The sequence below is a fragment of the Triturus cristatus genome, chromosome 3_1 (assembly GCF_964204655.1).
Source record: "Triturus cristatus chromosome 3_1, aTriCri1.1, whole genome shotgun sequence".
Taxonomy (NCBI): Eukaryota; Metazoa; Chordata; class Amphibia; order Caudata; family Salamandridae; genus Triturus; species Triturus cristatus.
The window spans coordinates 246,619,396-246,907,753 of NC_140583.1; the positions used below are offsets into that span (position 1 = coordinate 246,619,396).

At 45.3% G+C, this 288,358-nt stretch overlaps 1 protein-coding gene across 1 annotated transcript; it reads right to left on the minus strand.

Annotated features, from left to right (window-relative positions):
- Positions 1-2,405: 2,405 nt before the first annotated feature.
- On the minus strand, positions 2,406-231,535 carry EDC3 (enhancer of mRNA decapping 3). Its single transcript, XM_085643788.1, has 7 exons — positions 231,425-231,535; positions 194,508-194,708; positions 176,752-177,065; positions 141,682-142,017; positions 24,917-25,070; positions 24,101-24,318; positions 2,406-3,652 (listed from the first exon to the last, which is right to left on the minus strand). The coding sequence occupies exons 2-7, from the start codon at positions 194,669-194,671 to the stop codon at positions 3,318-3,320; spliced, it is 1,521 nt and encodes a 506-aa protein (XP_085499914.1). The 5' UTR covers positions 194,672-194,708; positions 231,425-231,535; the 3' UTR covers positions 2,406-3,317.
- Positions 231,536-288,358: the final 56,823 nt, after the last annotated feature.

Below are 288,358 nucleotides of genomic sequence, written 5' to 3' on the forward strand. Positions count from 1 at the left end.
TGCAAAATAATTCTGTACTCTGTTTAATGTGTCAACATTCTAGCTAAATTGTCTCATTTCGAATTTTTAAGTTTATATTTACATTTCCCCCCCCATTTTTTGCCTGTTTTTTCACTTAGTTCTGTTTTGGGCTTCCATCAGTTAGAGTCTTGATGAAGATCCCACAATTCTAGAATATCAAAACACTGTTGATACATAATACGGACCCATCCAAAATACTATTTGACAATATATGGGCCGTGTATTTTCTATATACCAAGATACAGATATTGATTCACACATATGGATAACATCTGCTTGAGCACCAAGCACGTCTTTTTCACCTCACTCACACTATTTGTATAAATGTTTTTTTATTAATGTTTGAGTCATTATTAAAATACGGCTTGCTTATACAATAGTTTCGAGTATTGCTGTCGCCACAGGGACCACTTTGTATTGCTAGATCATAGTGTATTACTATGTATTACAAAGTACTAGACACCCCATGTCCCTTAGGAATATAGGGTCTCTCTTTTGTGCTATATAACCGACTGAAAGAAGGTACAAACCTAGTCCCAGTGACCCTGCTTTGCTTCCAATGAGCCTGTCAGCAGCCTTACAGGTGATCCAAGGCAAACCACTATATCTGTAAGTACATAAGCTATCAAACTGCTAACAAAGATTGTATTGTAATTGCATTTATATAGCTCTTACTACCCCAGATGAGGCATCAATGCGCTTTTTCGGCAAGTAGCACGCTACTCCAGAACCTATAAAGGATTTGTGTTGAATCAGTATATTGAAATATGAAAGTAATTTGAGTGGTGGATATGTTAGTCAGTTATTTGGATTCAGAAGGATAGCGGAGGGATAGAAGAGGGAAAATATTTGCATTTATATAGCGCTTGTTACCCCTGATGGGGAGTTTAAGCGCTGTTTTGGCAAGTAGCATGGCACACTGAAACAGGCTAAGAACATGCTTGAGGCACTGTATAAAATCCCCTGTTCATTTCCAGGGCAATACTTACATAGCTGGTCATACTTGTAGCAGAAAACAAATGGGGAAGCTGGCTCTCGTGACACTGTGATTGATTTTCAAAACAGCACCTGTTTATACTAGTCGCAACCCCTTCCTTTTTAGCTCACTAATTACCCACGTGACAGAAATCAAGAGGGCTATAAGCCTCTTTTGGAAATTAAGACGGAACACAGCGGAGTCCATCAGTTTTTCAGCACACAGGGCAGTGAACTACTTCGGAAATCAAAGCCAATGGGTTCCTCAGAAATCGGGATAGAGAAAAAAGGGTCCAAACACAGATCTGGACAGAAAACATCAGTGTACCTTGGATATTAGGACAGAGAGCCAATAGTCATTCAGAAATGGTAATAGAGTAGATGTACTCAGGAATATTAACTCCGCTGTCCCTATTTATGATATTGGCTGGATTGCCTGTAAAACCATTAATGCAGATACAAGGTTGCTATGAACTGCCCTGAAAGAGTACAAAGCGGAATCCGTAGAGAGTGCATGAGATTAAAACCATTAATGCAGCTACAAGATTGCTATGAACTGTCCTGAAAGAGTACAAAGCGGAATTCATAGAGAGTGAATGAGGAGGACTTGTGAATAGAAAGATTTTTTCTAAAGCCCGCAGATTAAACTATCTAGCACAGTGGTAACGCATTATGGATAGCCTAGCCAATGTCTGGTCAGCTGGACAGAAGAAATGGCCAAGAGAAAAGTGAGTAGGAGACACAAATGAGTAAAAGAGTGTGTGAGGAACATCTGCAAAAAATAAAAAGTCATTTGTAAACTGGCAGGTGGGAGACAAGGTAAGAAAAGAGTAAGGATTATATAGGTGGAACGTAGGAAGTGGTTGGGTGAGGTGTGGAAATGGGTGTGTCTCTTCAGCATTACAGAATCTGAGGCAGTAGCATGTTTAGCACAACCAAATTACATATTAGTAAAATTGTAACTGAATGAGCTACTCTTCAACCGAATGGTAATTCTTTTGTCTTCTGCATGCCATGTACTGTGCCGCTGCACTTTTGGACAAACATTTGCAATTTACTCCTCCCCTCATCTGAATATATCACTCTCAATAGACAACTCTACCCTGTCATCCTACTGTCTCCCTTCCCACCCCTTTCACCCTTTAGTGTAACTACCCCATTTCCTTCTATTACATACAAGGGAGTGTGAAGGGAGAATGCTCAAAATATTTAAAAATCAAAGTTCTAAGTAGAAATAAAGACATTCAACATACTGAAAGAAAGTTAAACCTGAAAGTGATATTAAGTCTAAAGTGTATCGTGTTTATAGCAAAGGGTGTTGGCAGAGTATGTCATGAAACCTTTCAATGTAAACAAACAGCGCTGTAGTACAAGCAAGGGCAGATTATAAATATAGTAAACAATCACTCTTGTAACATATTTCGTTCTTTATAAGTAAAATAATGTTTTCCCATTGCCACAGTTGAACATTTTACCCTGGACATTCCCTTGCACAGCAGTACCTCTACCAGAAACAAGGACTCAGTCCACCTAGGACTGTACAAACATGGGGTTTCATAGAACAAACAGAACAGAAATGTTAACTGACTTGTAATCCAAATCTTCACATGATACTTTGGGAGGTCTGTCTGACTTCTGAACAACTGGGATTAGAACGCACTCATCTGTACCCTGATAATTAAAACTGTCCAAAAAAAATGGCAATAAATGTGAAATACAACATAGGTTTCTGCACTCATGGTCAGTCATCAATCCCAAAAGACCTGTCATCTTGTACTTATCGATAAGTCTGAGGCACCAAAAGTCTACAAGGCTCATTTGTGTTTATGAGGCGAATAACAAACTCCCTTGTGTTAACGAAATGAAGAAAATTGCTCCCCACAATTTTCAAAACTGAACACTCATTCCACATCTTGCTTTGGTAGCTATCCCATACAGCTGTAGAAAGTAGCTGTAACGTTTGACTTACACAAAAACAAAACAATATCCCTGCCCCCCCATCATATCTGGAGAGCTTGCAGTGCTCGCTTCTCGACCTTGCAAGAGCCGCACCATTTAACACTGTCCACAGTCAGCTGTTCTTTCACAGCATGGCACAACACTGGGGGAATAAAGAAAAAGAATGACCCACAAGTGAAGCATCCCTTTGCGATGTAGACCTAGTCCATGAAGGTGCTGCAAGGGCCTTTGCTCGAAATGAAATAGCTTTATAGTGACATGCTTTAAGGCCTCTGAGTTCACAGCATATACTCGGGTGAATTTGCAGTAGGGTTTTCCCAGCCCTTTTGGTCACATCCACCCATCAACAACCGCTCTTGTTTCTATGTTGAGTGCAGTGGGATAACAAATTTGCAGCCGAAGGGTGAGTGATAGTTTATCCCCACTTCCTGAAAAACCTTCTGGGGTATTCCAATGTCACAGAGGTAAATACGCCCTGCTCGTTCACCCAGAGGAAGTGGCAGCCCCAAGGCAAGAGACCACTTGGCATCTATTCCCTGTTCTAGCTCGTTTACGGGTGGGTCGATGCTGAGCACGGGTGCCCGGATACGGCTGGCCCACTCCACCGCTGCCTTGTACCAGGGCTGATCATGCAGGAAGGCGTTCTCGTGGCAGTCCAGGCAGTTGATCACCAAGTCCACTGGAAAATCGGGCAAATCTGAAAAACAAATTAATAGTGGTGTTAAAGAGCATGATGGAAACAGATCCTGCAACGTTTACCGCTAGAAAGCTCTAACATTTTTCATCTCATGAAAGACATTTGGGAGTTGACCGATGCAATAACAAGCCAGCCCTTACAGGCAGGATCTACCTTCACTAAGGCAATTGCTTGATGACACTAACTGAATTCTGGTGTACATTGCTGCACTAGGTCTACCTGACTAGTTAGGACAACAACAATTTAACAAAAACCTGCATCTATAGAGATACTGCAGATGTGAGGCTATCTTCTAGTTTATCAGTGCAAGCAATACAGATGTTATCAAATATATCCACACTTAGTCCTTAGAAAATGTTGCCACAGATAAGACGTCAACTGACTAAAACACTGTTCTATCAACGAGAGAAAAAACAATGGTTGTTTGAAGTAGAGAGAGACCTATAGGCTGTCGCAGATAATTACAAAGGCATTTGGGCCCTTACGTTTTCAATAAATCCACAAAAAACATCCGGGTGGGTATGGTATTGTACTCTGCTAGGATTTCATGTATGGGTAGAGTTATTAAATAAGGTAATCCATCTTGTCTGAGAGTAGGAACTCAATTACTTCTTCTCTGGGGTTGAATGAGATCTCCACCAGCACCCCGAATCACTCTACCGAGTCTCCCAGAGACCTCCTTGTGCTCTCTGAACACACCGCTCGCCCTGTATCTTCCAGTTCTGTAGTGCCAAATTGTAATTTCAAGGCAGTAGACATAGGGGCGGGAAAGCAATAGCATGTCCAGTGCCACTCAGATTGCATAAACGCAATTAAGGTTCACAGAACACTGGCCCTGCCAACCGCAATACCCAGTCATGTAATTCATTACATGGTGTATGCAAAATGTTCCTATGCATAAATAAACGAACCATATTCAATAAAGGAGCAAAAATGAGACGGAAAGAAAATGTACAGTCTAATGCAGTTACACTCGTCTTTAAGGTGGTCTGTGATATTGGGAGTATATGTGGAGATACGATTAGGCATGGGTTAAACTGAACCACAATAAGCTTTAATTGAAGCTAGCTTGAGATGAACATAACTGTACTCTATTATGTATAAAAAAAACAACTGGACTGGCAAATATTTCATGATGCTTGGTTGATTCAGTGTCCTAAAACCATAGCCTAGGCTGAACTCCGTTCTGTAATCTGGAAGTTTAATTTATTTGTTAATAAATATGTGCATGTATCATTCTAATGGGCTTCTGAAATTACACCAAAGAATCAAAACGGATAACGTAATTCACTTATTTACTGGACTAAATAAATGATGTATAGTGGAATTCATGCTTGATGGTCCATGTAAGGTAATATTGGATATTGTTTGAAGTGCTTGTATAGCTTTATCTTTGTACTTTTCAAATGGAAAGTTCTTGCCTTGGACAAAGTAAACATTTTGGGGAGCGATTGCTGAATGTAAACTAATATTTAATAATGACAGGGCAGGCCATAGTTATAATTTATTCAGCTCCACAAGGAGGATTCACCTTCAGCAAAGACCAGGATCCCGAAGATTTGTCTGCAAACGTGCGCGTTTCTTGTACTGTTAGTACGGATGGCTTACGAATGGCAAGTAAATTTGAGAATCAACTCTGGGCTGCAATAGGTGGTTCTTGGTCTCTGTATGTAATACTCATATATAGCAGCTATCATCTTCACATAATTTTAAGGGTGTCCACCTATTTTTGCCTTCTTTATTCTATTTAAACATGGCAAAGCAGTCTTGATACATAAATGTTTGTGTCAAGAAGGGAGATATGTTTATGTTAATCGTCTCACGGCAGATTTCTCTACATCTTTTTGGAGGCCGACCGGCTCAGTCAGAATGATCTCAGAACGTACAGTTTGCACTTTTTTGAAAACAGATATCCAATTAAATCAATTTCACATAATATTTTAATGTTTGATGTGTATTCACAGGAATTTTAACTGGTAAATTTCTTTCAATCCGCTTTTTTCTTGCGCTTTTATTCTATGCAAACAGTCTTTTATTCAGACAGAAATGTTACTAACTGGAAGTCGATGGAAATTATGTAGTATTTCCTCCAATGCTTTGGGCATATTTTTGGCTTTAAGTATCTTTCTGTATCAACACGTGCTGAATTCCAGCTCATGCATTCTAGTCACGACAAGCATCCCCTGCTTCTATTTCAGTGCTAAAAATCTGGAGGATAAAAGTGCAGTATGAAGTGATGAAACCAGTCACATGCGAGTACGTAGTCAAGTTTTCTTGCAATAAAATATGCATAATAACTTGTCTTAACTTGGTAAATTTGACAAATAACTCAATAACCATACAGGCGGTTCAGAGTAATCGAAAAGACAAGGGGGGGGAGGGGGGTTGGGGGATTGGTAAGCACTATTAGAGTGCCTTTTAAACACTAGCAAACTCAGCTTGTCAAGATCTTTCTCTGAGCTGTCCCCAACAGTCTCTGCCCATTGATTCAGAGGTCTTGTTTTTGTACCTACAACATGTGTCCTGGTGAAGAATACACAAAGTTATTTATGAAATATTATCATGTTGTATAAGTTGCTTGTCTTTGTTATTGCTCTTTGTGGTTTATGCTCAACTGCAGATTCTGGACCTTGTGAATCGCTCAAGAAACCAGGCTGTATCCGGAAACTCTTGCAATAGCTCCTACAGGTTGTGTCATCGACTTCCATTGCATATCAGGAATCAGGAGTCGCATAATGGTGCCAGCCCTGTGTGCTGACAAGAGTTACTCAGTATAAATTCTGTACTCAAGAAGGAGGAGCACCTTTAACATAACTGATCATTCATTGTCAATGTGCGATCCCCAACTTGTGACCTCATCAGTAGCCAAAAGTCCAGGCCACTAAATAGGGAGGTGGGTGGGCAGTGAGCAATCTTAAGTTAGAGTATCCACCAGAAAGAACGTTACCAAAGGCAAGTAACCTATTCTTTAGTTGGGTGCATCCACATTTAAACACAGATGCCTCACCGTCTGAACTGATACAAAGGCAATGCCCGCCACCAGGGAGCTGGCTTCCTAATAGTGGGCTTTACACCATGTTAACCTGCAGGACGAACTGAGCAAAATGATCTTCTCTGCAGACGTAAATTGATGCAGTAGTGCCTGGACAAAATATGGATAGATGCTCATGTGGATCCCAGCAGATGGTCAAAATAGGAAAACACTGAGCTAAAGTAGTAGTTTGGCCCGTTCACTGGCTGAATGGGCACAAAGGATCCCTGGAGGATTCTTTTAAGCTGTGGCATAATGCAATTTGATGCAGAGGTGTTGCAAAGTCATCCTGTGCCCTGGGCACTACCAATTTGTTGCTGGCTGGTACAGGTGGTAACTGACTGACTGTCCCTGTGCTCTACCTAACGAGGCCAAGGGCCGGTGCTATGCTGAAAACACACGTAGAATACATTGAGAACACCTAAGTGTAAGGAAGTTCAATTTCACATCGATCCTGTAACAAAGGAAATATTCTAATTGATACGGCATGAGTGAACTATTACTGCAATATGCCGTATAATTCCATTAAAGATTGTTAAAAAAAAAAAAAAAGGAGCACAATAAAAATCCAACACCAATTTATAAAATGACACCTAAATGAAAAAAATCCAATGTAGGGAATCAGAGATTATTTTTTAAATATGAAACACTTTCTAATTTTCTAATGTTTTGAAACAAATAGTGCCACTTCTGGACATTTGGTCGCCTCTGACCGGGACAAAGTCAAAGTTTGAGGCCAACCGTGATGGAGCCCTGGTCGGATACGCTAAGTGCGAGGCGCCCGTCAAGATTCACACTTCGAAACTTTTCTGGAGGATATCTCACCAGATGTCTTGTAGCCTCCTCTAGCAGGCCGGATTCGGTGAGGGTTTACCGGATTGCCTTTCTGTGAGAGTCTGGTCACCCTCTGGAGCTTTTTCACTGAAGTTCAGCAAACTTTCCCAAACGTCTGGAACTTCTTCCTGAAGTTTCTCTTGAGGGTCCAAAGTGTCCTAAACACAATCCACGGGTCTAGAATCTCCAAGATGGTCCTTGAAAGGTTGGGGCCACAATTCCCACAAGGCACCTTGACAACACCCTTAAAAGTCTACTGGATACACTGAGGCAGGGGACTCTTGGTGGAGTTGATGCAGGTGAGCTCTGTTAATCTGTAGCTTGCAGGGAGTCCACTCTTTATTCCTCTTGAAACAAGGTACAAACAAAGGGCTGTATTTCAGATACTGCAGCAGGCGCAGTCAGTCAGAATGCAGTGCCCGATGGTGCAAATCAAGTTTCTAGCTTGGCAATCCTTCTTAGTTTCAAGCAGCAGAGCTGAGATGCACTGCCCCTCTCGTGCTTATTCAGTGTTCTCTGGGTTCACACAGGAGGGTACTCCTGTCCAATGAGGTGCAGGACAAGACCCCTGAGCATGACCATTTCATACAGAGTGTGGCACAGTGGTCTCCCACAAAGCACTTTCTCCAAAATTAAATATGGCTTAAGTGTCAGCAGAGAGGCAAGAGCTGGCTAAACCAACCTAGAGGATAGCTCATTTCCATATACTCCCTCCCCCTGGCATCTACACATTCTTTCCTTAAGCCTACTGGGTTCAAAGAGTAGGGGTTTAAATGAAACTGGCTTTTCCTGCCTGTCTCCTTCATTTGAAGATAGTTGTTTATGACCCTTCCCCCTTTCTCTGGCATTCCAATGAAGCAGAACCCACTCCTCCCAGAATGACTCCTTCACCCCAGGGGCTACTTATCACCTCATCAAAGCAGCCTGGATAATCCACTTAACTCTGACCAATCAGGGCAGATCAATACAGGCTGAACTTTGGCTTACAGACAAGAAAGTCTTATAACTTCTTGCCTGTACATTTTACAATAAATTCAACAATAGTATATTGTTGGATTTATCAAAACCATTCTAGTGAGTCCTTGAAATATATTTTTGGAGTTTTCCTGACGGGACTTTTTAATTAATAACTTGCTGCTATGTTAACCTATGTGGCTGGGGATGTGCCATGGAAAAAATGGACTGGGCAATTTCTCCAACACCAGGGTTTATAAAAACATCTTTTATCGGACCCTGTCTATATCTACAGGACCTCCACCCTTGGAATACCTAGGGGAGACTTTAGGGGTTCTGAATATTTGAAAATATTGCAGAACCTCACTCCACAGTGCTCCTAACACAAAAGTCGATTTTGGGAGGCACTTTACTAAACTGTGGGAAGTGAAATGTGCAATTTCACTAAACCGAAGGCATATAAACCCCATTTTATAAGGGTCCGCCTTATAAATACTCCCCCCACTGGGACACCTAGGGGTACCTAATATGCCAGAATATAGCAGTTTATTACTTTTTAAGTGCCCCACACAATAGTCGAGTTTGGGCACAATGTACATGTTGAAATCAGTCCTGCAACACAGCGGGGTTTTAAAACCAGGGCTTAGTTTGTGCCGGTGCTTTCCGGTACTTAGCACCAGCACTTATTCATCAGGGCTGGGTCTACAGTATCTGCATCTGCCAGAATGCCATATTACATGCAAAGTAAATATAATTACGTCACTGACTCACCGCAGACATTGCTGTTCTTCTCCGGAGTCCCCGGTTGAAGAGCGTTGTGGCTGCGAGAGCCAAATGTGCACAAACGCCTGCACACACATACATAATCCTCCAGACAAACACATATATGTGCACAAACACGTGCACAAACACACACTTAGCTCACACAAAGACATGACCATTATTTCAACATCGTTCACAAGAGCATGCACACGCTCGCAAACAGAGGCACCTGGGAATGCCTTAGACATGTAGCTACACCCACATTCTAAATATTTCACCCCATGCATGCGCACATTTTTCAAAATAATTTGCGCACTTTCGCCGAGCAATAGCTAGACACAGCAAAGGTGAACACACACACTGCTATGTATGCCACGTACACACACACACACCCTCCCAAGTAAATCTCATGTGCGTGCTTACATAAACGAACATTGCAGTGGCAGCACATATACACACGTGTTCAAAGTATTAAACGCCTTTATAGAGACAGTAAAAAATAAATATTGCTTTCATTAATGCATCCAACTGAGGCACATCTCTCACGTCCTAACCCAGGTGGTCCAGTTTGCTTTTGTACCACACCTATAATTTTCCTTCCACAGGCACTTCTGATATAGGCATATATATAATTAAAGGCTGATAGCTCAGAGATTAACCGCATCTGAAACCGAGAACTATGCATGTCAGCCAGGGTCTAATTCGAAGACAACCAACTCAGCTTCTCATCCTTTCAAACTCGATAAAATCTGTACCATTGAGTTGTATGACAATGTGATGAAGTATTTGAAGTGTGCACTGATACGCGTTATATACTTCTAATCAGTGCTTAATTTGAACTGGTGGTTTCCAGTGCTCGGCTCCACCACTTAATTGTCAGCATAATCTCCAACTCTAGTGACAGTCTACCACATGGTAGAGCTGTCTGAGATGTGCACAACAACTGTTTTTATTAAGTCAAATGGCACTGAACATGAAGTCAGCCTCTCACGCCATTATTATAGCCTTGTGGGGCCTGAAATAATCTGAAACGTCACACTTGTAGGAGTGCGAAGGTTAGGTGTTATGTTGTTACTGTCATTGGCAGTGCTGGCAGGGGCAATGTGTGGTGCTGGCTGCAGTGGCTTTTCGGGAAGCGCCCCGGCACTTAATTTTTTTTTTACAAATTAAGCACTGACCTAAGGACTCAGCAGAGCCCCAATGTAAGTGTAGAAAGGGCAGCTGGCCTCTAAACTGCCATGTCCTCATATACTAGGGACTTGAAGGTAGTTTTGATTCCCCCTGCCACATTATGTACTAGGGCCTTATAGGGAACGTCATGCTAATCAGAGGCGTACCCAAACCCATAGTGTACTATAAACTTAACTCCCCACTTCCCACCCAACCTTCTGTGTCTCAGTGCCCTACATCTGTGCTCTTGTCTGTGGATCGGCAACCATCAGAAAGTTGCAGTACCATGCAACCATTCATCCCAGTTCTCATTCCGGGGCCTGCTGTGCATCTCCACTCTCTTCTCGCTTCCCCTCTTGTGAGTCTCTCCAGTCTATGATTATCGCAGACCATGCTCGTACATCCCCTTCCAGCCTATCATCTTTCCTGATATGTTTGAACCGCATCAGTTCGGCGGTTGCCCATTCTTTCATATCGCGCATCCACTTGCTTATGGGTGGGGAGAGTAGGCTAAGCCGCGAGATTGCTATACTTCTCTTTGCCATCACCAACCCCAGTAGCACAAACCTCCTACTCATTTCTTTCTTCTTCGGGGTGGGAATTAGGGGCAGTAAGACTGAACATATCGTTCTAGGGATGGACCGTCCTGTTGCCCTGTATATAGACTCCAACACCCCCTCCCAGAAAGGGTGCAAACTCCTACATTCCCATAGTATGTGCCCAAAGTACGCTGTTGCTTCCCCACACCTGAGACAGGCAACTGAGCGTTCTGGGTAAATTTTGCTTAGCCTATGGGGATGGGGGGGTGGGGGGGGAAGGGGGGGGGATTAGATATACTTGGTGCACTATGTTGTATTTAAAGCGCACGTTGGAGCAGACTTCACGGACACCTTCATGTATCCTTGCCCACTCTTGTATTGCTATGGGTTCTTCCGTGACCTCTACCCATCTTGTCTTGACTGGGAGGGCCGTGACTGGAAAATCGTCTCGGAGAGACCTATAAATATGGGAGATTAAGCGTCGCCCCCATCATTGAGATTATGGTGGTGAGGACAGATGTAAAAGGGGGGCTCCTTTTGGAAGGAATTTCATAACTCCCGGGCCACTGCCGTAATCTTGCCATACTGTGAAAACTGTCCCATACCCAGGTCAATTGTAGTTGCTGCCTCCTCTCGGGTCATAAATGTACCATTGTTGTATAGATTCCCCATCGTAAGGCCAGACCTCTGCAGAGAGTCTTCCCATCTAGGTTTAGGAGTGAAATCGGCCGATCTGAGCCAGGCTGCAAAGGGTTCCGATCTGGCTTTAAGATCATAGATACCAGCGCTTCCTGCATGGAGCCTAGCATATATCGACGTTCCCGTGCTTCGTTAAAAACCTCCAGTCGTTGGTCAGCTATGATTGGTGCAAACCGCTGAAAAAATTCAGCGGGGAGACCATTACTATCCAGACATTTAGTAGTCTTAAGATATCTGATAGCGGATAATACCTCCTCTTTAGTTTTAGGTGCTGCTAGGGCCTCCGCCTTCTCTGGATGTATCTGGGTAAACTCAATATGGTTGAGATAATCTTTTATCATTTCTAGGGATGTAGTTGTGTTGGTTTGACAGGTAGTGGCTATGTGGTGAGCTAAAGTATCTACAATTGCATCTGGGTACAGACCATCTCTCTGTTTCTATCCTGTATTTGCAGGATAGGGTAGGAGCGGACTTCGCTTTCATCAATCTCGCTAAGAGTGCCCCGGCTTTAGCCCCTTCCATATGTAGTCCCCAACGATATATTATGTATTTATGTTTTTCCAGCCTACCCCCAAGAAGCATAAGCTCTTCCCGCACACCCCCCCCCAACCCCCCCCCCCCCCCCCCCCCCCCATCTTCCAAGCCTGCGGCTCTCTATGCAGGGCAGCGTCCAGGCTACCCAGTCTCTGTTCCTGTGTGCGACTGTCCTGTTCCAGCTGGTGTCAAACTACATAGGTAGTCTTAATGGTTACCCCACGGATCACCACCTTCATTGCCTCCCATTCAGTTGCTCTGGTGGCTGCGGTCCTCCAGTTTTCGTTGAAGTAATGAGGGAGTGCTTCCGTGAGGGTGGCCTCATATGCGGGATCAAACAGTGCCTCTCCACGCAGGGGCCATAGTGGTATCCCCAGTCACCCTCCTCCTCTTTTGAGACTCTGTATTAGCAGTAAATGATCTGACCGATACCTAGGTAAGTAGGAGATTCCATCCACCCCTTGGGCCAATCCCGAAGAGATACAGAAGTAATCTAAATGACTGAACGTATTTGTTGCAGGGGTGTGGGAGGAGAATACCTTCTTCGAAGGGTTACGCGTTCCCATATGTCTTTGAGTTGCAGGCCAGTCAGGATATCTATCCTAGCCCTGGTTGTTCACAGTTTAGTATTCTCTCTGGGCGGGTCCCTGTCCAGCTGTGCATCTAAGACAATTAAAGTCTCCTAACCAGATCACCACGGCTCCCAGAAATGGGGCAGCTACGTCCATCAGAGTTGTGAAAAAGTCAGGGCTATCCGTATTGGGGGCGTACACATTAATGAAACATATCTCTCGCCCCTCCCATATAATATCACATAGCGTCCCTCTGGATCCGTCACATGTTGTTTGTGCTGGAAGGGTACCCCGGAGTGCTACCCATATAAGTGTTCCCCAGGCGAACCAATAGGAAGTGGCGTACATCTGGCCTCACCAACTCTTCCGAACGCATGGGACCGCATCTACCCATACATGCATTTCTTGCAATTGTCACTTTGTAGCCTTTCAAATATTCCAACACCCTTCTTCTTTTCTGGTAATTCGCCATGCCCCGTACATTCATGCATTAGACACTTTAGATTCAACGTAAACATGCAACCTCCTTTAAACATATCACAAACCACCCCCTCTCCTCAAGTCCTCCCCTCCTTCCAGGCATTCCTGTGAGTCACATCCCCCCTTTGTGATGCAGGATATCTGCTTTCTGGTAAGCCCTACTCCACCCACAGCCGCCAACAAGGGGTGGTAGCCCCCCGGTACGGCTTACCTATCCGTCCTACATCTCAACTTAACATATATGCATGCTAGATCTATGACTGGTACAAATCATTGATGACTCTCAGCTTTACATTACTTCTCCTACCCTTCCCCTGTGTGTGGTGTGCTCATCATTTGTGTCTTGCTGTGTACAACTATTCAGCTGCTTCCTCTAGACCCCTTGAGTCCAGTCCAGTGTCCTGAGTTGCAGTCTCTGATTCTTGTATAGTCTCAAGGTCTTAGGCCTGTAGCGTACCATCGAGGTGAACTCGAATCCTGACGGAACTCCCTCGCCGAGACCTTGATTTCTGTCTTGGGCCCCTATGTCGTTCCTGGGCATTTTCCCCCATCGCCGATGATCTAGATGATCCTGTGGGCAGGACCAGGCAGGCCCACAGGGATCGCACTGAAATTTAGCCAGTCGCTCACCTCAACAGCTGTTTGGAAAAACAGAGTACGGCCATCTTTTTACACTCGTAGCTTTGCAGGGAACACCAGGCTATACTTCATGCTGAGATCATGGATGTGCCTCTTGACGTTTAAGAAGGTCTTCCTCCGCTCCTGGACCTGCGGTGTATAATCAGGATATATTGATATGGGATGACCTTCAAATAGCATCGGTCCTTTAGTGTGTGTGGCTTGCAGGATCGCATTGCTATCCCTATAGTTAAAGAGCAGAGCAATGATGACTCTTGGCGGCGCTCCGGGCCTTAGAGGGGTGGCCCACGATCTGTGTGTCCTCTCAATGCTAAAGAACTTGGACAGATGCTTGGGGGCTAGGTCCTTTAGGAAGTGGAGCGTCGTAAATAGATGTATGATGTTCACAAAACGTCCTATTAATGTCTGCTTGTTTAGTGAGCAGTTCATGGTGGTCATTATATACGGCCAGAATAGGTTCGGGGGAGGGCTGTGGTCTAATCAACTTGGCCAACAGTGTACCAGACCTGTCCGAATCAGCGGGAGTACGCAAAGTGTACGCATTTAAATCTATCACCCTCAAGTGCTCCAATAACTCAGCATATCTGATCCTGGCTTCTTTGATATACGGCACTTTTCCAGCACCAGACTGAGCAGCTATTTCTAACGCTTGTAATGCACTTTCTTGGTCTGTAAGATCTCATATGGCTGCTCGCCGAATCCCCACTAACGTCACCATAGAGACCCCTCTGAGTATTACCTTGAACGCTTCCCATTCAATTATCCTAGAGGATACCGTACCTTCGTTATCTGTAAAATAAGTGGTAATAGTGGTAGCTAAAGTATCTCTATAGATGGGGTCTTCCAGCTGTAACGGCTAAAAGCGCCAAGTGGGGATTGGCGCAGGAATGCGACCCCAATGAACTACCAACAGCAGGGGATTATGATCGGAGATGGTTTTGCCTAACTACGTGGTACTTGCTAACATAGAGAACAGGTCCTGCGGACCAAAGGAAATGATCTAAGCGTGTATGCAAGGAGTGTGAGTAGGAATAAAATGAATATTCACGCATACCAACATGTTGCATCCTCCAGACATCCAACAGTTCCCATCCTTTCGTCCAATCAACCAAGTTGGTCGCTTGTATAGCGAGAGCTAGGTTGGACAAAGGGGGGTGTGACCTATCAAGACCAATATCCAACACAGCATTAAAATCCCCCCAAATATCCATGGGTAATGTGCCCAGTCCGATAGGGCTCGGGAAAGGAAAGTGTCTTGATCAATATTGGGTGCATAAATCGATCCCAAGACCACTCGGGTACCATCCAATGTGCTCTGCAAAGGAACATATCGACCCCTGGTCATCAATCCTACAATCGGTCAATGAAAAAGGAACACCCGCTCGCAGCCAAATCGCTGCTCCACGGGAGAAGGCAGAATAAACCATAACATACAATTGTCCCCTCCAACATCTATGCACCTTAGCAAGCTCAGAAGCAGTCAAGTGTGTTTCTTGGAGACACACTATCTGTGCTCGAGGACAGTGTAATTGGGCAATCATCCGATGCCGCTTTTATACAGACCCCATCCCACGTATATTCCAGGAGATGACAGTATATGATTCTGTTACAGACATAACATCCAATCATGTTACTCAACACCTCCCTCCCCACCCCCCTGCCGCCAGGAGCATCAGGAAACAAATCAGTAGCAAAAACATAAAAAACAACCATTCCAATACAGGGTCCAACAATTAAAACTTCGAATCGCCCAAACAGTGTGCAAACAAAGTACACAATACACTGAATACTAGAAAGGCTTCACACCAGTGGGGTGGGCCGCCTAACGTAAATATGTAAAGTAACTCCGAACAGGTCGGGCCAGGGACTACATCATCAAAGCTTACCCAAGAGCTTCCTATGAAGCTACCTAGTGTGTGAGCATAATGCAACAAATAAAACATAGCAGGTAATAGAGAGGTAAGCGCTTCTAATCAGGTACAAACAAGTATCAGGAGAACTATATGAAATACCTCTCTGCACATCACAGGGCATAACACAGTTACACTACTTATTCAGCCAGTGGATTGTTGCTGCGCTTTGTGGACACAGAGGGAAATAACACCATACTGCCCTCCGAGTCCAAATCCGAGGATACCTCCACCGATGGGCTGGTGCGCGAGATGTCCGCAACGCCGAGGCTGAGCGAAGTGCTGCACGTCTGCTCTCCAGCGCTGATCGCTGCGAAGGAGTAGTAGGTACGTTACTCTGTGTGGTAAGTCCTTACCGTCTTCAGCGCGGAAGGCGCTGCGGCTTTGGTTGCAACTGTGTAGGGTGTATAACACGAGCAGTGTCCGGGTAATTCTTATCCAGCCATTCCCAAGCGCTTTCGGGGGTCTCAAAAAAGGAAGCACGCTGGTTGTGAATAATTTTGAGCTTGGCAGGGAACAAAAGAGCAAATGTCAATCCTGCAGCGCGGGCTCGGGCCTTAACTTCCATGAACGAGGCACGTAGGCGTTGGACTGTTAACGTATAATCTGGAAAAATTGAGATTTTAGTGTCGTCAAAGAGGATAGGGCGAGACTCTCGTGTTGTTTGTAAGATATGATCTTGGTCCCTGTAGTTGAGGATTCTAGCTAGCAGCGGTATGGGATTAGCACCAGGGAGAGGTTTACGCATAGGTACTCTGTGGGCCCGTTCCACTGTGAAGTGTGCCGACAAGCCCGTGGGAGCCACCCTGGTCCGCAACCAATCTTCAATGAAGGTCGTGGGGCGTTGACCCTCCGCCCCCACCGGGAGTCCAAAAATACGGAGGTTTGTTGCGCCGGGCCCTCCCTTCCGCATCAGTCCGGGCCTGTAAAGACTCAACCTGTTGTTGTAGGAGACGGATGTGCCCATCATGTTCCTTCACCTGGGGCTGCAGCATCACAACTGAATCGTCAATGTCTTTCACCTTATCAGCCAGTTTTTTATGCTCATCTTTTAACAAATTAAATTCAGTAAAAATAGTGCCGATTTGTTGCGCTATAGAGGCACGAGAATCACAGATCTCTTGAAGTATCACATCTAATTTGTCAACGGGGGGGAAGGAGGTCTCAGAAGGTGGGGAGCCAGTGCACTCCGACCTCGGCAGCATTTTCGTCCTGTTTCTGCCCATGACCAGTCCCGGCCACCCCTCCTATAAGCACCAGGAGGTCCGAGTCCGTGGTGCCCAGTATACTCTGGGTCCTAGAACGTGTGAAATGAGCCCACAGTCAGGCCTACACAGGATTTCAGTAAGGGAGAGCGCGGGCACTCCACAGCATCCGCAGAGGGTCCAAGAGCAGTTCACAGTAACCGCACAAGAGGCCATGCGAGATCAAGGAGGCAGGCAAGTAACACGGGCTCACAAAACTGATGTCTCACATAAGCCAAGCATTCACTGCCTTTAGCTCAGGGTCTGTGCCACTTCCAATGCGGCGGGGCGAGTTGGCCGGGGAAGACAAGGCCCTCTCCAATCCGCTAACAACCCCTGCGCGGCAAAATCTGGGCTCCACAATACCGCGTCTGGTCGGGGAGGGAGAGGGAAGTAAAAACTGAGTCAGTGGTCCACGCAGCAACTTATTATGGGGGTCATCCATGGGAAGGCATATACCCGGTGCTGCCAGCACACCCCCACTTAGCCCTAGTGGTTGGTCCAATGGCGGAGGAGGGTCGGGGAGGCACCAACCACGCAGCAAGGAGGATCCCAGGGGCCAGAGCGGCCCTCCAACACCGGCAAGGTCTGATGATTCGCCCTGTCTCTGCCTCCAAGGTAGTCAAGCCCAGCCTCGACGAGGGAAGAGGATCAGCAGCGGGAGGGGGCTAGAGCTCCAAGCCGGTCCCCCAGGTCAAATCGCACAGCGCCGGCGATCCTCCGGCCAGACCTTTCATCAGCCATAAAAAAAAAGTACAAAACATTCCTCACAGAGTGTCCTGCTCACCAATTGCTACTGCTAGGGACCACTCGGCTCCGCTACAGCCCACCGATACTCCGGCCCAAAGCCGGGGCCTCTCGTATGCAGAGGCCCCGCCGTCAGACTTCAGGCATCCGGGCAGGCTGCACAGCTACTCGCTGCTCCAAAGGCCACTCCCATGCCGCAGGTCCGTCACGATGCAGGAAATCCCAGCGGGCCGCACTCTGCGCGCGCGACCTCCCAATTCCTCTGGATCACAGCATGGAGGTCCCAGCACAGCTCGCCGTGACACACCAGATGACATATAGCGGTAGCAGAAGGGGAAGTGCAGGATAATCGACGGATTTGGACCCTCCTAGCCCGGAGCTCGTCGCCGCTTATGTGACCTCCATCTTGGGCTGCAAGCCACGCCCCATCATTTTTAAATGCTTTATATACCGGTCTCTGAAGTTAAGCCTGCTTGCTCGCAGCCAAGCTACCGAGGGTTGAGCATGGGACCTATTCTGAGACTTAGACTGTGTTAGTAGTCTTTTTGCCTGCTGATGAGTCGCCCGTATTCATTTCTGCAAATGGGAAGCAATTTTTCATGTACACAATAAAACTCGGGTGAAGCATGTGTCTTGCCTAAAGTACTTTACGGGTCAGGTTTGTGAAAAGCGTCCTCTGGCATTGAAATGCGGAGCTGTGGTGTACTTGCCACTGGAATGCAGTGGGTCGATATACTTTCGAAATGTTGTGTCAGCTGAAGTTAAAAATTGTTCTGCTGCAGGAATTGAGAGAGATGGAGGAAGGGAGAAACTGGGGTAGTAAAGAGAGTGGGCAGAAAGAAAGGTGAGGAGAGAAAGGCAAGAGGAAAGAGGCAGAAGAGGGAGGGGGAAGAGATGAGGAGGTGGTGAAAGTAAACAGGCAATAAAAAAAGCAGAGAGAAGGCGGACATGTGACCCTAAAAAGATCAGATGTAAAAACTTTAAGAGTAGTTACACCCTGGTGACTCAACTGATTAAGTTACCATACACACCTGGTTACTTGCTTTGATTCAGGATCGAATGGGGCTCCGCTATAACTAAACAAGCAAAGCTTACGCATGGTCTGTCCCATTAGATTAGGCCATTCACTGATCTGAGAAATGTAGGACTCAATACTTAATTACCATGACTGCAAACACAAATAGTGGCACATAATGTAGGACACTCAAACACAGGCAAATATAGATTAGTAGAGGCTACATGGGTAGGAACAAATCCCTAGCAGATGGCCACTGCGTGGATGACTAGAAGTACCTGTGCTGTACAACAGCAAGGTAGACAGTGGCTGCAAAGGCTCACTGGGACATCAGGTGACCAGAGGAAGGACAGGGAATCTTAGTGGAATTGTTAACACAGAAGGTGCAATGAGGTGGTGGAAGTTTACAAGTAAAAACTGTAAACATCTGGATGGCATGCGTTTGATGGTCTCCCGCTGGTGTCAATAACATGCGTCACATTCATGGTTGTGCATCTTGTATTACGCTAGTTTGCTGGCACATGTCCAGTTCAATCAAACCAATTATTATACTTTAAGCTGTAATTTACATGACATAGACAATATCCTACTGGCAGAACACCGCAATTTAATCAGAATACACACTTGTTTCTGTTTAAACCACTCTCTTCCCATTACTTAAGGAAAAATCAGCGACCATAACTGGGTAATGGGAGAATGTGACATGTGTCACAAATAGCTATCGGATAAAGTTTTCTATCAACAACTGCTATTTACTTTATTCTTAAAAATTTAACCCTGACAGTATTTCTTTGTGTGAAAGAGTGTAGGCTGGCCTGAATTATGGTATAAATTCTTGGCTTAATGTGGCTTCAATTCATCCTGCACATTTTGTTCACCAGCTCTTTGGCAGTGTAGGTGGAGAAACAGAGCAGTCAGTGTAAATATCACAAGGACACTTGCAAAAAAATCAATAAATAAATACATTAAAAAAAACATTGCATGTAGTTATGATCCCTTGACTCAGTGGTGTCAAGTCTGTCTTGGCACTCACTGTGTTCCTTCCAGAAAGGCAATATCATCCCTCTCACGTCATTACGGACACACTTTCCTGTCCTTGAATTGTGTTTGTATTATGCATTCTGGGAGTTGTAGTCTTGTTTTTATTCCACTTAATTAGACAAACACACCAGAAAGCAATGACGCGTAGGTTCAAGACTGGAGATTCTGTCAGAAATGATCTGGAGAAAGGTGGTCATACTACTGAGCGACTTCATGGAGCCCAGGGAGGGGAGCTGCTATTTTCAGCCATTGTTGTGAGTTATGGTTTGCGCACACGCAGAGTGGAAGCTACAAGGACATGCGTGGACACATGGTTGTGGATCCCACAGAGATAAGCACATCAGGCAGCCGTGTGGTTCTCTGCAGCATTCCTAAAGGGGGCGGGGGTCGTGCTCGCACCCAGGCCTGCACTACACAGCAGTAGCTTTAAAATAGTTCCATTTTATTAAATGCCCGAGAGTAGGTCTTGAGCGGTTTTTATGGATGCAATTTAATCCAAAATAGTGCAAAAAAAAACAAACAAACACTTACTCATTCCCCTTTGGCCTACCCCTTATCTGCTACCCCCCTCCCTCTGCTCCCACCTGCATTAATTATAAAACTTTCTTCTGCTCAACGCTCTGTTGATGTGCGGCGAGGCAAACATTTTAAACCTTTTGCAGAACCCGCAAACTACAATACATCCCGAACGCCGCCGCAAGACTGATCCTCAACCTGCCAAGACACTGCCACATCTCCCAGCTCCTGCACACACTACACTGGTTTCCCATCGAGGCAAGAATCACTTTCAAGATGCTCACCCACGCACACAAGGCCCTTCATGACATCGGACCAGCATACATGAACAGCCGAATCAATTTCCACGCAACCAAAAGGACCCAACGATCAGCCCAGCTCTCCTACGCCATAGTCTCACACACCAGAAAAACCAGAGCACGAGGCCGATCCTTCTTCCTAGCTGTCAAAGCCTGGAACGCCCTTCCGCTCCACCTAGACAGACAACTTCTCCTCCCATCTTCGCAAAACACCTCAAGCCCTGGCTCTTCGGCAAACACCCCCCCACCCCCTGATTGACCGGAACCTATACCCCCCCCCCCCCCTCCCAGCGCCTTGAGACCCTCACAGGTGAGTAGCGCGCTCTACAAACGCCTGATTGATTAAGCGATTGATTGATCTACAGCTCCATTCCACAGCATCAAGACGTCACTGCTCGGCTTCTACAGGAAGCAAAAGTATTCAGGGACAGTTTAACAATAACCATGCTTTATCTATGACAGCGAGTGCTTCCTGCTCTGGGGTGTTCAAGGATCGCTGAACAACATGGAGAGTGCAGGAAAGAGAGAGAGTGTGGACTGTCTATTTTCTTCATAAATGTAAAATGAAGAACCTAAGGGGCTCTTACTCCTCCTGCCCTTTTTGTTTTTATTTTGTAAAGACGAAAAAGAAAATGCAAAATTATTTAAAATAAAAGTTTTAAAAAACGCACATCGAAGAGGTAATGGGTTAGAAAGTTGTGTGTGGGCCACAGTGCAATTATTAAGCTACATCCTGTTGTCTTCGCAAACGCCTCACCTTTAATACATTTAGATGCTCCAATTAGCTCGATCAATGCAGCCATGCTGCAGGGGAGCCGTCCTGTATCAGTGGTGACAAATGCAAAATCAACAATTGATGGACAGAATAGAACAATGTCATACATTCACCCCAGTACAGAGATCTGGGCCTAAATCCATCGTTTATTTGCTCACCATGCCATTCCAGTTTGAACCCAGTCATATGCAAATCAGTCTTGATCCTGTGCCTCATGGAAACAGTCCAGCCCGAACTGCCAAGCCAGGTCCTCCCTGGACTGGAAACAAGCATCCTGGAACCGGTTTCGGGGTTTCACCCCTCTTCAGCCAGGATAACTTGATTCCAGTGGCATGGAAAGCACGGGACCCACGTCTGAGCATACCCGTCCCACTCGGGGTGACTGTGGTCGGGGCCTCGGGACAATCTCCTTGCCCCCCCTTGGTGGGAAATCACAATAACACTAAAAGCGGTTTACTCTTCTTTTTTTTATTACTCGTGGTATGTTAACTTCAGATAGGGCAAGAGGTGTTCTAGAACGTGAACAGAGGGAACAACTGGTTTGTCGCTTTTAAGGTCCACAACTGAGGGCTTCTTTGGTTCTCCTGGTCCCAGGTTCCTTCTCACAGTCAGGCAAGCGTTGATCCAGAAAACAAAAACAAAGAAAAGAGGGCTCAGGGTACTGTTTTCTCTCACAGGCCTAAAATATAGGGGGAAGGGAAAAAACATGCACCGTCACCAGAGCCGAATGTATGTGGCGTGTCTAGTGCTCAGGAAACAATAGTGTTCTCTCACTAGTGCCCCTTTAGGTGTGCCCACAGCCCCTTAACCAGCCCAGAGCATGCACCCGACACTTACCTGCTCCCACGACCCTCCTAGGACGTGGTGATGGGAGACCCAGCCTCCTCGCCGTTGGGGAGAACAGTGGTCCCGAGGGCAATGCTCCTTGAGCAGTCGTGCTCTTTTCCTTCTTCCACCCGACCGGTGTATAGGTCCCGCGTTATCCGTCCTAAGCTGACAAAGCCGACGTCTTCCTCCTTCGGGTTCGCGTTCCTCGCTCTCCGTTCGTCCTCTCCTTCGGGTCGCTTGGCGTCCTCCTCGCCCGCAATCCACTCCGAAACACCTGACACCTCTTTCGGACGCCACCAATCTTTTGCAACGGCTACGTCCACCCGGCTTTCATCCACTAGTCCGCTAACCGCACTTCCGGGTTTCTCGGCGGCGGCAGCCATGATGTGTTGATCGGCGTCATCTGATGGTGGCAAACCATCACAGTGACAAATGCAAAAATAACAATTGATGGACATAATGCAGAACTATGTCATACATTCACCCCAGTACAGAGATCTGGGCCTAAATCCATCGTTTTTTTTGCTCACTATGCCATTACAGTTTGAACCCAGCCATATGCAAATCAGTCTTGACCCTGTGCCCCATGGGAACAGTCCGGTCCGAACTGCCAAGCCAGGTACTCCCTGGACTGGAATCATGCATCCTAGGACCGGTTTTGGGGTTTCACCCTTCTTCAGCCAGGATAGCTTGATTCCAGTGGCATGGAGAGCACGGGACCCACTGAAAACCACTGGGATGTTGTTGTAGATGTTCTAATATACCACCCCCTTTTTGCACTAAAGCCCACGTCAGATTTTCACACTTGCAAATCAGCTTAGCACTTAGCACACCGAGGTTTTAGTACAACCTGCCTCATTTATATCAAAACATTCCTGCGCTCCTCCCTCGTAGCGAGGGGGTTGTAGCCCACGTAGAGACTAGGTCTTTCACTCGAGGAGGCACCCCTATGATGAAGCATGACACCTTTGGTGTCTGAGGGGAACCGTCCTTAAAGGGATCCCCCCCAGCACATAGTTGAGTAGACCTTGTTGCATTCTCTACCGCTTTATTTCGGACCCATGGTCTTTTTCTATATTTTGTTATTACGAGTGGCGAGGAAGGAGAGACTACTAAGCCTATTGACCAATGAAGAATCACCATTTACAAAGGACAGGGGACAGGAACCAATTAAAAAGATGGGCGGAAAGTGGGCGGAGCTTCATACACATATCCTGAATACAGCATGTCTCGAAGAGACCGTGCAAGCGTTGCCTAGGCAAATCCTAAAAAGGGACAGCGCCTCAGAGAACATGAAATGCCATTAGACAAACCTGAGGTATCCCCTGGTGATCCTATGACCTACTTCAATGATGTAACTCCCTGAAAATGTTCCGTTTCTCCCAACCTTGTGTGACACATGCTAGTTATCTGGATATTGTTGAATAGGTTCAGCTCCTGCAGGTGCTAGGTTTCTGGTCCTACTGAAGAGGTTAATCGATCACAAGGTCACATATGCAGGCATGCTTTCTATACAAACATAGCTCCTTCTGGGTTATAACTTTTTTGGGATACTAGATCTTTAAATTAGTGATTTCTACATTTTCTGTTAAGATAATGCTAGTTGTATGTTAGAAAAATGCTATTCGTAGCCAAAGCCCAGGAAGTTTTTTTTTCTCCATTGTTTTATGTTAAAAATGCTGGGCTACTGGATACCTTCAATCACTTAAATTAATTTAGATAATGTCAACATGTATCTGAGAAACAAATTCAGCTTCCATACTTTCCATCCATACACCAATTGGCCTCAGCGTCTCATATCTTATCCTATGCATTTCATGTTGAATCATGTTCAGTTTAGTGGTTTCACAGCTACCCACCTTTAACGTTGCAGACATGTTGGGCCTGGGTCCTATTGAACAGGTTCAATTCATTGGTCACAGACTCCAGCATCTTGACAAAGTTAGGCAGGAACAAGATCACATGCACATCGTGGTTGGCCAGGTGCCTCCCACAACTGATGCCCTGTGCCCCCTTCACATGCGGACCACAGAGCAGCGCCACAGTGGGCCGCTGGTGAACATTTTTGGGGGTCAGCCTGCAAAACAAAAAAGGAGAAACATATCAAAATCTGCAACTGAAAAGTTGACTTATAACCTGTTAGCTCACCACAAGGCACAATCTTGTTACGCCTTCTTCTGCCCCTGCCCCACCCACATACATCTTCCAACAGAAGATACACGCATTCCCTTAACAGAAGGATATTCACTTCAGCAAAGAACACAGTAGCCGTGATCCCTGAGGTACAAGTTTGATCATACGAAACTCAGCAACAGAGCAGGGCACCTGTGAGAATCAAAGGCATTCTAGGAAAAAGGTGATCTGAAACGCAGGCCTAATGGTGGATGCAAAAGTGCCAAAGGTTGGTCTAAGTAGGTGTGTGTGTTTTTGCGAATGTGTGTTGGGTTTAATACATGTGATGTATGGCAAGATAAAACAAAGTTTATCTTTATAAAACAAAATACAAAACGTAAGTAAATATTCCTGGTAGTTGTGCTGCACCCATAGACTGAAGGAACAACCGATGAAAATCCCAAACCGCCAGTGATAAAGATTTGATTGAGAGTTTCAGCTACCTGCCTATCTGTCTCACTTGGGTACTGCATCAACGGTGCATGCAAGACAGGGACTTTTACCTGTTTGGTCCCCCAAGAAGAGTGAGTGCCATCTGACTGGCACAAACCCCAGACATCTCCAACCGGCGCTCCACAGAGAGCCCATGTCGCTCTGCCACAGCTAACAGCTTCTTGTGCAACTCGTAGGAAATACTGGGGACAATTAATCCAGCATCTACACAAGGAAAAGAAGAAAGGAAACCATTAATCAGCAGCGTCTACGACCATCATACTAACGATATTAGACGTAGAAATAATCCAGCAACATTCGACTGTAGCTTTTAAAAATGGTTAGCATCCAAAAAAAATAAAAAGAACTGTGCACATGAGAATGCAAATATTGCACAGGTGTAGGTCAACATATAAATAAGTATCTCTCCTCTTTGAATCCAGCAGCTCTGCAAATAACAGACTCATTGATGTGTTTCCCTTTTTTGCTAAAATAATACGAGTGTATATGGACTTTTACATGGTAAAGTCACTGCCAATCACACAATTAGGGCAGACACTAATTAAGCTACCAATTAAGCTAGTAGTTTTTAGAAGGCGCATAATATTTGTTCTGGAGTGCCTGGGACCTTCACAAGAACTGGAACAGTTAGAACCTTATATTTTAGAGCTGCCATTCTATTTGAATGAGCCATTATATGGATGAATACATGGATGCTTGCAGGGTATATAATTTTCGGACGCATAATAGTCTTCATTTTAAACAGAGTAAAGACTGTCAATTACTGCATTGATAAGGACATTGGCTTGATTGCCATAATTGTTTTAATTGCAGGTGGAGGTCTGCCTAGTGATTTATGTATGTTGAAACACGTCAACCCATAATGGAGGCAATTTCTTGACAAACAGTTAAAAATAATGAATGAACACAGCTTTAGGAAAGATTACAGTACTACATGAAAGACTTTTTTGAATCTTGGCTCAAAGCAATTAGCCTATGTCCCACTACAAAGGCTCAAGGACCTTTTAGCTTAATGATTTCCATTATAATATTTCTAGTGTGTAATTAAGTATTCAATAAAGAAACATGTAAAATGATAACCGATAGACATCATAATCGATGCATGCTTGTTTCCAGGAGCGTCCCAACAATATAGAATTGACTGAGGTAAAGGTATTCAGAACCTGGCACTCGTAAATAGTAAACAGGCAGCCATAAAGTCTGTGAAAATATTTCCCTGAAGAGAAATTACTTGTGTTCCAAAAAAAGAAACACATGGTCTACATCCTCCAGCTAATGCTAGGACCACTGCTCCTCACACCATTCCATAGCTCGTTCATCACAAATTTGTCACTAAAGAGATCCGGACTTTCACTACCCATGCACCTTTCGCTCATCTCTATCATAATTCCAGTGCAAGCACTGCTTCACGCGTCTGAATTCTCTTACATTGCTTCCCCTGAGAGTAAGAGTCTTCTCCAAACAGGATACATACCACTTACAATGACAGAATTTCAGCACTGGGGTAACAGCTTTCCAGTAGCTTCAATATTTGTGGATCGTTTTGTGAAGAATCACATAGCGCAAAAGTTATTTGTAAACCAAAAAAATCAATTACCTATTGTAACGAAGTCCTAACTAACTATACAGTGGAAACTGATCTGTCTGCATCATAATCACCCAGATGTCTTTGTGAAGACTTTTTGTAAATTTCTGTAAATATGAAAAATATTCTATAAATACCCTCTACACCGTAGTCAATGCTATTCAAATGGGCCCAGATTCACATAAGAACCAGGAAGGGCAAAAACAGTGTTCAGAGAAAGTGTGCTTATTTCGCCAGTCTCTCCTAAGGTCACATTCCATGGGCAAGTGCAACAACCCATTATTCCTTCGTTCTCTTGCAGGACGGACTGCCAATGTCGGTTTTGGATCGTCCCAACATTCACAGGCATCTATTTCTACTCAGCAAAGACACCACTACAATCGTTTTTGATCCTCCTGTTTCCACTCACAGGGGCCTCACTCACTACAGAGACAGACCCACTTAGGATACCAATTGCAGTTTAAACAAATGAGAAAGGACCTGCAAACTGCAATTGGTTTACAATGAAGAGTCTAATGGTGAATGGGAAATGTGGCAGTAACACAGCGATTATCTATTTGTTGCAGCAAATAGGAGGCGAGAACCCACAGACAGGAGAGGTACAGCCATGTCTCAATTCCTAATTCCATGAAATACCCCTGTACCTACTCAGCGCTGAAATCAAACTCATGCCCAGGACACTACTTCACACTTATGTGGCTGTCGCATGCAGAAAGGTGGAGGACTTTGCTATATGCCTCTAGCAATAGAAGGGAGTTCAAAAGCTCCTCTGACGCATCTGAGCTCATCTGACAAGCGACAAGAGCCAGCAGGTTTGGGCCTTGGCATGAGAAGGGTGTCTCCGCCTGGGCACGAGCCAAATCTCCAGCCCAAGGGAAAAAACGTAAAAGCTGCTGTAACTTACTTCCCCAAATTAACAATAAACAGAGATCAATATGGACTGCAGCTGCCGAAGAGTACAATGTATTGAAATCACAATTTGGAGAGGAGACAACGTAAAAACAACAACATTTACTGGAAAAGTACCCATCAATTTCAGAATCTGCAAACAGAACCACTTAACACAATGACAGCAGAAGCAACAAATAAAAATATTAACGTTTTAGTGGATGCTTCACACAGGCTCCACCAAGTGGATAACAAGGATGCTTCGCTTTTGATTGCTCTTCTGTGCCCTGTGGTGGGGAGGAGTCAGTTGGTGGGCACACATCAGTTCCCAATGAGCAAAGCATCACCAAAATCAAAATTACCAAGTCACATTTAGTACCTTTGTTAGGCCTCGTTTGACATGGTAAACACAAAATTTACACCTGGGGCTGACTCCCACCACAGGGGCAAATGATGTAATTATCTTTGCAAATTTACCCTCATCTTTGCCCTAGAAGTGATCCTAAAGTCAGAGGCTAATCGATGAATGTAGCCAGACTTCACCAAGCATTTTTCACAGAGAGGGGCCAAGAACTGAATAAATAGCTTGCAGAACGATCGGACTGAAAGAATAAACTCTGTCCCCTAAAGTGAGTTCATTGCTTGTGTTGATCTTACTCAATCTATCCGCTGCCATCACGTTTGATACCATCTCACATGCCATACTCATTCGGCAAATCAAGGATTATGGCCCAAAGCTCTGGCCTGGATTAAATCTTTTTTTAACCAGTCGCAGACAAGCAGTCATTTTTGGACCTTAAACTTCAACAGAAAAATTACTAACATTAGAAGTTCCTTGGGGACCATTTCTTAGCCCTGTACTTTTTATATTTATATGACCCCTCTAATTTCTTTGATAAACTCTTTTGGAACGACCACTTCATCGTATGTCCAGGACACACAGCTGATCATTTCGCTTGTGTGAGGTTCCTTAGGCTCAGAACTAAATTTCAAAAACTGTCTTAGCAAAATTATCTTGTGGATGCAAGCAACCCATCTAAAATGCAACACCGATAAAGACAGATTCTTTTATTCAGAAAGTCCAATCTTTTTTCATCAATCTAATTCTGTGCCTCATCCTCCTGCCACAGTAGAAGTTGCTCGAAACCTGGGAGTACAATTTGATACTGCTCGCTCGTTCCATCCACAAGTCATGGCAGTGGATGGCATGTGCGTCAACCTTATCAAGTCTCTTATAAAGTTTGTTGACTTTCTTCTTCTAGTGGCCAGGAAAATCGGTTGCATTTGCCAATAACTTCTCCTGGCCTGACTATTGTAATAGTCAATATGCGGCAGTCCCGAAATACATTTTGCATAAAACTTCAGATTGTGCACCACACAGTCGCTAGACTTGTGTTAAAATTCCTCAGACAGAGCTCTGCTCCACAACCTTGAACACGCTACACTGGCTACCAGTACATCAAAGGATCCTTTTAAAAAACCTCCAACTGGTGTTCATATCGTCCCAAACTACTGGGCCCAAATACCGTACCGCTACATTTGTGCACAATAACCACACAAGAACTCTCAATGTAATCTGTTCCTACAAGTTTTGGTTTAAAAACCCAACACTGTGTAAGCAACACACAAACTATGCAGAACATGAATCAGCCAACTGCTTATCAGAATTTTGAAAATATTTAAAAATAGGTTTGTGTTGGGTATTAAAAAAAATAAAATAAAAAAAAAAAAATCAGATTACAACTTTCTTCAAATTGCATAACGAAAACGTTCCTTATCTGTAACAATCTGTTCACAGCTTGTTTCTGTTGTAGATTTACAAGCTTTGCATGTTCCATAGTAGACACAGGATCTGGAAAATCGCGATTTGTTTACTTTTCAAAATCTTTGCTCTGCACCAGACGTGACCCTCACACTCAAAGTATGGAAACTTGAAATAAAACCGGCATTGTTGCAAAACAGGTTTTACTAAATTAAAACAAAATTTACCATAGCTTTAGGGGTGAACGTAACAATAAAAATCTAATATTACAATTCCTAACCAGACGTCCTAGGAAATCATGACAACAAAAAAACTCCATAAATCTCCTGGCTGCTCTATGGTCGCCAGTCAACAAACAAATTGCCATCATTCTATGGAAAGCAAACCTTACTCTGCCTTTCGATTACTCGGATATAGAGGCAAGTGAGAAGTCACGTCACCGTGCCCATTCAGTTTTGGCATCAAATAAGATAACTCGTGAAACTAGTATTTCGGACAATGAGCAGGGATCATAATTGGTCTCTAAAACAATAAACACGGGATGTGCAATGGGTACCTACAAAGGCAAAGTGCCGCATTCCGTATTCTTACTGCACCCTTTCCTCGTGTCAGGTCCGGGTGACAGCTGCGGGCAGCCAGGTTGTCAAATCAAGTGACGTAGCGGCCAATATTAACTTATGAAACGGATGCTCAGTGCGGGTGCGTGTCACCTGAAGGGTTAATGCTCCGAGGCGGGAAGAAGGCGATGACAGCAGCTCGCGCGCTTCCTGGCGTGTAAGCGAACAGGTCTGCACCGATGCTACACTTTGCTCTAATTGCTCCTTGACAGGAGCGTGCGAGCGCTGAGAGCACTTCCCGAGCTCCAACACGCAAGGCCCGACCGGTCGGACTGGCTCCTGCCAGGCCGGCCGGGTGCCTGGGCGGCACAGCGAGCTCCAGGCCGGCGCCGGCCAGCACACGGCCCGTCGTTTGTGCTGGCGCGGCTGGGCCTCTACTGCCCGGGCTCCGCAGAAATTAATTTAAATATTTTTACCTGTACGTCTACAATAAAACGAGGCTAGTGAGAGGTCGAAGTTGCATTACGCGCAGTGGACTCACCTTGGCGCATTGGTTGTCATCGAGAGCCGAGCGGCGGGCTGCAACTGTGTCCTTCGGTTTGTGCGCATTAAGAACTTGTTTTTGGGTCGAAGCCAGGCGCGCAACACCCATTGGACTCAAAGGGCTTCAGCCCCCCCCCCCCGTCGTGTGTGGCAGCCCGGGATGAGACACCTTCCCGGGCAAAAAAGCAGCCGCACCCGAGCACTTTGCATGTTAATGAGGCCTTGAGGTGTTTCACCCCTTCTAAGAGCCCCTGCAGCTCCACTCTGCCTATGGCTTAAAAGATTCAGCCCCCCCCCCGAAATTTTTCTTAGCCCCCCCCGAAATTTGGCTCTAGTTGCGCCTCCGAAGCCTACCAGACAGCGCAGCCATCTGATGGCAAAGGCCTACAGGAGACTGCATTCTAACCTAGGACTGATATCTGCCCATTGCTTACTGTTGGCTTTGTGTTATGTCACTCACAATCAATGCAGAAGTTGTATAAAACAGATGTGGCATCACTGGAAGTGATATCACAACCCATGACCTCACAGCAAGTGACATCACAAGCAGTGACATAAGATCTTAAGACATCACACATGTTTAGCAGGTCTATCATGAATATATCTGAGCGCATGACAAGATTTAACAAATTAGATTTTGCGTCAGGGTTTACGCTGAAAAAAGTGACGCAACCTGACAAAATTTGGGCCTCAACTTGTACATTTATTTTTGAAAAACTCTGCTCAAAAATTTTTACAACAAGGAGAAACTTGTCTGTAAATCTATTCTGCTTCATTTGTTCCAATGTCTGCGTTTTATAACATGTTTGGGGTTTAGGCACCTCCTGTAAAGATCTGTGTGTCTAGGAAATCTGAGAATAACAATAATGGTAAAACAACTCTGGAGGTTAACACATTAGCTGGAGAGATTTTTCGACTAGTCCCTGTTCTAAATCAAAGTAGCATAGCGCAGTGGTTGTGGTCTGGATACACCCGAGTGCCCGCAAAGCAAACTTAGGAGGTCTGCAACTGCCTAGAAAATAAATATTAACAGATTAATAAAGGGTCTATAAATAAAGAAGCAAAAAGTAAGCTTGAACATTTTAAAACATTCTGTAAATGTGTAGGAATTGTACATTGGAGCCTAAGAATTGAGTTAGCATCCCCAGACTGATTCGTGGAAGCAGTGCAAGTACAAACATGGCCTCTATTGAATTTAGAAAAGCTTCAACCTTCCCATCAAAAAGATACATTAAAAAAAATATTTGTTTGTGAATTAAATAAAATGTTACATTGTTCATGTATTGAATGCTTGTTACTGTATTTTTTTGTATATCATTTTGCAGTTCAAATCATGCTTAGGCTGGGGTGCCAGGGTTCAACTAATGTCTCAGGGGAGGTCCCCGGATTTCAGTAATGATTAAGTGGGGGTCCACAAAAGTAAAAAAAAAAAGGTTAAGAATCACTGGCTTAAAGAGTCAACATGTCTCCTGCAAAGCACATCATGTAACTTGCAAATGATAGATTCTTATTTTATGCTGCTAGGTGAGTGGATTAATGCTTGTAACAGAGATCCTTTTTTTATTTGCAGTTCATACATTGTAATTCCCCTAATACAGCACAGTGAGCTATGAAGGATATGTGACTACTACACCTTGTAACATCCTGTACATTGATTTACACACATATGATTATTCTCAATGTATAATTTGTGAGTGTTATCTATCTGGATATTCCAGTAGATAGCACTCTTACTGAGCTCCTGTCGTATTTTAATCTATCTTTACTGTTACATTTACACCCACAAGGTGTGAGAAAAAAACAAAAAGAAGGAAATAGAAAAAGCCATTGAATTATAGATCAGTGCCCACAAAAGCCCCCTTTTTTTTTCTTCCTTTTTTCCCCCTCTTCTATTTAGCTTTCCCCATACCAAAATGGACCCTCTTATATATATATTTTTCAAAAGCAATACTCTGCACTACTCTTAACTTGAACCCCCCCCTATGTTTATTCTTCTCTCTACTCCTCCCCAGAGAAGTTAGGAGCTCATCAGCCACCTGTACTGATCGAATGTTGTGCATAGTATTATTATGCATAACCTTCAGGGTGGCTGGAAATACTAGCTGAGCCACCGCACCAAGACTCCTAAATGCCTCCAACCTCCTCCCAAACTCCCACTGCTTATCCAACGTGGCCCTTGAGAGGTCTGATCTAACCTGGAAGTTAAACCCCTTCCCACTCAACGACTTCTGCTTTAGGGCCAAACCCAGGATAGATTCCTTCAGAGTATAAGTGCGGAAGTTCACTAATATTTTTCTTGGTTTTTCCCTTTGAGGGTTCCTCCTGAAGGGGTCTCTGTGGATACGCTGAATGTCAAGAGATAGATCCTCAACCGACTGATCCAATCTCAGGGATTCTTTTAGCAATTGGGTGATATATTGCTTAATATCTGACCCCTCACTACCTTCCGGAATATTAAGAATACGAAGGTTATTGCGTCGTGCATTATTCTCCAAAGACTCCATCCTCTCAGCCAACATCAGATCCTCCTTTTTGAGCTTATCGATATCTAGTTTGGCATCATCCAAATGCAAAGACATGATAGTCATACAATCCTCCAATCTTTCCGTTCTTGTAGCGAGGCTAACTAGTTTGCTATCTAAGGACTCGCAGTAATTCCGGATTTCAGATTGGATAGTCGACGAGGCCTCAAAGCCTTTTTTAATGTCTGCTGATAAAGATGAAAACATCGACTGGAGATATGAGGCTAAAGATGGATCGACCCCACCAGCAGAGTATGTATCTGGGGCAGAGGCTATCCTCCCTTGACCATCCTCCTGTGGTAAATCGATGCTATGTGATGACCCTGAAAACGAAGACCCAGGATTAGAAACCGTTGATAAAGGCTTCATAGCCAACTGCTTTGGGGGCGACAAGAGGGTCAGAGACCCTATGGAGCATGGGGGGTCCATTTGGTTTTGTAATAAGGTAGCCGGCGGCCTGACACTCTGTGATTCCATCAAATTTAGCCCATCATTTGCATTTTGGGGCAAAATACCGGACAAAATATTGGACGAGAGAGCAGACAGTTGACCCGAAGGACTGAGACTCATTGCAGGGGGAGTGGGACCTTGGGTGGGAACGACTAGAGGGCTACCGATATTATCCACAACATCAGCATCTTCCTCTATATTTGTATCAGTCTTTTCAACCTGGAACAGAGGCGCGTTTGTTTTAGCCGGAACAGGCCCGAAGAAATAACCGGGTCAGTACCTGTAGCTAATACAGGAGACTCAAGATAACTCTGTGACGCCATCGTGAAAGAAGTACTTTCAAATAGTTGCTGATCGGGAAGGCACAAGACTTGCGGAATAACCTTAAAATAAGACCGCAAGGACGGCGTTTTCCTAGACTCTATACTCTTAGCTGTAATCTTAACTGCCTTGATATTTTTGGCAGTCTTAGGATTTTTTTACTACTTTATTGGTAAAAGCACGTTTTGCCTTAACCTCACCCGAAAGATATGAGGAGATTTTTGTCTTTAAGAGGGACACTTGAGCGGCCTGAGCGGTCTGATTTAGTTTCGATGAGCTTTCTGGACTCAGTTGTATCTGACCTCCCTCAGTTGATTCAGCAGTCGTTCCAACAGTTTTAGTCTTTCTATTTGAAGTCCCTTTCTTCCCCCCCTGACCCCACGCTTCAAATTTTCAGGGGAGATATTAGTTTTAACGATGTCTTGCGGGGGGGGGGGGGCGGCCCAGAAACAGGGCTAATGTCAGAGACATCCAAACAAACAGGCACAGATCCCACTGTTTCCTCTGGCTGCGTCGACCTGCCAAAACACCCTTGTAATGACTCTGCTGCCTCAGAAATCTCCCCCCGAGTCTTCACACACCTCCGTAAATCTTTTGTGGGTTTAGCCCTCTCTTCCTCCCTCTCCACACTCCCCCTACCCCTCCTACCAAACTCAGATGCGATGTCTGCGTAGAATTCCTCCCTGCGAGGCCCCTGGAGAAGGCTACGAGCCTTCCTTCCAAGACGGAGCTCCAGCGCAGCCAGACTCCACAGTTGCAAGCCGAAAACGGCCTGCTTCGGGACTCGACAATCAAACGAGAGCTCTGGCCTCTCCCCCGCCGTAGCCGAGCCAAGCCTGGAGGGAGGAGCAAACGCAGCAAACACAACGGCAGCAGCTCCGCGGGAATCAGCCCGCGGATTGACAGCTCCAACAACGGTAATGGCGATGACTCGGCACCCCCCGTCACCACACATCGGACTTGAAGGTATTATTCGAAAGTAGCGTCATCTACAGGCCCACAATACAAAAGTCGTGACCTCGCATTAGACTTGCTGCCAGCGCACGAACAGGGAACTCAGACTAGAGTGCTGCGACAGCTACCTAGCTGCCGCCATGTTTAGATAAAGCAAGGGTTTCCCATGGGGAGGTCTGGGTGGGCACGAGGGGGTGGTGCAAGTAAAAATTCCTAAAAAGTCCTTTTTTTTGCCCATTGTTACCTTTTTTGGGTATGGAGAATCATGGTTTTGCAGGAGAAAGTTAGTACTGTTAGTATTGTCAGTATAGGTTTTTCTTTTTGTGGCTATGGGGCGAATACTTGGTTGGGGAGTGGAATTTGCCTGTATGGATAAGCTTAGAGTCCTTTCATGGAACATTAACGGCCTGCGCTCTAGTCCAAGAAAATGGAAGATTATGCAGTATCTCCGAGATTTTGATGCTCAAGTATTTATATATTACAAGAAACACATCTTACAGAAAAAGAGATGCTTTCTTTAGTTTAAAAAAATAGATGGGTCGATTTCTGCGTATCTACTACACAAAATTCTAATACCAGAGGGGTCGTGATTATTTTTAAAAAATCATTAAAAGCAAGGTTAGTTGATAAACCTGCTGATCCAAGTGATAGATTCTTATTTTATGCTGCTAGGTGAGTGGATTAATGCTTGTAACAGAGATCCTTTTGTTACTTGTAGTTCATACATTGTAATTCCCCTAATACAGCACAGTGAGCTATGAAGGATATGTGACTACTACACCTTGTAACATCCTGTACATTGATTTACACACATATGATTATTCTCAATGTATAATTTGTAAGTGTTATGTAAATCGCGTACGTGCTATGTAAAGTGCTCTGGCACTCTGCATTGGGATGAGTAGCACTATAAAAGAACAAAAGAAAATAGTGGTATTTAAGTTATTTGTGTAAATACTGAGACAAGCCAACACGTCTGAAATTCGTACGATGCATGCATCTCTCATATAAAGGAACTGAAGAGTCAAAACCATGCCTCTCTAAATACTTGTGAAGTGATAACATGCTGTGTGCCTTTGCTTGCCCTCCACTGCATTTGCATCAAAGTGTGGGGCTCCAGATAGCTCCCAGCCAGGATACTAAAACAAAAGGAGGCCTGATGACCAGCCAGAAATTCAAATAAAGCCACCTCGCCACCTACAAGTTGCTGCTCGGAATAAAAGCAGACAATGTACAGGCGCTGCTGAATGTGTTCCGGTGTCGGAAAATTACACCGGGACGAATTCAGCATATTTGAGTGGTGCCCAACTTCGTAGCAGGGTGGACACAGTCTACAAGCGTGTACCCTCGACTTGTCCTGCTCACAATTACACGCTATTTGCTGGCGTTATTTGTTTTAGTCCCTCAAGCAGTGGCAGCTCCTCCACTAAGGCGGAGGAGCATCACCTCACTGCTTTTCAGCAGTGTACGGAAAAATAAAATGATAACTCAATGTCATTATCATTTTATTTTTCCCTGTTGCGGGCACAGCAGCTTGGCGGGGCTGCTCTGCTGACAGAGCTGGGGAGGGAAGGAGTGTTTTTCACTCCCTAAGTGCGCATGGATGTTTGGCCGGACATCTTGAGCCGGCCAAACTTTCATGCGCACTTAGCATGTTCTCCACCCAGGCTGCATTACAGCATGGGTGAAAAACATGCCCAGGCTCCTAGTACCATCTGAGCGCCAAATCACGGCACTCAGACCAATCACAACGCTGCATTGCGGCGCTGCGATTGGCTCATGGGTGCCTGGGTGCTTCCTGTTCTGTGTTTAAGGCCGAGGAGGGACGCAACGAGGAGGACACAGCGAGGAGGCAAGTTTAATTACATTTTTTATTTACCCTGCGTCTACCTGTCACAATCCATCCCGGCCAGCACTGCCTTCAAGCATGTCTATGTCCCTCCCATGGAGCATAGTCTTTCAATCACCTGGCTGATTGGCTCCTTCTATTCTTCCAACAGTGCCCGCTTTTGAGGCACTCTTTTTCGCTCTTGTGAAGCACTCAATGAGAGCGCATATGTTGTATGTTTCTCGGCCCCATGTTTTTTATCACTCTAAAGTACTGTGTGCTTCTCTGCACCTCCTTAGGGTTGCCACTTTTCCAAGTGAAAAATACTGGACATTTGTTGTTGTTTTAGGAGTCTGCAAAAGCCTAGACATGATACTAAATAGGACTTTAACCAAAATTGAATATATTCATTTCTAACATGACTTTTCTGTGTTTGTTTACTATAATTATTAGTCGGGGATCGTTAACTCAAATACTAATTTAAAAAAATGCTTTTTAATTATATTTGCTGTTTGATTTAAGTAAAAAGAAGAGCTAAAAAATACCAGCTTGAAGTGTTTTCACTTATTTTTTCCTCCCTCACATTTTCTTCCATTGCAAGATTGCAGGCTTTTTGGGGGGGTGGGGGGAGTTGATGGTGGGGTATGAGGGGACAAGGGAGGGGAACGGAGGAGGGGGGAGAGCACTTGTCAAGAAACTCACCAGCGTGGGCTGAAGGGTAAGAAAATAAAGCCTATCAAATGGTTGGCTACATTCCAAATGGCTAAAGCTGACGCAAGTCTAGGTCAAGAGGCACCGAGACAGACATCCACAGGAGAAAGGCTGTTGGTATTGCAGAGCAGTGCAACGGACCACCAGGAAGATTACCAACAGAGAAGTATGAGGAATAAGCAAAGGAATGGCTAGCGTGAACAACCCCCAGAGCAGCGATTGAGCAGCACATACACATACACTCACAAAGGAGCTGCGATTGATCAGAGCAGGCGCTCGACACATACAGAAGGCATCGTACCTGGAAGAGCAGCTTGAAGGTGCAGTAGAATACCACTGCATCTAGAGGACACACCATTTACCAGAAAACATCCTCTGCCACAGCTAGCACCGAAGTCTCCACTGCACATCTCGGTCTTGGGAAGTGGAGCCCTCCCTGCTACACACAGCATGATATCGGAAATGTAAGGGCGGACAATGCAGGATTAAACACGCAGAGATCGTAAAACCCGCCTTCCACGGCCAACGAGCAATGCACCAAGGCCTTGCAAAGAACTGCAGAAGAGGAGGCTTTGGGAGCAGGGCCCACTGAGCCTCTCGCTCTGCATTGAAGCAGAGCCAAGGACCAAGGAAGAGAGGCCAACTCCCAGTGGGAGCTGTCATGGAGGATGTACTGCAAGTTATAGAGCTGGTCACAACAACAGAAGGTATTCACAGCCACAACTCCTTCATAAAGCAAGTGCTGGGGGATGACACCCTGTGGATTCAGGGCAGGAACAAACCACAACATTCTATGGAGAGTCAAAAACAGGGTATTGGCGGCACATAAAGATAATCAGAAGAAGAGAGAGTGCACCCATTACAGCAAAGACAAGAACGGAAGGCCCTCAGCTTAAGAAAGAGAGCATGCGCCCAGCGTCCTAAGACAGCATGGCAGTACCACAAGCTGTTGTCAGTGAACGGTGAGCAAGCAAAGAGGTATTGTGTGTTGGGGGTGGTGTGGAATGGAAGGTCTTAAGAGGGGGAAGGTTGCTACAACAGTCGGTCTTGGGATGCTTAACAAGAACACAAGGGAGTGACAAAGGAGACTGGGGTAGCCACATTGTGGCTGGGCTGCACATGCTAGGTCCACCAAGGCCATAAGAGGGCGGTCAAATGGTAGCAGGAAAGCCTAGAATCTGCAACGCTAAACCCCTAGACAGTAGCTCACTCAATGTGAGCCTGAAATGACTGCCAGTTTCTGCTGGCTGTGAACGAGGATATTGACCTATGGGCCCTGATGTCAATGATTGCAATAAACTGTGGCCTGTTAATTCCAAGCATGCTCCCAATCAAGCCTCTTTCATTCCTCCCCAAGAAAAAGCAATTAATAACACAGGCAGGTGTGCAGTAACCACATGCCTAATACTCACGACTGAGACACAGAGAAAGCCACAGACGCGAACATGAAGTTGATAAGTCTCAGGAACTGGCACTGCACAGGGTCTGAAGCTACATCTGCAGCAGGAACCAAGACCGTTTTTCTAGAGTTGAATTCATCACTCAAGAGGGTGGAAAGAAATCCATTTTCATGAGCCATCAGGTACGGTTATCAGATGACTGTCACCCAGATCACTATTTTGCACCCCGTGGCTTACTCTTAATCATATGCTGCATTCTATGAGTTGTAGTCTTGCCTCGTTTAAACGGAACAAAGTGAACTGAAATGACTTTATAACATCTGTAAAAGGAAAGCTCAGAACAAAGTGTCTTTGATGACATTCAAATGTGAAAAAAGTTGTGATCTCTCCAAACATTAAGAATTAGGTTTAGGAAAATGACTGAAACGAAAATTTAACTGGTGAAGTATTAAAGGCGTTCAGGTCTTCTTCTGTAGGTTAATATGTAAATGTGCACCATGAACTACGCAATGTGAACCTGGCATATGATTTTTAAAAAATAATTTATGCATTAGAAAGGTGTAACACATATTCTGTGTTTAATACATATTTTGGGGCATATCTAGATGAGCCTTTAGTGACCACAGCCTATTGCAGTTGCAGGCGGTAAAGGAACGCACACCAGCAGGTTGTGGTCATGGACCTACCATCTCAATGCTCTGAGTGGAGCAGGACTGATTTGGACTGACCAGCTATAGGCTACATCGATTTCAAGCACAACATTGAACAGGAACAAACAATACATGCAGCGTACCTAAAGTTTCAGAAGTAGTTAGCTATGAACCATTCTATGGCCGCTCTGTTGAAAAAAACTTTCCGGAGGGAGAGCCAGTCCAATGTCCAACAGCCCAAATCCAGAATGGCTTTAATTAATTGCACCCTCCAGGATGAAGTGAGAGGATTCCCTGGCACTTTACATTTCGTTGGGCTACAAGAAGCTAGGGCGTCTGGCCAGTAAGGGTGACCACCATATAAGAAAGTCAGGGCTTTAGGGTGCAGCTGCTCATAACCATAATAGGTGCTCAATAAGGATCAAGAAACAGTACGAAACCCTGAGGTCTAATAATACAAAAAACTATTCAAAAAGAACGGTGAAGTGTAGACACAGACTAAGCCCGAAGGATACTTCCTGGGGCAATCCCTTTTTAGGACTTAATCCCTCACTCACCAGAAGGTGACATGCTCCATCATTTGGGATTCTCCTCCCAGAGGAAAAACCTAGTTCCTCTGGGGGCTACAACCCCCTCTCTGAGAGGGAGGAGCTCAGGAATGTTTTGAAGGAGGATAGACTAAATCCACAAATGATGAGCTAATAGTGTGAGTGAGGAGTGCAGTGCTGATCAGAAAACATTTAAGTGAAAAGGGTGTAATAAAACGAGTTCAAGGACGGCAAATACAGAAACAAGGTAGTCATTAACAGCCGTACATGACCAGGATTAAAATAGTGTATGCCACTAGTCCAAAGGTCATAGACTGTGGTGAATTACTAACAAATATTGGTCGACATGTTTCAGCCACAACGCCTACCAGGAGGCTAGGCTTTCTTCAGGACCATTCAAGCTACTGCCGAAACAATCGTGTGGAAACCACACACAAAGGATACAGAAGACACATGAAATCACATGGCATGTGTCCGTCACTGGTGTGTTACACCTTCACCCGTCAAGACTGGGTGAGTCACCAACCTCCGCCTGGCAACCGCTCAGGAAAGCTTTGAACCTTTTTTGTGATTGCTCAATAAGAATCACCTGTACTTCTCTCAGAACTCTCCCTACTGAAAATAAAGCCCAACCGAGAGCCTGCTTTCACTACCATACCATACGGAGATGAGCTGTTTCTCTGAGATTGAAATCTTTCGTCACCCTCTAACTGTAACTCAGAGCCTGACATAGCTTTGCATGTGGTTTCTTTCAAAGAGACTTTGGTGAACAAGCCAAAAATACGAAGTAGTGCATTTAGAACTGTGGAACAGCCAACTTCTATAATAGATCTTATGTATTTTCGAACATGGGGGGGGTCTAAACATAGTACAGCATGGCCTTCCTTGTGATGACGAATAGCCTAGTAGATAACTAATACGACAGCAAGAACAAGACGAGCTCTCATCTATACCTAATATGACTGGCAGATATACGGATGCAATGACAGCTGTCCCAGTAGATTGTGGATTATGTGTTACATTATCTCTACATTTTGTTATGTTCTGAACAATTGTGTCACTGCAGGAGTGGCTCCACTCCGGTGTGACTAGTAGGCTTGTACTCTATAAGATTGCGGTAGGTGAGTGCACTAGTTGTGCATGCTCATTTGAGTTTTTTCCCCGTGTATGCAAAGTGAGCTGTGATTCCAAGAGTGGCCACGAGTTGTGAAATACTGTGCCAAGGGGACAATTTTACATTTAGACAACAAAGAAGTTAACAAAATTAAGATACTGGATGTATACGATGGATAAATTAATGATCCTTATTCTGTTTGTTTATTCACAGGCAAAAAACTGTTAGACAGTAGTGGTAAGACTTCATCTCACCTGCATGTCCAGATTAGTACTTAAGGACAGGCAGTGATGGTACCTTATTTGCCCTGATGAAGACCTGTTGTAAGGGGTTTTATTGCAGCCAAAAGATGTTGGCAAATTACAAATAGAGAGGATGTACGAGACATAAGCTCACTGTAGCATCCCGTTTTGTTTTTAACCCAGCCTGGGTACACACTGAATATAGGGAATACCTAGGTTTACACGGAGGTTGTTTTATACTATTGCCTGTACCCCTTGTATGACGAGAAACCATTTATCCCTCCCTCTTTCACTACGAGGTTGAGACCATCAGGTTAGTATTGTCTTAACGTGGTGGGGCAGACAGGCAAACGATGAAGGATGCCAAAAATAGGTAGGTGAGGCCTTTCCATCCATATCTCTTCTGCTTTCCCAGGAATCACACCAATGTTCAAGTGTGACATCGGAATAAAAGGAATTGTATTTGTGTGGTTTTTAGCCTGCCATCACTACCATAAACAGAGATAAGCTGTTTCTTAGAGACACAAACTATTGAAATCTTTGGGAACCCTCTAACTGTTGTGCAGAGACTGACATAGCTTGTGTGGGGTTTCTTCCAAAGCAACTAAGGATTTACAGCTTCATAGGGAACCAAGCCTTGGGTGGACAAGCTAAAGAAACCGCTTGAACACAAATTCCTTTATTTTTCAGGGAGTGTACGAGTTGGGAGAGGTAATAGAGCCGTCTGTGCTCCTTATGCTTTTACAAGAATTGGGGGGGAAAAATCTCCTTATTGGACGCATATCTTCAAGCTTGCAGGCACCAGCACACTACTGCTCCTAGGCGCCTGTATTTCTTCCTGTGTGAAATGTGCACACCTACATTTTTACGGATGGGCTGAATATTATGAAGAACTTGATTTACTCTGCTTCTTCTGAATTGGCCCCTCGTTCATCGGTCTAGTGGCATCCCCCTTTCTCATAATTCTTCTGTACAGTGGAAGAGTTGAATCCAACCACTGAGGAGAAAGTTAATTATTAACAAGCCTTGTATAATTGGACTCCGATAGGATGCAACACTTAACTCTAATCCATTTACTACAGGTGGAGTTTGGTTTCATTCTACGATCCACATCCTAACGTTTATTCGGACTCCACCATTGCAACCATGTCGCTGGAGCAACAGACGGTACTCCCACATCATCTGAAAGGGGAACTCTACAGAGACAAAACAAATATATAAAAGAACCATTGTTGCCCCTTTTAAAAACATTGGATATGGTTGACCGTTTTCTTTTACAAATTGAGAGTAAAAGGGGTGCAGAGGAGGAGCAAAAAAAAAAAACAGTCCAACACTAAAGGCAACATCCAAAGCCAATAATGAATAATAATTAAAATTGTCTGAACTACCTGCCGCAAATGATTCCTCAACCAGTTTGGTTACAAACGTGTCAATTATGGAATAACATTTCCAAAGGTAACAAAAAAACAAAAAACTCAATGTAATAAACATGCCCTACCCATACATTTAAACTAAAGGAGAAAAAAAATTCTATAGCAAAACTGATCTTTTATTACTTCCAATAGACGTGCCTTTGCTCAGGATTAGCACTTGCTGGGCCTGAATGAAGAAAGTTAGCTTGGTAGATGTATGCCGTTTCTCTCTGGTGATGTGCCAGTTTTCCAATATATATTCAAGCACTTTAGCTAAGGGATTGGGAAGAAAACAAGTTACTTACCTGTAATTTAGGTTCTCCAGTATTGGAAACTTTAATAGATTCCCATGCTTGGATCATTCCCCATTGTCGAGATGGGAGCCCCCAGTATACATAAAATAGCAATAGAATTCATTACAAAAGAAGAAACCAGGCCTAGGCCCAGTCTCGTTTTGTAATATATCCACCTCCTTTTGTAAAAGAGACCAAATAAAATGAACAACCAATCAGAACAGCCTCACCCTCTAGAACCTTCCTGAGAGAACCTCAGACCATCAGATTTCTGTAGCTGTAGTATAAAAGCATAACTTAATCTGCTGAAGGCTGAGCTTTCCCAGGGTAGGAGGGTGAGTCGCATGGGTATCTATGAAAGTTTCCAATACCGGAGAACCAAAGTTACAGGTAAGTAACTTATTTTCTTACTCTAGTATTGGAACGTTCATAGATTCCCATGCTTGAATCAGAGTAGCTAGCAGTAAAGAGCACATTTTTTAACCTGGATTCCTTAATCATTCATTAATAATCATCACGATCAAAGTCAATAGAAAATTAAACACATTTGTAAACATAAGGAAGAAACAAGCAGATGAACTTCAAAAATGTGCAAAGAGCATAAGCAGAAAAACGGAAGGAGGGTAGAAAGGGAACGCTCACCATTCAAAGTAAGAGGTTCCTCAGGACTGCCTGGCCCACTGCTGTGTCACTCTGCGTTGAAGAATCCAGGCAGCAATGTCTTGTAAATGTACAAGTACTGCTCCAGGTTGCTGCTCTGCAGATCTCCCGGACAGTAACTCCGGCAAAGAGGGCTGTCGAAGAAGATATCGCCCTCGTGGAGTGAGCACGGACCAGACCTTCAAGGGGCTTGCCCGCTGCTCTGTGACAATGCTGGATAGTGCCGGAAATCCAATGAGCAATCCCATGCTTGGAAATGGGAAAACCCTTACGAGGGGCACTGAAAGAAACAAATAGTTGAGGAGACTTCCTGAAGTCCTTAGTACGTTGAAGGTAGAATTTTAAGCACCTTTGAATGTCCAGTGAGTGTAGTGCTTTTTCAGCCGGAGTAGTAGGTTGAGGGAAAAAGGTTTGGATTATGACCGGCTCATTCAAATGAAAGTCTGAAGGCACTTTCGGTATGATTCTTGGGTTGGTACGAGGTATCACTGTCCCCTTTTTGAATTGGAGAAAAGGTTCCTGAATGGTGAGAGCCTGTAATTCACCTACTCTCCTAGCTGAAGTCAAGGCTAGCAGAAGAGCCACCTTCCAGAAGAGGAATTTCAAACCCGCCCGATGGAAAGGTTCAAAGGGATGCTTCATGAGTTGGGTGAGAACCAGGTTAAGGTGCCAAAGAGGAGGCGGAGGCTGGACTGAAGTGAAAACTCTGAAAAGGCCCTTGGGAAACTGCTCAATTATCATTGCCGACCAGAGGGAACGACCAGATGATGTGTGTCTGAAGCGAGAGATGGCGGCAAGATGAACTTTAATGAAAGAATGTAAGGAAGAACTTCATACGGTGCAGACGAGGATGAAAACCCTCTTGCTGTCATCAACGGCAGAAATGCTTCCACTTCAACCGGTATGTCTTGTTGGTACTTGGGGCTCGTGCCTGAGAAAGTACATCTCTACATTCTGCCGAAGGGGTCAAACCAAGAAATTCTCGGTGCTCAGGAGCCATGCCGATACCTGCAGGGATCGAGGATCCGGGTGCCAGACTTGGCCCTGGGACATTTTCAGCAGTGACAGAATCGGCTGCAAAGGAAGTGGACGGTCCAGGGAGAGGAGATGTAGCTCTGTGAACCAAAATTGGCAGGGCCACGCACGAGCTGTCAAAACTATCTTGCAAGGTTCCGCCTTGAGCTTCCTGAGAAGTCTGGGGATCAGCGGAATGGGTGGAAAAGCGTAAACAAAGGCGCCTGACCAGGCCATCGATAGTGCATTCCCCAATGAACCCGGATGGTGAAGCGTCTGTAGTTATTATCTGAGGAGCTGAGGTGATCCTGAAGGAGAGGCCCTGAGAAATGTTTCCCTCGTTTGTCCACCATGATGCGGCGTCCCTCATGGACACGGTAACGGAGATCTAGTCTTCGAAGGACCCGTCGACCTGGCGCCACAGCAAGTCCAGCTCCTCCTGGAGAGGGCGCATCCACAACCTGTAGTGAGGAATCAGAGGAATGCAGGAAGAAATGGACCCTAGGAGGGACTTGTGGAGGCGAACTGAAAGTGACTGCCTTCTTAACAGTAGACGGGCTATGGCCATCAGCTTCTCTTGCCTCTCCAGGGTCGGAAAGGCTTTGTTGAGGGACGTGTCCAGAATGGCTCCCAGGAATCGGGCTGTTCTGGATGGACACAGAGTCGACTTTTCCGTGTTGAGAGTAAGACCGAGATTGTCGAAAAGGAGTGTGCACGCCGCGACCGATTCCTCTGCCGCGTGCTTAGAAGAGGCCTTCAGCAACCAGTCGTCCAGCTAAGGGAAAACCCGATGCCGCTGATTTCGCAGAAAAGCTGCCACGGGAGCTAGTACTTTTGGAAAGATCCACGGAGCAGATCGGAGTCCAAAAAGCAGGACCTTGAACTGAAAATGGCTCTCGGCTACGTTGAAGCGAAGGAACTTCCTGTGGGCTGGAAGGATGGGTACATAAAAGTATGGGCCCTCTAGATCCAATGTGGCCATTTAATCTCCTGAGTTGAGAAGACTAAGGATGTCCTGCAGAGAAACCATTCGAAATGATTGTTTGATGAGATCGGTGTTGAGCTCCCTCAGATCTTAGAATAGGGCGCCACTTTTCTAAGGTCTTCGGAACAAGGAAGAACCGGGAGTAAAAATCCTCTCCCTGCAGAGAGAAAGGAACCAGCTATATCGCCCCTTTCTGGAGCATTTGATGGACTTCCAAGCGTTGAAGGCGAAGATGTTTGGACACGGTGGCGCAAGGGGGCTTGGAAGGTGGGGCATGGACAAATTCCAGATTATGGCCGCATTGAAATATGTGCAGAACCCAACGATCCAATGTTATTTGCTGCAAATTGTGGAAGTAATTTGAGATTCTGCCTCCCACTGGTGTTACAGGAGGAGAAGGGACAGTAGTAAAAGCCAGCAAGCTGCTACTGACGCTTAGAGGAGTGCTTACCCTGGCGTCCTCGTCTTCCTCGGTTAGATCTAGAGAAAGAGGATGATTGATTTTGCCGTAGATTATAATTCGGACGGTAAGATTGAGAGTTTGATCCATATGACGAATACCGTTGTTGCTGGTATCCTCCTCTGTAGGAAGCATTGCCTCTAGCCCCTCGGAAGGGGACCCTGCGGTATTGCAGAGTCCCTAATGATTTTGCGGTCTCCGTGTCTTTTTTAATGTCTTGGAGTGCATCATCGATATGCTTCCCAAAGAGAGCCTCCCCATCAAAGGGAAGATCCAAGATTTTGTTTTGGACCTCAGGACGAAACCATGTAGCTAGCAGCCAGCCTTGACGGCGAAGGATAGCAGCTCCCGCAAGGGAGTGGAACGCAGTCGTTGCAATGTCCATTGCACAGGCAATGACTTCACAAGAAGTTCTCTCCCTCTTGAAGAAGCATCTTCGCCTCCACTTTCGCATCCTCCGGCAATTGATCCAGATAGGGTGAAAGGTCGCACCACATCTGGCGATTGTAACGGCCAAGTATTGCTAAGGCGTTTGCAGCCCTGACCAACAGGCTGGACATGGAGGAAAACCTTTTGCCGGCGTTATGGAGACGTCTGCCCTCTTTATGTGGAGGTGTCGTGAAGAGAGCGGTCCGGTTTAGGCTGACTGACCAGGCAGGCCAGGCTATCCTCAGGAGCCTTATATTTCTTTTCCAGGCGAGGCAGTACCGGAATAACCGTTGCTGGTTCCTAATCACTTTTAAACCCTCTTCCCAGACGTGACCAACTATAGGAATGGTCCGAACTGATTTTTTGTAAGGCTCCTTGAAGTCGTAAAGGAAGCATTCAGACTGCACTGTGGGTATGGGCTGCTCATCTCTTAGCAGCCCTTTCCATCAAATTATGGAAACCCCTTATGTCTCCAGGGGGAGAATTCACAGGCGCCGGTTAAGGTGAAGCTGGATCAGGAATATGAGTCATCCCACTCTCTGTCTGGATCTGGAATAGTGACATTGCCTTGGTCCTCATCAGAGGAATCATCCTGGATGACAGCCGATTGGTGGCACATCTGGGGCCATAGAAGGTGATGGAGGCGGTGGCAATTGAGGAGTAGAAGGTAGTGTAGGAGGAACAGCTGTAACTAGTACCTCAACCGGAGTCGGAGATTGAGTTGGGAATCTCTGTCTATAGTCCACAAGCATAAATTGTAAGTCTGTTAGTAGGGAGGAAGGCATAGAGACCATCTGCTGATGGTAGACCTCTTGATAACCCAAGGGAGGATCATACTGCTGCTCCTCCAAGTATTCTCCTTCAGAGTTTGTGCCCTGGCACTTCACGTGCAATTGAGAAGTGCTATCCGCAAACCCATAAGGTCCATCATCCTCCTCAGATCCCTCTTCTTCGAGAAGTGCAGGAGGTAGAGGCGTCACTCTCCTGGAGGAAGTCACCTCTGGGGTAATCTGGCGCTTCCTGATGGTAATAGCAATTTTTGCCCGTCGTCGATGAGGTCGTCAACGGGGCCGTCAACGATGATGTATGAGTCGTCGACAAAGACATGGATGCCATCGAAGGCGCCGTCGTCGAGATAGTCGTCACCACCGCAGCAGATGCTGCCGTCATCGACGTGGTTACCGTTGTCGACACCATCGTCGACGACAGTCACCATCAGCGTCAAAGCCGTCCACGCTGAACCCTGCAGCGTATGCGACGGAGTCGAGGAAATCACAGTCGACAAGCCTGTCGACGGAGCCAGAACTGAAGGAGACGAGGACTCTGACTGTACCTTTGAAGTCTTCGTCGACGGAGTCGTTGACAACGTCGTCAAGTGAATTTTCTTCACAGACTTACCATCAGAAGAGAGAGATGAGAGCTTTTTGAAGGCTTTTAGCACCGCTGGAGGAACTGAGCTGGACTTCCTCTCTGATGTCACTCCTGCTGTCAGTCCTTCCCTCTCCTTTACAGCTCGGTGAGGAGATTTGCTAGGACTAGATCTTTCAGACCTATGAGAGGTCTTTTTCAAGGCTTTACTGGGACAGTCTTCCAAAGGTGAAGGATAAGACCTACCCCTCTTCACAGACCTCCTTGAAGATGTAGCAAAGGAGGCCTCCTCACTATCACTGGAGACTGGTTCCTTCCTTGACTTGAGCTTCTAGAGCCAGGTCAAGAGACACCCCTCACGGTCTCGCAAGGTCTTAGTTGAAAAAGTGCAGCATAACTTACAACAGTCTGCTGCCTTATGGTCTGGGTACAGACAGTAAATACAATCCTTGTGCTTATCCTCCACATAAAGTCACTTCTTAGCCCAGGTTGCACATGCTTTAAAGGGGGCTTTTTTCTCTTTATAGGACATCTTGACACAAAGTCCAAGCAGGTCATGTAGAAAAACAGGTGAAAAAAAACTGTAGGAATAAGGTTGATAGAAAAAAACTGAGCAGCCGTGCGGTAGAAAAATCTGAGGGTCTGAGATTCTCTCAGGAAGGTTCTAGAGGGTGAGGCTGTTCGGATTGGTTGTTCATTTTATTTGGTCTCTTTAATAAAAAGAGGTGGATGTGTTACAAAAAGAGAATGGGCGTAGGCCTTGTTTCTTCTTTTGCAATGGTTTCTATTGCTATTTTATGTATACCGGGGACTCCCGTCTTGACAACGGGGAATGATTCAAGCATGGGAATCTATGAAAGTTCCAATACTGGAGTAAACGTAACTTTTAGCATAAGTTGTTCCCTGTTTTTTTTGTCATTTATCTATGCCTGCTTGATGGCGATTCAACTGTATCTGAACTTCAAGTGTTCTCGCTTCAAGCTGTTTTACAGTCTACTTCTATGTTCGCTCTACAGTTATCAAGACACATACATCTCCATGAGCTCATCGGTCAATGAGTATTCACCACAGGAACGTCACCAATGCACCCACTACAAAGGTGACCTCACAGTGCTGTGTTAACTTCCTGCTTGCCTTTTTGTTTCACCCCTTCACCAGGCTCTCCTCAATGTGTCCATTTTCAGGGTTAAGCCTAAGCTGTATGGTTGGAAAAGAGAGAGAGTGAGCTTACAGAGGTTTAAAAGCCTGCCCATTGCTTACCAGAGGTTGTCTTGCATGTCACTCATTTGTTTGATACTTATTAAATGGCTTGTCTTCATCTTCATGTGTTTGTCCCTCTACTGGCAGCCTCTTTGCAGTCCTTTTATTGGCAGACTTGTACCCTTCCACTGCTCACATTTAATGAACTACTTTTTATTTTTCTCATTCAGCACTTAGTGAGTGTGCACGTTTTCTATTTCTCACCCCTGTACACTGCTCCACACTTCATATACTATTCACACATACATGCATGTTGTGTTGCTCTCAATACCCATAGGTTGTCTGTAAAAGCACAGCAACAGGAATATTTTTGCTTCAGTATAGCTGAAAAACAGACTTATAGGGTTGTTTTCGGTTTATCTCCTGCAATCCACATATTGTATGAAAGCACAAGCTCTGGCGTACAAGGGCTGCTATGGCACTGGGGGAATGGCCATCTGCTGCCCTGACCAAGCTGATGTTTAAGGGAGAAGGTTTACTTAACATGACACTGCTCCTAGAAGCTCAAACATCTGCCCCATTGTAGTGAAGGCAGCGATTTAGATGCAAACATTGCTATGTTAGCATAAGCGCGTTAGATGTTAGAAAGCCATCTTGCCACTTTTGCTGCTTTTGCACATGACACTGCCGAGACATATTATTTGAAAACTACTTGCTTGCCTTTTCTTCACAGGAGAACTGTCTGTTGTTCACATCCCTAGACGTGCACTGCGACCTTTGTCTGAACATTGTGTGCAAAACACTCTGAGTCGCCAGACAATGTATGTTTTTGAGTCCAGGTTGATCGGCCAACTCTCTAGCCATAATATGCATACAGCTGCAAATACCTGAATGTCGAGAGCCTTTAATATTACAGTTTGCATGCGTTAGAAACACATTCTGGAGAAGAACATTTCCAGGCGCAGAGCAAAGCTGATCCTGTGATGTGATTCACCTAAGCTGATCTTTACGGTGTGGGGTTCCCCATTCAAGCCTAGAGACCTTCTATTAGTATAATAATACTAGCTAAGGGAAGGTGGCTGTATTCCACTGTCATTTTTAATATGATTTCTCCCTTCATTTTCTATGGTATTGTAACAATGCTGATGGTTTTAATTATAATCATTTGTGTGCTTATGTTAGCCAAAGTACTGCATCTTAGGACACGTAGTTTATAAAATTAACCTTTTAAACTTTACTGTGTCTCTGATTACTCTTGTTGTGGACTGATATGAGAATAATAACGAACAGGTATTTCGGATTCCCACCATTCCTGAGAGTACTCCAAGTCGCTTGTTCTGGGTTGTCTATACATTGGGACCTCCGAGAGAATACGGATAACGAATGGGACACTGATGCTGGTCGATAGGGGTTCTGGGTACTGAGGTGAGTTTTTTGGTACACAACAATTCACTGAGGTCCTGGTTTCCTGCGCATAGCTCTGTGCATGAGCAGAATCCCTGCAACATGGCGCACCTAACGTTTGGTCTTTTGATTTGAAATGCCTTAGTAGTGCTTATATTAGTCCACAACACCCTCACTCTTGTTTCCGGATAGCGGGAGTGACGGATTTCACCTACCTGTTGGTAACCTAATAGGTTCATACAAGCTTGTAAATTAAAAAGGTGTTTTATATTTCTGAACCCTTGTGCTACTGTAAAATCCATTGTTGTTCTTCTCTGTGTCCTTATGGCGGTCGAAATTGCAGCACATAGTCATATACCTTTGCGGCGTCATTTGACGCAGTATGGGTTACCGGACGATGGGATGGCTGTAATTTTTGTGGTGATTGCGGACGCGTCCCACCCTTACGAGTTGTTTTACTCTTGGGTGACGCTGCCGGGAGTAAATGCGGATGATAAGACGTTTCACTCGTATACTCACACACGGGTCCCAGCAAATTATACTCCATACAGGATGCTGGAGATTCCCCTTTCAGCCTGGCAGCATAGCATTTGGTTTAATGGCGTCCTTCCCCATGCGGTTGCACCGGCTAGACTCGGCCCTTTGTCGATTCCAGGGGCCACATGGCCGGATTCACACCTCACCCCCGCTATTTAACTATTGCGGTGGATGAATTGCGTACACTCCATACAGGCCTCATTACAGTATATAGGGCTTTAGTGCAATACGTTTCGTGCAATGTGCAGGTGGGGGCACCTGCTGTTGCGGGTCAACCAGCTGGTCAGCCTGCGGTTATTAGCCCCGACATAGTTAATTCGGTGATGGGCAAGCGTCCCCAGAATAAGGACGATTTGCCTTATTGGCTTACCGAGAAATTTGACCAACTGGCAGCAGTGTTTCCACACTCTACATCTGTGGAGAAACACAGAATCCGCACCATTAGTTTGCCGAAAGACTTAGTCCCAGAAGTGTCCGATTGTGACAACTGGGGTAAGGTTTTTGCCGCGGTCTACTCAAAGTGCTTTGGCACTCCGTCTATGGCTGTGCTTCCCTCCGTCATTAAACGTGTTCAAGGTAACTACGGTCCGGAGGCGGCTGTAGAGTTGGGAATGCGGCTTGTCGGAGTATTCAACGTAGTTGCCTCTCTCGTCCTTGGTAATCTCAAGGGAGATGCGGTACAATTCCAAGTGGCTAATGGCTTAGCCCGCGTCGATGAGCTCGATAAGCCCAAAGAGTTGCCTAAAATTATTGCGGAGGCGTATAGAACAATTGACCGCAGTAGTTTAGGGGTTAAACCAACTATAGTCATTCCTGACTTGATACAACAAACTAAGGTGAGCTCGTCTGTTAAAGACGATTGTCCAACTTTTCCAAAGCAAAATTGGCGAACAAAGAAACGGGGAAAGCAGCAACAGAAACAGTGGTCTCGTCCTGCGTCTCCCGTACAGCCGACTAGTGAACGCACATACGATTTGCGCGATCGCACTAGTATTAAGTCACCTGATAGATTTCAGGTCACTGAACAACGTTCTCCTCGTTCTTCACAGGAAACATCGGCCTCGCAGTCCGGTGGCGGAGAACGTGGCAAAGGTTGGGGTGCCCAACAAGGACGTGAGCAACCCAGTCAGGCTGACGGTACAGGCAAGCAAGACGAGTTTGCACGTCAACGTCCCCCGTTTCAGAAGAAGAAGTTTGCTGCTCTAACAGCGAGGTATGCCACAGATAGTGCCCATGTCAGGTACCGAAGCTGCGTCCGCACTAACGCTGCTCGACAGCGCAGCGGAGGTTACAGTAGTGCGGCAAGCACTACGTCCATTTCTGGTGGCGACAGCAACTGACATGTTCATTACTGTAGAAACTGCGGACACTAGAGTGGCTCCCCCTGACAGACTATATGACATCGTCCTCTTAATTGAAGGTGACATGCAACGCACAAAACAAGGGATTTTTTGGGATAATCAGACCTCTTCCTATGACATTCTCTTGGCAGAGGCAGACTGGCCCCTGACTTTCATTTTAGATGCTCCTAGAGGGGAGGAGGTAATCCTCCCGTCCTTTGCGCACACAGTGCCAAGGGAGCACACTGAAAGGTTTGCCGAAGAGTGGGCTCAGGTGCTTGCACCGGCTTTGTATCGTACTCGGGTAGGCTGGGATAAATTGTACCCCAGCCATGAGATTCCCTTGCGGTCTATGCCTCAACCACAACCCCAATATCCCATGCGTTGCGAAGCTAGATCTCACGTCGCGGATATCCTTGAGCAATTGGAATATCAGGGAGTTATTGAAACATGTGTGTCACCAATAAATAATCCTTTATTCACTGTAACGAAGCCTGATGGGTCGTACCGCCTAGTTTTGGATTACCGGCATTTAAACGCTCATTGCCGGACGTGCGCGGTACAGAATACCGACAGTTCTGCCCTCGTTGATAGTCTTGAGCGTAAAAGGTTTAAAACCACACTTGACATATCCAATGGCTTTTACAGCCATAACCTGTCCTATTAGTAGTCAGTGGACAGCGTTTACTTCTGGCGGCAAGCAAAAACAATTTAAAAGATTGGCCATGGGCTATAAAAACAGCCCTGGCGCCTTTGCCGCACGTGTAGTCTCTCTGTTAGAGAGCATTGACCCAGATGCTTACTCGTATGTTGATGATATCTATCTCACAGACGAGTTGTGGCCGCATCTGTGTCGCGTTGATCGCATCATTGTTATGTTTGCAGACTACGGTTACAAATTAAATTTTGCAAAGTCTCACATTGCAGAGTATACAGTGTTGCTTTTGGGCTACAATGAAGGTCGAGGGTTAGCTCCTCACTTTCTGGAGAAGTGCGCATGTCTGCGTGCTCCAACACTGAAAAAATTACAATCTTTGCTGGGCTTTCTGAATTTCGGTTGTACGTACATTCCCGATTATGCCCAGCGTATCAAGCCGCTATATGACTTGGTACAACCAACTTTTTCCAAATCGAGCTGGCTGCCAGAACATTCAGCTATTTTGCAGTCATTGCAGGCTGATCTTCTTGCTTCAAAATACTTGCTGACACGGGATAACCACACAAACCTGGTAATAAAAATTGTGCAAGGCGCAGTGGATTTCATGTACGTAACATTCAATGAGGGCGACACCGTCCCCATTGCATACAAATCACACCTGTACACTTCGGCTGAACTGCGCTTTTCCTCTGTCGAAAAAGTTTTGACTGCGGTGCAGATGGCGATTCTTAAAGAACGAGCGCTGTCGCAAGGAAAACGCATGTTGGTGGTCACACCGTATCCTGCACTAGAGGCAGTGACGAAAGCCAGTGTACCCAATTCAAAAGCTTTGCATCCACGTTGGATACAATGGGCCACTTCTCTGACATCGCCAGATGTCACTTATATCTTTGATGCCTCATTACAGACGCAGAAGTACTTGCAATATGAATTCGTTCATCCGGCTCCTCTGTCTTTGCGCTCGCTCGAAGATTACCATTGTGTCATTTATACTGACGGTTCGGCGCAACCGGCAACGGGATCGAAGCATGCCTATTCAGCAGTTTGGTGAATTCCAATCTGATGTCGTGCATACGCAGTCATTGGGTGATTGTACCGCACAGTTAGCGGAGCTCGGTGCTCTGGTGCTTGCACTGGAGTTTGCTGATCCTCGAGTCACTACTCTTATAGTGACTCGTTTTACTGTGTTCAGTCTTTTAACAACAACCTCTTCTTTTGGTCTCAAAATGAATATCGTGATTCCAAAGGAAGCACAATTAAGCATATAATGCTTTGGGTTTGAGTGGCATAACTTAAAGACCATCTGCCTCTCGTGAATGTAATTCACACTCTTGGGCACCAGCGAGTTGGTGTCCACGCTGTCGGTAACAGCTTAGCTGACGAAGCAGCGAAAACAGCAGTGGCGACATATCTAGTAGCAGCAGTTACAAGATCCAAAAGTAAGATCGATGATGACATTTTGGCACCTATCACTGCAACAGAGAAGGGAAGAAATTAGAGAGGTTTCCCTTCTCATTACCATTATCACTTAAGTCCTGATAACGTCCCATTAGTGAGAATTAACGACGTTGGTGACAGATTGATTCCCAACGTGGACTGCAGACCATCGTTGATATCAGCGGCTCACGAGAGCATGGCGTCTGCCCATGCCGGCGTTGCAGCAACTGTTTCTCTGTTACAACAACGTTACTGGTGGCGCGGGTTATATAAACAGGCTCGCACTTATGTTCTTGATTGTGACATTTGCCAGCAGATTAAACCTTCAACTGCTGCGCGTCCATTCTCCTCTGATACTGCGTACAAGTATATCTTAGTTGCGTGTGGTACCTTTCATTCTGATCAGGGCCCTGCGTTCGCCTCCAAGGCGTACAAAGAAGCCATGAAAAATGTGGGGGTCCAAATCAAATTTTCTTCTCCTTACCGACCTGAGGGTAATAGTGTAGTGGAGCGGATGAACCGTGACTTAAAGCAATCCTTGACACCTAGGGTTTTAGGCACTGGCCGGAACTGGTTAGCCCATTTGTATAACGTCCAACGTGCACTTAATAATCTCCCTAGAAGGTCTCTGGGTGGGCGGACCCCATACATGATGCTCTTTGGCATAAAAATGTTTGTCCCGGACCTTGATGGTCTAGACATGACGGCGTCTGCCACACCCTTTGACGTAGATCACTGTGCTGTGTTACAGAGTCTACAAGAGACTAGAGATAGTCTCGCGAAGGAACACTTGCCCTCCACATCTGTTGCTGCGCTTCAGATTCCGGTAGTCGGCTGGCTACCTCGAGTTGGTGACCTGGTCCGTGAGAAGGTGGAGAACAAGAAGGAGTTCAGCCCCTCTTATCGTGCCCCGGTACCAGTGCTTGGCGTGCAGGGTACAAGAACAGTCATTTTACCTCCACTTCCTGGTCGCAAGGATAACAGGTACATCTCCATTGACAATGTCAAACTACAGCGAGTGGCCGATTCTTCTTAGTATGACTCCAGCGGTCTCTTGCCCTGCGATGCTGAGAAATTCTGTTTTGGCTCCGGCTCCTACCACCATGCCTGATGTTGCAATCGAGATGCATACAGTTACTGATCCTTTATTGCTACCACCGGCTGGTGGTCTACCTGACGATACGGAGTATGCTTATCCTGCAGATGTAACATTACCTTTTTACAATCAACCGCAGTTACCCAGTCACGTTTCTCCTTTGATACTAACTCTATGACTTCCAGGGCCCCATCAAAAGTTTCTATTTTTGCTGTTTGGTTTAAAAGACATTTTTTGATTCCCCCTGGGACTTACATTTGGCTAATGCTCATATGTATTTTTTTATTTATGTCCATCTGTGGTGGTATTTTTTTGTCTTGTGAACGGACACTACCTACAAGAAAGATCTACAATTAGACTAATTGATGGAACTTTGGCCCCCCACTCCTCATCACACATCATGAAGAGAGACCAGACTTTTGTGAATATTACTGCCTGGCCTGTGTTAGATGGGATTGCGTGGGATGCTGTTAAATTTCAAATTCATGGACCCACTGAGGTTATTAATGTTCCAAATGTATTTTGTGTTTCTATGGGTGATGTGATTAAACAAAACATCCGCTCTGATGAGTGGGACGTTCAGGCCATAGAAGGACAGTTTTCTGATTTGAAATATTATGCCGCTTTTGATGCTGAAGATTTGTATTTTAGACACTGCTAATTACGGAGAAATTTGTTAGCTATCAACATTATGGCAATATTTCCTACATAAAGCGAATAAGTTTCCTAATTTTGTAAATTACACACAACGGGAACATTGTCCAACGCCAATGTTAGGTAGCTCCAGCACATTGGTGAACAAATTTGTCTATTTTACTGATTTCAGGGTTTCAAAACCTGCCGCTTTTTATTTTAAAATAGCAGCGGACTCTGCCTCGAAGGTTAGGCTGACACACACTAAATTATTGTATTCCAAATCCTTTATGGATGATTTAGCGGTCAGGGGTTATGATCTGTGGAAGGATACTATTGATCTTAAATCTGTTTGGGGTTCTAAACCATGGCAGGTACAAGGGACAGAAGCTTTACATCGTGCCTGCCTCATCCCGAACCACATGTTATTTTTGAATTCGACTATTTTTCAGACCACCGGTTTTGGATTGGCTACTTCTAAAAAGCTGAATTCCCCCTCTATTCCAGATCTGGGTGCTTATCCAAATTGGGATAATAATACAGATCTGCCCCTTGATGCGTTGCAGTCATACATTACTAACACATCCTTCAATATTTCCACACTCCACTCCGAAGGATGGTTGACTTGGCAGACGAGTTCAGATTCCTGTCAACATCGTTTTTTGGGTTTGCAGCCTGGGTATACAGAGATTCGTGTAGACCCCCGCTTTGAATCTTCTCATTCTGTTACTACCTACTCTGTTGGGATGTTATGCCAGTCTTGGCTGCAACATTCCACTTTGGCATCTGTTAAACTTCATTTATATAAATTACATGACAAAATAGATTTGAATGATTTTGTTAAAGGTCCTGAAGGGGGCAGGTCCAAAAGATGGGTGTATACTATTTATAACGAGGTTTGGAAGTTATCACAAATTGAAGCTGCTTCCAGATTGAGAGCTATTGATCAGGCCAATATGGAAAAAGTGCTAGCTGTTATAGATAATAGCATTAACACCCTTTCTTCCAGAATTTACACATTAGATAATATTGTTTAATCTGTTGTTGATATCGTGCAGGATGATGTGTCTGTTTTGTATCATGGGCAGAATCAATTGCGTTCTATAATGCAGTTTGCATGGACATTGCAAATGTTAAAAGCTGGGAAAGTCCCCTGGGACTACATGAATACTTCATCGTTATTCCTTCCTTTTAATCTAACTGCGAAACAACAATTCATGTCCATGAAAGATGCAACATACTCATTACTGCATATTGAAAAGTTAGAACCTTTGCCTTTCTCAGTGGCCGAATTGAATTCAGCTGTGTGGCTTATCCACGGGTTAATCACGTTGCCGTTTCCTTTATTTAAATTCAGTTCGTGCATGAAACATTATGCCCTAGGCAGATATGAACCATTGGGTACTGCTTTCCTGCATGAAGTATGGTCACTCCCATTTACATACAGGTGCATGAGAGAAGGTAAAGAAGTTTATTTGAAGGGTGATGAATGTTCTTCCACACCTTATCACTCTGTAGTCTGTAGGCACATCCAATTGCATGGCGCGTGCAATGTGCAAGCGCCTAATTTAGCATGCGTCCTGAAAGGGATTCCAGTGCCAGCTATTACACCTTCTTTCACGTTGCTAGCTAACAGTAGTTATTTGCTTTTGAATAACGAGGCTTGCTGCGGAATGCTAGTGGGAATTCCCTACATTGTGACTGTATCACAGAGAGTAGTCTGCTGTAAAAATGTCCTTTTCCCACCCCCGCATGGGCGGCTGGATGTATCCATCTGGCCTTCCATTCCAACCTTGAAAGCAGAGTTCAACAAGATGAGCAGAATAAGGGCTCTATTGTCTCAAAAAGAAGTTGCTCTGACTTCGTCCCGTGAAGCATTTGTCCTTCACATAGCCAACACCCGTACCGAGGTGCAGGCGCTTTTAAATACTGATCTCCCACTTCATTTTGGTGCCCTGTTTCAAACTATATTTAACGCCTCGTCAACAACTGGCTTGGCGCATTTTTTCAAAATTGTGGGCTCCGGCCTCGTGACCTCATTCCAAACTATTTTTGGTGTGATACCGGCCTTTTTTCATTCTATTTTTTCCAGCGTCTTTGGAGGGCTCCCGTTGATTCTCGCCCTCGCGGCTGGCGTGCTGCTGTTGGTCTGCGTACTGCGCAATGGCTGCACACTGTGTCACGCAACAGCCTATCCCGGCTGCTCCATCTTCGTAACCGGATGCTTGAATACTATGGAACTTTACCACTGGCAACCCTGAGCATAGCCTATGGATTATCCTTCCGGTTTGCCTACTTTACATGCGTACAACCTGTTTTTCATTGCCTAGATTGTACTTTCGAATGGGCTCTGGATTTGTGCTTTTCAAACTCGGTGTCTCCTGCCCCGGATTGTGATCGACTAATGAGTCCATTAGTGGCTCATGAGTTGGACTGTTCTGGTGTTAGGATTATGGCCTGTGGAACGGCACATGGAGTCCTTGGGAATTGGGACATCGGAACGGCAGCGTATGACTTCTTGGCAGAAAGTTATTTAGAAGAACACGCCAGTTGTCCTCTGAATGTGCTAGAGGCTCCAGTGGTCGAAGAACATGTGTGTTCGTTTAACTTATTAGACTGGATGGCGGACACTTTTGCAACTCGCTCCAATGACTTCCTTTTGGAAGCCGTTGCTACGTACTGTGCTTACACATTGATGGATTAATTTTGATATTGTCCAGCTTCCCTTGCACAAACACCCTTTTTGTGTGTTCCTACATCTGGGCTCGGTGAGCCTTAGTATGATGTATTGACTAACCTTTTTCTCTTTTCCCCTTTATTTTGGTTTTTTTTACGGGTTTTTTTTCTCGAACTTTCACTCCTCTTTATTTGGATTTCCAATACATGCTCTGTCGATCTTGAACTCTGCGTTCCTTTTTGTATCCTAATTGGTTTGTGGTCCGATCAGGGGAGGGGAGGTGGGCGGGGGGTGTAGTGAAGGCAGCGATTTAGATGCATACATTGCTATGTTGACTTAAGTGCGTTAGATGTTAGAAAGCCATCTTGCCACTTTTGCTGCTTTTGCACACAACACTGCAGAGACATGTTATTATTTGAAAACTGTTTGCTTGCCTTTTCTTCACATGAGAACTGTCTGTTGTTCACATCCCTAGATGTGCACTGCGACCTTGGTCTGAACATTGTGTGCAAAACACTCTGAGCCGCCAGACAATGTATGTTTTTGAGTCCAGGTTGATCGGCCCACTCTCTAGCCATAATATGCACACAGCTGCAAATACCTGAATGTCGAGAGCCTTTAATATTACAGTTTGCATGCGTTAGAAACACATTCTGGAGAAGAACATTTCTAGGCGCAGATAAAAGCTGATCCTGTGATGTGATTCACCTAAGCTGATCTTTACGGTATGGGGTTCCCCATTCAAGCCTAGAGACCTTCTATTAGTATAATAATACTAGCCTACTAGCTAAGGGAAGGTGGCTATATTCCACTGTCATTTGTAATCTGATTTCTCCCTTCATTTTCTATGGCATTGTAACAATGCTGATGGTTTTAATTATAATCATTTGTCTGCTTATGTTAGCCAAAGTACAGCATCTTAGGCCACGTAGTTTATAAAATAAACCTTTTAAACTTTACCGTGTCTGTGATTACTCTTGTCGTGGACTGATATGAGAATAATAACGAACAGGTATTTCTGATTCCCACCATTCCTGAGAGTACTCTAAGTCGCTTGTTCTGGGTTGTCTATACATTGGGACCTCCGAAAGAATACGGATAACGAATGGGACACTGATGCTGGTCGGATAGGGGTTCTGGGTACTGAGGTGAGTTTTTTGGTAAACCACAATTCACTGAGGTCCTGGTTTCCTGCGCATAGTTCTGTGCATGAGCAGAATCCCTGCAACACCATACGTTGGAACAAATTGGCTGATTCCCGTATAAAGGAAAGTAGGACCTTTACATTCTGACACTCATGTTTTAATATTATGTTCAGTTCCCAGAGTGAAAAGTGTTTGAAATATACACCATCTGTAAATATTGAAAACATTGACTGCAAAGTATAGTTTTAAGTTACAGTTTTGTGTTGAAGCATTTTGAATTTTATTTTATTTTACTTTAACAGTACTCCACAGACATACATTAGCAAAGTCAACAACTCAGTACTCTAAAGGCAAGACCTATCGGTTTTACAATGCTTGTTGTTTTATGTTTCGGGCTTTGTTACTTTTTACTCCTTTGACCTCTCCTGGGGTGAAATGGAAGCAAGTTGCACTGCAGCAAAGTCAGGCCACAACACGCAAACTGAGACAGTATTGGTTTAGTGGCAGTCTCCATGGTGCCCCACACCTGATTTTCCGGTCCTTTGTGCCAAGTAGGTTTTCATTTATCTGAAGGCTCATTTTGCTCACTTTTTTTTTTTAAACTCTTTTTTCTGGGTGCCCCCCCCTCCCTCGCTTTTATCAGTTGCGGAATTTCTGCCTTCACCTGCCACTGTGCAGTTTCCCATGCTGAGGCAGTGAAATAACCAGAGGGAAGAAGTCAGTTGTAAGGTGTTCAAACACAGCAGTCAAACAGGGAGGGCAAATTAGTGTCCTTCCAGTCCAATGGCTAACTTAGTGAGCCAGCTGGGGGGCGCTAGAGGGCACCAGGCAAGATGGCCGCTCGATAGAGTAGCTCCGCTGGCTGAGCCATCGATCCGCCTAATATCCTAGTTTCTGTCAACAATCTGCGCCCTACCTGCAGTGGAGGCCTGGCAGAGTTCGGTGGCCAGCCTTTTCTGTGCAGTGCTGCCCTCCGCGTCCCCTGTGGCCCGAGTGAGGTGCCCGATCATCTTCTGGGCCTACACCGCTGCATGGCAGCCTGGACTGGACCCTAATTGTGGAGCCGCAGTGAGTGCTGCGCCGTGCTTCGTGGACCCAGGCAGTGGCGCAGGGGATCTTGCACCTTGCCTCGGGGCTGGAAGGCTGTGCAGGCGGGACTGTGGGGGAAATCGGGCACTTCGGTATAGCCTTCGCTGTTTGGCTTGCTGATGAGCGCGCCCTCTCCACTCTCCCGCTCCGTGCGGTGTTCTGCCCGCAAGATACGAGCTGTTGGAGCCGCTCCTGTTGCCACCTGACGCTCTTGGGCTGGACCGGTGTGTGCTCACACGGCCTTCTGCGAAGCGCCGCGGTCCGCGTAGTGGCGTGCGCTGTGGAGTCAGCCCTTCTGCGGATATACTCTGCGCTGCCCAATGACTAACGGCGCTGTGCTCTGCAGCCTTGCATCGACTACATGGTGGTGAAGGCTCCTGACTCTACCGAAGATGTTGTTGCTCCGTTCTGGGGGCTTATGTGTGGCGTTGAACGTGGCTGCCAATTGCACCTTCCCACGTCGCCATAGCCTGCTATGCCTGGAAGTGCCCATAACTGTTGGGCACTGGTACTCCTCTCCTCCGATTGTCTGCTGTACTGGGGCCAGGAGCGACAGATCGTCCCGGTACCTCCCCGCTGTCACTGGTAAACGAGGCCCACCTCCAAGTGCCCTCTTCTCTACATATCCACTCACCGGCTCACCTGCCCAGTCTCCCCGCACTTTGTGGACTGATGCGGGGAACCTCATCGCTGTCTCTGCGCAGAGACCTGGCTTTGCTTTTCTGGCTGGCTGGGTCGGCGGATTGTGTGAGCTGCGCTGCAGCGGAGACTGTGGCCTGAGACGGGGAAGTGTGCTTGGGCGTGTGGTACGCTGTGGGATGCGTTGACTACACGGTGCTAAGTGCCCGGGAGCTGTGCCCTTGATGTTGCGGCCCTCTTCAAACAAGGATCATCCTTCGCTGGCCTGACTACACTGAAATTGTGGTGCGTGGGCTGGCACGTTGGCGTGCGGTGCACGGACTCTCGCACCCCCACTGCTAGCCGCTGGACTCCTGCTCATAGCGCCTGGGGCCCCCTTCGCACGGGTGCCGCCACATATCGCTGTCAAGGGGAAATCTAAGCGCAGCCAGCCGCGCCTTTCCTTTGAGCCCCGTAGATCCACTAAAACCTCTCAGCAGGCCGCTTCGGACTCCGAACTGGACGCACCTGGTGATCAGCTGTCCAATATCGATAAAACTCTCCTTGCAGTCCAAGCCAGCCTCCAAACTATCGACGGAAAGATCGACAATTTGAACTTACACATGGATCACGTCGCAAAAACTAGACTAGCACGCAATGCGACTAGGGGAGGCTGAAACATGTATCTCGGAGGCGGAGGATGGCCTACAAGTGATGGAGAAAAGCGACATCCATGGAAAGGGTATTGGCCATCATACAAGCCCGCAACGAAGATTTGGAGGCCAGAACCCGTTGCAACAATGTGCGCATTACCGGTCTACCGGAATCCACTAATACTGGCCGCCTTGAGACCCATGTAGAGATACTTCTCCGAGCCATCTTTGGGGCGGAACACCTGTCTCAAGTGCTAATTGTGGAGCGGGCCCAGAGATCCCTTGCTGCTCGACCTCCACCGGGCGCGGCGCCGTGCCCCATTATAGCTCGTCTGCTCAACTATCGCGACCGCGATGCCGTCCTCCGCATGGACAGGGAGAAAGGCACCACAACATACGAGGGCAACACCCTTGCGTTTTACCCTGACTTCACCACTGCGGTACAGGAAGCCCGTTGAGAATACCAGCCCGTAAATAAACTTCTCATAGCGGCACAGATTCCCTACGCCATGCTCTATCCGGCGAGATAATGGAAAGCCTTGGATCTTCACCACTCCAAAATCCCCCATGGACTATGCGAAGTCTTTAGCCAGACGCAGCCGAGCTCCCTCCTCTGACAAAGCTGATGGTGGCGGTACATCTAATGTGATCCCTGACGAACAATGACACTTGAGGGGCACGTGAGTTGGGTAGCTGGTTTCTTTCGCCTTCCACTGTCTCGGTCTCATTTGTGACACTTTCATCATCAACTACATTGGGACCTAGCACTGTGACATGGGATAGTAACTTAGGAGATTACAATAGGGTGCCTGCCGTTTTCTGTTTTTCTTTGAGTACTGTTAAAGTTGAATGCAGGTAGCTCTCTCATTGCTCTGATATAACATATGTCATTGACAGGCTGACATTCTTACTCGTGCTCGGCCACCTCCCACTCCAGTGCTCCCACAGGGGTGATCCCCATTCCTGTTCACTACGTTGGTGCCACATTGGTGCCACATTTTGGGGCAATCTGGGGGAGTTTGGGATGGCTTTGGCATGTTGGGGGTCGCTAAAGTGGGTGGGGGTGAAGAAGGGTGGGGGGATTTCGAAAGGTTTGGTTATTTGGCTGTCTACATCATTACTCTCGAGTGCACTGTGGTTGTGTTTTTCTGTATTTTGGCGGTATCATGCTCAAGATATACGTGTTTGATTTGCACGCTGCTCACTCTGTAATTACTTGTCTCACATGGAATGTCCGGGGGCTTAATTCACCTAAAAAGATACGCCAGGTGTTTGCATATTTAGATCGCCACGATATCACGATTGCCATACTGCAGGAAACAACCCACAATCCGATGACCGCGCTGGCTCAAAATGGGATTGGATCTAGATTGGCCTCCTCTTACTCACGGGGGTTACTCACATTGATTAAGAAAAATGCCCAGTTTACCATGCTCAAAACTTACACTGATGACGCTGGGCAATTTGCCATGGTGCATGGGAAACTAGCAGGCAGCCTTGTCACCGTTGTAAATGCATACGGTCCAAACATCGATGACCCCACCCTCTTCGAGCGCATCATTGCTACACTGCGGGCATGACCTGAAGCTGTGATCCTATGGGGAGGGGACTTTAACACACATTTAGACCCCAGCAAAGATAAAGCCAGCGGCAGAGGAGGGCAGTCCCCTAAAACGTCCCGAATCATTAATGATGGTATGGTCGAGCTGGGGTTGATAGATGTGTGGAGTTATAGGCATTGGGACAAGCGGGAGGGCACACATGTTTCCACAGCCTATGGTAGCTGGTCTCGATTAGATTATTGGCAGCTGAGCAACTCTGCAGGAGGCTGGGTATCTCCGGTGGAGGGCCTGCCCCGCACACTATCTGATCACAATCCAGTCTGCATCACACTGCAGTTTCCACACACTGCCCACGTTCATACACTTGGCGACTCCGCACGGAGGCCTTGTTAGATCCTCTCTATGTCACGACTATCCGATACACCATCATGCATTATTTTTCCCACAACAAGGGCTCGGTTGACAGCGCGATCACTCTTTGGGAGGCCTTCAAGGCGACTATTCGAGGCACCTGCCTAAGTATGGCTGCCGGTACCTTTACAGATATACGAGGACAGCTCACTACGCTTGAATCTACACTACATGACCTTGAACACGCCTACGAGTCCTCGCCATGCGCTAGAACGCTGGCTTTGATCAGGGAGACCACACTGGAATACACCGAATTAGCAGAGCGGGAGATCAAATACCTTGCTAGAAGGCACGTTGCCCGTGCATACGGGAAGGGTGGACGACCCCTGGCACATAAGATAAAAGACAGACTGCAACATCACGTTATCCCCAAGATCACTGATGATGCGGGCTGTGACCACTACACCACCCCGGAGATTTTGGCACAATTCCGCGTGACACATGCCGAACTATACACTTCCAGAGGGGTGGCTGACAATGACTAACTAGATACATATTTTACAGACATTGCCAACGCTTGGCTATCGGATGGCCAAAGAGTTTGAGCCAACTGATCACGGAAGAAGAGGTTCGCGCAGCGAGTAAGTCCCTCCCAAACAAAAAGGCCCCTGGTCCCGATGGATTCCCTAGCAAATTTTATAAAGAATTTGCGGAGGAAATTATCCCCCCCCCCCCAATCTACTAGAGATGGACGCCGAGGCATACAGCTTTGGTAAACTGCCTCCTACCCTCCGAGAAGCCCTAATCATTACACTCCTCAAAAAAGACAAACCACCACATGGATGCGACTCACAGACCGCGGTCGCTAATTAACACAGACGGCAAGATCTTAGCTAAGATCTTGGCCGTCCGGTTGCAGCCATTTATTTGGGGTCTGGTCCTACCGGATCAATCTGACATTATTCTGACTAGATCCACCTCACATAACCTGCAAACTCGTTTTGCCATGTTTCATCTCCTTGACCCAGGTCTGCAGACGGCGACCGTGATGTTGGATGCCGCCAAGGTATTCAACTCCATAGAATGGAGTTATCTTTTTAACACCTTGCGTCATATGGGCTTCCCCCACATGTTTGTTCAATGGATATGGCTCTTATACACTGAACCCACGGCCCGTGTCCGGGTGGAGAGTAGCACATGTGACCCAATAAATATTACCAGAGGAACGCGGCAGGGCTGTCCCCTCTCGCCCCTTCTTTTTGCGCTGACATTGGAGCTTCTTGCCTGTATTGTTCAGCAGCGGCACCGTGACGCAGCCCTGTATTTTGTGCATCGTCCTGTCGGCATCTCGCTATATGTGGACGACATGCAGCTCTTTATATGAGAACCGCATACCTACACGGCGCCAATACTCCAAGAATATGTCCGCTTAGGGCTATTCTCAGGCCTACATATTAACTGGTCCAAATCGGTAGTGGTTCCGCTGACAGAATGCACCCTTCCATATGAACTAGACTTCTCGCTGGAATGGGCAACGGACCCTGTGAAATATCTCGGGTATGGGTACACAGAGATTCCAACACGGTTATCCGCGAAAACTATGGCCCAGCATATGCGAAACTGGAGTGACAGGTAGACAAATGGGTGAAACTACCGCTCTCGCTGGCCGACGGTATTGCTCTAATCATAATGGTGGTACTTCCCCAATTTTTATATCTATTCAGCAACATACCAATCCTTCTTACAAAACATTTTTTTTAAACAATAAGAACCCTGCTACTTAGGCTTGACTGGGGAGGCAAGCAGACCCGGGTGAGTTGGGAAACGCTAACACTGGATTACAAACATGGTGGATTTAGTGTGCCAGATATTTATTTGTATTATTTGTGTGCTCATGCACAATATGCGCACTACTGGCTCGGCACACACAAATTCATCCCACACGTAGCAGTGGAAGATGGGAACGCCCATCCCATCCCGCTGAGAACTATGTTGTAGCAAATCCTTCAAGATCAGATATTTACACCAGTCATCTGCAATGGTCATGACACAAAGATAATGGACTATGCCGATGATCTGGCAGTGGTAACCACGGACCAATTACGAAAGGGGGACCCCTGAAGACAATAAAAGGCAGGTAATACAGGGAAGAGTAAGTCAAAAGAGCACTAGAAAAAAAGCACCTGCCTAAGTTATAGAACCATAGGCCTAATACATAGGTCCCTTGATATTAAATCACTAACTGGAGCTGAACCCAATTGATATTCATGCCACGAGATCACAACCTTGGTTAGCAAAAAAACATATTTCTTTTTATTAACATAGCTTTACAAAAAGTTTTGCGAACAAAGACAATACATAATTACACAAAAAAGAACATAGACAATATTTTTCAGTGTCCCGCACATCACTACATTCATACAAATATACATTCATTCCAACAACAACCACAATATCACACATCGGTCATGGTGGTAAGACTGCCAAAGGATGTTAAGTGGAAGGTTTGTTCATGCGTCATCGTGCTGGAAAATAGGAGTAACATGGAAGGAGGTACGCAGAAAGTTCAAACGCCTACGCGCGTTTCGGTGTCAGACCCAGAACAGGGCCCCACCTTCATCAGGGCGAAGACCAGTAGATAGGGGGTGGGGGGAGGGGGAGGAGGGTAAACGACACAAAACACACTTCAAATGAGTAAGGTTGATACAGATATATCTATAAATCTTCACTGGATTATTGTACATATATTCAAAAAGACATCCAGACGCATACCAGATCCAGAAAATAAGGATTTACATGAGAAGGAATATAGATAATCAGGTCTAAAGGCCAAACAGGAAGTCCAAGACCCGGATACAGAATAAAATCCTGGGACAAATCACTCAAGGCAGCAACAGCTGGTATAAATAGTTCCGAGGTTCCCCACAGGGCGTGAAGATCAGCACAAGGCAGTATCCAACAGGTAAAAGTTACTGGCGAGGTATAGCCCACAGCGCAAGCCGCGTGTCAGGATGGCGGTTCTCGAGGTCAAGGGAACCGGTAATTCTTAGATAAGGAAAATATTCTGCCATTTAACGGATAATCAGCGGCGTTTCGACAGGACGAAAGGTCTCCGGTTGAGGAACTTAGGCAGGTGCTTTTTTTCTAGTGGTAACCACTGACCCAGAAAATGCAATTTCCCAAATTCAGAAATTAGCCAGCGAGTATGGACGTAAGCCCGGCTATCTGCTGAACACTGGGAAAACCCAGATTTTATGTAATACTAAAACCCCCTGCAAAGGCCTCCGAAGATTGAATGAGGTAATCTATCTTGGTATTAAGATCAGCAGCAACGTAGATTCCATCTGGAAAATAAATATGCTGCCTATGATTAATAAGATCAGCACGGATCTAAGGTGTCTATATAGATTTCACCTATCACTTATAGGATGATGTAATATACTCAAGATGGTCATGCTTCCTAAGGTCCTATATATATTCAGGGCTGTTCCTCTAGAAATTGAAGATTTATTTTTAAAGAAACTAGATAGTATATTTAGAAATGTTGTTTGGAAATATTTAAAAATTCGACGATCCCTCAAATTTTTAACACTACCACAAGATCGAGGTGGTTGGTCCGCTCCCAATCTTAGATATTACTACGCAACTTTCTTACAGCAAATGGCTTTTGTGGTCTCATCAGGCACTGGCGACAGACAACATGATGTAAATGGGGACCTCCCCTCGATATATGAGCTAGCCATAGGAACAATCGCACAGGGAGTACTTCTCCGACAGATAGAGGCCAGCTACTACAAAAAAACTAGATTTAAGGTGGTAATAGCAATCTGGAGAATATGGAAAAGAATGTTAGGGCTGACGAAAATATAAAAATATAACAGATATACGCCATTGTGGCGATCTCCTCTTTTTCCCCACATCAATGTGCGATAAATTGGGTAGGCAAGGGGAGGAAAAGGGAATTTTGAAGGTGGGGGATCTTTATTGAATTGAACATAGGCTGTCGTTCTGAACTACAGCAAAGGTGTGGTATTGCGGTTGGAACACATTTTAAATATAAACAGCTTATTTGTTTTTTTAAATCAAATTAATGAAGAGGGATTCTCCGTGAACAGGAATCTTTTAATAGAGACCAGGTTTCAGCCCCAGATAAAAATTAAAACATATATAAAATCTTGATGGATACACTTCCTGATGATCTTGAGGTAGTAGAAACCAAATGGACTACAAGAGTAGGAGACCCTGACATAGATCTGTATAACTCACTAGCTTTAGCCAAGGGGACATTCCTCGCAGCCAACTTGAAAGCCTAACATTACTACACGATATACAATCTCTGCTTTACTCCCGCAAAATGACATCGGTGGGGGAAAAGAGAGGATGACAAATTTCCCCAATGCGATCAAGGGCCAGCAGATATAAGCCACATGTTTTATGGCTGCAAGTAATTGGGCCCCCTGAAAAAACAAATAGAGGAATTTCTGTCAGCAGCAATAGATACTACAATTAATATAACCCCAACATTAATGTTGTTAGGATGCGATGAGAAGGCACAATGTGACCATCGGAAGAACCAGTTTGTTTTTATCTCAATAGCTGTGACCCAGATTCTCATTGCTGCATACTGGAAAGATGTGGACCCTCCTCTATTTCAGGCTTGGTTAGGCTGCTTGCTGGCTAGCTATATATCACCTTGAGAAATCATTATATAAATGTAAAGGACGTGATGCAAGCAGGAGAGGTAGGGCAATCTGGGATCCTATGAAGAAATGGATTAAAAAGCAATCCCTCATGCAAGGTGTCAGGCTGAATTATGGTTTTAGATCTTGTGACATAAAATAATGGATTAGAGATGTTTATTTATTTGTATTGTAAATATCTATGAAATGTTGAAAAAGAACCTCTTGCGTAATTATATATTAGCTATATCTGTATTTAAAATTTCTCATGAATGTATTTTTTTTGGTACTGTGTATACTCACTCCAGTAGAAGTTTAAAAAAGAAAAAAAAAAAAGAACTATGTTGACACACTGCAGACGACAGACTCCACGCTCTGAGATCAACACAGTGGATGCCACAATAGTGGCCTGGACGTATGGCCGGGAAATTACCGCTGTACTCCCCCCCTTTTGCATTTAGCATATCATTCAAACTTGTCAGTGACAGATGACACAGGAGCTCTCCGTGTTCTGCAACAAGTGGGACTAGTTAAGATGCACGACTTGTTTCCAAACGGGGTCTGTCTGACTGTGACTTAAGTTTCATAACGAATAAAACACCTCTATTCATATTTCAATTCCACAGGCTCAAAAAGGCGATACAAGCTCATTACCATACCTTCCCCGCTGAGCCTTGGACGTTGCAAACCCTGCACACCCTGCTGGTCAGCCCAACACGTCACAAACTTCTCACCCAACCATATCGCTCCGCTAGGAAGGAGAAACAAATGCCACATATTAAGAGTTTAGACAAATGGAATGATCGATTGATGCCACCGCTCACTCCTAGGGACTGGGAGTACTGTTGTCAGCTAATGGGGGCCCTCACATCCAACGGTAATCTCCGAATAATTCACTTTAAATATACACCAAGTGTATTATGCCCCACACAAGCTGTTCAAATATGGGCTCTGTGACACTGATGTGTGTAGGAGGTGTGGGGTGACTGGTGCTGACTTCTGGCATCTTTCTTGGGTATGCCCCAAGGTGGCACTGTTCTGGGAGGGTGTGATTTGCACACTCTTGAAAGAAAATCGGCCTTGAACTACAGTGCTCACCGCATGTGTGCCTACTGGGTCTTATGCCCTCAGTGAAGGAGCTGCAGGTAAACTGATACAAATTGCTCTACTCATGGCTAAGAGGTGTTTAGCGATGGTGTGGGAAAACACAGCTGGACCATCGACAACACGGTTTCACCTAGATCTGGCGGCCTGCCGCGATAAGTTGGTACTCTTGCAGAGGAACTGCCCACTGCCTCTAAGCCGCATGACATCTGGGAACCGTTGTTACAGTACTTGAGATCAGGTAAGCAATATCAGTCCTCAAAGAACCCGGCGACTAAGTGGGTGTTTAGCGCATGATTGAGCGTGTTGCCTTATCCTATTATATGGAACATGGTTATACTGTGCCTTATTGACATTGATGATCCAGCCACACATTGTCTTGCTTGTTATATACTTTTGCCATGTCTCTTGATGATGGATTGTACGCTGCATATGTTTAATAAAACTTAATTTAAAAAAATACCTTAGGGAGCCAGCTCCTAGAGCTCTTAACAGTAGGCAGCTGTGGTTCATCAGGGACAATGGCAGTGCAGAACACCCTCCCATTCGTTTCAGCAATCAGGATAATTCTTCAAGTTTTAAGGCTGCCGCCAATAAATAAATCACAAATGTTGAGCATCCCTGCAGAAACTCGAACCCGGTTCCCCGGCTCCGAGGTCAACCACCCTAGCCATTAGGCCACATTCTCTCCCCCTCTTGCCTTAGACTTGCCAATGCTTAACCATTACTAACTAGGGTAATTTCTGCTTTTACATCACTAAGATCTCTGCCAAATTTAGATTAGATTTACTATACGGTCAAACTCCCATGGGAATGTCAAATGGTGTCTGAAGTTTGGAAAGGGAGAGAACATCTTGTTGGGTATGGCTCCACCAGGCGTGGGTTGTTCACAAATTTAGAATGAGAATTCACATCTTAATATCATCATAAGAGCAGGACTACTGGGTGTTAAGACACTTAGTGATAGAGCAGAGCAATCACAGGCTCATACTGAGACAGTCATTTTTATATTGAGAGGACTACCTGTACTTTAATATCACATTTTATACAATATATATTCAAAAAGGGACTTTATGGCAAGGCACGGAGGCCAATATTATGCATATCTCTTTAATTGCTAACTCGCAGCAGCAAATACAAAACAATTGAAAAGAACTTGGACTTCAGAATGTTAAGTTTACTATTCTATTTCATACTGTGTGTGGCAGCCATCTTCCTTCTTTGTTGCTGCTCACAGCCAAGATAAGCTCATTTTAATTTGTGTGCTTGCTTTTTGATGTTTTTTGTTGCTGGTGTGTGTTTTATACATGATGGATGACTGTAGATTGAGTGACTCGCTTGTCCGTGATCCTTGTTATACTCTAGTCTTATAATTTTGCCAATTAAGTGCTTATTTCTTTATTTTTGTCGATCTACTGCTTTTTTTCATTGCTTTCTCGATGTTTGAATGATTAGATTAATTGTTTTAGAGGTGTGTCCCTTTGGTTTGTGCGATACGTGTGTGGAGAGTCTTGTTCTCCTCCCCTTGCTAACCTCTTTCGGGCATACTTTACTGCCCGAACCTTTACGGTCGTTGGAGGCGTGAGCAGACATGCGTAGCACTCGCGTGTGCTCCTGCTGTTCAAAAAACAATGCGAGCGCACAAGGATAGTTCCTCTCGCGCTTGAGATTGAATAGGTGGCTTTGACTTTGCACTTCGGTTGGGAGCACGAGTGGAGTACTCGTGCTCCAACACTTCAAAATAGACCATGCGAGCACGAGAGGTTGCTTCCCCTCGCGATTGAGACTGAAAAAGTTGCTTTGACTTTCCATTTTGGTTGCGAGTGGAGTACTCGCACTTAAAATGTATATTATTTATCAAGGGGAATACAGTATTTTAGACTTGGGAATAGGCATGTGTTTTTCTTACCTGCTTTGCGAGCAACGCTGACCTCTCCAGCACCATTGCAGAGGTAACAGGGAAACAAGTACCGCTGGAGCCTAAATGCTGTCTTTTGAATGTGTGGGGGCCTACGAATCTTACTCACGCCGAACGACAATGGGCAACAACAGGCATGATGATAGTCAAGAGGAATATTGCGCAAATGTGGGGGATCGAGAATGTACCAGCTGTGATGCAATGGGGTAATGATATGGATGTAGTCATGGTAGCGGAGAAGGCCACATTTATTAATAGGAAATGCCCCAAAAAATGGGATAGAGTATGGGGAAAATGGAATGCATGTAAGGGAGACATCTGCACCCCCCCAGAAGAAGAGAGTGATTCAGATGATGACGGGTAATAGTGGTGAAGACATATGTGAATTCTTAAGTTTATAAATGTATTGAGAAACTGTAATGAAGTGATGTGCAGATGATAAATTTGTACATGCAGATCTCTGTTTACAATAAAAAATTAGAAGAAAAAAAAGTGGTTAAGCTGCTTCCTCAGTAATTAGAATGACAATACATTGTATTTTGGGATTGATAAAGTTGGTAGTAAAATTTGGTTTTGGGATTATTAAAGTGATTTTGGGTGTACTGGTTTATTAAGGTCCTAAGTGAATTGTGGTGTGCTGGAGTTTTAGAGCACATAGGTGAATTTTGATGTACTCTACTGGGGAGTTTTTTATGGAGGAGAATAAAATAAGTGAATCAAATATGTAAGTTAAAGTTCAAGACTGTGTGGATATAGCAGTTTCTACCTTAGCATCTCAGTTGAGTAAAAAACTGGAGGATTGTATGGAAAAGTTGGAAGGAAGGTTTGGTGAGAAACAATGAGGAACAATTCTGGTCAGTTTAAGAGGGGGTTAAAAAAGGGTAACTATGTCCGCAAACATTATCACCAGTGGTGATGAAGTAACATCAAAATGAATTTTGAAATCTCCTGACAGTATTCCCTGCAAGTTTGGAGTATTCTCTAAATAAATCATACACCTTAGCACTGGTTGAGGGTGACTAAACCAACACTAAGGATCAAAATGTCTCGAAAGAGTCTAAGGTTCACAGTGAGGATCTGCAAGTCAGGCTTACAAGACTAATCAATTTCTATACATCTCTATTCCAGGAATTTCTGGCAAGAAGGGTAGATCACCTCCCGTCTTCTGTACAAGATGGGTTTCAAATAGATTATAAAGAGGCAACCTGCGATATCTGAACTGGGGCAAACAAAGCAGGTCTCGGTAATGGCAACAAAATCTAAAGCTTGATCACAGACAAGAGCTTTTATGGCTTGGATATTCTTAACACTGGAACTCACATTAATTAAAAGACCAAGAACCATGGAATTGCACACATTCGACAAGGGGGGAAATAGATGGAGTTATAAAGATTTCTCGCACAAAATGCTGTATGCCTTTAAGTTTGCCACAAAGCTAACATTAAGGGTGTTGGAAACTAAATATTCAACAGGAAAGCTTGTTGAAGAGTGGAAAATTGTAGTGCCTTACCATTTGCAATAGTCAACAGGTAGCACAGCTAGCAACTATCCAGACGCAGATGGATTTGCCTTTGGCAAGCTGCCAGCGCAGCCGCTGTGGGGAGGTACTGCGGGTCCCAAAAGTTCCCAATTTAGTCAACCTTCCCAAACAATTAATACTACCCCCAAAATGGCACCTGCAACATGGTATGAATTGAAAGAAGAAAAGAGGCAGTAAAGTGCCACATGGTAAATTATTATCAAAATGAGCCCCAAAAACTCAAATATTTTGGACTACATAGTCTTAGAAAACTATTAAATATAGTGCTATGCAAAAAAACTAAAAACAATGCTACTAGTGGTGTTACTCAGCACTGCTATACCTCTGGCTTAGATGTTGCTACTCTTGGGAAGATCGGCAGGGGAAATTGTCTGAGGTGCATAAGCACAGCTGTCAAACGGCTGTATGTGAAGTGCATGACTTTGTCATTTTCCATTTAATCAATCAGGCACTGTTGTGTGCAATCTGGGCCGTGTAGGCCCGCACTTTTAAAGGTGGATGGTGCAGGTAAAAGTCACAGCATGTTCACTACTGATTGCTGAAAAGAAGCGCACTGGCTGTCATCTACCCCTATGCCAAGCAAGAGGAGCAGTGAAGGTTATAGACATGTCTCTTTCACAATGGTCTCTAACTTGACCCTTTTTTAATCTTATGGCAAAGAGGCCCCAGTAAGGTTTGTTTATTTCACTTTCACACAATTTTAGATGGCTTCTACTGGGACAATACAAAAACAGGCATTGTAGAGAAAGTGCTTTAAAAAAAAAAAATAATAATAAGACTAGCCTTTTCTTGGGGAACTGAGTTCATTTTTTCCAAGATAAAACAAAAACATTTGTTTGATAGCAAAAACGTCTTGAGCTTGTCTAGCTGATTATGGGCACAGAACAACTGAATTTACAAACTATTTGAAGGCAGATATTTCCCTGAAAAGTGGAGTGTATCACACAGAGTTGGAGGGACTTGTTGCTGATGTCGATCGACGTGGTACCAGCTCCGGGTCGTCGGGGAGAAGAATAGGGCTAGCATCGTCGGTGGACGCCAGGAGCATCGGCGTCAGGGAAGATCGCAAAGGCATTAGCGGCATCATAATTCGCCTAAAGGCATTTCACATCAGCCTGTAAGGTCTGTGGTGTGATCTGTCTGAAAGCTATATCTGGAGGGTTTTTATAACTTGAGCAGCAACACTGCTGCATGGGCCTAAAGAAACCTGTTTTTCTCTGATCTGCATGACTAGTGATTGTGAATTTTGTGACTGTCTCCTTAAAACAGATCTATTGTATCCAATTCAAGTGACAATTGCACTGCTAAATACAGTATTTGGTCTCACATTTGTCAAAGTGTTCTGATAAAACAAAGGAAAACGGAATCTGTTGGCTGTAGAAATTAAGCCTTCTTTACTTTTAGGGTTTGGGCAGGCAATGCAGTCGTTGGGAAAGTCGAGGGAGAGCAACGTTTCCAAATAGGCGAGTATGAGGAGTCTTCTAGCGATATTGGACTTCTGCAGCTCAAGAGGCAAAGCTGTTCTGCAGTCTACGTTCAGGCATTCCAAAGACTTGACCAAGGTGTTGTAGACAGCCTAATTCAATTATTTGGCTGGTGAGTCAAGATGCTGGTTGCATCTAATGCAGAAAACCGCCTCGATACAGATAGTTTTCAACACCACCAACCTGGCCCTAAGACAGGCATGTAATGCCAGGAATAGCACCTTTAGCTCTTAAAACATTAAGGATGATTTGGATTTGCCCCATAGGCTGCTGGTCTCCAGCGTCTTTCAGAGCCATACCGTTTAGAGTGTATGGTGACTAACTTTTGTCCACAAGTAGGTTGGAGCCACCAGAGGCTCACCATCTTTAGAATGAACAAAAGAGACAGGAAAAGGGAGATACAACATTGAAAGTAGTGCTCAGCGAAGTAAGAGTGCTGGAATCATGCATAGCATCGCATTGAAGACAACTCCTATGCAGGATGCCTACATTCCCAGGAAACGGAGTTGTTGAGTTTGATAATCCTGGCCCAATGTCAACCAGCTGTGTGTCTCATAGTCATTTGTCACCGTACTTTCCTTATCCCACCAGAACAGTTTCTCAGGTTTGCTTTCGCCACACCAAACCAACGCCTGAGTTACTAACAGTTGGAGGTTCAAACTGGCAGCAACTCAAGTGATGATTTATGTAATTAAGAGAATAACTGGAGAGTCATAGGAATATAAAAATACTAAAGACTGGTGTCTTCACAGAAAAATCTGAGATATCGGGATATTAAATTTAACAGCATTATTAGAAAAATAAACAGTGAGAAGAACTGCCACATTGAAGCTTAGTCAAGAAGATTGAGAACCATGTTCTTAAAAGCTGCCAAAAGAATAAGTTATTAACTTCAATAAATATATTTCTGGCAGATATCTTCCCATAGATTCTTCATGTAATGAACTTCTTCCAGGCTCTTAACTGGATCTTTCCCCAAGTAATAGGTTTTCAATGTGACCAGGTGGCATCAGGCAACTCTAATAACAACTCAACTTGCTCTGGGTTTAGTGACAACTGGCTGTATAGGGTGCCAAAAGGCCCGCTGGCATCTGTTCTTTGTATATTTTCTGTAACTAATCGAGGCCCTTGGACAGGAATCTATAGAGCTTTATAGACAGCAACTGTAACATTTACATACTTTGTGATATTATAAAAAACACTAATAATGAACAGCATGTGGATCCAGAAAATTATTCATGCTGCAAATCTAACTTTCTATTTGGAGGGCTACTTCTTTTCACATTTGAAGTAAGCCTACGTATTCTCTCCTTTTCTGGAAAGAAGACCCATATGGTAGGCAGACTACTATCAACATGAATGATGATAGTGAAGTACTAACTAGTCTAGATAGAAAACAATGTAAGGTAGCTGGACTGAAAGGGACCAAAGTAAAATCTTCAATGCTAGTAAACAAACCAAGCAATTCTGCAATGATCCGAAAGGCAAAGCTATTATGAGGGTTTGCACCAAATTTAAAGCCCACTGTGAAACAGTGAAAAGTGCTGGCAGAAACCAGCATAAACCACATTTTAGCAAACATGATCTGAACAAAGAAGGATAACAAGGGAGACATATGAAGGCAGACAAGGTAGTCAAGCATTATTGCAAATGCCAAGCCGTGTTGGGCAAGGGAAAGAACAAAGGACAGATTGGAGAGGCGAGACTGAAAGAAGTTCAAACACTCAAACCCACCACAAACACACTTTACCAACAGCTTGCGTACACTGACTTGGTAGACCATTTGTAGGCAGCCAAGATGATACTTGGGCCTTCTGGAGGTAAACAGAATGTCTCTACTTAGCAACACTCAATCTCTACACATGCAACAAAAGAATCTGAGGCACTGAGTGGAGGTTCCCATCATCCTGCTACAAAAACAGATATATCATGTGCACAAGATGAAGTGAGGGCTGAATACAAACGGGTGTGCACATTACATCTGGGGCGATTAGGATCACCGTACTTTATCCCCTTACACCTTCTGCAGAACCTTGGTGGGAGGTGGGGTTGGTGCAATGCGTACAGAAAACACAGCGACCAGCTGAACCAGACGGCCTTTCCCAAGGAACAAGTAGAGGGGCAGATGATATGGCACGGGACCAGGCCCCTTCATGTTTCAGGACATGGCAAGGAGATTCACGCATCAACATCCCAATCTAGAAATGATCACAACTGTCAATTCGGGATGAAGTTCCTCCAGTGTGAGAAACTGGTGCATACACTATCTCTTGGAGTCCGCCTGCTACGTGGACTGTCACTGGGAAAAACGACCCACTGCAGAGACACCAGGCACAAGCCAGTGCCTCCATACACAGGGTCGTGGCATCCACACCACCCATATGGTGACATATTAAATGGTGCACCTGTTGTTGGACATACTTGGAATGGCAGTCCCAGAGATTAAAGTTTAGAAATGGCTTCAGAGCACAGCAGACTGCATCAAATTCACGCAGAAGGTGTTCAAAGGCAGACCAAATGAGTAGCTCAACACAGTGACGAGGTAACAGTGGCCTACAGTTGCGGACGTCTATTGGGGCTAGATACTGCAAGATTCGAGTGGCACCAATAGAGGTTCAAGACAACAGAGCTGAACATGTGCATTTGAACTGAGAGGGTCCGGTGATGTTAGATCAACTGCTGTCTCAGACACCACTGAAGGGCGCTCATAATCCATTTGGCATGAAGCACCAACAAGATGCACAAAATGAGCATGTGGAGGAGCTGAAGATCAGAGTAGGATTCATAAACCTCTGAATCATATCTCGAATACTTGCGATTTGCTAAGTAAGAGGAAAAAGCTTTCAAGCAATTTGTGTGCAACAATGCTTATATGAAGGGCAGCCTCTGTGTGGGGATGAAGTGAGACTTTAGGTGTTGATGGAAATTGTGCAGAAAGGTCAAGGTGTCCTGAAGTTGTTTCAGGACCAGTGTAACACACTCCACCAGCCGTCCAATTATGGAAATACATGGACTCCTAACCTCCTGAATAAAGCTGCTGCCACCACCACACCCAACACTTTGGTGGACATCCACAGAGAGGTTGTTAGATCATATAGGAGAACTACAAAGTGGTGCTGTTGACACTCTGAGGTGAATCAAAAAGTAAAGCCTGTGAGCAGGGACACCAACCAATCCCTTAATTGAGAGTTAGCAGAATCGGTCTCACTGACAGCTTGAATTAAGAAATGTAAAATTCAGAGGTTGAGAAGGGCCAGAGTCCCTTTCTGAAACAAAAAAGAAAGAATAAAATGTCATACCTCCGTTCCAGGGGCTGAAGCTGCTGCAGACTTTTTGGAATTCCTTAGCAAAGACTCTGCCCTGAAAGTAGTTGTAAAGCAGCGTAGAGATTTAGATCCACTGGGAAGGTTGCAGTGGTTGTGAGGGTGACACCTCGAAAAGCCTCAGAAGGTATATACCGCAGGTGACTCTTTCTCGGAGGAAGCTAGGCCCAGCAAGTGTGCGGTGGCAAGACTATTTTTAAAGTGCTTCAAGGAGGAGGTGCTACAAAGGCTCCAAACAGTCCCAAGAGCCGGACATGGTCCTCGAGGAAGTAGGACATCTTACTATGATGTTTCTTGTGGAAGATTTGTTGGGGGTTTGGGGGTAGCTGGACAAGAGGAACAATTTTGGAGTATTGGTATAGGCCCTTGTCAGGAATAAGTTTGCATTCTGCTCCTTGATGGTCATTGGGTATATGGACGAGCAACAGTTGCAAGCAGAGGGGGTCATGGTTGTCAGACGCCAAATACATATGTCCTGTGCCTCCAACAAGGCCGTGATTTTATAACTTCCCTGGCAATGTTTAAACCCTTTGAGACCTTTGGTGATTTATGATCTTGTCACTGTTGAAGCCTCTGAAGGATGCCGTTTGTAAAGATCAATGAAGAGCTCAGGAGCTGCGCAAGAGGTGCAGAAAACAGAAACGGACACAAGAGCATCAGTTAGCACTTTATATAGCTGTACGGGTTAAACAATCAGGGTGGGCAGAGCGGTTAATAATGCAGTTTGGGGGCCGGCCACCTGGCGGTACTAAAGAGCCTTTGCTTAGGAAAAACATTTTAAAATCCAGTATGGTGCCTGGATGCTGGATGATATTCATAAGGCGAAGGAACTGCAGGAAGAAGCATCCATGAGATAATCAGTTGCATTTGTGATATAGTCGATAAAATATTAATATAATTGCAATATAAATCTGAGGCAATATGAGAAGATGGTTGGACACAGTAGAAGAGTTTATTTGTAACCGTACAGGATATGTCAAACCTTTGTGCCAACACATAGGATGCATATGACTAGATAGCATTTTATGAAAAGTTATCTTATGTTAAGGTGCAATTTATGTGTAAATGAAATTTTAGGAAGTATACCTAGGATGTATATATGTTTTTATACACTATGAAAAGCTAAATCAAAGTAGCTTAATTAAGATTGTCAGAGTAAAAATTATATATATATTGCCACTCGACCTCGTAACCAAGGATGACGATGCCTTGTATTAGACCACAAAATGATTTGTCAGCTGTTGTCGGATGAGTTTCGCCTGCACAGCAGGCTTGCTAACAAACAAGTCAATAACGTTTTTCAACCGTTTATAAACACCATTTCATAGCGTGTCACGTGAAAACTACTGCAGTATTGAAAGTGAAGACAGACTGGTAGTTACTATGCAATGGTAATACAATTCATTAAGATCACAGTGATCAAAAGTTCTATTTCCTGTTGCTGCAATTACTTATCGATAGTATGTATAATTTAATTTTTGCAGCCTGATGGTTCATTCAATTACCCACCTCATTTACTGTACTTTGTACCCAATTACCATGTTCAATCGTATATAAAACCAATTGGCATTTTATCACAAATAAAACCGGCTACCTACAAAATAACAGAGAAATAGCACAAACATCCAGCCCAAGTGGGCATTATAACTTGCGCATGGTGCAAACTTTAAAGTGCATATCAACATTCATTGTAACCTGCCCCAGTGGGCTTTATAATTGTAGCAATCAGTTCAATATTTTATAACCAGTTGTCTTCATAAAGTGCTCTGGTGAAAATTATTTAAAAAACTATATAAAACAGTTAAAAAAACAACAGAGTGCTAGGAAGCATTGCACTACATGAAATTCTTTATAGATGTGTATGGAAGTTCTCTTCCATATTAAGACCTTCAGGGATTTTTGTGTTAAGTTCTACAATATAACAAGATTCCAATCTTCTCAATTTCTTTTCCCGGTTCCCACCCCTTATATTGGGTGGAATAGCATCTATTACAAAATATGACAGACCATATATATTTTTCTCATTGTATTGTTCAAAATGTCGCGCCACTGGATAGGTCTTATCCCCATTTTTTTATGGCTCTCAGATGTTGGAGAACACTTGTGCACAGGTAAAATTGTAGTCAGTCTTACAAGAGAATTGGCCTTTTGTTTTTCTCTCTTTCTTGGAGAGACTAGATTTGTATACTGTAGTGTTCTTTCCATGGGCACAGGCTTTACATTTGGTACATTTAATAAAGCCATCTTTTCTACTTAGCCATGTTGATGATGTCATTTTTGGTTTAGATGGAGTTACTATATTACTCACAAGATTTTGTTTTAGGGATCCAGCACGTTTAAATGTTATTTGCGGACTACACTGCACTAATTTGCCTAATATAGGATCATTGCGTACAACGTGCCAGTGTCTACACAGAATGTACCTCAAACTATCTTGCTGTTTATTGTATGTGGTAATCATTCTGCACTGGTTGCTGTTCTCACTTTCCAGCTTCTCTTTTGCTTTGTCTTTATTAAAAATTATTTCTTCCCTAGATTTTTTCTTCGCTTTAAACGTGGCTGATTTGATGCATCCTTGTGCGTAACCTCTAGCTATAAAGCGTGTTTTTAGGCAGCGCAATTCCTTCTCAAGTTCTGTTTGATTACTACAGTTTCGCATAAACCACATTTTAGCAAACATGATCTGAACAAAGAAGGATAACAAGGGAGACATATGAAGGCAGACAAGGTAGTCAAGCATTATTGCAAATGCCAAGCCGTGTTGGGCAAGGGAAAGAACAAAGGACAGATTGGAGAGGCGAGACTGAAAGAAGTTCAAACACTCAAACCCACCACAAACACACTTTACCAACAGCTTGCGTACACTGACTTGGTAGACCATTTGTAGGCAGCCAAGATGATACTTGGGCCTTCTGGAGGTAAACAGAATGTCTCTACTTAGCAACACTCAATCTCTACACATGCAACAAAAGAATCTGAGGCACTGAGTGGAGGTTCCCATCATCCTGCTACAAAAACAGATATATCATGTGCACAAGATGAAGTGAGGGCTGAATACAAACGGGTGTGCACATTACATCTGGGGCGATTAGGATCACCGTACTTTATCCCCTTACACCTTCTGCAGAACCTTGGTGGGAGGTGGGGTTGGTGCAATGCGTACAGAAAACACAGCGACCAGCTGAACCAGACGGCCTTTCCCAAGGAACAAGTAGAGGGGCAGATGATATGGCACGGGACCAGGCCCCTTCATGTTTCAGGACATGGCAAGGAGATTCACGCATCAACATCCCAATCTAGAAATGATCACAACTGTCAATTCGGGATGAAGTTCCTCCAGTGTGAGAAACTGGTGCATACACTATCTCTTGGAGTCCGCCTGCTACGTGGACTGTCACTGGGAAAAACGACCCACTGCAGAGACACCAGGCACAAGCCAGTGCCTCCATACACAGGGTCGTGGCATCCACACCACCCATATGGTGACATATTAAATGGTGCACCTGTTGTTGGACATACTTGGAATGGCAGTCCCCGAGATTAAAGTTTAGAAATGGCTTCAGAGCACAGCAGACTGCATCAAATTCACGCAGAAGGTGTTCAAAGGCAGACCAAATGAGTAGCTCAACACAGTGACGAGGTAACAGTGGCCTACAGTTGCGGACGTCTATTGGGGCTAGATACTGCAAGATTCGAGTGGCACCAATAGAGGTTCAAGACAACAGAGCTGAACATGTGCATTTGAACTGAGAGGGTCCGGTGATGTTAGATCAACTGCTGTCTCAGACACCACTGAAGGGCGCTCATAATCCATTTGGCATGAAGCACCAACAAGATGCACAAAATGAGCATGTGGAGGAGCTGAAGATCAGAGTAGGATTCATAAACCTCTGAATCATATCTCGAATACTTGCGATTTGCTAAGTAAGAGGAAAAAGCTTTCAAGCAATTTGTGTGCAACAATGCTTATATGAAGGGCAGCCTCTGTGTGGGGATGAAGTGAGACTTTAGGTGTTGATGGAAATTGTGCAGAAAGGTCAAGGTGTCCTGAAGTTGTTTCAGGACCAGTGTAACACACTCCACCAGCCGTCCAATTATGGAAATACATGGACTCCTAACCTCCTGAATAAAGCTGCTGCCACCACCACACCCAACACTTTGGTGGACATCCACAGAGAGGTTGTTAGATCATATAGGAGAACTACAAAGTGGTGCTGTTGACACTCTGAGGTGAATCAAAAAGTAAAGCCTGTGAGCAGGGACACCAACCAATCCCTTAATTGAGAGTTAGCAGAATCGGTCTCACTGACAGCTTGAATTAAGAAATGTAAAATTCAGAGGTTGAGAAGGGCCAGAGTCCCTTTCTGAAACAAAAAAGAAAGAATAAAATGTCATACCTCCGTTCCAGGGGCATCACTTCAGTGGCCGCTTTGTTCCACTTAGCAAGAACCTCCAAAATAAGGATCAAGGCATTTGAAGGACAGCACTTGCATTCAGATGAAGGGCAAACCATTATGGAAGATAGGAAGGGGCACCCAGCAATCCATTGTGTTTGTCTGCCTAATGGAAGCTGCGTGGGGGGGGGGGTGGGGCAAAGATTTTGGGGCAGCACACCCAGTAGAAGATGGGGGAGACTGAAGCTGCTGCAGACTTTTTGGAATTCCTTAGCAAAGACTCTGCCCTGAAAGTAGTTGTAAAGCAGCGTAGAGATTTAGATCCACTGGGAAGGTTGCAGTGGTTGTGAGGGTGACACCTCGAAAAGCCTCAGAAGGTATATACCGCAGGTGACTCTTTCTCTGAGGAAGCTAGGCCCAGCAAGTGTGCGGTGGCAAGACTATTTTTAAAGTGCTTCAAGGAGGAGGTGCTACAAAGGCTCCAAACAGTCCCAAGAGCCGGACATGGTCCTCGAGGAAGTAGGACATCTTACTATGATGTTTCTTGTGGAAGATTTGTTGGGGGTTTGGGGGTAGCTGGACAAGAGGAACAATTTTGGAGTATTGGTATAGGCCCTTGTCAGGAATAAGTTTGCATTCTGCTCCTTGATGGTCATTGGGTATATGGACGAGCAACAGTTGCAAGCAGAGGGGGTCATGGTTGTCAGACGCCAAATACATATGTCCTGTGCCTCCAACAAGGCCGTGATTTTATAACTTCCCTGGCAATGTTTAAACCCTTTGAGACCTTTGGTGATTTATGATCTTGTCACTGTTGAAGCCTCTGAAGGATGCCGTTTGTAAAGATCAATGAAGAGCTCAGGAGCTGCGCAAGAGGTGCAGAAAACAGAAACGGACACAAGAGCATCAGTTAGCACTTTATATAGCTGTACGGGTTAAACAATCAGGGTGGGCAGAGCGGTTAATAATGCAGTTTGGGGGCCGGCCACCTGGCGGTACTGAAGAGCCTTTGCTTAGGAAAAACATTTTAAAATCCAGTATGGTGCCTGGATGCTGGATGATATTCATAAGGCGAAGGAACTGCAGGAAGAAGCATCCATGAGATAATCAGTTGCATTTGTGATATAGTCGATAAAATATTAATATAATTGCAATATAAATCTGAGGCAATATGAGAAGATGGTTGGACACAGTAGAAGAGTTTATTTGTAACCGTACAGGATATGTCAAACCTTTGTGCCAACACATAGGATGCATATGACTAGATAGCATTTTATGAAAAGTTATCTTATGTTAAGGTGCAATTTATGTGTAAATGAAATTTTAGGAAGTATACCTAGGATGTATATATGTTTTTATACACTATGAAAAGCTAAATCAAAGTAGCTTAATTAAGATTGTCAGAGTAAAAATTATATATATATTGCCACTCGACCTCGTAACCAAGGATGACGATGCCTTGTATTAGACCACAAAATGATTTGTCAGCTGTTGTCGGATGAGTTTCGCCTGCACAGCAGGCTTGCTAACAAACAAGTCAATAACGTTTTTCAACCGTTTATAAACACCATTTCATAGCGTGTCACGTGAAAACTACTGCAGTATTGAAAGTGAAGACAGACTGGTAGTTACTATGCAATGGTAATACAATTCATTAAGATCACAGTGATCAAAAGTTCTATTTCCTGTTGCTGCAATTACTTATCGATAGTATGTATAATTTAATTTTTGCAGCCTGATGGTTCATTCAATTACCCACCTCATTTACTGTACTTTGTACCCAATTACCATGTTCAATCGTATATAAAACCAATTGGCATTTTATCACAAATAAAACCGGTTACCTACAAAATAACAGAGAAATAGCACAAACATCCAGCCCAAGTGGGCATTATAACTTGCGCATGGTGCAAACTTTAAAGTGCATATCAACATTCATTGTATCCTGCCCCAGTGGGCTTTATAATTGTAGCAATCAGTTCAATATTTTATAACCAGTTGTCTTCATAAAGTGCTCTGGTGAAAATTATTTAAAAAACTATATAAAACAGTTAAAAAAACAACAGAGTGCTAGGAAGCATTGCACTACATGAAATTCTTTATAGATGTGTATGGAAGTTCTCTTCCATATTAAGACCTTCAGGGATTTTTGTGTTAAGTTCTACAATATAACACGATTCCAATCTTCTCAATTTCTTTTCCCGGTTCCCACCCCTTATATTGGGTGGAATAGCATCTATTACAAAATATGACAGACCATATATATTTTTCTCATTGTATTGTTCAAAATGTCGCGCCACTGGATAGGTCTTATCCCCATTTTTTTATGGCTCTCAGATGTTGGAGAACACTTGTGCACAGGTAAAATTGTAGTCAGTCTTACAAGAGAATTGGCCTTTTGTTTTTCTCTCTTTCTTGGAGAGACTAGATTTGTATACTGTAGTGTTCTTTCCATGGGCACAGGCTTAACATTTGGTACATTTAATAAAGCCATCTTTTCTACTTAGCCATGTTGATGATGTCATTTTTGGTTTAGATGGAGTTACTATATTACTCACAAGATTTTGTTTTAGGGATCCAGCACGTTTAAATGTTATTTGCGGACTACACTGCACTAATTTGCCTAATATAGGATCATTGCGTATAACGTGCCAGTGTCTACACAGAATGTACCTCAAACTATCTTGCTGTTTATTGTATGTGGTAATCATTCTGCACTGGTTGCTGTTCTCACTTTCCAGCTTCTCTTTTGCTTTGTCTTTATTAAAAATTATTTCTTCCCTAGATTTTTTCTTCGCTTTAAACGTGGCTGATTTGATGCATCCTTGTGCGTAACCTCTAGCTATAAAGCGTGTTTTTAGGCAGTGCAATTCCTTCTCAAGTTCTGTTTGATTACTACAGTTTCTCATAGTACGAAGACATTTCCCATATGGGATGCTTCTTATTAAGTTCTTAGGGTGGAAACTGGCAGCATGTAGCAACGTGTTGCCTGCAGTGGGTTTGTGACAGAGTTTAGTCTTGAGTTTCCCTTCATGTATATACACAGTTAAGTCAAGGAAATTAACCTCTGTTGCACTGATGGTGCTGGTGAACTTGAGGTTAAGGTTGTTAACCTGTAGCTTTTTTATAAACTCTCTTGCTCCCTTTTCCGAGACTTTCCATACAACTAAAAAAATAGATGAATCGACACCAATGCATTATGTTCTCCTGCCATTCTTGTTGGTATAGCGCATGGACCACCTGCTCCTCCCACCAGCCCATATGCAAATTAGCAAAGTTGGGGGCGAAGCAGGTGCCCATCACTGTGCCGCATGTTTGGCGTAACAGCTCCCCGTTGAAGAGAAAATAGTTGTTCTCGAGGCATGTCGATATTATTGCTAATTGCATTTGTGTGTGAGACCATAGTTTCAATGGACGGCTCCCTAAGAAGTGTTTGATTGCATTAAGGCCAACCTCATGCTTGATACTGGTGTACAAAATGGTCACATCTATAGTTATCAACAAGAAATCCTGTTCCCATGTAATTTCGTAGATTTTCCTTAAAAAGTCCCCCGTATCCTGTATACAGGATGGGAGATTTTTTACAAATGGTCATAAAAAGGAATCTATGTACTTGGAAGTATTTTCTAGGGCACTCATAACTGCTGAAATTATAGGGCGTCCTGTAGGGTTTACAGGGTTTTTTTGTACCTTCAGTACCAAGTACAGCACCGGGGTAACTGGACTATTAATCTTCAAAAACAACAATTCATCATGATTGATCAAGCACTGATTATACCAGACTTGTAATTGTGCATTGTACAGGCAGTGACAGGTAGTCATCACCTCTGTCTTGATTTTTACATAGTTAAACAGATTATTTTGTTGTTTATATGCTTCGCAAAGATATTGCGGTTTAACCCATAAAACAACATTCCCGCTTCTTGTCTGCATTACGCACAATACAATTTTCATTGGATGAATGTTTAATAACTAAAGCATGATAGTCTTTTTGCTTTTGTGACCAAATCATCTTCTTTTCACTTGTACGGTTGTATAGGTTTTTTTATTTCATTAATCACAAGTTCATTGTAAATGTCCACAGAGTCTCTAGCTACCATTGGTATGAACTTAGAGGATGGTCTAAATCTTGTGAGTATCGCTACAAATATATATGCCTTGTATTTCTGCTAATTCTGTCACTTGTTCAATGGTGCGTTGCGTATTCAATGGTTCACTCATGTGGCTGTCAGTCTCACCCTCTAGTTCTCTGAGTTCTAACATCAAATTCATATCATCCACCCATACGTTCCCTGATTGGGCATCCGATGTACTCAATGATGGTGCTTGCGTTTGTTTCTGAGTCACTGCAAATTACTTTTTCAGTTTCAAAGTTCTAGTAAACTTGAAGACATCCACCCTAGTTTTGACATAGTCCATGTCTGCTTCTAGACAATATGATAGCCCAAGTTGTAAAATGTTTTTTTCTTTTTCAGTTAAGGTGATGTTGGTCAATTTAATGATTGATGTCTCATTGCTGCGGTCTATTACTCGCTCTGCTTGTTCTTGGATTTCACGTCGGCGCTGGAGTTGTTTGTCGCCTTTGAGCCTCGAGTTCCTTTGCCCCTTCCTCTTTGAGGCTTTGCAATTACTGCTGGTGCTCTAGGGCGGAGGTTGAACCTCCGCTCTTCTCGTAAAAAAAAAAAAAAACTCTATTACAGATGGTATGGTGTATCCTCCTTGTCCACTCGGGCCTTCGTCTGCATCAGTATCTAATTCAGAACTTTGTAAGCAACTCTCTTCTAATTGCTGTTCCGCCCTGTTTTACCATCAGCACTCGTTTTTTGTCTGCGTAGATTGTCAAATTTCTTAGCAAACGTGAAAATTTGTCAGCGGTCATAGTCTAGTTTATCGCACAGAAACTTTTGCGCTTTTCTCTCCTTGATCGACTCCTATAATTTGCCCTAGCGTTCTTACATTTCTGACTTAAACTTGATTATCTCTTGATTAGCCTCTTTATCTAGCATTATTGTAATTTGGTTGATTACTTCCAGTATCTTCTGTCGATCGATATCTGTATATTTAACCCCTTCGCTGCCAGTCCTTCTCCCCTCCTGTGCCACGTCCTTTTTTGGCTATTTGGGGTAGTGCGCGCTGAGGCCCCTGTAACTTTTTGACCACATAAGGTATCCACGCCAAATTTGCGTCCTTTTCTTCCAACATCATGGGGATTCTGAAGGTACTCAGGGGTTGTGGACTCCCCTGGAGAGGTCACAGAAATGAGCCAAAATACAGCAAAATTTAGTTTTTTGGGGGGAAAATGGGAAAAACGGGCTGCAAATGGAAGCTTCTGAGTTTTTCCCTGCAAGTGTTATCAAAAAAGGGTTTGTGGGGCTGAAATAACCATTTTCCCAGCTTTTAGGGGATACCAGACTTCTGTCAGAAACCCAAAATTCTTTACACAGTTTTGGCATTTTTCTGGGACATAGCCTATTTTTGCTATTTTTTGTGCTTTCGACCTCCTTCCAGTTAATGGTAGAAATGGGTACAAAAGCAATAATGGATCCTGGAAATCTATACATTTTAGAGAAGTAGACAAAATTCTAAATTCAGCAAGGGGTAATTTGTGTAGATTCATCAAGGTTTTTTTATAGAAACTAACAGTTAAATAAAGGATAAATTGAAAATTTGTTGAATAAAAAAGACTTTTCTGTCAACGTTTTCACCTGTAACTTCTTCTAATTATGACAGCTGTTTGAAAGCAATATACCGTTACATCCGCTGGACATTACTGGTTGTAGGGATATATAGGACTTGTAGGTTCACCAAGAACCCGTCGAACCCAGGTCCAAAAACTGAGCAGCAACTTGCAATGGATTTTTATTATGTACCGGGTATATAGTAATTATGCTGTAAAAATGTGTACATGGAAAAAAAATCGGTATTAAAGACACCTATGTATTTCTGAAATGGGAACAAAATATAGAGTTTAGAAACAGTAGATATTTGCACATTTCCGAAATTGGGAATACTCGTACTAGCATGAGAATTATCAGTCATTTTTTAGAATGACTTCTTTTTTACACAATGTCTTTCATTTGGAAGGCAGAAATGCATCGAAAGTCAATAGGTAATAACAGTTCCTTTACAAATCTGAATTACCCCAAGTCTCCCGATAAAAATGGTACCTCACTTGTAGGGGTAGGCATAGTGCCCACGACAGAAAATGGCTCAAAACCAAACGTGAACACACCACATTTTCACAATGCAAAATTACCCTTTTTTAGCTAAGTGCCTAGCTGTAGTTTTTGAACCATAGCTCTGCCGGCACCTAGGGAAACCTAGCAAACCTATACATTTTTTGAAAACTAGACACCCAGGCGAATCCAGGATGGGGTGACTTGACTGCCTCCCACAGGTTCTGTTAGCCAGAATCCCTTGTAAAACTAAAAAATTGCCAAAAAAACCACATTTTCTCCACATTTCTCTGGTGGAAAGTTCTGGAATCTGCGTGGATCCACAAATTTCCACCCACCCCGCGTTCCCTAAAGTCTTCCGAGAAAAATGGTACCTCACTTGTGTGGGTCAGCCTAGTGCCCGCAACAGGAAACGGCGCAAAACACAACGTGGACACACCTCAATTTCGCTGTAAAAAATGACCCTTTTTTGGCAAAGTGCCTAGCTGTAGTTTTTGAACCATAGCTCTGCCGGCACCTAGGGAAACCTAGCAAACCTATACATTTTTTAAAACTAGACACCCAGGGGAATCCAGGATGGGGTGACTTGACTGCCTCCCACCTGGTTCTGCTACCCAGAATCCCTTGCAAACCTAAAACATTGCCAAAAAAACACATTTTCCCCACATTTCTGTGGTGGAAAGTTCTGGAATCTGCGTGGATCCACAAATTTCCACCCACCCCGTGTTCCCCAAAGTCTTCTGATAAAAATGGTACCTCACTTGTGTGGGTCGGCCTAGTGCCCGCGACAGGAAACGGCACAAAACGCATCGTGGACACACCTCAATTTCACAGTGAAAAATGAACCTTTTTTGGCAAAGTGCCTAGCTGTAGTTTTTGAACCCTAGCTCTGCCGGCACCTAGGGAAACCTACCAAACCCACACATTTCTGAAAACTAGACACCCGGGGATTCCAGGGAGGTATGGCTTGCGTGGATCCCCCAACGTTTCCTTACCCAGAATGCCCTGCAAACCTCAAATTTAGCTGAAACAAATCACCTTTTTCACACATTTTTGTGTGGGAAAGTTGTGGCATCACCGAGCTGACACAAATTTCCTACCACCCAGCGTTCCCCCGGGTCTCCCGATAAAAACGGTGCCTCACTCGTGTGGGAGGCCCAAGTACCCGCGACAATCAAGGGCCCAAAACGTATTGAGGCGACATGAAAATTGCCTACCTCAAAACAACCTGGTTTTGCAAGGGGGGTCACCTGGGTTTTTGGCCCGGCTGACACCTAGGGGAACCTACCAAACCCACACTTTTCTGAAAACTAGACACCCAGGGGATTCCAGGGAGGTATGGCTTGCGTGGATCCCCAAACGTTTCCTTACCCATAATACCCTGCAAACCTCAAATTTAGCTGAAAAAAAAAAAAAATCACCTTTTTCACACATTTTTGTGTGGGAAAGTTGTGGCATCACCGGGCTGACACAAATTTCCTACCACCCAGCGTTCCCCTGGGTCTCCCGATAAAAACGGTGCCTCACTCGTGTGGGAGGCCCAAGTACCCGCAACAGGCAAGGGCCCAAAACGTATTGAGGCAACATGAAAATTGCCTACCTCAAAACTACCTGGTTTTGCAAGGGGGGCGTCACCTGGGTTTTTGGCCCGGTGCTCGGCGGCCACCTAGGGAAACCTACCAAACCCACACATTTCTGAAAACTAGACACCCGGGGGATTCCAGGGAGGTATGGCTTGCGTGGATCTCCCAACGTTTCCTTACCCAGAATGCCCTGCAAACCTCAAATTTAGCTGAAAAAAAAAAAATCACCGTTTTCACACATTTGTGTGTGGGAAAGTTGTGGCATCACCGGGCTGACACAAATTTCCTACCACCCAGCGTTCCCCCGGGTCTCCCGATAAAAGCGGTGCCTCACTCGTGTGGGAGGCCCAAGTACCCGCGACAGGCAAGGGTCCAAAACGTAGTGCGCCTCAACAGGCAAGGGTCCTAAACGTAGTGCGCCTCACTACGTTTTGGGCCCTTGCCTGTCACGGGTACTTGGGCCTCCCACACGAGTGAGGCACCGTTTTTATCGGGAGACCCGGGGGAACGCTGGGTGGTAGGAAATTTGTGTCAGCCCGGTGATGCCACAACTTTCCCACACAAAAATGTGTGAAAAAGGTGATTTTTTTCAGCTAAATTTGAGGTTTGCAGGGCATTCTGAGTAAGGAAACGTTGGGGGATCCACGCAAGCCATACCTCCCTGGAATCCCCCGGGTGTCTAGTTTTCAGAAATGTGTGGGTTTGGTAGGTTTCCCTAGATGGCCGCCAAGCCCGGGGCCAAAAACTCATGGGACCCCCTTTGCAAAACCAGGTTGTTTTGTGATAGGTAATTTTGATGTCTCCTCAATAGGTTTTGGGCCCTTGCCTGACGCGGGCACTAGGCCTACCCACGCAAGTGAGGTACCATTTTTCTCTGAAGACTTTGGGGAACGCAGGGTGGGTGGAATTTTGTGGACCCACGCAGATTCCAGAACTTTCCACCACAGAAATGTGAGGAAAATGTGTTATTTTGGACACATTTTTAGGTCTCGGCTAGCGAAGGCTGCGCTTGCGCAGTCTCGCTCGCGAGATTTAATGACTTGGAGAAGAGGGGCTTTAACCCGCTCATCTTCTCTCCTCTTCTCCATTGGCTGGCCTCTTAAATGCTGGTCAGCCATTGGAGAAGAGGTTTGTCTCTCCAAACAAGCCCCGTCCTTTTCGGATTTGGGGACGTGTTTTTTCGATTCTTTCTCTCCTCTGGAATGTAAACATTCCAGCCAATGGCAAGAGGAGAGAAAGAAAAACACGCCCCCGAATCCGAAAACGCCGCTGCTTTCAGCTGCTGAGCCCAACGGTGTCGCCCATCTGAAAGTAAGTTGCTGGTCGCACAAAATTGATGGCGTTTGCGGTCTGAAGGCTTGAAGCCAAATACCATTGCGGGGCTTGAAGCCAAATACCATTGCGGCTCCTAACACTGCATGTGAATAATCTTCCAGCCGTGACATGGTCTGAGTTTCCCCGGCCGCTCTTTATACATGTACGCGTGGTCTGGGGCGGCCTGAAAACACCAGCTTTGTTCCGGGACACATTTAATTAAGCTGCATATGAAAGTGCGCGCGTATTTGTGTTCCATTGTGTGATAGTAATAAACACAGGCATGACCTTTAGGGAGAGACCTCACTAGCGCTCTTCCTGCCCAGTGTCACTGAATTGGCAGTTTACATTTAACACCCTTGCACGTTGCCGGGTAAACCCTTTCCTGCAGCACACTAGCACCTCTGATAGTACAAACCAGGGGGGGGGGGGGGGGCGCTTTCTGTGATCACCGACACGCCTCAGAGCAGCGAACAGGTGAGTGTTGCCCTACCGCCGGCCCGTTTAAGGCGCCCAGCCCTTGTCAGCCACATCAGGAAACAGCTCCACGGATTCTAAGGGGATAGCCTGGAAAGGTGGGTCAACCTGTGACACCCCTCAGCTGGGCGAGGAGGGGGCGATGGCCTCCCAGAGAGGGCTTTCTGCCGCGGCCTCTGCATGCCTCTCTGCGCCGGCATCCCCTCGCCAGGCCGCGGGTCTGAGCTGGCACCCCAGGCACCCTAGGTGTAGCCGAGAGGGTGCAGCCCAGGCCACATCACATCGCAGGCTGTTTAACGCCGGCGAGGCTGCGTGTTGCTATTAGCGTTAAATATATGGCTAATTATGCGTATGAAAATTAAACATCAGTGTTATGCTAATGGGCCGCCTTCAGCTGCGGATCAGAGCACTTGAGACTAGCATTTAATCAAACTAATCAGTAACCAATACTTCTGCACGTGTGAACTTTCACAAGATCATTTTCATGTTACGACGCGGAATTACGAAACGAGGAACCGTTAACACTGGGTACTTCTCTGGCCGCTGATGGGGGATTCCCCCGGGGCGGCGGCGGCCCCAGCCTGGCGTTTCCTCCAGCAGTAAAGAGCCGCCGCTCCTCTGGACGGGGTTCGCGGTTCTTGTGTTTGTTTGCATGCAGCCTGAAGCTTCTGGGGTGGTGAAAACACGCATGCATGTGCGACTGTGCAGGGCCGGAGCCCCGGGGACCAGCGCCGCAACCCCTCTCTCCTCCTCGAGGTGCTTATCAGGGGCGAGTGGAGCGGCGGGGGCTTTATTTGTATTTATTTTAGAATAATGCGCGTCTCTGGTGGGGGGACATGGCCGTTCTGAGGTATGTTTGACAGGAGCGGGGGGGGGGGCGCCCCTCACGCTCTAGCCGCGTGCCGACAGAAGCAAATAAAAGGATTCACACGCAGCAGTTATCACCCTCTCCGCGCCACAGCAACCAAATCTCCTCTATCCAATCCACAAGCCCTGAATCTGTACACATCAGCAGGTGCCCGGAGGAATCCTGGGAAGCAACACCATAGAGAGGCTGCATCCTTTCTTCTCCAGGTGCGCCATTGTTGAGAAATAATTAGAATGAAGGGCAGGCCGGTATGTCTTTAGAAATGCGGAAAACCACATAATGTAAATAGGGCTACTGCGTGTGTGTGTGTTGCTCTGAGAGTGGCTCTGTGGGTGGCTGTGTGTGTGGCTTCGTGTGTGGCTGTGTGTGTGTGGGTGGCTTTGTGTGTGGCTCTGTGTGGATGCAAATGCAATAGGTCTCGCATTTGAGAGTGATTAAGCTATTGACATTGTAAATAACAATGCCGTTTCTTTAAATGTTTAAAAAAAAAAAAAAAAAAAAAGGCATGAGCAATGCCAATAGCTCTAACTTTAACAATGCCGAGACCATTGCATTGTAAATGCTTGTTAGGTTTGCAATGGATTCTGGGTAACAGAACCTGTTGAGAGCCAGTGAAGTCACCCCAGCCAGGATTCCCCTCGGTGTCTAGTTTAAAAATATTTACAGGTTTGCTAGGTTTGCCTACGTGCCAACTGCGCTGGGGCCCAAAATCCACAGGTATGCACATTGCTAAAAAACAATTCGGAGCCCAGTGGGCTTTCTGCCGCCCTGGAGGGGGGGGGGGGGGGTTGGGAAATCGGGGAAGGGGGCTTCATCCTGATATGCCCCTAAAGGGGCAGAAAGACTGTGGCTATTTTTTGTGGGGGTGTGGGCATTGGTATGACCATTTTGGGCAGCCCCCACGCATAAAAAAAGCCTGCGTACTGGGTGGCGCCTAGTGGGCTTGCTGCCCCCCCCAGGCAGATCAGGGGCCACTGCCACCATCTGCCCTCCCGGGGGGGGGGCAGAAAGACTGGAATTTTTCTGGGGGTGGCGTATTGTCATGCCCATTTTGGGGAGCCCCTACCCCTACACTAATAAAACAAAAAAATCCATGGTTTCTAGTGGGCATTCTGAGCCCCCAGGGGGGGCCAGATTGGTGGCTACAGCTCCCATCTGCCTCCTGGGGGGCAGAAAGACTCATTTTTGTGGTGGGGAGGGTGGGGGCATTGGCGTGCCCGTTTCGGGCAGCCCACACCCTAAAAACGATTGCGCAAAAACAATCCCTGGTGTTTAGTGGGCTTTCTGCCCCCCCCCCCCGAAGGGGCAGATTAGGGGCCAGTGCCCCATCTGCCCCCGGGGGGGGGGGGGGGGCAGAAAGACTAATAATTGGGGGGTGGGGTGGGGGTATGGGCCTGCCCGTTTTGGGCAGCCCCCACCCCTATTTTTTGTAAAATTCCCTGTTGTCTAGTGGTCTTTTTGCCCCCCCCCCGGGGGCAGATTGGGGGCCAATGCCCCATCTGCCCCCCGGGGGGGGGGGGCAGAAAGGCTGTAATGGTGGCGGGTGGGTGGGGGCATTGGCGTGCCCGTTTCGGGCAGCCCCCACCCTAAAACAAACTAAAAACAAATCCCTGGTGTATAGTGGGCTTTCTGCCCCCCTGAAGGGGCAGATTAGGGGCCAATGCCCCATCTGCCCCCCGGGGGGGCAGAAAGACTGATAATTGGGGGGTGGGGTGGGGGCATGGGCCTGCCCGTCTTGGGCAGCCCCCACCCTTATTTATTTTTTTAAAAAATTCCCTGGTGTCTAGTGGCCTTTTTACCCCCCCCCGGGGGGGCAGATTGGGGGCTAATGCCCCCATATGCCCCCCAGGGGGGGCAAAAAGACTAAATGTGCCAACGTAAGTTGGGGGGAGCAAAGGCCCTTGCCCAAGGGTCCGCTCCCCCCTCCCTGGTGTCTAGTGGGTGGATCCCTGCTTGGGGATCGCCCTCCTGTGGCAATCCCCAAGCAGGGATCCACTGGGGAGGGGTACCATTGGAAAGGGGAGATTCCCCCCTTTCCAACGATACCTCTCCCGTCTTTCTACCTGCTCAGGGGGCTGAGATAGACCCCTGGGGGCCTCGGGAGCTGGGGAAGCTCTTCCCCAGCTCCCGAGGCTATTTTCACTAAAACGGAATCCCTGATGGCGAGCTGGACTCGTCATGGGCACAGCGTGACTGTGCTCCATGACGAGTCCAGCTCGTCATGGGCACACAAGGGGTTAATAAGAATTGCAAGCATCCGTCTCTATGATTCCTGGTGGTTGTTGGCCCATTCCCTGAGCATGTTGGGGTTTGGATCTTCGTAGGTGGGTGCCACCAAGATTCTCAATCCCCTAGGGATGCGCTTCACTTCTAGACATCGCTGCAGGGATTTTGATTCCCACTATTCTGCTAGTTCTGTGCGTTTCAGTTTTTCAAGTCTTTTTAGGCGCACTGTTGTATCTGACATTTTTGTATTGCTTGCTGTAAAGGCTGTCTTACTGTTCGTAGGCACATCATCATCAAATATTGATAGTGCCGCTTCCTTTCTCTCCCGGACTTCTGCAGCCGACATATTTGTTGCAAACAGATCCTTGTATTTGTAATCTACGGTCCAAAAAATAAATATATATCATACAATTGCGCCTCAAGAAACCTGCATATGTCAATTTATCCACACGTTTCCAGAGGGACAGAAACTGGCGGCACAGAGTAGTGAGGTTCCAGCAATCTTCTTTTATTATTCAATTCATTTCAAACAGTTGACCTACTTGTTTGCCTTCCACAGGGTCGTAGAGCATCAAGGTTTAGAGTTTCAATTTCAAAGGCACAAGCCTTTCCCACCACCAATAAAAACTACAATGACTAAATTTCCTTCCTCTTTCCCTAAATGCGTAAACAAAATTCAATATCCATTGCTTTTTGCTTTTCTATATTATTCAGACCCGAGGTACATTTCATTAATTTCTTGCAGGAGAATTTTTTCAAGAATTTAAAGCTTTATTTCTGTCAAAGCCTGTTCTTTGCCAAGATTCTTGTCATCCATTTTCTAGAATTTTAGGATTTACCCTTTCCTGTTTAGATGATGGTAAAGTACCTTCTTGATGGAAAAATATTCACCATCAATTAAAAAAATGTCTTTACCCTTCTATATTTTCTTTTGTTTATAAATAACAATAAAGTACCTTTAATATCTTGTTTTCCTAGGTAAATTTTACCAGTAAATTTATCAAACAAGAATCAATTCCTCTGTGACCACTTTTCTGGTCGAAATTACATTTGAACTCATTTTCTATGAAGTACAAGTTTCAAAGGAAACGTGAAAGTGCCAATAGATAGACAAGCTACTTTTTATTTTGATTTAGTTCTTATTTCTACTAGGGGAATTTCTTTTTGTTGAGAGTACCAGTGCCTGATCCACAATGGGATGTATAGTCTTTTTGCCAAAATGTATTGATGTATACGTTACACAATTCCACTATTCTATCCCCTTGGATTTTGATGCACATGCAGTAAATCCAAAGAGATGTACATTAACTGGGTTTATATGCGATTCAAATCAATTACCCCATTTTATGTACCTCACTTTAACATATACAATTGAACTCGTAGATATACATCATTCAACAGTGCAAAAACAAACGCATTTTTCCAGCCCATTAGATTAGGCCTATATGTAATAGCAGGATATGACGTGCAAATTTCTCATTAAAAACCTCAAAGTGCAAATTCATTACAGTACTTGACACGTTCAAACGTGGTGATGTGAAAATTCTCTTTCAGATACAAGGGCATTCTAAAATTTCATTATTTCTAAGTCAACCACAATTTCCTCTCCCTCCACTAGATGTAAAGTGCAAATGCTCCCACAGATTTTCTTTAAAGTGTAGATGCATTTAAAGTGCAAATGTATTACAGTTAAGTGCAGAAACTCCCACAACTTCCTTTAAAGTGCAAAAGCATTCTCGTTCAAGTCCATTCAAAGGGAATTACACAGTAAAATATTACAAGAATCTATGTACTGTGCACTTTCCCCATGTTTCCATACAATGCACACATTTCACCACCTCCACATTCTTCTGAAAGGATCTATAGATGATACTCTTCACATTTCTTTACACTATAACCAAAAAGATTTTACTCTCCCTTTTCTTTCTTTGCCTTATTTCAAATGTTCAGCTCTATTAGATGTCCATCCACTTAAGCTTCCAATAATATAAACCAATATCCAAAATAAATGTATAATCAATTTAAGAGCCCAGTTCCAAGCCTTAAATACATTTTACATAGATTTTTAAATTGAATTCCAGATATATATCATATATAGATCTTTAAATATAGATTATTTTTTAAATATAGATTTTTTAATGGATTATATAAAGAATGATAGATTTCTGACACATGTTTTCCTGATCAGTCAAAGGAGAACATGAGGCTTAGAATCTGCGTTCAGTACTCTAAGATGTTCCGTCACAATTAATATTATCCACCTGGATTCAGCCCTATGTAATTCAAGTTCTCTATCACCACCTCGCACAATTTCAATTTGTTCACTGTACTTCTGATGTATGTCAGGCCACATGAACATTGTAGGACGTAAACCACAAATCTTGTTTTCCACGTAATCCAGTCATTCATTTTTGTACAATTTCCTTGGGATGTTTCAAATTCAATTGTATTAAGTCCATAGGTATATGTTCTACAGCTTTGACACTTATCGAAGCCTAGTTTCATATTAGATAACCAATTTCCAGTCTTCGTTTTTTTTTGTTGATCAGGATTGTAAAAATAAATACATACACACATATATATATATATATATATATATACATACACACACACACACACACACACACATACACATACACACACATATTTATACACACACACACACTTACACATTCACATAGCTGGAGAGAGAGATACAGAGAGATAGAGAAAGGGTTGGACATAGATAGATGAATAGATTACACAGTGTCAGTCGCCTCTGTGTAGTTAGTCAGGACAGGGTTTCCTTAGGTAATAATGCACGCCCGGTGGTTGTTCTAGTGGGGTGATGGCACTCTAAGGCAGTACCCAAATGTTATAGGGTGTACTTAGGCATAAGTGCGGTGCAAAAGGGTAGGGGGAACCAGCCCTCTACCTAGATTGTGGTAAACCACAGACAAAGAACTCCAAGGTCCCCTGCACATGCTAGTGGTACATAGATATAAGTTAGTACAGTATGGAGTATAGGAGAGAAACAAACACTGTTCATCCACTGCTCTGTGTGGTTCCAGGATTTATTGTCCTTGTTGTGCTTTCCTTGGTACAGAGTCTTATCCTAGCCAACACGTGTTTCGTCGCTACCAAGAAGTACACAGCGACTTCTTCAGGGCTAAATTCCTATGATTACGGCCCTTATTGTCGGTTGTACTTCCATTCCGAAGGTAAATAGTAGTAGATGGTCTCAAGGGTAACAACGACCAGAATTACATTTAAAGTTTCCTCATTAAGCAGATTCTATATTCTGTGATGCAGACGAGCATTCAGAATATGAAGCTACTAATTATTGTGAGACCCTATTCGTAGGGTTATGGCCGTCAGCCAGCTTTGATTGTGTTGCCGCTGGTCACCCGATTCGGTGAAGCAGCTGGGGAAGTCTCCGGCGTGTTAGAGGGACAGCATTTTTTCTTTCCTACACTCATGACTGTACGAACTTAAATCTATGTGCCACTATTGTGTGCAGGGAACCTTGGAGTTCTTTCCTTAGGTAATGGATGTTGTGGTTTGGTAATAACTTTGGTGCTGTTTGACGAATCTTCACAAAACTTTCCACAAAAGTTTCATCCAGCTTAGCTCCTTCCCGGAAGGTTGTCGGATCATTCATCAAGCGGGGACCGATACAAGGGAGGAGTCCCATAACGTGTTTTCCTCATGCAATTTCCAAAAGGAAAATTTAACAACGCTAAAGCCAAGACACGTGCCCGGAATTACACCAAATTTGGCAGAAAGCAATATCTTTACTCAGAAAGTGTGCTTTTTGGGATTTGATGTAAATCAGCTCTGCAGTTTCTGAGAAATTAAGGTTCAAAATTCAAGTAGATGTAGCCACACTGTACCACTGAGTAACCACTGCAGAGTACCGCAAGCTCAAATCATGCGGTCTGGTTTACTGGCCGCAACACAAAGATAAAGTTTTGCCCACCATTTTATCACTTAGGACTCTGTTCCTGTGTTGTCCAAAACAAATACAAATTAGAAATGAGGGGGCGGGGATAGGACCTCACGACCCTTGAGGGGTAAGGGGCCCCAGACAGAGGGCCAACCCTGGAGTCAAATTAAAAAGTTTTATTTTCTGCTGTGCAAAGTTACTACCGCCATGCTCACCATGGCCCTGTGTAATTTTTCAGATGTACAGTTAAAAAAAAACAAAAAAAAAAACTGGGCGAGGGTGACCTCTAAGAACATGGGCGTTGGCCAGCAAAATAATCTTATCTGCTTTACTGCTAACCCATTGCAGCGCACAGCCGAAGCCTGTGTGTGGCGTGTTGTTGGCTGTCCAGATGGGGTGAGACACAAGGGTCTGGCCACATGCTAGGCCCTGCTACCAACTTCAAGCTGTACACAGCAGAAGGCTGTTGTGGCATGGGATAGGCCTAGTTAGATATAATTAAATATTACTTAAAGTTAAAAATATATATATTTTAACTAGAAATTCATTGCAAAAGGTTAAAGTTACGTTCTAGTAAGATATAGGATAGGATTATATTTGTAGAGCGCTTATACCCGAAGGTGTCAAGGCGCTGGGCAGATGAAGGAGGAGAAAAACGCATTTGCAGCCATCTAAGATGAAAGTAGCCATGTTTTCAAAAGTTTTTTTAAAGACCGCTAAAGAGTCTGCATTGGAACTAAATGTGGGCAAGGAATTCCAAAGCTTGGTGGCTGCTACTGAAAAAGAGCGCCCGCCCCATCTGGACCTGCGAATCTAGGAGACACCAGTTTTTACTGTGTGCAGGATCTCAACGTACTCCCAGGAGTATACTATTGAAACAGGGTTTTCAAATGTGGTGACCCTTTACTGTGCATGGCCTTATATACATGCTCAGAAACTTAAAGAAGATGTGCTTCCTGATGGGGAAATCCCCTTCCTGGCTGACTGATGCTTCGGAATGTTAAGAATCAGCCTCGCCGCTGCGTTCTGTACCACCTGCAACTTGTTAAGGTACAGAGCGTTACAGTGGTCCAGCTAATAGGTAACTAGTGTAAGGATGGTAGACTGATACAGTTCGAGCGGAATATACTGCAACACCTTTCTAAGAGTGCTTAGAATGTAGAAACATGTGCTGACTGTGCAGTTGAGCTGAGCATCAAACGTTAGACCATCGTCAAAAAAATGACCCAAAACTTTTTACACTGTCTTAACCAGGACAGGAAGGAGACCACAGTCTGTAGGCCACCAGGCATTTGACCAGATGGAGTTCTGTGAGCCAAATACCAGCACCTCGGTCTGCTCTGCATTGATCTTCAGTGAGTTGCCCTTCATCCAGCAAATAGTGCTCGACATACACTGATTGAACTGCCCTGCAACCAGCTGCAAAACATTTGAGATGGACACATTGATTTGTGTATCGTCCGCACAGAAGAGCACCTAAAATCCGAACAACCACACCATTTCAGCTAGAGGGGTCACAGAGATTAAAAACGGGTGGCGCTCAATGACGATCGCTGGGGGACCCCACAAGGAAGGGCAAAGGCTTGCGCTCTAAAGCTCCCACAGCTAACGATGCAAGTTCTGCCTAACATAAAAGAGTGGAGAAGCTGCAGGGCCTTTCCCCTGACTCCCACTTCCCGCAGACGCTGACACATGCGCACCGTTTGATACCATTGGCCATAATAAGGGCAGACTGTGCTGTGACCAGCACGGAACCTGTTCTGAGGGGGATCTAAGATCTACTGAGATTCAAAGCATTGCATCAGTTCAATGTTGATGAATTTCTCCAAGATATTAGCAGGGGCAGAGAGAGAAGAGAGATAGGTCGAAACAATTCCAAATCTAGGGGGTTGGCGTTAGGTTTTCAGAGAAGAGGTGAAACATTTGCTTCCATCCAGATGACTGGGCAACTACCAGATAGAAGTATGTTGTTGAAAACCTAGCACAGGATATTTGCTACTGAGTCAGGAACCAGTTTAAGTATGGAGGGCATACAGGGGTCTGAAGAAGCGCCCGAATTTTAGGCCAGCAAAACTTTGTTTGCGGAACTGTGATTTGAGGTAAGGACATTCTTCCCAGAGTCCTGAGTGAGTTCCCCAGCAACCGGTTCCTCACCTCCAGTATGGATGAGCTTGTGAAAGATATTAAGGACCTTGACCTGAAAGTAGACTGCTACTCTATCACAGAAGTCTTGGGAGGGGTTCAGCAGCTTTGTCCCTGGTGGCTCAGAAATCTCCTTTATGACTTTGAATAGCATTCTAGAGGAGTTACCCACCGACATTATCTTTCCAGTTAAAAAAAATGGATTTGGCCTGGAAGATGGCATGTTTATATTTCTGCAGAAGAGATTTCTGCTTGACTTTTTCCCTGGGGCAAGGGTGAGCACACCATTTATGTTCTTGTCTATGGCATTCCCACCTAAGGGACATGAGCTCTTCTGAGAACCATGGGGCGGAAGGTTTTGCTCTTTTAACACAGTTTTTAAAAGGAGCTACAAAGATATGGTTACAATGTTGTATCTTAAAAAAACACAGAAATTCACTGAGAAAACCCAAAGGGTAAAGTGATGTTATTGTTAGGTGAAAATGTCAGATCATTACATTTTAAGCTAAAAAACTACTAAAATACAGCAGTTCTAGTTAACTGAAGTAACTATAACTTGCACCCTTGCCATGCTCTGCTTAATTTCTCACGTATTACATCAGTCATGACACATTCTATGATATCATTGATAATATCAATGCGACATCTGAAATGACAACACTGCTCCTGGAAAGAGAGTGGATGATAGTTACTTCAGTTAACTATATCTGGTGAGGTTTAGTGTTTATAATTAAAAAATATATATTTCAACCGACAAATATACTTAACTATAAAAGCACTTAAACTATAGTTTGGGGGGTTTTCAGTGAAAACATACATTACACACACACACACACACACACACACACACACACACACACACACACACACACACCCCCCCCCCCCCCCCCCCCCCCCCCAAGTAACCACTGGTGAGAATGCACTCGGGCGGCAGCAAATCCCCAATAGACTCCGTACTTCACGGGATATAGCCCGACTTGTTTCGGATAGCCCCTTACTCATAGGCTTGGTACCATGAGGCTCACAGCGTTTTTGACCACACCTTCTTTTGTTCAATATTCTGCCTTCTGATGGCGCTGCGGTCCGCCGCAGGTGTTATGGGATTTGTAGTGCGGCAATCTCACCCAAATGGGTGCCGTGTCCTTCAGGTTCCCAATTCATGACCCTCCAATGGGCCCCGTAATTTGCACAGTCTCTAATTACAACACTGCTCGCCACATTGCGAACTGGACATGATTTCCAGCTCAATGTCCCGCTTTGAAGAAAATGTGTTCTGAGAGTAACTGGTATCACACTAGAGGCAAAGACATACCATTACAAATACTGTTATGGACTCACCAAGCCTAAACATACTGACATTTCTCGCCACCATCGACCTCACCTCCTCTGGTTTACATTGACTCTGCAAAGTTATTAAGGCCATTTAAAGAGTGAGGAAAGCTGAAATTGTAAGATTTTACAATGGATTGCATTCTTCTGTATTCCAAGCAGATCAGTGGATCATCTAGTGTACTTGTATGGAAAGAGGAGGTGGAGCACTGGGGACTAGCAGGGAATGGGGCTCTACGTAGGAAAGAATACCACGTATTGCGGAAAAGACCCATAGCAATGAGCTGGGACCTCCTATTGGAGTCCTTCAAAGCTTTGGACATTTTTGTAGCCCCATAGCCCACCACTGCCAGCTCACCAATGACCATGACTAGAATAGATGGCGACAAGGCTTAACACATGTACTTAAGAGACATTCCGACTGAGACGGATACTGGTAACTTAGTCATGAGATAGGCCCTCCCATGCAGTGACAGTATGGGCACCCTCGCAAAACGCTAGTGATTGTGTTGAGGTGCCAGAACAGGTCCATTATTGAGTTGATGATTGTTTGATGCACCCATCAATTGAGGGTACGGGGGTTACTACTCTTAATTAAATGTTACTTTATTAAACAGGGTTGGACAGTCGGATTCAATGGAAAATGGACGGACATGTTAAATGCACAAGACATTACTGCCATATTTGGTACAGACTCACACCTGTATACTGTAATAATTGCAACTGTACTGCGTGATATTATCAAGCATCAAATTCTGGAATTCTCTATGTGATCTATGTATCTAATTACATGATATGAATTAATTTGTAAAACCTAATAAAATGTGTTCCAAAAAATAAAAAATGCACATCGGTGGATCCAGCACCTCAGTGGAGTGTGTCCCAAGCACACCCGTCAGATGATGAAATCCTACTACCTATTCGCACATTCACTAGAGACCATCTGATCTCAATCATACTTTTCCTCATTCCAAAGCTCTTCCTATTTTCTAACATTCACCGACATGATTCACAGGTAGGCATCAATTTGCTCCTAATAAGGAGTAAAGGTAAAGATCTACACCTTGCTTTCCCGCAAAAAATGAATTTATCAATTCTGTTATTTCAGTTTGTTTTTATTGCATGTCGCAGGGCATCATCGGTACACACCTTTATTTATTATTTTTTAAGCACAAAATGCTAGCTTCAGTAGGCCAGCCTTAAAGAGCGCAACTGAATTTGATAGGAGGTTGCCACCTCTACAATAAATATTATGCTACAGGTTATCTTCACTGTGTTCATGTGCATTTGCTGGAACCTGGGATTATTACAATGTCATTAATGGTAACCAAGGAAAAAAAGCGGAGTAATATAAAAGATGGTGATAGAAACAAATGCTGAAAGAAGCTTAGTTTCCTTGGATCTTAAATCCCATCATTCCTTCTCACTTTGTACCTCCAAATCAACAGTGTCTTCCAAAACAGCAATTGCAAACCATCAGTCCTGAGTGTATGAAGATTTCCCAGTATCAGAGACATCATTGTCGAGAGAGAAGACATTGCATGGTTCGGTTTCTACATGGGAATGACAGAAGGTAATAGAATGTAAATCCTTCTGCACTACAGCTAACAGATTAGTCTTCCAGACGAGATTTTAACCCAACAAGAAATAAATTGGTACCGCTATGCAGATACTTTTGTGTTGTGGATTTCTTTTTCGAATACCGGTGGAGCATTTGGGCACCTGGGTAGAGGTGGACTGGTGATCAACTGGGGAAATCTCAAATAGGACAGCCAAAATAAGTAATTTATATGATCGGGTGCTTCCTGACATGTAATTTTGTTTTTCATTTATTACGCGCTCAAATCACCCCGAAGGGGTATCTCGGTGTGGGACCTAGACATACGAACGATAGGCCTAAGCACTCTTAAAATAGTTAGGGCTTAGGCGCTTTCCTCAAGTGGGAGTGACTTTCACAGAAGAGTAACTGCATAGGCAAATTCCAGCAATTATTCCAGAGAAGAGGGGCAAGGAAGGAGAAAGCACTACAGCTGCTCTAGCCTTCTTGAACCTAGGGACTTTGAGCAAGGCCTTGTCACATGATCTTAGAGGTCTCGAAGGAGTGTAGGGCAGATGTTTGGAGGCTAAATATGTGGGAACTTGACCATGGAAGGCGTGGTGGGTTAGACAGCATATCTTCAAAATAATTCCGTTTCTCACCAGTAGCCAGTGTAGGACTGAAGAGGGGCAGTTGCTCTGCCAGGGTAGAGGTTACATTTGAGATGTGCGGCAGTGTTCTGGACAACCTGAAGTTTAGATAGCGGCTTCTCATTTATGGAGGCCATAAGTGAATTGCTGTAATCCAGACGGCTGATAACCAGACGGTTGATAACCAGAGCCTGGGCAAGGGCTTTCTTTGAGGAGAGTGGTAGTAAAGGCAAAACTCATTTTCATATGTTGTGTCTGCTGAAAAGAGAGCCGGTGATGGCTGGGGTGTGTTCTGTCATAGAAAGGGATTGGTGCAGGAAGACTCCCAGATTTTGTACCCCTAGTTTGGGGACAGGACCCAGCTTTGATGGCCACCAGTCAGGAGCCCAGAGAAGTTGGGCTTGCCTGAATAACATAATATCAGTTTTTGAGGGGTTTAAGCTGAAGTCTGTTTTCCAACATCCAGGTTGCTATGGCTTTCACCCAGGAGAAGAAAAGCTTTTGATTTGGATAGATCGTGCCAAATGAAAGAAGCAGCTGCGTATCAAATAATCTTACTAGTTTAGCGAGGGGGGCCATATTCATATTACAAAGCGTAGGGCTGAGACAGGAGCCCTGAGGAACCCGGTAGTCAAGCAACATATTTCTGGACTTGTAAGGACCCAGAACGACTGTTTCGGTTCTATTTGACAGGAAGTCCACTAACCATTAGAGAGCCATACAATGAATCCCGATCTCCTGTAGTCTGTCAAGAAGCCATGGATGAAACACTGTATCAAATGCTGCAGACAGATCTAGCAGAATCAACATTGTAGGTACATTGGCATCAAGGGAGCATTTGATATGGTCAGTGCCCGCAAGCAAAGCTGTATGTACTGTGAAGTGGTCTGAATCCAGGTCTAATAAACTGTTTGATTCAAGGTAGATTGTCAGTTGCTGATTAATGTATTTTTCCAGCAACTTAGCCAGTAGAGTGTGGAGCAAAATTAATCGATAGTAAGCAAGATTGGTAAAAAGCTAAATTGGGCTTTTTTGGATAGGCCTGATCAAGGCAGACTTCCAGTCTGAAAGGACTTTACCAGTAGTTATTGATAGATTCATTAAGGAGCAAATTTGCGGGGCCAATTCATAAGCAAGGTTTATCAATACTCTGGGAGGACAAACTTGGTGAGCTGGATTTCGCAGACCTCAAAAGATTATAGGCCCTTTCTGGGGAAATTTTTTGATATTACCTAAATTGATGGTTGGGTCAGTAGGAGAAATAAAGACTACATGCCTCCCATGGGGCAGTGATGGTAGAGACGTTTTGGTATATCTCTTTGATTTTACCATCAAAGTGATCAGCTAAAGCGTTGCAAATTGATTGCAACGGAATAGGCTCTGGAGACCAGGCCGACAAATTTATGAAGGAGTGGAGTATTTTAAAGAATGTTTGTGATGGGTTCCCTGCCTCATCAATTTTTGGCGCAGTAGGAGTTTTGCAAGCTTTCTTGATATTGCGATGGTAAGCTGTTAGAGCCAATTTATAAATATTTTATATTTTTGTCAGCAGGAAGTTAAGTCAAACGCCATCTCTTTTCCAGTCTTTTACAGGAGGCTTTCTCAGTCCTTAGGTCATGTGAAGATCAACTACAAGATGCACACCTTTTGAGTGAAAAAAAGTTACTGCCCTTTTCAACCAGCTCGAAATTCAATTTTATTCGTCCTCCAGATTTTTTCTTCTGATAATTCTGATAACGACAGGGATAGTGCTCATCAAAAGTATCCGGATCCAGTCTGACGCCTGGGGACTATGGAGGTAAGAAATCAGTGGCTAGAAGTCTATCAGATGAGATAATTAAAGACAACTCTATATAAAACCTTCTCTATTGCTTTCTAACACAGCTTTCCTACTTTTAATCAACAATCAGTCACGGATCATTAAAGCAGCTTTAGAACACATTTTAAAATGCTTTTGCTTTACGTTTACTGTTTAAAGTACATACAGGTCAGAGGAAGAATAACTGCTTTGGGTGATTTTCTACAATTTTGTACAGTCCAGGACATTAAAATACCATCATGCCGATAAAAATAAAACATTGAGGTGGCAACCCTAGCCAGATCCGGTGTCGTGGCCAATGAGCCATTTTATTTCTGCCCGCCTGGAATGTAGTGCTTCTAGTGTTACCTGCTCTATAAGCTTTAAAATATTTAATGTACCAAATAGTTCTGTAAATAAAATTGTCGAATGAGACTAACAATGGTTATCCATGAGAGGGAGGATCCAGGAATGTGGTCCACATTTGAGAGGGGGGGGGTGGGGGTGGGGGGTTTATAGTGCCCGGGCCTTATTGTGATCCCAGTCCGACGCAGAGAAATTTTGGTTAAAGAACTCTTTCTGCAACAGGAGCAAAAAAAAAGCAAGACTAAATGCGACAAAGCAGGCTGGCAAACATCCAGGAGCAACATTAAAGGAAGAAGGATTCTTTAGGGTTTCCTGTAGATACTAACAAGACGCGAGTGCAAAACTAATTTTGACAGGCTCACATGCTATTGTTAAAACGTATTTAAAGACTATTCATAATCTGATCACTAAGTGGCAGGAGCACTCAAGCAAAAAGATAGTTTAAAGTGCCTCATTTTCTTGTTGTTGAATCTTTTTTATAGATTTGTACTGTGGCACTAGCCATTACAGAAGGTTCATAAGCCAAAGCCGAGTATTTCTTTTCATTTTCAAGACGATGCAGGGTTTTTTGACAGGCAAACTGTGTGCAATTATCGCACACTTTAATATAATAAAAAGTGTTAACACTGGCTCACCGAAGACGAACGAGTTAGGTTTGCCGACTTCCGGTTGAACAGGTTGATTTGTCTTAAGTCTATGCTGTGGAAAGAAGATTTAAATAGGAGTTTCCTTTCCTGCTATTCTAATCATCATCTCGGATCTCTCAACTCAGTCATAGTGGTGGTCCATTCTCTTCACTTTTTTTTCTCTTCTGAGACTCTCCTTTAGTTTCTTTAACGTTTCTTGCCAATCTACCCCCACAAACTGTAGCCTCTATCGGTCTCATACCACTTTTTCTCTCGAAATATCTTGTATATATTCACTTTCCAAGTAGCTGTAAAGCGGGATGGCACAGGAGGAAAGTGTGTGCAACTAGTATTCTGTGTGCATGTATGTGTCCGTTTCTGCATCTTGTGTCTGCCTGCTGAGCTCCTATCTATGGGCCTCGCATCTCCACTTTAAAAGGTGGTGTATGCTGTACTGTGCTTGCAATATAAATTTATAATCTACAATAGACAGTGTTATAATTGGAAAAAATGTACTCTCAAAACCCATAAATTGGGGGTCAAGGTGTGGCGTGGAAAGAGGAATGGAGTCAACAGGGGCAGAGCTTGAAAAGCAGAGTCCGACAGTGAGCTTATACATTGATTTAAGAAAAAAAAAAACATTGCTGCAGAGAAATTGCCAACAAGGTCATAGGGGACAGTAAGTCTGTTCTGGATAACTTCATTGGTCACAAAGAGGCTGCATTTTAAAATATCTTACAAGGTTAACATAACGTGTATTTGTAATGCGCACGTTCATTCAGAAGGGCCTCTTGGTGCTGAATAACAGATGTTTACTGTAACCCAACTCAATGGTACTCGTTTTATCGACCTCAAAAGGATGAAAGGCTAAGTGGAGCCGCAGGGATTAGAACCTGTGACCATCAGATCAAACACAGGTTCCCTATAATGGACTCATTAGTCCACTAAGCCACCAGTCTGCAATTTTGAGGGGATTATAATAGTAAAATAACTTTCGTAGTTAACACAGTTCCGTGAGAATTCTGTTTTGTCAAGTCACAGTTTTGACTCAAAGTAGGATAGAGAGGTAATCTGCCTGCTGCACAGCACATAGTGTAACAGGTAGATTACAGATTTACTTTATTTAGGTAAATAGACTACTGCTTTTGACAAGGAGCTCATTTTGTTACTTCTAGTTCTTAAGTTGCAAGTCTTCTAATATAGCACAGTGATCCAGTTACCGGCATGAAGGACCTTCTTGCAAACTTCAAGTCATGGGTTAAGATCCATATTTTTTTCTCAATCTGTTTTTTTTTTTTTGTCCTCATTTCACCAAAAACTTCCACAGATTTGACAAGCCAGATTTTGTTCTCGAATCCTGAGGGCCTCTTTGGCTCACTGTTTCTGTCTAGGCCCCATGGCCTTCCTCCCGTGTTAGAGGACTGGTGTAATCATAGGACCATGGGGGAATGGAACATTTTTGGGGATATTGCATTGTTCCATCAGATCAAATATCTCTGTTGTGCCCAACGTATCAATGGTAGCCAAGTACTGGGTTGGTTGTCTACTCCGGTGTCTTGATCTAATCGTGCTGATTTAAAGGCGGCTCTAAGCCACTCTTCATTGCCAGGGGGAGTTTTGTCTTTCCACTTGATACATATTTCTCTCCTTGCCAAGATGATTAGATATAGTATTAAGGCCATATGTTTCTGTGAAGGTACACCGCCAGTAGAATCATTTTTACCAAAGAACACCAAAGAGAGATCTACTACTATATCCACCTCCAAAATTGATGTCAACACTTCCCCCACTCCTTTCCAAAATGCAGTCAATCGGTTGATATTCTAAGATTGCAAAGAAGGGTTCCTCTGGGAAGCAATACATTCTAGCTAGTACAGACAACCACAATCACTGCATTACTTTTTATTTCCTGATTTTGTGTTTCTCCCGACGATTAACTTTTAACCTAAAATGTCTACAAGTATGGATGAAATGTGATTCTTACACTTTATAACCCTCACTGTCTTCCGTAACATTTGTGGGAAAATTGATTTGCACACTGTTATAATTTGTGATTTTGTGTGTGATGTGAAGAGCTCCGACACCCTACACTGGAATGTCTAGCGCTATAAAACAATTAAAGAGTAAAAGATTAGTAGGCGCCATTCAAATCAATACTGATTATGTGATTACTCATTCAGACATATAAATTGCATTATTACAGTGCACGCACATCTCTTACTTGTGGACTTCAACAAAGTTTAAATTCTGCCTCCAATAGTGTCTCTTAAGTATTTGTGAAGTGATAACAAGCTGGGCGTCTGTTTCATTCCATTGCATTGGTACCTTTGTGTTAGGAATCCAGATGGCACCCAACAAGGATGGTAATTGAACAAAAGTAGGGCCAATGGCCCTTTAAATCAGGCCTTTGTTTTGGTCCAGCTGGATATTAAAATATAAAAGCCCCCATGTTGTCTGCAGGTTGTTGCTCCAAACTGAATACAGACAGCATGCTGGTGCTGCTGAATTAGGTTCTAGTATCAGAATACAACAGCAGGACAAATGCAGCATTTCTCCCTGGGCCCAGAAATAGCTACCAGTACGGAGATCCAGCAGGTTCCACTTACTTTCCAGCACTGATAATAGGTCCTAAATTACATGTTCCAGAGTCTTGTAATCTTTTTTTTTTTTTTAACTTTATTTTTGAACTTTTGAGCGAACATACAGCATCAGTCAGAAAAAGATACAGAAAGGTACGTCAGTGAGTGCATACAGCCAGCATATATAGGACATTATAAGCATGGAGAGAAACATAGCATGATTAAATCGGCGGCGTTGAGGTGGACATAGACATCAAAGCAGTGCAATACATCAAGCAGTAGGTAATCAATAGAGGCTACAGTAGTCAAGCCGCACCTTAAAGGGCCCATCCCCCGCACCCAGCAGATACCCGCAACAGAGCAGCACTGTAAATCCCAGCCGCGTGTAAGGGTCCCCAGTGCAAGTCAACTATTCAATAATACTCAGTGGAAGTGGCAGCAGGCACCCCCCGCTCAACAGGTCCCCAGGGCATTCGAAGAGGGTCGCTATGGGGCCCCCCCCGGCATCCGCGTGAGCCTCCCCTGCCAGGAGGTAACAACGTAATGGAGCCCAGATATCCGCAGGTCGCGAGGGCAATGGCAAAAGTTCGGAATATACACTTATTTGGTCTTGGCAGTAGGTGAGATCACGCATCCAGTCCTTGAATTTTGGGGCCCTGCCCCTGCCCCAACGACAAGCAACTCTTCTCTTGGCGAGCAAACAAGCGAGCGCAACAAATTTGCGGTGTGCAGCCTGTAGTGATTCCACATAACCCAGCAGAGCTATGAGAGGGGAGGGCTCAACCACCGCGTTAATCATTTTGGAGAGTGCTGCAAACACCTCGCACCAAAAACGGTGAACCGCTTCGCACCCCCACGCTAGGTGGAGGAAATCGGCCCGACACCTGTCGCATCTGTCATTGTCTCGGAGCCGGTACCTGCACAGCCGGGCAGGAGTATAATACAACCTGTGGGTGAACTTATAGTGTATTATTCTAAATCGACTACTGGAGGAGATGCGTTCCGTTTGTAACAGGCAGAACTCCCATTGCTTATCTGTCAGCGGGGCCTGCAGTTCCAGATCCCACTGCGCCCTGGCCGCCAGCTGCGACGAGGCAGATAGTGAATGCACCGCCCTGTATATTTTAGAGACCAACCGGGCCAGGGTATCGTCGTGGAGGATGTGCTGCAGCGGCGCCATCTGTGGAGGCTCCCGCGGAAAGTCGGGAGTAAGCGTCCTCATCCCCTGTCGAAGCCGAAAGTAGTAGAAGACATCTAGGGGAGAAGGCTGCAATCCCCCATATAGGTGGTCCATGGAACGGAACACGCCATTATGATACAAATCCCCCCACGTCGACACATGGATAGCTTGAAGCAGTTTCCGAAAACCTGCTTCCTGCAGTAGTGGCATACTAGGGTGGTAGGCAAGGGGCAAGAGCGGCGCATACAGGAGGTCTAACCCCAGCGTGACAGTCAGTTGGTTCCATGCAGTCACCGTGCTAATCACCGTCGTGGGTGTTTTATCTCTTCCCCGCACCGGAATATACAGTGCGCCCTCTATCGGGATCGGGTGAGCCAGCCAATGCTCGGCCGCCAGCTGGGGCATGTATCTGGGTTGCCGTATCCAGAAATAGGCGTAATGCGCTTGGGCTGCCCGATAGTACAGCTCAAAATCAGGGATGCCAAACCCGCCCTGACTGTACGGCCTAATAAGGATCTCCCATTTGAGCCGAGGCGACTTACCGCCCCACACTAGCCGAATGAGCTCCGCGTGGAGCTGACGAAAAAAGGAGGTGCCCGGGTAGAAGGGAATGTTTAGAAAGAGATACAGCAACTGTGGCAATATCACCATCTTGACCAGCGATGCTCTGCCAGCCATGGACAGAGGCAGAGTGATCCAGCGGGCCACGCAATCCGAGATACGGGTCATCGCCGTGCCATAATTGGCCCGCATGAGCTCATCCCTGTCCTTTTCAACGCGGATGCCCAAGTATTTAAAGTCCCCCTCACACCAGGCGAGGGGGAAGTCCATCCCAAACCGAACAGTGGAGGAGGTTAAGGGGAACAAACAGGATTTGCTTCAGTTGATCTGCACCCCGGAAAGCACGCCAAAACGGATAAACTCCCTGAGAATCGGGTTAAGGTTCTCGCTGGGGTCCCGAATATAGAGTGTAATGTCATCAACATACATAGATATTAATATCTGCCTCTGAAAACACCTCAGCGCTTTCTCTCTGTGGTGCTGCCGCAGCTTCGCGGCCAGGAGTTCCATGGCTATAGCAAACAGCAAGGGCGACAGGGGGCAACCCTGCCTGGTGCCCCTGGTAATGGGAAACGCAGCCGAAAGCCGACCATTTATCAATACTTTGGCGCTAGGAGCGGTGTATAATAACTTAATCCAGGAGATAAATATACCCGGGAATCCCATGCGTACCAGCACTTGGGACACATAATCCCACTCAAGGGAGTCGAAGGCCTTCGTGGCATCGAGAAAAACGGCAGCCATTGGTTGGTCATCATGCACCGAATTTAGAATCGAAAAGAACGTGCGCAGGTTGTGGGACGTTGCCCTTCCGGGCACAAACCCAGCTTGGTCGGGTAAGATTAAATTGGGGAGAAGTAAATTGATACGAGTAGTTATCAATTTAGCCAGGATCTTCACGTCGCAGTTGAGCAACGAAAGGGGGCGATAGGAATCACATTTGTCCGCCGCTTTCCCGGGTTTAAGGAGCGACGTGATGAGAGCCATGCGCATCGAAGGGGGGAGATGCCCCACCTCAAGAGCGTCCTCGTACACTTCCCTCAGGACCGGCGCCATAAAATCAATGTAGGTCTTGTAAAATTCGATCGGAATCCCGTCGGCCTTACCCGATCGCATGTGCATGATAGCCTCCCGTACCTCGTCCAATTCAAAGGGGGAGCTCAGAAATTCTCTTTGCGCATCGCTGAGCCATCCCAGGGAAACATACTCCAAGTAGTCATGCAGTTGCAGCTCCCTTATTATTATTATTATATATGAATTTATTAAGCGCGCAGCTACCCATAGGTTTCCCGGCGCTAGAGACACAAAAATGAGGAGTAGGAGGTCAAACAGGAGTGCAATAAACCGATTTAAAAAGAGAACAGCCAGGTCTTTACTCATTTGCGGAATTTAAGATAACACGTTTCAGACCGCAAGGGAATGGGAAGCGAGTTCCAGAGCGAGGGCGCCAAGTAGGAGAAAGAGCGACCACCAACTCTAGCGCGCTTACAACGGGGAACAGAGAATCTGCATTGAGTGGAGGATCTGAGAGTGCGAGAGGGACAATATTGATGGACTAAAGTGGATAGATAGTGAGGGGCTTTACCCGCTTTAATACGGTGCATAAAGCATAAAGCTTTGAATTTAGACCCAGATTCTATGCGCAGCCAATGCAGGTTGCGCAGGGAAGAGGAAACAGAAGAGGTTCTAGGCAAGTTGCAGAGTAAGCGGGCAGCCATGTTCTGGACCACTTGAAGCTTACGGGAGACCTCCTTGCAGGCACCCAGAAGTAGAACATTACCGTAGTCCAGACGCGATGTCACCAAGGCCTGGACCACTGACTTCTGGGTGTCAGGGGGAAGCATCCATATGATCTTCCTCAGCCACCGGATGATGGTGGTACAGGTGGCTGCTACTTTAACCACATGTTGCCTCATGGATAGCTGATTATCAAAGAGGACCCCGAGATTGCGTGCTGCTGTTGTTGGCACCGGCAGTGGTCCCATTTGCTGAGGCCAGTGTTGTGGGCCCCAGAGAGCGGAGTCCGGACCGAACAGAAGCAGCTCCGTTTTGTCGCCGTTCAATTTCAGTTTGTTAGTCAGCATCCAATTGGCGATATCGGCAAGCCCAGAGCAAAGAGAGGAGGAAGAAGAGTGCGGATTAGAAGAGAGAAAAAATACCTACCTTACCCTAGACGACGTATACAATTCCTGATAGTGCGACACGAACGCATTGAGAATTTGCGCGGTATCCCTATATAGCAGCCCGCCCCCACCGTCAAGCTCCACGATAGTATTCGCAGGACGTATCAACCTCATCGTTGCAGCCAGGGCTTTCCCCGGCCGCTCGCCTTCGCCATACCGGCGGGCGCACCAGTATTTGCCTCTGAATTTCGACTCCCGAGCGGCTTCGTGTGTATACTCTGTGACCTTGTCGCGGATGCGCGCCAGTGTAGCGTCGTCCGGGGCATCAGCCAGTGACGTCTCAAACGTCGTAAGTTCAGTTTCCAGAGAGCGTAGCCGCGCAAGTATGCTCTTCAGCACACCTGCCCCCTTGGCTATGCAGACGCCCCGTAAGGTCACTTTAAAAGCATCCCAGATAGTCTCGACCTCCCTCACAGACTCTTTGTTACGCTGAAAGAAATCTAAGCACTCGTCTCGCAGCTCCTCTTGAAAAGCAGCATCTAGCAGCATCAAGGGCTGCAGGCGCCAGGCAGTCAGGGGGTGGCCCAAGTCGGCCGCCCTCAAGGTAACGCGGACCGGCGAGTGATCAGAAAAAGTCCTCGGGAGATGGTGGGCCTGAGCGAGCGCCGCGTGAAAACGCGGGGCTAGCAAGACATAGTCCAGCCTTGCCCAGGAGCGTGCATGTGCCGTAAAATGTGTACCTTCCCGCGTTACGGCGTGTAAGTGTCTCCATGCGTCGATCAGGCGATGTTCCTCAAGTATCTCTAAGAGCGCCCTCCGAGACCTGGTATAGTGGTGCGGGGCCGGGTGGGACCTATCCATTGGCGGATCAAGCGTGGTGTTGAAATCACCACCCCATATGAGATGTTGTGGACCGACACCTATTATGAGTGCACCAAGGTCCGTGAAGAAGTGCGGGTCGTCTATGTTGGGGCCATAACAGCAAACCAGGGCAACCGCCAAGTGCCCAAGTCTACCCCACATCAAGCAGTACCGGCCCTGGGTGTCGCTTTTACTGCCAGCCATAACGAAGGGGGTCCCCTTTTTTACCAGTATTGCAACTCCTCTAGAGTACGAGGAAAAGGAGGAAAAAGCAGTGTATTGAGCCCATCTGCCGGCAAAGGTAGGACTCGACCGCGCCTGAAAGTGTGTCTCCTGGAGAAAGGCTATGTGTATAGCATGGCGGTCCAGATATGAGAGAACTTGTCTCCGTTTTCTAGGGTCCCCCAGGCCTCTAACGTTCCACGTAAGCGTGTTTAAGGCAGTATCCCCCATAGCCAAGCGTGTGTCAAGAACAACATGCAGTGCACTAGCGAAGGGCCCAGGAACGCGCCACCCCAAAGGGCCGCGCGCGACGCACACCACATCCCTACCATGGTGGTGCAGTCTGTGCCCCACTACACTATCAAGGCAAAGACCTCTAAGATCACCAGTGAGCGTGTGCATCGCAGGCCCCGCAGGGGAACCCCCACGCGACCCCACAGTAACGCACCATGGAAGTGCTATGAATAGTATCACCATGACATCAGCTGTGCTCAACATTATACCAACATGTACAAATAACGCTATCCCCCCGCAAGCACCCCCCCAAAAGCCTCGCATAACATTTGTAATCACAATGCCATCTAAAAGTGCAGCATCAACACCCCCGCAAATTGTGGAAAAAGGAAGTCTGCACAGCCAAAAATACCCAATGCCCAGGCACGATCTCCTCAATCCAGTGCAAGGGGTCACATCCTTGGCGGAGGCGAAGCGCCGATTGTGTACATTCCCCAGTGCGAAACCAGAAGAGGTCAGTGCTCCACCCCCACCCAGGCAGCGCATCCCCTCGCCACATCCATCAAACACACCCAAAACAGCAAAAGGACCCTGCATAAAACGGGGAAAAACCACTGCCCCTCCCTCCCGCGGGCAACCAAGACCAGCAAGCCTAAGAAGAACTACACCTGGGCCCAATCCTGAGCCACAATCCGAGCAGCCCTCCCCAACCCCCGATAGAATCCCGCAAAAAGGAACCCACAGCAGACATCCCAAGTATATCACTACATTAGTCATGAGCAACAAGATAGCAGTGACATGAAAGGAAATGGAGGATACCAGAGGCATCTCAGAACCCCACACCCTACCCCCAACCCACTGAAGCAGCCCCAACTTGCCAGAAATCACCTCCCACCCCCCTCCCAGAATAGCAACCCAACAGCTCAACAGGAGCAACATAGTCAGTGAAGTCATTGGGGTACACCCTATGGGGGTCATCCAGGGGTCACACACAGCCATCCCCCACACCCCTCTCCCCATCACAGACAAGGGAAGGGGCGGGAGAGTGGTGCCTGGAATACATCACCGGCCACTGTCCAGTACCCGACCAGGACACGCATGTTCAGACTCGGTGCCGTCCCACAGTTGGACACGTGCGGTGGACGACCAGTATGGCGACAGCAACACCACCACCACACCCGGAGGCAGCGCCAGACCCAAAGTGCCTCAATGCAGCGCAGCACAACCGCACACGGCCAAGGACCTTACACAGGCCGGCTGAAGCCACTATAGGAGCGGAGGGCTCGGTCAGCAGGGAGACGACCGGGAAGTCAATGCCCGCCAGTGCGAGAGGAGCGCCTGCAGGGGTGGACAGATGATCAAGCAGGAGTAGGAGTGCGTATCTCCCACCTAGGAGCGTGGACAGTCGGTCTCATTTCAGCCCAGTAGACCAGGGTCCAGCCATCACCCCACCGCGGCAGAGGAAGCAGAGTCGGGGCACAGTCACAGGGAGCAGGCGGCTCAACCGGGAGCAGCGAACCGGCGAATCGCAACAGGACGCCACGCAGAGCTCAACAGTCAGCCTCCAAGTGTGCCCCCACTCTCAGATCCACACTCCCACGCCGTGGAGGTACCAGCGTCTCACTTCCACAGCCAGGCCGCCACACCTCACTTTAGTGCTCCCAGCGCGGAGGGGGGGGACCCAGCGCAGCCCGCCCGCGAACGGGGATTCAGAAGTCCAGGTCCGGGCCGTACCCAACACCCCGCCGTCCAGATATCAGACCGGCGAAATCGGCAGCGTGCATCTCAGCAGTCAGGCTCCATGCGTCCAGCAGCTGTGCGAGCCAGTCGCGCAATCAGCGGCAGGGGGGGGGACCTGGCACCGCATCTGCTTCCCAGCGTCCAGATGCCCCCCAGGCCTCGGGTGTCATGCGGTGGGGGGGGGGGGGAGGAACCCCACCACGGTACCGCCGCTCACCTTGGTCTTCAGGTCCCTCCGACTTGCGCAAGCAGCACACTCGCCCAAACAGGGGGGGGGGCAGCCGGCCCAGACCACCACAGAAAGCCGCTGCAGCCTCCGACGCATGCAGCCGTCCCGCAACACCCGCCGCACTAGGTGCGTCTCTTCAGCGGCTTGGCCAGGGCCCACCTGCCTCGTGGTGCGCCCCGGTGTCGCGTAGCTGCGGGGCCCGGTCAGCCGCTCCGCCTCGTGTCGTGTCAGTCCCCGGCGCGGCAAATCTTACTCCGCCTTCAGCTACGCAGCGGTCAGGCGCTCCCCAGCCAAACTTCCACCAAAGCTGCAGGGCAGGCTAAGCAGCAACCGGAGGTGCTTTTCGTCGGGAGGACAAGCCGGTCAGGAGGATAAATGCAGGATTTTCATTCCAGGCAGCAGGAGCCTCACATGAGTGCGGCCATACTGCTTGTGCGCCCTCTAGCGCCCCCCAGAGTCTTGTAATCTTTTGTAGCATGCTCACCCTATTTTTCACTCAACAGCAGCGGAAACATTCGACATTACAGCCAACTGAAGAGAGCACCAAGAGGTAAATGGCAGAAACAATTGGTACACCGCCAGATCCTCTTGAAAAATAAGAAAGTCCTTCAGACTGGTGAAGGTGGTGTGAAGAGTATTGGGGAGAGGGGAAAGCGGAGGTGGACAAGGAGAACAACCCATATCAGAGTCTTAACAGTGACAAATAGGTCGGTCACAAAATAAGTGGTGCAAGAGTGCGGTCTGCTAAGAGTTGCTCCAGAGAGAGCAACATTTCATGCCTTGAGTTATTACTGTGAATGAGTTGCCCTTGACTGTCCTGTGACACTGCAATTTGCATTTTGGCCTATTTTGAGCAGTTGCGCCTTGTGATAAAGCCTCACTGTTGGTACTGATATCAGGGGTGCGTGAGAATCATCTATCAGTGGGTGATTGGGAGGGATGCAGACTGTCACAAGGTGTCTGGCTGAAACGTGTGAGATTTAAGATGCACACTTGGCTCCTCCAATTTTCAAGCCGGTGACGGATGTCGCACTCCGTGAAGCTCAAATAAGGGAAGGAGAAACGTTGTTGGGTCCTAAACTATTCTATGTTGCACATGATTTTACGTGGCAGTAGCTATGCTGCAATAATCAGAGAGCATGTCAGTGTTTTCTGGCCTCGACCATAAGGTAGGGGAAAGCACGTCAGCTAAAAAGCATGATACAAACAGTTCTACATGACAAGAGTGTTGACAACATGCACGTTTTTCAACGTTATGCAAGGGCAAAAGGTTACTTTTAGCTGAATTGTATTGCTCAGAAGTCTGTACTGGTTGTAAACACACTAGGCTTCTATTATGCATTTTTCTACATGAGCAACCCGGTAAAAACAAAAAAGGTTTCTAGTGTCAATAAATAATCTGTTGAAGTACATGTATAGCTACAGATAAGGGCACTCGCTGGGACTAGAGTGAAGTGCAAGTATATGTGGTACATAATGTACACATGGGTAGTTCAAATCGAATGTCTAGCATGGTGATCGGCAACTCTAAAGTGCCAAAGCATTATGTGCCGTGCAAGCAGGATTTGACTGGAGCAAACAAAATAGGCTTGTTATCCCCATTAGTGAGTGGGGTAGTTAAAAAGCTGCCCACATGTGTAAATCAGGCCAGTTTGAACTTTTAAACACATGCATTATAGGTGTTTTGCAGGTTATGGGAGGCTTTTTGCTTTTTTGCATTTGTGCTTGCTTCAGGCAATGCGCGTGGTAATATCAGGGAATTAACAGCAAAAAAACAGCCCACCAGGCCATAAAACAGGCCCATACACTAACCTGTCAGCCCAGCCCATCAGGCACTGCCTGACTGCCCTATAGACCAGACTGACCCTGCAAGCAAGGCAAAATTGCAGTCAAGTGAGATGCCTAAGGAAGAAAAGAACAGTGCATGAAATGGAGGTGAGCTTGCTTTACTGTATGCCAGGTTGTATTGTATTATAGCATTTCCATAGTGCAATATGTACCTCTTAACAGGCCGAAAAAGCACTCTCCAGGTGGGCGACCAAGTAGGACACAATTTTCCAGTATATGGAGGAGGAAGGATGTTGGTTGCAGTGTCAACTAAAGTGCAGCAAGTTATTATACTTTCTTTTAAGCTGTGGGATGTTATTGAAATTCTGGAGCTTTGGTGGGTGGGTATTATAGGTTTGCCAATTAAGAGATTTCCCTGACTGGCTGAGGATGACCAAGCTTCCAGTTGTGGCTCAGAAAAAAACACCTATAAACCTACAAAGCTTGTGGAAATCTACTCCTTCATTACAAGTTGCCAACATGTTGGTGAGGTGAGCCACAATACCTCAAGGCAGTCATCGGACCCAGCGTGTTGCAAGTGGACCACTCGTAGGCCACAACATTACTAATCCAAGACCTCGGTTTGGGGACGTGTACGAAGAGCAGTCAGTTGGCAGTTCACCCTTGTGGCAGCGTCACATTCGGAGGAAAAGCATTTCTTTCATACTTTCAGTACCAACACTTAACTCTCTCGCTCCCGCATATTCCAGATATCAGCCCAAGTCTTCCCATGTGCCATCTCTTCTACGTGCCACTCTGAGAATCAGAGGAGCAATACACATCTTCAGGCGGCCATCTTAAGTGTGAGTATAGAGACCCGCATGGGAGTGTCGTACTTCTGCAGGCATCCATTTTGTGGGCTGTTTGAGTAGAGTGCCCCACATCACCCGACCGGAATCTTGGATTGGGGAGGCCTAGAAGGCCTACCATCTAATTTTACCAAGGAGCATAGACGGCAGTTATATACATATTTCTTCTGAAAGAAAATCTGCAACTATGACATGCGCATTGTTTCAAATCTCTGAAATGTATTTATTTACAGCTTTTGTCAACATTGCCATGGCACTGTCCTACTTCATCTTTGTCAGCCACTTCACTCAGGAGAGGCCAAAATGTTAATGTGATAAGGCGTGTCAATAGTGATAAGCACACCTGATATTAATTATTAAAGAGCATACGCATGCATCTTTAACGGCGATAAGCACACCATTTTCTGGCTCATCTTCAACGGTGGTATGCCCACCTGTCTCAGGTGTCTGGTGGCTTGTGGCTTAGTGGACTAATGCATTCAATGCAGCGGCCTGTGTTCGCCCTCATGTTCACAGGTCCTAATACTAGTGGATCCACTCAGTCCCTCATCCTTTGAGGTCGATAAAATGAGTAACATTGAGTTGGATAACAATAAACATCTGTTATTCAGCGTCAAGATAACCCTTAGGGGGTGAACGTGAGCTTTACAAATACACACGTTATGTTACGTCAAATACTGTTTTCATGGTTACTTTGATGGTCTTTATCAGGGGCCTGTTTATTTAGCAACACTTTAGGGGCTGTTGGTATTTGGTACAAACTTTTCAATACGGAAAACCACAGTGACATTATTGCCCCACTATTATTTTTATCATAACCGGGCACACCACTATTGAATATGAAAAGTGAGTGGGATATTTGATTATTACATTGATGTATTGGATGGTCAGGATTAGTGTCCTGCGGAAAAAAAGGTTTTGCTTCCATGTACCCTTAGTAAAGGGAGTTAATATGTTTAAATACGTGCTGGTAGTGTGGAAATCTGGAATACTTTGTTTGCATAAGCCGAAGCCATCTTGATAGTGGCATCCATTTTGTTGGCTTTGTAATTCTCCCATCCTCTGCTGCTCGTCTTTTTCCCTGCCTGTGCCGTCTATTTTAGTTGACTTCCTGACTCAGCTAAAAGCAATATGCATGCTAAGTGTTTGTAGCTGCCAGAACACCTGGTCCCAGACTCAACTGTCAATCTCTTACTGCTGCCATAAGCACTCCTGCTCCCCCTGCAACTTTGCTGACTAAGTGATCTCCCATCTGCCCATGTTTGTCGGTAACTATTCCTGTGTAGGCCTGTGCCTTCTATTTGTATCCACATGCGTACCAGTGCAGAAAAATCTGTATACAAGGCCTGTGTTCTGTGACTTCAATGTACTACCTTAGGCAGCACTTGGGAGTGCTGTGTGAACGTAGTCCCACTCATGAGTGATTAATAAACTTGTTTTTTGAATTCCAGCTTCAGTGCCAATCTCTATTTTGTTGGTCTAAGGACCCGTGGACAGAGAAGGGTGACCCCCTGCACCGGTGTGCTCATTAAAAGGCACATTTCCACAGTAGTAGGATATCTGTTGGCTAACCGTTCGAAGATAAATTCAAAGAGGCATAGAGATAATTGGAAACAAGTTTGGCAAAGAAATCAATGTTATGATAGCTAGACAAATTCTTTAACGGACGACAAAACATAACAAATCGCTAGATGAGTCTGTTACAATACTCCAAAAACTATTGATGAAATGTCAGTTTAGTGCAATGCCCAACTTATCTGTGACCAACTTATTATTCTGTGCAAAGTAAAAAGATGCATAAGCTTCTCTGGTGTGCAAAGAATCCCGATCTTGAAGAGGTCACTGACATAGCTAAAGTAGTAGAACAATCAGAATTTTGTATGAAAGAAACGGATAGGAGAGACAAATAAACAACTAATTATACAAGCACAGCAGAAAGGGACTTCCGGTTCGGATGTAGGTGCCACTGTAAAAACTAGCAATAAGTTTGTCAAGGGTATACCGAGTTCCAGGTATTGCTACTGATGCGGCAGTAATACCATGGTACAGATTCCAATAAAGTAAGACTAGTTTCTGTGAGTGACGAAACTAGTAATGATGTACCTTTATAGAGTCTTGAGATTAAGGAATGATTCTCAAGCCAAGGGTAGAAAATGTCGCCTGAAAGCAGATTAAGTTTAATGGTCACGTGGTCGAGCAAATGGATGACAACAGCTCAAGAAGAAGGGCCAACTACAGTCCTGTCATCCAAAGATACCTTCCCAGGTAGTTATGAAGGTTCAACTATAATTCTACTCGGCTAATTGTTATAACATAAAATTCGAAAATTGGGAGGTCAAAAGTAAAGTGTACACTGCAGAGAGTGGACCGCCCATAGTTCGTTGTGTGCATTAATAGGATTTTCATATAGTAAGACAAGAGCACTCAATAAGATAACGGTTGTGGAGGACATTACTGTGGCATCATAAAGGAGGCACATAATGAGTTCAGGGAGGATTTGGTTTATTTGAAGCAGAATGTACACAATGTTTCCCTTAAATATTGATGATGGGCTGGTACAGGACAGAATGTTTCCCTTAAATATTGATGATGGGCTGGTACAGGACAGAATGAGGAGAACATCAATTGTTGCTAGGGCTGAGATAAAGAAAATGTTGACTGAAATGATTATCAGTGGAATCATTTAGACAGTGGAGACGGGCAGTTGGATTTCGCCAGTAGTTACTACAGAGAAGGCTGATGACCGTTTGAGATTCTGTGTGTATCTCTGGTCCTTAAACAAAGTGGTAGATACATTTCCTTAGAACAACATCAATGAATTGATATGGTTATAGAGGGCCGGAATGTATTTTCCAAAACTTGATTTAAAGAAAGCGAACAACCAGAGAAAATTACATGAAGATTCTAAACCCCCTTACAGCTTTTGTCACAATGGAAGGTACTATTCAGTTCACACGCATGCTGTTTGATCTTTCTTTGGTGGCCAGCGTGTTCCAGAGAATGATGTCAGAGATTTTCAAGGGAATGGGTCACATTCTGTACTTTCAGGATGACATTTTGGTTTTTGGGGAGACCACAGAGCATCACAATTTGTTAGTCAAACAAGCTCTGCACAGATTGTCAGACACGTCTTACCCTTAAGCAGGATAAGTGTAAGTTCTTAGTTAAACAAACAGAATATCTAAGAAAATCATGATTTCCATTCAATTAGTGCCACTGGTTGACAGAAACCAATTGAGATCCTTTATCGGTGTCATAGAATATTGCGCCAAACTTGTTGAAAGATGTACTGGCAAAACAGTCTCTTCAACTGTTGTTGAGGAAAAGTTGAAACTTTGTGTGGGGCACATATCAACAGACATGTTTTGAGTCCATGAAAATGAAAATCGGCAGTGCTGATATTTTGGCTTTGTAGGACACTTAGCTTAAATCAACATTAAATGTTGATGACAGTGCCACTGGTTTGGAAGCATTCTATCACAGATTCAAGGCAAGAAGGAAAGAAAAGTAGCTTTTGCTTCGCACACCCTACAGGGTTCTGAACTGTTCAGTCTTCGAAAACAAAGCCTTAGAGGCTGTGTGGGGGGCAGAGTACTTTAGCACTTACTTGTGGAGGACAGTTTCTTTTCTGCACTGATCAGAAACCTTTGGTTCGAATTTTGCTCTGGCAGCTACACTAGCCTTTGCCAGCACCAACCAAGTGGTGCTGTTAAAGGCTTGACTAGCTGCCACATTGCAAGAATATCAGTATGTTTTAGAACACATTTGTGGGTGGAAGAATCCCAAGCAGACTATCTCATTCATCAGTGGATTGGAGATCTGTTGATGTAGTCATTACAAGAGAGAGTGAATGCGCTCTGTCAGTAGAAGATGTGGTAGCCTTGGGTGTTGATTCCTTAATGGCTGAAGAGTGGAAGCATGAAATGGAGTTGGGTACTAAACTTAAGCAGGTTAACCACTTTATTTCTTTGGATGACAAAAGAGAGTGCTGTGTTGATTTGTGTAAAACCATATGGGAAAGTTTTGGATGAAATGACAATGTGTGGCATAATGTTGGTGACGAGGGTGAAAATTAGTGTCACTGGTAGCCCTACATTCCAGGTTGATTAGTTTAACATATGAAGGACACTTGAAACAGACACAAAGAAGAGGCTTAGGTAGGAGTGGGATCTGAGATGGATCATATTGAGGATCCCAGTAAACTGTAGCATGTAGACTTTGAACTTAAGATGTTAGATTTGCCATAGTTTTGATAGATGTTCTCTCCAAATAGCTGATCGTAAAGTACATGAAAGAGGTCAAAAATAAGGCGACTACACATAGTTTTTTTTCGGAAGAGGGCCTTCCTGCTGTTATTTCAGACAATGGGACCTAGCTCACTTCTAATGAAGTGCAAAGTTACCTTTCATCATGTGGTGTGAAACATAACAGAACAGTGCTATACAACCCACAGGCCAATGGGATCATAGCTTTGACCAACAGATTGGTTAAGGGAAGAGTTCAGATAGCTCATGCAGATAACGATATGGATAGGATGTTTCTGGAGATGGTTTAGGCAATTTTATTCTTTTACAGAGTTTTATATAGCGTGAACTTGACCCGGTATCGGGTATGAGAGCGCTTTACATAGCACCAGTTGCGTTCCATGAGGACACATTCATTTTTGTTAGGCACAGGGAGATGAACAACAGTTACTTACCTGTAAACTGTGGTTCTCTAGTACTGGTATCTTTCATAGATTCACATGCTTGAATTATTCCCCGTCGTCGGAGTGGGAGTCCCAAGGTACATAAAAATAGCAATAAATATGCATAAAATAGCCATATCATAGGTAAATTAGAACCAGGAAGTAAATTAGTTAGAAGTTAAAAGGATTTTTTTTTCCCACTTTCATGACTCCTCCAAGTCATTATATATAGTCCAAACTACAGTCAATCAGGTGACAGCACCCTCCAGAATGTTCTCCACAGAGGCTCAGGCTCTCAGATTTTCCAGCACAAGTGTGATAAAAGAGTAAAAGAGCACAGGAGAGCCTCCGAGGGGAGGTGGGTGGGTCACATGTGAATCTATGAAAGATACAAATACTGGAGAACCACAGTTTACAGGTAAGTAACTTTTGTTCTTCTCCAGTATTGGGGTCTCTTTCATAGATTCACATGCTTGAATCAGAGTAGAAAGCAGTAACTCCATAATAATGCTTCTGAGATCATGAAAGAAATATATATATATATATATACATACCACATAATATATACATATGTATATATGTAACAATATATAAATATATATAGATATGTACATAAGAATGCCATCAAAGAGGAGGAGGGAAGAACAGAGGCTCATCTTATTTAAAGAGATTACTGAGAACGCCTCGTCTCATGGACATGTCTGCATTGTTGGCATCTTCCAGACAGTAGTGCTTGGTGAAGGTGCGCCTGCTGGACCATGTTCAGCTCTGCATATTTGATGAGGAGGCACACCAGCAAAGAGAGCAGTAGAAGAAGAGATTGCTCTAGTAGAATGTGCTCTCGGAGTTGCCTGTAGAGGCCTACCCGCTTGCTGATAGAAAAAAAATCGCAGCAGAAATCCAACGAGCAATGGACTGTTTGGATATTGGGTGTCCCTTACGCATTTTTCCAAAGGCTATAAAAAGCTGATCAGAATTACGTATTGAGGATGTCCTTTGTAAATATAATTTTAGACATCTCTTGACATCAAGAGTATGTAAAGTCCTTTCCGCAGGCGATTGAGGATTAGGAAAGAAAGTCTTTAAAATGACAGGTTCATTGAGATGGAAATCAGAAGGTACTTTGGGCATAAAAATGGGGTTAGTGCGGAGCACTACCAAGTCACTCACTGGTGAATTGAAGGAAAGGCGGTTTAATAGTGAAGGCTTGAATGTCACGGACCCGCCTGGCTGATGTGAGAGCCAACAGCAGAGACATCTTCCACGAAACAAACTTCAAATCGGCCCTATGAATAGGTTCAAAAGGGTATCGCATGAGTTGTGACAGAACAATGTTAAGATGCCAAGGTGGAAGTGGGCGACAGATGGGAGGAAACATACGAAACAATCCTTTGAAGAATTGTTGAATGATCCTAGATGAGTAAAGAGTGTGAACCATCCTGTCGGAATATTGAGATAGCCGCTAAGAATACCTTAAGAGTAGAATGGGAAAGGCCTGACCGTGCCAGATGTAAAAAAAAAAAAAAAAAAAAAAGGGAAAAGTTGTTCTGGTTTTGCATGGATCGGGTGAATGTTGGCGGCTTGATACCACAGGCAAAATCACTTCCATTTGAGCATGTAGGTTTCTATTGTGGAGGGCGCTCTAGCGTTAGCCAAGACCTCCCTATATTCTGAAGGAATGTCTAAGTGAGCAAATTCAAGGTGTTCAGGCACCAGGTCGCTAAGTGTAGAGATGCAGGATCCAGATGGCAGATCTGTCCGTTGTGAATGGATAGAAGATTTGGTATTGGTTGCAACTGAATGGGGCCACCTGGGAGCAATGAGAAGTAGGCGACAAGGCTCTTTCCTCATTTTCCGGAGGACCCTGGGAACCAACGGTATAGGCGGAAAAGCGTAGGCATAGATCTGCAACAAGTTCATCAAAAACGCATTCCCGCACGAGTCCCGTTGGGGAAGCCAACTTGCGTAGAATGGGCATTTGCGGTTCAGACTGGTCGCGAACAAGTCCAAATCGGGTCGACCCAAACGTTGGTTGATGGATCTCCCACTCGTGGTTGGACGCTGTCGACCTGCTGAGGGAGTCCGCGAGGATGTTGGACACTCCCAGGACATGGACCGCTGCCAGAGTTATTTGGTGCCGGATCACCCCATCCCAAATTTGCTGTGCTTGCTGGGACAGCAAAGTGGATCTTGTCCCTCCTTGTTTGATTAGGTAGTGCATACTTGTTGTGGTGTCTGTGCGGCTCAACACTGATGCTCAGAGAATGATGGTGCGAAAAGATTTCACAGCTAGGAAGTTCGCTCGCAACTCCAAAAGGTTGATATGCCAAGTCCTTTGTTGAGCATCCCATTTGCCGTTGACCGAGTCCTTGAAGGTGCGCTCCCCACCCTTCGAGGGAGGCGTCTGTGTTGATGACAAAACTTGGAGTGAGAGGATTGCTGCAACGTTCCTTTTGCAAGTCCACCAAAGCACTGCTTTCCATATCGGAGGTGTGATGTGGACGAGATCGTTGAAGGACCCTGAAACCTGTAGCCATTGTTTGTTGAGCTCATTTTGCAAGGGTCTCATCTTGAGACGACAGTTGGGGACCAGGGGAATGCAGGATGAGAGCATCCCCAGAAGTGACTTGAACTGTCGGACAGAAATGCACCTTTTTGATCGTAGTAGTTGGGCAAGCTTGCAAAGCTTTTGTTGTCTTTCGTTTGAGACAAAGGCTTGTGTCTATTGTGGCTCCTAAGAATGTTCTTGTTTGAGAGGGGATGAGTTGAGACTTGTCTAGATTGATTGAGAGACCCAGAGACTGGAAAAGTGACAAACATTTCTGAGTATGGGCGTATGCAGCTCTGAAAGAATTCGCCTTGATAAGGCAATCATCTAAATAAGGAAATATTTGAATTCCCTCCTGTCGAAAGTGTGCAGCCACCGGTGCCAAGACCTTGGTGAAGACATGGGGCACGGAACACAGTCCGAAGGGAAGGACTTTGAACTGAAAGTCCCTACCAGCCACTCTGAACCTCAAGAACTTTCTCTGTCTGGGTAAAATCGGGACATGAAAGTAAGCGTCTTCGGAGTGAGGAGTTTAAGGACTTCTTGGAGAGTCAACATCCGGAAGGATTGCTTTTTGATATATTTGTTTAGGAAACAAAGATCGAGAATGGGGCGCCATTCTCCCGATTTCTTTTTTATTAGAAAAAATCTGGAATAGAAACCAGTGCCTCTTTGTAATTTTGGAACCACTTCGATCACTCCCTTCCTGAACATCAAATTTATTTGGGAGAAAAGCTCTGTGAGATGAGCTGGAGGCGGGCCTTTGGGAGGAGAATTCGGAGGAAGTTTGACAAACTCTAGAACATGGCCTCTGGCCACAATGCCCAAGACCCATTTGTCTGTGGTTATAGCAGACCAGGTTGAGTAAAAACAGGAGATCCTTCCTCCAACTTTTGTAGGAATGAGCGGTAGAGCAGGTGCCACTGCTTCTTAGACGTATCACGTCCACGGTAGGAGGACTTCCTTCTGTTTTGTGTATATGATGTAGTTGGTTGTTGCCTGAAGGATTGTTGTTGTTGAGAAGAGTAATGTTGGTTACCTTGATAGGACTCATATTGTCTCGACTGGTTATAGCCTCCTCGACCGGAGAAGGATCCACGGCCCCTAGCGCCACGAAAAGGCGGTTTCCGAAACTGAAGAGTACCGAGAGATCTTGCCGTCTCAGTAGCCTTTTTAGGTCTCGCCTGGCGAACGCAGCACCTGCGTTGCACTCGCCATAGAGAGGACCTTTTGGAATCAATTCTCCCCGTGGGCTTACGTGCATGCGTCTGCATGGACAAAGATGGCTGCTCTCACCATCTGTCCAAAGCAGACAGCATGCACGTGTCCGTGGGACTGTGGACCGTCCGCCGCCATCTTGTTTTTAATTATCGTGTCAGCGCGTTTGGTTCCACTTTCACGGCCGCTCGAGTCTGTTTCTGCCGTTCGGTTTCACTTTCACGGCCGCTCCAGTCTGTTTCTGCCGCCCCTATAGCACCGCAGCACAGTTAGGCACTGCATCGTACCTACTCCGCGCAACCACCTCCCTCTCACATAACATCCAGTTATGGCAGGGTGCCGTGGGTGAGGGGTTATGTGTGGAGGGTTCTGCACTGTGCTTGCCACCTCGCCAAGCATTGCCCAACCCCCCGACCGGAGCTCCCGAACACTGGCCTCCAGCACCGAAGTCGGCAGTCCATCCGCCAGACCCATTGCGCCCCACCCAAACCACCTCTTGTGCCACTCCAAAGACCCTACACCATCTGCCCAGGATCCCCGGACGCTGATACACAATGAATTTAAACGCTACTCCCCCAGTTCAAAAGTCGGCACTGCAGGTAGCCTCAAGCACAAGCCCCCCCCCCCCCGTAACCATGATCACACACTGCTGTCCACCACCACAACCCTGCGGTCCTAAGTCCCATTCACCAATCAGCAACTCCCAAACTGAGCATCCAGCACAACCGTCCCCCCCCACAAGTGCCCCCTCGCATCCCCCTGCCATATAAACCCCAAAACCACCCACCCATCCAAACTGCACCCAGCCACCGCCCCCTTCACCCTGTGTCCGCGCGCATCGAACCCCATGTAGCACTCCCAATTCCCAACACACTGCGACCCGCCAGTGGGCGGAACGCGGCAAACCAACCATCGCCTCCGACGGCACTCGTATCCCCGCTCTGACACATCCAAGCCTCCGCCCATACCTGCCCTGCATTGTCAACGTCACCCCATCACCCTTGAAGACCACCCGACTGTGCCCACCCTCCGCAATCCCACCCTCCCCATCACACATCTTAAGATTTTAAAATATATTTGGCTAACCCCAGGCCTCCACATGCACATGGCTGAGAATCTTAACTAGGAGCCTCAAGAGATGCCACTCGTCAACTACAAGGCCTTTCTTCCTTTAATATTTTTTTAAGTCGTCGTTAAATACCAAATAGTACATGTCTTTATTGCCGTGGACACCAAGGCTCACGTGCCCATCTCTGGGCCGACAAAATGACGCTGCGATATGCCCCTTGGTTCGCGCCACCCCTCCCCAAAAGGATCTGCACTGTTTTCTCTAGCCCCCGAGCCAGCCCCAGAGCAAACACTTCACCCTCCCATCCTCACAAATCATTCACCTAATCTCCCGCACATTGCTCCACTCCTGCTGCCATATGAACTTCGAGGGAAGGGGGCACCCTATCCCCATGGTATGGTCAAACACCCATTCCTTCCTCCCAAGGCTCCTAGTCATTCTGCCCTATTTCCTCCTCCCAGAACTACATTATCTTCCTTCATTTCAGTCATTCTGCCACATTCCCAGTACTACTGCCCAATTCCTCCCTCCCAGAGCTGCTTCCCATTTCCTCCTCTCACTCCTTATATCCCATCCCTTCCTCCCAGCCTTTCTTCCCTATTCCCTCCTCCCGGTGCTACTGCCCCATTCCTTCCTTCCAATCATTCTGCCCTATTCCCTCCATGGTGCATTCAGTCTGTGCACTGCTCTCTGTTAGTTGAGTGCGGTACACGCATATTCTGTGCACTGCTCTCGGTTAGTTCCTGCAGAGATGAATTACACTTTCACCTCTTGTTCTCTTCCTGGAAACAGAGCAGTGGAACAGGTGAAACGTTAGCCCTAACTCCTGATTTTAGAAGACCCTTTCATTATCACCATATTAACATTTGCTTACTTTGATCTTGAGCTCTGCAGACCTGAACTCTAATCCCAGTTTCCGCATGTGATTGGGAGCCAATCACTCTTCCTCCCTGTGATGTAAAAGATGGCTTCATATACCACACATTTTAAACGCATTTTGTGAAATGTAACTGCTGATTGTTCTTTCTTATAATGCCCCACTAGCTTGTTGCTATTCTCCACCTCTTCATGGAATTCTGGTTTTCCAACTGGTTTCTACTGTTTGTGTGTCCCCAAATTTAGGAAGCCACGTGCTGGCTCAAAAGTGTCCTCTGCACAGCCCTGGTGCTTGCGGGGTCTAGGTTCACACTATGTTAAACACCTAACATGAAATCAACAGAAATAACTTTAAAGTTACTCTGTTTCCTATTTTGCTCTTCTTTTTTCTCTTACTGTTTTGCAGCTTTTTGATTGGCCTTGAACCATGTGACCTTCTGCTTAGACACACAGTGCAACAGACACACAACATCCTAAGCAATGCTGTTGAGACTGGAACCTGGGGCCTGCAGGTGTCCCCATTACTATGGATGCAAGAATATTGAGTTTTTCATTGTGGTATTAGGTGCAGGGCGACATTTCTGCAGGGAGATAGTTATGTAAAATAGATATTTTGGTAACCTGTTTTGTTACCATTGTTTTTGAAAACGATGTGTACTTGACATGCCAGACAAGTAACTTTGCACAACGCGTAATTTTACATAATTTGAGAAAGTAGCATATATTTAATAAAAAAAAAAAAAAAAGCACTGAACAGAACTCTGTCCTTCGTTGCATTATCTCTTGTTCTGCTGTTGCATATGTCTGTTCCACCAAAGCTATGTGATGAATTCAAGTGTGATAAGATGTGTCTCGCCCTTCGTGGGCTTTGATGGCTCTCAAATGTTTCCCTGGTTTGCTGTGTGCCCTTGGTTTCACACTGCTTGAATTATGCTTTGCATAAAAGCCTGCTCTTGTAGAACAAGCATTAAAAATGCCATAGGTCTCGCCTTTCATTAAGTTAAAGCCATTTGCTTTGCTATACAATACCATTAGCAAAGCAAATGGCTTTAACTTGAGCAAAGGCGAAATCTATTGCATTTTCACTGCTTGTTAATGGCTTGGAGGGCGTCGTCAATATGCTGACCGTAAAGAGACTCGCCGTCAAGGGGCATGTCAATTATTTTCGTCTGAACTTCCTGACGAAATAAGATGGATTTCAACCAGCCCTGTCACCGTAGGACCTCAGCACCTGCCAGTTGCCGAAAACCTGTAGACGCAACATCCACAGCAGAATCGATCATCTCAGCCGAGATTCGTTCTCCCTCCTGGAGGATCTTGAGTGCTTATGACTTGGAGGGCTCGGGTACCATGTCGATGAAGGGAGAGATGTCGGACCACATCTGTCAATCATAATAGCCTAAGATGGCCAGCGAGTTGGCTGCACGGACAGTAGTGGCCGCCATGGTCGCAACTTTCTTCCCAATGGAGTCTAGACGTCTCCCATCCCGATCAGGGGGAGCCGACAATGGAGAGGAGGAAATCCGTGCTCGGCGTTGTGCTGCTTCGGAGATAACGGAATCTGCCTTAGGCTGACCTATCAGACATGCTGGTGAATTATCCGATGTCTTGTATTTCTTTTCGAGACGAGGTAGGACCGTAGGAATAGAGGCAGGAGTTTATGAGTTTTAATCCTTCCTGCCAAATAAAGTCGCTAATAGGGATTGTGCGAACTTATCTCCTTGGTTGGGCTTTAAAATTGTAAAGGAAACAATCATCTGTCTTGGTTTCCATAGGAAGGAGGAACCGTTGTGCTGCTCTCTCTCCCCATCAGAACATGAAAACCTTCTATGTCAACTGGAGGTGAGTTAACAGGAGCAGGAGTAGAAGGAGACGGAGTTTGTATTTGATAGTCATCCCATTCCGTAAGGAGTGATCTGTCATCCAATTCTCCTTCTTCCCTGTCATCGTCTGTGGTGTGAGCTTCCTGAGCGTGATGGGACACCGAAGCCACCAGAGAAACTGGTCTGGGCGACCTCAGCACTGATGAAGTTTGAGGAATGGGTATTGGTGGGACCGAAGAAGCCAATTCTGATGGAGGAAAACGGCGATAATAGTCATACAACATGTGCTGCAAGTTGTTTAGAAGAGTTAAAACTTGTGCCGTAGGGTTTGAATCTGGAGCTGAAGCAGCAGTCTCAGGGTAATAGTCACCTTCTTGATCTTCATCTTGGTATTTAATGAAGAGCTCAGAAAGTAGTGTATGTTTTACAGATAGGATCAGGTGGGAAATGCGACTGCCCGTCGTGGAGTGGGTAAAATTCTTCAGCAGGTTTCCCCAAGATAGAAAATTCTGGGAGTTTGTCCTGTGTCTGTCTTTAGACCCTGAAGATCCTCATCCTCATGTTTTCCAAAAAGAGGAAGGCCACCAAAGGCCATGCCTATATTCTTTGACAGCTCCTCAGGATGGAAGACTGTGGACTTTAGCCAAACATGCTTTCTTAACACCGTTTCTCCTGCAAGTGGACGAAAACCTTTATTGGAGACATCCACTGCTGCATCGATAATGAAAGAAAAAGTGAGTTATCCTTCCTTAAGGATAGTTCTCGTGGACTCCCTCTTATTCTCTGGGATCAGTTAAAACAATGGTGCAATGTCATGCAGCATCATGCAGCGCTAAAGCGTTGGCTGACTAGATGGAGGTTGCTGCCATGGAGGAGATTAATTTGCCCAAATTGCCTCTATGCCTACAATCTCTATCTGGAGGGCTGGCAGATGGTGTAAGTGGATTTTAGCTCTATGAGCCGCTGATGAGATAGCTCAGTCCGACGTAGTATGCCCGCTGATACAGGCTGGAGAGGACTCTGGAGCCTTACGTTTTTTCTCCAGGATAGGTATCACCACCAGAACCGTAGCCAGTCTTCTATACTTGAGACCTTCCGACTAAATAAAATCTGAAATTGGTAGAGCTCTTACAGGCTTCCTAAATTGCTTTTTAAAGTAGTAAAGGAAACAGTGTTGATCTGTGGACTTAATTGGAAGATTAAACATCTTTCCAGCTGTTTCCATAAAAGAATGAAATCTGGAAATATCGGTCTGATCTTGAGGAACAGCTGCATCAACTTCTTACCTCAGGAGGGTCACAAGATTACCTATCATATCATCTTGCACTCTATCACCTTGTGAAGTTCACCTTTTTCCCTCACCTACATCAGATCGTCGGCCAGATCTTCAGGCATTGGGGAGAAGAGCAATCTTTGAACAACTCTGGGTGATTCTCTTGGAGATGGTGGAGAATCTAGTAGCAACTGTTGCTGAGGATTGTTAGGTGGTTGTAGTGACAGTAACTTTTTTAAAGCTTCCATAATTTGAGCAAAGTACATAAAAAGGCCATAGGCTCCTGAACTAATTCAGGCCGTCGGTTTGTCTAGGCGGTAAGTACTATCTTGAAGCATAAGGAATACAATCGTGATCGAAACCGTAGTCTAAATATTAGTTGTTTTCCTCTATGTCCTCTCATACTTCACATTTGGTTGTATTGGACCATATGCAGTTGGCGCAACACAGTTGCTTGCTTTCTCTTCCGGACCAAATTGTAAAATCTGAACTGGTGGCAATGTTGATCCCTTCAACAATGTAGGTCCTCTCTTCGTCGGTATGGTCGTTGACTGCATAGTTAGTCTATATTGTCTTCATCGGTATCTCTCTTCGTCACTATTGTCGTTGACTGCATAGTTTCTACCGTCGATTGAGTAGACGTAAACTGATTTGTCACCGTCGACGCAGTTTGTGTCGTCATTGAAGTTAGGTAGATTTTTACTATTTATGAGGTCTCTCCCTCAGATCCCTAAGATACATATTTTCCTTGTTCAGTCACCGAAGGGGTGGCTGCAAATGCTGTTCAAAACAAATCCAATTTGGGAAACTGAATTTTTTGTGCTGCATTTGTGAAAGTGCTTAGAGGAGCACTTTTCACTGAATCTTCCCCTGAAGAAAAGGCACCTCCTTTCAAAAGGAGGAAAATTGACATCAACCATTAGCTAAATTGCCAACTTCCTTTATCTGCCCTTAACAGTCTTAAATGTAAAACTCCTACAAATGTCACATTTTCATTCCTTTTTATTAAGGCAATAAATACACTTAAGAGGAGGGTCATCAATGTAAATCTTTAAGACCACAGGATGAACAAGCCTTGAAAAGAGATTGATTGTCTATCAGCCATGGAGATAGTTTGGGACAGCTGTCTGTCAAGTAAGAAGATCTCCCTGGCCCAAAATTTCATAACATTTCCCCAAAATACAACTTGCAGTGCTTAAGTTAGGGTTTGTTCAAAACAAGGACAGATCAAGAAAGTAACTCATTTAAGGTTCACTGAAAGGTTACAGCAGAGCTTGGTCAGGGGATTCCCTCCCACATGTGGTTAGGAATCTGAGCTATAGTGGTCTCTAATGGGAGTAGGAGAGCTTACGCTTCCGCCTCATTGTTTGAAGTTTAGGTTTTTTACAAATGGGGTGGATGTGCTACTAAATATTCAATGTTTTAGGCATATAGCCATTTTACACTTTATTAGTGCTGTACATTTTACATTGTATTCTGTTATTTTAGTGTAGCAGGGATTCTCAGCCTGACAACAGAAAATGGTTCAACCATGTGAATATTTAAAAGATCTAATGTTTGAGAAGAACAAGTTACAAGCCTTTAGTAATTCTCTTTCCGGTGAATAATCTATAAAAAAACAGATTCCTCACCTCTTGAATATACCCTGTCAGGATCTGTATTCCTTCAAGCAATTGCTCCCACAAGTTATGTGGTGCCAACAGACTCTGTGACAATCTCGCACAGCCTTTAGAAGTGCTGGCTCTGAGCTACATACATGCACTACCCCTGTGTACTGACATCAGTTTATCTTGAACGATTCTGCATGCTAGGCACAGATTGACCAAGACACACTGCAGATGGCAGTGTGGCTAATCAACTTGGAACACTTAACAACTACAGACGTTCGCTCTACAGAATGGTGTGGAGGGAGAATGGTGAAGAAATTAGGTTAAATAGAATATCTACCAATAACCGTTTCCGAATGTAAGTATCTTGTTCTTCTGAAGGATACTTTTAACAAAAAATTCCACACCTCTTGATTGAAACTTTAAAGCATGGTGAAAGAGACACTGCACTTTCTCCGCATTGTGAAAAGATCCAGCTAAGGCACAACGACGGGCTAAGATGCCCTGTGCCACCTCTGAATAAAGATGCTATCCAGGGATCTAATGAGCTTGTCTGCCTCGTTGTTGAGCGATTCCGCCAAATGACTGGCTACTAGACAGATCCTCACCAAACCAACAATGTCCAAAGGAGCATTGACTCCCGTCACAAGTTCTAAGACCCCCTGCCATCTTACTTGCTGCAGTACAACATGGCATTTGCGTTGTCCAGAACGGCCTGAACTCACTTACCCTTGATTGGGTCTAAGGCCTTTGGAGCCAACCAAATGGCACAAGCTCTAAAATACTAATGCAGAGACTCTCCGATCTCCACTTCTCTCAGATGACCACCCCAACTTAGAGATGAAATATCCATCACTACTGTGAGCTCTGGTTAAAACAGGGAGTATGGCCTGCAATAGGCTGCTCTCCACTGACCAGCATCTGAGGTCTTCCTGAAGAAGAAAATAGTGTCTGACGGACAGTCCTGCTGTTATGACCACTGAAAAGTGAGGTTACACTGAATGGCATGAGACTAGGAGTGCAAGGAGCTTAGGAAACCTACCAGGGGAGAATCTAGAACGAATCCTGAAACACTGGGATCATACCTGAATTACAAACTTGGTGCATGGTTGGAAAGCCATGAACACCACAATAAACAGGAAGTCACCTATGAAGGAAATCTTCTGTGCAGCCATCAGATGGCACTTTGGATTGCAGATGGAAAATGGGAAGGACTAAATAAAGATGACCCTTCATCCAGGGAGGTCTGTGACTGAATGAGGCAAACCAGCATTCAGCAGCCAGTCATCGAGGTATAGGAATACAGGTAGCCCGTACTTGCGAAGGTGGGCCACAATCACCACCAACATGTTCAAAAACACCTGGAGGGCAGAAAGCAAAAGGTTAGAATGGTAAATTGAAAATGTTTCAACCCCACTTCGTACTGCAGCACAGGCATGAGTCCTTCAGGTCAAAGGCCACCATCCAATCTCCTGCATCCAGGGAATCCTAGGCCAGAGTTAGCATCTTGAATTTACCCCTCCGTAGGAAGGCGTTCAAAAGGACAAAGATCTAAAAATCAGCCAGAGCATTCCATCTTTCTTGAGCGTTAAAAACAAATTGTGGACATATCACCTCTTCTATTTTCCACCTCTGGAATTCTCTCCAAGACCCCTTAGGCCAAAAGCAATTTAACGTCTAGCAGAAGGGGGATGGACTGATCCACTGAAGTAAAACCAGGTGAGATGCAAATGGAATGATATAAAGGATAGAAAATTAAACAACTTGGAAACTGTTGTAGTGGGCGGGATGGAAGAGGAACTTTGTTGACATTGGTGGTTTCCACAAACTGCTACCACCATTCTCCTCAGATTCTAGCAACTAATACAGAAGCTATCAATCCAGCTCTAAATTCATTACAAAATGAATCACTACGACAACCTATTGTTCCAATGTGCTGGAAGAGGGCTATATTGATATCTTTGTTGAAGAAGCTGTCAGCGGATGAATCCATCTTGGCCAATTATATGCTAATCTCTTTGCTGGCAGCTTTTTCAAACAATTTTGAAAACTGGTTTAATTCTCAGCTATCCAGCTACCTGGTGGCCATTCAGCTGCTTCATCCTATGCAATCAGGGTTTTGCCCAGGTTTCAACACAAAATCGTGCATTAGCGCTGAAAAACCTTGTGTGTCCGGATCTAACTACAACCTTCAACCAAGAGAATGCACGAGAGCCTTTCATATTAACATCAATTGGCTGTATAGGAACCCCCATTGTCTTGTAATCTCATGGATCTGATTGTTGTTATAATGCTTTTGATTGGTAGCTATGTTTGAGTGTGTATGTATTTTTGGAATTTTGAATGAGTGCTGGTTATGAGTGCATAAGTAGGACCTGATTTATATTTATATGTCTGGTGTGTATTACATATATGTCTTTATCTTTGCAAATTTTGATAAATCATATGCATGTTAATAACGAAAATAAATATTTAGAAATGTTGTAAAAATGTATTTTTGGGATTTTTAGGGTGGGAAATATTTATATGTTAGCCAAGCGTTGTTGATTATTTAGTGACCCTAGTGGGCACAGTGTATTCTATATATATATGCAGGCCGATCCTTTTAGTATTAATTTGGCTTTTCAGCCCAAGCCTTAAAACAATGGAGTTCCCTGGGGCTTGATGTGGAGTCAGATATTGTTTAATATCCATCTTGCTCCACTAACAGCTCGGGTGGAGTCTTATGGGGTGCAGATTATTTTCTATGCCAATGACACGCAGTTAATATCAACATAGGATGGCGACTTTTCAAATGCCGAGGTTACATTCAAATCATGCCTCTCTGCAGAGTTTAATTGGATGTCTCAGAACAATCTCCAATGTAACACTAGTAAAACGGAGGTGTTGATTTTTATTCCCCCCCCCATTCCACGATTGGGAGATGAGATCTGGCCCAACTCATCCCCCTTCTCCTCCAACTCGTTCAACTGTAGATCGAAATCTAGGAGTAAAATTTTACCATAATCGGAACTTCAAATCTCAAGTTAAGAGCATGGTTGGGCCATGTTTTTGCCTCCTCAGGATGTTGAGGAAGTTTATGTATTAGTTCCCCACTTCCTGTCAAAGGTTGGTGATCCATTCTTTGATAACGTCGCGGCTGGATTATGCAAATGCTCTCTACTGGGGTCACCCGGTTTCCTTGTTAAAAAGATTGCAAGTGGCGCAGAACGTTGCTGCATGGCTTTTTACTCCAGATTCCTAGAAGGAGCATGGTGTATACAGATCTTAAAGAGTTATTGGTTGCTGGTCAAGGTATGAGTGAAATTCAAGGGACTGACCTTAGCCCACAAAGCTTTTTAAGAACTGGGCCCAAGCTCTTTGTTCAAGAAGCTACTGCACCACCAGCCTCCAAGAACATTGCGCTCCATGGAGGCTCTACTGACAGTAGTGCCAAAGAAAAGATGGGGTGGTTCTTCCTTTTCTGCTATGGATACCACATGCCTGAATTCCTTGCCTGTCTCTCAGAGCCATTAAGGATCCGGAGTCTTTTAGATGTCAGTTGAAGACTTGGCTTTTTAATTAAGTGTTTTAACTCTCACTTGTGATCCTCTCGCCTTATTATAATAATTCACATTTGTAAAGTGTGAACAATCACCCGTAAGGGTCTCTAGGCGCTGGGGGCAGTCGGTAAGCTTAAGCAAGCTACTGCCCAGAGTCACATGGTGCTGGGCTAATCTGCCGCCGGGGATCGAACCGTGATTCCCAGATTCCAGAGTCAGTCGCCCTGGCCGTGGCGCCACACCTCTTCCTGAGCCTTATTGGTCTGTTAGCGCTTGGACACTCTATTGAGTAGCCGTGCACTTTATAAATGTTTTTTTTATTTGACCATCATGTCCTCTGGAGCCACGAACGTTTGGGCTGGCTGCTGTAATGACTGCCTTTGACTACAAGTTAGATCTTGCACATAGCATACAAATTTTCTGCACTGCTGGTGGGACTTACGGGTAAGTAACAGTAAGCCTACGGAGCTGCCGTCTTTAAACCACTCCAGCCCAGAATCAGCCTCATCTCCAAATAGTCTGAAACCATCAAGAGGCACGTCCATAAGGAGTGCCTCTACGCCACTGGAGAAACCTGTTGCATGTATCCAGGCATCATGCCTGATCATGCTACTGGTGCCCATAGCAAGCAATCTGCCACATGCATTATATTTGTCCTGCCCCTCACAGCATTAATTTATTTAAATACACATTACTATATACAAGAGTGTGGTTTTAGTCATTTTTTTATGTGTATTCACACTATATTTATAGTAGGTATATGAATGCTTTGATATTCACTGATAGTTTCGGACAAACATGCAGTAGAATTTACACTTTTTTCTCATTTGTCAAACAAATCACAAGCCTGGTTTTTCTCATAATATTTTTAGGCAACAGTACACTATATAGCTGCACAGACATTTAGCAGAGAGTGGGGCTATAGTATCAGTGGGTCAAGCACTAGCGCTGCGGTTTGATGCTATCTGTTTTCTGAACAGACAGACTGGCCTTGCCTCACAAAAGCAAGGCTGCAGACTGATGAAACAATATTCAGCTGGGAGTGAAAGGAAGGTGTACTAATGGCTATCTAAGAAGACCATTTTAATGAGGTTTTGCCGGACTTCAACAGAATTCAGTTACATCACTGATTAGCGCCAATAATGGAAAGCAATTTCATTTTTATATATTTTATTGTATAAGTTTTATATTAAATAAATGTTGCCAATTTTTATCTGTTTTACATGCACTGCATTTCTGTTCTTCACCATAATTTTCATGTCTGCATTAACGCTCATGTATTTAATACGCACTTTAATTGGGCTTTAACATTTAATAAAGTCTTTTGAAAATATAATATGGATATCTTGTACCGGTCTATCTTTTGGGGAAAGGTGTTCCAGAACTTCCCAACAAGTAAATGTATTCCTGGCAGTCTGACAGGATTGAGAGATCTACATTAATTAGGGAAGCCATCCCCCTTGTACACTGTCTGTTTTCTCAACCCAGAATTCCAACAGAAATGCAACAAAGGTTGGAAGTGCAGGCCCGAATCTACACTAAATGGCATGGAAAGAAAAGAGCGGATGTAAGCATTCAGGGGCAGAACCACTACGTAGCTCTGGGTTATCACTTCTGGATGCGATGGGAGGCAGCCACAGAGTCTAACGGCACCCCTTATGGTGCGTGGCAGATGTTGCTTGAAAAAAATCTGGATGCAATCTGGCACCTCGGACTATTCAAAAAGTGAGAAATCTGTAGTTAGAAGTCTTAATCAAAACTACAGTAGGATGAGAAAAATGCAGTTGTTTGGTCAAGGAAAATTGCTTGGGGAATGTTAGAATGAAAAGTTTAAAATTATAGATTTGGGCCCACTAAAATCACAAGCTTAGAAAAAACCAGTTAAAATCAGTGACTGCTCCAATAAAAACTGGAGTGAAAAAAGGAAATTATTCAGTTGCCAAAGACTGAGGTTTATACTTTTTACGCCACCACTTGCATTGTAAAGGTTACATTTAAATATAATAAACACCAATAATCATTTACTCAGAGAATCCAGGCTACTAGTTGTAATGGAATTTCACCAGCACCTTAAATATTTAAATGGGACAGATTAGAAAGGCATGACCAGCAGTAACCACTAACTAGGGGGAAAAACTAAACCGGTAATACTTTGAGCCAAAGCTTGAGGCTCAATGCAAATCACTGGAAGGAGAATAATATTTAGAAATGGATAACTAGGAGCCTTCACTCTCATGCAAAAAAGTTAAATCAAACTAAATCCTCAGAAAAGGCAACTTTAGGAAAGCAGGTGCAACATAATGCTTGGAGCATGAATTGGGACGATACTGTCCCATTGATTTATTACTTCTAAAGAAACATATCTCAACTAAGGGGCCGATTACGATGTTGGTCAGAAAGGCTTCAAATTGCATTCGGTTTGTCCGAATCCGACTCGGAACCCGCGTTTTCCACCGACTCGGAAAAACGACCGACCGATTACGATTGTCTGAAACCATTCAGTCGTTCCAACTTGGTTCCAATCAGCATTTGGAGAAACAGAGTCAGTCGGAGTCAAATCGTACAGGTCTATTGACCGTGTTTAAGACCGACGCATTACGATGTCTGATTCGGTCAGCCTTTCCAAATCGGTTTGTCAGACATGGATCAACTGTTGGAATCCGATTTTGGGGACCCGGCGACCTCTGAATGGGGCACGTGCAGGTAACCATGGGTCCCCTCTTTCCAGCCACGCACAGTGTGGCAGGCACCAAGGGGTGTCCGCCAAGGGGTGCAAGGTTTTTCCGCAACATCCACATTTTTCAATGGGAGCCTGTGTTGTCGGTCGGAACACAGGCTCCCATTGAAGTAAATGGCAGTCCGACAGAACGGTGTTTGGAAACATCGTAATTGGTCGGTCGGACTGCCCGAATCCGATTCGGTCGGAAATTATTCCAAGACCGAGTCGTGGAAATGCTTTCCGACCAACATCGTACTGAGGCCCCAAGTGTTGTAGGGTGTGACTCTGCATATAAAAATCAGGTAACCCAGATTGAGATCATGACCAACCAGCGCGGTTTGGCACATGTTATCAAGGAGCAGAGTAGTTGGGTAATTGTGATTCCAAGATATGTAACTGTAACTATACAGCCCAACAATATCCAGAGTAAGGAAATAGCACTGTGGAGAAAAAAGAAACTTGTATGGGAGGAAACATAACACCCATTCTGAGGCAGAGAGCAATAGAATGATCTTTACAGGACTCATGCTTACCTGTGCAGTACTCTTTACCAGTGTGCTGTGGCACAATAATCGGGCGGTAGACAATGGGCTCTGACTCCAGAATGTTTTCATCATGCCGATAGCGGGATGGCCGATCATTTGGCGTGCCCCCAGAACGTGCACCACCACGCTTCTCATGTGTTTCAATCTCTTCGAACACTGCTGCCTTATCAAAAAGGGCGAGATTGCCCTCAAAGTCAAAGTCTGTGTCCAGGATTTCTTCCAACTCATCCCCAAAACACTCGTCATCTTTAGTTTTCCCCTGTCCATTTTTCATCCCAGTCTTCTTTGGGGTGACCTGGTTTGGGTGTCTACTGCTGGATGACCCTGGGTAATAACAACAAAAAACAAAGTTAAACATATTGATTTGCATCCGGTACAGTGAGATGTTTCACTTTTACTACTCACTTCATGTGTTTTGATCCTACTCACCTCTTCTACTTATTTCTACAAGTAGATATCAGACATGCAACAAAGTTTCATTCAAAGAATTAAAATGGAGTGCTTGGCCGTGCCTGCTATCATTAAACAATAAGCTATACTCTAGATTGCAGAACCCACACACCACTCATGTGGTTTTCATATACCGAGGAGGAGGAGTGATAGTTCTCCAGAAATATAGATAATGTTTCTTGGCACCAAAAAAGTTGTAGTGGCAACCAGTCCTCCTTCTTAACTGGCCAGCAGAATACTGATATGCTACAAGTTCAACCCTCGGTTCTTTACGGTCACTCAAGCCTTTCACAACTATTTTCCCAATACTTGGCTAGCTCTATGGGTCACATGATATGGTGAGGAAAGGTGCAGCTGGGCTTTGTGGTAAACATGGACCCAAAAATGTATTGGTATTCCTATCAGCCACTACTACATTGAGACTCTGGAGAGTTTCTCCTTTTTTTTTTTTTTACAAAGGCAGCAACTTAACCTCCTGCCATAAAGATGAAAACCACATCAGAGTATCTATATGACTGGAGAAGATGGGCAATTTAAGAAGGCTACAAATTGGCTCAGACTCTTAATCAAATTCTAATTTGTGAGCTCTTCCTTTTTAAACTCAGATCTTATTAACCATGATCTTAATTTCCCACACCTAGCTCCAAAACAATCTTGCTCAACTTCCCAACACATTTTAGCTTTTCACTTTGTCATCACTGGTCACCTAAGCTTAAATTGGCCCAGCTTCAACGCTGTGGGCCAAGTTCTAGTTGAAAACATGCTACAAAACAAAGGCAGCAAAGCCAACATGGGCAGAGTGGCACAGTGTTTTTGTGTATGCGCTGCAAAGGATGGCAGAAGGATAAGGCATCAAAACTGCTGACGTGCTAGAACATGGTGTTAATTCTCAATGGCGGAATAACAGCCTTTTCTGGCCATGGGCCGCATCGTCTCAGCCCCAGGCGTTGGCCAATACAATGACCCACCGTGTACAGACAGGCTAGGATAGAGGGGGCTTCTCTATAATGAAAAGTGAACGTGGGCCGATGCCAGCCGGGAGAGACTGCTGACTCGCCCTGCTGGCACTGTGCTCTAAAACGGCCCAACGGACCGCAAGAATTAAAGCAGGTTAGTCCTGACCCTGGATGACTGAACAAACTAGGACACTGGCACACAGTTGCTGCAATGACCATGGAAGATTGCCCCAAAGTTGTGAAAGCGCTAATGATACGTGATGGAAAGACGAGAAAAGAAAGAAATGCAACATTAAAACAATATTTATTAAAGAGGAAAATACAGGTCAAATAAAACATGGACAAGATGAAGACTAATCTAAATAGGATTCATTAAATAAGGCCTAGTAGGTAAACAAACAAAAAAACATGAAAAAAGGTTTAAAAACAAAACAAACAAAAAAACCTGACTTCAGACCTAAAACAAAACCTCAGCAACAACCCCTCCCTCATGAGTTATCGCGAAATCTCGACTCCACTGCCAAGGCTGCCGTTTGAGTGTGTTCAGCTTATTAAGCAGAACGGAACTTGGCCAAACTCCATCGGATACGGGGAGCCGCCTCCCCTTGAAAAGGTAAACAATACTTCCCTCAATGAGGCCGAGCCGCCAGCGGAGCCTCCTGGGAGCTGGCGGGCTTCCTGCGCTCGGCTCCTTCCAATCTTGTACAGCAAGCGCTAGCGTGAGGGCAGTGCACGGCACGGCACGCATTGTTGTGCAACTCGCCCCGCCATGTCTGCGCGGTTTATGGACTCCTGTCACACGAGTATTGTAAACGAACGCGGACTTTGTCCCACCTGACTTCGCACGCGAAGGGAGGTCCGGGGGTCAAATGCAATCTTAGAGGCAAGTGAACCTGCGCCATCCCCGGCACGAACACGAACATAAACATAAGGCTTGCCACACGAAGCAACCCGAGCACGCATGCCATGACAATTCTGTCACACGGATGCCATGCTGCACAGCCGACTGCCTAACCTTTCTGTAAGCCAAGATGAGGGCCAGATAGTGTCCGGAGCACCCCGCGTAGAATGGAAAACAGAGAGACCTACGTCTCTGCCCAGTAATATGCCCACGCCCAGGCGAGCACTTGTCATATTCGGGCTCAGTTTCAACGCAAAGCTATGCACAACTAAATGATTTCTGCTACGGGGGGGGGGGGGGGGGGCTTCAATTACGAAACGGTTACACACCATCTAAATGCACCCCAAAATCAAACACAACCTAGCTACTGGCCCTGCAGTGAGAGGTCGCCTTGCTCTATGCAACTTAATTCATACACTAAATAAATCAAAATGCGCCCCTTGGAGCAAGTGGGATCTGACTTAACCAAAAGCAATAGGATGTGGCCTAACGGCTAGGGCGATCGACCTTTAATCTGGGAAACCGGGTTCGAGTCTCGGCAACGACGCTCAACATCCTGTGAGCCTGGGCAAATCACCATCTCCCAATGCCTAACAAAAACAAGCATTTGCAATGCAATAGGTCGCGCAATTGCGAGATTTTGAGCTATTGACATTGTAAATGACAATGCCTTTTATTTGTGTTTTAAAAACCTGCATTGGGGCGTGGCCAAGATGGTGGCACAGTAGGACGTGGATTCTCGTCCCTCCGGCCCCACCGATTCTTAGCTTTGTTGGAGCCCCATTCCCCAGTCATCTGCTCGCGGATTCCTGACCGGAATCGACTTGTGCCTTCTCCGATGCCACTTTGAAAGTCTTTGACGGTGGCGTTCCACGTAGTATTCCTGCTGGGCCTGCAGGGGAGCTCCCGCGGACAAGATGGCGGCTGCGGCAACATCTGAGTAGCGGCCCCAGGCAGTGTTGCTGAGCGGGGGAGCGGTGTGGCGCCTATTTGGCTGGAGGTGCTGCCCGGACTGACTGCTGGAGGATCTTGAGGCCGGGCTGCCCTCCCGCTGCTGGGGTATGAGGGCGGCCCTGCTGCCAGCCCGCCAATATGCCTGCCATTTGCTGCCTCCTCTGACCTGCCTGTGAACGCGCATGGGCGGTATCGCTAGTCGGCGGGTGCTTCTTTCAGCATCGGAAGGCGCCCCCGGTGTTGTCCTCTGACTGGCCGGTACTTAATGCTGCATTTGGAGCGCTGATAGCGCATTAACATCGTCTGGTGGTGGGTGCGTCCCTGGCCCGCCATTTTGCCTTCTCCTGTGACCTGGCTGGGCTGGCTGATTCTAGATGGGCTGGCGGATTCTGGATGGCAGCACTGGGAGTTTAGGGGCTCGCTTCACAAGAGGCCTGAAAAGGTGGCTGCCCTGATAGCCCGCCCCACTAGACACTGGGGCAGATGCTCCAGCTATCAGTGGAACTTCAGGAGGACTTCGCATCACCCAGCAATTCACCGGCGAGTGTGGCCTTCCCCCTATCCGCCCCTCTGCTTACGCTCGACTGGCCCCGCTGAGCGCGGCGGTGGAGGAGACGTCTGGGGCTTGGAATCACGCAGAGGTTTGCCTAGATACCGCTGGAACAGTATTTTGCCCGCAATCACAGTCAGGCCTGCCATTTTGTGTACCCTGCACCCAGATGCCCTGGTGGACAATGTGGCACCAGATGGGAGTCACGCCAGAAGATCGGTGAGTCGACCCAGTGGCGCAAGAGGGGCCTTGCCCTGGGGCAATGCGAGGAGGTGGTCCTGGGAGTAACGAGGCGCCCAGAGTCTGCGCTGCCATCCACAGGGGGAGGATCAAGATAGCACTAACCAGGCCCTGAGGTCCTTTGAGAGCGAGGTGCCCAGGATCTCCGCTGGGGTGTGCCTGCATCGGAGAGGACATAGGGGGACAGCTCCCCTCCTGCCCTATCAGGGGCCAGATAATCGGTGGTCAAGCAAGAGCCTTTTTGGGGCGTGGGGGATCTCCCGGTGCTTGGTGTCCACCCCTGCAGAAATTGTGAGCCTAGGGTAGGAGGTGGTGGGGGCTCGGACCGAGGCGACGAGAGCGGACTGAACAGGCTGACAGCTGTGCTCCAAGAGCAAGGTGGGCTCCTAGAATTGAGATTGTGCGCCATGGCCTCAGCACGTGTTAAAAAAGATAAAACGCTGAAGGAGCTTCTCCAGAAGCAATCTGTATCAATGCAATCGACCGGTGAGAAGCTCGCCGGAGCGGCGGAAGACGATGAAGCCCCGGCCACCAAAGATTTTATGTTAGATGCTTTTTGCTGCCATCAAGGAGAACATTCAGGACCTTAAGGGCCAACTCGCGGCAGACCTACGTGAGGTCAGACGAGATGTGGATGAAATTGGGGAGCGAGTAGCTACACTTGAAGAGCACGACGTTAGCCGGGAAGAAGAACTCCACCAGCTCCAGCAAGATATGTTGCGCCTCCAGGAACAGCATATTGCTCTTCAGGCGCATGCTGAAGGCATAGAGAACCGCTCCCGGCGGAATAATGTCCGGATTAGAGGCGTGCCATGGTGTGAAGAGGAGGATGATCTCCGGGCCTATGTTGGGGCGCTGTTTCAACAGATCCTGGGTGAGGGGGGGGGGGGGCAGGGGGAGGGGGTCAGTAGACATCCGAATGGACCGGGCGCATAGAGTGGGCCTCCCCCGTGGAAACAAAGCTCCGTCACCGGACATTCTCGTGTGCGTCTACGATTTTCAATTAAAAGAGCGCATAATACGAAAGTCGTGAGAGGCTCAGCCGATAAAGTTCAGGGGTCAGACACCGGCCATCTTTCAGGACTTAGCGGCCTCCACTTTCCTCAAGAGACGTGAATTTAAGGTGGTCACCTCACACCTGCGTGATCAAGGCATCCCTTACTCTTGGGGACACCCCTTTCGAATCATTTTCAAGCTACGAAGGAAGTTGTACCAGATCCGCTTGCTGACGGAGGCGTTGGAGGTCGTCGGTCAAAAGGACGAGCACACGGCTGAGCACGCAAAAGGGCCTGGAGACCGGTGTTTCAACCGCCCGTCAAGATGGCAAGGCATTGGAAAGACCACTTCTATCCAGGAAACCTTATCAGGCCAAAATGGAGAGGGAGGCAGTGATCTCTTCACTTTCACAGCCGTCGGAGCGTTCGGCCTCCCCTTGAGGCCTTCAATGGAGAGCAAGGGGGACAGGGGAAGGGAGGTCCTGAAAAGACTCAACAACCTCTCCGCGGGCGGGTAGGCACGACCTGGGCCTGTAATGGGCCAGACGGCTGCTCGAGCCTGGCCTCCTTGGATCCTTTCATTTTATGTGACAAACTTTTGTCATGTTACAGTTGTCGTATTTGTTCTGAATAAGGTTTTTTCTTTACGGGTTGCATTTGATGGGGCTCTCTGTTGGGGACTACCGCACCAGTTTACACTTAGAGCTTATCTCCCTAGGATAAAGGGGGGAGGGGGGGTCACGTCTCCCAATGCAGACCTAGTAAGCGGTGGGTATCCACACCACTTAGCCCTTCACTACACTTATCCGATGGGAAGGTACCTTAAGGTAGTTAGCCTTAATGTGCAGGGTCTCAACAACCCGGTGAAGAGAGCGGCAGTGCTATCCCTACTTGAGAATGCGGAAGGGGATATCGGTCTCCTTCAAGAGACACACCTCCTTTCCAAAGATACCCTACATATGCGTACTAGGCGCTTCCCACAACAATTTTGGACGCAGCCCGTCTAAAAAGAATGGCGTAGCCCTCTTGATACGGGCGCACTTTCCAGGGAAGATTATAGCCACTGTGGAAGAGATAAAGGGGCGCCTATTGGCGATTAGAGTGCAGTGGGGAGACGCGCCAGACCCGCCAGCACATGCACCGAGTGATTATCTCGATACGAGCAAGCTCTGCCCTCTTCCTAAGGCAGTGGCAGAGGAGCTTGATGCCGCTATCCGTATAGGGGAGGTGATTACAGCCATCTCTAGATTGAAATTGGCTAAGTCGCCGGGCCCTGATGGGTTTTCTGTCTACTTCTACAAGGCCTTCTGCTGGGAGCTGGCTTCCTTTTTAACAAAACTGTTCAACTCCTTTTTAGAAGCCGGGGAGGTGACGCCCTTCATGTCTGAGGCGGCGATCTCTGTAATCCTGAAGCCCGGGAAGGATCCCCGAGAGTGTGGTTCCTACCGACCTATTTCTCGCCTTAATGTCGATGCAAAAATATTCGCGGGTATATTGGCGGCGCGATTGAATCCACTCATGGCCTATCTCATTGAACCTGATCAATCGGGTTTTATACCCACACAGCAGGGGTGCGGCTACACAAAGTGACTTTTTCATCTTGTCGATAGCATACAACGGCCGGGTAGACTAGCCTTCTTAGGGTGGGATGGACTTATTTATTTGAAACACTGCGGCGCTATGGGTTCGGGGAGAATATTTGTAAGTGGATTCACTGCATCTACAGTGCGCCCACCGCCTTTGTCAGGGTTAATGGTAGCAGATCACAATCCTTCCCCATCTCTCATGGGACACGACAGGGGTTTTATATGGAGCCTCTAGCCCAGCGTGTACGAACGGATGAGCGCATTGTAGGCTTGAAATTTGGGGCTGATGTGCATAAAATAAGTCTCTATGCGGGTGACGTGATTCACTCCCTTACGCAGCTGCTCTCATCCCTGACCGCCCTGCTTGCTGAACTAAATGCGTTTGGTGCCGTGTCTGGGTTCAGAGTTTATCTGAGTAAATCTAATATTCTAAATCTCTCCCTTCCCCCAGACCTGACCGATACCTTGAGACAACAATTCCCATTCCAGTGGTCCCAGAGCGATATACTGTACTTCGGCATTAGACTTGCCCCGTCCATCGCCTGGATGGTTACGCTTAATTATACAACCTTGTTAGAACAGACAACTAAGGCGCTGGACGCCTGGTCGCGGCTGCGCTTAGCTTGGTTTGGCCGGATCGCAGCGGTGTAAATGACAATTCTCCCACGCATTCTGTACATTTTCCAAATGCTTCCCATTGCTCCTCCACCGCGGGCGATTAAGCAACTGCAAACACTTATCAATACGTTTGAATGGGGGTGGGGGTGGGGGGGGGGGACAGGCGCGTCTCTCAATCACTCAAATGGCACGTCCGAAAGCTCGGAGGGGGGAGGGGGCTTGCCTCTGATCAGTGGCTTCTACCAGGCAGCCTGCCTCTGGTATCTAGTAGAATGGAACAGGCCGCTCTCCAGCAAACACTGGAAATTCATGGACCAGGCAGTGGGGGGAAAATCAATATTTGGAGGGAGTTGTGGTTACCCCGTAAGCACAGGGCCAGGGGGCTCTACTCCTCCCCCATTACCTCTCCAACGCTTAAGGTGTGGGATAAGGTGGCCCTTAAAAACAGGTGGACCTCCTTTCCTTCGCCCATGACTCCCATAGTAGACAATCCAGACTTTTCTCCAGGTCAAGACTTGGTGGTGTTCCAGCGCTGGCATGAGGAGGGATGTAAGAGAGTGGGGTCCCTCTTTGATATGGAAGGGACAATTCCGTTTGCTCAGCTTAAGCAGGACTATGGCCTCTTAGCGTCTGATGCTTATCCCTACCGCCAACTGTATAATTGGATCACGGCACCCTCCAATTACGCACACACGTCCAGGCCTCTTACCAAATTAAGCAATGGCTGCTTCGCAAAAACAAAGATCGTGGTCTCATATCTGAATTATATACCATGCTCACCGCGCATCCCACTGAACAGCGCACAAAGGGGCAGGTTCGCTGGGAAACAGAACTAGGCCGGCCGCTAACCCCTAAGGAATGAGAACATATACTTTACAGAACACATCACACTGCACACAACACTGCCGGAGCGGAGTCCGCTTTTAAAGTGTTTTCCTATTGGTACTACACTCCTGCATGAATCCACAGCTGGGACAAAAGTAAAACAGACCTTTGCTGGAGAGGATGTGGGGTGTCTGGCACGCTAGCACTTCTGCTATGGCATTGCCCAAAGCTCCAACGCTATTGGGCTGAAGTCCTAGACAACATTGACGAGGCTTTTGGTATTCACTTGCCTCGCTACCCGGGAGTACTCCCTCCTTGGCCTCTCGCACCCCAAGGCTTTTCCGTTACGATCCCTACGTGGTAGACAAATAGCATTCGCACTGCTTGCAGCTAGACATGTTATCTGTTTGGGTATTGTTTCTCTTTTGATACTATTTGTTGTTGGCTTCCTTTGCTCCTTGCTCGAAAATTAGGAAGTAGCAAATGTATTCTACTGCAATTTGACTTATCAAGCCCCCGGCCTCCGGGTTGTGGCATGATCGCTGTGTATGGCCGCTGATGACTTGCTCTGCTGGCCACTGGATGTAGGCACTACGCTGCGTACTTTTAACTTGACTTCCTCTCAAACACTATTTAATCATAAAAACCTGCATTAATAAAAGGCATTGTTATTTACAATACCAATAGGTCAAACATTCTAAAATGCGAGACCTATTGCATTGCAAATGCTTGTCCTGATTGAGCAGGTTTCTAGAGACCCGAGACCCACCCCGAGCAGCAGTGGAGCAATCCATTGCGCGCACTGGACACAGGTAGTCATGACAAACGCTTTTTAGAATCCCTCCTGAGTACAGGCGAGCCACCCACTGGCATGCACCGGATAGCGGTCAGCACAGAAAATGCAGCCACAATTAATGTGATTTAGCGACTACTATCTAGCGACAGAGCAGCAACATACAAAATTACACTGGTTACAGGCAACCAGACAGTCTGCAGCAACAACTGCTGTCTGTTTAATACACAGACCAGAGTGCGAGACCATGTTTGCCTTTGTTTGATGCAAAAATCTAATTTGTGGGACTCCAATGTGTTGCATTTTCAACCACACACCCAAACACCGCTCTTGATTTAGTTACTGCAATATCACATCCCCTAAAGTGCCCAGAGTATCATGCCTCACAACATGCGGTCCATATTTCCATTTAGATTACATAGATTGCAACAGCCAGAACCCTTTTGCAGTCACAACTCCGGATTCTCCATATTATCCGTAGCTCAATATCAAAACATGAATAGATGTCTTTTATTGTGCTACTTCCGACATCAGGCTAGAGAAGTACCAAGCTCACCAGGTAGACGAAGGTGTGACCAAAAGTGAGATATGCCCGGGAGAATGTATAGTGGACCATGGAATGAGTATTGACTCTGCACCCTGTCTTCCTGGGCTGGCACGCCTCAAGGGAAGGATGTGTTTACTGTAACGAGATGATGTGCCTTCAGGGGACGGAACAGTGACCAAGGGAAAAGAGCTGCATCAAAATAGAGAGGGTGAAGCTCTTCACCCCGAAATATTGGAGAAGCGAAGAGGCACACAAAATGACGCGGTTAACAAAAGCAGCATGGTAAAGGTGCCTACATTATTGCCCCCCGAGGGTTGCACGATGAGGCCAGCGGGTGGGGGTTTGGGATGCTTCACAGCGCTAACCTCGGAACGGGAGCAGAGTGAACAGTGCAGCGCGCACCACACAAACTTCTGACTTCCGTGATGAAGAAGGTGGAACCTTTCCTTTTAATGACTACCCCATTCGCGGGACACAGAGCCCGACCCTTCCTGGCATAGCTGCAGAGCTCAACCATTTAAAAACAACCTGCGGCGACAATCAAGAGAGCGCTGACTGAGTACCTGATGCCGCTGTCCCAGTCTTCATTCTGTCCTGGGCTGGGCATGTCCACAGGGGTGCTGTGCGCTGCGCGGAATAACGAGGAGAGGTCGCCGTCGCTCCACTCGGGCTCCTGCTTGATGGCGGCCCGGGCCTGCGCAGCTCTTCAGCAGAGTGGAGAGCGTGCCCGCGCCGCAGCTCGTCAGCAGAGTGGAGAGCGTGCTCATGTAGGAGTCCGGATGGGCGGGGCCTAAAGGAGACAGGGAGGGAAAATAAAAGCCTCACTTTCAATAGAAAGCGAGGCTTTAGCATAAAGTGTGACGCGTGCCTATGGAAAGCATGGGCGGTGCTTCCACCCCACTTCAGAAGTCGATTTGACGACAATAGATCTCGCCAGAGCGAGCAGCGCATGCACTGGGACGCTAGGCGAGACCTAGTGAATGTCGTCTGTAATACAACTAGTGACCATGTAACGCACTCGGGTACCCGATACCTTCGGGTCGAGTTAGCCCAATATAAAACTCGGAAAAACAAACAAACAAACAAACAATGGCAAGATGGACAAACAAAAAATATATTTTAAAGGCAACTGAGACCAGCTGGGTTTGATAATGCTTTTTGCGGATGCTTAGTTCTACACTCGGAAATTAAAACAAAATTGATAAACAGAATTTGCACCAACAAGAAAGCTTTCGTGATCATGTACATACATGCTTGATTTACCAAACACATTTTCACACGTCAGGTCTTCTGGACCCCTTTTTGCAGACGCCTATCTTGGAATGGTAGATTAAACACAGTAAATTGTGAAAAAAAGTGGCAGTTAAAAAAGAAGCATCAAGATAGTAAATTGCAGCAGTCAGGCACTGAGTGGAAAAAAGCCAGTTGCTCAACTCCCACGGAGTGCTAGATAGAGGAAAAAGAAAAAAACAAGAATTTGCAATGCAATAGGTCTCACATTACCAGAGCACAATTTTTTTTTAAAAGAAGCGGGGGACTAACCTAGTTAGGCAGTGTGCAAGTGACATCACGGCGCGCAACATCACAGGAATTGACATCATAGAAAGTGGCATCACAAGCCACAATTTTACAGGAAGTGCCATCACAAGAAGTGATATCAGATCTAACGCCCTCACACATATGTTTAGCAGGTCTATCATGTGTACGTTTGAGTGCATTGCGAGGATAATAGCACAGTGAGCTATAGAAGATATGTGACTTCTAAACCTTGTAATCCCCCAGTTTTATGTAACACATCCTGTACATTCATTTACAAACTTATATAACTTACTGTACATCTTATTTGCACATGTTGATGTAAAGCGCTCGGAGACCCTGCATTGGAATAAGTAGGGCCATACAAGAAAAAATACTTAAAATTATTTCAACACCTCTTCAGGGGAAGTAAGCTCTATAAATGCAATTTGCCTTGTGTAATTACTGGGAAAGACCAACATCTGATATTCTTACAGTGCATGCATATCGCCAAAACAGGGACTGAAAAAAGTGAAAAGCTGCCTGTCTTAAGTATGTGTGATGTGCTAACAAGGTGTGAGCCTTTATTTCCCCTCCGCTTCATTTGGATCAGGTGCGAGTGAGGCTCCTGGCTGCTCCCAGCCAAGAGACTCAAACAAAAGGAGGCCTGATGACCCCTCAAATTCGGCCTTTGTTATGGGACCAGCAGGAGTCTTGAATAATAAAGTGAAGTCTCCGCCTGCACATTGTTGCTTGTTGCAGAAAGAAAGCAGACAGCGTGCAGGTGCTGCTGAAAGTGTCCCGTATATTACACTGGGATGAGTTCAGCACATTATTCAGTGGGGGCCAAATTCTTTTCAGGGTGGACGGCGTTCACCATGTGAAAAACGTGGGTGGACAGCGTCCACCCGCATGTACCCCCGACTCATGTCCTGCACATTACTTAAAGTTTGAGATAATGGCGGTGCATTATTATTTGCAACGCCAATAGCTAAAACTATTAGTAATACGGGACCTATTGCATTGCAAATGTGCATTAGGTGAGAAAAGGAGAGAAGTTGGGTGGTGGTGCCGAAGAAAAGAAAGGCGTGGCCGCCATTGTTAAAGTTGAATGAAAAAATAGAGTATGCAGAGCGGCGCCCAAGAAAAAAAAGGTGCGGCTCGCTAAACTATGTTTTCAATATTGTACGTTTTTCATCATTAGCACAGCTCATCATCTGTGCCGCATTGATTACTAACAGCATATAATATTGAAAAAAATAGAGTATGGCAAGCCGTACCCAAGAAAAGAAAGGTACGGCTGCCATTGTTGAAATGATGAAGGCGTGCCTCGCTGCTTACAGAGCGGGAGAGCTTATCATGCCTGCAACCGCAGCTAGGAGAAAGGCATGAATAGTGCTCACAGACTGGAAATAAAACCTACCGAGTAACAAACATGTAATTGGTCCAGTCATCATGGATGGTTAGAAAAGGCATACTAAGGAGGGACACCACTAGGCCAATTCATGAATCAAAAGCAATTATTTAGAAAGGACACAAAAAGGAGCCAATTGAAAAGATGGGCGGAAAATGGGCAGAGCTTCAAGTCCATACCCAATACAGCTGGTCTTGAAGAGACAGTGCAAGCGCTGCCTAGACGATAGTTAAAAAAAGCTTCCTGAATACAAGCAGCAGCAGGACTGAAGCTATCCATTCAGACCACGGTTAACATGAAATGCTTCAGGGGCGGGACAAACAAAAAATAGGGAGGGAAGCTATTGAATAAGCAGTGAAAATTCGATCGACAAGAACGTCTTAAAATCAAGAGCGAGGCACTGATACAAAGCATAATATATGTATATATCTTAATTCTTTAATGTATTCGTGATGAAACCTTTTCAACAACTTCACAGCTCAAGCCGTCTGTACACCTAAAAACCTAAAAAAGATAGCACGCTGATGAATGCATGTCCAAACGTCATTACATTTGTGTACCTTTACATATGTGGCCCCACTGTGATGATGCAGTCACGCTAGTTACTGAGCATGAATATGCAGCATTTTGTTTTCATTATAAGTTATTATTTAATGACCGTGGATGTCCATCTTAGAGCAGTAAATCAAATACATTATATACACACACACGAATATAAAGTATACTAAATCACATTTATTATTAGAAATTAGCTACCCGCAAGCAAATTGCAGCTGCCTGAGCCTGGAATAAGGGAGGGGTTGGGCGCAGTTAGCTAAAAATATAAAGAAAATTCAATGGGGTGGAGCAGGATGAAACATACCCGCCCATGAGTAGAGAGAGAAAAAAATGTAGGTCTATGGGGAGTGGCAAGTTAAAATAAAAAAACACAACTCGTGAGTGGTGGGGGAATCAACAGATGAGCTTTGGTGACGCAGCAACATGTTGAGCTTGGGCGCTAGGATTTGGGGGGGGAGGCGGAGCACCGCAAAAGGAAAACAATAAGAAAAAACTGAGTTCTGGAAGCAAAACAAAAGTAGCAAAGGAAGGATACAAGGTATCTTATCAAAAGGATGGTAAATAAGCAAAGCACCAGGGGAGGAACAAACACAAGAAAGAGGAAAGTCTTTCAAAACGATGCAAGCAAATGAGACTGACTAGAAAGCCAACCAATGCTAACTAATGGGCTGACCCAAAGCCCACAAGACGCCCAGGTGTTCAACACCAGACATTTAACAGCTGACTGTAGGTAAGATCTAAAAACAGTTTACCATCATTGCCTTCACTGTGATCAACCACAAGAATGTTACTTCTACCTTTATTGGAGGGTCAATAGTTTTAGAGAAGCACCGATCAAGAATGATACTTTCATGCAAGTTCGCTGGGGACAGCAGGGCGAGTTTATGGACTGTACATGGATTAAAATGGGGGACTGTCAAGGATGTGTGTTAGCTCCTACTCTTGCTTCTCTTTACTTAAATGATGTAGTAGTCCAGCTGGAGGACCACACGAACGATGTGCCAAAGATTTCCGGCTGAAAGATTACTAGGCTTTTATTTGCGGGTGACACCTTGTTGGTGTCTAAAGCCTCCACACTTTGGTGGATCGCTTTGCAGCTTTCTGTATGGTGCTGGAAATAAATCAGGGAAAAACTAAATGTTTTAAAATGATTTGATATGTATTATGATGTAATAGAATGTTTGGCAATGGAAGGTGGCAGAGGAATAGAAATTCTACTATGCAGTTAGTGAGAGTGCTGGAGGGAAGAGAACTCGAGTCTGGTGTCCAAAATAAAGATATGAAGAAACACATCAATTCCCGAGCTACAGTAAATTAATTTTCAAATGCAACCAATTAATCCACGCAGGGGTCTTTTCAGTATGTTTTCTTCTTGGTTACATGGAGTATCTTCTATTCTTCAGCAACAGAACAGATAGCCACAGATTATATCCAGATCATGCCAACACGTGTTTCGTCCAGGATTAACCTACGACTTCCTCAGGGCGCAAATTCTGTTGCTGAAGAATAGAAGATACTCCATGTACCACGCATCGAATAAAGTAACACACACTACACACAACCAATCCTCACTCACCGATGACCCCAACATCAAAACCAAGTTCTGCGACACCATGACCAACATTGCCGACTGGATGAGAGACAACTGCCTTTAACTCAACTCCGACAAGAGAGAAGAACTGATGTCCGGGAAGAACATCTCAGTCTGGGACCACAGCAGGTGACCAGTGCAACTCAGACTAACACCAACTGATCATGCTCGAAACGTAGGCATCATCAACGGCAGCGAACTGACCATGAAACAAGTCAACGCAGTCACCTCCTGCTGCATCCACATCGCATAGTCTGCAGAATCTTCAGATGAGTCCCAGTCAACACCAGAAAGACCATCACTCAGGCCCTCATCACCAGCCACCTCGACTACAGCAATGCTCTGTAATCCGGAATCTTCACCCAGCTCATCAGAAGACTCTAGACCACACAGACTGCCGCAGTCTGACTTCTCCTGGACCTCCCCAAATGGGCCCACATTACCCCCACCTCAAACTTCCACTGACTCCCCATCCAGAAGAGATGCCAGTTCAAGATCCTCATAGAGGCCTACAAAGCTCTACACGATCAAGGACAGTCGCACATCAACCATCGACTGAACTTCCATAGACCCGCAAGACACCTGCGCACTCTTCCTCGCGTTCCCATGTTCATACCCCCCACATCAGTCACAGCGGAGGCCGTTCCATCTCCTACATCACCACCAAGACCTTGAACAGCTTGCCCCTCCACCTTTGAATAGCTCCCTCCCTGACGGACCTCAGAAAGAAACTCAAGAGCAGGCTTTTCGACTGAGACAGGGTACCCTCAGCACCCCGATAACCCTAGGGGTGACAGTGCTGCGCTATACAAATGCTGATTGATAGCTACGTCTGATCTCTTTGTTGTGTCACATTATGACACAGGCAGTAAGTGTGGCTTATTTATTGTGAAAAATATTTGTTAAAGTCTTTAGTCCTTTAACAGTGGACTGTTATCTTGTTGTATTGGAGGCTGTAGACAGGTATTTTGCAACAAGAAATCTCACAGATTACCATAGTAGGAAAACATTTTGGTGTGTTAGTCATCCCTAGTGACAAACCCTGGTGATAGAAGATTTTCATTGTAATAATCCTGGTTAGGCCCTTTTGAAAGTGGGTGTATATTGGTTTGCCAATTTTCTACATAGAACTGTATGCATGAGGATTGCTAGCATATGCACGCTTCAGTAGACCTCTAGCCTTTACAATTGGTTATGGTGTCAAGCCAATGGTAAAGGCTATAGGGCTTATTCATTCATTGGGAAAAGTTATACCCTATTTAAAAGGTTTTGAAGGAAGACCGCCTTTCTTAATGGCCACCTAGGATTTTTTGCCTTTTGCTGGACCCTGTATGTTTGTTGGTTTTAGAACTCTTTGCACTTTACCCTTGCTAACCAGTAGTAAAAAGAGACCGTTCTCCCACTTTTAACATGGACAAACTGGCATATTCCTAATTGTAGATTTAGTATAATGTAGTATATAGTGCAAGATGTACCCAGGGCTTGGGATTACATACCACCAGTGAACTGTGGCACCTATTGTGCCATACCATATAAGGCCAGTGCAAACATGGCTTCAGTCGAACAATTATAGCCTGACTGTACCAGTGTAAAAGCTACAATTTGACCTATCAAAATAAACCATTTTGACAGGTAAAAATCTCCCTTTTAAACGTTAATAAGTCCCCCTCCTGTAGACTTGTAGTTCACGAGGCAGGGTTTATGGTAATCAAAAGAAGAACATGTCAAAATTTAATGGTAACATGTCCTTACCATGGCTAGTACTTAAAAGCTATTTTCACTTCAGGAACACTGGCTGGCCCATAGACAAACACCGGGAAGCAATATTTAATACTAATACTGTATCCCAGGAATGGGTCAAGTTGGAAAATTAAACAACTATTTAATAGTTATTAAAAATCTTATTTAAGACAGATTTTAATAAATATTAAGCAAAAGTAGTTCAGAAAGTTGACTTTTTCCTGCTGAAGCTCATGGAGGCTTATGTGCATGGGCCTCTAGCTTCTCTCAGCCAGTAATTAGCTGTGAAGAGGTGTGAAATGCCTCCCAGGAGCAAAAAATAGGCTGACCTGAATGGACAGATGAGACTAATCTGAAGTCTGCAGAACATGCAGGGGCTGTGGACATCCCTTTTTGAAAACGATAATTCTTGTGGATCAACTGTCTGGCTGCTGAAGGACTTCACTTATGTCTAGCAAGACTTCTGTCCGTCAGTTTATTATGTGTACAGTGGCTACCTAACTAGGATTACCATACTACACTCTCCCCAGCCCTCGGAGCCCAATGCTAGTGTGGCTGAAGTCTTTTGCCACAGAAATTTTGCCCTTTTGGTTAGTGCGTGCCCAGGAGTCATTTGCACCCACTAGCTAGTACCCGGCATAGATATGGCACCACCAGTCACCCAGTTCAGAACACTATCTGGACCTGTGGAAGATCGGAAGAGGACCAGACCTGCTGTCTGTGACCTGCTCCCTCTTCTACCCACGTCAAGGAAAAGGACTCCAAAAGGTCAGTTGGCTGACCATGTGTGGATACAGAGAGACAATAAATTGCAAGAGGCCTTTTCATGGAAGTACTCAGCTGACCACTTGCAGCTGGGCCTGGATTGTACACTGCGGGCCTCTGCCTGACACCTTGGGAGTCTCCAAGTGTCTCCCCTGAGGTCCTGGAGGCTTCTGAAGTGTACTCCTGTAATGGATTGAGGCTTACAAGACTAAATCAGGGTAAAATCTTTGACCAGGAAAAACCTGGTTAGTGTACCTAATCCGCCCTCCTTCGAGTATTGACAATCACTGGCTCTTCGTATTTTTTGGAACCATTTCAACTTCAAACATTAGAAAAATCACATTTCTGTTCTCTTTAAAACAGTAATTTTAGTGCTATTTTGTTTCTTAAAACATACTCTAATAAAGTTACTCTATTTTTCAAATTCAGTTTGGGATTTTCATTGCTTTTCATTTTGCTGTCACCCCTGTTTTGGTACTGCATAAATACATTATACATTGCCTCAAGTTAAGCTTGTCTGCTCTGTGCCATAGCTACCATGGGCTTGAACTCAAGATATTTTTGTGACTTTGGGGGTTCACCTGAAATGGGTTGTGATTGTTCCTTGAGGCGAGTAGACATCCACCCTAAATAATATTCCAATTTCTTATTGGTTTGATTGATGTTGATTACAAAAAGTTAGGAGAAAGCGAGTAGGCCCGACTTACTTACTGTGTAAAGCATTATTGGGCGATAGTTATTATGCTAAAGTCAGAGCCTGCAAGAAGGTATTTTGTTAAATTGAATCTCACAATTACAATGGTAAGTAAGAGTTTTGATGTCCATGACCTACTTGAACAAACTGTGGGGATAGAAGATTTACACTGTGATAATCCTTACTTGGCCCCCCTTAGTAGGGATATTATATGGTTTTCAGAACTGTATTTTTATTGCTATGTACCAGACTGTTGCCTTGTGGGAAAACATATGCTCAAATACCGTAGGTCTGAGAAGATTAGGATTACAAGTCTATGGGAAAGCCTATAGCCTGGAGTGGTTCGCTGGGAAAAGTTAAGCCAGATGATAATGTTCTGCTCGGTTATAAAGATTACGACAAAGGGATTGTCGGTGGTGTCAGAAAAAAGATGAACCCACCTGCATGTTTCCACATCAATAATCCTTGCACTCCGTACAGATGAGGGATGCAATTCTCATTTTATTTTCTGAAGATGCATCATTGCATTTCGGCTGTATAGTTCAGCCTTGATCACGACAAAGACCCCATTTATATGGACTACATTTATATCATCGCTCTGTTCTCTAGGTCAGTAGTGGCCTGGTTCATTAAACAGGTTATACTTACCTTAACCTTGAGTGTTTGCGCTCTCTCTTTCATATAGAAGTTGGGGAGGTACAGCGATATATATATAATTATATATTCACTGAAAAAACCCAAGGTTGCAGGAGCGTTATAGTTAGGCTCACATCTCACTTGTACAAAGTCAGTGCAATTCAGCAGTTATCGATAGCGGGTCTGACAATAACTTACGCCCCCCCCCACAATGCACTGCTTATGACCTCACATATTACATCACTCATGACATGTCAGTGACATCACTTATGACATCTAAAATTCCATCACTATTTACATCATCCAGTGAGTGTTTTTTTTTATGTTAATGAGTGTTAAACATATATCCTACGCAAAAGCTGCGTAATGGAGCACGGGGAAGTGTCACCAGTGACATTGTGGGCACTTTGGCAATGTAAAAATAGAGTTACAAATGATCAAGCAATTCTTTATATGGTGACCTTAGCAGTGGAAGGATGAGGCAAAAGGATACTCTGCTCTCACCAGGTAAGGACAAGGAAGAAGCCTCTTGTCACAGTCACATACAGATTGCGCTCCAATAGATCAACGAAGCAGTCACCTCCACAAATGTTTTCAGATTGTTTTTTAAGTCGAGTCTAGCGCAGCGCGCATGCGCTGTACTATAGGAGACTTCTTGTGACCACTCCATGTGGGTCCACCTCCTCCCACACATTGGATTGGCCTTTGTGTGTGTCTTTCAATAATGAAAGCACGCAAATGGCCAAAGGTAGGTGCATGTCCTGCCTCTTCTCCAAAGGTTCTCTCAGGAGCGAGCAGCAGCGCGCAGGGTGGCAGCTGCATTCCTCGTTGTGGATCAGGTTACTAATTAAACACCGCGCGGTCGCTGTCACTTTAGTGGCTGCACTTGTTTTATCGTTTTTTAATCACATGAGCATACGCGTCCACCTGGAGTTAAGGGCAATTGCAAAACCTTCAGCATCTTTTTTGTTTTTCAAGTTGAAGCCAAAAACGTTATTATTTTGCTATGTGCGTCTATCCGTTTGAGATAGTGTTTGCAGAACACTTTTCTTTCTCCTCTCCTGCCAGAGCAACGTCTGTGTTGTGTCCACTTACCAGGTAATCAGGGCTCCACAACAAAGCGCAGTCTGCTTCTTCCTTCCACGGCCGCCAGCCGGCTGGAGCACACAGCGACCACCGCAGCGGGCACAGACCAGGATCATGCAAAATGGAAAAATACGGAATGGTGCAACTTTGGCCTGCACATCCTCAGCACACCGGAAAGTGGTGCTTTCTGGATACACAGCCCGCAGCCATCCCAGGGCTGGGAGCCATAAGCCCACTCTGGGGTCCTCTGTGCAGAGGCTGCCCGGCTGTCATGACCTCTGCTCCCATGCCAGTGCCCTGTCTGCGGGCAGGGGGCTCGTCAGTGCATGTGGGGCTGAGCTGGAAATTCAGGTGTTCCATGATTGTGGTGGTTTTGTATTGATTCTTTGTGGATGATGGCGATGCCTCCTCGGTGTTTGTTGGTGCGGTTCAGGTGTTTGATCTTGCAGCCGTTGGGCATCATGGTAGCGATGTAGGAGGCTGACGCAGGATGAGCCATGTCTCTGTGATGAAGGTCACATCGGGGTGAGGGTGGAGATGGGGTCCAAGACTTCAGTGGCATGTTTGCAGAGTGATCTGGCATTGATCAGGGGGCACTGGAGTGGTTCCGGGGTGGTTTTGGCCGGCGGTGTGGGAGAGGCGTGGGTTTCTGCAAGGGTGGGAGGTCCTAGTTTGAAAGTGAACTGACATCGGTGGCAGGTGAAAGGTCCTAGTGTGGAGCATGGAGATGCAAGGCAGCAGCTGTTTCGGCGTCCCGCGCTCCAAGGTTTGGACATCTGCTATGGAGTACCTGTGGGTGTCTAGAGGACCAGGGTTCCTGGCACTAAACGCTGTCCAGGCGCAGAAGGGATAGCCTTTGACGCGGTTGCACTGCGGCTTCCATTAAGTAGGTTCAGCAGAGCACTGGAGTTCTTGGTTGCTTTGTGGAAAGGGCTGCTGTCTTCTGGAGTTCTTGGTCTTTAGGGAAGGCAGGCAGCCCTGCAAGAATTATGGAGGTACAGGTCCAGCAGGACGAGTCGCTTTTTGGAGCAGGTTTCTTCAAGGGCTGCAGACAGGCCAGTAGGGCTGGGGCCAAGTCAGTTGTAGTGTGGAGTCTTCACTGCAGGTACGGCTCTTTGGTCCCTCTTCTTTAAGTCATCAGGAATCTGGAGGATTAAGGTTCAAGGGTGCCCCTAAATACTAAATGTAGGGGCATTACAGGGGTCAGAAGGTAGTAGTCAATGGGCTACTTACCTTTAGGGTGACTACAACCTTTGTAGGTCTACTCCAACTGGGGAGGGAAGATAACCCTATCCCTATTGGCTAAAGTCCTCAAAAGCAATATGGGGGAATGTCAAAGGAGGGGTCCCTTCAGTTCAAGACATCTTAAGGGTAGTCCTGGCTGAGAGGGGACTCTCCTCTCCTGCTTACTAATATTCCTGCCGAACTTGCCGCCAAAAGTGGGGCTTGGTCCAGGGGCAGGCATCTCCACAAGCTGGAGAGGCCCTGGCTAGCATAACAAAGGACAGGAAGCCTTTGAGGCTTACTGCCCTTCAATGCTGTCCCTGCTTGGGGGTAGGTGTGAAGCACCTCCACCCAGAGCAGGCTTCGGTTCTGACCCATGATAGCAAAAAGCTCTCACCTCAGGGGGGTCAGAAACATGCCTGAAAGTGGCAGGCAGGTGCAGACCAGTCAGGCACACACTAGTGGGTTGGTAGGTTTTCAGGGAGCACCTCTGAGGTGCCCTCTGAGTGCATGTATTTATTAATCCACAATGGCATCAGTGTGGGTTCATTAATCGGAGATGTTTGGTACCAAACATCTTGGGATTCATTGAAGTCATCATAGAGCTGTGGTACTCGTATTGACAAGGTCCCAGCTCATGTACTCAGTATGGCTTCACTATAAACTTATCATGTCTAAGAATGGACTTGGACACTATGGAGGCATATCTGCTCATGCAGTTATGTCCTCACAAGCGGTATAGTGCACCCTTCCTTAGAGCTGTAGGGCCTGCTGTAGGGGTGACTTACCTATGCCTCTTGCAGTGCTGGCAGGATTGGCACACTGGGATGTGGACCAAGTCGACTCTTCATTATTAGCTGCACTAAAATATGCAGGCTGCAATGGCATTATGCTTATGTTTAGTGAGGGGCCTCTTAGGGTGGCATGATACATGCTGCAGCCCTTAAACACCCTTTATGGTCACAATGCCCTTGGTACCACTGTTACGTTTTACAAGACATGCCTTGTGGAAACAAAGGTACAGTTTTGGGAAAGAACACAGGCACTGGGAACGGATTATCAGGAACCCAGTGCACATTCAGAGTCAGGCAAAAAGTGGGGGGTAACCATGACAAAAGGAGTTCTTTCCTACACCTGAGTAAACCAGAACAATGCAATGCTAATTACCTCACATATTACATCACCTATAACATGGTCAGTGACATCACTAATGACATCTCAAATGACATCACTGATGAAATCATCCAGTGACTGAGTAGTTTCTAAATGTTTATGCGTGTTTAACATTTATACTAAGGTAATATAAAAGTTATATTAGTATAATCTGTATACTACTGAGTGATTCCTTTTTTTAACTGTGTGTATTGTGTGTGAGTGGGTATCTGAGTGACTGTGCAGGTGTGTGAGTGGCTGTATGAGTAGGTGAGTGGGTGGCTGTATGAGTGAGTAGGTGTGTGAGTGGTTGTATGGGCGAGTAGTTTTTTAAAATATTTTTATTTATTTAATGCAATTTTATATAGCGCAAACTTTACCCAAAGGTGTCAGCTCTTTACAAAAGGACCAGTTACATTACATAAGGACTTCGGAGTACATGAGTTACATAAAAGATACAAACAGAAAAACTCTAAATTCACAAACGAACGGTAGTAAGTACACAGGTCTACTACAGAGACTGGTGGTTAGAGTTGCATATATACACAAGTTGAAAATTCACTCAAAGAAAAGATACAAACAGAAAAACTCTAAATTCACATAGTAGTAAGTACATAGGTCTACTTAAGATACTAGTGGTTAGAGTTACATATATACACGTTGCAAATCACTCAAGATTACATTTTAAAAAGCGATTAGGGTTCGACAATTATATATTACATATTTACAGAGCATGACATTCTAGACGTCGTTCAGCTAGGCGTTCAGGTGGTGTTGCACTTCGGGGCGGTGGTCTTGGGTCTGTAGGGATACCCGAGGTGGAGATGGCCGTAGGGGTAGAAGGCCGGGTGGTGGTGTGCGGAAGCAGTATGCTGGATCTCTGGGCTGATGCGAGGTCATGCTGGGCTCCATCTTGTGGAAGGAGGTGGATGCCCAGGGCAGGTGGATCTGTTGCATGAAATGAGGTGTCCCGCCTGGCTCAAGCACCCGCAGTGAGGCCCCGGCAGGCCCAGCGTGCCAACACCGCATTCAGGCACCAGGGCTGCCGGTCGCCCGCCAGGCTTGCTCTGACAAAATCAAGGCCCACTAAACTCTCTTCCCTCTAAGGCACGAGGGTGATCAGGCCAGAAAGCCCCGCCAAGCTCAGCACCTCGCAGGCAGATGATCCAGCGCCAGCATGGACGTAGGTACTCCGGGACTTTTGCGTGTGCTGCCACGGCCGGGAAAAACATCTCGGCTTTGGCCCGGCTGCTTCCCCTCCATGCCGTGGGTAAGATTCCCATACCAGTCAGCAGAATTAAGATGGGCCGATGGTGTCCAGGAATGCAGGGTAATGTCTGCAGGAGCACAGGATGGTGACAGATTTCACTAGGTGGAGGCCGGAGCTCAGGTCGACACGTCCGCTCCGGCCTCCATGCGTCGTTGTGTCCTGTGTAGATGTGTGGGTGGCGGTATGGGTGGGTGGGTGAGTGAGTGAGTCAGTGGGTGTGTAAGGGGCTGTATGGGTGAGTATCAGAGGTTTTGGTTAAACAAGATGGTGTGTGAGTGGCTGTATGGAAGAGTGTTTGTCTGTGGGATTGGCTGTATGGGTGAGTGAGTGGCTGTGGGATTGGCTGTATGGGTGAGTGAGTGGCTGTGTGCGTGGTTGTATAGATGTATGAATGGGTATGTAAGTGGTTGTGTGAGTGTTTTGTTGGGGGTAAGTGAATAGCTCTGTTGGAAGGCTGTATGGGTGAATGACTGGGTATGCGAGTAGCTGTATAGGTAAATAACTGGGTGTGGCAGTAGTATGGGTGAGTGTGGTTGTGTGAGTTGCTCTATGGGTGAGTGACTGGTTGTATGATCAGGCTCTATGTATGAGTGGGTGCGTGAGTGGCTCTATGGATAAACGAGTGGTGGTGTAAGTACTTCTATGGGTCTGTGAATAGGTATGCGAGTGCATGTTGGCTTATATGAGAGGTTGCATGGGTGTGTGTGAGGGTAGTAGTAGTGGTAGTAGTAATTTTATTAGCATAGTTACTTAAAAACATTGCCATACAAAATAAATTAAGAACAGGTATGGTAAAAATACAATTCTAAGTAAAATCAGAATAAAAACAATCGCATTTCCTTAGATAGACTGTACACACGACAGCTTCTTGAGTATAAAGTTCTTTTTTTTTTTTTTTTCTTTTTTTTTTTTAAATTGAGCACTTCGTGTTAATAGGGTTATATCTTCTTTCTCGGTTTCCTCATGAGTTTGTATGATCAGTAATGTCAATCGACAAGCAATGTTAAGTCGATGATGCAGGGACCGTTATAGATTAATTTTTGGCATCTTTTTTTCCACTGCCTTCATAAGTTTTACAAAGCTGCAATTCATGCGAGGATCGTGGGAAGAAAAGCAAGCGAGAACTGCCTTTCTTCGTGTGCAGATCCCTTGCTGATTAAAGTTGTGTTTCAACAAGTGTTTTCGTTCATCGCGTAGTTTCTCACAAGAGCAGATCAAGTGCAGCATATCCTCTTGCCCCAAACCACATAGCCGACAAAGAGGATCAGCTTTTATTTTAATCCAGATTGGAAAATTTTGAATGCAGGGGAGCAGGCCCAGCCTGTGCTTTAAGAAGCACATTTTGGCGGATTTAGAGTATCCCTCACCAAAATAGCTCTGTGGTGCCTTCGTTGAATACGAGTTTAAGATCATCCAGCCATGCGTTCTTTTAGAAAGGGCTGCCTTGTCTTGAACCCATGATAGTTGTTTGATCGATTTTTTGACCAATTTTTTGAATGTTGTGTGGTTTGCTGGGGTATCCCAGAGCTGCTCTAATCCAGTGTTCTTCAGGCTGTCCTGTAGGAACTTGGCTGCTGCTGAGGACGGGTGTTGGGCTAGCTCCATCCACAGATGTTCATTTAATGTTCCTTGTTTCGATTTCCTCACTTTGTCCCAGGCTATCATGTAGGCTCCCTGCCTTGCCAGGATCTGTTGATCAATGCCAAATTCAAGCCTGATTTGAGCTGGTGAAGTTTGCTTGGGCAGGCTGAAGATGATTCTGTAGGCAGCTGTTATTGTATTATCAAGGATCTTGGCGTCTCTTCCTCTAAGCACCTCACTCCCGTAGGTAATCGTTGGGAGAAGTTTAGCGCGGATTACTTGCGTCAAGGGCAGAAGAGACGGGCCAGAAAGTTTGTTGTTTAGAGACTTCAGCGAAATTGCCAAAGATATCCCTTTCCCTCGAATGCTCGTTCTTTGGGCGGAAAACTGCCCTCCGTTGTCAATTTTCACTCCTAGATATTTATATATTGGCGTGTCTCAGATTCTTATTTTTTCCCAGTACCATGGTGTTGATTTGTTTCTTTTCTTGCTGATGGTCATTGACTGGGTTTTCTCCAGATTTATTGTAAGCTCATTTTTACTTGAGTAGCATTGTGTTGCATTCAGGAGGTGCTGAAGTCCTACCTTGGTATAGCTTATAAGGACGGTATCGTCAGCATAAAGTAGGCAAGGTAGTTGCAGTCCTCCTAATTTGGGGGCATGGGAGTTGCAGCCCTTTAAAATGGGGACAAGGTCGCTTAGGAACAGATTAAATAGGGTGGGGGCCAGGACGCAGCCTTGTTTCAGGCCCTTGTTGGTCGGTATGCGCCTGGACAGGACGGATCCATCCCCCACCTTTATCTGTACCCAAGTCTCTGTGTGAAGGTTGATTAGCAGGTTCAAAAGGGGTCTAGGTATCCCCCAATCGTTTAATTTAGACCATAAAAGGTTCCGATTTATATGGTCAAAAGCAGCCTTGTAGTCAATGAAGCAGAAGTGTATGGGCATTTTGTTAGATTCTGCCTTATCTATTAGCATGCCCATGCTCAAGATGTTCGTCATTGTCCCTACTGCTTTGGCAAAGCCTGACTGGTTTGCCGGGATTAAGGATCTCTCTGTTGCCCAGGCCATCAGCTCTTCTAGTAGGATGCCTGCAAAATATTTTGCCTCATTGTCCATTAAAGCCACCAGTCGATAATTTTCAGGGGAAGCCTTGTCTCCGGCCTTGTGAATTGGGGAGATAATTGAGCCCTTCCAGGAGCTTGGCAGGATGTTGTAGTGTCTTATCTCCAGAAATAGCGGTTCCAGGGCTGCTGCCCAGCCTGCCACATCTTGTTTATAGAGAATTGGCGGGATTCCATTCGGCCCTGGTGCTCCCTCTCTTCTTCCCTTCTTGATTAAACGCTGAATGGTGTTTTGTAAGTTCAGCAGATTCTCTCTATCGTTTCCAATCTGCCCTTCTGTATAGCTTGTGTTATTACTCGTTAGAGATTTTTGAGTGTCAAACTCATGGTCTTGGTTATGTCCCGCAGCCTGATGAAAATGGCTGCCAAGATAGTTTGCCCATTTATCCTCTGAGATGTTAGATGAGACCCCATGGTGCATGGGTCTTATAAATGAGTTTATTGATTTCCAGAACCTTGCCCCGTCATTCTGTTTGATGTCAGAGTGTAGTCTCGCCCATAGGTTATCCTCAGCGGATTTGTTTGCTTCCCATTTTGATTTTTTCAGTGTTAATTTTAATTTCCGTAGTTGATCACGCTTTGCTAGGTTCATAGGATTCTGTTGAAGTTCTCTCATTGTGCGATAGATTGAGGTTTTGATGCCTCTGATTTTTCCTTTATGTTCTTGGGAGAATTTGCTCGATCGTTCGTTGCTTAATTGTGGCTGTATTTTAGGTCTTGTAGCGTACATGGAGATAGTATTTGTAAATTGTTCCCATTTTGTGATTTCGCTGTGTCCAGTGCAACTCCCAAAATGCTGTTTTGCTCTTTCCACTAAGGTTCCGTCTGTTGCTGCTGAATACTTAATTTTTTTGAAGTTGACGGTATGGGTTGACTCTTTTGGTTCTTTCGAGAGCTCAAAATTGGGTTTTGCAATCTTAAAGGTGGTTTCTTGAGGGCAGTGATCACTGTCTCCGCTACGACCTATCCGGTATGATTTTAAAAACTGAAATAATGGTAATGAGATGAAGGTATAGTCTAGAATACTGCTTTTTCTGGTTGAATGAAAAGTTGCGGCCGGGGGATTGTCTCCAGATGTCCTTCCATTTAAGGCCCTGATGTTGAAGTGTACTAGATCTTCCAGAATCTTATTACCTAACTTTGTTTGCTTGGGAATCTGTGAAATCGCTTGTGAAGGAATATCCCAGATTGCATTTTGAATTAGTGGCTCGTCTTCTTGCGTGGCACCCATGAGGTTGAGGTTGAAGTCCCCAGTGAGAATAACGTTTGTTGTAGGTCTTTCCCTTATGCAAGAATCCACGAAGCTGCAAAGGTTTTTACCTTCTTTTCTTTTCTTTCTCGGATGAATGTAGACGTTGAGGGGTTCTGTGGTTGATGTCATGAGTGAAGTCATCTGAGATGTCATCAGTGATGTAACTGACCATGTCTTAAGTGATGTAATATGTGAAGTCATAAGCAGTGCATTGCGGGGGTGTATGTTATAGTCAGCTCAGGGAACCATAACTGCTAAATTTCACTGGCTTCACGAAAGTGAAATCTGAGCCCAACTAGATCATGTAACCTTTGTTTTTTCAGTGACTTTCTAAGGTTTTTTTTATATTCCATTTCCTAACTAGAATGTCCATGTAACCTTTGATTTTTTAAGTGAATTTCTAAGGTTTTTAAAAAATTTCATTTACTAACTGTAACCACTAACCTTTGACACTGTGTGTGAGTGAATGCATGAGTGTCACAGTGGGTGTATGAGTTTCTGAGTTGGTTTGTAATTGGGTGTGAGAGAGTAGGAGTGATGCTGTAGGTGGGAATAGGAGTCTGTGGGTCTGTGAGTCTCTGATGGGGTGAATGGTAAACTACGCTCTGTCCACAGACTTTGTGGAGTTTTGGCACTCCTCGCTCTGTTTGGAATGTGGAGCGGAGTTTACCGGCACGTTCACCACCTTGACTTTATTCCCCAAGAGAAGTGTGCTAGGAGGCACGTTTGCAGAGTGGCTGAGAAAGGAGACGGGAACTCCAGCGAGGCCGAGCAATTCCGCTGGGAGGGACTTACTTGTGGCAACGAAAGAGGATCTTGGCCCACCAACGACCCTCAGCAGCCAAGGGGAATTCATCCCCTCAATCAGTATTGTGCCAGGAGACATGTTTGCAGAATGGTGGCAAAAGGGGGCGAAGCCTCAGAGGAAATCAGAGCAATTTTGCTGTGGGGGATTTGTGGCAACAATAGGGGTTCTTGGTCCCCCAGCGACTCTTAGCCGCCAAGGGGACTTCATTAACCAACCAGTAGTACGCCAGGAGGCGCGTTTGCAGTGTGGTTGAGAGGGGGGGCTCCAACGAGGGCTGAGCAATCTGGCTATGGGAAACTTACTTGTGGCAACAATAGGGGTTCTTGGCCTCCCAATGACCCTCAGCAGACTTCTGTAGGCAGTGCAAGTGCAAAGGTTTGGACATTGCACGTTCGAGGAGAGTTAAAAAGATCTCAGAGTTCTTCCCATCGTCAGACGACACCTTGTGCCACCTTCAGGTGTAGCCATCATTTGTGATCCATCAGGTACTGTCAGCTGAGCTAGTCTGCCCTAGAGTTCAAAGATCCTGTTGTGTGGCTCACAATAGGGGAAATTTCTAGAAATTCCAACCTCCCCCAGAGGTGTAGAGCCTCCTGCCACAGAACCCAATACCACGCTACCTCATGCTTGTTGCTGTACCAAATGGCGGTGGTGCTGTCTGACAACCTGTACCAGGCTCCCTTTGGATGGGAGGAAGGTCTTCAACTTTATGTAAATGGCTCTCAACTCCAAAAGACTCATAGGGAGGCAGTTTTCCGACTAAGACCAGTCCTCTGATCTCTTACTCTCCCAGATGGCCTCCTCAACCCAACAGTGAGGCATCAGTGACCCCTATCAGCACTGGGTGGGAAAGGAAGAGGGTCTCCTTCTGGTCAAGTCACAGTTGAACAGCCAACGCTGCAGATCTTGTGCAGTCTTCTCCGAAAAATGGATGACATCCCACAGGCTTCAATGGTCTTCAGTCCATTGAGACGTAAGATCTGACTGCAAAACAAACTAGCAGGATGATGGAGGCCAGCAGGCCAAGAAGCCTCAGAGCTGTTCTCACTTAGAACCAGGACAGACTATGAAAAATCAGGATCACGGCCCTAATGTCCTGGCTCGTTGCAACAGAGGAAAGCCCCCAAACTGCACCATGTCCAAGACAACTACTATAAAAGAAATTCTCTGCAAAGGAGTCAGGTGTGACTTCAGCTCTTAATACTGGAGTGAATGCAGCATGGAGCCTGGTGTTGCCTATACACCAAATATTTGGAGTAGCCTTGAAAGGACCGAAATTGATAAGGAAACTGTCTTTTAGGGTCAAAAGGCCCAAAGAATACGCATGGTCCAGTTTTCCTTGAAGCGTTCTAGGACAGAATAATCATTCTCGCCAAATGGGCGAGATCCATCAATGGGCATATCCATAAGGGATAATTGCACATCTCCAGAAAAACCTGGGGAAACATGCACGGCAATGGAGCATCACATTAGTGCCGACTGCTCACCCAAGCAATCAGTAGGGTCCAGACAAGCAAAAAATCACATTTTGCTGCATCTTGACAATCTTGAACGGTTTGAGCCAAGATGCCATATACTCTTTCAGGTCTGTCAGAAAGATCTCACTGGCCATGTTCGAAAGGGCATGCATGTAACAGTATAGTAGGCAAACTTTATTTACTGACATCATGGCTAGCCGGGCCAAAAAGACCACCAATTTACTAAATGCCTAAATCCACATAGACCCTCTGTATCCCTGTCTGGGGGGGAAATAGAGGGGAGGCATGGGTAATATTAGGATTCACCTTCCACTTGGAAGCATGTACCATCAAACTCTCAAGAGTAGGATACTGCACAAGAAAATTAGGGTCACCAGGTGCTGGCCTGTGGGATCTGGCCACCTGACTGCTTACTGGTGAGCAAGAGCATGGCTTAGATCAAGTACCCAGAACAGTTAGGTCTTTGTTGAACGGTAGTAAGGGCTCAGGGGAAGCAGGTCTAGGTTGTAGAACGCAGGTAAGAATGTTTGTTTTAAGTTCAACAGGAGATAGCTGCAGGTCCAGGACCTCAGCAGCATGTCTCATGACTATATCAAAGGAGGGGCTCTCATCTGTTGGAGGGCCAGTGCGGGGAAGGAAGGGGGGGGAATCAACACTGTATAAGGGGAAGTACCAAGGCCACTAGCCTCCTGCAAATTCAATTGTACATTATCATCCTAAGGTGGGGAAAAAAATCATCAATCACCATTGTCATCGCAGAGTGGTGGTAATCTGAATGGAAAAGCTGATAGAACCTCGGAAGACGGCGATGTGGTACAGGGAGAGTATTTTCAGTATTCAGGCTGTATGGGAACTGGGTGCATCGGAGAGGAGTCAGAGTGTGACCTCAGTCGGGACAGAGTGGATTCAGCTCAATGTCAGACACTTGAGTTGGCAGAGGAACAGCATTTATTAAAGAGGTACCAGCATAATCCTTAAATCCAGAATGGAAGTCGCCAACGGAGGTGGTGTGGAACCAGAGGCAGGTTCTAGGGGTTCAGACGGTGCAGAAGATAGATACACTTGTAGTAACCAGACTTTGGTTCCCTGGGGCCCGAAGGTGTGCCAGGGGAAGCCGGAAGAGTGCTGAAAATGCACATAATGTCCTCCTGAATGGCCTCAAACTGTTGCAGTACCACCGATGTCTGGGGAACACTGGGTGCATCGGAATCAACTAGGGGAACTGGCTCATTAATCAAAAATTGAGAGCGACAGAGTGGCACCTTGACACCCATGCGACTTCTCTTTAGATAGAGTGGGGAGATGGGGTCGGGTGTCGCTTCGCCTCCTTGTAGGACATTCACTAACAAGATTACTTCGATCGCAAAGACGACCTACCCCAGGACTGGCCTCGAAAGCAAAAAAATGGGTCCACACCCTTGAGTTAGTGTGGGACTAATGCAAGGCCTGTTACTTCTTTGATGTTCAACAACTTACTGCTTCGCTTTAAGTTCACGGATCATCTTAGGGAGCATGAAGGCATATTCCCTTAGAATCGTGCCCTGAGCCCAAACACCAAAGGCACACCTCATAGGGGTGCATCACCAACACACGTTATGGCAGTCACAGCATGGTTTGACCCCTGTAGTATTAGGTGGAGGCATCATTCACTTGCACGCTGGAATTCAATTTAAAATTAAAAAATAACATTCAAATAATCAAACAAAATAAAAGGGGGGCGGAGTTCAAGATCCATGTTTAAAGGCGTGGAAAGAAAGGAACTGGCGTTAACATGCATGAATGGCCCATATATGCAGCTCCACTGCGTCACTACTGGGGCAGAAGCAAGCCAATGTAAAGCTGCACAGCTTCACCTACTGGCCCGCTGGAGTACTGCTGTAAAATCTTCCATATCCAGTCTAGCGCCAGAGGAATAATTTAACAAGCATTTACAATGCAACAGGTCTCGCATTGACGAGAGTTTGAGCTATTGGCATTGCAAATAACAATGCCTTTTCTTTTTAAGAACATAAATAAAAGGCATTGTAAGTTACTATGCCAATAGCTTAAACTCACGTAACTGCGAGACCTATTGCACTGCAAATGTTTGTAAGACCTCGCGACACTGAAGAACCTGAAAAAGGGAGGTAGGCTAGGAGAAAGGGGAGACAAACGTAACATGCTGGCTGGAGAAAACAAAATTGCTTGGGGAAAGGACTGCAAGTGAGAGCATGTGAATGTATAAATGTTGCGTAGGAATGGGAGTGAGTAAAATTAATGAGCTAGCAAAATAAAAGCTTCACATGCTGATTTAAGTAATGCTGCGTGTTTGCTTGTGCGTGGGCAAGCTACTTAGAGTTTAGAGGGGGGAGGAATGTTCCCAGTTCCTTGTCCAGAAATGCTAATTAATTTAAGCAGCTGGCGAGAGAGGAAATGGGGGATGCACAGGCAAGGCTTGTGATTTTATGATGCTTGTCGTGGGCTCTGTATGGGTGTGGAGCACCAAATTATTCAAAACTGCTGCGCACTTTAGCACAGCAAAAAAACATGTGCGTGGGGTGAACACACTGCGTGATGTTGGGGAGCGTGGTATTGTGATGCAAATTATAACGTATTATTATTTACTTATTGTTCCTTGTGCTTTTCTTTAACTGTACCACGTTGTACTTGCAAAGTGTCATGTTAGAATGTGGACAGGTTACGGGTGTACGGAACTGGAAAGAGTTGCTTGTTTGCTGCTCTTCGTGTTCAGTCGGGACTTTTCATGTAATAAAAAGCTTAACTTATGAAGAGCATGTTAGCGGAAATTATTGCAATTATTGGCGACGAGCTGCTGAAAGCCTCAGCAATGTAACCTATGGTGTCGGATGAAAGGAAAAGGCAAGGTGCAGTTTTGAAGAGAATACTTGTGCAGAGCATACAGTTTAAAAACAACCATTGACCCAAACTCTCTTCCGGAGCAACACTGTCCATCCTGAGAAGCACAGTCCCATACTCGCTTGCCAAAAAAGAGTGCCCATCCTGAGAAGTTCTATCCAATACTGCCCGCCCCGGAGCAAGAACGTCCACCCAGAGAAGCACTGTCCCTTACTCTCCCAGTGTTGTCTTCGGAAGCACTGTCCATGCTCCCGTTTTGATCTGACAATGTCACACATCCGCATCCCAGCACTGTCTGTCCAAGCTCGGCTTCCAAGAACTACCGTTCCCCCTTGAGAAGCCCCATTACTCCTACTTCCCCGACAAATGGTGTCCCGCCCTCTCCCACAGAGAAACAATGATCCATCCTAAAAAGCACTGTCCCACACCCCCTCCCTCATACACAGAGATACTGATCCCTCTTGTGCAGCTATGCAACCCCACACAAAGAAACGCTGTCCATCCCAACACTGCTATGTCCTCTCGCTCGCGGACACAGGGCTCATCACTACTCTAGAGACACACTGCCGACCATCAGAAGCATTGACTATGCCCCACGAGGATGTGAATCAGCATTACTTTACCTCCCAGAACACTGCCCTAGTCTCTTCCCCCAACCACATTCCTCTCTCCCACAACACCCAACCCCCATCACCAGCTTACCTGGCCCGCACAGACGACTGTAGTGGTAGGGGTTGCAGCAGGCACGGTCCTCCGACCTCACGAAATTTTGACAGCCCAATAGCGCGTTGAGCTCGGCAGGGTGCTGAAGATCTGGCCTGCGGAAAAGCTTGCAGAGTAGCCACTGGGAGAATGCGGGCAAGCCGCCCATCCATAGTTTGGCCAAGCGAGGGGACAGTGGGACACAGCCCCCCACCATAGCACCTTTGGATTCCACTGCCTCCAGGAGCGCCTCGAGGGTCTGTAAGCGCTTGAGAAGTGAGTAGGTGACTGCTTTAAGTTTGGGGTCGGGCAGAACAGGGGATGTTGAGGATCCCATGGCGGGAGACTGGGGGGGATGCTGGGGTGCGAGGGCTCCAGGGAAAGTTGTCCTGGAAGAGGCAGCAGGTTACCGTCCTGTCCAAGTCCTCCAGGCTAGTTGCTGTGCCTTGGTCCAGCCCCCTCTGAGATCACAGATGTTTTCCATTGTCCGTTTCAGAGGTGTCCCAAGTCCAACCCCGAGGAGTCTCTGTGGGGCTTTCAGGATGGCCTCAAGAGATCCCAACAGTACCTGCATTGTGCCCCACGTCGGTCCCAGCAACGGAACTGTGCCTGGCCCCGGGGCTCGCAGAGCAGCCCCCATGACACCCCCTCCCCCGCCCCCCCCGGCCCAATGCTCCCCCAGCTTCAGCACTCGGCTTCTCCAAAGGCGCCGGACCAGAATGGATCGTCTGGACTGTAACATGTGACAAGGATCCGGAGTTGCTCCTTCCTTGCCCGACCCCGGGTTCTTGCCTGGCTCCCTAGTCCTCCTCGGGGCAAGAACCCGGAGATGCATGGGGCTCCGCGCACCACCCCTCTGGGGGCAGCACACGTTCAGCCGGCCCCTCTGAAAAGACAGTCCATTGAACTGCAAACAACAGATGCCAGTCCGGCGATCACAAACATCAAGAAATCATCCGATGTGGGGCTCTGTCTGTGAAATGGAGACGGCCCTCGGCTGCTTCCGAGCTCTGCCCCCTCGTACACCAGCTTAACCAAGAAGCATGCAAAGCAGAAGGAAAAACGCACTTGCACTGCAGCGCCGAGCAAGGAAGCCAAAATCCGTCCTGACAGCTGCGAAGAGAGAAGTAGCCACGAGTCTGTCGATTGCCTGTACCCCCCACATTCAATGTTTCTTAACTCGGTGATATGACGTCACTGGCTGCAGCACTCTCACTCGTCCTGGCCAAGCTACCAGCTCCGAAATAAGTATTTGCCGGCACCCATAAAATTATTCTGCCACACAGCGCAGGCGGGCCAGCCATGCAGCAGGTGCGATCAGCTTTGTTGCATGGCAGCCGAGCGCCATGCTTCCGGCGCCGCCCGCGGCGCTAACCATTGAGCAGTCGGCCTCCACCTCCAATTTAATTTCAAAATTTAACTCCCGGCACGCAGTGCCCACCCCAGCCAAGCTGAAAATAAGCAATAACCGTGCCCTCAGCACGCGAGTTAGACCTCATCCTTGTCCCAAGAAACCCAAGGAGGTGAGGCTAAGGTGCGGAGAAGAGGAGACAGCGTGCGGACAACAAAATCAAAAGTCGCTAACCAATGACAGAGCAGACTGGCGCCTGCTTTAGGCGTGAAGGCAGCGTGGTTGCAGGAAGCCTGGAGTGTGCAGTACATGTGATGCCCTGTAAAGATAAGAAAAGCATTTGCGACACACGGAAAGCAGGCGAGCCAGTCCGGGTGGGCCAGAACAAAAAAGCGAAAAGGAGGCACCCCAGAAAGCTTATTTCCAATGGCAGCCCACCGTTTAACATAAACGGTGACGTAAGCCAATGGAAATGAGGGGCGGGACTTCAAGCCATTTTCTCAAACTCCTCATTTACAATAAATCTCGCCGAGCGAGCTGCGCATGCGCGCAGCAACACTAGGCGAGACCTACAAAGGAGAAAAATCTGGAGTTAGGAGTATCCATCAAAACACTTGCATGCTATTCCACTGCCAGTACTGTAAGGACATGAAAGCTGAGCATTCACCATACAGGAGGCATGGCTAAATGCCAGAGCCAGAGAACAAAGGTTCAGGTCATGCACTGTGATTCCTACAGGTAATACTGATCCGAGTGTATGACTAAAGGTCAGACACTAACGCCTTCACCCTCAAACTCAGGTAAAAAAGAAATGGGAAAGAATGCCAACTTTTCCTAAATACTCACAAGAGTTGTGTCTTCGTCTGAAAGCTTTGGATGAATTCAAGGACTCGAGTTGTCGCTCCACGTAGCTGTGCGAGCCTTGCTGAGGGGAGTTAATCAAATCCTGGCTCCTTATGTCAACCATCCGGGGGATGCTCTGAGGGGCACTGCTTGAAGTGGTAGGCTTCTTTGGCAACTTGCTCACACCATTCTGGTTGGTGCCTGCTGGAAACGTGACAGCAGAGGTAATCTGATCTATCTGCTGAGGGTCAACAAACCTACGATTATCCTTGGCACTCGGGATCTCCAGAATTTTCAACTCCGTTATGTCTCCAGCCCTAAACAAGAAGAAAGAAGTTCATCAACTAATTAAATATACAGTGGGTATGAAAACACTTCACCTTAATATTTTTACAGTTGGACCATATATTTTATTTGATACAACCTGAATAAAACACTTAACTAGACGAGGGGACCAGGGTATCTAGCAGCTAGATTTATCTGGTAATGTACTACTCCTATGATCTCCTCAAAAAGCCCTGAAGTCCAGGAACCGCTACTATGGTTTGCTGTAGGTACATTAAAATAAATCAGCAATCCAACCTTTGTCATTACCAGCGCGACGCTTAGATTAATGTACAACTGTTCAGTTCTGGTGAGAATGCCTGCCTGGAATTCTCCAAATCTAAGTAGTAGTAAGACTTAATGGAGTAACAGAGTTTGTCTAGTGCGATTTACTGCCAGAAAGCTGAATTTAGAGGTCATGTTACATACACCAGGGGTGAGTATTTCCTAGTGCCTGATGATCAGGACACAGTTTGGGGTCAATGACAACAAGTTTTTATGTTTATTTTATCCACTGGACAGGTGGCCTAACCCCTGTCAAGCCATGTGGATCGTCGAAAGAAGGTTTTATGTTAGGACTGGAGGTATGTTTTATGCATTACTTTATTTCTGATAAGCAGCCTATAATAATAAACAAAATCAAAAGATAGTCAAGGTTTACATGTCCTCAATGAGCCTGAAAAAAGGCAAAATCAATTGTCCTGTCACAGTACAGCACTTCATATACAACAGTCCTCGACGAAAAAGCATTTCCTGTTTCTTCGCGGCTATAATTTTTCTTGAGAAGTGCTACATATGATTTGTCACTCTTTGTTCTGTAAGAATGCTATTCCTTTGAGGCTTGTGGTGTTTAGACATTTCAATTGTTGGTATCATGTGCGCATTTAACGCAGGGTGGTTTGCTGGCTCCCGCTCCACGCACTTTTCTTAATAGTGGTATTGGAGCCATGGAAGTTGACAGCATGGTTATTCTTCTGCCAGGCCAGGGGCACTGTATGTGCCTCATCGCTCTGTTGATACTCGCTCCCAGTGGTTTCAATGTTCAGGATCCCTGCAGGAAATAGAGAGAGAGTTGCATAACAGCCAGAGGTCACAGCACCAGTCTTAATGCATAACAATTCTGCTTTAGCTCTGAAAAATCTATAACACTTCCCCAATCATTTAAACAAACAGGTGAAGCGCAGCATTGCTATGCTTTAATCGACTGGTTGCATCTGAAATAGCCTAACATATCAAAGGGTGAGTTGGGTTTTTTACAGTCTTTCTAGGCCTAAGATGAGTAGCCCTAAGGAACATGAAGTTTCAATTGGTACTTGTGCCAATATAAATAAAGTTTTACACCCGACCAACATCATAGGTGCTAAATTATATTGTTCCTTGATGAGGTAAATGAGTAACAGTAATTCCAACCAATAGGTGGAAACCTAGTGGATGCTCTACATGCATCCGTACAGAGAGCAGTCTCATCAGTTCTAGAGTCTCTTGGTAAACAACTTTTTTCATAAGCCACCGAGAAAATTTGAACAACGCCCCTAACCCAATCGAGGAAGATATGGGTCCTTCCAAATTCTTTGAACCTAATGGTGTAAAATGACCCTTAATGCTCTGTCCAGCAATATAATTGTGCCCCGTCAAGTGAAAGACACAGTTCTTCCCTAATACAAATTACCCCCAAGCCGGGCAAATTTGCAATCTCAGAGGCAGGCCAGTGCAGAAGGAAGTCTCTTTGGGGGCCCCCTTCATAAAAATAATTCCGCAAGCTTATTACCACGTTTTCTTCTATGAATAAGGCCCAACAGTCCGTGAGAAGAGATTAAAGCTAGAGGATTTTTAGGGTGGCCAATAGAACAAGGAGGGAGCTCGACCAGCAATACACCTGGAGTCGTCTTGGGTAAGGATTTCCATTTTCCCCCAACTGTGAGTGGGTGGCTCAGCTTGTTGAAAAAGGAGTGGAAAAAGATTAAGGGATTGCTTGGGTCCTTCAGACAGCTTATGGCCATGGTTTCTTCTTTGCAGCCATTGGGTTTTATAAGCAATCTATTCTTTTTTTAAGTTTTATTTTTAATGACATTTTATTTATAGTTAAAGAGCATACACAAATAAGCAACTTAGAAAAACACCGCAGTGATACCCAGTCCTTCCACCCCCAACCCTCCCCCAACAACCCTGGAAGTTAGCACACAAGTTAATTTCTGTTGAAGGATAATGTCTCGCACTAGAGCATAATGCGGAGGGAGTCAGTACCAGGTTCTCGGTTACCATTTCACCTACACTCGGCCGGGAAAACCAGAGGCCAGATGCGAGTTGCCACGGCTCCCAGTCCCTGCTGTCCCACAGACCAGCCACCCCACACTTTCTTTGGCCAGCCCTGGTTATCGCACACTAATTTCTTACCAACACAGCATCCATCCTTCCATTTCCAGGTCCAAGTCCTGCAGCTGTGGGCTCACCGTACTCCCCAATTTCTTTTTGCCAGCAGAAATCCATGGTTCCCCAATATCTTCTGATAGGATGCATGGTCAGAAACCCCCCATATTCAGAACACCCTCTATGGGGTCTAACTTGTTATGGGCATCCCAATGGCCATTTCAATTTGAGTTCACACCCCCTCCCAAAACGTAAGTAACATGGGACAGTCCCACAGTGTGTGCAGAAGTGAACACCGCTGGCCAAAAGAACGGAGGAACGCATCATCTGTGGCTCTACCAATCTTATGCAAGAGTACCATAGTATAAAATATTCCGCAGAGAACTTCAAACTGAATCAGACAAAACTGCACCTTTATGGCTTCCTTACTAGGAAACTGCAGTACCTCCTGATATTCATCATCCTCTAGATCCCCTAAGTCCGACTGCCATTTTTCCCTTAAGTGAGTTAACTCCCCCGTGTATTATTTAGGAGAAGCCTTTAGGTAAGAGGAATTGTTTTTGCCACCATATGGCCATCCAGTAACCGTCTCTCAAGGAAAAGTGGGGGGCACTCTTCCATAGTTTCCTCGTCTGGGGCTATTCTCACTAACAGGGCATGTCTCAGCTGATAATATTTAAAGATTTTTGAGCATGCCAGGTCATATTTATCTCTAAGGTAGTAAGCAAACTGTGTCATACCATGTGTAGCGTCTCACACATCATCTAGTGCGGAAAGGCCAATAAGATCCTATTTTCTAAACCCCTGCAGGGACAATATTGCATCTAACACTCGTACTCAACCACAGGGGGGTTTTGGGCTTCAGTCTTCTTTATATAAATATAGATTATAAATATAGATTTGTCAAATTACGCCAAAGTCATCAGCAAATTAACACTTTTTTTTATCCTTCCTCCCCACAACAGATCTGCAAATAGGTAACATACTATGCATAGGCTAAACATAATAAATGTCTGAAACTGTGTGCAGAGAAAAAAAAATAACTGCCATGGTAGTGATATAATTTAATCCTTAAGATTCCAGCCAGCACATTTTTTTTATACCTCAAAAAATACTAAATAGATTTACACTAAAGCGCAAAAGGTACCTATTCTGAATAAAGTTCCAGTTTCATGCTAAGTCTTTTGTAATTTCATCTAGCAGTTTAAGCAATGGGGACGAGAACAAATTCTACCGAGAACAAAAATGGAACATTCTTAATTTTTTCCCCCTCCATGAATCTGCAGGAAAATTCACACATCAAATCTTGGTGAGATGCAATGAGTGGGTTCCAAATTTCATCAAATAATGCCAAAGTGATTAGCAAACCAAAACAAGCCTTTCCAATGGAAACCTACATCTACAGAGTCACTGTGATACAAATTAGGTAAGATGGAAAAAGGGTAAGAAACAGAGTACCGGCAAAACTGTTCAATTTGTTTCTTCCTATGATGCATCAAAAGTCACCGAGGTCTCTTAATTAGGACCTTTAGAAGTCAAGAAACACCCTCATCAATTCCTGAGCTATTACTTAATCTTTCACAGCACTTTCCCTGTCAAACTGCAAACATTCTTCAACTCTTTACAGATTGATTTGTTTTATACTTTATTAATTGGTGATTTTATACTTCACTGCACGAGTCTTCTGATGTGCCAAAAGGCTGTGGCCTTAGCATTTTAATTATAAAGTTGACTTTACCTAATCCATAGAGGTAACGCTAGGGAATATTCTCCTATTCCCACTCCTTTCTGCCCTACCCACAGAAACTTAGCCAAGAAACCAAAGACTTCTTTCCATCCTCTTCCAAAACATCTTGCAGATGTGAGATACCCAATCACAATTCAACTCACAGCTCCTTACCAACACGTACAGATACCTCAAATCAAATCTATTAACCACCAACACTATAAAGCAATATTCACTAACTTCTATAGCATGATGGCCGCATCCTTGGTCTTTCTCAGATAAATGAAATTTTTAAGTAGACACTGTCTAGGAACTCAAATTAACTTAATTTCCGATGGCCCGAGTAGGGAGCACGCAAGGACACATCAGTACCAGAACTTACTATGGTGCTGTAGTTGCACGAGCCATCAAAATAGAATTTTTGCACTAAACCCCAGGCCATGGTTCACAGAACTGCAGCCCTGGACCTTGATGGAATGCTAGTACTTCTAACTTTGACCATCTGTCCTTTCCCTATGCAAAAGAGCTGGTAAAGAGCTGGTAATGACCCAGCCACCTATAGATTTATGCATAACAGTGTGATTAAGCATTCATTTTAGTATAAAATGATAATACAACAATCAATAAATGTAGATTTGATGTTTAACACAGCACTGTGTTGTAGAGACTAAAATGATAAGGAACAGAAAAATTTGATAGTAATGTACCCCACCAGTCCAGATAAACATTTATTTCACAGTGCGACAGAACACGTTGGACATCTCACATTCACAACATGGCACCTAAACCATTAGATTTGCTATAAAACATTGCACCCCACCAACTCCTGCAATTATTCCCAACTGAGCCAAAATAACAAATTTGTCAAATTGTCTTGCACCCTCAGGAGCACAGCAGAAAGAGCCATCACTGGCAACTGAACGACTTAGAACTAAACAACTTAACTATTCTCTACTGTGGCAGTCAAAAAACACCCTCTTTTTCAAACTGCAAACGTTCTTCATATGTTTTTCCATTGGTTTGTTATATACGTTATTCTTCGGTAGTTTTACATTTCACCCCACCACTTAATCATGCAATCATGCCCCAATGAGCCAAAAGAGCCAATTTGTCAAACCATTCTGCACCCTCGGGAAGACAGAAATAAAAGCCATTATAAGTTGCAATGGAAGGCTTCTAAACAATACAATTTAACAGGCAAGCATTCACACTTCATGTGAGAAAGTGCCCTCTTTCTGCATGGTTGCCCCCACATTTTGCTGAATTGCTGATGTACTTTGACCGAGTGTGCGCTGGGCTCCTGCTAATCAGGTACCCAGGGCCTATGTTCTTTCCATAAAACTGCATTGAAGCCCTAACCCAATTGGCATCTGTGGCCACAGGTCAGCCCCTGGTAAATGGTAACATAGGTACCCAGGGACTGTGTTCTTTCCCTAAACTGTACTGATGCAATATCCAATTGGCACCTCTCTGGCCACATGTCAGTCCCTTGTAAAAGGTACCATAGGTACCCAGGGCACTGTGACCAGAAAAGGCCTCTTAAGGCTGCAGCACTTATTGTGCCACCCTTAGAGGCCCTGTACTCTGACACACACTGCCTTTGCAGGCTGCGTGTCTTGGGGCAGAACAAAGTGATGAGTGGACATGGCACACATCCCTGTGTGCCATTCCTACAACCCACTGCCCTGGCATATATCAGTCACCCCTCTAGCTGGGTGCACTATACCAGTGGTAAGGGTACAGGTGCATGAGCCCTGTACTCCTACAGTGTCTAAGTCAATTCTTAGACATTTAAGTGCAGTGCTGCCATTAAGAGTATATGGTGCTGGGAGTTAGTCATTACGAACTCCACGGCACCATAATGGCTACACTGAAAACTGAGAAGTTTGGTATCAAACTTCTCAGCACATTAAACCCACACTGATGCCAGTGTGGGATTTAATGAAAATGCACACAGAAGGCATCTTAGAGATGACCCCTGAAAACTAACCTACCACTAGTGTCCAGGCTGCCACCACCAGACATGTTTCTGGACCCCCTGGGTCGAGAGCCTGCAGCTCTTTGGGGCCTGAAACAATGCACATCCTGGGACAAGGTGCCAAGCCTCCTTCCCCAGGATGGGCAGGGTTCACGAAGGAGAAGCTGCAAAGGCTTGCCGCCTTTGTGAGCTTCCCTAGGCCACTTGCTACTCTCAGCAACTGGTCCCCACTGGTTCTGACCCCCAGTTTGGACGGGAGAACCGGTGGGAAAAAAAAGTGAAGGAGAGGTGTGCCTACATCTGCCAACTCCACCCCTCAGGTGGGGGAGGCGAGGTGAAGCACAACTCTCAGTCCATGCCATCTTGAAGATGGGGGGACTCAGCCAACCAGGGACAGGCCCATGCCCCCATCTCACTGGAGGGTGACATAATAGGGTTGGAGCCACCCCAGGGAAGAGCCCCATTGGTCCCTGCCTTTTACCTACCTGCAACGCCCCTAAATCTAGTATTTAGGGGCACCCCTGAACCTTGCTTCCAAAGACAAGAAGAAACTACTAGAAGAAGGACCGAACAGCTGTGCAGCAGCTAACAAGAGGAAGATGCCCACTGACTTGGCCCCAGCCCTACCGGCCTGTCTCCCCCTCGAAGCTGCTCCTGCGAAATCCCGGTGTGTCCTACAGCCAGCAACCTCAAAAGCCCCAGAGGACCTGCCTGCCTTCAACTCCAAAGACTTTGTCTCCCGTGAACACCTGATTTGTTCATCTGCAACCTCTGGGTCCGGCCATACACCGCGAATCCACCCCACTCTGCACTCGCAGTCCATGGCCCGAGCGGGCAAACACCACGAGGAGATCACCCCGGCGACCCTGACCCGAAATACGGTGACCCCCTCACCTGCCTCAAGCCTCCAGCCGATGCCTGCAGCCTATATCCAGAAGGTACCCCCAACCACGACCAGGAGCTGGGAAGAATATCCGACCCCAAAAGGCACCCCAGCACCCGACACCCCACGGCCTAGTGTGCCCAAACCAACTGTGCCTAACCAACCCATAACTTCCCAACTTACCTCTCGAAGTGGTGGTCACAGCCAGAAGGCCTTCGTCCCCGAGCCTGCAGTGCCTTTGCAAAGCGGAGGTTCCCCATTGAAACCAACAGGGCACCCGACGTCGAAACAGCACCATGCACCCGGCCGCTTTTGTGCCGATGAGGGTGCACCTTTGGTGCTACTTTGTTTCCCCATTTGCCCTGAGCTAAAGTCCAGGAGTTTTGCTCCCACAACCCAGTGGCCTGCTTGCCAGCAGCCACCAACCGGAGGCCACCTAACCCCCATTGGATAATATTGGGCCTCAGCACTCTGCACCTGGCCACCCTAGTGCCGCTGAGGGTGTAACTAGACTGTATCCTTGACCCTGGGGGAACCCTTGTTCTAACCCCAGAAGTTCAACTCCACAGACCGATTACTTACCTGGTAACCGTTAACTTAATTTCTCTCCATAGGAATCCATTGACTGTTTTTTTCTGAAAAATGTTGTAAGTGTGGAGTTGATTTGTATGGAAACCTGGAAAAACAATTGTGCAAAACTGACTTTACTTACCTCTTCTCTAGGAAATGTCCCAGTGTGATATCTAGGCATATTTCACAGAGTAGAAAGTAATCTAAAAAGTAACGTATAATTGCATTTCAAACTGTATATTTACTGAAAAGTATTTATCAACTTACCTATGCCAGGCTTGCTTGGTTCTAGGCAATAAAATAACTTAAAGAATATTTTTATACAAAAACCAATTGGTCTGAAGTTCAGTCTTTGAGTGTGTGAATTCATTTGCTGACTGAGTGTGTACAACAAATGCTTAACACTGTCCTCTGATACTGCCTTACTGCTCGACCACACTACCACAAATAGAGAGTGAGGTGCTATCTAACTTTACCTCTGCCTACCTTTGGGATCCACTGGACTCTGTGCACCATACCTCACTTTGGTATAGTCTAAACGGAGCCAGCTTCCTACACTTCATGAATGAAATAAACTGAAATTTGCTATGGCTCATGCAAGCCTACCCCAAGTCCACCACAAATGTTACAGGTAAGCTCTGGTTTATTCATTCCACTCAATCAATACTAACCTTCAGTTATCTAATACCGATCATGCTAACCAAACAGAAGGGGCGTGGCTAAGCGAGCCACGATGGTGGATCGGCTTTGCTGAGGCTCCGCGACTGGGCGCCTCTCGGCAGCTATATGGAGTGTCCTGCCGGGTGCTGATCGATGCGGGGGGCATCGGAGGGGGGCTGCATTACAGCGGGAAGACAGTGGACGCCTGGGCGCACTCCTAGCCCTCCGGACGGGCATCGGCCCGACAGCTGCCGCCGGCGCCGCATCTTCAGCCGTAAGATGGCGGCGGAGCTCTTTGCATGAAGCGGGGGATGCCGTGAGGGGAGACAGAGAAGCCAACAACGCGTCTCACCCTGATCGCGCCGACACTCGGGGAATGTGAACAGGGAGCGGACTCCCGGATAGCGATGTGGGGAGCACCGGAGGGCGGAGGGGCTTTGCTGGCCCGAGCACACCCGCCATCTTGAGTACACAGAGCCCACTGGGACCCGGAGTCGGACCCTGGGGCGGTCCCCGCGCACCTAAGGTACTCCATGTGACTGGCGCTGGAGGGAGCTGAGGGGGTGCTGGGCTTCGTTGCGGACGGCAGGACCTGGAGGCATTCAACCGACCAGATCAGCGATTGCCTGACCCTAAAATGGCCACCCACGGGACATCGCATCCCTTTCCATGCAGCCGGTGAGGCCTAGCTCCTTGTGCCTACTGAAGTGACGGCCTTCTGGGTGCCGCCTGCGGGAGCTGCTGTGCCCTCGCCGGACCTATTGACCGCCTATCCTGCCACGAGTCGCCGAGGGACATCGATGACCTCGCCTCGACAGTAGACCCCGAGAAGGACTGGGGCTTGCCCAGGGGCCACGAGGACGGTGCATACACTCCCCCCCTTGACCTTGAGGCGGCCGCGGAGGATTCCCCGTGGCGTCAGTCGCCGGTGGAGACCCCGCGAGGGGTGGATTGGTGCTGGGAGCGCCCTGAAAGTGGCACCTGGTGACTGGTGTGGACGATTCCTGGGCTTAGTCCACGGGGGGACCTTGGCGGGCCGGCCCGGACGGCGACTTCCCTGGGCGGCTCCACCCGTGAGACAGCGCGGCCGCGCCTTCCGCCCTTCCGTGGATCCCTTGCGTCGCTGGGGCTCCTGCGACCCGGCGGACACTACCGACTCGTCCGGACCGTGTGGACTCACGATGGGGAAGTCAAAACCCGCGCAGCACCAAGTGATCCCAGAGACGGCCCCGGAGAACATGCCCCGGACCTCGACGTGGTCCCCCAACACGGTGGCCTCCATGGACTTATCGATCTCGGACAAGCTGGATAAGGTCCTCGCCGCCATTGAACTATCCCATCTGTCTATGGAAGAACTCCTTGGTACCCTGGCGACGGATGTCAATCTCCTCCGCGATGACCACCGGAAATTGGCGGACCGGGTGCGTACGGAGGAGCGGACAATTGCGGACATACATCCCATACTAAAAGAGCAACAGCAGACGCTCCAGGGGGTCCTTACTCCTCTAGCTGCGGTGGAAGAACACGCGCAGGATTTGGAGGGCCGCTCAAGACGCTGCAACATCCGGGTGCTGGGTCTGCCAGAGGGAGTCGAAGGTGCCGACCCCATTGCATATATGGACACGTGGCTGAAGTCGTTTACCCCGCCCGCAGACCGCACACCATTCTTCTCCATAGAACAGGCTCACCGAGTGCCGGCCCGAAAGCCCCCGCCCGGCACGTCTCCTCGACCATTTCTCGCCAAGTTCCTGCACTTCCGGGATAGAGATGCGGTGCTTCGGGCGGCGCGACTGGCCGCACCGTTGCGAGTAGACAACAGCCACATCATGATCTTCCCGGACTATGCTCGAGCGGTGCAACAACAGAGATCTTCCTTCCTGGACGTAAAGCGGAGGCTGCGGGACAATAAGATCTAATATGCGTTGCTCTTCCCGGCCCGCCTCAAGATTATCTATAAAGGATCCTCCCTCTTCTTCACATCCGTGGAGGCCGCACAAGACTGGGCAGATCAGCACTGCTCGCGGGCGTCCGATCCTCGCCCCCAGAGGAGATCCCCTCTCAAAACTTTCCACGCCCGGGAGCGGCCCAAGAAGCTCCGTAATATCGAGTCCCGACCAACGCAGGGCGCCCACGATTCGCCGGATCTAGAACAGATTATGCGAGAAAGACGGGAGGCTCTACAAGCGGTGATCGACCTGCGCACCACACAACCTTCAGACTCTATCTATCGACCTCCGCACCTGTTCTCCTCCGAAGGCGAAAACGACAGCGACAGCACCGTCTCGGGGGTGGACCAGACGGCACCCCCCGACGCCACTCCGCAGACTGCAGATGGACTATTGGATGGGCCGCCCTCTCCTCCTCTCTCCTGAGGCAACGCAGACACACGGACTCTTGGTATCCTTACCTGTGATGCGCACCCGGCGCCCATGATATGGCGCCCGCAGGGACAGTCACTCTGCTCCAGATCCTACTACATGCCCACTCAGCGTGCGGCCCCGCACTAGCACATCGCCGCCCCCTCTCATATAAAGCAGTTCTCCCCCCTTTAGTGTTACGGGAGGTAGTTTGGACACATCGTTACCCGCACGATGAGTCCTGAGTATTGGGACAGTTTCCCGCATCCCCACACGTTGTTCACACCCCGGTTTGCATATGTCCCACTTCGCCATGGAGTTTCACACCACAGTACATCCGTTTTCCAGGCTTCCAGGCCGCCTGCCCCCTTCCAACGCAGCACGTCTCTGAGGGCCCACTGTTCGATTTCTCTAAGGGGCACCACACCCCGTCCCCACACAGAACCGACCATCTATGGCACAACTGACAACTAGCGCAGACATTAATGTACTCACACTCAACACACGTGGTCTACATACCCCACGTAAGCGCTACGCGATATACGCCTATGCGAAACGACAGAAGGCATCTATCCTCTGCTTACAAGAAACCCACCTTAATGCAACCGAAGTCGGCAAACTACGAGTAAAATGGCGCGGACTCGTCTGCGCCACGACCTACTCATCGTTTGCCAGAGGGGCACTGATATGGATTCGCCCGGGAACCCCTTTTCGGGAACTGAGACGGGTGGTGGAAGACGAGGGCAGGTACGTCCTACTAGAAGGTCTCTTAGACGGGAGGGCTGTCCTCTTAGGCAGTATATACGCCCCGAATGTTGACCAGGATAAATTCTGGGACCGACTCACAATCTCGTTGGCTCAATTCACACAGGTGCCCTGGCTATTAGGAGGGGACTACAACTGTATCCTGGACCCAGTGCTGGACCGCTCACACCCTCCACTCCCACACTCTCCCACCTATAGACAAATAGACCGCTTTAAAGCGTGAGCCGCACACTGGTCCCTCACGGACGCATGGAGGCTGCACCATCCCCAGACCCGCATTTACTTTCCACTCCATTCCTCATAATTTACAAGTCCGCCTTGACCGATTCTTATGCACTGCAGCGTTTTTCCCGCAAATATGCCACTCGGATTATCTGGGTAGAGTCGTCTCCGACCATGATGCGCATCTTCTCAGCCTCCAGTGGCGGCCCCCGCGCCCCCCTGTTCCTACGTGGCGACTGACACGGGAATGTCTCACGGACCAGACCTTTACACATGACCACCAACGTAGCATCCAGGACTACTTTACGCATAATGCGGGGACCGCGTCGTCAACCCTAGTCGAGTGGGATGGTTTCAAGGTAGTGGCCAGGGGAGAATGCATTCGGTACAGAACCGGGGTGCGACACACCCTGGAGCAAGCCCTAGAGAAGGCGGAGCAGCAACTGGCTACGGCCACTAAGGCCGCAGATCAATCAGTGGCGACGGTAGCTCAGGTCGCCCACGCCAAATCGGAGTACCAGGTGGCGTGCGTGGACTTGCGTTGTCACAATTTTCGGGCATACGCAAACCGAATGAATCGGGACCGCGATAAGTCGGGCACACTCCTGGCATGGCTTGCTAAGCAAGATACTGAAATCCGGCCTATTACTGCAATCATAAATCCCCAGGGTACCCTGGTGCAATCTCAGGATGAGATCCTCCAGGCGTTCTATCACCATTACTCGGCAGTCTACACTGTTCCCCAGTCTCTCGACCCCGGGGCCATCGACCACTTCCTCGACCCTCTTCCCCTTCCCCGAATTGTCGCTGTAGACCGTAAGGGGTTGGACGCAAAGATAACAACAACAGAGATTACAAGTGCGGTACGAGCACTGGCCCGCGGCAAGGCCCCTGGCCTAGACGGGCTCCCACTTGAATATTACGCCACTTTTGCCCCACAGTTGACCTCTTGTCTGTCAGCAGTATTGGACTCGGCGCTTAGACTCGGCGAACTGCCCGGCTCTATGAGAGCATCGGTGATCGTGACGTTTCCGAAACCCGACCGAGACCCTCAACTCCTCGCCTCCTACCGGCCCATCACGCTGCTCACAGCGGACTGTAAAATCCTGGGAAAAATTTTGGCGGACAGATACTCTCAAATCATATGCCAGTTAGTACACCCGGACCAGTGCGGTTTCGTTCCAGGGAGGACAACCTCTCATAATATTCGGCGCCTCTTTCACATTCAGGATCAGATTGGGGATCGCTTTCCGCACGCGGCGTGTCTGATCTTGGACATTGAAAAGGCGTTCGACACCCTAACGTGGCAATTCCTATTTGCAGTCCTGGGGCGGGCTGGTCTCGTCCCCAAGCTCATAGCCTATACTCGCCTACTCTACACCAATCTTACATCCCGGATCCGCCTCGGTCGCTATATCTCCCCGGAATTTGCGATACACAGGGGTACGCGACAGGGGTGCCCCCTCTCGCCCCTCTTATTCGCGCTAGCGGTAGAACCCTTGGCCATCCGGCTCCGTGGGGATGGGTGGGCCTGGGGTATCCCGCTGGCGGATGTCACACACTGTGTTTCTATGTATGCGGACGATCTTCTCATATATATACGGGATGTGACGGCGGATCTCACCGCCGTTGAGACCGCCCTGACGGAGTTCGCGGAGGCCTCGGGGCTGAGGGTGAACTGGGACAAATCGATGGTCTATCCCCTCCACCCGGACGCCCCACCTCGGGAGGTCTGGATCGGCGACCGGAAACTGCACTGGGCGACGGAGGGGCCCCGATACCTCGGGATCCGATTATATCATTCCCCACTCGACATTTTTGAAGGGAACCATCGGAGAGCACTAGCAGGGATACGATCCTCCATTGGGTTCTGGCGGAGTTTACCGTTGGCCCCGATCGGCCGGGTAGCCCTGGCAAAGATGATACTGGTCCCGCGACTTTTGTACTACTTCACCAATCTCCCAGTGATTCCCCCCGCTCCTTCTTCAAAGATTTAGATACGCTCCTCAGCTCTCTAATATGGGGGCAGGGACGACACAGAATCGCGCTGGCCAAGCTAAGACTGTCCACGACGCAGGGGGGGCAAAGGGGCGCCTTCATTCGAAGCCTACTTCCTGGCGTCGCAGCTCCAATGGCTCTCATATTGGACGGAGGAGCGATACCTGCTTGAGACATGCACTGTCACGGGACATGTGCCCCTGCCCGAGTTGCGTCGCCTGCTTCTGCCGGGTTCTCGTCCCATGCGAACCTACTCCCTGCAGGTGGACGTTGCCCGGAAGTGTGTGCAACGTATCCACCGCATGGCACCGCGCTGCCCTCCATACACGCCATTACTACAGCTGGTCGGCTGGCCCAGAAATGATGGTTTTTTCACACCCGTCATGCTTCGGGAGTGGACGGCGAGGGACATTGTCGAAGCGGAAATGCTATTTGACGAGGGACAACTCAAGCCATACCGACAGCTCATGGAGGAATACGATCTGCCCCCAGGCCAGTTCCTGCTTCACCGTCAACTCCTCAGCCACTTTCGACCATATTCTGACCTCACGCAAGGGGAGCCTCCCACACACCCAGTCCTTCACACACTCTTACAACTGGGACGGGGTCGACACCTTATTACATGGTTGACTAAATCAATTGGGGACCTAACACCCCCACTGCTGGTGCCTCTCCGAGCCCTATGGGAGGAGGAGACGGGACGACCATTTCACGACAGCGAATGGGACAGAGCGATAGAATTCCCCAAAAAAGTATCCAGGAATGCCCGTTTTAAAAATATACAATTTCACGTACTCCATAGGGCCTATTTGACGCCAGCGCGCCTGCAACGTTTTTATCCCGACACTACATTTCTATGCCCTCGCTGTCAGGCGCAGGATGCTGCCTTCCTTCACATGTTCTGGACCTGTCCGGGCATTCAGCACTATTGGACTTCGATCCACTCAACACTCAGGGATCTCACTGGGCTGACCCATTTGACTACCTGGGAGGGATGCGCACTGGGTATCCTGGGGCGGAGAAAACGACACAAGGTGTCGATGCGCTTCGTCTTCCTGGCCCACCTACTGGCCAAACACTGTATAGCAATGCACTGGCGATCCCCCACTGGTCCTCCACTTGCAGCTTGGGTGGGGGCTGTTCTTAAATGGGCTGCTGCGGAGGAAGATGCAATACGGGAGGAGGAAGCCAAAGGTACCCGTAAAACCCCTATCTCTTTAGAATGGGCGCTCCTACTACACCAATTCAGACAATCTCAGACCCCACCTGCACCGGTAGCCGGCAGGAATACCCCCGACGCTGCACCGCCTAACGCGGTCCGGGTCTCCACGGCGAGGGATCCCCCCCATGTCCCCCCGCACCACCCCCGGGCCAGCGGAGTTCCCCCCCCCCCCCTGCTCACCTGATGCACCCCATGGCTCCTCATCCCGGACTACGCACACGCCCACCCCCCCCTAGATGGGAGGCAGGAATATAGCTGAATAGGCAATGGCAGATTTGGGACATAGCCTAGACCTCGTCCCTCAGAACTCCATGGCATCCCCCAGTTTGGTTCTCCTCCCCAGTTTTTTATACAGGCAATGATCTGCTACCATACAGACCACTTCCACCCAGACCTAGACATATACGCACTCTCTATATGGATGTTGGTCTATTTGTTCACTCTTGTAGCGTACCCATTTTCACGAAAAATGATGTATGTATACTTCTATTCTTAAATGCCAATAAAAAGTATTTAAAAAAAAAAAAAAAAATGCTAACCAAACAGAATGACTCTAGACCGCACCAACATTGGGTCTGAGTGAAATCCCAGAAATGTGCAGAAAGAGTGAACAGTATTCTAAACACTATGAGGCCCAACAAGCTGCAAAAGTAAGCTATTCAAAATGAGGTAAAACAACATGTTAACTAAGGTTTCGTCATTTCTAGTGCAGGCTCTAGACCCTCAACACTGCCTGCTGAGCCGGAATCAAATAATGTAAGCAATTAACCGTAAGGTCTCAGGATTCTATGCTTAATATTAGCTAGATCGGCTTGCTACAATCTAATATCCGCCGCATAACATGACAATAAGCAGATATTACGATTACATTTAGATATAGCTATTGGCTATGCGTCTTTGAAGTAGTAAGCAGTTGTGTAAATGAGCTAAAAAAACAAGTCAATAGAGCCTAAAATAGTCAAATAAACTTGTTCTATTGAGACTTTAAAACCCAAAGTCTTTCAGCAGATGCATACACACAAAATATTTCTGCGAACCTTTATCCTCTCCTCCATAATGTAGTCATTATCAGGCCTGGCCGAAATTCAAGTTATCTGGCAAAATTTCTACAATTATATAATTACGCCACTTTGCATAATTATGTGCCGTTCATGGTAAACATTTACAGCAAATGCACACAAACAGATCGCAAGCAAGTTTGTGATGCTTTTTTTACACTTTTTTTTTTTAAAACTCAAAATAGGTTCTCGGCTCAAAGTGATGAGGGTACGCATTGCGCAGTTAAATATACCACTGAATGAAGGATTAACAGTCCGCATAATTTTATGGACAGTTCACAGAAATACAGGTAATTTTGCTGACATTTTGCATAACTACGTGAGAGCAGATTACTTGAATTTCAAACCACCCTAGTCATGAGTTTACTTCCACCCTGTAAAGCATGCTTGTGGGCCACTTCCTATCTCATGATACAAATCGTGCTTTCAATTCTAAATATACCATTTAACCCCGTTCACTTTTCAAGCGTTACTGAAAGATATAAAATAATTTTATAATTGAAAATAAAATGCTTATCATAAATATTTTTAGTTTGAATATATACAGCACAAACTATTAGGGTTACTGTGCTGTGAGACAACCATGTAGCTAACTAAATAAAGTGATGGATGACAAGTTCAATGTCATGATTTGGACAAGTGACAGAGTTGACCATTATGTAATAAGTGTGTGGAACCACAGTCTTGGAAAGGGAAGTTATGATTCTGCTTTCGAGCCAAGTTTTTGCAGTAGCCCACAAATGTGGGAAAGTCGAGTTCAAAGGTGAGTTACAGTCAAACATAAATTTACGTCTGAAGCAGTTTCTTTTGTGTCTGAGAATTGGTACTGCAGCATACATTTTTTGCCAGTTAAATTGTATTAAAGATAATTAAAATAACTATTTGTGATTCATAACGAGTACTTTTTTTTTTTACTGAATAAATGATTACTAGTGTACCAAAAATAAATCTACAGTTCTCAAACATTTTACAATGTGCACTATGCTGCAAATGCAACACTTGCATAATATTCTGACCATTAGCTGCGGCTTTCTTTGAGGAACTAACAACTGAATTATAGATCATATCGTCTGTGGCTCTAAAAAGAAATAACAAGCAGGGTGCTTGTAGGCCATTGTTGACAAAAGGAGAATCCGATTGTAAAATTAGGTGGATAATCCCCTTTTGTATGCACATTTCCAACCTAAGCAGTCTTCAATGTAATTCTTGCTTTCGCTAAACAACTGCACTCGATTCCAATTTACTTTTTATGCATTCCTTGTTTTGCTAGCAGAAAAATTTTAATCTGATATACAGGCAATTAGGTGACGCTATCGCAAGCAATGAAATCACCAAGTAGATGCACCATCTTGTTTGGGACTAAAAGATCCCATAAAGGCAGAATAGTGGAAATTAAGATCTAACCAGGTAAATATACCAAAAGTGTTCAATACTCTACGATAGTAAGCAGGGTGACTTCATCGCAGTTTTTTACTTATAAGATAATAAGATACGTGGCTTCTAGTCGTGGACAGCAGTGATATCAAGTACACTTAAACCTCACACATTCTGTGATATAAATTACCCTGTTCAATAGCAACGCTATGTTCAAGCAAGGAGATGAGGGAGGAGACAAGAGTCAGCACTCACCTAAACGTTACCTCTGGTATCAGGCACTTAACTCCATTGTGAAAGGGCTGAGTAAGGGAGATGGTCTGGTTTGGCTGGTCCACTGCAGACACCCTGCCTTGGTACACCCCCAAAGTGGCACCACAGTTGATGGACACAATGCTCCCAAGCCAATCTGCAGCCATGCCGAGGAATGCCCACTATGTAAAGAGCAAATTCTGCCTGAAAAAGGAAGGACAATTATGCAACATTCATTTAGCAGTTAATTTCCTCTCTTTTTTAATATAAGGTATTAACGACAAACAAAAGGATGTAGCCCGCAGCAACACTTATGTGACAGGTCCTTCTTTGGATTGGATTTATTTGTGCATTATATACCACATGTATAGCACAGTTATCAGGTAACACATGTCCCACTCATCTCAGAGGAACAAACACAATAAATCCAATCATACCAATTTTTAGTTGCTTTCATAAGGAAGGCATAAAATATATGTTTCTCACCCACGGAAAATAAAGTATTTAGCACTTGAAAAGAAAAGCATCTTTTGTAATGAGATGAACTTAAATAGTCATGAGATGCAGACAACCAGAGTATAATTGCTGATCTAAGAAGCACTTAAAGTTCTAATCACATATAGGCTTTGTAAAACCCAGGTGATGAATGACCTGGTTTTTTTTTTTTTTTAATCTGGTCCGATTCTACAATAGATCACATTTCTCACTGGCAGCCAATGAAATGATATACACACATGCCACTAGGACAACTGCTTTCTTTCAAATCTAGAATGTATCAATGCTCTCATTACTAAACCTCCATCTTCCAGCAACAAAATGGAAAACGTTCCTCAATACCTGCATATTCGAAAAACGTTTTAACGTTACAGGACTCTGGGATTCAAAGGTGATTGTGATATCTAGCAAGACTGACAATTTTCTCTTTTGATTGAAAACTAGTTAAACTGTCCTTTGAAGATGAAGCTGTAGTCCTGGGATTCCTACCAATATACCAGAGTGAGTTGCAGGAAGCCAAACCTATCTGGCTTGCATATTGTTCCAAATGAGACCATGAAAGATTTTCATATACGGATATAATTAAACCCAGGAGACCAAGCCACCCAAAATGTATATTGGAGTTGGTGGCGTGGAGAGACACATAAGTGTGTTCTTAAAGGTGGCAAATATGGGTATGCGTAACATCACTAAGGATTTTTTTTTTTTTTTTAACTCGAAAGGAGTACAAGGAAGTGAAAAGTCAAAATTTACTTTTGACTTCTGAAACTCAATTTTAAAATAATAAAAAAAATCACAGCCTCATTTGATGGAAGACTGTTGAACCAAGGCTCCAGTGTCTTGGAGAAGGGTACAATATTCTATTGAAGGAGGAGGAGGAAGGGTCCCGCACCAACCACTTACAGATTATCCCACACTGCGTTAGGCAGGCTTAGTTCTAGCAGTTAACTTTAATGAATACAGAACTAAATAATGACCAAGTCATCTTCTCTATGCACTTGGATGCAACTTTTAGTTTAAGAGTCAAGAAGCAGATCAGCAATAAGTCATTCATAGAATATTGTTCAGTAAAGGGATGAATATTCCTTATGAAAATTTAAAACATATTACCTGATTGGATAGAAGATGCCAAGGTGACAAAACATTAGTTTTTGAGAACAAATAGCTCTCTTCTTCAAAAAATGTTTCCCAAATGGTTTACAAGTACCTAAACATGAAAGCACTTCTTGCCATATAAGAAACAACATTTGCAGGAGACAATAAGTAGCAGGGGACATAAATTAAAACTAAACATGCGGTCATAGACAAGGCCTTCGATTCACTCAGTTGGACTTAGCATTTTGCATCGACTAAACTTCGGCCCTCGCTTTCTTTCATATACCCAACTGCTATATACCAACCTTACCGCCTCTTATCGAGTGGCTGATTCGGTCTCACAGACGTTTCCTATCAGGCGAGGTACCCGTCAGGGCTGCCCTCTTTCCCTTTACCTGTTCGCGCTCGCTATGGACCTGCTTGCGGCTTAGGTTAGGATGGACGACCTTATATGGAGATGTATTGTTTTTTCTTAGACCCCCAACCAGCCAGTATGGGGTGGGGGTGTCATCTAGGTGCAAGGTCAGGTGAGGTGACAGTGGTCCCAGATGGGTTTTAATATCATGGGGTGTTCTTGTCGGCTTCCCAAACCGGCTCATGGGAAAGAAATCTGTCTCCACTATGTGTGAAAATTAAAAAGTCACATCTACCCCAATCCCTATCTGGCAGATCAGCAATCTTCAAGATGGTCTCTTTACCCCGCCTTCTGTACCAACTCCAGAATCACACCTTCTCAAATCCACCCACCTGGTTCCGACAAATAAATGCAATCCTGGGCCAATTCCTTTGGGGTGGGGGCTCTGTCAGGGTGGCCCTAAGAACCTACTTTCAATCCACATACTGTGGGGGCATTGCGGCCCCAGATGTTCAGGCATATCCACCTCCTTGTTCTCTATGACTGGTGGTATGGGGATCGACGGGACCCAGCATACACAGCCAAACATTGGCTAATTGAGGATACATCCCTACATACGATTTTATACTCTGGTCCGGCACTTAGAGTGCTACTGCCAGCAACGAGGACGGTATTTACGGTGTGGAAGCAGTCACTGCGTCGGTTTGGGTCAACTGATGAAAGAGACTCTCCTGTGGCATAATGGTCTCCTACCCCAAATATCGATATTATCCGGCTTTTGGGGATGGGAGGCCATCGGTATATCCATGCTAGGAGAGGTCCTGCGGGGTCAGACTATCGTCCTTCCAGGAGCTCCACAAAGAATACGACATCTCCCACTCACAGTTTTACAAATACCTCCAATTACGGGACGCACCATCTCCCTACATTGCAAACCAAGAGAACATACCTGAATTTAACCCTATAGAGGCCAAATTCTTTATGGGGGAACTAGGAGACCATAAGATTACTAAAACATATTGAACACTCATTACTAATAGCCCCACCACACTAGACACAACTCAAGACGCCTAGCAAAGGGATCTAGGCCCGCTAGATTATGATGACTGGGCCGTAGCGCTTGAATCTCCACAAGGTGCTGCCATCGCAGCACGCCTACGTCTCCCACAATTTAAATACCTTCACTGGGTCTATTTCACAGGGTATAGATTATGGAGGGCCGGTTTAGTCGAATCCCCTTTTTGCCTGCGCTGTTGAAATGCTGAATGCACCCTCCTACACACAATATGACAGTGTACTGCGCTCTGGAGGTTCTTTCGGGGAGTGGGGGCATGCCTCTGTGAGGTGCTGGGGTGTGATATTCCACTCTCACCGCGACTCACTAATCTACATATCACAGAGAGGGATAGGGGACAATAGCTACAGACATCTACTACTCCTGGGTCTCACCCGGTGAAATGTGACATTGCCAGGACGTGGAAGGCCACGTCTCCTCCATTAGTAGAGGTCTGGAAGAGGGGATCGGACTTCTGCATGGGGCTGGAGATACCAATTCAAGGTGAGGGGGTGCCCCCAGAAACACCCCAAGATCTGGAAGAGATGGGCGGACCACCGTGGTCTGTACCTGGAGCCCATTCCCCATACAACAAATATGGATCTTGTGAGATGAAAGTATGGTGCAGAGCTATACTGCAGAATAAATATACAATCTTTTGCCAGGGAACAGCTTATATCAGAATGCGGACTTTGTACATAGCACTGTTTTTTACTTGGTTAATTGTCAGACTATTTTTTGATTCTCAATTATTCGATTTTGACATTTAAAGGGCCACATCAGTGATGTAACTTTCTTTTATACTGCCTCATCCAAAACCCTGGACACTCCTGGGCTTTTACGGCTGTTGACAAATAAAAATTGTTGGGAAGAAAAAAACTAAACATTTAACCCTTTAGGGATACCCGAAATGTCTAGAACGTAATGAATCCATAAACCTCTTCAACTGCCTTATAAGTATTTATAGGAGTAAAACTTAGTTCAGAGGCAAGCCACAAACACTGAAAGAGAAAGCGATGGAATTAACTTGAAAATTAATCACACAATATTTTTGTATTTACAGACTAATATGCACACAAAGCATTGTACTGTTCTTAGGAGTCTAGCTCACCAACCTGTCTTAAGATTGTGAAGTCAGTGCAGCATTGAAGAGGAATTCCATGTCAGATGGAGTTGAGGATTAGGTTTTTTCCACTTTCACTTTTATTCTCAACCAGCCACAAAAACAGCGATTACCATTACTACATCTTCTACTAAGCATAGGGAAAAACTGATCCATAAAGCATGACAATCAACAACATATGTAACACATCCTGCTCAGGTTCTGTAGCATTGTTAGCACATAGGATGGTAAACTCTGAACATTTTATGGATGACTGTTTTGCTTTGGTCTTTTTTTAAACATGGTACAGTCTTGCATACTGCTGCGGCTGACTAATGGGTGGCTGGGTGGGTTGTAGTCTGCTTACTGCTGGTGGAGCTGCAGTACTCTGTGAGTTACTATTCACCGTAGAGTCCCTTCTAAGCACTACATGGAGTTGAAAAGATGCGTGCGCACATCGCGAGTCTGTGACAACTTACACATTTGGTTACTTAAATGGAGCTTTTTTCCTATATTAACAGCTTGGGTGCTAGTGACATGAACTCCATGTCAAGAGCGCTCTTTGCCAGGTGCTGTTGACGTGGAGGCCACGTCAAAGCACCCACAACAGGAAATCCCTCTGGTGCTGAACGGTACAGAGCAGAAAGCCCACTAGACACCAGGTCATTTCTGGGGGTGGGGGGCCGTGGGGTGGGAGCAGCCTTGCTCAACAAGGCCTATGCTTATCCCCACTGTGGGGCACTTTCTGCCCCCTACCCAACCCATAGAGTTATTTAGCCCCAATCTGCACGTGGGGCTGGAGAAGGTTAATAGAAAGTTCACTAGACTAGACACCAGGAAAAACAAATTAGAAAATGGCATGATTGACACGTCCAGGCATCAGGCCGAGCCCCCAAACGGCTACACAGCGGGTGAATGGCGAGTTTACTTTTAGCCTCACCAGAAAGCCCACTAGACACGAGGGGGTAAAAATAGACCCCCTCTCCCCCCATAAAATGGTGGTGTCCATGCTCCCACCCAAGAACAGGTGCAAGACTTTCTGCCAACCCAGAGTTTACCACCACATCTGCAACCTGGTAGACAGAAAGCACACTACAACTGTGTTTGTTCCTGAAACCTGGGAAGATCTTTAGTTGATGCCATTTTTAGGAAAGGGGTGGGCTAAGCATACACTCTCTTTCACAGCACCTTTTTCTAACAAACAAAATTTGCTATATTTTGGCTATCTTCTCGATTCCTCCAGGAGAATTGGTTTAAGTACATTTCTGTGGCTCCGTTTACACTATTGGCTTTGTATTATCATGCTTTCCCATTTAAAGAAAATTGTTAAACTGTACTGCCATGCCCAAAACAGTTTTTTCCAAAGAGGCACTATTCTGATCAAAATTACAGATTCACTATTGCAGAACAGCATTGGAAAAACGGACCTTCCACCTCGGTGTACAGCAACTACTTGCAAGCCAATTGGCTGCTAAGTGCCTTCCATATCAATGCCGGTCTTTATTGTCCTGCTTCTTGTAGATCCACCAATCTTAGCCAACACATTCGATGTCATATTATGAATTTTGATTTGCGGAATTGATTGAGAATTGCATAAAAGTCCCAAGGGTGATGTAAATGCAAACCGAATAAGCAACAGTGCTATAGCATTTGTTGTTATACATGATTTCTTAGTCCTGAAGTCGCGGGATTTGGTGCCCGATAAGCAATGAGACATGTGTTGGCGGAGATTGGTGGATCTACAATAGGAAGAATAAAGAAGCAGACACAACTGTTAACACTATTTGACTTATAAGAGATATTGAGCGTGTGCTGGGGATTTTAGTGTTTGGATTGGGTGACCTAGGCCACATTACAGGGAAAGAAGCGTTCTCTCTACCTTGCAAGCACCGCGCCACAAATAGGTAGCACAAAGATATGGTGTATTTCCCCTAGGAGTGCCACTACCCTGTCAATAAACCACCATTTAATAGAAACCATACTAATGGAACACCACATGATGTCGAACTGCTCAGAGGTTGGAGCCAGAAAGCAGTGGTGTTATTAGGTAATGCTAACACGGGTTTGTTGGCAGAAATAAGAAAAGTGATTTAAATGAAAATAAGTCCTAAATTTGGAGACATGGCTCGGAAGGAACCGAGCGATGGTCCAAAAGGCTTGCTATTTGGTGAGGGGCGGGTAAAGAGTGTAGGAAAATATGTGGCAACCGTCACAGCACTTTAGAAGGCGCAGACTGATAAGCGGAAGGTGTTTGGTTGTGGAGTTTTTGGAAGGGCTAGTATAAGAGGACCCACTGCTAGCCGGGGCATGCTGCGGTCCTAATTTTTACAAACAATACAGAGGAAGAGGATTTCAAGGCACCACTATCTTCTATCCCAATCACAGAAGATCAGAAAGAGGAAGGTTTTTGTGTGACGAGGACAGAATTCAGGAAATCCAAGTACAGAGATTTTTTCAGGTTCTTTCCAAGGAAAAGTAGGGGGCCGTTTAAAAGAGTTCTTAAGAGTGTGGGAAACAATACCCTTGGATTCTGAAAATAATAAGAGATTACGAAAAAGTTCGTAATTATTCCACATCAGGTTAAAGAACCAAGAGAATTGGTAGTGGATGAGGAATTAAAGAAGGTGGTGGATGCAGAGATAGTCACTGATAAAAAAGGCGTGGTGATATACAGAAAGGAGAAAGAGAAATGTTTTGTAGGCACAAATGGATGGAGACCAGTGATCAATCTCAGGGAGTTAAACATTTGGTATACAGACACTTCAAGGTGGAGGAAATTCATTGTCTGAGAGACTTATTGATGGAGAACGATTAATTAGTAAAGCTAGATTAAACGGATGTGTATTTTACAATCCCTATGGACAAAGAGAGTCAGAAATATTTGCAATTCAGGTGGAAAGGTCAGTTGTACAAATTTCAGTGCCTTCCTTTTGGTCTTTCTTCAGCACCTTGGTGCTTTACAAAAGGTTATGAGAGTAGTGATGGCTTATTTTCGAGAGAGAGGAGTACGTTTGATTGTGTATTTGGACGACATCTTGTTAATGTCTCAGAATTTGGACGGATTGGTGAAAGACTTGAAAGATGTAATAGGCATATTTGAGTCGTTAGGTTTCATAATAAACATGGACAAATCCATTTTGGAACCTACACGAGAATTGGAGTTCGTAGGTTTCAAAGTAGATAACATGAAGTTGATTCGTCAGCTTCCAGAGAGGAAGGTAAGGACGATAAGGAAGAAAATTACTCAGGTTTTATAAAGGGAATGTTTATTTTTATGACATTTGGCTCGAGTGATAGGATTGTTTTCTTCTATCCAGGCAATTTTTCCTGGGTCTCTATATTATGGTGCTTTGCAGAGATTAAAAGGAGAGGCTCATGTTCTTATGTCACGGTGGCTTGCTCGGTGGCTTGCTCAACCAATAATCTGTCTGTATTCCACATTCCACATTACCTTCTGCGGTAACGACTTGTATCATTGGAAAATGTCATAAGATGTTAATTCATTTGTTCTTTAAATCAATAAAATTGATCCAAAAAAAAAAAAAAAAAGGAGAGGCTCGGAGGAAAGGTCTTTGGTATGGAGACAAAATGAGAATAGTTTCAGAAGCGAAGGAGGAATGGTTATGGTGGTTGCATAACATGGAAGCTTGGAATGGACAAGCAATTTTCGGTTGCATGCTTGGTTTTTGTTCTCGAGACAGATGCAAGCATGAGAGGATGGAGAGCACAATTGGGAGCTCTAGAGACAGGGGGAGTGTGGACAGAAAAAGATCTAGACATATAAATTGTCCATTTTCATCAATACTGTCTGACCCTTACAATCATTTTTGAAACCCTGCTGTTAATTCTAGGCACTGTGTCTGCAGTTGCGTACATCAACAGGTTAGGAGAAAGCAGATCTCGTGGTTTAGCAGAACTGGTAAAGGAATTTTAGAATTTTTGCTTGGAACGCAAGATTACTGTGAGAGCAGACTATTTGCCAGGAGAGATGAATATATCAGCAGACTGGAATTCACGTCATTTGAGAGATTACAGCGATTTGAAGTTGAACTAGTAGAATATTTTACAATATAAACAAGGAGTGGGGACCTCTAGAGGTGGATTTATTTGCAAGCAGGTTAACCAAGCAATTTATCACAGTTGGATGCCGGATCCAGAGGAGAGTGCAGTAGATGCATTTCTCCAGGTGTGAAAAGGGAAGAGAGCTTAAGCATTGCCCCCATTTGCGATGTTGCAGAGAGTGCTTCTGAAAGTGAGAGAGGAGAGATGCCAAATAGTGTTGGGGACTCTCTTTTGGGTTTCACATTTATCGTTTCCAGCAGTGCTGGAGATGGCGTGTGTGGTATCATTTTTGAATCCGGCAGAAGAAGGATGGAGACAGATTAGAGCATCCGTTGGTACAGGAGGGTGTGTTGAATCCACTTGTTTGGAAAGTATCAGGAGAAAGAGAAGTCTGCAAGGACTTTGGAGCAGGGCTTCAGAGTTACTGGACTAATCTTGGGCTCCAGGAACCAGACGTAGGTATAAAGGAATTTGGAGATTTTGGGTTAGTTGGAGCATGGGAAGGGGTGTGGAGGATCCTGTTGTAGAGGTGGTAAATTTTCGAGTAGAAAGGTTGGAGGAAGGATTAAGTTACAGGACTTTAAATTGTTACAGATTAGCAGTTTTTGCAGGTCATTCTCAGGTGGATGGAAGATCAGTTGGACGAAGTGTTTGTAGGATTATGAAAATTATGGGGTTACGAAGATCCCCCCGTAGGATGTAACTAAAGTCTTAAAATTGTTCCTAGACTAGCCTGTAAATAGGTATTTGAACACAAAAAGGATTTCAGAGAAGCTAGCAATTTTTTTTTTGCCAATTTCTTGCAGGCACTGTTCAGACGTAAAGGCTTTGGAGGCAAGTAATGGGATGTATGGTCCATAGGGAGTGCTTTTTGAGATATGGAAGAGGACTAAGACTATATCAGAGTCGGTTTTTTATCCCAGATTTCCAGAAAATCAGAAGTTGTGCATTGTAGATTGTCTGATACAACATGAGAAGAGGATGTTGGAACATAAAGGTCATGAAGTAGGACAACTGATAATTTCATATGTAAAACCGTATAAGGCAGTAAGTTCAACGCCTATTGCAAGATGGGTGATGGATATTAAGAAAGAAGCATTTAAGGCACATTCTTTGAGGGGTGCGATGGCAAATAAGTTGCATATGGCAGGTGGACAATTGGAAGAAATCCTGAAAGTGGCTGATTTGTCGAATGCGGGGACGTTTGCCAAGCATTATTTCTGGCCAATAACTCATGTATCAAATGTGGTGTTGAAGGGCTTTCAACATGCATAATGGTAGCCTCCAGTCTTGAAATGAAACGGCGATTCTCCAAATGTAATGCAAAGAGTATCAAGATTTCATTAATGACACGGAGGCTAACATTATCCAGCCCTCCTCGACCCAATGTTAAATATAAAACTTTTTTTTTTTGAAAGAGCGAGAGGAAATAAGTGAGAAAAATAACACGAGTTAAAAGTAAGGAAAGATAAGATGAAAGGAAAGTAACAGGGAGTATAATGAATAATGATATAAGGAACTAACAGGGAGTATGGATTTTAATGATTTTTAGTAGTTAATGTAATGTAAAGGAATAATTAAAGAAGAGGATTTCGATGTTAAATTAATTGAAATTGAAGTAAGTGACATTTTTGATATTCTCTGTAGAATCTTCATAGAGGATGAAAAGAAAACTGAAGTCAGTGGACAGAGAGGAAGTAGAAGGAACGTAGGATAGATATTTTCGTCTGCATTTAGAGAGAAAGAGTGTTCTGAACAATTATCATTTATGGTCTGTGGAGTTCTCGTTTAGATTGTTTATGTTGAACGTTCTTTAAAGGTGCTGCAGTTGAGTAGCACTGAAAGAGGTAAGCATAATGTTAGCCTCCGTGTCTTTAATGAAATCTTCATTCTCTTTGCATTACATTTAGAGAATACCCATTCCATTTTGTCTTGATTACTTACCAGTGATTATATTTCTCCAATGGAGTGTTCCTTTTTTACACAGGCCACCTCTGCCCACCTACGTTTTGGGCATTGTAGCATAGGCCAATCCGCCAAGCACTGGTTCCCTACGAAGGAGAACTTTGCTGGCAATCACTAGAATAAGTTGACTGGTAACATGTATTCATCAGATAATATCAAACCAGGTGGCTTATACAGGTGGCCATATTTTCCTTTTAAGCAGCTTTATATTGGCCCTCTAAGTTAAAGTGAGAAGCAATAATTTTATATCAATGAGTTCTGGACCAGATAGCTCCTTTATAGCATATGCCTCAATTGCCTGTTTGCTAAAACCAAACCTTTTGCCATTAACAGATGACCAGCACACATGTTTTTAAGTTTGTTATAGACCTCCAATCTCAATAACCTAACTATTAGATTTTTTGGTTTACTTCAAAACAAAAATGATTAGAGACACTAACTAACCTTTACTATAAATGTACCGACCACATTCACTTAGCGCTCTTGAATCCTTTGTCAAATAGCAAATTCTTACCAGTTCTAACAAAGTATCAATCCTGGGTGTTCTCAACGATACCAATGCCATGTGCAGCCCATTAAAAATCTTTTGTTTATACCAATGCTCCTATTCACATACCACTCATGCACCAGATGCTCATGTTTTTCCACCCTGCTGTCCTCATTACAATTGTAGAGAACACTCACATCTTGGGATTAACTATTTCCAGCAGCCAATTTGTATTTTAACATATCCATTTATTTCTATATTCTCATCACACTATATGTAGTAGTTTAATTTAATATGCAATAATCACAGTCTAATGTATTCATAAAGATAATTATTGTATTCTTAAAAGGTTTTTCCTCAATACTTGAACTCTATATTCATAAAAATAGGATCCTGTTTTCCATTTCATCAAAACCTATTGATGCCAAACTATCTGAGAGATCAATAAAAATGGTACTTAATGTGTAAAGCCTTTCCATCTTCTTTCCTGGATTGTAATTGAATGCGGGCAACAATTTGAAATTCTCATTGGAATATGGAATGTACAGACATTGAAATGTACTGCTATGAAGAATGTTCCATTCCAGTTCAGATCAGATTTATGCTCTTACGATCTTGTTTTACCTTTTTGTGTCACTTGTGTCACCCATTACAGGTAAAGAGTGCATGTAGATATTTAATTCTGTACATACCAAAGATGCGGTTGCACCTACTAAACCTTTTATTTTCATCTGCATGCATGGTGTTCGGAACAGATAGCTCAAAATTAGTACAGTGACATCATAGTCAGTCTTATGACATTCCAGGTATGGTGCCCTCAGACAAAAGTAATGCTTTGAGGTAAACAGGACCTCAATAGAACAGAACATGTAATGCCTGCAAACTACCCAGTTCAGGCTAGTAGAATACTTTCACGTCAGTATCATCCAGGTCAGGGATTTTTGAGCCAGTTACCCTATTTGGCTATGACTTATTACTGTACTGCTGCAATTTAATTAGCTAACTTGTGTGTGTTTTTTAAATTGCACTATAGTCTTCTCTGCAAGTGGAGGAACAGCGCTGAGCTCCTTTCTCCAATTTCAGTAGCATAGTCTTGCGTAATCTTCAGTTCTCGCAAGACTAACAATAGCGGCTACAATCTTGGAATCCGAGCTGTAAAGAACGTGCTTTCTTTTTCTCTATGCTTTGCATTTAGAAATATTAGGAGCAGGCAGCAGCAACAGTTCTGGTGAACTTTTGAAGACAAAGGGCACAGAAGAGAGAGAGAGTTGGGGGCAGATAGGATGCTTGTGTCATTTTCAACATCTGGTTAAATTTGTGGACTTCACTTCTCCTATGGTCCCTCAGAGGAGTTTAAGGACCTTACTTTTCAAAAACTGTTTAAGAATTGGATCCACACACTTGGCAATGGTAAAAATATCTAGGCAGACAAGTATTCATGGTTACAAAAGTTTGGAGTAAAATGAACATCGTTATTTGGGTCAAAGTATAGATCCAAATCAGCATCAGACTGTTGAGTTCTTGCTTTCATGTGTTGCATAGCAACACAGTAGCTTATATGTTAGAAGCTAGTGCACAAGTAGAGCCACTAGGAAGGTGACAGAGCGGAGTTGTAGGACGTTTCTACCAAGGCTCCAGACAATAAAGAAGTACACTACAACTTAATGCTGCATTGTGTTGTGTACATAGCAATTGGCGACGATTTGTCTGGAGCAGAACCCACGTATAGTCTTTGATACCAACACCTTAATTCCATCTATTTTTTAACCTTGGGTCATACTACTCTAAGAGCTCAACGGCTTTCGACGCATGGATTATTAGAAGGAAACGCGGCACTACTGTACTTCGCATTGGGCACCTGGATTAATTAAAGGAAGGCCCAAGACAAGGTTACTCTGCTCTATCTCCTGTCGCAGTTCCACTTCAATTGGATGAGGACAACGGAAGAGTCTTCCTTCTTTAAAGTTACGCCTACGACGGATCTTGGCCACTGTCAATACGCATTTCATTGCGTGTATTTTTTTTATTCCTCCTTCAATTTGATGTTGGATTTACTTGTTTCAACTTCCATCGAAGACGTTTTTACATTTAAAGCCCAACCGTCGTTGGAGCTCAAGGTTTGTCCGCAGGGGAACAGTTCTTTAGCGAACCTTCCTCTACTAAGACGCGGTGTTCCAGCCGGGTGCTGGAACCATTGCAGTCACGATCTTCTCCTGGAGTGAAGTTCAGGAAGCCTAACGCGTAAACAGGCAAGTGTGTGGGGTCAACAGGCGTGACCAGACGCAACGTCTACCTGACACCATTTTGTTTGCATATTATCGGAGCTCCTCATTACACCGCACTGCTCGTACTACCTCGAGTTATAGGCATATAATTGGAATTTTTCTTAAGTTGCTTACACCGTACTGTTCATCGGAACACAAGCAGCAAGGAGATGCGTCCTTAGTGACATTATCTACAACCTTGGAATGTCACCGGCGCACAGTATTTTGGATGTACATTTATATTAATTATGACAGCGCGCTGCATATTACTTTGAAAACATTTTTTAGTACTATTACCACACCTACAGCTTTTACTTAAATTGGAACAATGGCAACTCAGAATTTCTCCATTTCAACTCCTCATGCATTCTGGCCGTCTGGAGTGGAACCTACACTCAAATGGAGTGAATAAAAGGATTACTTTTTGAACTATATTGCAGCAATTGATGAGTCAGAAAAGATGCCTGATGCTCTAAAGAAAATAATTTTGCTACATTCATTAGGCCCATATGGTTTAAAAATCTAGAACCAAATGTCTAAGGCACCTGTTGTGGGGGATGCTAATGTTTTTCTTGCAGCTTTGAAAGACCTGGACAGTTACTTCGCCCCTAAAGTATGTATAGGTATAATTAGATATAAATTCTTCCAGCGTAAACAGTTGGAGGGAGAATCTGTCGACCAGTACGAGTCTGAATTGAGGAAACTCGCCTTGGATTGAAGTTTGGAAACCGGTTGGATGATCTCATCAGGGATTAGCTTGTTATGCATACAAATAATCAAGTTGTTCAGGAACAGTTGTGGGTGAATGGGGACTCTCCCTTAGTGGATAGAATTAGTATTGCACGTAAAGGTGAAAATTCCGGTAGGTGTGGAAAAAAGTTAACTGGGAATAGCAAAAGTTAACAGTAAAGTTATTCCTAAGCAGTAGAAGTCTCAAACAAGGGCTGATATGTACGAAGAAAACAGATATTACAGGTGTGATAGTAAGGATCATTTAGCCCATAGCAAATCCTGTCCTGCCATTAAACAGAAACACAGCAATTGTGGTATAATCGGACATTATGCCAAAGTGTGCAGGAAGTAAAGATTTGGCGTTAAGTGTGTGCTTGAAGAGGGAAGCGCCGATGAAGAGCAGAGAATGCTACTCCTGAAATCCATAAAGTTAGGAACATTCCCATCATGCTCAGGAAGGAAGTATCTAATGAACTTAAATTAGTTGCTGCTGAAGTCAGAGTCTATTGAGGGTTGAGAATGGATTTCTCATTTCGTGGTGGCACGACGCAGAAATGGTAAAATCAGTTTGTGTGTTGATCTACGCCATTTAAATAACATCATAATTGATCTTTTTCCACTCCCAAAAATCAATGAGATGTTTAGTAGTTTAAAGGGTGCCAAAGATTTCTCCACAATCGATTTATCAGCGGCCTATCACCAGATTTCTCGGTCATCCGATTCCAAGAAATGTACTGCTTTTATTACGCCCATTGGTTGTTTCCAATTTAAGCGAATGCCGTTTGGGTTGGCATCAGCCGCCGTGTTATTCCAAAGGCTGATATTGAATCTATTCAGTAAAATTGAGGGCACTAGATTCTTTCAGGAGGACATCTTTATTTTTAGGGATAGCATGGAAGTTCACGACTCTAGACTTAAGAAGGTCATGAGCGTCTTAAGGGAAAATGGCCTTACTGTTGAATTGTCTAAATGTAAATTCGCTGAAGAGAAAGTACCATACTTGGGACATGAAATTAGTACTGAGGGAGTGAAACCCAAAACTTCTTTAATGAATGCCATCAAAGAAGCGCCAGCCCCTAGTTGCAAAGATGAATTAAGGTCCTTCCTAGGACTAGTTGAATATTGTTCAAAACATACTCCTCGTTTTGCATCTAGAAGTTTTAATATGAGGCAATTGTTGAAAAATAGAGCAAAATTTGAATGGTCGAGTACATGTCAAGAAGAATTCCATTTACTCACCACAGCAATTGACAAAGTTCAGTCCTTGGAAGGGCTTGATCCAAATTTGGATAGCTACATTACCAATGATGCAAGTGGAAAGGGTATAGGAGCTGTACTTTCGCAGAAGGATGAAAATGGTAAAGAGTTAAAAGTGTCTTATGCCTCCAGGGCGTTAATACCCACGGAAGAAAAGTATCCTGCAATAAAAGAGGCACTCGCTTGTGTTTGGGCACTTCATCATTTTAGAGCTTTCGTAAGGGGTAAACCGGTTACAATTTTTTGTGACCACAAACCCTTAGTTAAATTGTTAACAACCGAGGGCACTGTGGGAGCTTCTGCAAGAATTGCCAGACTGTCTATGTGCATGCAAGATTTTATCCACAAAGTTGTATACTTACCTGGCAAGGATAATATACTTGCAGATTGTCTGTCTAGGTTACCACTCAAACTTGAAGAATGTGATGAAGATGCATGTAAGAATTTAAGTGGCATTTGTACATGGCACTGGTGATAGTGCAGTGAGCAAGGAGAAGTGATTGTTAGAATGCGTGAAGGACGAAATTCTCAAACATATTATTGAATGGATCCAGAACAATTGGGCTAATAAATCCAAGTGTGATGGAAAGCTAAGACCTTTCTGGGAGTTCAGGTCGCAATTGACTGTTAAAAATAATACAGTTTTGAGAGGCAAAAGAATTGTACCACCATCTGGATTACGCAAAATGATTATTCAGTTATGTAGTTATGTCATAATGGTCATTTCGGAAGAACTAAGAATGTGGTAAAAGAATTGTTCTGGTTGCCGGGGTGGATGCTGATGTGGAAAGGTATGCGAGGAACTGTAGGAATTTTAGTACAGCTGACAAAACCTTGCGCCCCTCCCCCCCCCGCCAAATGTTGGAAATGTGTCCTCCTGAGTGGCCTTGGGATTCTGTGGCATCGATTTGTTTGGACCTGTTGGTATTGATCGAAAATATGTCATTATCTTACTGGATCTTTTCTCTAGGTGGCCTGTTGTGGACGCTATCAATACTTCTACTGTTTTAGAGTTTTTGGATAAGACCTTTTTGTCTGAAGGATTACCCTGGACCATTTTAAGTGATAATAGTGTACAGTTTCTTTCAGTTGCAGCTAAGGAGTATTCTCAAGAAAGTAGGCATTATTCATAAAACCACAGCATTGTACAATCCAAGGGGGAACGGTGCTGTGGAGAGGTTCAAACAAGTCATAAAAGGGGTCATACAATCGGCATGTAACAGCAAACTCGATTGGGTGACTCAATTGCATAAGGCAGTTTGGGCGCACAGGGTTACTAACTGATTGCACTGGACTTTCTCCATTTGTAATGATGAGAGGGCGCAGGCCTAGGTCCAAGTACAACCCTGGATGGGTGTGCAATTCGAGCATCTGTCATTGGTCTTTAGCGTCTGTTCGCAGACGACTAATTGAGCGTCAGGCTAAAGTTAAAAAAAATACTGGGATGGTAAACAAGGAGTGAAACCTGCCACAATTGTTATTGGGAATTGGGTTCGCATAAGGAAGCCTGGCAAAGTCAGGAAAGGTGAAAGCCAGTTTTTTGAGCCTGAAGAAGTTGTGGAAGTTCTGAGGAATGCGGTCAGTCAGGAGTGGCAAAGTGTGGAATATGCATAGGATTGCCTTATCCTCTAATTTTCCTGGGGAAGAAGGTTCCATGTCTAATTTGGTTGGTGACTTTCATTGGATGGATGTTGATTTGGCCAGTGAGAAAGAAGATAAGGAAGGGAACGCTGCTACAAATAGAAGCAAGGAATGTGCTGGCTTTAGTGTGGACTCACAACCCAGTAACGTAGTGTGGGAAATGATGAGAGACGTTCTGTGGAAGAGAATGTTGTTTCTGAATGTAGTGAGGACACACAGCCCATAAATTTATCTGTGGAAAATGATGTGTCCTTCCATTGGAACAGAATGTTGTTCCTGAAGAAGATGGAGGGGATAAAATGGGTAGAACCAGGTAACCTCCTAAATGGTTGAAAGATTACGTATGTGATGGTGTGAACACTTGGGTATATAAATAACTGTTGTTTGACCTTATTATTTCTTTTTTTTATTTTTTATTATGCGCTACATTCATGTTTTATTGGTCCTTGCTTGTTTTATTGGGATTGTTTGTATTCTCCATTAGTTTAGTGCTGGTTTTTCTAAGAACGGGGATGTGTAGTGTTCTTGCTTTCATGTGTTGCATGGCAACACAGTAGATTCGGTTAGAACCTAGTGCACGAGTAGCATCACTAGAAGGAGACAGAGCGGAGTAGTAAGACGTTTCTACCGAGGCTCCAGACAATAAAGAAGTACATTACAACTTGATGCTGCATTGTGTTGTGTTCATAACACAGACAATGTATGCAGTGCAGTTAGCTGCTGACAACTCTTAAGACACCATTTAGAGCACTGCGATTTAAAATGGCAATGAGATTACATGAGATAAAAAGTGGGCAGGTATGACATTTTTATGAGTCCTATAAAAACAAGTACTTTTGAATGTATGTTTGTTTACAGAATTTTATCTGAGTGAGCAAACACAAGAGATCATGCTCTTTTATCAAGGTGGGTCCAGAGATAAATCTCCTCAACTGGATTAACTACTTAGGCATCCAGATACTAGAAGTAACAGAGATTATATAATTTCTCACTGTTAACTTTTAGCAGGCTATTAAATACCCTTGGAAAGTATTGCTCTCTCAGTCTCTCTCCTCAAAGACTGCAAAAATTCAGGGATAGTTTATACAATTAGAGAAGGATTATAATACTCAAGGAAGAACATTCAGTCCATTAAGCTTTTCTATTTGCTGCTGAACAAGATAACATGCAACATATTTTCTTGGTTATTTTGAATGGAAAGGTTTTGCTTTTTTCCTGGCCCCCTTTCCTTTGGGATCATTTGTTTACTCACCAATGCATTCTCTTCTTGGCTGGTGATGGGTTGTTCACGAGGGGTGTTGGATACATGATGCTATTGCAATCAAGTAGGGAGAAGACCGCATTCAGCAACACCATTTGGTCCTGACGGAATACAAAGCCAGGGTTACGGAGCACCCAGGTAGCATTGCACCAGGAACTTTATTTTTGCAACTTAGAGAGGTTTTTACAAGATTTACAGAGCCAGCTTAAACGTTCACGTGCAGACAATCAAACCGAGAGAAACCACAAGATTGGTCTCACATCATGTGGATTGCTTACAGGTTTTATTACCGCAGCAGAGCTCAACTATTTCTCAATCAATCAACAGGATTTATAGAGCGCTACTATTCACCCACGAGGGTATCTACGCGCCGAGAGTCAAGCTGCTCGGGAGAATCAATTGAACAAGCAGGTCTTGAGTCCCGTTCTGAATTCCAGCAGAGAGGATGAGGTCCAGAGGTGGAGAAGGAAGGCTGTTTCAGGCCTTCACGGTGAGGAAGGAGAGTCCTCCACTGTTGCTTCAGCATATGCAGGGTGTGAGAGAGGGAAAGGGATGAGGAGGGCAGGTGGAAGCTCAGGAGGTGATTGATGTTTGCTGGTACTGGATTGTGCAGGGTCAGCATCTTGAATTGCCATCTCTTGTGGCCAGGGAGCCAGTGGAGTTCCGTAAGGTGTGGGGTGATGTGTGTCCATTTGGGGAGGATGAGTCTGGCAGCTGCGTTCTGTATGGCCTGCAGTCTCTTCAGGAGGTGTATAGTAATTCCAACAGAGTGAGTTGCGGTAGTCCAAGTGGCCGGTGACTAGGGACGGTGCGTCTGGTGGTCACTAGGAGCCATTTGAAGATCTTTCTGAGCATCCGAAGTGTGAGGAAGAAGGCAGAGGAGACTGCGTTCATCTGGTTTTTCATGGTGGGTTTGCTGTCCAACATGATGCCAAGGTTCCAGGCGTAGTCTGTAGGACTTGGTGAAGGTCTCAGTTAAGAAGGCCACCAGAAGTTGTTATACAGGGATGTGCTGTTGCTGAAGATCAGTACTTCTGTTTGCCCGTGTTGGGTTTGAGGCAGTTGTTTTGCACCCAGTTGGCGATGTGGGTCAATCATAGGGGGAAGTTGGCCCTCGTAGTGGGCCGGCAGAAACTCAATGCGTTGCTCACTCAATGTAGGTTACATTTCATGTGCCAATTGGCAGCATTTCTGATACAAGGGCTGCCTTGATCCTATTGATTTATCAGGGGACACCACTCCCTACTCTAAATCTTTAAAGTCTGAGGATAATCTTGCCCATAAAATTCTTGTGGCTGATTTATGGTAAATTTTTTACCAACCGTGTTTCCTAGACAACTGATAATTAGTTGTTGGAGCTCCATCAAGGAAACCGAAATCCTTTGGCCTATATAGTACAATTTAAATTGCCTCTTCATTGAGGTATACTGACCAGAAGCAAAAAGGGCTTTCTTTTGTTTTTTACAGGGAACTCTGGATTTTAGAGAGACTGTAGTAATTGGGTCTATTCAAGTGCTGCTGTTGAAGCATGAGAACAAAAAAAGGAGACAAGCTAAACTTTGGTTGTATTGGGGCCCAAGTAGGTCAATTAAAAAAAATGATTATAGACCTAAAAAACGATGGAAAGAACAACCAAGGGTTTTAGGCTGGTTAAAGCAGCAGCAAACACTTTAAAAGCTTCAGTTACACGTTACCACGGGTGTACGCTTTATTTGTTTAACAATTCAATTAACACTACTCCGTAATGAAAGTTTGAGGCTAGAGGAAATTTATGTGATTGGGGGTTCTGTGAAGTGACCTAGTAGAAGGCAAAAAAAAAAAAGGGCAAAGCTAGAGCAAGTTAGAGCACTGGATAGTTCGTTCATCGTTCTCAGAGTAACCAAACCATCAAAGAAAACAAGCATTGGCATAGCCAATAGGTCTCGATTTTGGGACCTTATAAGTAATTAGTTATGCAGCAGAATATCCTTGGTGCAACACCACCAACTGTTGCATGGTTAAATACTTATGAACACTCCTCCCTGACAGTGACGCTCAGCAGGATGGCCCCGTCCTAACGGCTGGAATACAATGACAAGGGAGAACGGAGGAATGAAAAATAATTTGGAAGCGTGCGATACAGAGACAGAAGTGTAAGGTGGCGGTATAAAGAGGTATGAGCGTATTTGCCACCAATGAAGTAAAGGAAAGTGGAGATTTAGAAAAACAAACCGGGGGAACGCATTTTCCCCATTGACTTCTATTGAAACAGAAGCAATTTCAGGCAGGAGACCGCTAAAATGAAATCACATTTTGCTTTAAGGATCAGGAGTCTCCCGCCTGAAGCGGGTCAATTGGTATGTATGTAGGAGGTGAAATCAAGACCAGGCAGCTTTGGTATCCTTCACTCCAGCATTCGAAAAACTTTGGGCCCCTGAACTCATTGTTTCAATTTCAGCACTAGGCCCAACGGGCGTGGCTGGAGTTCATGATTTGGGCTCTACTTAATGTGAAAGGGTGGGTGGTTGGTTGAGTGAGTGAAATGACTGATGTGTAGGTGTGTGAGTGAAAGGAGGATTAGAAGGATGATGGATACACTTGTGGATGGACGGATATGTGAAAGAATGGATGAATGAAAGGGAAGGTAGGTGGATGAAAGGGTGAATGTGTGGATGAATGGATGGATGAAAGGGTGGATGGGTAAGTAAACATATGGATGAAAGGATGGATGAGTGAGAGGCAGGGTGGGCGGGAATGGATGAGTGAAAGGGAGGGTGGGCGGGAATGGATGAGTGAAAGGGAGGGTGGGCGGGAATGGATGAGTGAAAGGGAGGGTGGGCGGGAATGGATGAGTGAAAGGGAGGGTGGGCGGGAATGGATGAGTGAAAGGGAGGGTGGGCGGGAATGGATGAGTGAAAGGGAGGGTGGGCGAGAATGGATGAGTGAAAGGGAGGGTGGGCGGGAATGGATGAGTGAAAGGGAGGGTGGGCGGGAATGGATGAGTGAAAGGGAGGGTGGGCGAGAATGGATGAGTGAAAGGGAGGGTGGGCGAGAATGGATGAGTGAAAGGGAGGGTGGGCGAGAATGGATGAGTGAAAGGGAGGGTGGGCGAGAATGGATGAGTGAAAGGGAGGGTGGGTGGGAATGGATGAGTGAAAGGGAGGGTTGGTGGGAATGGATGAGTGAAAGGGAGGGTGGGTGGGAATGGGTGAGTGAAAGGATGGATGGCCGAGTAAAAGAGTCGATGGATGGGATGAGTGAAAGGATGGATGAGCAAAAGAATGGATGAATGAAAGTATGGCTAAATGAGTGAAAGGATAGATGAATTAAAGGGTAAATGGATGAGTGACAGCATGGATGAGTGAGTGGAGGGGTGAATGAAAGGGTAAATGGATGGATGAATGGTTGGGTGGAAGGACAGGCCTAGGCTTTGGAAGTAGTTGCGAGCACTCACAAGCATAACAGGTGCTGGCAAGAAATGGTCTTCTTACATGGTATACAATTAAGAGATGAAGAAAAATAGATTCAGACAAAACCGAATTAAAAGGCAGGACATAAAACTACGAAGAGAGCAAAAATGTAGTATTGTAAACGTATGGATTCCAATAATACAACAGAGTAGACAACCAGACTACAAAGAGTGGACATAACCACGGCCCCCTCTAATTGTTGATCTCCCTGGTGTCAGCTATCAACACAGCACTCCCTTTCTGGCCTCCAGAATAGCAAATAATGCTACCAGTCCCAAGATGGTTTGTCACAGCGGCCACAATGTGCCACCTTCAAGTCAGGACTAATACACCTTTGCTGCCTCTTACTTTGACATATTGAGGGTTGAAAATAAATGTGGAATTAAGGTAAACCAGAGTGTCCAGCAGTTTTAGTCGAACCACAGTGCTGGCTGATAAAATGTCAAAAGCTTGAATTTTTGCCTGTTAGGATCTTTGGATGTGGATACTTTAGAAATTTCTGTAAGGAGGAGAATGATGATCTTGGCATGTTCTTGGAAGGCAGTGAAGAGCGCTCTTAAGCATCTATGCACATTTACGACTGCTAGGTACTGCCACTAGGCCACGTTGCCAGCCAAGATAGTGTTTGATGGGTGTCATAAGACTTTCTGAATGCAGCCATAACGAGTCTGCATGCAACACAGAGACAAAGAGGCCCGCTTACAAAAATATCCTAGGAGACACACTACCAGCAGCAATTGAGGTGGAAGGAGACAACAGAAGAAAGCTGGGTCTAAAATAAAGAAAACAGCTTGGAAAGTCTTAAGAGAAGTGGTGAAATGATAAATAATGTACGACTGGGTACGAGATGGGTGTACGTTTCTCCAAGGTACTGCGAATTAAAGAAAATACAGCATCCTTTTCACACAACGTTATTGATGTAAATAATGAATGGAGTAGACTAAATATGTTCCATCATAATTAATGAAAATGTGCTGTACAGTGCTTTCCCATAAGGGAAGCCCGAAAAACTGACAGCACACAAACTGCAGTGGAACACCAAGAATATGCAGCCATTAGGAAGGATGAGTGACTGTAGCTACAACACATTGCGCTTCCCCTCACATCCATTAACGGAATACTGCAATTAATCTTACGGCAAATGAACCAGCAGTCCAAAGAAAGAAGCAGCAGAAGAAGACAGATTCATCTAAAGGCTCCGGGACATAAATTACACTGAGTAACCGAGACTTCTTGTGGGCAAAGTAGATTAAAAAAACAGTAGGGCAATGAAAACAAGCATCGCGGAACCGGTGCGTTACTTTGAACATTAAAAGTAAAGCGCGGGTGCCGCAATTATAGCAAAAGTAAAGAAATAGAGGTTTTTTTCTATATCTTTACTTTTGCAAAAGTGAAAGTCATCACGGTTCTAATGGCCCGTGATAAGACTGCTGGCGGCCGGCTGCTCGCGTGAACGCAAGCGCTAGGCCAGCCAGCAGCACTTTGAAAACTCATCTACTAAATGTCTCTCCGAGCAGCGCATGCGCGCTGACTCGGCGAGACCTAAAAAGGCAAGATTATCTGTTCAGATAGGGGCAGTGGTCATACCAAAGGATGTCATCTATACCTAATTGACGTGCCTCTCTATGGAATCATATTTTGAGTGTCTTGGCTTATGAAAGGCAATTTTACTATAAACTGCATGACTAAGTCAGTCTCTCTTATCCAGATACTGTTGGAGTCCTTGCTAGGATCAATTAGTTGTGGAATCAGCTAGACCGACTTTTGCATATATGCTCTAACACTACATCTGATATGCCAGATTTATATCAAGATTTAGTTGCTGTATTTAGTGAATAAAGGGCTGAGAACTTGCCTCTACATAGGTAATTTGTCAGTTATTTTAAACTAAAGGCCAAACTCCCTTGCAGTTGTTTCTAAGCTTTGTCTGAACAGTAAAGCATGCAGGTGTGAACGTACCTGGACAAATACCCTGAAAATAGATTTATTCACCCATCTAATATTCAGCCCCATTGCTTAGCATTATTTGTCCCTTAAGAAGGGTGTCCCAAACACTCACACTTTTCAAAACTAATTATTGCTCTAAAAAATATTTTAAAAGACATTGGTGTACAATGGGGCCACTTTTAACCAAATCGCTGTCCTACAAGATTACAGATGACACTTTCATTTAAATCTGAAAAATTAATAATACAAGATTAAGTGTAGTATTTGCACCAAAAATACTACATTCAAATACATTTCTTCCTGATCTATTAAAGTTTCTTTAACACTAGCTAGACTGTCTTTATGAGGCATGGTGGTCAAACAAAGAGTTAACATCAAGTGTTGAGAAGATTATGCTAACGTCAGAATTTTTTTAATCAAAATAAGCAATCTACTATATTCCCAAGTTATACATTGTCGGTAAGATCTTCCTCGGAACTTTTGGATATGAAAGAGAAACTGTTAGCTACCTGTTGCTTAAAGTTAAGAACACTATCAAAGTATCACTATCAGGTTCCTTAACGTCCTTGTGGGGATTGCAAACTGGTAAAGAGCTGTCCATCCACCAAACCGAGGGAAGTGCCAGATCAGTGTTTCCATTCAGCCTTAGAATAAACACAGAGGACATAACATAACATATTAAAAGACAATATGAGTCTGGCTAATTGGACAATGTAAAGGTTGAATAATGAGCACTACAAAGAGCCTTGCAACACCGTGCAGGCCATGGGTTTGGAATTTTACCCATTAGCAAATATGGTAACAGTGTGACTTTGGTAGGAAATCCAGTTTAATGCATTACTCGCAATCCCTGCCCTCCGCACTTTCTACACACGAGCCAAATGGGAGGCAGTATCAACGGCCATAGAGAGGTCATGGAATATCAAAGAAGCTATGATTTCCTGATTCAAAGTAATTTAAAGTTAATTTTGTACTACTGACAAGGAAAATTCTGTTCCATGGTAAGTCCAGAATCCTGCATGTTCAAGCCTCGAAAAAACACAAAAGTGTTATCAGACATGAAGGTCTAATGATTTGAATAATCTACTCTACATAGTGTAGTGCACTTGACCTATTAACTTGTCCCAGGAGAATAAAAATCCAGCCCAAATATAGGGTAAAACTGACCCCTAACTTGTCTCTTAGTTCATTCATAGCATTGTCATGAGGGCAGCGGCAGAAACGTTTCTCTGTTCATATTTAAAAACTCACTTTTAGTAATTATATTACAAAAGCATGATGTAGTAGCACACTCATTTACAAACATACATTTTCTATTGTAATTACCACAAGCATTCCCACTGACATGCAGTTTTACGGATAAAAAAAATAAAACGGACAAACGATAATGTGTGGAAATCAAGTTTCAGCAAATGTTTATTATTTGAACATCAAGATAAGTATTCAGATTTGTTCTAACCCTATTAAACTCTTTGTTTCCCTTTCACTTCAAAATTACAAAAAGTGCTTTCATCACTACTGACATATTTGTACACATTTACAAGCTATTCATATGTTGTGTACCCAGCACGATTGTCAAGACAGTTCGCTTTACAAAATCCTCCAACTTTGAGGTCTGAGAAAGAAAGAAAAGAAAACACCAATCTCCAGGATAACAAGCAGTAATATGCAAGGCGAAAAACAGACATTTAACCTGCATGTTCGAACGCACAGCAAATGAGACAAGATAAAACAAGATTTGAAGGCATTTTTATTACTCATTTACTTTCTAAAGTAACAGAACACCTGTTATTTGCCAGTTCGAACTCTCTTGCCAGACTGGGACAGTAGATACAAAAATAAAAGAGTTTGCCCTAATAAAATCTAACTCGCCATAGCTAGTAGATTTCTCGAGGCCTGCGCATGTGCAGTCAATTCGTGAATTTTCTACAATAAAAGGAGATAGCTGAGTGCTGGCCTATCTCTACGCTACCTTAGCATTAGTAGAGGAGTCCATTCTATGAAGCAGTCTGCAATTCCTTAATATAAAATAGTCTCATTTCCCGATAAAAGTTGAATTGTGAAATATTTAGTCGCCTGTATTAAAAAATTATGTGGCTGCTCATCTGTAATGATTTATTATTCTGACATCACAATGCCTGCTGCTAGAGCCAGAATTAAAAGCAAGTCACTAAGCAAAATTACTGCTGCCGTTTAAATAAAGAAAACTGGCCCTAACTTTTCCTTCTCATGAATCTTTTTCTAAACAATAAATCTGATAAGCAGAAAGGAGATATTTATGGGCAATTTTTTTTCCACGCTATAGGTCATTGCAGGAAAGACAAACATGCAGAGAGCCTACACAATCGGAGCCATAGCATTTTTAACCTAAGATTATACTATTTCGAACATAGTATTGAAAAAAGTACTAACTCATTTTGGTGTATTTAATTTTTAAGTGCGGATTCTGCATGTCTCCTAATTATCGCTTTCATTTGAAAGAGCAAGACACAAAGAACATAAGTGGTTATTGGAAAAGTGAAGGTGAAACCATGTATCAAAAGGAATAAAATATTATTTTACAGTTCAATAGAGAGCATGTCAAGTCACCTCGGAGTTCCATACCCTTATAAAGCAAATTGGCCATCATCCTCAATCCTCTATATGGTGATACTACTGCTTGGTGCCTTGCAATATCCTTATAATGTACGGAAGGGGGTACTTTATTATCCCACACATAACTGCTTAAAGTAGAGATGTCTGGACGGGGTTTCTTCAAAAAATGGATTACACAAGCCATTTTTCGATTCTATCTAAATATAGACTCAGAAATATCCTTTGAACATAATGCAGTGAAAATAAAAATATTAAAAGTACCGATTTGCAACAATAAGGATTAAAATATTGTTTACTCTTATATTGCGTTACTTTGTTTTATTATATTTGATTATGGTTTTCTTTCATTATTTATATTTTGTGAAATTAGGTGTTTTTTTTAATACATTAACATTTTTGGGTTATGTGGTTTATTGGGGATTGGTTGGATAGTGTTAAATTACATATTAATACAATTTAAATTATTAACAAGGTAATTATTTTAATGGTTGTTTACATGTTTTTAAATATGTGAAAGATGCTAATTTTGGGTTGGGCAGTTTATTGAGAATTGGTTGGATAGTGTTTAATTACATATTAATACAATTTAAATTATTATTAAGCTAATTATTTTAATAGTAATTTGTTTGCATGTTTAATATGTTTTTAAACATGCAAAAAAAGCACATTTTGGGTTGTGGGGTTTATTGGGTGGGTAGTGTTTTAAATAATACATGTATCAATGTATATATTTTAAATATGCAGATGTGTTAATTTAAAAATATTTGTTTTATTTTTTAAATAAATGTTGATATTTTATCCATTCATTTTTAGGTCTCGCTGGCGTTGCAGCGCGAAGCGCTGCCGCCAACGAGTACTATTGTTGCCTAGTTGCCTCCCAAGGGAGACAGACAGGGGCACGCGCAGCGATCGGGGTCTGTGGACGCGCAGACACACGCACGCGCACACACCCCGCCGCTGCCGACCCGGCTGCCTAACGCGTGCGCACACTTGCTCCACGGAGACGGCTTGTTCTCTCTATTTGCTTTTGTTTGATTCATTTTCTTTTTCACTGGTGCTCACTCGGCCTGGGCACCACTTTGCTACAGTTACTTCTACCCCCGGCAGCCCACTTGCTCTTGGCACTTTGCATTGCAGGCTGCCTGGGCTGGGATTGCATTTGCCGTGAACGGATCGGCCTTGGCAGCTTTCCCAACGCTGCGGTCCACACTTTCCTGCCCCCTTCATTTCGCGGCCGCTACTGCCGCTCTCCTGCGGTGTCTCCTTTTCCCTGGGCCGGGCAGGGACCTCTCAGCATGTGGGCACAGCCTAGTAGTCTCTTTGTACCTGCCGGCCACGTGCTCGTTCTGCATGCGGGCAGGGCACTGATGCCGAAGGCTGCTTCCAACACACACACCTTAAGTGGCCCTCTCGCCGGACAGCGGCACCTCCTCCCATCTCCCGGTAAGTTTTTCTTTCACAGTTCAGGCAAGCAGAGAGAGAGGGTGAACCACGCAGGCTTCGGCAGAGTCTCGGGGAAATTATGCAGCGGCACGCCACTCACAGTGTCTTTCACTGCTTCCGCTATTCCCAACAGGCAGCCTTGACGTGTAACTACACTGCGGGGCTTGAGGGACCAACTTCACTTTCTTTGTGGGCTTATGTGATGGCCCGATCTGGCACTACTTGCAGTCTAGGGCTCACCTTACGCCTGATAGCAGATCGGGCCTGCCTCCACCTCGAGGCGCTGTCTGTGGCGGCGGCCGGCGTCTCAGCAGACCGGCCCCATACACATCGTTCTTCTTCCGTTAATGGGGCTCGCCACATGCCCGACGACTGGGCATTCGCTCCCGATGCTCCTCCTTCAATGGGGCCTCAGTAGGCTGGTGGCAGGGCCATGCCACCGGCTCCTAGACTTGCCACATGATCCTTCTGTTGGGTGCCGCCATGCGCTTGCGGGTACGTCAGGTGCGGGGTGAGCTCTCAATCACCTCCTTCTCCCCCGTGGACTCTTTACACGCCTACGTGAGGTCAGGCGCTTCCTATGCCTGCAGGCAGGGGGTTTCCTAGACCCAGGCATTATTTCCCCTCACACAAATCTTCTGGGCTGCTGCACGCATAGACACAGCCCCCTTGTCGCCATTTTAATGTTGTAGGACCCGAGGTCCTCATGTACTCATAATGATTACACAGACACGGATGGTTGGTTGGTAGAACTGGCTCAGGGCACGTGCGCCTGGCCCCTTTTATTGGCAGGGTCACATGTCCAGTGACGCCTGTGCTGGATGGGTGTGGGGTGGGGTGTAAGCCAGCGCTCAGGGAGTGGCTAGCACATTGGACCACTAGATCAGTGATCAGCAGATCACTACAGGTAATAACACTAAAGGACGTTCCCGTCTGGTCTTTTATCATATATGACCACAAGGCGAATTAATCTCCTGGGCTGTGAAATATATATTTGCTTTCCTCAGTTTGCAGTGTCCGTGGTCTCCAGAGAATCCAAATTCAGGCAAGTACCATTACATCTTCGTCAGCCATCCTCCTCATCCGAGTCCTAACCAAACAAGGCTTTTTTTTCACACTGCTATCTCACTAGCCAAGTCAACTCTTTTCACCAATAAAAGAAATGTAAAGTAATAGCCTATTCTTACAACCCCCACATCCACCTTCCTAAAAAGCAAAGACACCCGTATCACTTCCTGTGTTTTTCTTCTGTTCAAGATGCCGTTTTGCATGTCAGGTAAACAGAGCACAAGTCCCAAAAAAACAAGCATTTGCAATGCAATAGGTCTCGCATTTATACGAGTTTGAGCTATTGGCATTGTAAATGACAATGCTTTTTATTTAAGTTTGGTTTTTTAAAACATAAATAAAAAGCACTGTCATTTACAATGCCAATAGCTCAAACTCGTATAACTGCGAGACCTATTGCATTGCAAATGCTTGTTTTTCAGGCTGTCCAGAGGGTTTCAGAATTCACACAACAGAGAAAGACCATCTAAAAAAGGGGTTATTCTGTTCACCAAACAGGGTTTGCCTGGGGGATGTTATTTTTAAAGTCTGGATTAATTATTGGCAATTGGTTAAATATGCAATGCTTTAGTGGTTATTCCTTTGTTTGCATGTTTTACAATTATTTACTTTTCTTTTTGGGGATGTGGTGTTTATTAGTGGATTGGTTGGTTAATCTTTGAAAAAAATATATAATAGGATTAATATAGAATAGTTGGGCACCTTCTTCTTTGAACCTCCCCCTCCCCTCGCAAATCACCCCAACACCAGGCATGCCCCGACCCCAGGCAGCGAAGATACAAAACCTAAGAGCTGTCAGACTTTCTCCAAGCCCTACAATGAATACAGACCAGCAAGCCAGAGAACTCTGCCTAAATTGTTGATGAAGAATACATAGATAGGGTACTAGGAGTGCCAAGGTAGGCAACGACTGAACATGAATAACAGCACACTACAAGAAACACAGCACCCCCAACCATAAATTAATTAATTTAAGGGAATTAGTTACAAAAGGTAGGAGCACAGCCATGAACTAGCATTTTACCAAACAGACTCAACGTTCAAGTTTTTTCAACAGATGATTAAAAATTAAGGGACCGCAGGGGTCGTGGTGGCGGTCCAACCGCCGTATTCTGAGTTTGGCGGATGGACCACTGAGTCTGCTGGGGATGCATGATCTCATGGTGGTGACGCAGCAGTCAGAGGCAGCAATATGCTGGTGGTGCCACTGCAGACCGCCAAGCATTTTACGAACTGCCTCACTGCAATCCTTTCCATGGCAGTGAGACCGCCATGAAAGGGTGGCATTGAGGCAACACAGCTGTCGCCTCTGTGCATGGGAGAGGGGAGGAGAAGGACATGGTGTGCCACCCTGTATTTCTGCACCCCCTGTTCCTGCATGGGAAGAAATTCACATCATAGTGCATTAATTTCCGTTCAGGGATGTGCTGAGGCGCTCCCACAGCGGTTCCTTTCTAAGGCTCTTCTTTGAAAGACCCCATCATAGCATCGCCCACCAGACCAGAATTAAACTTTTAATCTGACAGGCGGTCTGTGGACAGGTTAGATGGGCCTTCCGAAGAGTGCTGGTGTGGCGCTCCTTAGGAGGACCGCCAAACCCTTAAATCGGGCCCTAAAAGTCAGGGATGGGCCTTTTCCTATGTTGGTTTCCAAGTTGATCAGCGATATATGGCACATTTACATGTTTACTTACAGTACATACTCTACTACACTAATAATCATACTTCCGGAAAGAAATTTAGTCAAATAACACACAAGGAACATTCAGATGACTTACTTAGAATGTAAATTGTCTTTTAAGCAAAAGAGGGGTGCAGTTCTTAAACCAGCGAAACAATACAGCACCGATGTTTTCATGTTACAGAGGACACCTACTTAGAACTAAATGTAGATGCGAACGTAGATACGGTTACAACTTAACCTAACAGAAAAGTTTCCGAAAGGGGTCAAGAGTATAGCTATCCTAATAAACCAGTACGACCGATTATATGTAAACCTAACATGAAGAGTTAGCCTAGACTGATACATTACGTCATCTCACACATTATACAACATAAAGCAAGCTTACACTGCACATGGTAAATGCACACCACCTCTAACACCAGTCTGTTTCTGGCCACAAGCACCATCTCACGTGATGTGCCACCAGGCACTATAACTGTGGAAAGCGACTTTAATGGACTAGTGAATAGAGAGGTACATCAATATGGCACTCCATTGATGACCTCAATTGAATTTGTCCTTGTTAAGATTTTTCACATTCAATGGGCCTTAGTGACATCTTGCAGCATTACCACCGTAATATGGGGGTTGGGGTACCCTTTCCTCTCAGGCACACACAAACTGGACTATTTATTTGTGCCTGCCACTGAACTGGGGCGAATAGCTGATGCCTCTGCATGCTCAATGCTTTCCTGATCATGCTTCACTGGAAATTCAAGTGTACGGCAAAGCCTCTCGGTCATCCTCACTATGGAGATAAGCAAATACAATAGACTACCAAATAGAGGAGGCTGAAAATAAAAGTTGTGAAAATTATATGGAAGACAACCTAAAACATCTACAAAATGCAAAACTGAAATATCAACAAATTCAGGTGGATGTAGCCAGGAAAACTTAGCTTGCAAGACAAAGTAAACTGTACGATAAGGATATCAGGTCTGGTAAACTACCGTACTGGCTGAGACATACAGTAGAAGCCAGACTTATCACACAAGGTAACAATGGCAAACAAACCAGACCATAGCTGCAGCCTAAAAAGCTGACACCCTTCATGTAGATCTGCCCAAAATACCCTTCATCTTAGCCACTACAGAATCCTCCTGAGGCGGAAAGCCGGGAGAGTTGATAGCGATATTTTAACGATTTTAAAAATATTGTGATACCGGGTATTTTAGAATTACCTGCTTTTGGGCACATAACGCTGCTATTTCAAGCACCCTCGCACAGCCAAATTATCGCTGTAGCGGGTGAGTGTTTGTTGTGTTTTTTGCCGCCATTCCCCGACCCAGCAGACACGCCCACTCGCGCTGGCCACGCCCCCTGCGCTGACTACAAGCGCTACCAGTATAGAATCCTCCTGAGGCGGAAAGCCGGGAGAGTTGATAGCGATATTTTAACGATTTTAAAAATATTGTGATACCGGGTATTTTAGAATTACCTGCTCTTGGACACAACGCTGCTATTTCAAGCACCCTCGCACAGCCGAATTATCGCTGTAGCGGGTGAGTGTTTGTTGTGTTTTTTTGCCGCCATTCCCCGACCCAGCAGACACGCCCACTCGCGCTGGCCACGCCCCTCCCAACACCTCTTCCACTTCCATAAAAGATGTGCATCTATCGGAAGCGCAGCAGACGAGCGCAGCGGGCGCGACGATTGCACGCCAAAGGCGCGCTTAAGGCAAGCTAGTCTGTGCTCGTCCGTGCCCAGGGCTACCCCCCCTGGCTCCGCAGAGCCATCCATCGCTCAAACTCCAATAGTACGGAAATACACTTCCGACCAACTTCGAAACCTTAGGTCTTCGGCAACTTGGCCACATTCCATACCATGTTTACGGTATACTAACCCTATGATAGGTCCTCATAAGTGCCCTACCTGCACTACTCCTACCTCCCTAGCCAACCCCTCCCTCCAAGTCTTAGCTGCACTTATCAATGCACGCTCTGTGCCGAAACATAAAATGGAAATCTCAGATTTTATCGAGTCACACAACCTAGACCTCCTGTTCATCACATTACTTGGGGTGACGACTCTTCAGGCCCGGATTTTAGAACAGCCACCCCTGAAAATTACTGTGTTTACAGACTAGATAGAATGAGAAAAAAGGGGGGAGGGCTAGCCATTAATTACCGGGATCACCTCAAAGTTAAATTCACTGATCTTAAACATAATGACTGTGAGGCCTTGTCATTTTCCATCTGTCTCTCTGACAACCAATCATTTGTAGGCATTTTACTCTATCGCCCGCCGGGGTCCAGAGCTAAATTCCTCAACAATCTTAATAACCTAATCGAGGTCACAGCTGGAGCTCCTCACTTCACCATACTGGGAGATTTTAATTTCCATCTTGAGTCCAGCTGTGACCCGGATACCTCGACGCTAATTAACGATCTAACAGCAGCCGACTTCCAGCAAATTGTCAACCAGTCTACCCATAAAGCTGGACATACCCTGAATGGTATATTCACTACTAATCCACATATTGTGGTTGCAGACGTGATCCCTCTCATCTGGACGGATCACTCAGCAGTCTGCTTTTCCATCAAACTTAAATCCATTCCTCTTTCGACTGTTTCATCTTCTCCTATCTCCTTCAGAGATTGGAAAAATATCAACACTTCTCACCTTGCTTCTATGTTGTCTGACAGCCTCAGCACCACCGAACATGATCCATTTTTAGCCTCTACTATCTCAACAGTTTAAACACGGCATGTCACGCATTAGCACCAGTAAAAACCTCCCATCGTAGCAGACAGCTCCCTTCGGCCCCTTGGTTCACAGAATCCCTTCGCCTTCAGAGACAATATTGCAGAAATTTGGAAAGACTCTGGCGCCGTTACTACAATCCCACGGACAAAGTCCTTTATAAAAGCGCGCTTTCCAAATACAAGTATCTTATTGTCTCCGCAAAGAGCGACTACTACACCTCCCAAATCAATCAGGCAAAAAACTCTGCAAGCCAATTGTTCCAGGTAGTCACTCAACTGTCTAATCCCCCCACTCCGCGCCCTGCTGTTTCTCAAGCCCTCTGTAACTCTGTTGCCGAGTTCTTTGAAGACAAGTTTACTTCTATTTTCTCAGCATTTACCCACTCTGCTCCCACTACCACCACCAATCAACGTCACCCTATTAATACTCCTATTTTTTCGAATTTTGAAGCAACCACTGAGGAACAAATCAGACGTTTAATTTCCAGCACAAAATCAGAATCACCCCTAGATCCGTGACCCCCTGCCACTCTCAATCTCATCCCAGATGCCATCTCCCCCGCACTGACTAACATCTGCAATGCTATGTTCAGCACAGGCTCCTACCCCCCCAGTGTGGAAGGAGGCTATCATTAAGCCACTACTAAAAAAAAACACGCTCGATCCCCTCCTCCCAGCCAGCTATCGACCCATTGCATGTCTCCCTTTCCCTGCAAAGATATTCGAGAAAACCATGAATATACAACTCTCCAAATTTATAGAAAATAACAACTTACTGGATTAAACCCAATTTGGGTTTAGACAGGGTCATGGAACCGAAACTGCCTTACTAAAAGCGGCAGATGAAATAAGGAAGACATTGTTTAAAGGTGGAGCGGCAGTACTAATACTGCTGGTTCTCTCCGCAGCCTTTGAAACGGTCGATCATGTCACCTTGATCAACCGTGTCTCCGCATTAGGCATTCACGATAAGGCCAGAGAGCTTCTCGCCTCCTTCTTAACAGACCGTCCACCGACAGTAAGAATGGGCCATTTTTCCTCCCTTACCTTCACCCTTCCTTGCAGAGTGCCGCAGGGATCCTCGCTAAGTCCGACACTGTTTAATATTTATGTTGCGAACTTGGCGAGGGTGATAAAAAACCTACGGTATTGCCCTCACGACCTATGCTGACGACACACAACTGGTGCTATCGGTGCACAACGATGGCGCAGCAGTTGCTGCCAACTTTCAAGAAGGAATGCTGGCAATCAGTTCCTCGATGTCATCAAACTGTCTCAAACTTAACTCTGATAAAACAGAGGTGATGACATTCGGGAAACTGGAACCTACTTGGTCCCCCATATGGTGGCCAACGAAGATGGGAGCTCCACCAGTACCTGTCACTAAGGTCCGCAATCTTGGAGTCACGTTTGACAACAAAATGACCTTCCATCATCATGTCAACTCTGTGGTCTCCTCATCCTTTTTCATCCTGAAAAGGATCAAAAAGCTGTTACCCTACCTTCCCACTTCAGCTGGCAAAACCTTAATTAGCATGTTGGTTTTCTCAAAAACAGACTACTGCAATGCCCTTTTTCTGAACGCCCAGGAAAAAGTCCTTAACAGGCTGCAGTTAGTTCAGAACGCCTCAGCCAGAATCTTATTGGGCATCCCTAAGTTTTCTTCAATCTCCCCTTACATTCAACAACTGCACTGGCTCCCTGTCAAGAGCCGCACAAAGTTTAAGGCACTGTGCATCGCCTATAAATCTATCAATAACCTAGGCCCACAGTTTCTCAAAGACGCCCTCTGCCCACTTGAAAACCCAAGAACGCTTCGTTCCTCATCTGCTCAAGGTTCCGCGAACTAAAAGAGCCAACTGGGGTGACAGATGTTTTACGATTTCCACTGCTAAACTCTGGAACACTCTCCCCCTTTACATCAAAACGGCTCCCACACTCCTCAGCTTTAGGAAGAAATTAAAAACCTGGCTTTTCTCACGGTAAATTTCTGCCACAGCATCATTCTGTAGATTGAGCGCCGAGACACCTCCGGGTATTTGCGCGCTATAAAAAACGCAAGAAACAAACATAAACATCTGAAAATGTACTCCTCCGTGGAAATCATTAACAATGGATTTCCCTGCATTGATACTGCTCTGCGCTCTTTGGAGTCAAAGCAGTATACGTGGAAAACCTACAAGGTTGTATGTTTTCTGAAAACAGCGCAGCTCTGACACATAAAAATACAGCTACTGTTCTGTGTTTCCAACCTGTGGTCTCTGCAACTCCTATCCTAACGCCTACATTTACCAAGTTGATGTATGTGCTGCAGCCAGCACAATTCTGCACACAGGTGTATAGTATGTTCATTACTATGGCCTCGGTCACACTCCCAGTGTTTATGATTCAGCTAGTAGGACATGTATAAAGTCTGTCAGTGCTATTTGACTCAAAATCAGTAGTATGATCCGTAAGTGGACACCATTAAACGTATCTGATGCAATCAAACCTTAATGAGGTATAGAAATATCTCCAGCCATGCAGGTCCTTGCCGTGGGCTCTGACTGGCCAGCTAGGAAGGCGAGTCAGAGTGGCAGAAGCAAAACAAGGGAGGCGAGAGAATTTTTTTTTTTAAAAAAGATACAAAAAAAAATGAGAAAAAAAAAAAAAAAAAAAAAGAAGAAGAATAGAAGGAAGAGTGTGAGGAGAAAGAAAGGAGGAAAAAGTGAGAGGAGAAAGACTAAAAGCAAACGTCTTCCTATGTCCTTGAAAAATACCAGTGTTGTGATTGTGTGCAGGATAAAAAGTGCAAACACTAATAATTAGTGATTTTAACAAGTTCTACAAACACTGGAAAACACCAGCAAAAAACAGCGAAAATATAAACTCGAAACAGAAAGGTTTAAGCATGAATTAACAACAAATATGGTGGAAAATACCACAGGAATGGTAGCCACGAAACCAGGGAAGTCAGTTGACAAATGTGCTGTGCTTCTAGGATCGACACCAGAAAAAAAGATCTAAGGCTAACGCAGGAATTGCATCCTCACCTACGTACAGCAATCTGTGCCTCATTGCTGAAGGCCACGGCATCAATCAGGCCCAGATAAAAAAATAAAAAGGATAATTATCATGATAAAACAATGCTGGAGTTGAGAGGGGTCGTTATAAGGATCCTGTATCAATTAGTTACCAGCTAGGCTTCTACCTGGGAACTAGTCACACATCATGCGAAGGCCAGAGATAACGAGGAAGGAACGAGAAAGACCACACAACAGGTTTTTTGATCCAATGTATAATGAGTAATACACCACTGAGGAATATGGAACCCTAATACAATAAGCAAAATCCAAACGAAGTGAATGCAACAGTGGAGTTGCAACGAGTAAGGATGCCCAATAGAGGTATAGCACTGCAAACTACATGGTACCGATGTGTAAATAAAGAGATTCCAGTGAAAGGAGACAGACTAACAGCGTCCCACTGCACTTAAATTATCATGACAACGCCAAAGTGTTCAAAAGGAAAAAACGTGAGGGACCAAAACTGGATGAATCAATTAACACAAAATGACTGCAATTAATGCATATGTCAAAATAGGACTATTGTAACATGTCCTGTTGCAATTCTAGACCGACTAGTAGTAAGAAAGACCAGAAAGTAGGCCATTTAGGCACGTTTTGACTAGCTCTAAGAAAAGAAAAAAACCTTACTTCGAGTTATCCTACGTCACGCAAAAGTAGCGCATTCGGTGCGATTTTTAGATTTACGTCCTGGGACGTTTAATTCTGTATTAATGGTGAAATTAGACTTTGGGGCAACTAGAGCGCTCCAAGGTGCTAGTTTCAAATGGATAGTATACCGATGTGGTGCCGTGGATCCTGCACTTTTTAAATGTTCTTTTCCGACTGCTTCACAGTAGTGTTATTACAAATGAAAGCCATATAAAATGTGGGTGAAATGCCAATGTAAAATCTACTTAATGGGCAGCATTAGAAGCCGAGTTTATTTTTTCTTTGAGGCTATATGGCAATACATGGCTCCTTAATGCGAAATACACAAAGCCAAACAAACATTCAGAACCTCTGCTTCTGAGTCGCTGTAAATAATAATAAGGTAAACCTCTTTCAAAAGGTAGAAAACTAAAAAGAACACAGAGAAGGTTTCTGTAAATATAAAACCAGCCCCACCACCCGTTTTGCGATTCTGAATTACGACGACCACCTGTCCGTTACTTACACGGACCGTCCGTAAATTCAGCCTATGTCCGTCTTCCTTTAGTGATCTTTTAACGGACGTAATTTGTCCGTAATTCAAGCACTTCCGGGTCGCATACCAACCAATCCCTCGGCTGAACTTTTCTGAAGGGGGCGGCTCTCCTAATGTGTAAGGTGAGCTAGGATTGGAGCATTAGCGACAGCCTAGCCAATCTTAGTGCATTGTACGGAATTGCGGAGTACAGACTGGTGTGGGCGTGCATGTACTTTTGTACACAGTCCGAGCCGAGGACCGCTCTCTCTCTGCGTTATACTGTTACAGAAGGGTGATGAGGCTCAGCTTGAAACCTAGTAGTACTGACTGAGCTCCAGTGTTTCTCCTGACCCTGAGATAGTCATGGACCGGGAATGCCAGGTTTGGCTGCTATCCTTGTCATGTATAGAAACAATGGACAGGGAAGGCGAGAACAGCCTGGATTAGTGCAGTGCATTAGGTTGTAAGTGAGAACGATGGTTCATGGTCTATTTACGACTAACAACAACTGGGTGGGTCTTTCTCTTTCTATCCTATGTTTCGCGGGCTTTATGGCGCCCAAAAAGTTTTTTTCTCTCTAATGCAACGGTCTGCTTGAAACCAACTAGCCGCACTGCTTGGTATGGATGTACTGCTACGGCCAGAGCTGCTGGCTTTGGAACTGGGAAACCATGTTTGTTACTCGGCTCAACATCCTGTCATACTGGCTAAATCACCTAAATTCCCTGTCCCATAAAAAAGAAAATATATGAACCTGTGTAATTTACATGTGGACCAGTTACAACACTACCTTCAGGTTGAGTCTATGCTATAATAAACAAGCGTTGGCATAGCCAATAGATCTCGCCTTTGGGACCTTATAAGTATTTAGCCATGCAGCATATTATCCTGGGTGCTGCAACATTTACTGTTACCTAACGTGTCATTTGGCAATGGCCACACACGTCTCTTCAAAATGAAAAAAATGTATTTTTTTAACAGAAACACGCAAATTTAGTCACATACGTTAAAATACCCCTTCCACCAAATTAAATATACATTGCCTAGATTTCTGTGACAACAGAGCCAGCAAATGAGAAGCCAAAAAGAAGTATATGTAACAGTTCTCAAAAGCTTAACCTAAGAAGGGCTTGGGGAGGCCTTAGCAGTCAGTCGTGAAGCAGCAGAGAACTTGATTTATTTACCCAGGCTAAAATACAGAAGTAAGCTCTTTCACAGTTGGCACCATTTTGTTTAATGATGTATTGCAACATGGCGCCTCTTACAGATGCTTTTAGACAGCCCCATACTATTGCAATAGTAGCCGGGCCCCTATTATTGTCTATATACTCCTCTAGTATAGTTTTTTATAAAATCAAGATATTCCAAGTTATTGAGGAGATGCCTAGGAAAGGTAAATTCCCTAGTAGGTTCCTGGACATTAGACTGCAGCTGCATTGTTAATATGACCAGATTGTGGTCAGATGTAATTTTGAGACATACCGTAACAAATGCGTTCTCCAAAATAGCCCTACCAGCAAATATCATGTCTATCCTTGAATAGTGTTTATGCGGTGCAGAATAGAAAGTAAAGCCTGGTATGTTTGAAAATAGCCTTCTCCACGACTCCTCCAATTGGTGCAAATGGAGTAGTTCTAAAACTGCAGCCCTGGTTCTGCACATTTTAAAATGTGCAGTAGTATTAGTAGTATCAATCTTTCTATCCAAGATACAATTAAAATCTCCCATCACGATCTTTTCACCAGACCACTCGAGGAGCTCAGATTAAATGAAAAATAACATCCAGGCAATCGATGTTCGGGCCGTATACCATGCATATTGTAAACGTACGCCCAGAGATTAACATCTGTGAAATAGCCCATCTCCCCTTAGATTAGGTCACTGATCGGAGGACAACAGCCCCACATCTCCTAGATTTCAATAAAGCCACCCCCGAATAGAAATAGTTTGCGATGTGCACACAATAATGTCATACCCCAGCTGCTTTAACAAAGCTCTATTCTTGTATGCAATGTGCGTTTCCGTCAGCCCTAATATGTGGGGCTTCAATACGCGTAACTCTTCTGCTACTAGCCGTCGCTTGCCAGCTTGATTGAGTCCGGCTACATTCCAGTACATACTTTTAATTTCGGACATCGGATGATAAATGTAAACCCGATCCTGTTGTCCTCACCCCAAATACGTAACCTTTCCCCCAGCGCTCTGCCCATGTGAAGTCCAATAAACTGGCTTTTTAAATCCCCTCTCCCAAAACCCCCCTCCCCTTCCTCTTCCCTCCCTCCCACCACCCCAGTGCCTACGAAATGGAATCGCCTCCTTCCTTGCTGTTCCATGTTGACAGCATGCTGAAGACACCCTCTCGGTCCCCCTTACGCCTTCCCCCGTGACCACATCAACCCATGCAACCCAGCACATCCCAGCCCACCAATATTATTGTGTATCTCATATCTAATAAGACAGCTGCCAGTTTCAGAGTCATTTTAAAGTCATGAATCTTAGGTATTGTATCTGAAAAAAAAGAAAAAGAGAGGGGAAAGACCTATCTTATATTACTGTGAACCTTGAATGAAAAAAACCTAGAATCATTCCTTGACGGTTGCTTGCCATCTTGAAAGAGCTTGTTTTGCATCCTACTCGTTAAGGAAGAAATGTTGTTGTCCGTCTTTTATAATCTTGAGACGGGCTGGTTCTTGTAAGAACACTTGTGAACATACAGTTTTAAGAGGATCCATTACCTGGCGGAGCTTCCATCGTTTGTCCATAGTTACCTTACACAAATCGGACCGTACAAAAATGGACATTGTATCCACCCTAACTGGAGATGATGGGTGCGCCTTAAAGTATATAGCTTGGCGTAGCAAAAAGTTGCCCAGACAGACTAGAATAAGTCTAACAAAGTTGGGTTTGGCATGCCTTCCTTGGGAGATTGATAGTGGCAATCTATGTGCTTGTTGCACTGGGTGTGCATATCCCAGTCTCCAAGATCCGGGAAGGCCTCCTGTAAAAGTTTGACTATAAAAGTCCGCAGATCGCTGCCTTCCCTTCCTTCTGGAACACCGAAGATCCGTAAATTCTGGCACCTCTGCCTATTTACAAGATCTTTGACCTTAGACCGCATTAACAACATTTGGGAGTCCTGAGTCTTCTAAATACACAGCAAAAGACCTGGTAATGTATAGGCACTTCTTGTAAATAGATGGGATAAACAGAAGGGTAATGTAAACAACTATTACTCCTACAGCAGTAGTTCCCGTCATGAACTATCATTCCATCCCTCGTGCCAACAAACTTAGTATTTTTTTTAAAAAAATTCCAAAAAATGAACACCAAAAACAACCATTTGCAACGTGTTGAACCACAAAAAATGTGAGGAAGTTTTGAAAAGGTTGTGAAAAAATGAGAAAGTATCTCACGTGCGCAACACCAGGGGAGCTGCTGATAGGTTCTCACCAGTTTGCTCACGATTTTCTCATCATCGATATCTTTCTCATGTATAAACGATAACGTGTCCCAATTACAAAACAAGGAAAAAGAGGGAAGCAGGGAAGTTTTTTAAGGCAGCCCAAAACCAAAAGAAGGAAAAAGAAAGATCCGTGAAATCTTTATAGGTAAAATTAGGTCTGGCTCACGTCTATATTCCAATTAGTTTATTCCATTCCGTGAGTCATCCCAAGGTTAAAAACACGGTCATGTTATATAAACACATTAAGGAATGGCCAACATGTTTCATTGCCTACTTATCTTTGCGGCAAATTCATCAGGGCGTCAAGGGTCTGCACTCGCTTCCCTGGATTTTTCTATTTGAAAAAGAAGAAAAAACCTGCACACATGCAGAAGACACAATGAACACACATGGTTGATGAGTGTAACAAGGAAACCAAATACACCCCACTTTAATTTTCAAGGCATATATCCTGAGCGACAACTGTACAATCATCACTGCAAGTAACCTAATAGGAGCCACGGGCCCGCATACCGGCTCTCAATTAGCTTAGGGAATCAATGCAACTCGCACTTTGTTGTCCCAGGTAAAAACACCTTCATTGTTTACACCTTCATCTGAAGAAACAAATATAAAATCAAGTACTCAATGTAGCCTTTGTAGACAACAACCGTTCATACCCGTTAAAAAACGTTGTCCGTCATTCACTGACAACCCCCATCTACTTCACCATCTCGGTGGTATCAATTAGTTGGCGATATTAACACTCGGCGTCTATAATCATTAGCGTAAACAAAGGGGGCTCCGAAGAACGTAATGCACATACATTACTCGGTCCCATTTCACAATATTTCTTTGCCACTCGAACAAAAATGCCAAACAATCCCAAAAAGGTTTCGCTGTTGCCCAGTTACCAAGGGGAGTCGTCGTAGCCCAAGAAGACCCATCCTATAACTAACTGCATTCACAACAGTCTACCTCTTACCGTAAGGTTTCTAAAGAGTCCCGTTACTCATTCCAGGAACAACGGGACTGGATATGCGGCCGAAATTTAAACCAGAGTTGAAAGTGATATAGTTCCGGTCGAGTCTCGGAAATGAAAAACCGGTCACCAATGCAACGCTGGAAGCTGAACAAATAGCGCGGCCATTTTGGAGTTGCAAAAACATGAGGGTTTTAAGTGCAGACGCTCAGCATGTAGGAACCTCGGATGTCTTAGTGTTACCCCACAATCCACGTTAATCATCAGTAACAATGATTGTGGCACTATATGTAGTTATTACATCCCAGGTAACCGGGTCACTGGTGCAACACTGGAAACTGGACTAATGGGACGGCCATTTTGGAGTGGCAAAACCATGGGAGTTATTTAAGTGAAAAACGCTCAGCATGTGGGGTCCCAGGGTGTCTTAGCGTTACCCCACGCTCAACATTAGTCATCATTAACAATGTATTACCAAAAGACCCAAATCATTTCAGGAATAATTGTTAGTTTCAAGTGTCTTACACTACATTCAACGTTTATCAGTAGAGTGGTTCATTGAAATGATTATGGCAATATACATAGTGACTCCATCTCAGGTGCCAGAAGGTAATTCGAAAGTCAAAAGGTGTCAGAACTATAGTCTGCAGGTCAGGGAGTAGTAGAAGGGGATACTCAAAGATCACCCAACTATCATGATATATATATCAAGAAAGTCAAGAACAGCTTCATCAGATATTTTTGCTACCTAGAGATCTTATTCCATTTGATCTGATCGTTTAATCCGATCTGGTCTGCCCTCTCAGAATAAATCCAGCGCGCCTCTTTCAACGCGAGTATGCTCTCAATCTGACTCGCCTCGCCCAGAACTTTCTCTAATACCACCCATTTCACTGCTTTGCAATTATGTTGGCTATCCTTATAATGTTGAACCAACCTTGTAGTCAATTTACCATTCTTGAGGGTGCTGAGATGCTCTTGTATCCTCACTTTAATTTTTCTCGTGGTGAGGCCAATGTAGTGAAGCCCACAGGGGCAGGTCAATCTATAGATAATGTTAACTGAGTTGCAGTTGCTGAACTTGTTCAAATACCACGTACGTCCATTCTGCAGCTGCACACTTGTTGTCCTCTCAGTCAATTCACATACTGAGCATCCACCGCAAGGGTAATGCCCAGAAGGAATGTTGGTGTTTGTTACTTGTAACGGGGGCCTCGTGTGAACGAGTCTATCCTTGAAGTTCTGAGCTCTTTTAAAGGCAAAACGTGGTTCAGGCATTCTATATTCGCTGGTAGAAAGCAACACCCAGTGTTTTCTAATAGCCTGGCGGATCTTCGTAGCTAGAGGGTCAAAGGTCAGGACTATAGGTAGACAGTCAGCTACCTCTTTTGAGCTCTTCTCCAACAAAACCTCCCGAGGGGTGTTGTGAGCCCTCTTGCGGGCTCTGTTAACGATTTTTCTTGGATAGGCCCGTTGGATCAATTTCTCAGCAAGACCCTCAGATTATTCCAGAAAGTCAGCGGTCGCAGAACAATTTCTACGATAACGTAAAAATTGTCCTACCGGGAGGTTGTCCCTCAATGCTCTAGGATGAAATGATCGATAATGTAAGAGAGAGTTTTTATTTGTGGGTTTCAGATGAACGCAGGAGGTTAACTTGTTCCCGGTCACCATGATGTCCAAATCCAAGTAAGTTACCTTTTCGGTGCTCATATTCCACGTAAATTTCAAACATGCATCACAGTTGTTCAGCCAAGCCAAATATTCATAGAGATGGCTCCGCGTACCTGTCCATACACACAGTACATCATCAATGTACCGCTTCCAGAGGCTAATATGCCTCTGGAAGGGATTAGATGGATGATAAAGATGATGTTCTTCGAACTGGCCCACATAGATGCAGGCCAGACTCGGTGCAAAAGTTGCACCCATTGATGTACCGGATGTCTGTAGGAACAGATCTTTTTTGTAAGAAAAATAATTGCGGGTTAGCGCAATCTCAATGCATTGCATTACAAAGGATTGGGGTGTGTCATAAAACCAATCCTGTCCCCCAAGAGCGCGTGCTGCTGCCACCAGCGTAGCGTCTTGGGGGATACTTGTGTATAGAGATTCAATGTCGATCGTCACAAGTATCTGTTGTGACGCATAAAACTGTAAATCTTGGATGATATTAAGGTCATCAGTAGTGTCCTGGACCTAGGACAACTGTTTGAGTACAGATTCCCTCAAAAAGAAGTCTGCAAATTGGGACAAAGGTTCAAGCACCGAGGAAATCCCCGAGACACCCTGGGACCCCACATGCTGAGCGTTTTTCACTTAAATAACCCCCATGGTTTTGCCACTCCAAAATGGCCGTCCCATTAGTCCAGTTTCCAGTGTCGCACCAGTGACCCGGTTACCTGGGATGTAATAACTATATATAGTGCCACAATCATTGTTACTGATGATTAACGTGGATTGTGGGGTAACACTAAGACATCCGAGGTCCCTACATGCTGAGCGTCTGCACTTAAAACCCTCATGTTTTTGCCACTCCAAAATGGCCGCCCTATTTGCTCAGCTTCCAGCGTTGCATTGGTGACCGGTGTTTCATTTCCGAGACTCGACCGGAAATATATCACTTTCAACTCTGGTTTAAATTTCGGCCGCATATCCAGTCCCGTTGTTCCTGGAATGAGTAACGGGACACTTTAGAAACCTTACGGTAAGAGGTAGACTGTTGTGAATGCAGTTAGTTATAGGATGGGTCTTCTTGGGCTACGACGACTCCCCTTGGTAACTGGGCAACAGCGAAACCTTCTTGGGATTGTTTGGCATTTTTGTTCGAGTGGCGAAGAAATATTGTGAAATGGGACCGAGTAATGTATGTACATTACGTTCTTCTACGGAGCCCCCTTTGTTTACGCTAATGATTATAGACGCTGAGTGTTAATATCTAATTGATAACACCGAGATGGTGAAGTAGATGGGGGTTGTCAGTGAATGACGGGCAACGTTTTTTAACGGGTATGAACGGTTGTTGTCTACAAAGGCTACATTGAGTACTTGATTTTATATTTGTTTCTTCAGATGAAGGTGTAAACAACGAAGGTGTTTTTACCTGGGACAACAAAGTGCGAGTTGCATTGATTCCCTAAGCTAATTGAGAGCCGGTATGCGGGCCCGTGGCTCCTATTAGGTAACTTGCAGTGATGATTGTACAGTTGTCGCTCAGGATATATGCCTTGAAAATTAAAGTGGGGTGTATTTGGTTTCCTTGTTACACTCATCAACCATGTGTGTTCATTGTGTCTTCTGCATGTGTGCAGGTTTTTTCTTCTTTTTCAAATAGAAAAATCCAGGGAAGCGAGTGCAGACCCTTGACGCCCTGATGAATTTGCCGCTAAGATAAGTAGGCAATGAAACATGTTGGCCATTCCTTAATGTGTTTATATAACATGACCGTTTTATTAACCTTGGGATGACTCACGGAATGGAATAAACTAATTGGAATATAGACGTGAGCCAGACCTAATTTTACCTATAAAGATTTCACGGATCTTTCTTTTTCCTTCTTTTTGTTTTGGGCTGCCTTAAAAAACTTCCCTGCTTCCCTCTTTTTCCTTGTTTTGTAATTGGGACACGTTATCGTTTATACATGAGAAAGATATCGATGATGAGAAAATCGTGAGCAAACTGGTGAGAACCTACCAGCAGCTCCCCTGGTGTTGCGCACGTGAGATACTTTCTCATTTTTTCACAACCTTTTCAAAACTTCCTCACATTTTTTGTGGTTCAACACGTTGCACATGGTTGTTTTTGGTGTTCATTTTTTGGATTTAAAAAAAAAAAAATACTAAGTTTGTTGGCACGAGGGATGGAATGATAGTTCAAGACGGGAACTACTGCTGTAGGAGTAATAGTTGTTTACATTACCCTTCTGTTTATCCCATCTATTTACAAGAAGTGCCTATACATTACCAGGTCTTTTGCTGTGTATTTAGTGACTGAGTGGAGGGTGACCTGGTAGTTTTTCCCTCTTTGACTCCTTTTTGATTATAAAGTCCTGAGTCTTCACCAGATTAACTGTATACAAATTAAATTCTTCAGTAGGTCCGTCACTTCGGAGGAGAGCAGTCTGACCTTTGATGTTACCTCTGCCAAGGTTTGCTTGATTTCCCTGCTGTCGTCATTCGCCTGTTTAAAGTGTGCCTGAGCTTCTGCTCTCTGAGCACATAGTACTTGCATGATGCTAAACAATGACAGCTCCTCTCCTGTCTGCTCCAAACTGTTAACTATGGGACCTGGTCCTGGCATGGTTAGCGGTGTTAGTGGCGCTACAGAGTTTGTTGTTGGGGAGAAGACTGAAGATATCGGGAGACCGCTGCTAGTCGAAGATGCAATTTATTTATTTTTTTTTTTTTGACATTTCAAGGTTATACATTATGCAAACCATAACAAACAACACCCCAGACTGTAGCATTGTAACACACATTTCACAGTGTCTGTAAAGTCTTCAAATAACCAGTAATTTTACCTATAGTCCAATAAGGCACAGCCAGGCATTAATCCATAGTGTTCACTTGCAGATAGTCCGTGAAGTACGACCAGTAGTCTTTAGGCTTGGCCCTGGATGGCAGTTCCTCGGCATATGTTTGGAGCATGTCCCTACTGTATGCCAGGTCGATAAGCCACTGCCGGGCCATTGGACGGATCTTACTATGCCAACACAGGGAAACTCTACGTTTTGCCATCCGTAAAGCAACAGTACAAAATTTGCGCCTACTAGCCTGCATATTCAGATCAATACCCAACAGACATGTGCGAACTGTACAATTGATAATTCCGCCCACCATTTTACCTAGCATTGTGGTAACAGTAAGCCAGTAATCCTGCACCGCCACACAACCCCACGCCAGATGCAGGAAATCAGCACCCTCCGCCCCACACCGTCTACAGGTCGCATCTGTTCTGAGACCATACGCATACAACCTAGCCGGCGTATAGTATTTTTGGTGGAGGTATTTAAAGTGTACCATTTTCAGATTACCATTAGACGCAATCATGCCAGTGAGGGCGCACGCCGCATTCCAGTCTTCCTCAGCAAGAGGGACCTCTAAAGCCTCACTCCATTTCTCCATCGCCTTAGTTGTCTTACCACCTATATCCGCCTGTAGCTTACTATACAAGTTGGATACCATATGTTGATTATTAGGCGTAGTGAGTACCCATTGTAGAGTGGACATCTGAGACGGCTCCTCCGGGTACGAAGGGTACAGTGACTTGATCGCATTTTGCAATCTATAGTATGTGAAGCGAAATAGGGTTGTTTGGTTACTAATATATGTGAGATCAGTAAGCGTTTTAAACACACCATTACTATAAAGATCCCCCATTTTGTCAATACCTGCCTGTTGCAGCTGTTTCTGACCCACCCGCTCCTGCATGACGGTTAACTCAGGGTGATGTAACAGCGGAAGTGCTTGCGCATATAATAGATATTTGCCCGCTAATTTCCCCATTTTGCGCCATGCTGCAATGGTTGTATCTATTGTGTTGATGTCTCGGCTATGTAATGGAGGCCTTTGATGCGTGATAATGGCTTTTAGTGGAATTGGGAGTGCATCCCCTTCTTCTATGGCTACATGTGTAAGGTATGGGACCCTATGATACCAATAGTGCGCAAAGTGCACTTGCGCACACAGAAAATACAATAAAAAGTCCGGCACTGTGAACCCCCCGTGTACATAAGGTAGCGTGAGTGTATGCAATTTGATGCGGGCGTGCTTGCCAGCCCATACTAGTTTGGTCACCATCGCAGTGATTCGTTTAAAAACCTGTGCGGGAGGCGTGATCAGGATATTATTAAACAGATATAAAAATTTCAGCTGTATAACCATTTTTACAATGGCTAAGCGATCTGCTAATGTCATAGGCAGCAGGATCCATCGTCCAATTTTGTCATCCATGGCGTCCAGAGCTCTGCCGTAGTTGTAGCGAATCACCACCTCCGGATCCCGATGGAACCAGACCCCCAGATATTTGACCGGCTCGGACTGCCACTCCAACGGAAACTCAGTGGTGTGCTGGGCCGTGGAATCGGTCAGTGGTATTATTAGAGATTTGGACCAGTTAATACTCAATCCCGACTGTTGCCCAAATCTAATGTATTCCCTCAGCAAGGGCGCTAGGTTCGCCTCAGGGTCCCGCACATACAACATCATGTCATCCGCGTAAAGTGATATATGTAACGGCCTTTGCGGGAACTGCAGCGCCGAGTAGTGGTGTCCCTGTCGTATTTTACAGGCCAAAGGTTCAAGGGCTAGGGCGAATATTAAGGGAGACAGCGGGCAACCTTGCGTTGTCCCTCTATAGATTTGAAAGGCATCAGAAACATAACCATTTACCCTGATTCGTGCTGTAGGGTTAGCATATAGTGTCTGTACCCATCGTAGGAACCTTAGCGGAAACCCCATGCGACTTAGTACAGCATTTAAATACGGCCACTCTATGGAATCAAAGGCTTTTGCCGCATCCAGAAGCACAGCCACCGCCTTAGTTTCAGGGATCAGATAATGAGATAATGCGAACAACGTCCTTGTGTTATGTGATGTAGATCTGGTCGGGATGAACCCAGACTGATCTGGGAGTACCAGCCGCGTCATTAAGGGTGGTAGTCTCATAGCTAGTAGTTTGCCCAATATTTTAGTATCCACATTGATAAGTGAGAGCGGCCGATATGAGTCACAGCTCTCCGGGTCCTTGCCAGGTTTTAGCAGTGCAACCAGCATTGCCTCCCTCAATGTGGGCGGCAATGATTTCTGGTCATGTGCGTTGCCGTACATGGCGACCAGATGAGGCGCCAATTGGTCTGCAAAGGCCTTGTAGAATTCGACCGTATACCCGTCGGAGCCGGGGGCTTTTCCATTGGGGAGAGACTTGATAACCGCCGTGACCTCCTCCACAGTAATAGGCAAGGATAAATAACCACGCTGCGTATCCGACAGCCATGCAAGCGTGATGTCATCTAAGTATTCCAGTATGTCAGCCTCCCCGCCGTGTGTCTCGTGGCATATAACTCCCCATACGTTCTTGTAAATTCCCCCAAGATCCCCTGTGCATCTTGTTGTAGACCCCCTTGCTGATCCCTAATCGCCAGTACCGTGTGCTGCGGCCTACCTGTCCTTATTCTGTCTGCCAGTACCCTACCCGGCCTGCCACCCTCTCCATAAGTGCGCGCTACTTGACGCTTTGTGAGGTACTTCAATGCACCCTCCGCATATGACTGGTATTCGGATAGGATGGTCCTAATATCCCCCAGTATTTTAACATCTTGTGTTCTCTCATAGTCACGTTCTAGCGCCTTCAGTGTATTCTCTCGTTTACTTAGCTGTTCCCGGATATCCTTTAATATGCCGGCACTGGTACTAATGCACACTCCCCGAATCGTTACTTTAAATGCCTCCCAAAGCAGGCCAGTGTCATCAGTGCTAGGTGTGTTCAAATCAAAGTACTCAGTTATGGCCTTACTTATAGTGTCTGTGAACACGGTATCCAGCAGTGCTTTGGAGTTAAACCTCCAGATGTATGGCGGCAGCATATAGCATGGAATATTTATGGTCAGAAGCACCGGGTTATGATCGGATAGTGTTCTAGGGACTTGATTCACATCTCTCGTCCACATGAGTGCGTCAGTTGTCCCCAACCAATAGTCTATGCGAGACCAGCTACTATGAGCCGCTGTGACGTGTGTGGCTTCCCCTTTGCCAGGGTGGCGGGTGCGCCATATATCATGCGGCCCCTCCTCCTTCATAATGTCGTGTAGTACTGCCACCGCCCTCTGATGTGGCTCTCTAGAGGTACCTGATCTATCCAACGCGTCACACAGTGCAGCATTCAGATCGCCACCCCAGAATATGGTCATACCTTTTAGTTCATGTAATTTACGCCATACCGCTCTAAAGAAGTCGGGATCATCCACATTCGGGGCATAGGTGTTAACAAAAGCTATGCGCTGACCTCGGAGTTTACCTGTTATGATAATATACCGTCCTACCTCATCTCGCTGTCTACCTGGAATTGCATCCCTTTTTTTACTAATATGAGGACCCCCCTAGAATAGGAGGAGTATGACGACTTGTGTATTGCCTCCGCCCATTTACTTCCAATAGTACACCTAGCATCAGGGGCAATGTGAGTTTCCTGAAGAAGTGCTATATCAATATGTAGCCTATCTAAATAGGCAAACACTTGTCTAATTTTTTGGGGGTTGTCTAGCCCTCTCACATTCCATGTCAAAAGATTAAGATGGGCTGGACGTACCCTATCGGCGGGCATGTGCACACACCATAATATCTCCTAGTATCCGATCTTGAAGGTTTAGTGTCTGTGACTTTAGAGCATACTGGTAATCACATACGGAAAATTGTCTTGACACAACTGTACACTGTATCTCACTCACTACAGTCTGACTAACAATCCCCCACCCCATCTTCCCCCCACCCACTTCAGCAACCCCAACTTTGCCAAAGCCACATCCCTAACAAACAAAACAACATTCCAAAAATAAACATTTGAAGGGGAGCACCCGCATGAGGGTACCACCGAGGGCACACATCTTCATCCAATAACATGGATGCGGTCAGGGATGCAATATATATGCAGATCTAATAGCCCACGTTAGCGGTCAGGCCCCTTGAGCCCATCAACGGCCTGGCCAATAGTTTTTCCGATATATGTCAGAACACAAGGAAAACCAATCGTTCGGAGCTACCTGAAATTATGTAACACAAATGAGTCCTACCCTCCCATCACAACCGACAGAAGGCATCCAGTTCCCTGTCTCCCCACATCACACTCCAGCGATGACCACTTCCCTGCGCCTCAGTCTACATCATCTGTATAGCGCAACATACCTTCATTGCGCATATAATCTCAGTTCAGGTAGTGGGGGAAGGCAGCAGATAGACAGTTCCCATCCACTGTTGGGGTACGCTATTTCAGTTCCCGCTCCTCTGGCAGCTCCAAAGCAGTCTCCCGGAGAAGATCCAAGGCACAGCAATCCCGCATGAATCCCCCGCCGGAGGAAACATACACATCGTGTCTTACCTTTCCCGTTTGCGTGTTGGGCGCAGCCCCACAGCGCAACCAACACCGCCCCATCCTAGAAGAACATTCCGGTGCGCCTCACTCGGAGTCACAGTTCTGCGCTGCCTGTCTACGCTCCCTGCGCTGACCAGACAGTTTCTTGATTAAATCGTGCGCAGCCTTTGGAGATTGGAGAATCGTCAGCTTGCCATCAAGCGTCACCCTAAGACGAGCCGGGTAGAGCATTGCGTACTCCACCGCCAGCTCCCTCAGTTTTTGTTTCGCTGGGTTGAAGTCCTTTCGTGCCAACTGCACTGCCATGGTGAAATCCGGAAAGAATGCCAAATCGTTACCCTGATAGGTCACTCGCTGCTTTTCTCGTGCCATACGCAATATTGCGTCACGGTCTCGATAATTCAGGAGTCGAGCTACTATAGGTCTTGGCGTAGCACCCGGGGGGGGCCTCGGCGCCAGTGTTCTATGGGCACGTTCCACTATAAGAACCGACGATAATTGAGGAGCGTCGAAAAAATCCCGCAGCAGGCCCTCCACGAATGACTCCATTCGCCCTGTATTGGTGGATTCTGGAATTCCCGCAATTCTGATGTTGTTGCGTCGAGACCTCGCTTCCAAGTCCTCCACCGTTTTCTCCATATCTGCACATTTGCGCGCTGTACTTTGCGACTCGTCCTCCACGGTTGAGATATGTTTCTCCGCTTCATTCAGCCGCTCGCCTTGCTTATCCAACTTTGTTGAGATATTATCCACCCTATTCGTTAAAGAGTCGAGTTTGCCATTAATGTCTTGTAAACTGTGCTGTATAGCCTTGAGGATTTGCGCCATGGGTGGATCTTCCTCTGCTCCCTCCTCCAGTCCGGCATCTGAGGGCCCGATGCATTTTTCGTGGGGCGCTTTGTGTCAAAAGAGAGCTTTGTCTGCTGCTTGTCCGATTTGCCCATAGTGGAAGCGGAAGACGCGGTCCTCTACCAAGCCTGGTTGTCGCTGACCCCCCTCGTCGGGATGTTTCCGCACCCACAATAGGCAGTACCCCCTTGGTCGGTACCTCGTCACCATTCAGCACCCCACTGCAGTCGACGTTGGAAGCAACTCTTCCGATGATTCACCGGACCCACCATTCAGCAGCACCAGTCAGCACAATGTCCTCAGAAGCCCACCTCCACCAATTGTTGCCAAAGCACCAGCAGGGCCGTCAACCGCAAGGCCGTCCAACTCCGCCACTCTTCCCAGCGCTCGCCACGCTATCTCCAGTGTTACCTCACAACCTTCGTCAGTGACCCACGTTTAGTTGCTGCATCAGTTGGGTTCAGGGACGTTCTTTCTCACCCTCAGAGGCACCACACCGGGTGATAGCACAATCGCGCATATCTCGAAGCGCTCGTGCAGCAAAGTCGGCATCTGCTGCCTGCGCAACTCCTGGCTCCAATATCCAGCGCGATCTCCCCGTTCGCACCATCAGCCCACATTCACACTGTTCCGTACACCACCTACACTGTCGGCGCGTTCAAGAGCCCCCAGCCCGGAGTCCGTCGCCGTCGTTCCGCCGCCATTTTGGGGTCAGGCACCATGGTTCCCGTGTTGTGTTCACTTAGCTCTTCCGACCTGTGACCTGGCTCCTCAATTGGTAGTGGCCGCCGTACTCACACCGCTCACCATGTAGGAGCCAGTCTGTTCTGCCGTGGCCATCACTTAAGCCGCTTCAGCCGTTGTCGGGAGCAGAATCGCCGCGCTGCGGGGCGCCGCCATTTTGTGCCGCCGATCCGCCTACGAACGGAGTGAGTTGCAAAAACGCACAGAATATCGTCCTCCGTGAGTCCCCAGGCTTAGCACTCCAGCAAACTCTGCCCCAACACCTCCGATGTATCCGTGTTCATTTTAACGCCAATTTGCGATCCGCAAATGCATCTTTTTCGCCGCGGACTCGGCCTGAACGGCGGAGCTGCCTCAAGAGTCACCCATGCCGCTGTGCGCCCTCTAGCGCCCCCTTAAAAAAGATGCACATTTTTCAGTGGCATCCGCCTAATTGATGTCGACTCTGACTCCCTCCGATAGTTCTGTAGGAGTAGTTGCTGTACTGCTGGCATTGGCTAGCCTAGAGATGATGTTTTTAACTTCGCATTTAGAAGACACCCACTTCCGCAGCGGACTAGTCCCTGGGCCGGGCTTAGCAGTATTACTTGAAGCCTCCTTTAATCGCCCCATTATGTCGATCACTTGCTGCTTTACTCCCCCACCACGGCCTCCACCTCGGCTTTTCCCGCTTTGGCCACCTTTGCATGACTAAGTGGTTTTGGGGCTTTAACTCTTGCGTTTTTCACCGCACCTCTGCCAGGGGTGCTGTCTTGGCTGTCCTCCCAACTTTGAGCCATCCCATATCTGAAGCCTTTGCGGCACTGCTCGGACCGCCCGCCCCAGCATTAGAGATGGTGTCAGCGTAAGAATCTGCGAAATTATGAACACGTTGCCCTGTTTGCTCTGATTGCAGTTCCCCGCCAGTACTGATGACTCCAGAGCTGCTGCAGATATCACTGCTGTTCCCCTTCTGAGGTCCCCCCCCCCTATTGTCTGATCAGAGGTCTCCGTGGGGTCATTGCGTTCCTGCATAGTTAGATCACCATGTCCAGTAATTGTTGCAGGGCTATTCGTCGTTTTATCCGTTAGACTGTCTTTCTCCAACGCAGAGTCGCCAGCCCAGCTAGTTATTGAATTTGTTAAATTAGATGCTTTTCCAGCTTCCTGTAATGTAGAGATATGATGCGCAGCAGCAGGCATGACCCTAGCGCTGTCCGAGCAAGCCTCGCCACCTCTTACATCCAGTATTGCAGCATTCAGCCCTTCGGCCATCACAACACCTGGAATGGAGTTTTCAGACCCACATGACCTAAGCAGTTCAGTTGCTCTCCCCGACTGAAGTAATTTCAGAATTGGCTTGCCAAGCTGTAGCCCTATCCCAGACTCAGCCCTGGAGCTAGCAGCAATGACAGTGTCAGCATGGACCGCAGTGGTATCAGCAGTGGAATTGAAAAGGCTCTGCTCACCTGTTGGTGAAGTCTCTGCACCGTTTCCTTCCTTGTCCTTATCCTTGTTTGCGGGTTTGCAAACCGCACTTGTACTTGTATTTTCATTATGTCGTACTTTGGCCGTACGTGGCGGAGCCATGACAGCTCGCAGCTCCCCCTCTGTAATTGCACCTGTAAGGCAAACGCTCCCGGAGAGCTACACGAAACGCCTGAACGATGAGTGTGGCGTTCGCAGCATCAGGGGAGTCTGGAAAGCCTGGGATGGAACTGGCCGTGAAGTCCACCATGCGGCTCGGCAAGCAGAGACCCCCTTGCTGGCCAAAGAGATGCAGCACATTTGCTGGCTCGAGGCTTCCTCAGATTAGAGAAAGACGGGCACAACTTGCCGTATGTCCCACTAATCCAGGGTTGCGGGACACGCAGAACTAGCAGGTCAAGCGGGACAGGCGAGGTTAGCAGGCAGGGGTGTGCCGAATGCGAGATGACGGCTCACTGGAGGCTCGGCGGGGGAGGCATGGAGAGCGTCTTCAGACGCATGGCGCTAATCCGCCATCTTCCTTTTCAGGAGGGACACAGCAAAATTTAAAGACAGATGTTTTGTGTTTCCGTAACTCAATTTTAACCTTGTGGGAGTATCACAATTGGCTTCTGCTTTCAACAGGTGCCTTTAGGGATTGGATTATTTGGATTTCCACAAATATCACTTTAGCTGACGCATTGCTTTTCCTGATTCACATATATTTAGGAGTTGGTTTCCGTTTTTGTCGGGAAAGTGCCGATGATGACACAGTGAGCTATTTGGTGAGTGCCTGCCAATTGCTCCTCAGGTGTTGCTTACGTGAAGCACTTCCTAGACTCACCTCACTTTTTAGGTTTGAACACTTGTCAAGCATCATAAAAAAATATATAAGCACCAACAGTGTGGGCCTTGATTGTGCACTAGTGTACAATTATGGCTATCTACAGATCAGGTACGCTCTATTTTTCAGGACCCCACTGCTTAGAAGCCACAGTCCACAAACAACAATTTCAAAACATTATTATATTTAAATTTTTGCCTGATTAGTCAACATAGTATAAATATAGAACTGCCCACAACATATCCAATATCGATAATTGAATGTGCTTCATATCATTCAGGAGTCTTGTGTATGAGTTCTGATTCCAACTTCATTCGTTTCTCTTCTCCAAAAAAAGGGGTTATCCCATTCAGCCCAGCCAACGTGTTTCATCCCTTGGGACTTTATCAGGGTTGTGTTTTGTATCACTGTCAAATTTCTGACTGGTGTGTAGTCTTCTCCCACATCCAATAGCTTCATGAGGAACCAGTCATGGCCGTAGGTGGTTTAATACCTCCTATTGTTCTCTTGAAAGCTCCAATCTCACAATGCACGGGGAATGCGCCTTGCAAGCATCACTGCAGGATACCGGCCTGTTTTTAATTTATTCTCTAAAAAGACACACATGGGGGTGCATGATTAAATATTAAACCCTGTCTCACTATAATAAAAAGAAATGGTGAGACATTGCCCTGTAATTTATTTTGATATATATTTATGATATATAACCAGGGCTCTGTATGTTGATAATATAGAGTAGAGGGTACCCTGGTTTATTTCCCCTTCCAAGCTTCCCTTTTGAAATATCAAATTAAATGGAGACAAAATAGATAAATTGTTCTTCGGCAAAAGTACCATTATCTGGTCCCCATACTGGTGTCCAAAAGAACTTGGCCCCAGTCTGGTCACCTCAGGGCATGTTGAAAACTTTTCTTTCTGATAGACCAAACTCTCCTTTTCCCCAAACAGATCAGCCAAGTGCCTACCACTTCTTTTCCTCTTCTTAAAATGTGGAGGAAAAATTCTGATGAACTGCCTAATGCTTCCCTGTGGTAATCTGTTAATTTGTCATTCTATTGTATGTTTTGTTATAATTGAGGCTCTCTGCTTTTACGGACAGAAACAATGTGTTTTCTGTCTGCATTTATTTTAAAAAGTGGATAAATACAGAAAATGGTGCTTCTTTTAAGTGACTCTCCGTGCTGTCTTTCATGAATTGTAGCCCAACAGCTGAGCAGATGGACAGCATGCGAAATTAAAAAACAGGATGACATTTCTTTAAATAATGGCATATGTCAGCATATATTTGTGGTACAATGCTCATATTTAGTGCTTGTATTGTTACGTAATATTTGGCAGCTTAAATAGCTGAATCAGGACAGACATCAAAGAAAGAGTGCAACTCTATCAGTTAAATATGGAAAAGTACAGTTTTACAACTTTAGTTATAAACAAAACATTAAATAAATACGTATAAATACAGATAAAATGGCACAAAAATAAATATGGGAAATTCAGACGGAAATGTTAAAAAAAAAATACCTTAAACTGGGAGCCCTAGTTATAATGTAGTTTTCATGATGTCACTTTGAATTTTAGAATACTCCTGTGATTCTGTCAAAGTGGGTTCTAGATTCCAATCCAGTATTGGGCAGGACCTTTGCTGGGATGGGTGTCAGGCACTGCTCATCTATACTGGAATAAACAGTTTGGGATATTTATGATGTAAGACTCTCTTGGATGTATTGGTGACGACTGGAGATAGAACTTGGTGAACAGTGCGTCAGTGGCCAACTGTTTTCAATATCCTTTTACTGCTTGCTAAAACGGGATAAGTACTTTTAGTTTTTTTTCTTTAAGCGCTCCATTGCTGTGCCACGCTTCTGCACATTACTTTCCTTAGACTTTCTTTGCTCCTCAGTTTCTTTCATGCTTAATACTTTAATTGGCTTGTTCAGCCAGTCCTGCCATTGCTCGAGCCTCCTGGGATCATGCGTTGCCATTTGTTTGCACGCGCTCCACTGCGAGGATAGGGTCGCACGTAGGTGTCTACGCCAACCGCGTCACTACGCGTTGGGAGCTTCTGCTCGCACAGCGTTGGCACCAGAGGCGCAACTAGAGCCAAATTTCGGGGGGGGGGGGAGGGGGAATTGAGCAAAAATTTCGGGGGGGGGGGGGCTGAACTTTAAGCAATAGGCAGAGTGGAGCTGCAGGGGCTCTTAGATGGGGTGAAACAACAGTGAGGCCTCATTAACATGCAAATGGTCTTTTAAAGACCTGTGAAGTGCTCGGGTGCGGCTGCTTTTTTGCCCGGGAAGGTGTCTCAACTCTCATCCCGGGCTGCCACACACGGAGGGGGGGGGGGGGGGGCGGGGGGGCTGAAGCCCTGTGAGTCCAATGGGTGTTGCGCGCCTGGTTGGCACGCATCCCAGATTTATTGGCCAAAGTGTCACATTGCTGGGAGCCTCAGTCCGCACGCCATCTGCATGCTCTAGCTTAGGTGTCACCGCGCTGGGAGCCCTTGGCCTGGGCGGCATCGGCTCATTTGTTCTTGATTGTGACACTGCATTGTGATGAATACGTTGGTAGCTGTTTCGCTCATGTATTTCTCAAACTTGCTTTGGACAGAGACAACGTTGGGAGCATTAGGCTCACTTGTCTTGTCTGAGGTATATTGAAATCATAAGCAGCACTGGGAGCCCCCCATGGTTCATGTTTGCTTCAAGGTTTTGAAATAAGTGTAAAACTTAAAACTAGAATGTGTATAATGTTTACATTATATTACCTGACTTTTCATTTGTATGCCGATCCTGCAATTTATGCCTGAGGAGTATGGATTTCTTTCTTGCCTGCTGATTGAGCTCTCCTGCATGCTCACGGGTTTTGGCAGAGGTTCATGTATATTATTTAAAGAGGCACTAGCACATTATTTTCAATCTTTTCAAGTAGACATTTCTTAGAGGCACAGTACAATTGCTTTGTGGTTCTGTGCACAACCTTGTTTACTCATTCTTAGCTATTCATACTGCTCATTATTGAATGGCTGGCTTACTTTATTCAAATGCATCTGCACTTTTCCTTCGGGAACCAGGTCTTCAACGCTTCAAATGGAAGCAATGGCTTAAAGATTTTGACAGCTACCTTCTAGCTATTGATGCTGCTGCCTGTTATACTGTACGTAAATTAGCCATACTTTACGCTTCATTGGATTTGGAAGGTCAGAGAATTTTTGATCATTTACCCCAAGACACACCTCCTGCTGAAGCTAGATGGGTCTGTGTATGAGGAAGCAGTTAACAGATTGCATAATCATTTAAAATAAAGATTACACTGTTGCAGTAGTCGAAAGACAGATTTCTTTTAATTTTTATCGAACTTTTCATCAATAGCAGACATTCACAGTTCGTCAAGTGCATTAAACATATTAAACATACAGCAATAACATGAGTAGTAGCGGATTATCATAAATCAGATTACATATGTATCAGCAAGAGCAAACATAATCAAGCAGTGAGGACAGTTATACACCACCAAAAAATAATGAAGAGACAAGAGATAGTCGCCATATCGAATTACAGCCCATCTGGAGCGCCAGGGGGTGAGTGCAGAGCTACAAGATAGGTATGACCTTGCATGGTAATCACAAGAGGAAACCATAACATGTGCTGACTTGAGCCAACCAAGGGAAGTGTGATCAGGCCTCAGGACAGGTCTGTAGCGTTGACAGGGTGTTCTAGCAAATATGTCTGTAGTGGCCCCCAAATGTCTCACGGACGTGAGGAGCAAGGGAGTAGTTCAGCATAGGTGCAAAGTTGGTCCTGCCATACAATCATGTCTCCTAGACAGTCTTTAAATTTGGGCGCTCGTCCCCGACCCCATCTACAGGCTACGCGTCGCTTAGCCAGTACAAGACAAAAAGGACACAAATTTACGATGCTTGGCTGGGATATGTTCAGTGTACCCTAGGAGGGTTATGAGTGGTGATCAAGAAATAGGCATGGAAGTCATAGAGTCCAAGGCCGTGAGGACCTGACGCCAGTAGGCAAGTACCCCTGGACATTCCCAAGCAAGGTGCAGGAAGTCAACGTGCTCAGCTTTACATCTGTCACACCGGTCTGTGTCCTGCAAGCCAAAGTTATGGAATTGTACCGGAGTGTAGTAGCTGCGATGTAGAAATCTATATGGATAATTCGGAGTCTGCTGTTAGAGGAGACCTGCTCCGTCTGTTTGCAGCAGAAGATCCATTGTGTGTCAGTGAGGTCCTGTCTCAATTCCGCCGCCCATTTAGCCCGAGCAGCGCATGGAGGGTATTTGGCATCAACATAGAGAGTGTGGTAGAGCGTGGATACCAAGTGTGAGGCAGTGGATGTGCACAAGGCACAATGCAGAGGGGCCAGTGTTGCGGGCTCGGCAGGATATGTGGGGTTACAAGCTTGTATGCCATGACGGAGGCGAGCATATAAAAAAGATTCCATGGTAGATGGAGGGGGGTCCGGGCACAGTTGTTGGAGGGTGCGAAATTTACCATTAACATATAGATCACCCCAGCAATGAATCTGGCGTGCACATGCTATTTTGTGAAATAAACCGTCCTGTAATAGTGACATTTCAGGGTGATAGGTAAGTGGAAGGAGGGGTGAGTATAGACAGGGCGCTTGTGTGCGGTCCAAAATGCGGGACCAGGCTCATATCGTACAGTCTACGGAAGTTGGGCGGCGCCCCTGAGGCTCAATGTTAGAAAGGACACCATCCAGTGGGATAGGATCTGCAAGCCAATATTCAGTGGCGACATGTGGAGTATAGCGGGGTGGATGAAACCAAAAATGGGCATAGTGTGCCTGAGCGCATATATAGTATAATTCGAAGTTAGGGATGTTGAAGCCTCCATGTGAGTAAGGCCGCATCAGTGTGTCCCACTGTATGCGCGGTTGTTTACCGCCCCATACCAGTCGAATCAATTCCGAGCGCAGGGAAGTGAAGAAATGCCGTCCGGGGTCATAAGGAATATCAAGGAATAGATACAAAAATTTGGGGAGCATTCCCATTTTAATGAGGGATATACGACCAGCCATAGTTAAAGGAAGGGCAATCCATCGATTAATACAGCCTGTGACCTGTTCCATAGCACACCCATAATTGAGCCGCATAAGTTCATCACGGTCCGCAGTAATGCGGATCCCCAAATATTTAACATCATCATCACACAATATTATAGGAAAGTCCATTTCAAATGAAGTAGCAGAGTTGGTCAGAGGGAATATCTGTGATTTAGACCAGTTGATGTGAATACCGGATTGGCCTCCGAATTTAACAAACTCACGGAGTAGCGGGTTAAGGTTTTGGCATGGGTTTTGAATATACAGGGTGACATCATCAGCATAAAGTGAAATAAATATGAGACCTACATGATGATGGTGTTGTCTAATCTTGGCCGCCAAGGCTTCCATAACCAAGGCAAAAAGGATGGGAGAAAGTGGACACCCCTGACGGGTGCCCCGGGATAAAGAGATCGAGGGTGAAGTGTGTCCATTGATCAAAACCTTCGCCGTTGGTGAGGTGTAGAGAAGCCAAATCCATGAGAGAAAGTCTATGGGAGTCCCATACATTGTAAGACGGTGAAAAGATAGCCCCATTCCACCGAATCAAAGGCCTTAGAGGCGTCCAGAAACACAGCCACCAGCGCAAGGTTTGGGTCTACTGCCTGCAGGGTGGAAAATAGGGTCCTAAGATTGTGGGAAGTACCTCTGCTCGGGATAAACCCAGCCTGATCCGGGAGGACCAGCTTCTCCATCAGCAGGCTGAGACGGTTGGCCAGTAATTTAGCAAGTATTTTCGTATCTGTATTTATGAGAGAGTGGCCTGTAAGACTCGCAGCGGTCAGCAGGTTTGCCCAGTTTTAATAATGATGTAATGAGCGCCTCTCTCATCGAGGCAGGTAGGATTTGCATCTCATAGGCCTCCGAAAAAACCTCTTTTAATACTGGGAGCAGCTGATCGATGTAAGTTTTGTAAAAATCGATGGGAAGGCCATCGGATCCCGGCGCTTTCCCTGAATTCATTTGCATGATGGCTTCTCGCAGCTCATCATCTTCAAACAGCGCCACTAAGAAGTCGCGCTGAGAGTCACCTAGCCATCTAAGAGCTTTATCTTCTCAGTAGGGGGTGAAGTCAGGGGGGGAGGTGCGTTTCGAACAGTAAAGATCTGCATAGTATGCAGCAAACGTGTTTAATATTTCAAAATTGTCCCTTTGGCGTATCTCCTCACCATCTATCACATCTAGGACATAACTGGAGAAATAGGGTTTTCTAATAGCATTCGCCAATGCTCAACCAGGCCTCTTGCCCCACTCCGTAGAGACGGGTGACATAATATTTGCCTCTGAACTTCACCTCCCGGCCTGCAGTAGCGGTATAGTCGGTAAGTTTTGCACGGAGCGTAGCTCGTTGGGCACCCGAATCGGTCGCCCACATGTCAGCTTCAAGCTGTTTGATCTCAGTCTCTAGGCGATGCAAGTTCCTCCTAATATCACGGAGCACCCCAAAGCTTTTAGATATGCATATGCCTCTAACAGGGACTTTAAAAGCCTCCCAAAGCGTACCCACTCGTTCGACAGAACCCTTGTTTCAGCTTGAAAGACAGCATCCAGAAGCGCTTCCGGTACTAGCCTCCAGCAACGGGGTTTGGCAATTGAGTTAGGAGGAGTTAGTTCTAGGTACACCGGCGCATGATCTGAGTATGTGCGGGCCAGGTGTTTAGCAGAATGAATCCAGGGGGTTACTCCACGCGAGCAGATCCAGTAATCTAACCGGGACCAGGTGGCGTGCCCTGCCTTATAAAGGTACCTTCTCTATCAGTGGGGTGTACGTAAAGCCACGCATCTACCAGGCCATGCTCCGTAAACAGGCCAGACAAGGCTTCTCGAGCGTTGGTGTAGTGATGAGGAAGGGGGTTGGAGCGATCCATGGTCAGGCAAAAAGCTGTATTAAAATCCCCACCCAATATGACATGTGTGGAACCTATTTTAAGTATATGTTCTCTGAGGGTAGTGAAATAATCGGGGTTGTCTAGGTTAGGGCCATAGCTACAAGCTAGTGTGACCGATTGTGTGCCCAGTGTACCCCAGAGTATGCAGCTGCGGCCAGAGGGGTGGCTGTATATGCCACCCAATATGAATGGTGTATTTATTTTAACTAATATAAGCGTGCCACGTGAGTATGTCGAGTAGGAGGAAAACGCTCGGGCAGAGGCCCATTTACTACCGTAGCAGGAAGGGTGTCGAGGGTCCATGTGTGTTTCCTGGAGCATAGCGATTTGTATGTGATGCCTATCTAGATATGCTAGGATTTGTCGCCGACTACGAGGGTCACGAAAGCCCCTGACGTTCCATGTGAGCAATTTGATGCAAGTTTGGTCAGTCTGGGCTGTCATTATAGCTACAATGAAGCTGTATGGCGAGCATGTTGTTGTCGAAAGGTGATGCGTCCAGTCACTAAAGAATTGACATGTCGAGCTGCAGTTATCAAATGTGTAGCAGAACAATAAAGAACATTCCCATCCCATCCCCTCCCCCCACAACAAACAAAGAATAAAACCCACAGTGAGTTAGCATCAGAACAAGCTGCTAATATTAATACCACCTCCACCCACCACGACATCCCAAACATCTGCACGATCTTGATTATAGGCGTGAGTGGATGGTGTTGTATAAGATACAAAGTAAAAAAGCTTAATAGTCCCATCACAGTGTCTTTTTCTAACAGTATCTTCTGTACGTCCATATTGGCGCAGTCAATGAATCCCCAAACCACCCCCACCCACAACAGTACCCCAAACGTGCCAGTATTAGGTCACCCACCCAAACCCAGCAAACTTTGTTGACAGTCCGACAGGGCCAATGAGGCCCAGTGGAGTAATACGAATAAATGACCATAAGAAACTAAGAAATCAGAACAATTCAGGGGATCTCCCATAAGGGGGGGGGGGATGGCTGCCAGTGGGCCTTAAACCTTCCCGTTTCCAAGACCTCTACCTGCTGCGCAGTCCCCAATCGTCACAAAGTGATAGGTGGGGGAGAGCGTTGGGGGGGGGGGAAGGGTGCCTGGCGATGCATAGTACAAATCTACCTAAAGGCTAAAAGGAAAACAACATATATCGGATTAGAGGCCACTAGAATTATTCAAAGCCCAGCAGGGCACTTAGCTGTCCAGGATCATCTTGTGTAGTAGGAGTCCCAGCGGGGGGGTGGGGGGGGATAAGGGGCCCCAGCAACGCGGGAGCCAAGGCGACGTCTCCCGACCTCGCGGGGAACCACTCTAGTGAAATTTGTGGGATTGGGAAGGGATTCCCCGGGTCAGCGCAGTCCAGGTCCATGAAGCTGTTACTCAGTCAAAGGATGGAAAAGGGGACTGGGAAGCGCCCTCCCGACCCAGAGAACGTCTCTGGTTGGTCTTCAGAAAGTCCTCCGCCTGCCGTGGATTCGTGCAGAAGATGTATTTACCTTGACTCGAGATCCGTAGGCGAGTATGGTACATGAGGGCATATTCTATGTGAGCTTTGCGCAGTTTTTGTTTAACAGGGAGGAATTTAAGGTGGGCCTCCTGCACCGCTATAGTAAAGTCTGGATATATGCTGAACGTGGTGCCGTCATTTTGTAGCGGTTTCTGCTCTCCGGCCTTCTTCAATGCTGCATCACAGTCACAATAATTCACGAGCCGAGCTATGATAGGCCTAGGAGTCTAATCCGGCGGCGGTCGAGGGTCAAGGGAGCGATGGGTGCAATCCACCACCAGCTGCGGCGAAAAGGAGTCAGCACCAAAGGTAGTAGTTAAGAGGCGTTCAACATAGTCCTCGATACGCCCCGTTTTTGTGCTCTCAGGGATGCCTATGATGCGAATATTGTTCCGGCGGCTTCTCGCTTCGATGTCTTTATTCTTGGCCGCGATTATTTTAAGAAGTTTATCCATTTGCGACATCTGTTGTTGCATCTGCGAGGTGGCATCTTCAATCTCGGAGATACTGCACTCGGTTTCTTTCAACTGTCCATCATGCTTATCAACTTTCGGAACCAGGAAATCTAAACGAGTGTTCATAGTGTCCATTTTCCCGGAGAGGTCAGAGAGGCTAAGCTGAACGACCAGGAGTAATGTCTTTACGTCATCTCCAGAGGATGGCGAGGGTGCCGGCGTCTGATCCGCACTGCTTGACCCGGAGTCTGCAGAGGTGGATCTGGTAGAGGTCTTTTTATTTTCGAAGGTAAGTCTGGATCGGCGCCCAGCAGGTTTCCCCATCCTTCTACCAGTTGAGTAACTGCCGCAGCAATACAGGTGGGTAGGCGATCTTCGAGTAGTGTCTGCCCAGGCGGAGGAGCCGTGATGCGGATTAGGAGCGAATTGGTTCTTTGTGGACAGCGTCCCCAGGTAAGTGAGGCAAAGGGTGACAACACGTCCGGGCCCGCTTCCCCAGGGCCCAAGGTGGCAGCGTCGGTAAAGGCTGTGGCGATATGTGGCTCTCGGGTTTGTAGGCAGGCGGGCAGAGCTGTCAGATGCCAAAGAAGGTACGTGCCAGGACTGGAGTTCAGCAAGGCAGCAGAGGTCAGACCGCAGTGCAGCAACTGTTCATTCCGTCAAAAAATAGCGCCATCACCGCTGTAGTATGTAGGGCGCCAATTCTAGTGTGTACTGGTGCCTGCAGTGGTGCACAGTCAGTAGAGACCCTTCAGGATGCGGATTAGGAGCGAGTTGGTTCTTCGTGGACAGAGTCCCCAGGTAAGTGAGGCAAGCAGTAGCAACACATCCGGGCCCGCTTCCCCAGGGCCCCAGGTAGCAGCATCGGTAAAGGCTGTGGTGATATGTGGCTCTCGGGTGTGTAGACAGGCGGGCAGAGCCGTCAGATGCCAAAGAAGGTACGCGCCACGACTGTAGTACAGCAAGGCAGCAGTGGTCAGACCGCAATGCAGCAGCCGTTCATTCCGTCAAAATGGCGCCATCACCGCTGTAGTATGTTGGGTGATAATTCTAGTGCGTACTGGCGCCTGCAGTGATGCACAGTCAGTAGAGGCCCTTCAGGATGTCACAGCAAACGGCAGTCCCCACAAGTCTAGAGACCGGGCTTGCTCGGGTAGGAGCTTGTTGGCGAAGCAGCAGTCTGAGGGGGAGACTGTAATGGCGTACCCTCACTAGCCAAGCACAGCTCCCCGGGTTACGGCCAGCCCAACCGCACCTGCTCTCGCATGCAGTGGTAGAGGTCCCAGCCATCGCAACAGCCTCTGCGATGAAGGTGGGTGTAATCGGATGATGATCTGTGCATGCGAGATTGGAGAGATAGCGGACCCGGTACAAGCAGGGCCCGCAGCCTCGTGAAATCCCCGGGGTGTCAGTAGCAGAAGTAGCCGGGCGGATCCTTCGGTCCGCACCTCTCGCAGCTGTCTTGCAGTCTGGGTGGTTGTCTGAGATGGGTTCTGGGGCAGAAGAGCCGCGCCAGTTCACTGGGGTTCTAGGAAGGCACAGCAAGCAGCATCCGCCCCAGAGAGAGCGCCTAGGCCAGCGCAGGTTACAGCGCAGGAGACAGCGGGAGAAGATTAAGGAATAGCACGCTCTCACCGGTAACGAGTAGTCCTCCGGGTTCCGGGCAGGCCACCGCGCTTCCCCTCACATGCAGTGGTGAATTCCTGATTAGCACAGCGGCAGCCCCAATTTAGGTGAGAGCGATGGGGAGCCGATTCTTACGTGCGGTATTGTCCGGGGAGCGGGCTTGGTGAAATCTGGGCCTTCAGACACGTGGAATCCCCGAGACTCGAGTGGTGGTGGCAGCCGCTCAGGTCTTCCGGCCTATTATTCCCGCAAAGCGTCAGAGTTCGGGAGGTTGTTCCAGATGTTCTCCGAGGCTAGGAGAGCCGCGATTTTCCTCACAGGTGTTCTAAAGGTGAAAGGAGCATGTAGGCAGTGGCAACGCGTTATTTTGGCGGTAGAAGTAAGGATAATTTGCGGATAGGATCACCAAGCTTCCTGAGCCTCATAGATGTGCGGCCATATTGGATGTGCGCCACCTAGTGCCCCTTGAAAGACAGATTTTACACTAGACAGCAACTATAAAACGAATCTGGTGAATTTATTTTTAGCAGAATCAGGAATTCCTGTAGCATCATGTGGGTTTGACAGCAATTTAGGTAAATACCTTTGTGTCAATTAATAGAATACTGTTACGATAAAAGAACACAAGTAAGGTTACTTTGTTGTAAGATCCCTCTTTAGGAGAAACATTGGAAATTGCCAAGGATATTGAGTGATCTATTATAGCATTCAAAGAATTGTCTCAAAACTTTTCCTCTGAAAATGGTCCCATCAATACGGTCATTGCATCTTCGACTGTGCTTCAAGTTAAACACAACAAAAATAGTCAATGGTCTAATCGCCCATCCTCTACCTCTGTGTGTTTCAGATGTGGACCTAGGGCCCATTTAGTCAATTCAAAATGTTGTCAAGACGCGATGATATGAGAGCACTCCTCGGGATCAGTGTGACGTACAAAATGGATCCACCTCTAGATACCGCTAATTCTGCTTACCATTAAGGCACAGAATATTGGAGTTATCAAGCGAGGGAAAGGATATTGGAAGGGAACAGCAAGGAATGAGACCTGAAACAAAATTGGAAAGAATATTCTACCTGTTCTTTTGACAGTAACCAATTAATTAAATTAAATAAAGCATACACTTTACCTAATATACCTCAGTCAATCCCTATGTGAGTTTTTGGCAGTACTATTCCAGAAGTCCGTGTTTCAAAAGGTTTCCCCCACTGGAAAGTGATTCCATGAATGCGACGGCTAAAAAAAAAATCAAGAATACATGAAACACCAGTGCGTATACTTCAACAACATATATCCTTCTGGCATTTAAACAGGAGCTTTCATACATACCATAAAAAAACTCAACTTTGTATCTTTTGCTATTGAAAATCTATTTTTATAGGATCTGCATGTTCCCCAGTCTTGATTCACCTTGGTTAACTGCACTGTGAAAAGACTTTAACAGAATCCCTACTCACACAAAAAATGAGTTCAACAAAAGAAAAAAGGTGTGCAGCGCAGTACGCAATGTCTTTACGGATTTCCATCAATGTAGAGTAGTCTGAAGATTAGGCACTCACCATAAGCACGTTATATATGTGTTCCGCAAAGATTAGTCACCACATACGTCTATGGTAATTCCAACTTAATGTTTATGGTGAGCCCAACACCAAACGAATCTACAAGGTTTCTATAAATGCTTGAGTGCAAGGTATGCCTCTAAAAGCAGAGTACAAACAAGACTCCAAACTATCTATAACTGTTAGAGCGGAAGGTGCGCTTCTTAACACAAAGTACTGGACATTTTAATACAGATCCAAAGGAGACTCCCTACCTGGGATTCTGTCGCCATCTTAGCCCTGAGGAAAGGAATACCTTCATTACCCACAGGCACGAAGGCTTCAGAATGCAGTAGCCAGCAAACAATCACAAATACAAGTTGCTCCAGACTCATTCCGACACCAAATGGGTTTAAAATCGGATTGTCTGATCCATTTAGAGAACAAGCGATGGCTCACAGAGAGAGTCAAAAAAACTGTCATGGATAATCACCTGATGAGAATATGCCCAGGTATTCAACCCTATTTGGTACAGGTTCAGGGAAGTTTTGGTCGCATGCTTCTAACCCGTTTTCGTTTTGGGTTTTTTCACAGAATGATTACTCTCCCAGAAGTTAATGATTGGTCGAGAGACCTACTTTCATTCCAGTGTGACGACACTTCAGCTCAAAGCACGTTGCACTGTATTTTATTTTGTAAATTTTACATTCTTCCTATAGGAGCATGGGCCTAAGACAATGTAGAATAGCCTTCCTGATGTTACAATCCTTAGAACATCAACTGGTCATCATGGGTATCTCCTCATTTTTAAAGTCTGTTATTAGATACAGGAGCACTATGTGAAGATTTAAAGCCATGCTACTTTTGCTTTTCTGGGTATATACTGACTTTTTGCTTTTTTTTTACTGTGTAAATTAACTGAAATGTTTTTTTTAACTGTGCTTTTATGATTTTCATTGCATGAAAAATCAAATAAAGTTGACTTTGTTAATTCCGCATGTCAGCCGGCATGCAAGACCTCGTTATATATATGAGCCCCGCCCATGTCAGCTGCGTGGGAGTGATGCCGCTCTGATTCTTGGAACATGTGTAGAGTGTCTTCTTTTCCTAGATTTTTGGGCACTGGTGGCGCCATTAGAGCTCTCACGCTCTACATCAGACTACATTTCCTGACAGTATGCCCTCCTCCCGGGCGCCTCTTAGAGGCAAGTTTGAATGGATGAAAGAGATTAAAAGTTTGCACTACTTGAGGTGCATGAACATTGGATCTTGGCTCCCAAGTGTCATTTTCAGTGGAATATACTTTCCACAACCCCAATTCCACAATTGACTTATCTTGGGGTCGACGATGCTTTGTACTTCGCATTTCCTTCGACCATCTTGAAGGATACGAGTCGATGCTCGGTATATGGTAGATAGTGCCAGTTTGAACACGCTGCTATGAAAATTGAAACTAACGCATACGTTGCATATACATCCAGTGTATGCAAAGTGTGCAGTCGTTTCAATTTATAAGCCACAGGGTTCACCTGTCTTATAACCGTATATGGACCAATCAACTTTGGAAGGAGTACACTGCGTAGCTTAAACCATATGTTTCGAGTGGATAACCACACCTTGTCTCCCTGCTGATACTAAGGACCAACACATCGATGATGAGACAGTCCGCCCATTTTTTGTATTGATCTTTTGTTCTACTCAGTTGGAGCAGAATGTTTTTCCTTCATCGGTTGTATTTCTTGCAGATGTGTCAGAACGTTAGGATGGTCTGTAAGTTCTGACGGGATTGCAATTGGTATTACTTTGGGATGAAATCCATAAGTAACAAAGAAGGGGAAAGCTCTAACAGACTTATGCAGCGTATTGTTGTAGGCTAGTTCTGCAAGCCACAACAAGTTGACCCAAGAACCCGTGGCTTCAGATACGTAGCCCCACAAGTATTGTTTCAAAGTCTTGTTCAACTGCTCCATTTGACTATCAGTTTGCTGATGAAAACTGGTGGATAAGGCAGCAGTAACTTTGAATGATGTCCACTAAGTTTGCCAAAAGCGAGCCAAGAACTGAGGACCTCTGTCTGAAAAGAGAATTCCTGTTAATCCAAGTAATGTCACTACATGAGATAGAAGTAACTGAGCCATTTGACCAGCTGTGGGTAGTGTCTTAAAGTGGATTAAATGACCCATCTTCGTCAAACTGTCTATCACTACCAAAATGTCCTAATGTCCTTGATCATTTGGTAGTCCTGTGATGAAATCCAGGCTATTGGTTTTCCAAGGCTGACTTGGTGTTGGCAAAGGTTGCAAAAGTCCTTTGGGTTTGGAGTGATCCGCCTTTGCTCAGGCACATACATCACATTTTTGCACCCATCTTTTGCCATTGCTTGCCAGCACCTCCCACCAGAAGTATGTTTGGATCAAATCTATTGTTATAGCAATATCAGGATGTTCGGCAAATGCTGACTCATGATACCAAGTAAATGCTTTCAGATGTATTGGTTTTGTGTGTAAGAAGAGTTTATTTTCAACAAAAGCTAAGTTTTACTTCATCTGGGATTTTGTGCAGCCCAACGATCCCAAAGATTGGGAGAATGCATGTTTTTTACTGACTCCAAATAATTCTCTACATTTAAAACACAAAGCACCTTTGAGGGAGTGACAATGGATTACCTTGGCCTCTTTTTCTTGTTACAGTCAGATTCTTGTCTGGATAAGGCATCAGCCTTTTGATTATCACACTCTGGAGGATATGTGACTCTAAAATCAAACTTGACGAAGAACTGCATACATCGCATCTGTCGTGGGGACAGTTGTCACGCAAATTTCATAAATTGAAGGTTCCAATGATCATTGTATACAGTTACAGTGGGTTTTGCTCCCCATAGATGATGTATCTATTCCTGAAGTACCTCTACTTGTTTGATATAATTCTGCTGCAGGAAACATGGCTCGCTGACCCACTGCATCTACAAGGTTTCCTGTCCTTTGCAACACGTGCCATAAAGGGAGGGACATTTGGTAATTCCTCAGGAGGGTATGTATCTACAACCAAAATAATGTCAGTAGCAATGGTCGGCCCTGCCTCAGCAGTCACAACAGCTGTAAAGATCACCCTCTCTCTTTTAGGAGTACAAGGTGATGTAATGCTAATCAGTGCATACATCCATCCAAAACACTAAGCAAAAGACTTGGATAACTTAATTGGCCAACTAACAACTTACTTAAGCCAGATAGAAACTCCAAACCTTATACAGTCGTTGGACTTGAACCAATACCTCTTAGGCACGTCGGAGGGGAACGAAGCGAGCTCTCAATTCATGATTTGCAATATACCAACTCAATGTGGTTCCTCACATGGTAAGAAGAATAGCAAAAACAGATGCTTCCTAGAGGATCTAGAACATCTGAGCCTTAGGGCCTTAAATGGAAGATTCCAGGGGGACCCCACCCGTAGCCACCCACTACTCTCCTTCATCTTGCTCCATACTAGATTACACGTTTATCAGTCTTTCACTGTTTCCCTGTATACTCAGGTTTAGAATTGGAGACAAGAGGGACAGTGACCACCCCCCACAAGAAACCCTCCAATCAGCAACTGCCCCTCCCTGCATTCATTCAGCAGCAGCCTTGGGCTTCACTTACATGACAAATTTTAATAAAATCAAGTTTGTGGTGGCAAATATTGATTCCCTCTCAGCAATAGCAATTAAGCTTCTACACTCATAAGCAACAGTAACAAAGAGCTATATTACCAACTGGGAATGCTTTACTGCCACATTATCAGAACTTTACGCCTTGTCCCCCAAAAACATCTCTGCCAGGACTTCAGGCAGGGAAACAGGATCACAAAAGCACAAAGGGTGCAAATAAAGAACCTAAAACAATCAATAAACAGCTCCTTAAGATCTCTGCGACACCACCCAGGGAATATAAGTCTCCATTCTTTACTGCGACTACAAAGAACATAACTCAAAAAGCTGAAATGGGGAATCAATAAAAACCAGGAAGAGGAGACCTGGGCAAAGATCCTTATCTACATAAATCACAATGATAGCGCTCGCTTTGGAAAACGGTAAACACGCTAATGTAGCCGCAGCACGGAGGCATCTCTTCTCATATCTCAGAGCAAACATAGGCTAGGTTTTTAACCCCTTGCGTGCTCATGACGAGCTGGACTCGTCATAGCACACAGTGCTCGTGTGCTCATGACGAGTCCAGCTCGTCATGAAACATTGCATTGGGAATCCCTCTGGTGCGGGCACCAGAGGGGTTACCTTTTTGCTAAAAGAGCCTCGGGAGCTGGGGAAGAGCTTCCCCAGCTCCTGAGAACCCCCCCCCCCTGGTTTCCCTGAAATTACGATCGTCATTTTAGTGAAACCGAAACTGAAATGAGCCATGAACGGGTCAGTTAGTCCTAGTCAATGTTTTATTCATAAGGTAAACTGCCTGGTTAAAAGAGTGGAGAGTGGCTGTGTACTAGAGGCAAGGTGTCTAGTCGTGTGGCTCTACTCTCAAGATCAACATGTTTTGTGCCTCTGTAGTCAGGAGGATCGGGCCACTACTTCAGGATCAAAAAAACCTATCTACACTACGTGGTCAAGTGTACTCTACGTACCACGTTCACAGGTCCGTGACCTGGCCTGTCGCCTAGGATTGCTAGCAACAGTCCTGGCGGATAATAAAATATAGACACCGATTGGGTCCCACGTGTGGACACGCCAAGCTATTAGACCTACCCTGCCGCCAGGAACCAGGGTTTCCCTAGGTGCCTGCAGAGCTAGGGTTAAAAAACGACAGCTAGGCACTTTGCCAAAAAAGGGTCATTTTTTACTGCAAAATTGAGGTGTGACCACATTGTATTTTGCACCGTTTCCTGTCGAGGGCACTAGGCCAACCCATAGGTCCCATTTTTCTCGTAAAACTTTGGGAAACTCGGTTGGTGGAAATTTGTGGATCCACGCAGATTCCAGAACTTTCCACCACAGAAATGTGGGGAAAATGTGGTTTTTTGGACAATTGTTTAGGTTTGCAAGGAATTCTGGGTAACAGACCCTGGCGGGAGGCAGTCAAGTCACCCCATACTGGATTCCCCTGGGTGTCTAGTTTTAAAAAATGTATAGGTTTGCTAGGTTTCCCTAGGTGCCGGCAGAGCTAGGGTTCACAAACTACAGCTAGGCACTTTGCCAAAAAAAGGGTCATTTTTCACTGCGAAATTGTGGTGTGACCACATTGCGTTTTGCGCCGTTTCCTGTCTCGGGCAATAGGCCGACCCACACAAGTGAGGTACCATTTTCCTCGTAAGACTTTGGGGAACGCGGGGTGGGTGGAAAATTGTGGATCCACACAGATTCCAGAACTTTCCACCACAGAAATGTGGGGAAAATTTGTTTTTTTTGACAATTATTTAGGTTTGCAAGGGATTCTGGGTAACAGACCCTGGTGGGAGGCAGTCAAGTCACCCCATCCTGGATTCCCCTGGGTGTCTAGTTTTCAAAAATGTATAGGTTTGCTAGGTTTCCTTAGGTGCTGGCAGAGCTAGGGTTCACAAACTACAGCTAGGCACTTTGCCAAAAAAAGGTCATTTTACACTGCGACATTGAGGTGTGTCCACGTTGCGTTTTGCGCCGTTTCCTGTCGCGGGCACTAGGCCGACCCACTCAAGTGAGGTACCATTTTTCTCGGAAGACTTTGGGAAACGCGGGGTGGGTGGAAATTTGTGGATCCGCGCAGATTCCAGAACTTTCCACCACAGAAATGTGGGGAAAAGGTGTTTTTCTTTGACAATTGTTTAGGTTTGCAAGGGAGTCTGGGTAACAGAACCTGGTGGGAGGCAGTCAAGTCACCCCATCCTGGATTCCCCTGGGTGTCTAGTTTTCGAAAATGTATAGGTTTGCTAGGTTTCCCTAGGTGCCGGCAGAGCTAGTGTTCAAAAACTACAGCTACACACTTTGCAAAAAAAGGGTAAATTTTCCTTCTGAAAATGTGGTTTATTCACGTTGGGTTTTGAGCCATTTCCTGTCGTGGGCACTATGCCTACCCACACAAGTGAGGTAATATTTGTATCGGGAGACTGAGGGTAATTCAGATTTGTAAAACAACTGTTATTACCTATTGATTTTTGATGCATTTCTGCCTTCCAAATGAAAGACATTGTGTAAAAAAGAAGTCATTTTGAAAAATGACCGATAATTCTCATGCTAGTATGAGTATTCCCAATTTCGAAAATCTTCAAATATGTACTGTTTCTAAACTCTATAATTTGTTCCCATTTCAGAAATACATAGGTGTCTTTCATACCGATTTTTCCATGTATACATTTTCCCACAATAATTGCTATATAAAGCCATTGCAAATTGCTGCTCAGTTTTTGACTCTGGGTTTGTCGGGTTCTTGGTGAACCTACAAGTCCTATATATCCCCACAACCAGAAAGGTCCATCAGATGTAACTGTATATTGCTTTCAAAGAGTTGTCATAATTAGAAGAAGTTACAGGTGAAAAAGTTGACACAAAAGGCTGTTTTTTGCACCAAAATTTCAATTTTTCCTATATTTAACTGTTAGTTTCTATAAAGCAATCTTGAAGGATCTACACAAATGACCCCTTGCTGAATTCAGATTTTCGTCTACTTTTTTAAAATGTATAGCTTTCCATCATCCATTATTGCTTTCATACCCATTTCTACCATTAACTGGAAGGAGGTTGAAAGCAAAAAATAGCAGAAATTGGCTGTGTCCCAGAAAAATGCCAAAACTGTTTAAAAAATGTTGGTTTTCTGACAAAAGTCTGTCATTCCCCAAAAGCTGGGAAAATGGTGATTTCAGCCGCACAAACCCTTTTTTGATACCATTTGCAGGGAAAAACCCAGACGCTTTCATTTGCAGCCCTTTTTTCCCATTTTTCCCCCAAAAAACAAAATTTAGCTGTATTTTGGCTAATTTCTGGGACCCCTCCAGGGGAATCCACAAACCCTGGGTACCTTTACAATCCCAATGATTTTGGAAGAAAAGGATGCAAATTTGGCATGGATACCTTATGTGGTCAAAAAGTTACAGGGGCCTAAGCGCGCACTACCCCAAATAGCCAAAAAGAGGCTTAGCACAGGGGGGGAAAAGGCCTAGCAGCGAAGGGGTTAAATGAGCATTTCAACCACCAAACTACGAGCACTCTGCTTTATTGATTTCAGCTCTGCTTTTGATAACGTTGACAGGCAAGACTGTGGGGGAAATTGGCGCGTTGGGGCATTCCACAACCTTTCTTAAAAATGTTAACACTTCTGCACACTTGGGTACAGGTGAAACTAGGAGCAGGGACTTCCCTCTCCAGAAGAGTAACAACAACCAAAGGCCTGAAGCAGGGCTGTGTGCTCACGCCCACCCTATTCAATCTATTTATAGCAGACCTACCTCAAGAACTCAACAACTGTAACTCCCATGCGCCTAGTTTGGGAGGAAAAAGACTTTCCAATCTCCTGTATGCCGATGATGTAGTTCTGCTCAGCCACTCTCAGGTCAGCATGCAACATCGCCTTAACAAAATGCAGAATTACGCCACAGAGAAAAATATTACAAGCACTTTTAAGAAAACAAGGACAATGTCTATCAACAACAAGAGGAAACGGGAGAGGTCTTGGCACCTTGACTGCACACAAATAGAATTAGCAGCCTTCTACAAATACCTGGGTGTCAGCATAGATAAAGAAGTATCCTTCACATGACAAAAAGAAGAGATCAGAAGTAAAATGGGCTGGTGTTGGCAATAACTTTGAAAAAAACCTCACATCAAATCTGACAGGGCCGATAGATACTAAGTCCACGTCTGAAGGTAACACAGGCCAAAATTCTTCTCACAAAAACTTAAGGCAGAGACGCCAATCTACTAGACAACAATCTAGTTAAAACGTATAGAATAATGTTCAGCCTTCCAACCTATACCCCACCGGCGCAAATAAGGCTTGAGTTTGCCCTATTAAAGCAATCCTTGGCCAGTCATGATGTCTTCATTATCTGCTGGAATAAGATCAGATCTTCTACCCCAAATACTTTAAATCAGCTTTTATGGCAAGAAATTCAGCACAGGGACACATCACCTGCAAGAAGCTATCTACAGGAATCTCTGGCAACCATCGGGCTCTCTGACTTCTGGAACACCCAGATCCATCTTTCAGCCTTTAACAACCTGGTTTGGAAATCTCTAAAACAACTCTCTCTCTAGTGGAAGACAAAGCCCCCTTCTCAGCCTGATCTCATGCCTGGATGACTGAATAACTACAAAACGCTAACAGCTCAAAAATACTTCGAACAGGGCTACCCTAAATCAATAAAAACAAACATTTTAAGGCATCATTTTGGTCTAGTCCTGTGTGCCCAGAATCTACCACCCTGGCTACGAACACCGACCTTAACTTCTTGCAGCTTGTGTAACAATGGCCTAGGAGACATTCTGCACCTACTATGCACATGCAAGGAAATGCTGCAGTAAAGGAGTCAGCTGCTAAAGGTCCTCTTCATTCAGATGGGAATTCCCTCACGGAGGCAAGCAGTCCTGGCATGCTTTGACCTAGGGGCTCCACAACTAAACTGTAGACTTTTAAAATTCTTATGCTAGCTGGCAAAAAAATACCATCAGCCTCTGTCCCAATACGTAGGCAGGCTACAATTTGAAGACTCACTAAGAACCCTTAGTTGGGCCATCAGAAACTGTTTAACTCAAGCCCTGACTCCAAGGACCTCCAGCAGCTACAGACAATGGAAAAGCAAGCATTGACCACCTAACAAGCAAGTGAGGCCGCAACCACCAAGGCAGTGTTGGAAAGGTCTCTCGAATCTAGCACCCTAGAACTCCCCAGAAGTTATTTGTGAACTGTTTGCACTGGCAACGAACTTTGCACTAGCTCACAGGCAAATACACTGACATTTTAATTAAGTTGCTCCTTTCAATTGTTTTTAAGCAATCCACCAAACGCTTTTACACTATTTTCCGAATGTTATGTGCATTCATTTTTATATGTTAGTATGTGTTCTTATGGTTTTAATGACGGTTTTTGTATTGCAATGGTTTTTAATAACTATGCAACTGAAATAAACTTAAAAAGACCTCTTGCAGTATTGAACCTTGACTGGAATATCATGAGGAAACGTAAAGTATCATAATCTCTACCTAAGCCACCCTTACACTCCTCAACTGATGGGTTCATCCAAAGGGCACTGGGAGTGATTAACAAAAAGATAGAGTTGATTTAATGTCGTCTTTCACTCACATCTGAGCTGTTGCCAGAACACTCACAGTCCATTGGAAAGTCCCAATCCCCCCAAATATTGCCCTGGGTTCCCCCAACTTTAGCAATAAATTCAACAGAGTTGAATCTACCCGATACCATTCTCTTTCTAGACCAGGAGTTAAATGTTCTCACTGATGATGGCCCTCCAGTTAAACGGAAAAGGCACACCCCTGCCACCAATCCCCCAGCTACTAGTGCTTGCCCCTGTGCATCCGCACGACCCTACTTTATTGATCAGCTACCTCTGTAATCTGACCGGGAGGACTTGTTTTCCGAAAAATTGCTGAGCAAATTTACCGCCACTGTCAAAATGCTTCTGTCCCTGTTATTGGAATGGCTTGAGGCTATTGAATGGCGATTGAGTGCACAAGCTCGAGGCTTGTCGACAACACATTTTCCCCCTGGAACAGCACAAGGCGACTTAGTTCTAGTGCACAATGGCTTGGTGGGACATCAGTCTGCTACAATGGTACCATTAGTGTTAAGGGCTCTGTCTGAAGAAGCAAGGGCTGTTAATAGATCTCCTTTGGCCCCCATGCTTGTTCAACAGGATGCCCAGGGGGCAGCCAGCATTGGGAGGTCTCAGGTGTACAGAAATACAGATACAGCGTCAAGGGAACAAGATCTCCTATACCCGGATTTTACACTCACTATTCAAGCTGACCGCAGAAATTTCCTCCATGCAAAATTAATGCTGCTGAAGATGGGAGTGCCATATGTCTTGCTTTATCCGGCAAAACTGCAAGTATGAAGTATGTTTATTCTTTTAATGTTTTAAATAGGATGCCTTATTTTAAAAGCTGATCTTTTGTTCTCTTGCACATTACCTATTTGCACGTATCAGATGGCCCTTGCCATTTAGAGCGGGCTGCCATTTTTGATGCCGCACCAGTCTTAGATGTGGGAGGGTCCTATATATGAACAGGCTGACAATGTTGTGCAGCGGGTCCACCAAAGGCGCACCTAAGGCAAGCCCACGTGCACCCATCTGTGCTCTGGCCACGATCTGGGCCGGCCAAGCTGCTGGCTGCGCTTAGGAGGCTCAGAAGGATATTAGTCTCTGCTTAGAAACTAAGTTCAGCTGCACGAGAGACTAGATTTTGTCCCTAGGTTAGCAGTCTCATACTCCATCAGTCATAGCAGGAATTACAACTCCAACCAGTTATAACTCCAGTGGTATTACTCCAAAACCGGTCCCAGGATGCTTGTTTCTAATCCTGGGAAGACCTGGCTTGGCAGTTCGGGCTGGACTGTTCCCATGAGGAACAGGGTCAAGACTGATTTGCATATGGCCTGGTTCTGAACAGGGGTGGCAAAGTGAGCTTAAGTACGATGATGGATTCAACCAGATCTGTGACTGGGGGTGAGTGTCTGAAAAGTTTCAGGGCTCCGTCTATCATGTCCTTGTGTTTCCATGAGTGTTAGTACCTCGGCTTCTCTGAGATGTGGACTCCTCAGTGCTCGGTCCTTAGTGAAACATTCAGAGGAGATCTATTTGATTTTGGAATCAGGAAAGTGGAACGCTCTTTTAGTTACTGAAACCTGAACTACCACTGATTCATCGGTGGACCCATGTAAGGCTTGCCTGGTGGGATTCAAGACCTTTCATAAACCTCGGTTAAATAAGAGGAGTGGTGGAGTTGGCATAAACGTGGGACTATTCACCTTTGGTAATTGACGATTCTGAAACCATAGAAGTGCTAGGCTACTCAATGAAAAATAGTAGTGCTAATGGCGTCTCAGGGGCGCTGTGTTAAAGGACCCCTGACCCTCTGATCTTGCATTTGCACTCCTTTGTAGAAACTGTTGCAAATATGACTCTTGCCCATTCTAACTTTTTTATTCTTGGCGATTTCAATCTTTGGGCTAATGATGCCTATTCCTCATGGTGTAAAGAGTTGTGAGGTTCCTGTGAGTTTGCGGGACTCCAACATTGGTAACTGCTTCTACATATCTAGAAGGCCACACAATCGACCTATTTCTTTTCCCTGAGGGCCTAATATAGATAAGTGAGATTATTCCTGTCTGTTGGACTGATTATGGTCTAATTTCTTTTGACCTACATACTCAGAAACTGCACCCACGGATTACGGCTGCGAGCTCGGGACAGCAGGTCAGAGCCTGGCATTAAATTACCCGGCCTCCTAATGGCTCTGTCTTTGGTCTCTTTAATTCCTCTCACCTCTGGAATGCTATAGAATCCAAATGTACTATTTTCAATGACGAAATCACTGAAAGGTTAGATAAACTGATTCCCCTTACTAATCAAAAACCTCGACACCAGCCAACCGCCCAGTGGTATAATTAGTCACTAAAAGCTGCTAAGCGTGCTTGCAGACAATTGGAAAGGAGGTGGTGTCAGCATTATACAAAAGAAGACTTGAATAATTATAAAAAGGAGGTGCAAGAAGTAAAAGGCGAGTTATTTTCAAATTAAAATGTAGCTGCATTTAATAGTGCAAAAAAGATCTTTGATATTTTCAGTGATCTCTCTAACCCCCACTGTCTTAAAAATGAGATAGTTCCTTCACAGAAACAGTGAGAGGAGGTTGTGGTCTTTTTGATGAGAAGATTAAAAAGATTTTAGATGATATTGCTGTCGCTTCAGAGGGAGACAGACTGCCCGCTACTGATAGGTCCAATGTGGTTGGTGCCTCTCTATGGCACAGAGATGGTTGGTCAAATAAATGGCTCTAGACTGGATTTGATTAATTGACGGTTTGACTGTTTTGAACCTATTTCTGAGGAAAACATTTTCAGCATTGCCATGACCACCATGTCTGGATCCCCTTTAGATTCCCTTCCCTCTAAACCGTGGACGAAGTGGGCTGATGAGTTACTGCCGCCTCTGAGATCACTTTGCAATCAATCCCTGGATTTTGAGGTGGTTCCTTGTTGCTGGAAAAAAGGCCATAGTTACGCCTGTATTGAAAAAGCCCTCTGTGGACCCGGCAGTTCTAAGCAACTTTAGGCCAATTTCTCTTCTGAGTTTTCCAGTTAGGCTATGTTAGTAAGACTGCTTCCTTCTACTAAGAAACACACTCATTGAGAGAAGGGGAATTGTTTAGTTTTAAGCCTGGCCATGGCACGGAGACAACCCTACCGAGTACCTTGGATGGCATGTGCCTGAGGGCCAGTCTACTGTGCTGATTCTGCTTGATTTATCAGCAACTTTTGAGACGGTTCACCACCACACCCTGCTGCTTGTGTCTTTGGGTGCCGGTGGGACTGTGTTACAATGGATACCATCTTACCTGCAGGACTGCTGTCAGGCAGTTGCATTGCCATCCATCAATTGGACTTTAGATGTATTCAACACGGAGTGCCACAAGGTTCAGCACTCAATCCGAAATTGTTCAATGTGTATCTGAAGCCATTCATCTCTTTAATAAAACTACATCATATTACTGGTATTAACTATGCTAATGAAACACAGTTGATGCTGTCTTTCAACAGTAATCAGCAGGATGTGGTTAACACTTTTTGGTCCTACATGACAGATATTGTGAAGTGGATGAATGCAAATTCCCTGAAACTGAACGGGAGTAAGACAGAATTCCTCTGCTCTTCAGCAAACAGAGTTCCAATGTCCCTTCCTTTTAATTTCTGGCCACTACTTTCAGAGACAGAAATGCGTCCCTTTGAGGTGGTTCATAATCTGAGCGTCACATTCGACTATCATCTCTCTCTCTCTCTCTCTCGAATCACGTCAATAAAGTAGCGAGTGCCTGTTTTGCCCTGGTTCGTGGCCTCAGGAAAGTATTCCCGGTGCTATCTATGCGTGCCAGAATTTTAATTGCACGGAGCGTTATACTTACTCGACTATTGTAATGCGCTGCTTCTTGATTCCCCGAATTATCTGGTTAAGAGACTGCAAGGAGTCCAGACAGCGGCCACCGAGTTAACATTAAACAGAGCTAGAAGATCCTCAGCTTCTTCAGCTTTGAGAGACCTCCATTGGCTCCCCATTGAGCAGAGGATTTTCTTTAAGTCCATGGGTATTGCGGCCACCAAGTTAACATTAAACAGAGCTAGAAGATCCTCAGCTTCTTCAGCTTTGAGAGACCTCCATTGGCTCCCCGTTGAGCAGAGGATTTTCTTTAAGTCCATGGGTACTGCGGCCACCAAGTTAACATTAAACAGAGCTAGAATATCCTCAGCTTCTTCAGCTTTGAGAGACCTCCATTGGCTCCCCATTGAGCAGAGGATTTTCTTTAAGTCCATGGGTATTGCGGCCACCAAGTTAACATTAAACAGAGCTAGAAGATCCTCAGCTTCTTCAGCTTTGAGAGACCTCCATTGGCTCCCCGTTGAGCAGAGGATTTTCTTTAAGTCCATGGGTGTTGCGTTCAAGGCCCTTCAGAATAAGGGCCCTGTTATGCCGCAATGTAGATTAAAACGCTATGTTCCAGGGAGATCTTTGCGATCTACCAAGACTAAATTTATCATGGTACCTACGTTTCAAAAAGTTCGACAAGGTGAACAAAGTTTCTCAATCAAAGCTGCTCAAATGTGGAATAAGCTTCCGCCCAGCCCGAGAGCGCAGACAGACCTATTGAAATTTAGGAAAGCCTTTAAGACCTGGCTGTTTCCCAAGTAGGAGGTGCTCACAGCAATTTACCATTCCTGTTCTTTCCTTTGGTAGTGTATGCGCCAGGACACCAGTATGGTCCCAGTGCACTCTACAAACACTCTAAATAAAATAAAAAAAACACATTTTGCTCACCATAATGCTAATATCTACAATTATGGCATTTCAATTATTTTCTGCTCTAAACGTATTTCATAAAATTGTAATTATTTATTTTCATTTGTGTCTGTTAACCGTCACATATCTACATGACTAAATTAAGCTTTAGATGTGACACATGCCGCTTTATGTCAGTCCTGTGACATGTGCCATTTTACATATCTTAAAATGACAAATTGTAATTAATGATCATGAAACAGTTGCATGCAGCTAAAGTTTGATATGCTGCGGCATGTCACATGTCAGGTTCAATTGTTACTATGGCTCTCCAGTTAGGGAGAGTGCAGCAGCTGTGCAGGCAAAGAGATGCGGGTTTCCCACAATGCAATTAAACTTTCTGATAAGGGAAGGATGAGTGGAAGTGTGAGCATGTTAACTTTAGAGCTATTATTATCCTTAAGTTGATTGTGATTGGGCTGTTAATGACATTTACTATCCTGATCAGAGTTATGCAATCTCTGGGAACACAGTGAAACCGATTCCTTTCACCTAGAGATTTTGGCTACACTCTGGTGGGTGAAACCCAACTGCCAAAATGGGGGATTACTATGCAAAATGGACCTGCAATTACAAATTCTTCTGGTAATTCCTCATTTCCTATTGGACCTTTAGACTTCAACTACTAATAGCCCAGATTCTCCCAGTCCCTAACGTTTCTGGTACCCCCATTTTTGGTAACTCTGGCTACAAGGAAATACCAGTCCCATTTCCGCGCCACTTCTGAGGGCTTTAGTGATGTGTTGATGCTTATTTTAGTCTTATTCAAAACCAGGACATGGGTGATGTATTCAGTTTGATGAAAGCTATTGGGAAGCCATGACAGATGCCAAAAAACTGGGACGACGCAGCAGTTTCAGGCTGTATGGTCACCCTAGCTAGGAGGCGCCATAGTAATCACATTGAGGTTAACATGTCCGGCTTGGGACACGGGGCATAGCAGTGTCCAGCAGCAGCCTGTGACTTGAAAGACCACGGCACTGTAAGGATCAGGGCAGTCTCTGGTTGACGAGGGCCACCTTGTGGCACTGAGTGTACATATGTATATGTACACCGAATGTCTACAGCACAAACCTCGCCAAAAGAGAGTGGAGAGCTGCACATGGACAAAGACCGTTACAACAAACAAATGATGGGCGGAATGCTGACAATGCAGAAATTCTCCCCCAGTCAAGAGATCTGGGTTAAATCCATCGTTCTTTTGCCCACTACGCCACCCAGTTCAGACATGGCCATATGCAAATCAGTCTTGACCCTGTGCCTCATGGGAACAGTCCAGCCCGAACTGCCAAGCCATGTCTTCCCTGGACCGGAATCAAGCATCCTAGGACCGGTTTCTGGCTATCAGCCGTCATCAGCCAGGATAGCTTGACTCCAGTGGCGTAGTGAGCACGGGACCCATGTCTGGGCATACCCATCCCACTTAGGGCGAAAAGCGTTACAACAAACAAATGATGGACGGAATGCTGACAATGCAGACATTCTCCCCCAGTCAAGAGATCTGGGTTAAATCCATCGTTCTTTTGCCCACTACGCCACCCAGTTCAGACATGGCCATATGCAAATCAGTCTTGACCCTGTGCCTCATGGGAACAGTCCAGCCCGAACTGCCAAGCCATGTCTTCCCTGGACCAGAATCAAGCATCCTAGGACCGGTTTCTGGCTATCAGCCGTCATCAGCCAGGATAGCTTGACTCCAGTGGCGTAGTGAGCACGGGACCCACGTCTGGGCATACCCATCCCACTTAGGGCGAAAAGCGTTACAACAAACAAATGATGGACGGAATGCTGACAATGCAGACATTCTCCCCCAGTCAAGAGATCTGGGTTAAATCCATCGTTCTTTTGCCCACTACGCCACCCAGTTCAGACATGGCCATATGCAAATCAGTCTTGACCCTGTGCCTCATGGGAACAGTCCAGCCCGAACTGCCAAGCCATGTCTTCCCTGGACCAGAATCAAGCATCCTAGGACCGGTTTCTGGCTATCAGCCGTCATCAGCCAGGATAGCTTGACTCCAGTGGCGTAGTGAGCACGGGACCCACGTCTGGGCATACCCATCCCACTTAGGGCGAAAAGCGTTACAACAAACAAATGATGGACGGAATGCTGACAATGCAGACATTCTCCCCCAGTCAAGAGATCTGGGTTAAATCCATCGTTCTTTTGCCCACTACGCCACCCAGTTCAGACATGGCCATATGGACAAAGACCAGCAAAATGTCAATAAATAATAGGAGCGATGGCTGGGATGTGGATGAATAATGCATTGTGATGTGGTGTTCTTTAATTGGTGAATCTTCAACTCTTTTCTAAATGGGAGCAGCGTTGGAGCGGTCCTGATGGATACATGGACCCTTTGTAGTTGCCAGGAGGCAGCGCAGTGCCAGAGGCAGCACGCCAAACATAGGGCAACGGACAAAGCATGGGCGGCAGCGCCTTGAAAAGTGATAGACGGTTGTCTCCATCTCACCAACCTCAGTGCAATGCAACCAGCTCAAGTAGGTAGCCTTTAGTGCTGCCTAATAACTCATTTACCTAAGAAGTTTGGTTTGTATAAAGCAGACAAAAAGGTTGTACTTGCCTGTAAGATCACTGTTAATAAAATAAACCAGCACTATATCTTTATCACTTTTCCTTTTTCATGCACTGTCTAAATGATACTGTATTAGGTGGGCGTGGTGAGAGATTTTCTTTCAGTATGGGTACATTGTTGAGGTTGATGCTGATTGCTACAGGTCTACAGCAAAATTATTACATGAAGGTTCCCAGGAGCTTCAAAAGAATATCCCAACTAGATTATTTTAAAATAAATTATACAAATCTTCCTTTTCTGTTTTTGTTAAAAATTCCATTTTATACATTCATAAACCCATTGATCCAATATCAGGTCTTCTCACTGTAGCAGTGAAAGGTATATATGTGAACAGCAACACAACTGTATCATGTGTCTAAGGGTACCAGATCTAGGCCCGGACTGGGAAACCATAAACAGCATCTTTACCTTCTCTGTCCATACCTTTCTCTTGATGCTCCCCCGTGCCTGCTGTATTTAACCTGGGGAAAGTGACATCAGAGGCACCAGGAGCGGCCCTGGGCTTTCAAATCCGGTCTCCAAGGGCTCCAGCCTGCTGGGTAAATGCCCGTGGATTAAAAGGTCTGTCCAGCCCTGACCAGAACTAATCCATCTTCAGAGTGCATGATTGCTGTGAAAAGACTGTCTGGAAGAATGACTTGATGTACGTCTCTGTAGTAACCATGGACTCAGATAATCTGTGCAAATTCCTCTTTATTAAACAACCTCGCATGACAAAGGTGAACCAGTGCAATCACAATTACTACACAGCTCCTCTGCCCCCAACATTTCACACCACCCCTTAAGTACCTAGAACATACTAATAATTCTACGTTCTGTATGACACACATATTCTACATGCCGTAGCGTCATCACAATAATAATACCGATTACAACACATCCCTTCCCTTTGATGAAAATTAAACAAATAAAACTGAAGTGCCCTATCAAAACAATTGACAAGGATGATTACAATTTTACACAAGTACCCAAATCATCTAAAATATTCTATACTTTAGGGATACATCCTGCACTTAAAAAACTATTCTATAACATTCCATACTTAAAGGATACATGCTGTACTACACACATAATCCTTTAAATATCTAGGTTTCTTGATACTCATCATTCACATTCTCATTTTCATGAACTCTTTGATCACCATTAGGACTCACACTCATATTCTCACTCTAAGTCTTCTCTCGTATCACAAGAATGTCATTATCACCTTGTGCTTCTTCACTCACAACTTCTTCATGCGCCCTGGTTGAATCAGTATTCACCCACCAATATTTGTCACTCCAGTCACTTTCACTGTATCCACCTTCTTCCATACTGTCCTCATTACGCCTATTGCCAAGCGACTCATATGACAAATACTGTCATCGTCCAATTCTACAGTATTATTTATCAACTTCACAATTTGCTTGGGGTTTCTGAGCTTGCTTTATACCCTAGCAATTTTTATCAGATTTCACTTGCACCCATTGTCCTTCCAGCAATTTCACATCACGTCCTCCATGCTGCGCATCATATTAAGACTTATTCTTTTTCCGGGCCGCTAAAATGCACCTTTTCACTTCTTCTGCATCCCATGTAACTTTCTTCCCTCTTTTTATCCAATAAGGATTGGGTTTCAAATGTGGTACCTGTCCTCTCATTATTCCAAACGGATTGTCCCCTACAGAATCTTGGGAATTCACTCTATATGCCCAAGAACAACTTTCTTAATTCCATTTCCCAATCAATCCTTCTTCCTTGATTGGCTAGCTGCAAGATGCCCTTAATTATTCTGTTTACCCTCTCCACAACACCATTCACCGTGGGATGATAAACTGCTGTGAATTTATGTACAATACCAGCAAACTCAATAACATTTTTCATCTCCCCAGAATTGAACTGAACTCCATTGTCTGTTAGCAAGAATGTTGGAAAACCCTCTCTTAAAAATATCATCCAAAATCTTGATTACTGTCTAGTTGTCCACTTTTTCAACCACATCAACCTCCAGCCACTTAGATAACAAATCCATCAACACTAAAATATACCTATACGACCCATCACTACACATAACCAGTCCCATGATGTCCAGTGCCACATACTCCCACAGTAGATTAGGACGCCCTAGAGAACTTAAAGGTGGATTGAGCATTTTCTGGGATTTGTGAGCCTTCTCATACTCCATGCATTATTTCACAAATCTTGCAGTTTCAGTGTCTATTTTAGGCCACCAATATAATGCCTTAACATTTCGTTTGGTATTTGCTACGCAAGCATCCCCCTCCCTGAAGGGGCATATAATGGGATTTATATTTCGGAGGGTGGGATATCTGTCCCCGTTGTGACGAGGTAACCCGTCCGCCGAGATCTGAATCAGACCCAAAGTGACACAATTTTACTTCTCCTGTTGCACGTCGGTACCACTTTATCACCGCTCACCACAACCATATCTTCCAACCCCTTCTTATCTCTGACCTCCAATTATACCTTCATTTTACCTAGTAACAAACACTCTTCCCAACTTCTTTTTTTAACAGTTTTAAAATTATCATCCTCATCATACGCCTTCATCCACTCCTCCTTTTGTAAACTTTTGACCTCATTACTCATAAAGATCGCTGCAACACACACATCATTCCAGGGACTAGCATCAACCTCCATGAGAAGCAACAACAACGTACTCAAAGGTAATCTGCCATTACATTTTTCTTTACAGGCACATACTGGACCTCATAAAGAAAATCCTGTAAGCGCATGGATAATCTTGCAATCCTTGCTGAAGCTCTGGATAATCCTTCTGATGTTAAAAGCTTTGTTAAAGGCTTATGAACTGATCTGACAATAAATTTCCTTCCCCACAGGAATTTGCGAAAATGCTCCAGTTCCCAAACGCATGCCAGGGTTTCTCTTTCTATTACAGTGTATTTCTCCTCTGTGGGTGACAGTGATCGGGAAGCAAAAGCTAAAACAACTTCAGCACCTTGTTAATTTTTAACACTCCCCAAGCCTTTCTTACTGGCATCCGTGATAACAAATGTGTCAGCTGTGAGGTCGAAACCTTGCAGAGTGGGCGCTCTACTGAGTGCCTGTTTAATCTCTTTAAAGGTTTTTTGACAATGATCTGACCACTCAAATTTGCTTTTGTTCTTCAACAATGCACGTATCTCATGTGTCTTTTCAGGGAAGTTAGAAACAAACTTTGAAAAAAACTTCGCCAAGCCCAAAAAAGGAAAGGAGCTCTTCCTTGTTTGTTTTTAGGTGACAGCACCTTATTAATGGCCTTCACTAGTTTTTCCTCAGGCTTAATTCCATTGTCACTTATCTCATGTTCGAGATACATGACCTTTCTTTCTGCAGATTTGAACAGCATAGCATTTAAATCTTTTTTTCTAGGAATATCCAACACCTTTCTCAGGATTTCGTCATGGTGCTTCCTGGACTTTCCCATAATCAAAATGTCATCCTGAAAAAAATCCAAACCCATAAATATTCCCTAAAAGATGTGTCATGAGTCTTTGGAAAACTGTTGCAGCGGTCCAAGAAAAAATGGCATGCACTGGAACTGGTAGCAGCCAAATGGTGTACAAAAGGCAGTGAGATGTTTGCTCCCAGGATCCAAAACTACCTGGTGATACGCGGTGGTTAGATCCAATATTGAAAACTATTCACCGTTTCTGGTTAGTGACAACATTTCATCAATCTGCAGCAAGGGGAACTGGGCCACAATTATATTGTTATTGAGCCCCGCCAAATCAAAACACAATCGCACCTTGCCGTTTGCGCGTCTGGCTACTACCAATGGAGAAACCCATTCAGATGCCTTCACTGGATCAGTTAGATATAGTTTATCCAATTTCACCGCTTTCCTGACAATTAATGTGATATTGCATGCTTAGTGAAGTTTGGGATTAGCATTGTCTTTTAATCTATTTCGATGGACAAAATCCCTTCAATTTACCATTTTTCCCACAAAATACTGAAAGGAATTTATCCAAACCCCACTTTCTGGTGTCTTCTCCCTCGCAAGCGACTAGTACTTGTTCGGGACTGTTGGGATCTAAAATTATGTTTAGCTTTCTTTGATCCTTCCATCCAAGCATGGATGGTCCTTCCTTGGCAACGTACAATTTGCACAGTGCATGTCTATTCTTGAATCTGAAAACTAATTGCCTAAAACTCACCGCATACATTTTTTCTCCTGTATTGCTCTCGGGGTTAACGTCTGATTGTTCCCTTTGGTCTCCAAATATTGCAACAAAATGTTTCCACCAGCAACTTCCTGCAATAATCGTGTATGGTGAAACAGAGTCGGCTGCTACCTGTAGTTATATGCCGCCAAACAAAACCTAACAAAGCGGTTTGTGGTCACCATCACCTGAAATTTTCAAAACCACTGACTTTTTGTAATCATACTTAGAACAGACACCCTCCAGTCTCTAATTTGATGAAGACTCCTCTTCATCACTCGCCTTCAGACATGCCACTGTGCTATTATAGATATTTTTTCTTTACGTTTACATAACCCCGCAAGATAACCTACTAAACCACATTCCAAACATTTTGGCTGAATTAGCCGGGCACTTATCAAATCTAGCAGAGTTTGCGTTGCTGCCACACCCATTGCACATAAAATTAGGGTTCTTCGTAGTAACAGTACGATCGTTTTTCGCTTCTCCTTTTTCAAGTTGTGCTGCCCTGGATGCTGTAAATGCCATCCTTCGTGTCCTGCGGCAGGGTAACTTTTGTACATTGTTCGGATAGCTAAGCCTTTTTTACAATCGCCAAGATATCCTTGAGGCTAGACTCTCCTTTAACCCATAACCTTTCCTGTATGGATTAGTTCTTTGGGTACAAAACAATTTGGTCTCTCACAATCTCATTGTGCAAGTTCCCAAACCTACAAGTATTCGTTATTTTTTTTTTTTTTAAGTGGTGACATAATCCTCAATAGATTCATGCTTTTTTTGCTTTCTCTGAATAAAGCATGGCTCATGACAGCTACACACGCTGTGGGTGAAAAATGCTCATCGAAGTGCAGCAAGGCCAACTCAAACACATCCAAATTTCCAGAGCTCCTCTCCTGTTTTTGATGTTGTTTATTTATTTGCAAACCTTCTGGACCCAAACAATAAATTACAATTCTTTTCTTCCCTTTTGGTGAAAGAGTTCCATTGCAGTCTTCTAGATTGGCTATGTAGTTGAGAAATTACTCTTTCCAAACATTCCATTGTATGACAGGCTCCCCAGGGGTCACTAAAAATGTTTTATGTGAACTTGAGTGCAATGCTGAATCACCAACCAGAGGATCTTCAGTTGTAGACATATTATCAATTTACTTACATTATCAGTTACATTTTCGAGTACATACAGTGCAGATACAGGGAAAAGTTTAATTTAAAACCAAAAATAGTAAAATTAACAACAGTCTTTGGTAAATGTGTTGCACTTACTTGTTGTCTCCAAGGAAACCATAAAACCATCCCAAAATGTGCATTTACGCCACACAGCGAGTGCTGGTAAATTATCTTTGAGTGGTTAGACTCTGCTCCGTGCGATTTACTGAAGGTTGTAATCCAAAATCTTAGAGCGGTTCTTCTCCGCTCCGTACACTGTGACAAACAACTATCTCAGAGCGGTTCTTCTCCGCTCCACTCGCCGTGACAAACAAATATGGCAGCACTCTGGGGTTATGACCCTGCATGGAGACATGAAGGTCGGCGTTCCAAGCCTCACGTTCTCTCTGACATGCTTTATGCAGTTCCGTATAAGCGCTGTTCTGTCCTGAAAGGGTGCGTGCTTCTCTTCACGCAATGCTGTAGCGAGCTTAGCTGTTCTCCTGCACAGTGGTGTAGCAATGAGGGTGGGGGGGAGGTCTGCCCCGGGCAGCACAAGTTTTGGGTTTGGGGGGGCGGACCCCTCTCCCCCACTCTTACATGTGTTCGGGGGCAGCAAGCGCAGAATTCAAAATTTGCGAACATACGTGACAAGAATTTTCAGTTCTATTAAGGACACGGAGGCAAGGATTATGCTTCTCATTTCTTTACTAAGAAATTGCTCAGCAGCCAATCATATTACAATAAAATAAAACCAAGACTACAATACCCATGAACCCACTGGGTATGACGTAATAACCATAGAGTGTCTTCCTATAAAAGGTCCCCAAGAGAATACCACATCCTCTTTCTTTGGTAGTTAGAACAGGTAGTAGAAGAAAAGATAGTCCAACATCTGGGAAGAGCTTGGAAGAAACAACGTAGCTCGATCACTGCAACAAGAGACCAACAGGTCGGAACAGCGGACTTGATGCTTGAATCGAAATCCCAAAACCGGAACCAGCAGATATCCAAAAGATAGTCCAAGAAAAGTAGAAGAGCTCAACTCACTTCGGATCAGAACCTGAAAAAAAGATATAAAGTTGTAATATACCATCCTTATATGATAGAAAAAAGGTATAGATACATCATAAAATACACAAGAAATATAGAATGGAAAACAACCATATGAAAAGATATATATGAAAATACATGAAAGAAGAAATGGGTGGGATAATCCCAGCCTCCATGTCCTTAATAGAATTGAAAATTCTTGTCACGTATGTTCGCAAATTTTGAATTCTATGTCAGGACCGGAGACTCCGATTATGCTTGTTCAAAGCTGCGCCACCACAACAGAAGCAATATCCAAAATAGGTTCATAATAAAAAGTTTTAAACATAGAGTCAGTTGACCAATCAGCTGCTTTCATAATATCTATTAAAGTCACTCCCATAGAAAAAGCCTTGGAAGCCATTGCTCCACGAGTTGAATGCGCACCAAAAGCCGTAATATCAATACCTGCTTCACCCATGAGCCATCTGACCCATCTTGCTAAAGTAGCCGGGGTCACAGGGCAAAAAGGTTTTTGTAACGCAATCAACAATTGACCATGCACATTCTGTCGAAATTGAGCAGTACTTACCTCATAATCCTTAATACATTGCACTACACAAAGTTTAGGATTATTGGGAAAACTCGGGTAAGTAACCGAGGTAGTATTACACTTAGTACGTCTGGAAATAGAAAAAGTAACTCCTTCAGGTGAAAAGGTACGACCTGCAAGATCTAGAGTGCGAACATCAGAAACGCGTTTGCAAGAAACCAGACATAACAACATAGTCAATTTCGCAGATAACTGCTTGCGGGATAAAGAATTGTTGGAGGGCCAAGCCTCCAAGAAACGTAAGACAATAGAAACATCCCATAGAGCAACATATTTCAAATAAGGTGGTTTAACCAACCTGATACCCCTGAGTAATTTGGAAACCAAAGGATGTTCACCAGCAGGTTTGCCATTAATAGGAATATGTCCTGCAGAGATGGCAGAGCGGAAATTATTGACAGTCCTATATGCAAGCCCGGAGGCGGCAATAGATGGCAAAAAATTTACAATCAAAGAGACATCTGCTGAAGAGGGATCCACTTCCCGTTGAGCGCAGCAATCACACCAACGTTTCCATGCTGCGGCATAATGTTTGTGTGTGTTGGGAGACCAAGCTTCGTTGATAAATCTGGAAGCGTCTCGCGAAAGGCCTTGGATTTGCCAGCGATCCCCGAAACCCACCATGCCACCGGAAGGAGTTGACCCGACTCTATTAGAGGATGAGGATTGTTGAGAGGGTCCAATAACAGATTCCACAGCTGGGGAAGAAGGAGTGGCACTGCACAAGACATCTGCAGAAGAACTGGGAAACAAGCCTGAGCCCTCCAGAGAGGAGTGATCAGAATCAACTCTGACTGATAAAATTTCATGCGTGCCAGAACCCTGGATATCATAACAAATGGGGGAAAGGCATAACACAGAAGAGACAGCCATGTCTGTAGAAATGCATCCGTGGCCAGAGCCTCTGGATCCGGACGCCAACTGAAAAACCAAGGAAGTTGAGTGTTGAGCCGAGAGGCAAAAAGATCGATCTAGCAGGGACCCCACATTTGAGACAGGCACCTGAACACCCGAGGGTGAAGCCTCCAATCGCTGAAATCCCGAAGATGACGAGAATTCCAGTCCGCCACCAGATTGCTGTGACCCGGAAGGAACTCTGCAATCACCATGATTTTTCTCTGAAGACAGAAGTGCCAAAAATCCTTGGCGATCTCTGCCAGAATCTTGGAACGAGTCCCCCCTAACTTGTTGACATATCGAACCGCTGAGACATTGTCCATGCGGAGGAGAATGCAACAGTTCGTCATGCGTGGAGACAGACAACGGATTGCAAAAGACCCCGCCAGAAGCTCCAGACAATTGATATGGAGAGATAATTCCTCCGTAGACCACCAGCCTCCCATGGGCATTGGACCGCAACGGGCTCCCCATCCCCACCGACTGGCGTCGGATTCTATCACCACCTCCGGGGACACTCCGAATAGGGCTCGGCCATTCCAGGACTCCATGTGTTCCAACCACCACAACATCTCCCACCTCGCTTCCTCCGAAAGAGGAATCTGATCCGAATACCGGAGGCCTTTCTGGAGATGACGGATTTTGAGTCGCTGGAGCGCCCGATAATGGAGAGGACCCGGAAAGATGGCCTGAATTGATGAAGCAAACAGACCGACAATCCGAGCTATAGATCTCAACGACACAAGCTGTTTGTGTAAAATCAATCTCAACTCCCGTTTGATCGTTCTGAACTTCTGAAGGGGCAAGAGGAGTTGGCAAGGGAGGGAATCGATCAGAAAACCCAGAAACTCCATTGACTGCGAGGGGCGGAAAATAGACTTCTGAGGATTCACTAGAAATCCGAGTGACTGTAAGAGATTTATTGACCATTCCAAATGGAGCATTAACAGACGGGGACAGTGAGCCATGATGAGAATGTCGTCCAGATAGATTATCAGACGAACACCCCGAGCTCACAGTGACTCCACCACAGGCCTCAGAAGCTTCGTGAAGCACCAAGGTGCTGAGGAGAGGCCGAACGGGAGAACCTTGAACTCGAACCAGACACCTTGCCATTGGAATTGGAGAAACCGGTGATGAGGACCGTAAATGGGAATCGACAAATACGCATCCTTCAGATCAAGATGGACCATCCAGTCCCCTTCCTGAAGAAGATCTCTCAAAAGATGGATGCCCTCCATCTTGAAGTGGCGATAGACAACCCAGCCATTGAAATCCTTTAAGTTGAGCACCAGCCTGGAACCGCCTCCTTTTTTCTGAACTAGAAAGACGTTGCTGGAAAAACCCTGAGGATGACGGGAAGTCCGGACAATAGCCCCTTTTCTCAGGAGGGAGTCTATTTCCACGGAAATAATCATCTGATCGTGAAGGGAAAAAACTAGGGGAGAAGGAGGGAAGGGTTGACTTGGGCAACTGAAAAACTCTATTCTGAAACCTTTGACAGTCTCTAACACCCAAGCATCGCTGGAGATCAAATGCCAATTGGGAAGAAAAAACGGAATCCTGCCCCCCAACACGACTTCTGCAGCCGAGATCAAGCTCACCTGAAGCGGAGGAATCATGACGTCCTCCTTGATTACCGCCATAGCGTCCTTTCCGGAATTGGTGTCGACCTTTATGGGATGGGTAGAAGGAAGGCTTGTTGGCGGTGTAGTTGGGATCTTGACCTCCTCCACGGTGGGACTGATAACCACGCTGGGTGGACTGGTTAAAACCGCGGCCGAACGATCGTCCCCTATATCATCCGGCCCGTCCAAAAAACGGGCGAAAAGCCCGTCTAATGGAAGCTTGAGGCTTGTCAAGTCCACTGAAAGTGGCCACAAATTTTGTCAGTTCCTTAAGGAAAGGATGCCCGAACAATAAACCCTGCGCCAAAGGACCAGACTCAAAAGTGGAGAGTTCTGCCAACTTTGGGTCCAACTTCAACAGTATAGAACATCTACGCTCACAGGATATGGCACAATTGGCATTTCCTAATTGGCAAATAGCCCTCTGAGCCCAACCAATCAGGTCATCTGGGTCAATGGCGGCGGAAGACTCCTTGGCCCGAAAGCCTAAGTACAATATTTTTGTGAGAGGTCCCAGTAAATCCAGTAACTTGTCTTGACAAGAGCGCCATGCTCTATCAATACCTCTTTTTGGGTCCTTGGCATATTTTTTAAGATAGGTCACCATAGTGGGATCCACCTCAGGAGTGTCCACCAATTTGTCTGCCAAATCAGGCCGTGGACATTCAGATCGGAGACGGGTACGCACATCCTTGTCAAAAGGTTGACGATTGTGTGTCTGGACGTACTCCGCCACCTCCTGAGACGGGAGCCAAGAAGAAGAATTGGGATGCATAATGTCGGAAGGTTCAAAGGTAAGAAGTTGGGGATGCAACGGCGCATCAACAAAATGCTCCTTGCAAGCCCTCTTAGAAGGAGGAGGGGAAGCAACCTCATGGTCAGAGGAGGAAGAAGGAGAGGTACCATCATCGTCTGTCTGGCGAGCCGGAGGGGACGAAGGCTCCCTAGAAGGCTGACCATAGGAATGCTCAAAAGAGAGGGCCTTAGCAAGCTGCACAAAATCAGACTTATGTGGATTAGTAATTTTGGAAGATTTCGAAGACTTGGAGGACTGTGAAGATTTTGAAGACTTAGGCAGCCAACCCTGCTGCACCGCATAATTGGACAAATCATGTTTTAAGGGTGTAATAGCGCGAACCAGCGCTTTATTCACTGACTGTTGAACACCCACGTCAAGAGCCTCTACCAAATCCTGTTCCATAGAGCCAGAGGCTCCCTCATCATCATAATAATAATATTCATCTTCCTCAAAATATTCAGCCATGGCAGTACCTGGCGCTAATAAGCCCACAAGAGGAAGTAGTAATCACAGGAAAATCAATATG

What these genes read in the sequence shown, in the direction of transcription:
- EDC3 (XM_085643788.1), bottom strand. Translation starts at nt 194,671, where the DNA reads ATGGCTGCAGATTGGCTTGGGAGCATTGTGTCCATCAACTGTGGTGCC. An exon ending in ATACCAGAGGTAACGTTTAG is followed by an intron (nt 177,066 to 194,507) that starts GTGAGTGCTGAC and finishes CTTCTTGTTTAG; the next exon opens with GGCTGGAGACATAACGGAGT. An exon ending in ACATGTCTGCAACGTTAAAG is followed by an intron (nt 3,653 to 24,100) that starts GTGGGTAGCTGT and finishes TTTGTTTTTCAG; the next exon opens with ATTTGCCCGATTTTCCAGTG.